General features: G+C 42.5%; 3 protein-coding genes across 12 annotated transcripts; 2 read left to right on the forward strand and 1 right to left on the reverse strand.

Moving 5' to 3' along the window:
- The first annotated feature begins 5,865 nt into the window (after positions 1 to 5,865).
- On the forward strand, positions 5,866 to 92,263 carry LOC110520992 (pre-B-cell leukemia transcription factor 1). Of its 4 annotated transcripts, XM_036968787.1 has the most exons (10): positions 5,866 to 6,544; positions 7,883 to 7,956; positions 77,521 to 77,768; positions 79,438 to 79,500; positions 81,327 to 81,517; positions 82,720 to 82,855; positions 84,036 to 84,195; positions 85,053 to 85,165; positions 85,622 to 85,711; positions 88,769 to 92,263. In XM_036968787.1, the coding sequence occupies exons 1-10, from the start codon at positions 6,360 to 6,362 to the stop codon at positions 88,859 to 88,861; spliced, it is 1,353 nt and encodes a 450-aa protein (XP_036824682.1). In that variant the 5' UTR covers positions 5,866 to 6,359; the 3' UTR covers positions 88,862 to 92,263. The 4 variants fall into 4 exon arrangements, with proteins under 4 accessions (XP_036824682.1, XP_036824684.1, XP_036824683.1 ...); XM_036968789.1 differs by lacking the exon at positions 85,053 to 85,165 and having other exon boundaries at positions 5,868 to 6,544; XM_036968788.1 differs by lacking the exon at positions 79,438 to 79,500 and having other exon boundaries at positions 5,869 to 6,544.
- Positions 92,264 to 100,878: 8,615 nt separating this feature from the next.
- LOC110521732 (mediator of RNA polymerase II transcription subunit 8) lies at positions 100,879 to 103,801 on the reverse strand. Its single transcript, XM_021599534.2, has 7 exons — positions 103,486 to 103,801; positions 103,167 to 103,288; positions 102,693 to 102,837; positions 102,368 to 102,508; positions 101,748 to 101,835; positions 101,341 to 101,577; positions 100,879 to 101,074 (listed from the first exon to the last, which is right to left on the reverse strand). The coding sequence occupies exons 1-7, from the start codon at positions 103,489 to 103,491 to the stop codon at positions 101,007 to 101,009; spliced, it is 807 nt and encodes a 268-aa protein (XP_021455209.1). The 5' UTR covers positions 103,492 to 103,801; the 3' UTR covers positions 100,879 to 101,006.
- A 14-nt stretch (positions 103,802 to 103,815) lies between these two features.
- On the forward strand, positions 103,816 to 210,139 carry LOC110521731 (KICSTOR complex protein SZT2). 7 transcript variants are annotated; one of them, XM_036969010.1, is made up of 76 exons: positions 103,816 to 103,990; positions 104,582 to 104,707; positions 105,011 to 105,184; positions 108,747 to 108,917; positions 109,158 to 109,301; positions 110,505 to 110,670; positions 110,926 to 111,032; positions 117,200 to 117,410; positions 121,528 to 121,698; positions 122,337 to 122,568; positions 123,081 to 123,210; positions 123,490 to 123,635; positions 123,897 to 124,049; positions 124,263 to 124,377; positions 124,719 to 124,924; positions 125,110 to 125,346; positions 125,528 to 125,606; positions 125,876 to 125,964; positions 126,247 to 126,415; positions 130,241 to 130,463; positions 130,682 to 130,882; positions 131,107 to 131,204; positions 131,479 to 131,617; positions 132,090 to 132,383; positions 132,602 to 132,809; positions 133,348 to 133,395; positions 134,813 to 134,940; positions 137,367 to 137,625; positions 138,120 to 138,294; positions 138,412 to 138,510; positions 138,667 to 138,739; positions 138,932 to 139,252; positions 139,912 to 140,050; positions 140,376 to 140,492; positions 140,740 to 140,809; positions 144,575 to 144,760; positions 144,950 to 145,243; positions 145,459 to 145,891; positions 154,349 to 154,423; positions 154,645 to 154,783; positions 155,659 to 155,791; positions 156,284 to 156,404; positions 157,276 to 157,428; positions 157,725 to 157,827; positions 158,016 to 158,133; positions 158,458 to 158,608; positions 166,058 to 166,176; positions 166,461 to 166,625; positions 167,264 to 167,348; positions 169,561 to 169,611; positions 171,938 to 172,111; positions 173,062 to 173,259; positions 173,750 to 173,988; positions 174,288 to 174,451; positions 175,443 to 175,540; positions 175,865 to 175,997; positions 176,172 to 176,299; positions 177,290 to 177,337; positions 178,707 to 178,828; positions 178,972 to 179,154; positions 182,490 to 182,757; positions 183,404 to 183,483; positions 186,064 to 186,192; positions 186,522 to 186,724; positions 187,285 to 187,378; positions 187,558 to 187,638; positions 187,922 to 187,996; positions 191,786 to 191,854; positions 196,324 to 196,537; positions 196,830 to 197,016; positions 197,097 to 197,219; positions 197,917 to 198,253; positions 198,525 to 198,734; positions 205,034 to 205,144; positions 208,026 to 208,094; positions 208,246 to 210,139. In XM_036969010.1, exons 1-76 carry the CDS (start codon positions 103,967 to 103,969, stop codon positions 208,387 to 208,389), a joined length of 11,649 nt encoding a protein of 3,882 aa, XP_036824905.1. In that variant the 5' UTR covers positions 103,816 to 103,966; the 3' UTR covers positions 208,390 to 210,139. The 7 variants fall into 7 exon arrangements, with proteins under 7 accessions (XP_036824905.1, XP_036824906.1, XP_036824911.1 ...); XM_036969011.1 differs by having other exon boundaries at positions 177,293 to 177,337; XM_036969016.1 differs by lacking the exon at positions 191,786 to 191,854.
- Positions 210,140 to 288,358: the final 78,219 nt, after the last annotated feature.

A 288,358-nucleotide genomic window follows, 5' to 3' on the forward strand; every position in this document is an offset into this window, starting at 1 on the left:
ACTTTCATAATGAGAAGGATCACTGAAACCATTCAAATGTTTTTACAGAATTGGTGGAAGAGGTCGACTGTTCACCCCAGAGCAGGAGACCCACATTGTAAATATGGTCATTGCAAACAACTTCATCAGACTCAGAGACCTGCAGATTATGGCAGATAACACCATATTCCAAAACGTCAACAGAGTGAGTCTCTCTGCACTGTCTCGTCTACTGAAACGCAAAATAATTAGGATGAAGAGGCTGTACAGATTCCCTTTCAAAAGAAACTCAGACCGTGTAAAACAACTGAGATATGAATATGTGCAGGTAAGCTATACTATCCTGTCATTGGTACTGGATCTGGAAGTGTATGGTGCTACATCATATTGCCTGATCCCTGTCATTTCATACTGTGTTACATTGTTTTGTCTTGTCTCTTTCAGAGAGTCAGGGAGCTAGAAGCAGATGCAGTGCATCATAAGCTAATATATGTGGACGAGGCAGGTTTCAACCCTGCAAAAACAGCAGAAATATCATCAGACACCGTGCCATCATCAACGTCCCGGGACAACATGGTGGCAACATAACAATGTGTGCGGCTATTAGTAAAAACGACGTCCTTCACCATCATGCAATCCTAGACCCATACAACACTGCACACATTATCACATTTCTGGACACCCTCCACAACAGACTAATCCCTAATGACCAGGGGCCAGAGCATCCCAGGTACTTTATCATCTGGGACAATGTTAGTTTCCACCGGGCTGCTGTGGTTCTCAATTGGTTCACAGGTCACCCACTTTTCATCGACACTCAATCTCCCCCCCATACTCTCCGTTCTTGAATCCTATTGAAGAATTCTTCTCTGCATGGCGTTGGAAGGTGTATGATCTCCAGCCCCACGAACGCATGCTCCTTCTACAGGCAATGGAGGAGGCTTGTGGAGACATCGGTCAGGGGTCATGCCAGGCCTGGATAAGGCACTCCAGGCGATACTTTCCACGCTGACTAGCTCAAGAAAACATCGCATGTGATGTGGATGAAGTCTTATGGCCAGACCCACAAAGAAGGTAGGATGTAGCCTCATTTTTTTTCTGTTCTTTTTTTTCTAGCCCAAATGTTTTTTGTTTTCTTCTACTGCACTGTTGTTTGAGGAGTGTTAGGACATTTTGAGAGAGAAAAATATTGAACTTTTTTTTCTTTATTTGTATTGACAGTGTGTTACGTTCGTAATACACATCCGTACTTTACACATTTGGGTACCTTGGTGTATGTGTGTTTACTACATGTATGACAAAACTTTATTGCAAACGGCTATTCCCTGCACACAGAAAAAGCAAAAGCCACAAGTTTTTAATGTATACTATCAGTGCGTAGTTGGTGCTTTCAGTGCTTATTGAAATGATGGTTTGTGTGTACTGTATTGACTCAACTACACCATTTATTTAAAGAGTTTGAAGAGTTTTTCAAGAATTGTTTGCTTTTGCAAGAGATGTGTAATATTATGCTGGTCTTAGTGCGTAGAGTTTTGCAGAAATAGCCTATTGTTTCAAAGATAGTGCCTAAGCACTCAGAAATGACTGTAAATAAGAATGTATTATTGGTTAATGTGTCTTGTGGCATAGAACAGAATAGAATAACATCAGCATATGTTTAGCTAGCTAAATATCTTGGCTGATAAGAGAGCTCAGCAGATGTTACTTAGTGTAAGGATGTCTGGTGCTGCAACAACATACACCCCCTCAGGTATTCTCATTATTCTCTCACTTAGCAGATGGCAGGAAAACTTGCTACACTTACCCCTTCTACATCATACATATTCTGACTTCTATTTACATAGCCACTGACTCACAGGCAGCTGAGGCGAGTAAGAGAGAGAGAGAGAGAGAGAGAGAGAGAGAGAGAGAGAGTGTGTGTGTGTGTGTGTGTGTGTGTGTGTGTGTGTGTGCATGTTTGTTGTGTGTGTGCGTGTGTGTGCACACAGCAAGAGATAGTACCAAGCTCAAGGATACAACTGCAGCTTGCTGGCTTCACCTGGGACTGTGGGAGAAGAGAGTCTGACATGTCACTGTCAGTACAGCTCAAACTTGATATGCTAAACAGCTGTATTCCAATCAGCTCATTTGTATATTTTTGATTGTACTGTAAATGTTATTCTTGTTATAGTCAAGAAAAATATATGATACAGCACATTCAGCTTAGAACACTGTTGGGTTCTAGGGAACATGTCCGATTTGATTGAAAAATTAAGTGGTTTGTTACTCTAGACAATTTTTGCCTACATGAGTATTCTATTCCATTCTATTCAATTCCTAAAAATCTCCCTTTTTAACCTGAGTGCAAATCTAGCTTTCTGAATAGTACAGCATTGTTCATACTTTACTTCCACACTAGAGAGCTTGGCTCTCCCCCTAGCATCCTCCCTTAGCTGTATATGCCCACTACAGCAGCAGGAGGAGTGGTACTAAAGGACTGAGGGCTGTGCTGTGGGTTGTGTCCCAAATGCCCCCCCCCCCCATTCCCCATAGGGCTCTGGTCAAAAGTAGTGTACTATATAGGGAAAAGGGTGTCATTTGGGACAACGCCCTGTGCTGTGCAGCCTGGGCCTTAAGGGCACTTTTCAGCCTGGCCAGACGCATGCGGGCCTTACTGCTTGGCTGCGCACCATGGGTCACCGGCTTACATTAGGAGCACCCAGCCAAACCCAGCCATGCGGGGCCCTCCAACATACAGACAGCACTGTAGACCTACCTACCTGAAATACTAACAAACAATGTGAGAGCAGTGTGTAGTCTCAGTGCACCAAAACGCAAATGTAAATTTGCACAGATACAAGCATGGTTATAGGCTATTCTAAATAAAATGTGACATTGTATCAAATTAAATATGAATAACATATGGCAATGTTGTTATTAAAAGGTTGCCTTCAATGTATTTCAGTGGGATCATTCTACTTAGTAGGTGGATTCTTCTTCTCTGGTGTTAATCTTTAAATAAGTAGGCCTACCTTATCTATCTAATAATTTTCCTAAATGAAGGGGATTGTCAATTGTTTTGATTCATGTAGGCTACCTAGGCAACAGGCAGGGGAAATGAAATGGACTGGTGTGGAGAGAAAATGGAGACACGTCTGTGGTCAGAGGGGAAAAATACAGCAGACCTCTTGTGTCAACCACTATTATTTATTTGTAGTTCAGGTTCTATCCATCACATGGCTGCCACTGAACAGCCTAGTCTCATAGACTAGACGTAACATAGCAAAAGTATATCCAGGACACTTGAATTAGCATGATATGTTACATTTGGTATGGTTACATAAGACAGAAGATCGGGTCGGGTGTATAACGAGAAAGTCTAGTAACCGAAAGGTTGTGTGTTCAAATCTCATCACGGAGAACTTTAGCATTTTAGAAACTTCCTAACTACTTACTACTTTTTTAGCTAATTTGCAACTACACAGCATGTTAGCTATGTTAGCTTCCCTTAACCTTAAACTTTTTACACGTTTGTCCAAATATCTCTAACGGTCGCCCTAGCGTGAGTTGTTTCATGCACGTGAAGTAAGAATGCACTCACCGTCCAAAATGTGATTGTTACGCAACAAGACAGTTAACACAGGCTACCTACTAATTATCTATAGGCTATGTTTCAACTTGTCAATTTACAATTATTTTCTAACAAGTTGTATTTTCTAACAACAGTTTGAAATGAGGTGTGTTCCGCCTCCTCATTAATTCACATAGAAGTAGCCCATTTCAGTGTTGAGGGCAGTTTATGTTTGAGGCTTACTGAGTCAGACAAACTTCCCTCTTCTAGAAGAGCCCTTTCCCATTTTTTCTGCACATCAAGTATGCAGACATTTGCACAGTCTTGCACGAACTGGCACATTTTCTGGCTGGCGCTCGCATTGTTACATTGTTGTTTTCTTTACAAATCAAAACTTTGGACATGCGTGCGTTCCTATCAAAATAAGTGCCTTATTTTCTGTATATCGTGTTGTCGTTTGTACTGTAGCATACAGTATGTATGTATGTATGTATGTATGTATGTATGTATGCATGTATGTATGGAGAATAATGTATTTATAGTTTTATTCACGTTTTCAAGTACTGGTGACAAATAAGGCATATTGCATAGATTGGATTGGACACCTATGATGTGTGTAAAATACTTTTTGGGGTATTTTGTTGCACTGATTATAATGAGCTAACGCTAAGCTATTTGCAGGCTTTGTGTAGCGCCATGTTTATTGACATTATACAATGCATTCTGGGTGTCACTTAAATATATGTCAGACCAAAGATGTTATAATGAGGTGAGGGAATGGTTCACTTACCTTTTGAGTAAACTTCCGGAAGTGAATGATGGGATGTGAAGGATCGTAGACGACACACCCGCTTCAACATGCATACTGCAAACTGACCAAACTCATCTTGTCTCCAATTATTGTCTTTGGTTGAAGAGGAAAAAAATGTGGCGGTGCGCACAAACTACCATTGTCAGATTACTTTAGATCTTTTAGAAAGTGCTTGTTTCGATCAATGTTGAGCTCACCCGTGATGTGATGAATTATAAACATGAATTGCTATTAGCTAAGTCATTTTGTGGTTTCTGTCAGACCAGAGTTCTCTAAATATGACCGCTTATGTTACGTCAATCTTTCTTTAGTTAGCGCTAGGACTACTGTAGCCTACATTTTCCGGTTTGGATGATTGTGTATGCTGTGGCTACTTATGTGAATGTCTGAACATTCCCAGCTAGCACAGTGGATCTGGGGCGATTCCGGCTGAGAGTCGGGGCACTCGGCTGGGAGTCAGACTCAGCCGACGTCATGTGTTTTACAAGGGTATGTTTGGCAGCATGAGTGAAGGATGCTTTTATGCGAAATAGGAAGCCAATTCTAGATTTAACTTTGGATTGGAGATATTTGATGTGAGTCTGGAAGGAGAGTTTACAGTCTAACCAGACACCTAGGTGTTTGTAGTTGTCCACATATTCTAAGTCAGAACCGTCCAGAGTAGTGATGTTGGACGGGCGGGCAGGTGCAGACAGCGATCGGTTGAAGAGCATGCATTTAGTTTTACTTGTATTTAAGAGCAATTGGAGGCCACGGAAGGAGAGTTGTATGGCATTGAAGCTCGTCTGGAGGTTTGTTAACACAGTGTCCAAAGAAGGAATAGGGTCGCTTCTAGGCCGATTCCTCATTGTTAGCTGGTTTGCATCCAAAAATAAACTGGTCACATTCAGGACATAACTTTGTAAGGACTGTGATTGTGCAAAATGCTTCTGTGAAAAAACAGTGTGGTTAGCTCAAATGCTCACTGTTGCGTCAATCGAAACTGGACGTTCTAAATAAGCATTTGAATCATACCCGGTTTGAGCGTAAGCTGCAGGGACCACTGTAGAATGATCACACCCGTTTGTTGGCACATGTGAAAAGGTTAACCCTTCCCCTAACCTTAACCTTTTAACCTAACTCCTAACCTTAACCCTAACCCTTAACCATAACCCATAGCCTAGCTAACATTAGCCGGCTAGCTAACGTGTTCCACCTAGCCACCTAGCTAATGTTAGACACAACAAATTGGAGATCATAACATATCATACGTTTTGGAAATTCACAACACTTTGTAGGATTTGCAATGCGTAACAAATCATACAAAAAACATATATTGGGTTAACGTACATAATAATACGAAATGCTCTGAAACCAGGTTGCTCCCAGTGCTTGCATGTGGCAACATCTGTGGCAACATCTCCTGCATCCCTCCTTCACACAGCGCTATGATTGAAGTTTCACGAGAGGCACCTCAAGGTGGGGCTAAATGGTCTCTATTCCCAATAATTTCGCGTAGGCGGAGTCTCACTTTCATACTCTAGCTATGTGCTGCCTTTCAGTGACTACCGTGCGGTACTGTAGCCTACTCAGCAAAAGCAAGCGGATGGGATAAGTCGAAATAGCTTGCACTTCAGGTTTCCAAAACCCTCCTTCGATACCGCCCAGTCTCTCGGAGAAAAAGTGATTGTGTTTCGGGAAGACACAGGCTCTGACACATGAAAGGAAAACGCATACAGATTCCAATGTTGTAGTTGAAGACAGTTTATCTTTTCCACGCACAGTCTGATCTGCTAAAGGGAGTATTTCATATCAGATTTCACGTTCAGTTCTGACCAGCTGGGAGAGCAGAGAGAGGGAGAGAGAGGGCTTGTTTCTCTTCCCCTCCGACTCTGGGTCTTGGAACTCAGGAGCGCAGGAAAGCGAACCACGACGTGGAACCCTAAACCTGTGTAGGCAATATAAAACGTACGTCAGAAATTGTTAAGGATTCTCTTTTGCGAGATTGACACAGAGGTGAGAACAAATAGATCGTTAGAGATGGACGAGCAGCCGCGGTTGATGCACTCTCATGCCGGAGTAGGGATGGCAGGGCATCCCGGCCTGTCTCAACACATGGAAGGCACCGGAGGAACGGACGGCGATGGGAGAAAACAGGACATTGGAGACATTTTACAGCAAATAATGACCATCACAGATCAAAGTCTGGACGAAGCTCAAGCTAGGTAAGGTGCTCGGGACCTACCAGGTCAGAATGGACAGCGATTCGTTACGGCAACTACTCTATGCATTCAATAACGATGGATAATAAGACATTTCAAGAAAGTCAGATTTGTAGTGAAAAATATTATATTGATGAATTGAAAATAATTCGGTTTTCGCGCCCAACAGCCTACAATAATGATAAGCGGGCAAGCGGGCATTTGGAAAAATGATGACATCCAAAGTGCACCAGTTACTAAATGTACACTTTGAAGTTCTATTATTATTAATATTTAGAAAACAGATACTTTTTCTCCTGACTTCCAGAAATTATACACAGTAAAATTGCAGCAGTTTAGCCTACAGGCTGCAACTATAGATTCAAAGTGTTTTCACACTACTGACAAATCAATAAAGACTCGCAAATTTGACATCTCAAGTTTGTGCATGCGATTTGTCATCAAAATAACAAGCATCACGTTGATTGACAACATCATCATTTTGATGAACTTTTGTGCAAACACACCTCTCTCTGTCACTCCAGGCACAATATAACTGATAAGACATAGCCGTAATCTAATATAAATCGATACTAAACTATTAGGTTATCATTTGTTATTTACATGGAAAATACAATGGGCTATTGATAGTAATAGCAGAAAATAATTTGCATCCTGTTATTAGATATTTTGTTGACTCAGACGCTAAAGAGAAGTGCTCAGACGGGCACGGTGCGCGTATTGTATGTGTTTAGCCTACATCGGCGAGGACGAGGAGCAGAGAGGAATCTGATAAAATGCCATGAAACTCTTTGGACAACATTTTCCGCTGTCGCCTGTTTCACTGCAATATACATGACTGTAATTTATACAAAGTCAACAACCAACAAGACTTATGATAATTGTTGACAAAACTTTACCTTTCTAAACAACAAAAATACATCTTCAAAGATATACATTGTTGTTGGTATTGTTGCTCAATCAGTCCATAACTCAGCATGATTTTTTTGCATTATATTTTTAGGCAGTAACAAGTAGCCATATATTCTAGTTTACTTTCTTTACTTGCGTCCAGTAATAATAATACTATTATTTATAATAATAATAGGCCTATACATATTCACTTTTCATTTTTAAATAGTACATATGCTATTTTGCTTTTGAAATTAAGCATGCATGTAAAAAACACAGCAGGCTCTCAAAAAAATGTTGACGTGATGCGCAATTGTATCACATAATTGCCAGTCTCAATAATTTGCGGCCCATGTTTCAATAAACCCGTTATAGCATACATATGTTTTTAAGATATAACACTTTTGTGATTTACGATCATTTTTTTTTATTTACTTTGTTTTGTTTTAGGAAACACGCCTTGAATTGCCACAGGATGAAGCCTGCTCTCTTCAACGTCTTGTGTGAAATCAAAGAAAAGACAGGTAGGCCCAATGTTTCATAAAGTTATCTACTGGTAAGGTATTGATTGCACATCAAATATAGACCTAGCCTGCACAATTTGAAGCGGAAACTATTTATACTATTGGCTACAGAAGCCCGCATAAAGGGGATATATTGTATGCGCTCTGATGCGCGCATAGGACTCATAAATGTCTTCACTGAAAGCGCGTTTTACAATTCACAGCCATTCCTATCCACAAACTTGTTGCAGGACATGCATGATTGTTTTTCGATGTGCTTTGAATTACATATAAGGTATACAAATGGTTTATTATACTTGTGTGTTTGCCTTGTGTTGTCGTGTGATCCATTTTGTGCTGTTACACACTATGTAGGCCTACAGTCAGTGCTACTACATTGGAAATCCTTATCAATTATTGTGTCAAACATCTGAGCGCTAAATTACCATCTGCATCATCATTTTTCCCCCTTGTGTGTTAGCTGTCAAGTCTCTCTGCTGAGTGTGTCTCATTTAATTCACTTGTGTCTGTTTTTTCATTTGTCTGTGCTGTTGTGAGAGACATTGTCGCCAGAACAATTTCACCAAGAGCAGATGCAGTGACATTAGGCTTAGGGAGAGGCATAACATACGTCCTCTTTCCAGAATACAAACCCCTTTTCCCTTGACATTTCTGAAATTGGCACAGATAGAATTCAGCTTTGTTTGGTGTGTATATAAAGTACTGTGCCTATAGAAAGTGTACACTCTCTTGAACTTTTTTCACATTTTGTTGTGTTACAAAGTGGGATTGAAATATATTTAATTGTACATTTCTGTCATTGATCTGCACAGAATACTCCATAATGTCGAAGTGAAAATAAAATTCTACAAATGTTCACACATTTATAAACAAGTAATGACTAAAATATAGTTGTTGCATAAGTATTCACCCCCTTTGTTTAGGCAAGCTGAAATTAGTTCAAAAGTCAAATTTGGCTTAACAAATTACATAATAAGGTAGATGGACTCACTCTGTGTGAAATAATAAGGGTTGACACCAGTGGCAGTCAGTGCCGTTTTAGATTAGAGAGGCCAATTTTCTTACGAGCATCGTCTTATTTCTATTACATCATATTGGATCACAGTCATTCATATTCCATTCACCCAGCCAAATGTAACACTGATAGGTTTAGGTTACTATATGATACTCGAGTTTGCCCTATACCCATCATGTGGTTGCTACAACCTAGCCTACAAATGAAAGTTTATAACGTAGGTGCACAGGTCCCGAACCAAATTGGATGAATCAAGGTGACAGACAATGGGGCCTTCTGAGTGGCGCAGCAGTCTAAGGCAATGCATTGCAGTGCTTGAGGTGTCACTACAGACCCGGGTCCGATCCCGGGCTGTGACGCAGCCGGCGGTGACCGGGGGACCCATGAGCCGGTGCACAATCTGCCCAGCTTCGTCCGGGTTAGGGGAGGGTTTGGCCGGAAGAGATAGCCTTGTCCCATCACGCTCTAGCAACTCCTGTGGCGGGTCGTGCGCATGCATGCTGACACCATCGCCAGTTGTATGGTGTTTCCTCTGACACATTGGTGCGGCTGGCTTCCGAGTTAAGCGAGCAGTGTGTCAAGAAGCAGTGCAGCTTAGCAGGGTAGTGTTTCGGAGGACGCATGGCTCTCGACCTTCGCTTCTCCCGAGTCCGTATGCGAGTTGTAGCGATGCGACAAGACTGTAACTACCAATTGGGGTGAAAAAGGGGTAAAAAAAACTGCACTGACTATTTGTGATGTAAATTGAGTATATAGTATTCTTATTGGTCATAGTATGGATATAGTTTGTCTGCCAAAAATTCCCGGTTGTCGTACTACATTCTCCAAAATACGAAGTATACCAACAGTGGACACTATTTCAGTGCTTTTAGGGCCCATAATGCAATTCTTCAGAAAATGGGCGTGGCTTCACATTGTTTTCAAATTTGAAGAAAATGGCAGAAAATATGCAGCCGAAGTACAACGAGAGCATATACAAATGAATTGCTTTAACTAATTATGAGAAAAGTTTTAAAAAATGTTGAGCAATATAATAAAGTAATGCCTTTTCAAATAAGTTACCTTACACGTTATGTTGGCTGACAATTTGTTTGCTACTCTATCCTCACAAACCACATAACATATCATTACAGCAGTATGTACCGATATGTTAGCTAGCTACCTAACGTTAGTTGGCTACTAATACATCAACTTACCAGCATATTAACTATATGCTATCTAACTAACTACCCAATGTTTATTGACGTGATTATTCCCGTCATTCTTAGCTTAGCTGTGTGGTATAGTCGTTGTGTGTTCTCAATGGACATTCGGGTGCTTTCGTATATTCACTCTGACTATCTACTCTGATTTCAGAGCACTCTCGTCTGAGTGTGCCAGAGCGCAGAATAACTGATGATGATTTTACGAGCGCTCAACACCCGTTGAACATGCCCGGTGTCAGTAAACGTCGGCAAAAAAAGCGTAATTCAATTGTTGCCAGCAGCACAGTTACAGTCACCAACACTCTGGATCAGTGGATCAGTGGTGTAAAGCACAAAAATACTTTAAAGTACTACTTATTTAGTTTTTTGGTGTATCTGTACTTTACTATTTATATTTTTGGCAACTTTTACTTTTACTCCACTACATTCCTAAAGAAAATAATGTACTTTTTACTCCATACATTTTCCCTGACACCCAAAAGTATTAGTTACATTTTGGCAGGAAAATGGTCCAATTCACACACTTATCAAGAGAACATCCCTGGTCATCCTTACTGCCTCTGATCTGGCAGACTCACTAAACACAAATGCTTCGTTTGTAAATTATGTCTGAGTGTTGGAGTGTGCCCCTGGCTATCCGTCAATTTTTTTAAAAACAACTAGACAATTGTGCCATCTGGTTTGCTTTATATAAGGAATTGGAAATTATTTATACTTTTACATGAACTTTTGATAGATGAGTACATTTTAGCAATTTCATTTACTTTTGATACTTAAGTATATTTACAACCAAATACTTTTAGACTTTTACTCAAGTAGGATTTTACTGGATGACTTTCACTTTTACTTGAGTCATTTTCTATTAAGATATATTTACTTTTACTCAAGTATGACAATTTAGTACTTTTTCTACCACTGCTCTGGATAACATGAAAACTGCCTTACCAGCTCTGCTAGGGCGAGTAAAATGGTCAGAGTGAGGTCATTTGTGTCTGGAAGTAGTTAGAAAGCTAGCCAACATTAGCTTGGGTGCTTGACTGTCATTGTAACGCCAGAATGCTCGAATCAACCCTACTCGTAGGCCCGGGCATCTAGTGTGCGCTCCGGGAGCGCACTGCTAGTGTGTTTTCATCAGTTATTTGGTGACGTGAATATATTTTGTATAGTTTTATCTAAAAAGCATAACTTTTTAAATGTTTCACTATTTATATTTTTATAAAATTCACTGAGTAGGATGGTTCACCACTTCCTCCTCTGAGGAGCCACCCCTGGTTGATCTGATTTTTGAATGACTACCCCTTCCTCTGTTCCCAATATATATATAGCATCTGTAAGGTCCCTCAGTCAAGTATTGAAATTCAAACACAGTCAACTACAAAGACCAGGGAGCTTTTCAAAAGCCTCAAATAAGGGCTATGATTGGTAGATGGTAACAATAAAAAATCTGACATTGAATATATATTTAAGCATGGTCAAGTTAATAATTATGCTGTGGATGGTGTATTAAACCACCAAGACACATCAAAGATGCAGTCGTACTTCTGAACTGAGCTGCAGGACAGGAAGGAAACTGCTTAGGGATATCACCATGAGGCCATTGGTGATTTTAAAACAGCTACAGAGTTCAATGGCTGTGATGGAAGAAAAATGACATTGTAGTGTCTCCGCAATAATGACCTAAATGACAGAGGGAAAATAATAATACAAATATACAGAATATTCCAAAAAAATTGCTTATACTGTATGTATGCAACAAGGCACTAAAGTAATACTGCAAAAAAAACATGGCAAAATAGTGCACTTTTTGGCCTATATGCAAAGGCTTATCTTTGGGGCAAACCCAACACAACACATCTCTGAGTAACTGCCTCCTTATGTTGAAGCATGGTGGTGGCTGCATCATGTTATGGTTATGCTTGACATCGGCAAAGACTGGGGAGTTTTTCGGGATGAAAAGAAACAGGATGGAGCTAAGCACAGGCAAAATCCTGGAGGAAACCCTGCTTCAGTGTGCTCTACACCAGACACTGGGAGAGGATTTGACCTTTCAGCAGGACAATAACCTACAACACAAAGCCAGATCTACACTGGAGTTGCTTACCAAGAAGACAGTGAATGTTTCTGAGTGGCCAAGTTAAAGTTTTTACTTAAATCTACTTGAAAATCTACAGCAAGACTTGAAAATTGCTGTCTAGCCATAATCCCCAACACCTTGACAGAGCATGAAGAATTCTGAAAATAATAATGGGTAAATATTGCACATTCCAGGTGTGCAAGGCTCGTATGAGACTTACCCCAGAAGATTCACAGCTGTAATTGCTGCCAGAGGTGTTTCTAACATGTACTGACTAAGGGGGTTGAATACTTATCTAATAAAGGTATATTAGGGTTTTATTTTTCATTAATCGTACCAACAACAAGAAATCCACTTTGACATGACATTTTGTGTAAATCGTTGACAAAAAATGACAATTAAATCCATTTGAATTCCACTTTGTAACACAATACAATGTTAAGGAATCCAAGGGGGCTGTAGACTTTCTATAGGCACTGTGTCTTGTCCATTATTTGCCCTTTCTAAGACATGGCGTGGAATAGGGACTCGTTTAAATGTGTACTTAGATGTATTGAGATTCTATCGCTGTGTGCGTTTAATATGGAAGCATGTCCACTGTGTTTCATTGTCATTGGTGCATTAAGTAAAATTGGATAGATAGATAGGTAGATAGGTAGATAGATAGAGGCCACCACCTTCCACCTCCACCCTCCCACCAACCGAGTCCTCCTGCCCCATGTAGCTCACCCTCAATCTAGCCAGTGTCTCAGGAGAGCAGGGGGCCTTTTGAGGCCTGCTGGCTCTCTCTCCTTTCTCTGTTCTCTCTGTAGGGTTTTGGAGGGGGAGTGAGTGGCACAGTTATGCATAGTGTTTTACTCCCTGTCGTTTCTCTGAGTTCATCCAAAGTTCGTCTCTGCATGGAGCAGAAAGTAACTTGGATCTGGCCCTGGCTGGGAGTGCTGTGCACCCTATGCTTATTTTCTCTCAGTCTCGCTCTAAGCCGGCTACGACCCCAACAACCCAATAGCCCAGGTTTCTGTTTCTCCTGAAGGAGAATACTCTGACTCTGACCCCCTCCTCTTCTCAGAGGAGGTTTAGTTACACATACCCACTGTGGGTGGAGGACATTAGGGTTCATTGCATCAAGTGAATATAGATATATGGATGTACAAGATAGATGGTTTTGTACATCTCTACTCTTTTATATACTGTGTGAGACATTGTTTCATCTGCTCCCTAGTGTTGCTGTATAAGGTGTTAGAATTAAATTGTCACCAGTAGTTTTGAAAATATTTTTTGAAAATGTCTGCTGCTGAACCCTGGAGTATATCTCTGTCAAGTAAACCTTGACTGGGTCCTCTTGGCTGGGTACCAAAGTATTAAAAACGTTATGATGATTCTCCATGTAAAAAGAGCTTACCTGTTAAAAAAAATAAAACATTATTACGACTCTACCTGCCACAGTACAGACTACAGACTAGCCCTAGTGAGGCTATGTAGGGTTGAGCCGGTTTGTCGGTGAGCACGGTTACTGTTAGGTCTTAAAGTAAATAAAGCTCAGCGCAGAACCTACTGACTGCACAGACCTCTGATGCTGCAACTCTGGAATCTGTCTTGTTTTTAACCATTAAATATGTATGAATGCACCAGATGCATTAGAAAGGCTATTTTGTAGTCTGGTTTTTACACCACCTGATTTTCACTTAGGATAATTGTGTTGTTAACATCTTATTGTAACATTTATTTATTTGTATAATTTTGTCATAGCAAAATTGAGGTCTAAGAATTGAGATAAGTGCATATAGCACATTACATTATATATTTTTTTATTAAATGAAAAGTGGCCTAGTTTTTAGTCAGAACCTTCATTCACACTTTTTTGATTTTGTGAATATATCATTATTCGTGGAATTTGGTTTTAGCAAATGTAGTTGTCTTTCCCCTCAATCTCCACGACGCGTTTTACTTCTCTGACTGTCCACAGTACCAGAGCAACTGACATCACCTGCAGGAGTCAGGGCAGAACATAATGCCATGCTCAGGGAGGCAGGACAGGCAGGCAGCGCTGTGTAACCCAGTGCCTGAACTCTTGACCCACTCTGTGTATTTGTACTGGGATAAAGCGGTGTGGTGTGGTGAGCGAACGGTGCCTAGCAGAATGACTGCTCACTATAAACAAGCACAATGCTGTGCTCAGCTCACACCCCACAGGAAAGGAGAAGAACGAACAGTTGATTTTTCCCCCTGCCAGGCATCTTTCTTTTCTTTTTCTTTTTTTTTATTCTCACAGACACTGGTTTATTTTTTCCCTCCTTGACCTCATATTTTGGTTGTCTTTCTCTACTGAAAGGAATGCTGCTGTTCACTAAAAGGCCTACCGTGTGTGCATGTGTGTGTCTGTGTGTGTGTGTGTGTGTTTCTCTGTCTGTAATACGTAATAAAAAGAGACAAGAAAATGTCTAATTTACTTTCATAGATTCTTAGAACTTAACATTGTTTGACCACTTACCCCTTAGGTCACGTTGGAGTACAGTCAGAGTAAGGAAGATAAGTTAAAATTAGCCTTAGGGTCTTGTCTATGACAGTAGGCTACATGTCCCAGCAATACCCACCCAGAACCATGTAATAAGAGGTTTTGGCACAGGGTACATTCCACGAATATACCCAAACAATTTGACTCCAATGCTATTGTGCCATGAAACCTTAACCTTCTGCAAACTCAACGCATTATAACATATACAAACTCAATCTAACATCAGGGTTTTTCAAATAAATAACATGTTTTAAGTGTCATTCATTTCCTATCTTAAACACAAAATGAATTCATCACAAAACCTGAATGTAGAGGATTGCAAAAATATATGTTTCTATCGTGTTTTAAAAACATTTCCACAGTTTGTTTTTTGGAATTGTTCTAAAGAACTGTCCTTCTCCTTTTTGAGAAGCAAACTGTTGACATCCAAAATTGTGCTTTAGAACAAGTTCGAAAACGAATTGACTTCTGTAAACACCTCATCAACGTCATAAATCTCCACCAGTGTCAAACAACCTCTCTGGGACTGAGATGCTCGCTCACTAAATCTTGGGGTGTGTCCCAAATGGAACGCCAAACATTTCTTCCCGACTACTAAAAATAGTGCACTATATATGGCGTAGGGTGCCATTTGAGACGCATCCCTACTGCTCTGACTGGCTGTTTCGTTTTTTTCCCCTCTCAACCTCAACAAAAGGCTAGTTTTCTGGTGGCCCGTGTTTGAATAGTGTAAGGTTTCACGCCTGGGGGATGCTCCATTTATAAAAATGACTAGTGGAATGATGTAATGTTATTTTTTGAAGGGTGAAAATGGGGTGTTTTACAGAGGGCAGCGGAGTAATATTTGACGTGGGTGAAATGAGCCAGAGATCTGATTATAGATAGGTGTATTGTACAGTACATTACATTGAGTTGTCAGTCCATTCAGATGGCTTGGCATCTGCCTATTTTTACTAGAGAATGTAGAGTCTATTCAGAACCCTACACACTATAGCACACCATTGTCATATAAACCATTTATGTCAGCCGTCATGATCCACAGAAAATATAATATTAATTTTACCTTCGTAAACCAGTGTGGTATAGAAACTCATAGGAATGAACAATTTGACTGTATATACAGTATTTTGTGTTTTTTAAAGATTAGCACAATGGTGTATTTTGAGTGTGTATCTAAGTTTATTGCCAATGCCAAACTGATGGTAGTCGAAATATTAATGTTGACATATCAGTTCTCTCTCTATATAAATCCCCCTGGTGTCACTTTGGTATGTGATGTAAAGTGTGTTTCCCAAACGCACCCTGTTCGTTCTATAGTGCACTACTTTTTGACCAGGGCCCCAGCATTTAGGATGCTGACATAGGCTAGGCCGGGGCCTGTTCAGAGGTAATGTAAACTAGCAGCCTGTAACAGTTTATTTTCCATCCTATCAATGCAGGATGATGTAAATGTCTACTCAGAGTGTTGTGTCACGGTGATATGCATCCCCCTCCCATCCCTGTCTGTTTACGGACTAGCTGGGCGTGTTGCTAATACGTGCAGCAGCTTTTGTCTTTCCTTTTATCCAGCCCACTCTTCTATGCTGATGCTGCAGCATTCAGTGTGTGTGTGTGTGTGTGTGTGTGTGTGTGTGTGTGTGTGTGTGTGTGTGTGTGCTTGCAGCACTCACAGGAGAAACAGAAACACAAAGCTGTACTCTCCTCCACAGCTGTTTCCCTCCTATCTCTCTGTTTAATCATCCATCCAGCTGAAGCTCTAATTCTACTGCTCACAGAGTCACAGAAACACAGGCAGTGGCAAAGTGGGAAAATGTGACAATGTGCGTTTTTTTGTTGTTGAGAAGCCTTCAAAAAGCTTTGCTCTTCATCTCTTTTTATTAGCAGCATTATTATGAATACAGTATGAAGGGATTCGTCGTATAATTGAGTCCCATGCTGTTAGGTTTGTGTTTTTTCCCTCCAATCTTACAGGATCACCTTATCAATTATGGAAATGATCAGAAGGCCTAACTGATACATGTTAACCACATTAAGGGGTTTAATCATAGAATTATTAGTGTGATGTGATTGGGTAATTAACAATGGCATCGCAATGGTGGTGACTGTGAAATTGATCGAGCTGTTTCGCGTTGATTTGTTGTTTTTCCCCTCATTATTTTTGTGTGATATTATCCCAATGATGATAACAGGGAGCAACCTTCTATGTTGTGTGTGAACGTGAGTAGCGAAGACAGAAAGACAGAGAGGCCTGAGAAAAAATAAACACAAGTGGAATGACTAACATAAGTCAAACTCCTATTTCATAGGCTGGTGACCTAGCTACTAAAAGCACTGTAATTTGTTCCTATTATAGCATCAGCGGCAATGCTAAATGCTATTCATTAAACATGCAGATTATGTGCTTGTGATCTCCAAAATAAAGCATGTTCCAGTCAGGGTGGTGAATGAAATTTATCAAATGGATAGCTGTTTGGTTGGATTTAGCCCTCATGCCTCACCAGACTGAATTAACAGACCACAGTATCCACTGCTTTTTTAAGATGGGGATATGGTAGCTTAAATCGGACTCTGCTTGCTTTCAAAATAGCTCTGTTTGCAATAAGGTTTGGTCTGCCATAGCTTCCTCTAATATGTTCTGAATTTAATCAAATCTGCAAATGTGTTATGTACATTAAATTGAACATGCAATTGCACTTTCGAATGCGGTTGCCATACCAACCCCCCAGGAGTTCATTTTTCTTAATGCAGGGCTCGGAATCTAATTTCTTACACTCTCCCCTGCTGCTAGGAGCTGCTCCGAGCAGGCGCTACCTCAAGGCTTCCACGGTACCACTGACAGAGCCCCGGTCTACTATCACAGCCTTCAAACACTGGAGCTCTTATAGAGAGAGATGGTGAGAGAGGGGGGGGGTGAGAGAGGGAGAGAGAGAGCAAGGGAGAGGGAGAGCAGAGAGAGAGAGTGACAGAGCAAAGAGAGCGAGAGAGAGAGAGAGAGGAAGATGTCTCTCTCCACGTAGTGGAAATGACACAAATTAATATACACTACTTAAACCAGACTAAGATTAATGGTTGCCTTTCGTGGCAGCTTAGTCCCACTGTCAGTTGCAGAGTGCTCGTTGGACAAAATCAACACTAATCAACATTTATTCCACTTTTGCCCTGGGCCCTCAGGAGTCTTGCAGGCGGCAGGACTGTGTTACCCCTCTCCCCCCCTCGCCTTCCCCCGTCCGCCTTGCTACGCTTTTCACCTCCAATCCAGCTCCTTCATACATCACCCTGCTCCCTCCCTCCTTCCCGCCCCCCGGCCTGGCTCCTCGCAGGGGAGATCGCCCCCTCCCATCAGGACACATTACAGTCATGATAGATTTTTTCTTTTCATTTGCCTCTGATATTTAACACTTTAAAGCAGTTGCTCTGGCACTTTACATTACAGGAGGTGTGTGTGTGTGTGTGTGTGTGCGTGCGTGCGTGCGTGCGCGCGCTTCTGAGTATATTTTGTAATCAGAGTGATCTGTGACATTATCTGTCCTCAATCTCACATTGAATAATCACTAGCAAGATGTGTGTTGCGTTGTGTGTATGCATTATGTACATATTTGAGTGTGTTTTTCTGAAAGTAACATTATGTATGTGTATGGCCCATGACTAGGAAACTGAGCACCTCTTTCTCTCCCAATAGGGCTTGTATTTCCTTCAGAGTGAAAGACAAGGCGATCTCCCGTGTATATATGTGTCCTCATTTCAAAGAAACATAATATCAATTTCTGTGAAGTTATCAGATTGCGTTGCTGTCTTTCATTCTAGTGTTGCCCCCAATTTTGTTGTACTACATATTGTATATACACTATGCAGACCTAGACCAAGTATCTATCCGTGTTTGACTAAAATTGAATTATTGTAAGGATATGGATTTTTTTCAGCATTCATTAGATTAAACAGACTACCTTTCACATCACTTGTGACATTGATCATTGTACAGATAACATTGCTACTGTTTCATCTGTGTTCATGCAGAGTAGGGATGTGACAAATCAAACATTTTCTTAATGTTTTAAAGATTTTTGGGTTTTCTGTTAAAACGATACAAAATATTGATAAAATTCCATGTGAATTCACAATGCATAAAAAAGTCCCATTGCGCAATCACAGATATATACCGCAGTTCTAGATAGTCATAGATACATTGGGCTTTCTGTAACCAGCGCTGTGATTTTCTTACGCCGTCTCTTATTGCCTACAATGCATCGTCTAAAAAGTAACATAGGCCTACACATAGTGGCTCCATTTTTTTAATCCTAAAACACCAAACTAGGCCTACATAATTATAAATTAGGCCATCATCACTGCCAAGCGTGAATGATAATTCTTCACGTTTTACGTGTGAAACATCCATGCATCTGCATGCCAACCATTTGATCCCAATCAATTTCAAGGGAATATGCATTTCGATCTTATTCTGCTTGAATGATGTAAGTAGCCTAACTATTGTATAATCAACGTTTAAAGCAGAGGGAGTTAAGAAGCTACTCTTCCACCTGTATTTTCTTTCAATCAAATCATAGGGTGCTAGGGGGTATCTAGCCCCCCCCTAAGGACAATGTCTAATTGCTGAAACAAAAAATATACATTTGAAAAAAAATGGTATGTGGATGAACGTCATGCTTAGGTGAAAAATCTATAAAGGGAAATAAATGGTTACAGTTTACACTTTTTTAGTTATTTCATTAAATGTTGTTTTTTAGAAAAGGAGAGGTTTTTTTTACCCCCCGGGGGTGCCAGTTACAAATATTTGTATTTATTTCACATTTATTTAACCAGGTAGGCCAGTTGAAAACAAGTTCTCAATTACAACTGTGACCTGGCCAAGATAAAGCAAAGCAGTGCGACAAAAACAACAACACAGAGTAACACATGGGATAAACAATTTGCTGAGTAGAGTGTTGGAGGCTATTTTGTAAATGGCATCGCCGAAGTCAAGGATTGGTAGGATAGTCAGTTTTACGAGGGTATGTTTGGCAGAATGAGTGAAGGAGGCTTTGTTGCAAAATAGGAAGCCGATTCTATATTTAACTTTGAATTGGAGATGCTTAATGTGAGTCTGGAAGGAGAGTTTAAAGTATAGCCAGACACCTAGGTATTTATAGTTGTCCACATATTCAGTCAAGTCAGAACCATCCAGAGTAGTGATACTAGTCGGGCGGGCGGGTGCAGGCAGCGATCGGTTGAAGAGCATGCATTTCGATTTACTAGCATTTAAGAGCAGTTGGAGGCCACGGAAAGAGTGTTGTATGGCGTTGAAGCTCGTTTGGAGGTTTGTTAACACAGTGTCCAAAGAAGAATTGAACCCTGTGGCACCCCCATAGAGACTGCCGGAGGTCTGGACAACAGGCCCTCCGATTTGACACACTGAACTCTATCTGAGAAGTACTTAGTGAACCAGGCGAGGCAGTCATTAGAGAAACCAAGGCTGTTGAGTCTGCCGGTAAAAATACGGTGATCGACAGAGTCGAAAGCCTTGGCCAGTTCGATGAAGGCGGCTGCACAGTACTGTCTTTTATCGATGGCGGTTATGATATCGTTTAGGACCTTGAGCGTGGCTGAGGTGCACCTGTGACCAGCACAGAAACCAGATTGCATAGCGGAGAAGGTACAGTGGGATTCGAAATGGTCAGTGATCTGTTTGTTCACTTGGCGTTTGAAGACTTTAGAAAGGCAGGGCAGGGTGGATATAGGTCTGTAACAGTTTGGGTGTAGAGTGTCTCCCCCTTTGAAGAGGGGAATGACCGCGGCCACTTTCCAATCTTTGGGAATCTCAGACAATACGAAAGAGAGGTTGAACAGACTAGTAATAGCGGTTGCAACAATGGCGGCGGATAATTTTAGGAAGTGAGGGTCCAGATTGTCAAGCCCAGCTGATTTGTAGGGATCCATATTCTGCAGCTCTTTCAGAACATCAGCTGTCTGAAATTGGGTGAAGGAGAAGCGGGAGGGGCTTGGGCCAGTTGCTGCGGGCGGTGCAGAGCTGTTGACCGGGGTTTGGATAGCCAGGTGGAAAGCATGGCCAGCCGTAGAGAAATGCTTATTGAAATTCTCGATTATCGTCTATTTACAGTGCCTTGCGAAAGTATTCGGCCCCCTTGAACTTTGCGACCTTTTGCCACATTTCAGGCTTCAAACATAAAGATATAAAACTGTATTTTTTTTGTGACGAATCAACAACAAGTGGGACACAATCATGAAGTGGAACGACATTTATTGGATATTTCAAACTTTTTTAACAAATCAAAAACTGAAAAATTGGGCGTGCAAAATTATTCAGCCCCCTTAAGTTAATACTTTGTAGCGCCACCTTTTGCTGCGATTACAGCTGTAAGTCGCTTGGGGTATGTCTCTATCAGTTTTGCACATCGAGTGACTGACATTTTTTCCCATTCCTCCTTGCAAAACAGCTCGAGCTCAGTGAGGTTGGATGGAGAGCATTTGTGAACAGCAGTTTTCAGTTCTTTCCACAGATTCTCGATTGGATTCAGGTCTGGACTTTGACTTAGCCATTCTAACACCTGGATATGTTTATTTTTGAACGATTCCATTGTAGATTTTGCTTTATGTTTTGGATCATTGTCTTGTTGGAAGACAAATCTCCGTCCCAGTCTCAGGTCTTTTGCAGACTCCATCAGGTTTTCTTCCAGAATGGTCCTGTATTTGGCTCCATCCATCTTCCCATCAATTTTAACCATCTTCCCTGTCCCTGCTGAAGAAAAGCAGGCCCAAACCATGATGCTGCCACCACCATGTTTGACAGTGGGGATGGTGTGTTCAGGGTGATGCGCTGTGTTGCTTTTATACCAAACATAACGTTTTGCATTGTTGCCAGAGGGACGGCCAGGTCTTGGTAGATTTGCAGTGGTCTGATACTCCTTCCATTTCAATATTATCGCTTGCTCAGTGCTCATTGGGATGTTTAAAGCTTGGGAAATCTTTTTGTATCCAAATCCGGCTTTAAACTTCTTCACAACAGTATCTCGGACCTGCCTGGTGTGTTCCTTGTTCTTCATAATGCTCTCTGCGCTTTTAACGGACCTCTGAGACTATCACAGTGCAGGTGCATTTATACGAAGACTTGATTACACACAGGTGGATTGTATTTATCATCATTAGTCATTCAGGTCAACATTGGATCATTCAGAGATCCTCACTGAACTTCTGGAGAGAGTTTGCTGGACTGAAAGTAAAGGGGCTGAATAATTTTGCACGCCCAATTTTTCAGTTTTTGATTTGTTAAAAAGTTTGAAATATCCAATAAATGTCGTTCCACTTCATGATTGTGTCCCACTTGTTGTTGATTCTTCACAAAAAAATACAGTTTTATATCTTTATGTTTGAAGCCTGCAATGTGGCAAAAGGTCGCAAAGTTCAAAGTGGCCGAATACTTTCGCAAGGCACTGTATCAGTGGTGACAATGTTTCCTACTCAGTGCAGTGGGCAACTGGGAGGAGGTGCTCTTATTCTCCATGGACTTTACAGTGTCCCAAAACCTTTTGGAATTAGTGCTGCAGGATGCAAATTTCTGTTTGAAAAAGCTAACCTTTGCTTTCTAACTGACTCTGTGTATTCTTTCCTGACTTCCCTGAAAAGTTGCATTCGCAGGGACTATTTGATGCTAGTGCAGTAAGCCACAGGGTGTTTTTGTGCTGAAAGGGGCATGCTTATTTAAGATGAGGAGGAAAGCACTTTTAAAGAACAACCAGGCATCCTCTACTGATGGGATGAGGTCAATATCCTTCCAGGATACCTGGCCAGGTCGATTAGAAAGGCCTGCTCGCAGAAGTGTTTTCTGGGCATTTGACAGTGATGAGGAGTGGTCGTTTGACCGCGGACCCATAACGGAGATCCTGGTTGAAAACAGCAGAGGTGTATTTAAAGGGCAAGTTGGTCAGGATGATATCTATGAGAGTGCCCATGTTTACGGATTTGGGGTTGTACCTGGTATGTTCTTTGATAATTTGTGTGAGATTGAGGGCATCTAGCATAGATTGTAGAACGGCCGCAGTTTTAAGCATATCCCAGTTTAGGTCACCTAACTGTACGAACTCTGAAAATAGATGGGGGGAAAATCAATTCACATATGGTGTCCAGGGCACAGCTGGGATCTTCTGGAGAGATGGATCTTTAAAAGTAGAAGCTCAAACAGTTTGGGCATAGACCTGGATAGTATGACAGATCTCTGCAGGCTATCTCTACAGTAGATTGCAATTCCGCCCCCTTTAGCAGTTCTGTCTTGACCAAAAATGTTGTAATTTGGGATGGAAATTTCTGTATTTTTGGTGGCCTTCCTAAGCCAGGATTCAGACACGGCTAGGACATCAGGGTTGGCAGAGTGTGCTAAAGCAGTGAATAGAGCAAACTTAGGGAGGAGGCTCCTGATGTTAACATGCATGAACCCAAGGCTTTTACAGTTGCAGAAGTCAACAAATGAGAGCCCCTTGGGACACACAGGGCAGGAATAAAGGAGGACTAGGATGAGGCTACGGCTAAAGGCTATAAGAACTGGTCGTCTAGTGCTTTGGGAACAGAGAATAAAAGGAGCAGATTTCTGGGCGTGGTAGGATAGATTCAGAGTATAGTATACAGACAAGGGTATGGTAGGGTGCAAGTAAACCTAGACATTGAGTGACGATGAGAGAGGTTGCATTTCTGGAGGCGCCAGTTAAGCTAGGTGCAGTCTCCGCATGTGTGGGGGTGGGACAAGGGGGCTATCTGAGGCATGTTGAGCAGGACTAGGGGCTCCGCAGTAAAATAAAACAATGAGAGCTGCTCTAAACAACAGTATTCTAGGCATATTGACATAGAGAGAGGCATAAAGCAATCCCAGGTTTTGATTGAGAGAGCTAGACAACAACGGGTGAGACGGCAACGGGTAAACAGCTAGGACAACAACAACGGGTAAATGGCGATGAATGGGCAGAGAGGGTCAGTTTGCTACACACAGGGCCTGAGTTCGAGGCTGTGGCCGACAGATAAACTAAATGAATTACCGTGTTAATGAACAGTCCAGCATGCATCAGCTGTGTAACCGAGTGATCATAGGGTCCAATGAGCAGCAATAGATGAAACAGGGAGCCGTTCGGTAGTCGATTACTATGATAGGCGAGCGGGAGACACGGCGTTCAGGAAGCTAGCGGGCTGGGGCTAGTAGATGGATCATCGCCAACATCCACGACGCAGAGGCCGGTTGAGAGCACATCGGCCGAATTATGTCAGCAGACCAGCAGACCCGTCGTGATGGAATCGGCGAGGCATAGGGTTTCACACAAGTGTGTTAAAATCCATTTAATCAGTTTTATTTAGAAATTCTTTAGTAACTAATACTTAAAAGCTAAGTCTAGTTGTCTTATTTTAATTATTTAAATAAAATGTGGGGGGGAAATGGTGTTGCACATGTCACCATTAATATCCGCACAATGAGGAGATTTGATGTAAAGTCCCTCTTCTTAACTAACCTGCACATACATTTTCTTTGTTCTTTCTTTGTTGTTCTTTTCCATACAATACATTATGTACAATTGCACTAAATATTTTTTGAAAAATGCAACATTTTAAATCCCAGCAGTCTTTAAAATGACAATCAGGGGCAAAATGTTTTCAATAGTTGTTTTCAATGGATTAAAAACATATTAATTGGAATATATATTGGAATGGAATATAACTAATAACATTAAATAACATTGGAATATAACATTTAATAACAATAACTTAACTAATTAATTCAGTGTAATATTGATGTGGTAACTCTCTTAAGCGCTGATATTGCATGATTCTAATTTGTACATAGGTTACAAATAAAGCTATCCCCAGTAAAATTGGAGCACAACTCTTGAGCCCAGCTCCTGCACTGCTCACACCTAATCCCCACATGTGAATGAAAACAGAGGGAGGGATGCCAATTGAAAAGCTCTCTCTTAAAAACGTAGCCAGCTATTGAGCTGTATGACATAAAATGCTGTGTAAAATAGCTAAAAGGCTATAAAGTAACATGAACTGTAAAGCTATCAGTCACTAGTAGAAACATTTACAACTGCATTTAAGTTACGTTAACTTTTTTCTGTATTTTACCTCAGACGATCTGATAGTAAGGTTGCTAGCTAGCACTCCTAGCAGCTTATGCTAACTAGATAGCTAGCTAGCATTTACTGCTAGTGAAGTTGCTAGCTAGCAAGCCTCTAGGGGCCAGTTAACCCCCTAAACACACTCATCCAACATATTACTAACGTTACCTTTCTCTCTCTAAACAAGTGGATTTTTTTTTTTATCTTAAGGCTTTCCTACTTGTATATCTAAAAAAAACAATTATAGATATAACTTCATTTAAATATATCTTCAACTTTTTCTGAATTTAACTTACCACAAAATTGTTTTGTTGAAATATCTCAAAAAATTGTGATGAGGTAGAGGACATTTGGCAGCAGTGGCAGCCAGTGAAATTTGGTGACATCTAGTGGTCTTAATGTAATTACAGGTGGGGGGTAGGGAGGGGGCGGGGCAGTTACCCCAGGAGGTTAGTTACCCCAGGAGGTTAGTTACCCCCCACAGTATTTAGCCTAGTGGCTGTTGAGTTATGGCCACATGAGAAAAAAATGTAGCCTAATTGTGTGGTGTTTTTGGTTTAACAATAGAGCTTAACATTATATTAGGCTATTTATTCTATTTGGTTTGTTATGTAGAATACTGATTCATCAGTAAGTGATCTTGTAAGACATATTGATGAAACTTTAATCTAAACTTTATTAAACGAGCACCATTCTGAGAAGTGGCGGGGACAGAATCGGTTTGGGTCTCACATTACGTCCTCCTCAGATGGTTAAGCATTGTGCCTGTACTACCATTACTGTACCTCAATTCCACCTCACAACGTTTGCATTTCACCACCTTCTCATTTAACTTCTCAAAAGTGTTCACTGCTATTGCTTGCCTTTCCATTTCTCCAACTGTTAACGACGATAACGTGTGAAGTGCTTTATATCCGTGGCAAATCATTTGAAGGATGCATACAGTGCATACAGTATTTGTTTATTTTAAAATGTTCCCTTTACGATGATGACCCGGACCTGTTAGTGGTAGTTTTGTGATAACTGCACTGTGGTTTAAATTTTGTCGGAAAAAAAACATTGTTTTTCAGTCAGTGATTTTTTCTTAACGTTAACACTACCAATTTAGTATAAACGTTTAAACGATCACACCCCTAATGCAGAGCAAAGATGAAAAGATTCCTCTGTTTCACAGAACAGCCTAAATATCCTTGGTAGAAACCACCCGTCTAACGTTATGCAAATCTTTTCTAATTAGACAGTCTAATGCATGGCAGTAATCAGCTGCTGGTGCTCATTATATCTTCCTGTCTCCCCACTGTGTCACTGGGAAACATGCTCTGGAGGAACATTTTATCTCTACCTTTTAGTCTCTAAATATGCTGGATTCCCAATACAACAGAAATGAATCAAAGTCATTTAAGGCTAATAGTACCACAGAGTTAAATTGTATTTTCCTACACATCCTTTGATGACAAAATAAGTTTAACAAAACAATTATATCTGCGCCCGTTGAGGACAGATACATGTGCTGGTATCTATCCTTTACATAATGTATTCGACCCTGCGCCCTCTCAACTGTCTTTATAAGGTTTGAATACAACCATAGTCATTGTTGTGCCACCAACTGGCATCCTCGAAGCGACACCAACCAAGAGCTTTGTCAGCTCTCCATGACTAACGTCACAAATGGCAACCCTATTTGCTATATAGTGCATTACTTTTGACCAGCACCTTATGAGCCCTGGTCAGATGTGGTGCACTACTGTATATAGGGAATAGGGTACCAATTGGGACAGGCACTATCTCAGGTGCCAATCGGAATAGATCAGCCAGCTTCATGGCATGGCCGCTTGGCAGGGGAGTGTGTGTGTCTGTGTCTGTGTGTGTGTAAATGTAGAAGGAGTGTGTTGGGCCTCGTGCCCCCTGAAAGGAAACAAATGTTCCGTAGCAGAAACGCAGCGCTGTGGTGGTTTTGGACAGTTTCCCGTTACACAGACACAAGTGACATTTCGGGTAACTTTTAGCACGGGAAGAGAGGGGGGAGGAGGAAGGGAGGAGGGGGGAGGAAGAGAGGGGAGGGGGAATGCTGCTGTATCAGTGGAGGACAGGGCAGTGTGGTAAAGTAGGGTTGGTGAGTTAGGAGTGTGTTATGATATGTAGCTAATGTAACAATAATGTAATCAAAAGCTCACTGATGAGTGGAAGTGTTTTGGGTATTTCAGATAGCTTAACAATTTTATTTTGAATAACTCATGCATGTCATGCAAATATATACCAACATGCAGAATTGTACTAAATATGAATTCTGCGTATGGATTTGATCCTAAAACCTTTTAAGAGACTCTTACATTAGCTACATTAAAACCCATCCAATGCTTTGTTTACTGTACCTTTCTAAAATATATTTCTCCCAGTGTGGAGAGGTAATGATTGCTTGCTAAACCGATATTGCATTTTATGTCAGAGTCCCTAAACATTTAAAGACAAAACAAACAATAGCAAAGCAATTGTCTGCTAATATAGAATTTTCCATTTTCACTTAGGGCTGTGATTAGGGTTGGTGTAAACTCTGCTTTGTGTAGGGAAGCTTTTGTCGTGTTGCATTTCTCTGAGCATGAGATGTTATTATAAGCCAACCTTGGCCCTGTTAGATTAGTTGACAGGTCTTTGTTATCCATCGAGGGCCTTGTACAGTAAATAGTTATTCTTACTGAAGTCCAGTTTGTGTTCTATAAATGGCTATCGTTTCCATTCGGTGATGCTGTGCAGTAATACACACCAGCACCTTTGGCTTGGAAGGAGAAAGAAAAAAAGCGGATGTACGATTCGACTGATGACTGAAGTGACATTCAGTGTTTTTCACTATAGGCCTTGGATAAAAATAGTGCAATGTAGGGAATAGGGTGCCATTTGGGAAACACACTAGGACTTTCTTGTGGGAAGAGTTGGGATGGTGTGACTGTGACGATAGACGGGTTTATATACAGACAATTGGCACATCTCCAAATTGCGACCTTCTCGGCCTCACCTCTTTTCCCCGGGCATGTGCCCTTGAGCGTGTGATTCCTGTTAGAACTCAGGCTGCGTCACAAATAGAACATTATTCCCTAAGGGCCCTGTTCATCCGGAGTGCACTATATAGGGAATAGGTTGCAATTTGGGATCTATTCTGAGTGTCACTCCTGTGGCCCTCGCTCCTTTGTTCCAGAGCTATAGCTGGCATGGCATTTTTATGACTGGTACTGTAGTGCTGCCTGAACTAAAGGTGGAAGTGCAGGCAGAGGGTCTACTCTGAAATGGAGGAAGTGTACGCTATAGCTATAACTATGCCACATGCAATGGCAGAAGGTCTAATCACACACACAATGGAAAATACTGCTCTCTGTCCTTGGGGACAGTGTGGACTGTCTATATACTGCAGAAAATATGACAGAATGTGAAGTGTGCACAATAAACATTTCATTTTTACATACATGTGAACTAGAGCAGGTCAAGAATGGAGATTTGGTGTCGGTGAGTGATGTTTCTATAGTTATTGTGTGTTAGATGTTGCGGATTTTGCTGTTAGCGGTAGGATCATTGGAATTTGATTGTGTGCTACAATCGCCCCTGTCCTGTTCGTATCAATGTTGTTTTACTCAATTGTGTGCAAGTGTCCATTGATAACATTGTCATTGGTTGCTTGCGCCTCTGAAATGCGCATCACCGCTCCAGTGTTTTCTTATTTCCCTCTGCTATGAAGAGATTGTGTTGATAGCTTTATATTCTGTCAACAGAGGCAAGATAAAGAGGGGTTTAGGAGTTTGGAGGATAGGATAACCTTGATAAAACGTTCATCTCAATGACACTGATTTTCTCCATCTATCTTCATCCATTATGAAATATGCAAATGGCACTGTGGGATGGGAACGGATGGGAGTACAATACAGTGCTGTTAAATGGGCCATTTCAAATGTTCTGTGTACCATGCTGACTTCCAAATTTACCACCATCCAATTCAGTGCATGCTCAAGTGTTTTTCCCGCTCTCTCTCTCTCTATCTCCTACACTTCACTCTCTTTTATCATTTATCTCCCGCTCTCTCTCTCTCGCTCCCTCCATCTCTCTAGATTTGGTCGTGTCTTCTTTCCCCTTTTTTCTCCCTCCTCCCCCACTCTGTCTTTCTCTTCCCTTGCCCCCTTTCTCTTTCTATCCTGCCTTGCCTTACACATTACAGATATACTGCACAGTGTCAGAGTGGCTACTTATAAAATATTAACAGCATGTAGAGAATTTTATATCGACACATTGCTTTTCATTTTTAACTACAGTACCAGTCACAAGTTTGGACACACCTACTCATTCAAGGGTTTTTCTTTATTTTTTACTATTTTCTACATTGTAGAATAATAGTGAAGACATCAAAACTATGAAATAACACATATGGAACCAAAAAAGTGTTAAACAAATCAAAAAATATTTTATATTTTAGATTCTTCAAAGTCGCCCTCCTTTGCATTGATGATAGCTTTGCACATTCTTGGCATTCTCTCAACCAGCTTCATGAGGAATGCTTTTCAGTCTTGAAGGAGTTCGCACAAATGCTGAGCACTTGTGTCATGCATAAATTAGATGTCCTAACCGACTTGCCAAAACTATAGTTTGTTCACAAGAAATTTGTGGAGTGGTTGAAAAACGAGTTTTAATGACTCCAACCTAAGTGTATGTAAACTTCCGACTTCAACTATAGTACTGTAGTGTTTTTTTATACAGTATGTAAAAAAATGTTATCCAGTTTAACGTTAGAGAATATTTTGTGTATTAAATCCATTTGAATCCCACTTTGTAACACAACAAAATGTGGGAAAAAGTCAAGGGGTGTGAATACTTTCTGAAGGCACTCTGAAGGCATCTTTTTCTGCATACTATCTGTTCAGTGTTAAGACGTTGCATATTATGTATCCTTTTGTGATTTAGGCTAGGTGTTTATTGGGACTTTTATCATCTCAGTTTTTATGCTTTTATGAGAGAGGACCAGACCCTTTTAGAAACACCACTGCTCACATTTGGGATAGTGTTTAACAGATGGTATTTGACAGATTATTAATATACACATAACTTTTAATAGCCAAGATAAACAAATATATAGGTCCAATTAAAATTTGAGCGTGCTCGATAGGCAACCAGCTTATAACGAGGAAGATATTACATCACAAAATAAAGGATGGTGGTGCTCAGTGCTTGTGGATTAAGAATTGTATTGTACTAAGCGTCAGTTTAAACTGAGTGTGCGTCCCAAATGACACCCTATTCCCCGACACCCTATTTATATAGTGCACTACTTCTGACTAGAGCCCCTTATGGGCCCTCTGGGCCCAAATAGGGAATAGGGTGCCATTTGGGACGTATCCTGAGTGTCTGTGAGGGAGGTTGGACTTTTGGAGATTTACAGTATCTGCTCATGCTGATGATTGATTCAGTGCCTCTATTTTATCTCTCTGGTTCATAACTGGCCTCCCGGAGCACTTTGGGCCCTGTGGGCGGGTTTAGGGGATGGCCTCTGGTGTCTACTGTTTGGTTGGATGATGGCTTCCTATAAAGAGGGAGCTGTCAATCAAATGATGGGCCTCCCAAATCCTAATGTACGTCCAAAATGGCACCCTATTCCCTATATAGTACGCTAATTTTGACCAGGGCCTGTAGTGCACTTTGTCGGGAATAGGGTGCCATTTGGGACTCTGCCCTAAAGAGGAGCGTTGGTTTGTTCTGAGGCTGTTCTGCTATTAGAGCAGGGACTGGAGCAGAATAATGACTTTTGTTGCATCAAGTGCATATCTGTATCTGTCTGCTGGCCTGGCTATATGGCCAAACCAGAGGTTACCATACAAATCCCATGAATGTAAAATTTCAATTTGAATATACATAATAGCACAAAGACAGGCACAAAGGTGGAGAGATACAGTTCCATGGATGAAGGTGATATAGTGATGTAGTTTCAGTCAATACATTCAGATGTAATGCCATCCATTTGGTTTTTCATTGATGCGTTTTGACAGAGGAAAAGGAATGATGTTTTGTTTTTAGCAAAGGTGTGGTTAAAAATTCACAATAACGCTCGATGCTTGGTAATCCACAAGTTGTGTTTGTGCCGTAAAACGGTATGAATTATGTAGCCACTCCTAGTGAATGGGATGCCTGTTAACACTTGAATGGATTGCATAGAGGACATTTGATTATCGCACACAGTATTGCAATGGGAATAGACTTCTTCAAAAGTAGTGCACAATATAGGGAATATGTTTGGGTGGCGTAGAGATATCGGCAGCGCGGTGCAGAGGGGAGGCGCTGCCACTTGTTTTACTCTCTGACCGGAGTCACAGGAAGATGACAAAGTGGCTCAGTTTTCCTTTTAATTAATCCTAGCTTGCTGACAGCTACCTGTGCTACACATCATCATTAGCAGAGAGGAGAGGGAGGAAGACCCGTCCACACATTAACGATAAGAGAGGAGGATACACCTCGTTAACTCATTTTTCTTCCTCCGTTTATTGGCTTTATTTATTATTTTACAGCAACACAGTCATCCCACATACAATATTTCCTTGGAACACTCTGACGCTGTTGCCTTCTCCCAGACATAGAATCGACACCCAATTTTCTACATAGTGCACTACACCACTATGGGTCCTGGTCAAAACTAGTGCACTAAATAGGGAATTGGGTGCAATTAGGGACATATTCAGAGACTGCCAGTGGAGATCAGCACTGTGGGAAAGGGCCAACGAATGACACCGGAGGCTCAGGAGGCAGTAGTAGCAAAGACAGTACCGTTTGAAGATATGCAGAAACTGCTTCTCCAATAGAAATACCCAATCACGCTTTCAGGCGACGTCATGGCGACGTTGGCTAGCTATGCTCATTCACAGAAAACATCATCGGGTCTGACGGTTGTCTCGCGCCGAACTTCGCTTGTGCAGGCTGTCAAATCAAAGGCACTCCTTCAATATGAAGTTGGTTTTGACGAAAATGAAAACGTGTCAGTTTGTCACTTTCACGAGGTTGTAGTAATAACATGTTCAACTACTTAAGATATTATTTTGAATCTAGGTTGTGCCTTTACATTTCTAGAAAATTAACAGCTAAAGAAGAATTGTTCTCTTCTCTCATTGATTTCTCAAACCCCAAACCACTTTCTGGTCTGCTTGGTCTGCTTTGCAAGCATTCCTGGAAGTTTCGCAATGTTGCACCTCTGGGTTTAGAAACTATTCGGTAATAGATTGCAGAATCCGATGAACTTCTAGACCTAGTGCTTAGATGTAGATTATTTTATTTATTTACTTTGCCTGCGACCTGCCTTTTTGCGAGGAATGGAAAAAACACCCCAAAAAGGGTCCAGCATTTTAGAGGCAATTTCATCCACATCTTCCTGCTGTTCCACCTGCCAGTACCTGACACATTTATTCAAAGAAGTGACATGAAATACTGGAAGCCAAAACGACTAATGATATTCCCCTCCTCCACCGCTTTCTCACGAACTGCGTCCCAAATTGCACCCTATTCCATATATAGCGCATAATTTACCAGAGCCCCATTGGTCCTGGTCAAAAGTAGTACTCTGTATGGGAAAAGGGTGCCATTTAGGATGCAGCATCACATCTCCTTATTTTGTGGCTAGCGGTCCCATTACCTCTCCACGGATTATTTTTGTAGTCATTTGAATTGATCTGCGGTGAAGCCAGACAAAGATTGCTACATATTTAATGTCTTTCACCAGGTAGGCACGTTGAGGCTGTCGGTTGAATAGGAATGCTGTGACATTAATCAATTAATTGCAGCCGTGTATCTGAATGCTGCTGCACTGTTAAAATGAAGTGCTTTGCAACACCAAAACTAGTGGCAACTGAGCTGCCACCAACTTGAAGGAGACAAAACCTTAACTTTTCTGGAGTATTGAAACACATCATCCTGAGATGTTTTGAAACACTACATGGTGTGTTGTAACACCACTTAATCAAGTGTTGTGCAATACCTTGCACTATCGAAAATGGTTGAAAACACTATTTGTGTATTCCAGGTTCCATTTAGTGCAGAATTAGATACCTTCTCTTTTGGTGTCGTTTCCTCTCTCTATAGCGTCAAAACACTATTATGGTGTTTCAAATCCTGTCTATTGCAGAATTAGATCACTTCTTCTGGAGTATTTTAATGTTTAACATAGATTTATCTGTATGATCATTTGCCAGTTTGACCCATTTTGTCAGACATTGTTGCGCACAGTGCTCAATCCACCAGCAGTAACTAGAGATTTTACAGCAAGCATTGCAGGATACTGTACTTGGAAATGTACATCATTGAACGTAATTTTGTCTAAAGTTTTGATATCCGTTCGTCATGATCCAGTACACCTCATGTCACAACAAGCTGATTAATACTAATAAAGAAATATAATTTTCTTTCTTTAAACATGCATACAACATTGTGTATAAGAAAGTCCAAAATGTTTGAATACCCACAATCCTCTGAAAACAGAGCCATGTGGCAAAATAGGAAATGCAAGGAGATAAAAGCCAGTTGTCCAATGAGTTCAATCACTCAATCTTCTCTATCTTTGGTTATCCTCATAAAAGATACTTACATTTTGAGAAACATAATAAATTAGATTTTTCTTAAATGTTTTGGTAAAATGAAATAATAATAATTGAAATGACTTGCATTCATTTATATATTTTTAATCCGTTTCAAATTGTCTCCTTCTGTTTTTCTAATCTGTATAAATAAATAACTGAAATAAGTGGGATTCCACAAAAAATATTCTCCATAGGCCCTTATCATCAATCAATATTTAGGCTATAAACCATTTCCATTTCTAAACCACTGATTGCATGAGAGATACAGTCTGCAAATAGTTTTTTTGTATGTGTGTTTTGATGCTGCCTTTTACATGCACTGAAACCCCCAAAAGTGTTTTCACAACACTCTCTTAAAAACACCAATATTCAGATGGAAGAATCACTTCGGGTGTTTCAGAGTACTTCTATTCTGTTTTAAAACACGTTCTATGTATCAGAACACTGGGTTTATATTGGGTTTACAGTCAAACACCCTCCAGATCTCAGGCTAGGTGCACTACTTTTCATGGTTTCATTATACAACGTGGTGTTTTGAGTCTTTCTATTTTTATAGTGTGGAGTTCAAAGTGATCTTTTTTTATGATGTAAATGAAGAGTGAAGGCTAGGTGGATCAACGACGGCGTGTCAACACAAACACACACACACGCACGCATGCACGCACACACACACAAACAAATAGAAAATAAAATAGAAACGTCCTCTCAAGCAAAAAAGAAATGTCCTCTCACTGTCAACTGCGTTTATTTTCAGCAAACATAACATGTGTAAATATTTGTATGAACATAACAAGATTAAAAAACTGAGTCAAAAACTGAACAAGTTCCACAGACATGTGACTAAATGAAATGGAATAATGTGTCCCTGAAAAAGGGGGGGGTCAAAATCAAAATCAAAAGTAACAGTCAGTCTCTGGTGTGGCCACCAGCTGCATTAAGTACTGCAGTGCATCTCCTCTTCATGGACTGCACCGGATTTGCCAGTTCTTGCTGTGAGATGTTACCCCACTCTTCCACCAAGGCACCTGCAATTTCCATGACATTTCTGGGGGGAATGGCCCTAGCCCTTACCCTCCGATCCAACAGGTCCCAGACGTGCTCAATGGGATTTCGATCCGGGCTCCTCGCTGGCCATGGCAGAACAATGACATTCCTGTCTTGCAGGAAATCACGCACAGAACGAGCAGTATGGCTGGTGGCATTGTCATGCTGGAGAGTCATGTCAGGATGAGCCTGCAGGAAGGGTACTACATGAGGGAGGAGGATGTGTTCCCTGTAACGCACAGCAAGCTCAGTCCGATGATGCTGTGACACACCGCCCCAGACCGTGACGGACCCCCCACCTCCAAATCGATCTTGCTCCAGAGTACAGGCCTCGGTGTAACGCTCATTCCTTTGACCATAAACGCGAATCCGAGAACACCGCGAATCGTCAGTGAAGAGCACTTTTTTCCAGTCACCTCTGGTCCAGCGACGTTGGGTTTGTGCCCATAGGCGACGTTGTTGCCGGTGATGTCTGTTGAGGACCTGCCTTTTAACAGGCCTACAAGCCCTCAGTCCAGCCTCTCTCAGCCTATTGTGGACAGTCTGAGCACTGATGGAGGGATTGTGCATTCCTGGTGTAACTCAGGCAGTTGTTGTTGCCATCGTGTACCTGTCCCGCAGGTGTGATGTTCCGATGTACCGATTCTGTGCAGGTGTTGTTACACGTGGTCTGCTACTGCGAGGATGATCAGCTGTCCGCCCTGCCTCCCTGTAGCGCTGTCTTAGGTGTCTCACAGTACAGACATTGCCATTTATTGCCCTGGCCACATCTGTAGTCCTCATGCTTCCTTGCAGCATGCCTAAGGCACGTTCACGCAGATGAGCAGGGACCCTGGGCATCTTCCTTTTTGGTGTTTTTCAGCATTAGTAGAAAGGCCTCTTTAGTGTCCTAAGTTTTCATAACCTTGACCTTAATTGCCTACTGTCTGTAAGCTGTTAGTGTCTTAATGACCGTTCCACAGGTGCATGTTCATTAATTGTTTATGTTCATTGAACAAGCATGGGAAACAGTGATTAAACCCTTTACAATGAAGATCTGTGAAGTCATTAGGATTTTTACGAATTATCTTTGAAAGACAAGGTCCTCTATAGGGGCCGTTTCTTTTTTTGCTGAGTTTACATACAGTGAATTTGGAAAGTATTCAGACCCCTGATTTTTTCCACGTTTTGTTACGTTACAGCCGTTTTCCAAAATTGAATAATTTTGGGTTCTCCGTCATCAATCTGCCTTTGGCTGCGATTACATCCTTGAGTCTTCTTGGGTATGACGCTACAAGCTTGGCACACCTGAATTTTGGGAGTTTCTCCCATTCTTCTCTGCAGATTCTCTCTAGCTCTGTCAGGTTATATGGGGAGTGTCGCTGCTAAGCTATTTTCAGGTCTCTCCAGTGATGTTAGATCGGGTCAAGTTCAATCTCTGGCTGGGCCACTCAAGAACGTTCAGAGACTTGTCCCGAAGCCACTCCTGCATTGTCTTGGCTGTGTGCTCATGGGTTGTGGTCCTGTTGGAAGGTGAACCTTCGCCACAGTCTGAGGTCCTGAGCACTCTGGAGCAGGTTTTCATCAAGGATCTCTCTGTACTTTGCTCCATTCATCTTTCCCTCAATCCTGACTAGTCTCCCAGATCCTGCCTCTGAAAAACTCCCCTGTAGCATGATCTTGCCACCACCATGCTTCACCGTAGGGATTGTGCCAGTTCTCCTCCAGATGTGACACTTGGCATTCACGCCAAAAAGTTCAATCTTGGTTTCATCAGACCAGAGAATCTTGATTCTCATGGTCTGAGAATCCTTTAGGTGCCTTTTGGCAAACTCCAAGCGGGCTGTCGTGCTTTTTACTGAGGAGTAGCTTCCGTCTGGCCACTCTACCATAAAGGCCTGATTGGCGGAGTGCTGCAGAGATTGTGGTCCTTCTGGAAGGTTCTCCCATCTCCCCAGAGGAACTCTGGATTTCTGTCAGAGTGACCATCGGGTTCTTAGTCACCTCCCTTTTTTGGTTCCCTTCCCCAGATCTGTGCCTTGTCACAATCCTGTCTCGGAGCTCTACAGACAATTTCTTCAACCCCATGGCTTGGTTTTTGCTCTGACATGCACTGTCAACTGTGGGACTTTATATAGGCAGGTGTGTGCCTTACAGATCATGTCCAATCAAATGAATTTACCATAGGTGGACTCCAATCAAGTTGTAAAAACATATCAAGGAGGATCAATGGAAATAGAATGCACCTGAGCTCAGTTTCAGGTCTCACAGCACAGGGTCTGAAAACTTACAGTTGAAGTTCTACAAAATCATTTTGTATTTTTTCCTGTTGAGGGCTATAAATCCATCTGTGAACATCACAGTGAGATGAAACTGCTATTGTTGCATCCGCTAGACTCTCATGTTTCATATATGCTAGGTTCACAGGCTCAGGAAATCGTCCCTTTCTCTGGATAGGCCAGAAAATGTGACGTGTCTCTCCCTGTGCAAATAATAATTTGTGAACCTCCCAGTTGTGCCGTTCACAGAGCGTGCTCTACACAGAAATATAGTTTGGAACTGTTCCAGAACCGCTCGAAGTTTAGGTCTGGGAATTGCTAGGTACCTCACGATACGATATTATCACAATACTTAGGTGCCGATACGATATGTATTGCAATTCTCAGGATTCTATATGTATTGCAATTAGATACTGTGATTTTATTGAGATTTTGATGTTCCCAAACATATTGGTCAGCTATGTCTGCTGTAGAGAGAAAAGAGAGAGCATGAGAAAATGAGTTTTGATCAGTCATGGAAATAAATGTGCTGAAAACATGTTGGCTCACTATTCAAAAAGAAGATGGATAACAAGCTATAGGATGGAAAATGCAGGAGTTTTGGTGCTGGTATTGCTGACAAGCGCTAGCTAATGCGATCTAGATATATGTATTTTACAAATCGATACTTGGAGTCAAAGAATGAATATAAAATTGTCCCAAATTTTTCCCCCGTCATACATTTTTAAGGGCTGACAGACCAAGAATGTATTGTTTCGGTCCTAATGCCGTTTGCTTTGATCTTTGGGACCTAAGGTCTGAAGGTCTTCGGCCCAGATGACTCTGTCCCCTTAGCTGCTGCTGTCAGGGACTGACAGACCTCATGTTTATTTCATCCTGCGTCTTCCTGGGCTGTCTCGTTTCCATATTTTCCCATGTCATTAACGTGGGGAGCGAGGAGGAGCGGTGGGAGGGGGAGTGAGGAGGAGCAGGTACCCTGTAGTGGCTGCTCCTAATGAATTCCACTGTGGCTGCTCCCCTCAACCATGGGGCGAGAGAGGGAGGGAGGGAGAGGGAGAGGGAGAGGGAGAGGGAGAGGGAGAGAGAGAGAGTAGTATGAGTAGTATGTGTGTGTGAGTGAGTTCACATGTATATGTTAGCATGTGTATACACCCACATTTGTTGAACCAACTCTTGTCCAGGGGTTAGGATTTGGACTAATGAATGAATGGTTGAAGCCTGAGAGATTCAAATATACAGTATGTGTACAGTGGTCAGGAAGACAACTGAAATGAAAGATTATAGCTGTGTACTTAGACCAAGACAAAAAACCTCACAGCAGAAGTTGAACGACGTGAGTGAATTCACCTACATCAATGAAAGCATGAGTCTGTCGTCAGAGGCATCGAGAGCGTCTTGGTGATCTGCTAATTGTGCTTAAGTTGTCAATGTTATAAGGGTAACGAGAGTAGACGGGCTATTGAGCTGCGAGGTGCCTGGGACAGGCATAGCAGTAGCATTGCTTCTCTGACTGGGACTGACTACAGAACAGGGTTACATACTGGAAGGTTGCAAGTGCTTTCGGGCAGTACATGAGGGTAGTCTGTTTGGGAGAGGTCTAGCTATTGTTACAATACCAGGTAGCGCTTGCTAGTCACGATATCAGTAGTGTTCGGCTTGCACCAGGCTTGTGCTTCTCTATAAACATATCTGGCAGCTAAGTGAGGCTAGCTCTGTGACGTCCACTTATGTGCATTTCCCAGTGGACTAAGTAAAAATCAGAAATGACCGCTACTGGGCAATCTGAGGAGGAGGAGGCATCCCTATGTGTCTTTCTCTCTCTCTGACAGTGTCAGCAGATGGAAAATTGTGTCTATCAATTCACCATAGCAGCGTGTCTCTCTGTCTCTGTCTCTGTCTCTACTGGGACTGGGACTGGGAGGAGAGCTGGGGGTGTGGTGAGGATAACATATCTGTGCTGTGTGGAGGTGGTCATAGGAGGTGGCGATGGAGACTGCCTGGTCTGCAGACTAGAACATGGGAAAGTCCACCCCAAATATCACCTCAAAGACCAATCCATCATCGAAGACTAGAGGTCGACCGATTATGATTTTTCAACGCCGATACCGATACCGATTATTGCGGGACCAAAAAAGCCGATACCAATTAATCGGCCGATTTAAAAAAATATATATTTGCAATAATGACAATTACAACAATACTGAAAGAACAGTTATTTTAACTTAATATAATACATCAATACAAATCTATTTAGCCTCAAATATATAATGAAACATGTTCAATTTGGTTTAAATAATGCAAAAACAAAGTGTTGGAGAAGAAAAAGTGCAATATGTGCCATGTAAGAAAGCTAACGTTTCAGTTCCTTGCTCAGAACATGAGAACATATGAAAGTTGGTGGTTCCTTTTAACATGAGACTTCAATATTCAAAGGTAAGAGGTTTTAGGTTGTAGTTAATATAGTATTTTTAGGACTATTTCTCTCTATACCATTTGTATTTCATATACCTTTGTCTATTGGATGTTCTTGTAGGCACTATAGTATTGCCAGTGTAACAGTATAGCTTCCGTCCCTCTCCTCGCCCCTACCTGGGCTCGCACCAGAAACACATTGACAACAGCCTCACTCGAAGCAGCGTTACCCATCGCTCCACAAAAGCCGCGGACCTGGCAGAGCACGGGGAATAACCACTCCAAGTCTCAGAGCGAGTGACGTTTGAAACGCTATTAGAGCACACCCAGCTAACTAGCTAGCCATTTCACATCGGTTACACCAGCTGATAGGCTTGAAGTCATAAACAGCGCTGTGCTTGCGAAGAGCTGCTGGCAAAATGCACGAAAGTGCTGTTTGAATGAATGCTTACGAGCCTGCTGCTGCCTACCATCGCTCAGTCAGACTGCTCTATCAAATCATAGACTTAATTATAACATAATAACACACAGAAATACGAGCCTTTGGTCATTAATATGGTCGAATCCGGAAACTATCATTTCGAAGAAGAAAAAAAAGTTTATTATTCAAGTGAAAGACGGAACCGTTCGGTATTTTATCTAACGGATGGCATCCCTAAGTCTAAATATTCTTGTTACATTGCACAACCTTCAATGTTATGTCATAATTACGTAAAATTCTGGCAAATTAGTTTGCAATGAGCCAGGCCCAAACTGTTGCATATACCCTGACTCTGCGTGCAATTAACACAAGAGAAATTACACAATTTCACCTGGTTAATATTGCCTGCTAACCTGGATTTCTTTTAGCTAAATATTCAGATTAAAAAATATATACCTCTGTGTATTGATTTTAAGAAATGCAGTGGTGTTTATGGTTAGGTACAGTCGTGCAACGATTGTGCTTTTTTCGCATATGCGCTTTTGTTAAATCATCCCCCAGCGTTGCATTGATTATATGCAATGCAGGACACGCTAGATAAACGAGTAATATCATCAACCATGTGTAGTTATAACTAGTGATTATGATTGATTGATTGTTTTTTATAAGATAAGTTTAATGCTAGCTAGCAACTTACCTTGGCTTCTACTGCATTCGCATAACAGGCAGGCTCCTCATGGAGTGCAATGAGAGGCATGTGGTTAGAGCGTTGGACGAGTTAACTGTAAGGTTGCAAGATTGGATCCCCCGAGCTGACAAGGTGAAAATCTGTCGTTCTGCCCCTGAACAAGGCAGTTAACCCACCGTTCCTAGGCCGTCATTGAAAATAAGAATGTGTTCTTAACTGACTTTTAAATAAAGGTATAAAATAAATAATAAATAAAAAATGGCAAAATCGGCGCCCAGAAACACCGATTTCCGATTGTTATGAAAACTTGAAATCGGCCCTAATTAATCGGCAATTCCGATTAATCGGTCGACCTCTATCTAAGACTGCTGATAAATGGGGGACTGGGGAAATAACTGTTTTCCCATGTAAGTGATAATGATTTAGAGTAAGGCTATCCAACCCTGTTTCTGGAGAGACACCCTCCTGCAGGTTTTCGCTCCAACCTCCGTTGTAACTAACCTGACTCAGCTTATCAACCAGCTAATTATTAGAATCAGGTGCGCTAGATTAGGGTTGGAGTGAAAACCGACAGGAGGGTAGCTCTCCAGGAACAGGGTTGGAGAGCCCAGATTTAGAGTGATTCATTGCGGTGTTGTGACTGTGATCATCACTGTTGTGACTTCACCAGTTGTATCTGATCTGAAGATGGGTCGGCCATGTCTTTGAGGGGAAGATAAAACACAGAGCTTAGATGACCTGACCATTATATTGTTCTCCCCCTATATGAGTAGGTCCCGCCCCTGTCCTCAATGAGGTATCCCTCTGCACTGCAACACTTGATACTCAAGAAGCACAGTCAGTAGCACTGACCCACAGAAGCCATTGGCTACACACCTGCTGAGCTTTCCAGAATGAGGCTCCAGTATAGGTGGGAGTGATTCTGAAAGTCCAGTGTCTCTGACGGCGATCCCCTCCCCATATTACCCAGAGTACATTGGTGCCATGCTGGATCACCTTGGCCCTCCCATCAGCTTGTTAGACTGAAAGAATGTGCAGCTTTAATTAAAGATATGTAAATATCCTTCAATGAGCTGCATTTGCACATTAAGAGAGATTTGCGGAATCAGCGGCATAATACATTTTAATTAAGGATTAATAAAAAAATAATGGGGATTTCAGTTTGCCTGGCTGGCGTACTGGGCCGGGTGTGTAGAGCAGTAGATGGGATGCTGCCTAGTGTCTGCTGTGAGCTCATCAGAGACATTTTGAGCACCGTGGATTTCTGCTTGATGCATGCTGCTTCGCTTTGACAGGAGCTGGGGGAGCATCTCAAGGTCTCCCTAAATACAAAAGCTCCCCCAGTCCCTCTCTCCCACTCCGAACGGGAAAAAAAGGGACAGTTTTACGGGTGGTGGGAGGGTCTCTCCCAATGCTTTGGCTTAATTAAATTTTCTCTCCCCCTCCTCCCTCTCTCCTCATCCCCCCCCTTCCCACTCTCCACATTCTCGTTCGCCTGGTGGAGCAGCAGAGTGGCTCTGAGACACGGAACACTAGTTGTGCTGGCAATTATGTTAATGGGTTGCTATTAGGCCATGATTCCGTGTGAGCGATCGGGGAGAGGAAGAGCCCCGGCGGCAGAAAGCGATAACAGAGCGTGCGCCTCGTTGATACCGCTCCAGCAGCATCATTTGCATAATGAACCCTCCCCACTAACGAGGGGTGTGGCTTTAGCGGCAGCAGCAGCCACAAGCTCGTCAGGAAACTCAGGAGTCTCGTAGCAGCGTGAGGCGAGGACACTAGAGGAACTGAGGAAGCACAACGTGACAAACAAGATGCATCGTGAAGCATCAAATCTTCATTACAACTGTATAATTATTCAGTTGGTACCCCCACACATCTCATTTGTGTTTGGGATATACAGGACACATTTGTGAAGTATCCAGTCATAGGTTCTGACACCTCTCACTCACACTTGCGTTGGGGCCTCCTATGTTAAAAGTCTTCTCAACGAGAGAGGGTCAGACAGAGAGAGGGGTCAGACAGAGAGAGAGAGTCAGACAGAGAGAGAGTCAGAGAGCGAGACAGAGGGAGGAGAAAGAGAGAGAGACAGAAAGAGGGTGAGAGAAACAGAGAAAGAGAGTAGTGAGAGAGAGAGAGAGACAGAGACAGAGGGAGAGACATAAATACACACATGCATATTAATAACTATAGCTCCCATGGTGCTGCAGTGATGTTCCTCTTCAATCCCACCTCTGAATTCCAGGTATATATCTGATCCAGCTGATACATCCACAAAGCATTGTGCATCTGACTGGTATCACCCTGGGACTATGAGGCCCCATGCAGATGCCTGCCTGGCAGAAGTAAAAGGGAGATGAGCAGGGAACGCTCTAATTCATGCTGCTATGTTTATTTTTGATATATTTGTAGGAGCTCCTTTTCTCCCATCATATTAATACTCTCCAAGGCTATGTGCTGATGTTATTGATCCCAACCTTCACAATTCATTACTAATCTGCTGGAGCCGAACTACATCTTTGTTTATGCATCGTCTACTCTCTCTCCCTCTCTCGCTTTCTCTCCGTCTCGCCCTCTCTCGGTTTGGATGTGTTATTTGTGCATAGCTGTGTTGTCCATGGCCAACGTGTGTGTGTGTATCTGTGTCTGTGTTTGTGGTGTGTGTGTGTCAGCAGCGCTCTGTGTTTGTTTATGTGCAACACACTGTGTGTGTTCCTGCGGTTTGTAAGGCCTGTCGTCTGTAGACCCGGCCTCAGGCTTTGACCAGAACGATCCTGGCTGTGTGCGTGCGGGGCATTAGTGCGTGCGTTGCGTGCGTGTGTTTGTGGGCGTGTGTCTGTGTGCGTGTCTGTGTGTGTGGAGCTGGATCCCTAGTGCTCCCTCCTCCCCCTTCGCTCGGACGTGACTGCTATGCTGATGAAGGCGCGGAATCAATAATTTAGGCCCGAGCCTTAATGGTGGGGTGAGGAAAACCGATACATCTGAGTCAGAGATTACATTTGAAAGGCACAGCCTTGCAGCCAAGATCAAGTGAAACACTAACAGGAGGCTGAAAGGATAGTTAACTGCAAAAGGAAGCGTCTTACTTTGTTTTCCCTTAAATGTGCCGGGCACATTTAGTGTTTGCGGGAACTCCTATCACAGTAAATGCTGAGTCGGTATCTATATACACTGCTCTTTCCATGACATAGACTGACCAGGTGAATCCAGGTGAAAGCTATGATCGGTTTGACTGTTAAGAACTGCAATGCTGCTGGGTTTTTCACGCTCAACAGTTTCCCGTGTGTATCAGGAATGGTCCACCACTCAAAGGACATCCAGACAACTTGACACAACTGTGGGAAGAATTGGAGTCAACATGGGCCAGCATCCCTGTGGACCGCTTTCGACACCTTGTAGAGTCCATGCCCCCACGATTGAAAGCTGTTCTGAGGGCAAAAGGGGGTGCAACTCAATATTATGAAGGTGCTCCTAATGTTTTGTATAGTCAGTGTATGCTCTTGTTTACCTATCCTCTTTCTATGGCCTGCACTCAGTAGATTGCGCGAGGCTATGCTAGTCTTGGAAATCACTCTGAATAAGACCATCGTGCAGCCAAATGATGTGCATTAGAAGTAAATCTAATTGACGATGGGAAAAGTTTGACAATCTGTAGACGATCACAATCATGGCCAACTCAAGCGCCCTCTGTGGTGGAATAATGGTCCTCAGAGCCTTTTTCAGGTCATCTTCCTTTAGAGAGTACAGAGCAGAGCCTTTAGCTCTGAGCGTTGTGCAGCCCTCCACACGTCCCCCCCAGGGAAACATCCATGCATCTATTAAAGGTTTACTCCACATTGCATCAACAAGGCCTAAGCAGAGAACATTGCTCTCCTCTCTGCAGCAGTCACTCCCTCAATTATTAAAGAAAGCCTGGGTTCTGACACTCTGTTTTAACTTTGCCCTGAATTAGAGGGCAGAGGAGAAAGGAGACACAGGCAGAGGATAGTATCCCCAGCCAAGCCTCAGTTTTATTCCCCTCTCCCCAGAACCTGAGAGAAAAGACAAAGAGAGAAATGGTGACAGTTTTACATTCACTCAGTTTCTGTCTATTAGGAAATCCTATTTTTGTTGGAAACTTGGAGCGGATAGTGCAACATTCATAGGGATTTCATATTTCAGACGTTTCCCTCTTCAAACAGAATTATGTATTGTGGCTTGTGTTGCAATTTTCCATCACTGCATGCAGTGTCACTGTCAATGGCAAAAGGGCTGTATGCAAACAATTATAGCAGGGACACATTTGGTCAGGACTGGTTCTGTGATTGATGTGTGAGGGCTGTGGTTTTAACCCTAATGAAGTCCAAATGGTCGAGATAACAACGTTTGTTATTGACTTCTCTCTGACAAACACTAATAACAGACCTCATTGTATCCTCAGTACAAACGGCACCCTCTTGGGGCTCAGGTTAAAGTAGTGCACTATATAGGGAATATGAGTCATTTAGGATACAGACTATGGTAGTGAGAGAAATTAGAAAAATGAACAGTAAACAAACAAAACATGAGACAGGATTCTACATTATTCCAGTCATCATTTGTAATAGGAGGAGGATTCAGTTATTTCTTGGCTGTGTTAGAGCCTTGATGTGATCGTTTACTTTTTCATTCAAGCATTGAAGCAGACCTGATGGAAAAGTCTTCTGGCTTTAGGCAACAATATTATGTTATATAAACTCCATCCATTGTCTGTCTGAATTGTTGCTGTCTCAAAACTACAATTAAATATTGATATCCATGTAAACACACATCCCATATTCTGCCACAGCACAGTCACAGCTATCACACTCCCAAATGGCACCCTATTTCCTATAGGGCACTACTTTTGACCAGTGCTCAGGGTTAGCCCATAGGGTTCTGGTCAAAAGTAGTGCACTATAGGGAATGGACTACATTTAGGACGCATCCTGAGCTGGAGTCAGAAAGGAATAGGTGGCTATTAGCTTGAATAATAGTCCCATAGTTTTCTCTTGACTTGTCATTTACGGTGACAAACCAAAGTGTTCAAACGCCAAATTGAAATTCATGTTCCTTCGTTGTCCCGCCAAGCTGTCAATAAATTTGAATCCTTCTGTAAGTAAGAGCGAACATGCATGTGGATGTTTGGAGACGCATATAGGAATCAATTGTTCCGTGCCGTGAAAGTGGGAGTAATTTCCTCATCCCAACAGACATAAATAATATTTCCCTCGTTCAGACAAAAGACAGACACAGGATTAGCAGTGGATAATTGATTCACAGACACAGTTAGATTTATTCAGCTTCATCCACAATCAATCAACACAGGACTCTGAAGAGGTTTTGTTGTTTGAAAGAAACATATGTCTTTGATTGTCATACATTGTCCACATGGGTGTCATCCAAAATAATATGTTCTAGATTCTGATTCCAGAGTTCTGGAATTCTGCAATAAGATTCTATGTGCTGTCTGTGAGTCCAGTATTCTTCATCTGTCTTGCCTCCATTAGTTTTATGAGAATGGCTATTCTCTTTGTTCAATGTATTGTTGTTGCATAGTCCTCGGCTTGTGAGATCCCTCAAGAATGCGTGAACATCTGCCACATGGAGCATTGACAGTCAGTAGCTGCATGCTAAAATAGATGAAGGAATTTCGGAGGAAATTCTTTGCTCAAAAGGAAAGGCGTCTATTTTTTTTCCCTTCTCTCTCTCTCTCTCTCTCTCTCTCTCTCTCTCTCTCTCTCTCTCTCTCACTCTCACTCTCTCTCTCTGAATTATATATCTCCCACCAGCAGCCAGAGTTGTTTTTTCTGTTTTTTCCTCTATCTTTGCGTGATATTTCAGGGTTGACTCGATGGCTTTGTGGAATAGAAACATTATAGACTCTTACTGTCAGAGTGTTAACTGTGATCTATAGAACAACTGAGGGGGAGGGGAGGTGTGAGTGTGTGTGTTTCTTTGTGTTTCTGTGTGTGTGTGTGTGTGTGTGCGTGTGTGTGTGTGCCTGCCCACCTGCGTGTATTTGTGCGTGTGTGTACCATGAGCCGTGTCTTGAAGCTTCCATAACAGCCTCTGTCCTGGGAGAGGGGGAGCCATCCACATATACGAAATGAATGAGGTAATGTGCAGGGAGGTAATGTGCAGGGAGGTAATGGGTTTATGCAACATACTGGAACAGAGGAGCTCATTAGATACCGCGGATACCCCTAAGGGCCCTGGTCAAAAGTAGTGCACTATGTAGGGCATAGGGTACCATTTGGCGCACAGCCATAGACTGGGATGACTGTGGTTCTCTGTGGCTCAGTTGGTAAGTGTGTGGCGCTAGCAACACCAAGGTTGTGGGTTCAGTTTCTCCAGGGGTCACATTCACTGTACTGCTTCCTTTGCCACTGCAGGCATGGGATTTAGGATGGAAAAAATGGGAAGTCAGTGTTTTCAATTTGTGTCGGATAAGTACATTAAAGTACAGGTGTGTAGTTCACGTCAGACAAATTATAGTTACCAGTATATCTGCACTGTACATGTTTTATACATTCATGGGGAAATGTAATCAATATGCAAACATGAAATGATTAGAGTATATTGTGCCAGTGACCAAGTTGTCATATTAAATATTTGCAATGAGAATAGTCTGTAGTTATTACTCCACATGCAACCTGTCTGTGTTTACCCCTGTGTATAGAGCCCACTGTGCTAGCTGCTGCGTTAGTATGAATCCTGTGACTCTCTCCCTGGTACCTGTCTTGGTTTGCCAAGGGCACTAGAAAGGTCACTGCCTACGCACAACTTATAGGAATGAGGTGGTGTGTACATGAGGGAGGCATGGGTGAGTGACAGTACTGTTGATATATATGTGTAGGAGTCAGTGTGTGTTATACATACAGTATGTCTATGAATCCTGTGAGCCCCAATGTAATCTGGTCGCATATGTGAGAGTAGACTGAACTCTCTAAATGTATAGATTTTACTGAGTGGAAAAGCCTGGAATGGGCATTTTGCCATGTACTGTGCTCTCACATCGCTGGCCACTAAGCTTAATGTAGTTGACTTACAATCTCACTCTATGTAACCATGCACAAATAAAGTATAGTACTGTAGATGAGGTGATATTTACAATATATAAGTATGATACACTATGTTATGATAGCATTTTGTTCATGTGATGTCTATTGGCTTAGTATCTCTCTACTATCCCTTTGTGAGGGGCAAGCAGGGAGGCAGGCAGGCAGGGAGGCAGGCAGGCAGGGAGGCAGGCAGGCAGGCAGGGAGGCAGGCAGGCAGGCAGGGAGGCAGGCAGGGAGGGAGGTAGTTGTTGCTGGATTGGTTTCTGGGCTGAGAGGATGCAGGCAGGCAGGCAGGCAGGCAGGCAGGGAGGCAGGCAGGCAGGCAGGCAGGCAGGCAGGCAGGCAGGCAGGCAGGCAGGCAGGCAGGCAGGGAGGCAGGCAGGCAGGCAGGCAGGCAGGCAGGCAGGCAGGCAGGCAGGCAGGCAGGCGGCAGGCAGGCAGGGAGGGAGGGAGGGAGGCAGGGAGGGAGGGAGGGAGGGAGGTAGTTGCTGGATTGGTTTCTGGGCTGAGGGAGGCAGTGAGGAGGCTGGCAGAGTTTCTGGTCTATTTCCAGCTCTGCTTCTCATTCTAGGTGACTGGGGGGACAGTGTGTCATTAAAGGGCCGTCCTCTGCCTCTACCCAAGTGTGAAATGCAGCGCCTTAGAGATGCTGGTCTGCTTTTGTTTGTTCCATCAGAGTGTCGCAACATGGAAATCCTGGACAGAGGGACTGTGCTGCTTTTTAGGGTCAAGGATAACCATGGCGGAACGTTTTTTTGTCATGCCTTGTTCATATTAAACCAGCCTTTTCTTGACTGCACCTGACTGAACCCTAGTCTACATTTGTCATTGATCATAAATCAATAACCTTTCTTTAAGGTATTGATTGGTAAATGTCAGAAACATCAGCTTTATCTGAAATCTATGTTATAAGGATAAATTGTGCTCCCAGTTCCCACAGTGTGAATTGCAGTGTAGATTCTGAGGAAAAAGTGTAGATCAGTAATATATCACAATGTATCTTATTTAGATAGTGACACTACATTTTCGGGGTTTCCTCGAAGGTAAATGTCAGAATGTCAGACTGAGCCAGATCGGAGCATAGAGAACAGTCTCCTGAGACCTATAATGATAACAGTAAAACAGCCCCAATTATTCCTCAGTTGACCGTTTTTAAACAATTTCATAGTTGATTCAAAGATATAAAACTTTATTGGGTAAAAGGAGGAGGGACAGGTGACAGTGTGCAGTATGGTTTTCCAGGCGCAAGTTTACACTGTCTATGTTACAACCCCTCTGTGACATTTAAAACTTTATTGGACAATACTTTGAAATCTGGAGGAAGTATATGAAGTGAGGAATTTATTTGATTTTGTGCCCTGTATGTGTAGACAGCATGGTGATTGAAAGATTGCGTTGTAGACGCAACCAGCTGAACTCAGTTTGTATCCCCCCTATTCCCTACATAGTGCACTAGTTTTGACCAAGACCCATAGGGTAGTGCATTAAATGTGGAAAAGCGGCGCACAGTTGGTCCAGCGTCTACCTTGGCCCAGGTTTGGCCGGGGTAGACCATCATTGTAAATAAGAATGTGTTCTTAACTGACTTGCCTAGTTAAATAAAGGTTTAGAAAATGTATCCCTCATCAATCTACACACAATACCCCATAATGACAAAGCCAAAAAGTTTTTTTTAGAAATGTTTGCAAATGTCTTAAAAATAACAAACTGAAATACAGAAGGGCCTTGGTCAGGGTGGTGACCAAGACCCTGATGGTCACTCTGACAGAGCTCCAGGGTTCCTCTGTGGAGATGGGCGAACCTTCCAGAAGGACAACCATCTCTGCAGCACTCCACCAACAGGCCTTTGTGGCAAAGTGGCCAGATGGAAGCCACTCCTCAGTAAAAAAGGCACATGACAGGCTGCTTGGAGTTTGCCAAAAGGCACCTCAGACCAGACTCTCAGACCATGAAAAACAAGATTCTCAGGTCTGATGAAACCAAGATTGAACTCTTTGGCCTGAATGCCAAGCGTCTGGAGGAAACCTGGCACCATCCCTGCGGTGAAGTATGGTGGTGGAAGCATCATGCTGTGGGAATATTTTTCTGTGGCAGGTTCTGGGAGACTAGTCAGGATCGAGGGAAAGATGAACGGCGCAAAGTACAGAGAGATCCTTGATGAAAACCTGCTCCAGAGCGCTCAGGACCTCAGTTTGGGGCGAAGGTTCACCTTCCAACAGGACAACGACCCTTAGCACACAGCAAAGACAACGCAGGAATGGCTTGGTTTTCAAAAAACCTGTTTTTGCGTAGTCATAATGGGGTATTGTGTGTAGATTGGTGATGGAACATTTTTGGGGGAATCAATTTTAGAATAAGAATGTCAGGTAACAAAATGTGGAAAAAGTCAAGTGGTCTGAATACTTTCCGAATGCTCCGTAGTTCTTCAGCACATATTGTGTTGGCAGCTGGGAGGATCAGGTATAGAATCCCTTTGCTAAGGCGGCTGTGTGATCGTGAGGCATGTGTGCATCTGCCTCAGCCGCTGTCGAGAGGAGAATTTCAAAAGAGCTTGGTATATAACGTACCAGTCCCTTTCTACTGCCTAGCTCGTCTTGAGTCCGTGTGAATTTCAGATGATTCCTTAATACCTTTCTGAGGGTTCGCAAAAAGTATAAATCATGCGGGGATGTTTAAATGCAACCAAACGTCTCATTAAACACGTGACTTATGTCGACTATGACACATAACATATTCATAATTGTTTTATTAGCATTTTTTTACGTTTTTAGAAACCAGAATGATAATGCTTAAACTTTACTGTCTCGCTGTCAAAGTATATCACATTTGTGTGCAGCTGACCTCTAGTCTTGTGTGTAATGTGCTGCTCTCAGGTAAAGTATTTTTTCCCCCAATATCATTCATCTTTGGGGAGAGGCTTTTATTACAGGATCCTATTGAAGCCCACTGCCTACACCAGGCCATGAATCTAGTGCAGGGCAGTTGCAACCACAGCTACACTCACCTCCGGTTCTGTCAAAGACATCTTTGATCAAGGTTTTCCACAGTGTTTTCACAGGCTCGGAAATAGGTTTTCCGACAAGATGCAGTAGGTGTGTTTTTTCACTGATGCATCTCCCAGATGTGAATTACAGATTCATTTTCTCCAAATCCTTTCACAGATGTTTGGTATTTTGCAGACCTTACATGAAGGAATACTGTACATCTTGACAACATAGTTTTTGTGCCTCTTTGCTATGCTCACCCTTGGGAGTGTTGTCAAGTCACCTGCTATGCTACGCAGACATTGTTTATGCATGCAAGAGTCTGAACCTGTTCACTTTATGGGAGCCCTGTACCTCTCTACCTGTCTACCTCTCACTTCAGCAAGATTTTTAATGCGTCTGTCTAAGAATCCCAAAGTCGTTTTTGTTTTGAGAGTGTGTCTGGGAGTGTGTCTGAGTTACTGTTGTTTACCCAGCCTGGCTCTGCGGATGTTAGAGTTGGTATTGATTAGCGAGACAGAGAGCGCGTCTGAGAGAGAATCCTAGCTGTTGTTTCGGTGAAGTGAGGCATCTGAGTAAGAGGCATCTGTCTAGACGCAGCCCTGCTAACAGCCAAACATCTCCCGTCACATCATCACCAGCATGATGTAAGCCATGCCTACTCACAGTGGCCTCCCCATCTAATTGACCATGCAGATAACAAAACAAACAGGCAGACATGAAACTGACACCAGATGAAATGCAGACAAGAACTAAAGAACCCATGGTACTATAATTGGTGCCAGGAGGAGGTGTAACATTGAAGTGGTTCTGCTCTGCTCAGTCATGATAATCTAAGAGGAGCAGGTGGAGGACAGCTGAAAGTTGAGCATTGTGAGCCTGGGATGGTTTGAACCAGGGCTGCATTCCCTCTCTCTTTTGGAGGGTGTTTTTCTTTCTTTTTTACCCAGGATGCTCTGCTCTGGTGGCTCTTGTTGCAATTAAAGGGAAGTGTCCGCCAGAGGCTATCTGTGCTGTGTGTGTGGGTGTGTGTGTGTGTGTGTCCGTCAGAGGGCTATCTGTGCTCTGTGTGGCCCATATGTTTGGCTGCTGATAGAGCGTGGATTACTGTGTTAGGGCCTGAGATAACAGGCTGTTTATAACCTTGGCAGAGTCTGGGGCCTAATCTGGCAGCAGCATATTTCCCCTCAGCTCCCTGATAAAGGCCTGTTAGCAGCTTTATCACACGGCCAGATAAAGGCAGAGCCAGAGCGAGACGAGCAGGGCAGAGTACAACACAGAGCCCCAATCTGGCACTGCACACACACTCACGCATGCACACACACACACACGCATGTATACACACGCGGTTCTACTGCACGGTTATTTTTAGAAGCCCTGTCCCCCTTAGATACACTGACGGAAAGAGCAATCAATTTCTACATCTGCCTTTAGAGGCAACATGGAGACCAGCAGACTAAATTAAAAGGACCATGTCCTCATTCGTCATTGGGTCTTTTGTTTACAAGTTGGTAAATACTGAATGGTGGGAGTGCAGCAGTACAGGTTTGTCTGAAACTAAAGACTAGGAAGTTTGAGGTTATATAAGACCGGCAGTGAAGAACAATGAAATGGTTACTGTGCCATATTTAAAGGCCCAGTGCAGTCAAAATACAAATGTTCCTGTGTTTTGTATCATATTGTACAACAGCTGATGAACCTAACACTGCAAACGTGTGAAAATGTGTGTTCATTGTTATTTCCTGATAGTTTCTTCTTGAAAATACGATCTACACAGGACCTTCTAATCAGCAGGTTTACATGGGATGGAGTTTCGGCTTCCCATGGTGACATCACAAATTGGTTAATAGACCAATAACAAAGAGAGTTCCAAACTCTCGTTTTCAGTTTCCCCCTCCCCACTCAGACCACTCCCAGTCAGCCCTAGCAAAATTCTTGCCTGAGAAATATTTTTTGTTGTTGCTAAAAAGCCATTTTTGCCCATTTTAAAGGAAATCTATCACAGTAAAGTACAGTACTTAATTGTTCCCCAATTTTGGGGGGATATTGATATAAAAACATCTGCATTAGGCCTTTAAGTATGCTTTTAAGCAATGTGACTTATTAATACTTACTGGGCGATACAAAACTATTGAGTTAGCATATCTCATATCCCAAAGCCAACACCTTCTTTGGCCGCCTTTCCTTCCAGTTCTCTGCTGCCAATGACTGGAACAAATTGCAAAAATCGCTGAAGCTGGAGACTTATATTTCCCTCACTAACTTTAAACATCAGCTATCTGAGCAGCTAACTGATCGCTGCAACTGTACATAGCCCATCTGTAAATAGCCCACCCAATCTACCTACCTCATCCCCATATTGTTTTTATTTAATTTTCTGCTCTTTTGCACACCAGTATTACTACTTGCACATCACTATCTGCTCATCTATCACTTAAGTGTTCATTTGCTAGATTGTAATTACTTCGCTTCTATGGCCCATGAACGAGGATTATTGTCTACCTCCTCACACCATTTGCACACACTGTATATAGACTTTCTTTTTTTTCTATTGTGTCATTGACTGTATGTTTGTTTTACTCCATGTGTAACTCTGTGTTGTTGTTTGTGTCCCCACTGCTTTGCTTTATCTTGGCCAGGTCGCAGTTGTAAATGAGATATTGTTCTCAACTATCTTACCTGGTTAAATAAAGGTGAAATAAAATAAAATAAAAAACTATTGAGATGCAGTGGAGATTATTTTCCTTCGTTAACTTTAACAGAGAGTAGAGATTATTTCCCTTGGTTAACTTGATCACACTATCATTTTCATGTGAGTCTTTGTGTTTGTACTTCTTCTGAGGCTGCTAGGTATTATGGGTAAAGTGTATCTGCCTGGTATACTCGTCCCCTCCACCCAAAACCCAACTCTACCCCCATCCCCGGCATGACGGCTCTGCCTCAGCACAATTATAAAGCCCTCCTTTCAGAGGCAGGGAAGGAAAATTGTCATCCTCTATAAATTGCCTGTACTTTTCCTGTAGCTTAAAGAAGACCTTTCGTTCGTTCCGCTCTCGTTCAATTGCTCTTTCCTGCCTGCTCTCTCTCTCCGCTTTCCCTCTTTCAGGAAAATTGCTTTCCCGCAATCAACAGAGTTTTTTCTGCACTTAGGGGTAAATACAGGTAGCCTGAAGCATTAGCATACCATTATTCAGGTAAGTGTCAAGCCTTTAGCAGTTCCCTCTGCATCAGAGCACAGTGTGAGCTAGCAGGGTTATCAGGAGTGGGGGGACAAGGGGGATAAAGACTGTGACTTCAGTCAAGACTGGGTAGTTGGTGAAGAGTTTGAATTGCCTAAAAATGCTGAACTGCTAAACCTGTAATTTATTTATTTGTGTTTTTTACATCTAGTCAATTGAAATAAACAATTAGGTGCCTCATTCTTCAGAAATATATGAATAATTCAAGATGATTCCAACTATTGGTAAGTGCACATGACAACAGCTGCTCCTTTTGCAGGATGAAGTCATTCTCAGCTAGATGTGGTGTCCAAGACAGGCCTGTGTAGTGCAGCATAGAGGAGATGATGACAAAGAGGAGTAGAGAGGAGACGAGAGAGAGGAGATGAGAGAGAGGAGCGGAGAGAGAGGAGCGGAGAGAGAGAGGAGTGGAGAGAGAGAGAGGAGCGGAGAGAGAGAGGAGACAAGAGAGAGGAGCGGAGAGAGAGAGGAGCGGAGAGAGAGAGGAGCGGAGAGAGAGGAGCGGAGAGAGAGAGGAGTGGAGAGAGAGAGAGGAGCGGAGAGAGAGAGAGAGGAGATGAGAGAGGAGCAGAGAGAGAGAGGAGTGGAGAGAGAGAGAGGAGCGGAGAGAGAGAAGAGACGAGAGAGAGGAGCGGAGAGAGAGGATCGGAGAGAGAGAGGAGCGGAGAGAGAGGAGACGAGAGAGAGCAGCGGAGAGAGAGAGGAGCGGAGAGAGGAGCGGAGAGAGAGGGGAGACGAGAGAGAGGAGATGAGCGAGAGGAGCGGAGAGAGAGAGGAGCGGAGAGAGAGAGGAGCGGAGAGAGAGGAGCGGAGAGAGAGAGAGGAGACGAGAGAGAGGAGATGAGCGAGAGGAGCGGAGAGAGAGAGGAGCATAGAGAGAGGAGCGGAGAGAGATGAGCGGAGAGAGAGAGGAGACGAGAGAGAGGAGATGAGCGAGAGGAGCGGAGAGAGAGAGGAGCGGAGAGAGAGAGAGGAGACGAGAGAGAGGAGATGAGAGAGAGGAGCATAGAGAGAGGAGCGGAGAGAGATGAGCGGAGAGAGAGAGGAGAGGAGAGAGAGGAGATGAGAGAGAGAGGAGCATAGAGAGAGGAGTGGAGAGAGATGAGCAGAGAGAGAGGAGCAGAGAGAGATGAGCAGAGAGAGATGAGCAGAGAGAGAGGAGCGGAGAGAGAGGAGCGGAGAGAGATGAGCAGAGAGAGAGGGAGCCGAGAGAGAGGATCTGGATGCAGGCAGGAGGGTATGTAGCATCTAGGTCAGACTACTGCTTTTATCATCCAGCCAGCACACTACAGTATGCCGAGGAGAGGAAAGGACACAACAAACCAAAAGTGAAAAGCAAACTTGATTGTGAAAACAGTATGATAAAGCATATCTCAAAATACCAGCATTAGCTGGACATTATTCTGAACCATGTTAGATTCTGAGAGCTTAGGGTCACAGAAAGTAAACAAAATATCTCCTCTTCAAAACTCATCAGGGTGTTTTATACATGTTTACCCAATATTAGCCAATAATTACTGAAAATATAAAAATATTATTTGAAATCATAGTTTTAGCTCTTACTATAATAATAATAATAATTGAAACAAATATTTTCACTCACTAAAGGGTAATGGAAGTTAAAGCCCCACAAAGCACAAGTTACATGCTGTGTTAGGCTTCCTCATTCAACCTGGTGAACCGTCCCTATCAGTACCACCACTACCCTCCTAATCCACCTCTCACTCTGCTTCATCATTTAATATTCTTTTGTACACCTCTCCTCTGGGAGGGACGGGCTGTGATGTGCAGCAGGCCTGATCTCTCACCCTTTCCAGGGAGTCTCTTTCTTTCTTTCTCACTCTCTTTTCTCCCTCCTCTGACCCCCCTCCCTCCCTCCCACCCACCCTCCCCCCCTCCCTCCCCGCTATCTAACTTTCTCCTCCACCCCCCACCCCTCTGCTACTCCTCTCTTCCACTCCGTTCTTTTTTGTCTCTTGATTGACAACAGGGGTTCGTCTAGACCTAAATTTGCATCTGCTCCATGACCCAGATAGGGCTCTCCTGTCCTCGTCTCCCTTACCCCTTCCTTGCCCTCCCCTCCTCTCCCCTTTTCTACCCTCCAGTCCACTCAGTCACTCACAGTAAATCTTCACTACTTGTGTTTCATCTTATAATACAGGGTGGGTCTGGTGTCTTAGAGCTGGAAAGTACTAGTGTCACCAAGTGTACAAAACCCTATAACTTTAATCATTAAACTCTCTATCTCTCTCTCTCTCTCTCTCTCTCTCTCTCTCTCTCTCTCTCTCTCTCTCTCTCTCTCTCTCTCATTTAAACAAATGCAGACAACCTGTGCACTGCATATGGCTAACTTCTGCACTTTTATCACAAGCTTTAAACTAATAATACACTGTAACACTGCAAATAATTGTTTTTTTTAACACTGCCACATTCTCCTTGAAATGATTGCTTATTTTCATTCATTCATTTTCTAGTCCACTCCATTTCATACGATATGTTCCTATCTGCTATGAACCATCACCTGGGGAGCCTTTTCCAGCGGCTATACTGAATGCGCTTTCATTTTCCCAGACTGAATAGGCCTGCAATCATAATGACATTGTCTGCATTCCACATGGCTCCTTATTCCCTCTATACTGCACTGGGCTCTGGTCAAAAGTAGTGCCCTATATAAGGAAGAGATTGCCATTTGGGACGCAGGCCATGTCATGAACAGTCCCTGCAGTGGACTGTATTGGATACATTACAGTTTACAGTATATATTGTACTATATATTCACTGTGATGTAAAGTACCACAAAACCTATTATTTCTCTGGCTAAAGAACAGGTAGGATTCCCAGCGGCACTGTAATGTTTAAACGAGAGACGGAGAAAGAGAGAGAAGAGAGAGAGCAGTCTGGAAGGCCCTAATGCCGTGCCGATGTGATGCTCAACACTGACTTCTCTCTCTGCTGCGTTTCCTTAAACTGCCGAGTAAGAGCCCCATTAATAATGCAGCTCATTAAAGTGTGTAATTAATCCGTGGCCATGTAACAGGGAGAGACTGGGGCACACCAGGGATGAAACAGGGAGGGAGGCTCACCAGGGATGAAACAGGGAGAGACTGGGGCACACCAGGGATGAAACAGGGAGGGAGGCTCACCAGGGATGAAACAGGGAGAGACTGGGGCACACCAGGGATGAAACAAGGAGGGAGGCTCACCAGGGGACAGGAGGCTGGGGAGGGAGCTGGAGTTGTGCTCTCCAGGGGAGCTGGAGAGGGAGGAAGAGGAGGAGGGGGGAACAGGAGGAGGAAGGGGGAGCTGTGTAACCACTAGGGTATAAAATAACATTATCTACTCACGTTCGCATATGCCAATTCATGGACCATCTATAACCAGGTTGCTTCCGGTTTACACGGCACAATGTGAGCAGTGTCGACGTCATCACGTCTTCCAAAAACATGGCAGACATTGGGTGAATATAAAATGTTCATATCTTCGGCTGTGAGTGATGAAAAACAAAATTGGGCCTCAGTGACAATTATTTGAATAATTCAGTGGACATTTTGTGCACAAATGTGATGAGTAAAGTGTCTTATTAGGAATTTTCAAATCTGACTTCTCTATGTGGCCGTCTATGGCACTTGTCTTTCTGGGCCGGGCATCAGTTAAATTGCAGTACCGAAGCAAAACTGTAGGAGCAGTCGAAACCATGCTTCTAGACCGGAACCCTGGCCCCTTGTGTGTAACAGGGATAGACTGGGGCGCACCATAAGGGGAGCAGGAGGAGAGGAAAGGGGGGAGAGCAATACAACACCCCCACTATGAGGGAGCCAGCCTCCACAGCAACACAGGATGCCTGGTGCATCATTAATGTCTCAATGGAAGAAGATAAATAGATAGAATGAGATAGTGTGTGCGTGTGTGTGAGAGTGAGTGAGTGAGTGCGTGCGTGAGTGTGTGTGTGTGAGAGTGAGTGAGTGAGTGAGTGAGTTGAGTGAGTGAGTTGAGTGAGTGAGAAACAGAGAAACAGAGGGAGAGAAACAGAGGGAGAGGCAAATACACACACATGCATATTAATAACTATAGCTCCCATGGTGTTCTTTTGGGGACTTTGGTGCGGCATGCACAGAGACATCTTCAGGCATCAAAGAAAATCAAGAATGCAGCATGTGTACTAGAGTGCAGAGGGTGAGGGGTGTGTTTAAAAGTCTATGTGTGTGAATGCATGCGTGTGTGTGTGTGTGTGTGTGTGTGTGTGTGTGCTTGTGCTTGTCCTAGTTCAATAATGAATGTGGGGGAACATGCTTTGATGTGTCTGTTTGTAATACATGCTGAGGTCAGTATATCTTGGATAATATTTATATTGTGGATATGGATTTAACCTGGAAGTGACAGCGATTTTACTACTTTGCAGATATGAAACAAACAGAAAATCATATCAGTCAAAAATATCAAATTCCCAGTTTATGCTACAAAATCAACTTCATAAGAGGTTTTAAAAATAGGTTATATTTGACTTAACATTCCATGACGTACAATAAGGCATTGTTGGCAGAATAGATGGATGCAGTACAATGCATGATTGATATGTAGCTTCCCTTTGGGATGCACTGTTTCAGTTTCATTTACTCAATATTTTGGACAAAACTAACGAATGTAACTAAGTCTGGGAATGTCAACACAATCAAACTAGCAAGGGCAATGATCATTACGTCAGTAATAATGTGGATGATATGCTAGCGTATCTATTTATGTAGCAAGCTACAAACACAGAGCCTAACGTTAGCTAACTAGCTAGCTGCTGGGGGGGATGTCATGTCATTGGAGGAGTGGCTGAGTGACTGACTTTTTCCCCTCATATTGTTTTTCAGTGGCTACACAGCTAGAGATGAACGTGTCATTTGGTTAGCTAGACTCCCGTGGTATTTAGCTACATATTTGCAGAAATCCAAAATACAAGTGTATTTTGTGGCTTTTTCCGACGCGTTCTAATGATCTAAAGTCACTCTGTTGCAACTGTCTGTAAACAAACACATAGTCCAGTTCAAAGTGAATTATGACAGGCCAGTATGCTGCTTAAAGGCCTACTGTAGCTCTGATTGGCTATGGCTCACTGGTCTGGGTAGACTCTGATACTGGACAAGACAGGTGTTTTTATTAGGTTTTATTTACTGCAGTCTCTATTAATTGTCCGTCTATTAATTGTCCAAACACTCGGCCACGTTACCACTATATTGCTATAGAATTAGTATACATATATAGTATACGTATAGTATACGTAAAATGTGAAAAGATTCTCGCTTGTCAGAAAATGTTAAAAGGTGTCATTCTTTCAGGGCTGTATACTAACAGATTTTAATAAGATGTTATGTTGCTACAATGCTGTCAGTTCCACTTTAAAAGAAGGTTTAACTTGTTGGGTAAGGTTGAGAAAAGATGACGAAATCTCTGGAGTGTTCTCACTTTTGAATCTCTAGAGAAATGCTCGCTCAGCATACCATTTTATCATGTGATGTACGTATGTACAGCCTTTATATAGCTAGCAAGACGAGGAGATGACCTAACGCCAAAGCAATGTGTGATCTGTTTGTGTTTGAGCACATAGCTTAAAGGACTTTTCTCCGGCTAAGTGAGTAAAGACGTTACACCCCCCATTTACAGTAAAAACTCCATTATATGCACACAACTATAGTAGTTCATCCAAACACAGCAACACTTCCAGTACCAGGTAGGCTTCAGTTCAGTAAAGGCTGCAGGCTAGCCGAACTCAGACACTATCCCAGCCTCTACTCTTTCAGTCAACTTCAATCACAGGCCCTCATCTGCTCCAGATGTGGACTAATTTACTGCGACTTGGCTAATCATGGTGATTAAGGATTAATTACTGTTAATCACTTTTACATAAGCTGGTTGGCAGTAGGAGAGCTGTGCTGAATGAGAGATAACCCCCAAGTTAAAACAGTTAGATAGATTGGGGGATGGAGTGGAAAGGGAGGAACAGAGGCAGCCGTGCTCTCCATGCTGCTGGGGTTTACAGAGAGTCAGCTTGGGATATCGACTATCCACTTGACCAATGAGCACTCCTCTCACACTCCAGTGACCTCTGAAAGACCCTACCCTACACTCGCTCTAACACCACACAATACCATTGTAAACTTCATAAGAACACCCCCCCCCCCCCCCTCCACTTTATGCAGTTGCACTGTCCGTCTGTAAAATATTGGTTATTAATTCTGAAGCATGAATTTGCCTTTAATCCATCTATGGTGCCATTCCTATTCAGGGAGGTAGGTAGCCTAGCAGTTAGAACGTTGGGCAAGTAACTGAAAGTTTGCTGGTTTGAATAACTGAGCTGACGAGATGAAAAATCTGCCGATATGCCCTTGAGCAAGGCACTTAACCCTTGTTTTCTCCAGGGGTGCAGTACTACTATGGCTGACTCTGTAGAATAACACATTTCACTGCACCTATCAGGTGTACGTAACAATATACATGCTGATCTCATAGGCATGTTTGTCTCTGCCCTTCAGTCTGTCATTCTGGGTGGCCCATGGTGGGCGCGTTTGTTTGACCGTCCACTCACCCTTCAGAAGGACAGAGAGGACAAAGAAACACTTGAACGCCATTAACTCACACTGACAAGAGAACCACAGAGATCTGGTCGTGACCAAACATTGGCTGAGTGAGTGCTCATCTCTCTGCTTGGTCACGGCGCTCATGATTGCAGTGTGCACAGTCACCTTTAGCTCTCTGGTCTGGTTTGAGGCATCAGTGACATGTTCATCTGATCTCCTGAAGGAATGGTTTTAATAAGGGGAGGAGCTAGGGAGGAGTGGGAGGCCAACGTTGATGACATGGCCCAGTCCCAGTCAACACAGCCCCTCAGGCACTTAGATCAGGACAGGCACCCCAGTCTGGTGCCTGCTGCCTGGATAACTTAGACAACACTACAGTTGAGTGACTGGCTCCTCTATTTTTTTTATATATATGTTTTTATTTAAACTTTATTTAACTATTGACTGGCAATGGGTTATGTTCACATATAGAAGAGATTTGCAGCAACTGTATCATATCAGCAGTCAGCGTCGTCATAGTTCGGCTCACCAACAGTCAATATCAGCTCGAGTGACTAATGAAATCTGTCAATTCGGATGGATGGAATAGAGTTGCTATTCCGTTGTTTCCTGGAAAACATTGTCACTCTTTAACGTTGCTTCATAGATGTTAATATAGCACGACATTCCACGAAGCCTCAGGCTTCTTTTTTATTGTATTAATGGTATCCTACACCATGAACTCAAATGGGATCCGATCAAGCATCTCAAATCACATATATAAAGCTTCTTCATAAAAGACAGAGGAATTTGACAGAAGAAATGTATTTGAGAAAATGTATTTGACCCGAGGCCCAATATATTGTCTCTACCTTGAATAATGAACAGGATCTTTCTTATGAATACCGTTCACTTAAGATCCCAGCTCGTAGGAGTGATGGGACAGGCGTCTCTCCACTGCAGCAGGGACAGCATCATAACTACCCGCCCCTAGGCCTGGCTGTGGCTTGTACTGATTATAATTGCCATTGTTAGAGGTGGCTGCAGTGAAAGAGGGTGAGAGGACACAGCTAACAAAAATGTAGGCCTTCGTCCAAAATGGCACCCTATTCCCTATGTAGTGCCTGACTTTTGTCCAGAGCCCTCTGGTGCCATTTGGGACGCACCCCAAAGGGTAGCTAGCACTCGCTGCGATCTGCTCACTTTGGAACTGCTGGTCACAAACTCGTGGGACGGCGTAAACGACAAGAAGCCACCAAAGCAAGCTAATGTTTAATGCAAAGCATGTCAGCTCCTCTCCCGCCCCCTGTCACCTTCTGAAGAGCACGGGGGATTATTCTCTTAATTGACATTTTATCTTATTGCTTATATCTCCTTTAGCTTAATAGCCTTCATCTATTGTGCCTTTCGTGTGTCTGCTCTAGTATCTTCCTCGATGTGACTAATGGGCATTTAAATGGTATGAGTAGGCTCCCTCTCTCACTGCTGTTACACTTGGCCTATTCTACAGTATTTACATATTTTTTTTAAATGGTAGGCCTTTATCAATCTGAAATCATCCTTAGGAAATAAAATATTGGACCAGTAAAAACAAAATGCTATTGACTGTAAACATAATTGACCACAATCATAAAGGATTTATATGTCTGTACATTTATATTCTGTCTTAATTATTTTCAACATTACCCATGAGCTGCAGCTTCACCTCTGACAACTGGCTCAGTTTACATGCTTCATAGTTTATAAAGGCACAGAGCGGGAACAGACAACACTACTAAAAGACTGACCTGGCCTGGCTTTAACAATTTGATGCCTGTCGTTATCCTCCCGGTGTGTGTTGGTTCCCTTTCCGTTCCACTACCCTCGTGACTGTATAATGAATTATGCCGATGTTGAATTAGCATGTAGCTGTCGCTTCAGCTCTGCTGCCTGCCTTGTGACAGGACCACCTCGGCACACGCTCCTCACTGGCGTTGGGAGAGAGGGGGCCGCTGTGATTTATTAACTTCTAAAGCCACAATGAAGTGTGCCCACTGAATCACCAATGCAAACAAATAGGGCCAGTGCTGTCACTGTAAATTAATCTAGACAAGCCCACCACAATCCCCCAACCAGAAAGGGTTAATTATGCAAAGGACTTTGGCTTAGCCACACACACACCATAATGTTCCCAGCAAGCACATTGGATTTCTTGGAAGTTGTGGGAATGTACGTTTTTGTTTTCCCATCGGTTCTGGGAATAAAGCCATAAGTTTCCTTTTGTGTTCTGAGAACGGAAGTGAACTTTCCCCTGATCTGGGAACTTTAGTTTAAAGGTTGCAGGGGTGTTCTGAGAACGTTTTACTATGGTTCCCTGAATGTTTTCTTGGGAGGTTTATTAACATTCTGAAAACGGAAATGTTGGTTATTTGAAGGTAATTAAATAATGTTCTGAGAACATGGTCCAATAAGACTTAATAACACTGCTCGCTTAGGTTAACTGTTTTGAACTCCAAGCACAGATAGAAATGTCACGTGTGCTTCCTCTCTGGCCTCTAGGTCACCAGGCTGCTCGTTAGTGCGCACACCTGTCACCAGCATTACGCGCATAATGACGCTCACCTGGACTCCATCACCTCCTTGATTACCTGCCCTATATGTCACTCCCCATGTCGGTGCGCTGTACATGTTTCTTATTATGTTGCGTTTATATATTAAAACACTCACTCCCTGAACTTGCTTCCCGACTCTCAGCGCATATTGTTATAGAATGACGTTTCACCAAAGGAAAGCATCAGGGGGTGATTTTTGTGTTGGAGGTGATGATGGGTCCGGGTGGCCTCAGCCAGTTTGTCGGGTTCCCCTGCCTCAGCTGGCTCGACGAGTTTCCATACCTCAACGGGATCGATAGGCTCCCATGCCTCAGCTGGTGAACAGGTTCCCATGCCTCGACCGAGGCAACTGGGGAGGTCTCAGCCAGCGCATCAGGCTCTCACGCCTTAGCCGGTTTGTCAGGTTTCTGCGCCTTAGCGGAGGCGACCGGTCTGCTCCGGATCCCCGGGATTGTCCCTTTGGTTGGCGTCCTGTGGCTGGAGCCGTACGCACCGGGGAGGGGTTACCGTCACGTATGGTCTCTCTCCGGCGCTCTATGTTGCCATGCTCCTGCGTCTAAGCAGGATTGACAGGTTTCCCGTGCCTCAGCAGAGGCGACCGGTCCACTCCCGATCCCCGGGATCGTCCCTTTGGTCTGGAGCCGCCTGTCGGGGACTGGGTATTGTCACATGTGCTCCCTCCCCGGCTTCTAGGTCACCAGGCTGCTCGTTATGGTCCACACCTGTCACCATCATGACACGCACCTGCGCGTCAGCAGACTCACATGGACTCCATCACCTCCTTGATTACCTGCCCTATTTATGTCACTACCTTTGGTTCCTTCCCCAGGCGTCATTGTTTCTGTTTCATGTCTGTGCGTTGTTCGTGTTTCTTGTTTTGTATTATGTTGCGTTTATTTATTAAAACACTCATTCACTGAACTTGCTTCCCGACTCTCAGCGCACATTGTTATAAGAACACATGGAAATGAATTTGCTTTGGCGTTAATCATGCAAAAACATTCTGTTTTATTGTGGCACGGCATCAGTGAGATTCGATCACACTGCATGACTCTCTTTCCATGGAATTAGTCCACTGCGCCACCAGGATGGAGCTAGCATGCCATAATTTTTTTAGCTCATATTGTTCATTTTTGTTTATTCAAAACAGACCCCATTTCAAAGGAAACAAGCACTCATTAAGATCAGGTGTGGCCAATTAGTGGGCACGGCCAACACACCTGAACGTACCTAACAAACAAGATGGAGGCTAGAGAGTTTTGTTGATTCCCAATGTCAAACCAGTTGGAGAACATTCCTAAAATATTTACAAAATTTGTATTAAATGTAACCATCTTCGAACTTCAAGGAAACGTTCTGTTATTAAAGTAATGAAATAAAGTTCCTTAATTGTGTTGAGAATGTTTCAAAGTCAAGCAACTATCCTGCATCATTCCAGAAAGATGTTGGAAGGTTGTATGCAAAATAACAATAGGACAACTACGCTTTCCTGAAGCTCTAAGAAACATGGTTCTCAGAACATTATGTGTTAGCTGGGTTGATGTTGGTTTTTTATAGTTGAGTTTTCTTCAGGTGGGAGAACAACATTAGAAACCATATACATTATTCCTTTCAATAGAGTTATTTGAATTCTAAAATATTTTCATCTGTTCCTACATATGTTTCTTTCTTAAATACGCAGAGATATTTAATATTTTTCATTTTCTCTTTTTTCCACTTTAAAAAATATTTACTCAATCACATTGTGTATTACTCTAGTGAGCATGACCACCGTCCCTTTTCCCTAACTGCTAGTTGAACACAACTAACTTCACCCTGTTTTCATAATGCTACTCTTAGCACTACAGTAAGTATGCTAACTATAATGCCAGACCCTGTGCCCTACTCAGTCCTAATCAATATTCAGACCAGACTAGTGTGTGTGTCCTGTGCATGGTGTCTAGTAGGTGACTGGCCCGGCCCTGCTGACCCTGACGTAACACAGCAGATCACGTTACAGCATCGCTATGCAAAATGGAGAGGCTCCAAAGGTGTCTGTTGTCTGTCTGTCAGCCCACGCAGTTTGAGACCGCAGCACAGTGACCCGTCATCTCTGTCAGAGGCACCCTGGGCTGTCACATGCACACGCACGCGCACACACACACACACACACACACACACACACACACACACACACACACACACACACACACACACACACACACACACACACACACACACACACACACACACACACACACACACACACACACACACCAGTGTACAGTGGTTCCTCCTTTAAAAGTTGTGCCATACTGCGGCACACCTTGCGTGCTGCTGCAGCATTCTGTGGCATTTTTTTTGTCAGCCATTTTTTCTGTTAATGCAAGTTTAGCTAGTTGGACCAGGGCATCTTTGAGACGCATGTCATAGTCTTCCATATTGGCATTAACAGAGAATTGAAAACCTTGTTTGTAATAACATAGTAAATGGGATTGATTTTAAGAAATGTGGCTTAATTCATTTTATTAATATTATGGTGTTTCTATTCAGAGAAAAACGAAGGGGGGGGGTCACACCTAACTCGGCTGTTAGACAATTCTTTAGTAAAGGTTGAATAGTCTATTGTTCAGCTAATAGCCCATCCTGCTACGCTTGTGAAAAACTAATAATATTACTTTTTATAGCCTGGATTGTTATTCCCGTCTCATTCCTCGCTCTCTTCCACGCGTCATTATCTGCCTGAGGGGCTCGCTTGTGGGCGTGCTGGCAGGATGTACTGTTTTTTATTCTATATATATGAATTACAAATCAGCCTTTCCTTAAATCATGTTTCTAGTCTATTGCATAGTTACAATGTGTAATCATTGATCTCCCAGGAGCAGGAGTGGTAAACACTGTTGAAGTTTATAATTGTAATACATCATTCAAGGAATGGAGTTTGATACACCTGGTAATGGATATGACTGAAAAAAACCTTTGTTTGTCTCTACGTTAACTAACATATTCTTCTCAATTGTACATTTTTTGCTTGACTCGTTATGACGTTATAATTATTTACATTTGCATCCACCGTAATGTTTTGTCAGCCATCTTTGCTGAAGAAAGTCCCCAGAGACGGGTGGCTCTCGTCAAATTCATCATTGGAACCACTCGATATGATTGGTCCTATAAAAACCTTGGGACCCAAATGCATAATGAGTGCTCTAACTCCCCCTTGTGGTGGTCTGGAGCAATCAAGCCGTGACGCTGGGTACCTCGAAGTCCCGCGGTGTAAGCTCACAACTTTTAAAAGAGGAACCACTGTACGCTGGTGTGAAGAGCTATAATATCTGGAATGGAGTCAAACATGTGGTTTCCATATGTTTGATGTGTTTGATAGCGTTCCATTAATTCCATCCCAGACATTACAATGAGCCCTTCCTCCTATAGCTCCTCCCACCAGCCTCCCCTGACACACACAGACACACACATACACCTTGACCAAACATGTCTCTAACTGTGACAGAACGGCCGAACATCATTAATTAAACATCAGGGTTTCCCCTATCATCAGACAGCCATGGCGAGCTTCCACAGAAATTCCCCTGTTGACATGTCGGAGAAATCTAGTTTGGGATTAAGTTTTGTAATAGCTTTTGACAGCCCTGTTCGTTGGTGTTGGTATTGGTTCGCCTCCCCTAACCCTATAGGATAAGATATCTGGACCGCGGACTGCCGTGGGTACGGGGTGTACTGTGCTGTAACTATCAGGGCTTGATATTCTTATGTTGTTTAAATGACCTGTCCAGTGAAAATCTCACTTTAAAAAGGTTAATATTCAGTTAATTCATACCCAGATAATGTTGTTGACTCATCCTATACACGTATTTGTGGCCAAAGCATACATTTGAGAAAAAACCCAACCTCAAACTTGAATCTCAAACAGACCATTTCAAAAATGCTTGCTGTTTTTGAGGATGAGCTTTCCAATTATTGGTTTACTCGTGTTAATATTTTTAATGACTGGTATATGCCCACACCATTTCAACACATAACATGTTATACTTCATTTGAATTTTTTGGAAGGAAAACTATTTAACTCATATTGTAATTAATTATAGGTCATATTTGATTGAAATCTTGAAACACTTGACAGTTGCATTAAAAAGAGCTGAATCACTTGGATAAGGAACACAGGCAGGCAGACAGGCGGGCAGGCAGGCAGTGTCCTGGAAGAGAGCTAGCTATAGCTTAATCCCCCTTCCCCAAGGCTTTGAATAGAATGGCACCTGAGGGGATGGCTACCGTTTTACGTTTTCTGTGCATCGGCAAGACAGAACAGCTACCTCCGGTAAGACGATGGGTGGTGGTCTGTGTCTATTTGTCAATAACAGCTGGTGCGTGTAATCTAATATTAATTAAAGAAGTCTCAAGGTTTTGCTTGCCTGAGGTAGAGTACCTCATGATAAACTGTAGACCACACTATATACCAAGATAGTTTTTTATTGTAGCTGTCTTTTTACCACCACAAACTGATGCAGGCACTAAGACCGAACTCAACGAGCTGTATAAGGCCATTTGCAAACAAGAAAATGCAAAAATGCGCTCCTAGTGGCTGGGGACTTTGATGCAGGAAATCTTCAATCCTTTTTACCAAATTTCGACCAGCATGTCATGTGCAACCAGAGAAAAAGCAACTCTAGACCACCTTCACTCCACACACAGAGACGTGTACAAAACTCTCCCTCGCCCTTCATTTTGCAAATCTGACCATAATTCTGTCCTCCTCATTCCTGCTTACAAGCTAAAACTAAAGCAGGAAGAACCCGTGACTAGCTCAATACGGAAGTGGTCAGATGATGCAGATACTAAGCTACAGAACTGTTTTGCTAGCACAGACTGGAATATGTTCTGGGATTCATCTGATGGCATTGAGGAGTATACCATATCAGTCATCGGCTTCATCAATAAATGCATCGATGACATCGCCCCCACAGTGACCGTACGTACATACCCCAACCAGAAGTCATGGATTACAGGCAAAAGGATAGAGCTGCTGCTTTCAAGGAGAGGGACACTGACACTTATAAGAAATCCCTTCGATGAACCATCAAACAGGCAACGTGTCAATACAGGACTAAGATTGAATCCTACTACACCGGCTCTGACGCTCGTCGGATGTGGCAGAGCTTGCAAACTATTACGGACTACAAAGGGAAACCCAGCCACGAGCTGCCCAATGACATAAGCCTACCAGGTGAGCTAAACGACTTCTATGTGCGCTTCGAGGCAAGCAACACTGAAGCATGCATAACAGCACCAGATGTTCCGGACGACTGTGTGATCATGCTCTCCATAGCTGATGTGAGTAAGACCTTTAAATAGGTCAACATTCACAAGGCCCCAGGGCCATATGGATTACCAGGACATGTACTCAGAGTATGCGCTGACCAACTGGCACATGTCTTCACTGGCATTTTCAACCTGTTCCTGACTGAGTCTGTAATACCTACATGTTCCAAGCAGACCACCATAGTCCCTGTGCCCAAAAGCGGCAAGGTAACCTGCCTAAATGACTACTGACCCATAGCGCTCTCTTCTGTAGCTATGAAGTGCTTTGAAAGGCTGCTCATGGCTCGCATCAACACCATCATCCCAGAAACCCTAGACCCACTCCAATTTTCATACAGCCCCAACAGATCCACAGATGATGCAATCTCTATTGCACTCCACACTGGCCTTTCTGACCTGGACAAAATGAACAGCTACATGATAATGCTGTTCATTGACTACAGCTCATCATTCAACACCACAGTGCCCTCAAAGCTCATCACTAAGCTAAGAACCCTGGGACTGAACACCTACATCTGCAATTGGAACCTGGACTTCCTGACATGCCGCCCCCAGGTGGTAAGGGTAGGCAACAACACATCACATAGGGTTGCGTGCTTAGTCCCCTCCTTTACTCCCTCTTGATCCACGACTGCGTGGCCAAGCACAACTACTACACTATCATTAAGTTTGCCGATGACACAACGTTCGTAGGCCTGATCACAGACTATGATGAGACAGCAATTAGGGAGGAAGTCAGAGACCTGGCAGTGTGGTGCCAGGACAACAAACTCTCCCTCAACGATCGTGGACTACAGGAAAAGGAGGGTCGAGCACGCCCCTATTCCCATCGACGGGGCTGTAGTGGAGCAGGTCGAGAGCTTCAAGTTCCTTGGTGTCCACATCAACAAGAAACTATCATGGTCCAAACACACCAAGACTGTTGTGAAGAGGGCACGACAACGCTTTTTCCCCCTCAGGTGACTGAAAAGATCTGGCAAGGGTCCTCAGATCCTCAAAAAGTTCTACAGCTGCACCATCGAGAGTTGAATCACCACCTGGTATGGCAACTGCTCATCATCTGACCGCAAGGCACTACAAAGAGTACTGCGGCCCAGTACTTCACTGGGGCCAAGCTTCCTGCCATCCAGGGCCTTTATACCAGGCGGTGTCAGAGAAAGGCCCTAAAAATTGTCAAAGATTCCAGCCACCCAAGTTATAGAATATTCTCTCTTCTACTGCACGGCAAGCGGTACCAGAGCACCAAGTCTAGGTCCAAAAGGCTCCTTAACAACTTCTACCACAAGCCATAAGACTGCTGAGCAGTTAATCAAATGGCTACCCAGACAATTTACATTGAACTCCCCCTACCTCCTCGCCGTCTTTTTTACGCTGCTGCTACTTGCTGTTTATTATCTATGCACAGTCACTTTACCCCTACCTAAATGTACATCTAAATGTGAATGTATTCCCTCGACTAAACTGTACCCCCACACATTGACTCGGGTACCGGTACACCCAGTATATAGCCTCGTTATTGTTATTATATTGGTTAAGGGCTTGTAAGTAAACATTTCACGGTAATGTTGACACCTGTTGTATTCGGCGCATGTGACAAATACAATTTGATTTGATATACTACCAAATATTGTCACTGCTGTCCAAACACTGACATACAGACACAAAGCTTGTATATTTTGGGAGGGTGGGAGACAGATCCTCTTATGGTGTTGTATTGTTTATTATATTCCCCCACTTTGTTTATGTTTTTCAATCAAACCAGCTTGCTACTGGTATTCCAGTGCCTGTGGAGGATATTCCTTTATTTTGTCATTTGCTACCGTGGTCTATAGAGTCAAGTGAATATTTCCCTTCCTATATTAGCTGGTTATAACCCGCATCTGTCTGCATAAGGTGTCTCCCACAGCCGATCCCCTCCTCACCTCTTCTCCTCCTCTCTGACATGCTTCAGTCTCTCTCAGAGAGAGGAGTGAGATTTGTCCCTTGACCTTGTTCAATTAAGGCTCGCTCCAAACTCAGGGTTAAGCTGAAATGATCTACCGCTCGGTTCTAGCAGTTCAATTCATATTTCAACATCCAATGATGTTCCCCTCACAGAAAGCCACGAGCCTAGCCTGTAGCTGGGTGATTGGTAAATGGAAAATACAGATGGAGAGAATGTTACACTTCCTGAGAGAGAGAGAGAGAGAGAGAGAGAGAGAGAGAGAGAGAGAGCTCTCCAAATAGAGGTGTAAATCATCACCATGCCTAATATTCCCAGTTTATCCTCAAAGAACACGGCTGTTTCCTGAGCAGCTTCTTGGAAAGGAAATAAATATTCTCCTATAAACGACCAGACAGTCAGAAATTCAGCTATCCAAAAGCCATGTGCCCCCAGGGTTTTTATTTTATTTAATATAGATTTGATTTGTAAAAGGCCAGAGTTGAATTAATGTCATGGTCTCCCATTGGTTTAGTTAGAATTTATTTTCAGTGGTTGACATTTTTCCTGGATGCCTGGACTGTGTGTTTGCAGTGACGACGAAACTGACCAATGATTGTCATCAGTCTGTCCTTTGTTGCTCGATCCATTGACCCTCCACTGCGAACAGTATGCATCCATCCACACTGATGCCTGCCTGCTCACTGTCTATATAGGCAAACAAAGAGACTACCTGCCAAGAGGGAGTCGATTAGGCCTAAACAATGCCCTCACTGTTTTCAAAGACACCTTTCGATCTCTCCAGAAAGAGAGCGAGAGAGATGCTGGGGGGTATCAATAAACGTATCAGCCTGCTATGGCACAATAATATACAGTATTGTGCAGGAATAAAGTTTGGCTTCGCGCCTATACCTAGTGGGAATAACATGTCAGGGACGCCTGGGGAGTTGATGAATAAGGCATTACGCACACACACAGACACACAGACACACAGACACACAGACACACACACACACACACACACACACACACAGACACACACAGACACACACACACACACACACACACACACACACACACACACACACACACACACACACACACACACAGACAACAAGCCATCAATGAAAGGGAAAGGGAGTCCATTAGAGACTTATGGCAAACGTGATGTTCTCTGGTGAGGGGAGAGGAGGAGGAGACGGGGGAGATAAAAGGAAGAGGAGGAGACAGGAGGAGGAGGGAGGGGAGACAGGAGGAGGAGGAAGGGAGATGGGAGAAGGGGGAGATAGGAGGGGAAGGAGTTAAGATCCCACACGGATAATTGTTTATCCCTGGGAGAACCCTCAATGTTTGTCTGAGGGTGGCAATGTAAGTTCAGCAGCACTATTGGACAGGGAGAGCAGAGCAGAGCAGACCTGGGTTCAAACGCTATTTGAAGTCTGTCAAATACTTTAAGTGTTTGCTTTAGCCTGCCTGGAGTGCCATATGGGAAGAGTTTTGTGTCTATTCTATTGGTCCATTGCGACAGGCAAGCTCAATCAAGCCCAGCTAAAGTATTTGAAATGATTTCAAATAGTGTTTGAACCCAGGTCTGGAGCAGCACAGCACAAACCCAAGGCTGGGAAACATTAGGATGAATCAATTAGCCTGCCATTAGCCACTAAAGTGGCCCTCAATGACTCGTGTAATTATGACCCACAGCAAAGACCGTTTTACTGAGGCACATTGTTCCCCCCTTTCTTTCTTTTCTTTATTTATTGTATTTGTTTAAGATAATCCGTTCCGTGGTTTTAATTATGTGCATTAGGTTCAGGGCAGAATAAATCAATCATAATTTGCCTCCATCAGGGCAGAATCGCCTCCAGACCAGGCAGAGGCAGCCAGACACACTACAGGTCCCAGATCCCTGGTTCAGCCGACTGTTTCTATGCGGTTCCTGTCTGCGGAAACCATATACCCAAATAACTCCAATATTTTACATATCAATTATATTATACTATATACATACCTAAATAATATACTCCAATATCCTTGGAGGCAAACACACACTGCAGCAGTTTCTTTGGTTCTGTCTCTCATACGAGCTAAAAAATGCTCCTTTGGGGTCTTGTCTGTCTCATACGACCTGATAATTCTCCTCTGGGGGTCCTGTCTGTCTCTCATAAGACCTGATAATTCTCCTCTGGGGGTCCCATCTGTGTAAACCAAATGCCCAAATGACTCCAGGGTGAAACCAGGATACAGGGAGGATGAAGGGATTGAACAGTGACAGTTTCTTGTAGCTATTGTATTGCTCAGAAAACAATTCTGTCTTTGCATCACATGTATGAAAACGCAGGAAAACGCTGGGAATGTTCAGATTATGCTAACTAAATGATAGTATTATTCATGTCCCTAGCCTATAGCCTTCCACAAATAACGACTTTCTACTAACTACAGTATCACATAAATCTTTCATTTTTTTCTGCCGCATTTTGTTGCTGAACTTTGTTCTTAGTTCACTATTTAAATGTGGATCAAATGTTTTCCTTCTCTGTTTTTCTCTACGAGGAAGATCCTATAAACTCTGACCTGCAGTAGAACGGTCCCTCTCTTATAAGACTGATGGGGGACGTACTTCAGGCCAAGTAAAATAAACACTTTGTGAATGTTAAAGACATACTCCAGCTATTTTTTTCCTTTTATTTTTTCCTTTTCCAAGACTTGGCAGACGAGAATCAAATCATTGCCTGAATGCAGGAGGGGTTTTTGGGAGCATCCCAAATGGCGCCCTAGTCCGTATCTAGTACACAACTTTTGCACTACAAAAGTACCGCATTGTAAAGGGAATAGACTGCCATTTGGGACATATCCTTTATGTTCCGTTTTCATTTGACAGTCTAGACATTTTATGACTTTGGGAAGAAATCTGAGACTCAGTTTTCAGCTGCAAACAGCTGTGAAGAGGAGAAGAGCATCCTCCCTAGCTTTTGTGTGCTCTTTGAGTCCCAAAATTCTGTTAACTGTGCGACTTAGTTGGGAGCCTTTATCCCTGTCCTTTAACCAATGGACAGGAAAGATCGTGTGAACTTGCAGTAAACAATAGACTTGGTTTAGTCATCTAGGTTTACTCAAAGTCCAAAATGTAATTTAACTTGCATACAGTATCAGTAAATATTTAATTCCCACTATTCTAGAAATGTATTCCTGTGGTATTATCCTATGAGGAATTAAAGGTGATAACAATATTGTTCAACACATTTTTACACAGGGTTATACTACTTTCAAATCAAAGTTTATTGGTCGGGCACACAGATTTGCAGATGTTATCGCAGATGCAGCGAAGTGCTTGTGTTTCTAGCTCCAACATTACAGTGTAAGACCTAGCAATAAAATAACAATACACACATAATATAGTATGAGCCACGACTAGAGTACAATATATAGTAAGTCCCAATTATGGTACCAATATGCCTGGCAAAAACCAAACACTGCATTTCACATTTAAGAACCTCATACCAACAGTTAAGCACGGTGATGGTTGTGTGATAGTTTGGGGATGCTTTGCCGCCTCATGACCTGAATGACTTGCCTAAATAGAAGGAACCATGAATTCTGCTCTGTATCAGATAATTCTTCAGGAGAATGTCAGGCCATCTGTCTGTGAGCTGAAGCTGGAGCGCAGCTGGGTCATGCAGCCAGACGATGATGATCAAAAACACACAATCAAGTCGACATGAAAAGTTTTGGAATGGCCTCGTCAAAGTCCAGACCTAATCCAAATGTAGATGTTTTTGCGAACTTGAAACGAGCAGTTCATGCTTGAAAACCCACAAATGGCGCTGAGTTAAAGCAGCTCTGCATGGAATAGTGGGCCAAAATTCCTCCACGGCGACGTGAGTGAAGCATTTCGTTGGAGTCTTTGCAACTAAAGGTGACACAATCGGTTATTGAGTGAAAGGGGGGCAATGCATTTTTCACACACAGGGGCATTGGGTGTTGCAGGACTGTTGCGTTACTTGTTCACTCAGGTTCCCTTGATCTAATACTAGGTTTTGGTTGAAGATCTGATAGCATTTAGTATCAAAAATGTGCAAAAGTAAATACAATTAGACAGGGGACAAATACATTTTCACAGCACTGTATATGTTGTACTGTTTAGAAATTAAAGCACTTTATGTCTCTAGAAACATATTCTATTCATATTTACAATAAAAGTGACTCCAAAACATCACAATACATTATTTACCATTCATTTCTATTGGACACGACATAATCTGAAACACATCCAAAACAAACTGCAAATGCATCCAACAAGTTAGAGAGTCGGAGTGGCTGTAAAAGACAAGTTCAGCGTCCAAAATGGTACCATATTCCCTATATAGTGCACTGTTTTTGACCAGGGCAAGGAGTACACGATATAGGGAATAGGGTGTCATTCCAGACACGCACACACCCAGGGGGATTCCCCTCTCTCCACCTTATCCCCACCTTTTCAGTGTGATGAAGGACATTTTCTAACGACACAGGGGAGAGCAGCGGGGGTAGCCTCCCTCTGGCTGTACAGCCGGCCCCTTTCTCATCCCGCTAAACCCCCACCCAGCCCAGACACCCCCACCCTAACCACCCCACCCCAGCCATCCCATCCTATGGCTGGGGCAGCGATTTAATCTGGGTTTAATGCTACAAACTACTCCCATTGTTTCTGGATTAATGAAGTATTCCCTGCCTGTTCCATTTTGTTCAGAGACAATGAGACATGTGAGGAGGGTTAATGTTTTAAATCGCAATTCTCAAACATTGGCCTTAAAGTCAGTAAGTCATACAGTGCCTTCGGAAAGCATTCAGACTCCTTGACTTTTTCCACATGTTGTTACGTTACAGCCTTATTTTAAAATTGATTTAAAAAAAAAAAAAAGATATATAATTCTCAGCCATCTAATACACAATACTTCATAAGGAAAAAGCGCAAACAGGTTTTTAGAAATGTTTGCAAATGTATAATACCTTATTTACATAAGTATTCAGACCCTTTGCTATGAGACTCGAAATTAAGCTCAGGTGCATCCTATTTCCATTGATCATCCTTGAGATGTTTCTACAACTTGATTGGAGGCCAACTGTGGTAAATTACATTTATTTGACATGATTTGGAAAGGCACCCACCTGTCTTTATAAGGTCCTGCAGTTGACAGTGCATGTCAGAGCAAAAACCAAACCATGAGGTTAAAGGAATTGTCCGTAGATCTCTGAGACTGGATTGTGTCGAGGCACAGATCTGGGAAAGGGTACCAAAACATTTCTGCAGCATTGAAGGTCCCCAAGAACACAGTGGCCTCCATCATTCTTCAATGGAAGAAGTTTGGAACCACCAAGACTCTTTCTAGAGCTGGCCACCCTGCCAAACTGAGCAATCGGGGAGAAGGGCCTTGGTCAGGGAGGTGACCAAGAACCTGATGGTCACTGACAGAGCTATAGAGTTCCTCTGTGGAGATGGGAGAATCTTCTAGAAGGACTACCATCTCTGCAGCACTCCACTATTCAGGTCTCTATGGTAGAGTGGCCAGATGGAAGCCACTCCTCAGTAAAAGGCACATGACAGCCCGCTTGGAGTTTGCCAAAATGACCTGAAGACTCTCAGACCACAAGATTCTCTGGTCTGATGAAACCAAGATTGAACTCTTTGGCCTGAACCCGATCAAACATCTCTGGAAAGACCTGAAAATAGCTGTGCAGTGATGCTCCCCATCCAACCTGACAGAGCTTGAGAGAAACTGCAGAGAAGAATGGAAGAAACTCCCCAAATACAGGTGTGCCAAGCTTGTAGCGTCATACCCAAGAAGACTCTATGCTGTAATCGCTGCCAAAGGTGCTTCAACAAAGTACTGAGTAAGGGGTCTGAATCCTTATGTAAATGTGATATTTCAGTTGATTTTATTTTATAAATTAGCAACCATTTCTAAAAACGTGTTTTTTCTTTGTCATTAAGGGGTATTGTGTGTAGATTGATGAGAAAAAAAACAGATTTAATCCATTTTAGAATAAGGCTGTAACGTAACAAAATGTGGAAAAAGTCAAGGGGTCTGAATACTTTCCCGAAGGCACCGTATATACATGCTGCATATTTAACATTTTAAATTGAACCTTTAATTAACTAGGCAAGACAGTTAAGATCAAATTCTTATTTACAATGACGGCCTACCCCGGCCAAACCCGAGCGTTGCGGGGCCCAATCACGGCAGGATGTGATGCAGCCTGGATAAGTGGCTGTAGCCTTTAAAGTAATGACATGGTGTATGCTACATTTGATGCACTTGCCTTCCCTGTTATCAGTTTGAATTCATAGACAGTGGGAGAAGGTGTTTGTAGTTGGAATGGATAGATCTGTGAGTGTGTGTTATTTCAGAAAGTGGAAGGTCGGCCTTGTCTACCCTAATGAACAGCGAGGGAGACCTCTAGAGGCAGGAAAGGGAACAGCATGAATACCTTCGCTCTGCCACTCCACACGCACTGCCAAGTCCAGTGCTTGGCCTCACAATGTGCACTATCGCTCAATGACAGACTTCAGTTGTCGCCCAGATCCTTACGCTTTATGAACCAGCAATGTTAGGGCATTGTAAGAATAGTAAACAAGCACCACGGTAAGAGCATCAATCAGTGTGTTTTCTGTGTGAATGCATGGGGGTCACATTTACACACTGAACTGGTAATCAGTGAAGTACAAAACCACCATTATCCACAGTTCAATGTGTCCCAATACTGATATAAGGCACCTAAGACACCAGTGATGTCACCGAGGTGATGTCCCCACATGGCACCCTAATCCCTGTATAGTGCACTACTTTCGACCAAAACCCTGTGGGCCCTAGACAAAAGTAGTGCACTATAAAGTGAATAGGGTGCCATTTGGGATGCCAAAACGGAGTCCTCAGAGACGATGCCTCATTCATTATCAGAGCGTAAACCCCATGTATAGTATTTGTTTATTTATTCCTCCAATATCACAAATTGCTTTATGACATATGTATTGAATACCAAGCAGTCCTGGCCAATGCTCTGGTAGTTATTATTGAAGTTGCATTTTAAGTTAATGAAATTATATAAATTGAGTTTTGTTATAGTGTAGTCTTGCCAGAGTCTAGCGCCGTAGCCTTTATTCTGGCACGGAGATGAACCATAAAGAGGAAGGTGATTTATCAACTGGATGAACCCTGTCCTGACAGGGATGTCCTACTGCCAGCTACACTACACTATGTACTTCTACTGCCATTTACACTACACACTGTACTCGAGTAGTCTCAGTCTGAGCCTGCTGGCTTTTACAGTCCACATGGATGCCCCCACCAAGCGTTACCGCGGAGAAAAGAAAACAATTCTGCCACGCCGTTGCTCTCCAGACCAAAGAAGGAGGATGTGTCAGGCATGGTGTGTGTGTTCTGTGTGTCAGGCGTGGAGTCAGGCAGGGCGTGGAGTCAGGCAGGGCGTGGAGTGCTGCCTACAGCCGACAGCTTGTTATGCTGTCACAGCGCTGTGTGTGAGTGACCTATGGTGTCACGACGCTGTGATTGGTGACCTGTGTGACTGACCTCTGACCCTTCCTGTCGTTTGCAGTGCTGAGTATCCGTGGCGCTCAGGAGGAGGAGCCTCCAGATGCCCAGCTCATGCGATTGGACAACATGTTGCTGGCGGAGGGCGTGTCTGGACCTGAGAAAGGGGGCGGTTCTGCAGCGGCTGCGGCTGCAGCTGCAGCCTCAGGAGGCGGGGCAGGAGCGGATAACTCAGCGGAACACTCGGACTACAGAGCCAAGCTCTCTCAGATCAGACAGATCTACCACACAGAGCTGGAGAAATACGAACAGGTAAGGATGGACAGGATACACTCACCCCTCAGAGAACTACTGTCTTAGGTGTCTTTTACCATAACCACATACTCTAACCATGTATCCCAAACGCACCAGCTCCACCCATCACCATTCCCATCACAGTGATTGTTTGTTAACCTATGACTACCTGAAGAATGATGAGTGATAAAGGTACAGACGCACAAATATCATACCACCAAGACATGTTTAACCTCTCAGCATTTGGAGAATTACAATAACAGGGGAGGTCAGCATTTTCGGGGGGTATGATGTTTGTGCGCCTGTAACTTTCTCAATCATCATTATTCACGATTTATTCAGAATTGATCTGTAATCATGGTAGCATCCACATTCATGTAGAAGTGTTTAGAAACATATTATATTCTTATTTACAATAAAATGGACTCCAAAATAACACAATACATTATTTACCATTTCATTTCTATTGGGCTCAAAATAATCTGAAACAACCAAGACAAAGAACAAAAGCATCCAACAAATGTGTAGAGTCACAAGCTTGATGTAATCATGGTGAGCTAGGAATATGGGACCAAATACGCAACGTTTGACTACTTTCATACACATATAAGTGAATTTGTCCCAATACTTTTGGTCCTCTAAAATGGGAGGGGGGGGGGGGGGCTTATGTACGGTTCACCCGATATGGATGAAAATACCCTCAAATTAAAGCTGACAGTCTGGTTTTGAAATTATACAATGGGCTAAGAGGTTAAAGTGCAAAGTGCTGGAATACAGAGCCAGAAACTAAAATGAAGTGTCACTGTCCCAATAGTTTTGGAGCTCACTGTATAGGCCATTTAGCAGATGTTTTTATCCAAAGCGACTGTATGCATACATTTTACATATGGGTGGTCCCGGGAATCAAACCCACAATCCTGGCATGCAAGCATCATGCTCTACCAACTGAGCCATACATCTTTTTATATTTACATCCCAATTTAAGGAGACTTTCTACATTTATGGCATCCATCTAAAGATGTGACAGATTTTCTCTCATCTCCATTGCATCCCTATGTAATGTGCAGTTTCCTTCTCTTCTCCTCCATGTCATTATCTACCATGCCAATAAATCAGAGTGGATTTTACTGCATAACGTTGTCTACTTCCTAACCAATATACACACAGTCAAATGTTAAGGCCCTGACTGGCTGGAATGAATGCATGCCCTGTTTGATGAAATGCAAATGTATTTTCCGTATAGTCCCAGACACTGCTTACATTTATATAAAAAAGCAAAGTCAGTGTTGTGATGTTAATCTAGTCTAGAGACAGGGTTTAGTGTTGTGATGTTAGTCTAGTCTGTAAACAGGATTCAGTGTTGTGATGTTAGTCTAGTCTGTAGACAGGGTTGCCATCCTGAAACACGCACACAGTGGAGTAGGGTAAAGTTGCCTCTAGACGCTGATCTTGGATCGGTTTTGCATTGTCCCCGCTAATGGTTAAGTTGAGGATTGGAGAAGGGGAAGCTGATCCTAGATCTGTACCTAGGGGAAACTTCACCCCGGAGCCACATACAATAGGCAGGACTGTAGCAGTCGGAAGTAGTGTGGAAAACAGTCCTGCGACTATGCCACCATTACATGCTGACAATGTGCTATATAATTATATATAATATGTAATATATCTGTAATATACTGTATTTAAGATGGTATCCCAGTGCGGATGGAGGGGGGACAGTTACACAGGGAGTCATGGCAACGGAAACAAGGTACTCCTCCACTGCAGACCACTGCCCAACCATACACTATATAGAGAGATAATATATTTTATAGTCATAATATCATTAGTTAATAACATTATTTTACTTTGGTTAGGTGGTTTACCAAATAGACACCCTTCGGGAGGTGTTGAATCAAATACATTTTTCCACATCTGACTAGTTTTTTATAAAGCTGGGTTAGTAACTAAATCTATTCGCAAATCCAATGTGAACCTTGGCTCCAGTGTTTTTATTTACAACCCAGAGCTTTCTAAACCCAGCATTTTATACCACGCTTCCCTCCCTTACAATCTCAGTGATAGGGAACAGACCTTCACTGTCAGGATCAGGATTAGGAACTGGATGGCAACCCAGTCTTTTAAAGCCGTAGTGTTGCTTACGGAGAAAAATAAATACTATAACTCACTTATCATTTATCACCACAATTTATTTGTGGTTTTAACAGTTTTTTTTTCTTTATTATTTTTCTATATATTTCTTTCTTTCTACATGTTTATTTGTAATCGATGCTATGTCTGCTTGCTTTAGATGCTTCCAGTAGCATCATAATCAGTACATTGCACTATACCATGTTTGCATGTATTTTGTTTCAGACAAGGCCCACATACACATGATCCAGGATATACATTTGTGTGTGTGTGTGTGTGTGTGTGTGTGTTGTTACGATGACATTATGTCTATAGTCTATCTGGGGCTGTGCCAGATGGCTTCACTGTCATCCCCATGCATCACTGTATGACACCAACCGCATGACTACTCTGCACCTTCCCTCTCATATCATCACCACCTATTCACTGTCATTTACATTCGTTGTACAGACATTTTGGTATTGTTGTACTTTGTCTTGTTACTGTCTCTCTTCATTCACATCCTTCTGCTTTGATAACTATTGCTTTCATGTCAATAAGGGCCCTTTGAGATGAGTGTGAATATGACAGACATATTGTAGAGTGATGGAGAGAGAGAGAGAGAGAGAGAGAGAGAGAGAGAGAGAGAGAGAGAGAAAGTGAGGGGGAGAATTAGAAGGAGAAAGAGAACAAGACACGACAGAGAAAGAGGGAGAGGGAGAACAAGACAGAGTTCTAGAGAAAGAGAAAAAGACAGGGAGAGAGACAGAGGGAGAGAGACAGAGGGAGAGAGACAGAGGCATACTGTAATATCATGTCAGGTTCACGCCTAGTGCCACACAGGAGGGTGAGTGTATCATCATGGCATGTTCATCTCTCAACCCGCTCAGCTGCGACTCGACTGCGGTAAGAAGAGAAGGTTTGCTGCTCGTCAGCAGGGACTAGCAGCTGTCATTTCTCCGTGTCTCCTTTCTGAAAAACGACACTTACAGTTGCCATTGCCACTTCTGTTTAATATGAAAAATATCACCACTTATATTCCCCCTTGACTTCACAACATGGAAGCATTCCCATGAACTACATACATTAAACACCTCTTCATTTGCATCAAATTTTTCCTTTCTGTCTTTGTGCATGACCTTGACTGATGTAGAATACCATACAGTATATTTTTGCACTGTATACAAACACTGCATTAATCCAATGCTAGTGGACACCTCCCAGCCCGTCAATAGCCATATAGTATATCACCATCATCATGGTGAGGCTGCTATGAAAACTCTCACCAACAACATTTCTTTTGACAGTCTAGATAGAAGAAACTGATGTCACTCGGGACAAGAGTGTCTGCTAAATGACTCAAATGAGAATGTAACAAACCAGATTGCTCTATCTATCTGATCACCTCTCTCTCTCTCTGTCTGTGTCCCCCCCCCCCCCCCCCCCCCCCCCCCCCCCCCCCTGCAGGCTTGTAACGAGTTCACCACCCATGTGATGAACCTGCTGAGGGAGCAGAGTCGCACGCGGCCCATCTCTCCCAAGGAGATTGAGCGCATGGTGGGGATCATCCACCGCAAGTTCAGCTCCATCCAGATGCAGCTCAAACAGAGCACCTGCGAGGCCGTCATGATCCTGCGCTCCCGCTTCCTCGACGCCAGGTGTGTGTCTGTGTGTGTGCCTACAGCTGTGCAAATGACCGTGTGCAAAGTCACTGTGCCACTGCAATGTTTTTGTTGACTCGCACAGCTAGCTATTTCCATACCTGTAACTGCATTATTCACATCAGGTGCTTTTACAGCCACGTTGACAGCGTGTTATTCTACAGCTTACCACCACTCTATACAACATCATCACAACTGATCTTCGCTGATCATCTATTGGTGCCATTTGAACCAGCACATACAGCCTTGCTTCTTGGCCGCTGACAATTATCTCCTCTCTCCAGGCTCCATAACGCTAAATATTTCCCTTTTTTAATATAATCCCTTGTTCCTTTTGATGCATGTTTTGGATTTGCATACATTTCTCCGAGGATAAATCTCACTCTGAGTCGGAGTCGGAAGCATAACATTTAAATTAGGCTTGGGCTCTTCTTACAAAGCTTCCCCCCCCCCCCCCCCCTCCCTATTCTTCTGCAAATGATTGTGGCTGTGGTGCAGGGAGGGAGGGAGGGAGACAGGGGAAGAAGGGAAGGGCTTTCAGTTAGAGAGTGAGTGAGAGAGAGAGAGAGAGGCACTGCCTCCCTACCAGTCTCAGCTTTACTGATTAATCTGCAGCCTGCCCTAGCACCATGCTGTGCACATTTACATATTCTCAAGCAGGCTTTTGGAGTGCGGGACGAAGATTTCAGCACAAATCTCTTTCACCAGTCAATCGATGCGATGCATGGAGGCAAGCATTTTACAGGGTTCCCGACCTAGCTTATGTAAAGCCCTCTCATGAGATGTGGCACATGCAGACATAACCTGATAGAGGGTGGAGATGGAGAAGGAGGAAGAGATGGAGGGGTCAGTGAACTGAACTAGCATCAGCGCGTGCTTACGGCACGTTTTCTAGTCTTTAATAAGGAAGGCCAGTGTTCTGTTGTTTGTCAGGATTTGCAGGCGTTGTTCATTTCTATTAGTGAACCTCCGCAAAGAAAACATATTTCGTACCAGCTTAGGCAGCTGTATTGAAATGGGGTGGCAGTTGTATGGAAGGTATTGGATCAAATTGGGTGGTAGTTGTGTTGTTACTGTATGAGGTGCCCCAGTTTTGCCTGTATTACCACAAGTGGCTTTGACACATTTCCTCTCATTTCCTATTTTACATAGTGTTTATTCCGGTCCTAACTAACCAATTTCTATCATTCTCCTTGTAGACGGAAAAGACGGAACTTCAACAAACAGGCGACAGAGATCCTGAATGAGTACTTCTACTCGCACCTGTCTAACCCCTACCCTAGTGAAGAGGCCAAGGAGGAGCTGGCCAAGAAGTGCTCCATCACAGTTTCACAGGTACAGTACAGTGCCACCTGTCTTCTGGAAGGCCACAGTACACGTAGAACAGGACTAGAGGCAGTAGTGGATAATGTGGAAGGCCATTATAATCATTTTCACAATTTCACAGTACTATTCCAACCTCCTTGTGTGGAAATATACATACAAAATTGGAAAATCTGTTTTTTGACTGCGCTGAGCCTTTAAGATGTGAGCATTACATTATTTTCTTAATTCATAGGCTACATCACAGGGACTAAATTGATAGTGTAATATGATGATTGATCATGTAATTAAGAATGCACCAACAATACCAAGGTAAACAGCTGTCATGTTATGTGTTTCTCGTCCATCATCTCCTCAAACGGTTTCATTAAGTTTATGCAAAATTATTTTGAGGATGCATCTGGGCGTTGTTTGATGATAACAACGTGCTTCAGGGTCTGAATGATTAGTTGAGCATCTGTCTGTGCCCCAAATGGCACCCTTTTCCTTATGTAGTCCACTATTTTTGACCAGAGCCCTTTTTGACCAGGTCCCATAGAGAATAGAGTTCCATTTGGGACTCGACCTCTGTGTTCCTGGGTCTATGATACAATAATATGTTTACCTACCTTCTCTCTGCATTCGTTCAAACTCAGCAACCGGATTGATTTTGTTTTTTATTTTAATGTTATTTATCATTAGCGCTACCTGGCTTATCCTGGTAGCTTCATCGGGGAGTCCATTAGCTGTAATGGGTGTTAGATAGTGGATGTTGACTGATTGGTGCTAGCGTGAGCTCTGATGATAGCTGCAGTCATACTGACATAATGAGACTGTTACTGGCAATCATTCCCTTCTGCCACTAATGTGGATTCACAGTACTGGTCTACGTAGCGAGTGGTAGTACTCACTACTACCTCAAAGGGCTCTGTTCCAAACGGCACCCTATTCCCTATATACTGCACTACCTTTGACCAGGGCCCATTGGCCTCTGGTTAAAAGTAGTGCACTATAAAGGGTATAGGATGCCATTTGGGACTCAGGCGAAGTCTTTCTTCAGTGTCAGATAGGATATGCCAGACAGTGGAGGGCCATGCATGCAGAGCTCATTCGGATTCTGATTTCACACATTTGCTCAGTAAAAAAGTGGGAAATGTATTTGTGTAACATTAACATTGTGTAAGCATTTACAAGTTGCACGTTGTTTGTACAGGTTTCCAACTGGTTCGGAAATAAAAGAATCAGATACAAGAAAAACATTGGAAAGTTCCAGGAAGAAGCCAACATGTACGCTGCCAAAACTGCTGTGAACGCGACCAACGTATCCTCACACGGGAGCCAGGCTAACTCGCCCTCCACTCCAAATTCTGCAGGTGAGACTAAAGAATAATACCAATGGGTTATTTGGAAGGCTCTGAATGCACTCTCTATCAGTCAAGGGCATTTTTCTATGCTCAAGTCAAAAGAACAAAAGGAAAAATGGCTTTGTCCAAGAGTAGGATACCACGACCCCATGTCAAGTCTCCCAATACTTCCTTCGCTGTTGTCTTCTTTTCAATTAACACACCTTTTATTGTACTTTATCTCAAGATAGAACATTTACATTTTGTTGTACCAATTGAATTTACTGAATTCATTGATCTTGTTGACCACGAATTACAGTTTTACAGAAACACATAACATATCATTCATGATACTGTAGAGACATCCTACCATTCTACTTTCATGTTGACAAATAGTCACAACAACAACACATCTGACGACTGTACGCGACTCACCGTTCCCTCAGCTTTATGCTGCCACTCTCTAACCTGTCCGCTCGCTCTGGCCCTAGCCCTAACACTAGCGCTACTTCTAACTTTTTTCTCTCTCAGGGGTGGGCAACTGCAGTCCTCGAGGGCCAGATTGGTGTCACACTTTTCCTCCATCCCTAGCAAACACCGCTGATTTAATCAAATTGCATTCTAAACTGAAGCTCATGATTGGGTGATTATTGGAGTCAGGTGTGTTAGCTGGGGCTAGGGGCAAAACTGGGACACCAAGCAGGCCCTTGAGGACTGGAATTTTCCACCCCTGCGTCCAGCGCTAACTGCATTTGTTTGCCTGCTGACACTTTGCATGGTGCTTCTCCGGGTCTAACCCTGGACGGGGCCAAGTGGCTGAATCCTGCTCTGCTTGCTCCTCTTTCTCGCTGCTCTGTGATTCCAGTGCTCCCTCTCTCCTCTTCCAGGTTCTGCTGGATCTTTTAACATGTCAAACTCCGGCGACTTGTTCATGAGCGTGCAGTCTCTCAATGGGGACTCGTACCAAGGGGCTCAGGTGGGAGCCAACGTGCAGTCACAGGTAGGGCCCTATAACTAAACAGTGCAGAAGATACTACTATAGGAACAGATCCACCTCCCTAAGAAAAGGCCTTGTAATCTATCCTAAACGCACTACAGGCATCTCAGTACTCCCCCAGTGTCTACATAACTATGGGCTCCTAATAGCGCCACACCATAGGGTTTTCAAGGTATCGTCTTCCACCATACTAAAACATTACAGCGAGTGTAAGGATGAAAATAATTCAGTGCTCTCTGCAGCTCTCACTAATTTCATCCTTTCGACAGTCTTCTCAACACGTAATGACATGTTTTGGTTATCTTTCTCCGTATTGTCCATGGCTGGATGTATTTCCTGTGTGTTTTCTCTGCCTGTACTGTGTATCACGCTCCTTCTTGTCTTTGTCTTACAGTGTTAGTCTTGTTTATCTTCTGTGCTCTGACCTTGCTTTGTCTGTGTTCCTCTGTTGTGTTTCAGGTGGATACCCTTCGCCATGTTATCAGTCAGACAGGCGGATACAGTGAGGGCCTCACAGCCAGCCAGATGTACAGTCCGCAGGGCATCAATGTAAGGAGAAAAAAAAAACACACGTTTCTTCCCGCTTTCTTTTCCCCCTACCAATTATTTCAAAGCCATAGGGCTCAGAATGCCACTTAGTAGGACTTGTCTCAGCTCCACCACAGTCACCTAGTTGATTGCTTCTGTATCGGTCACGCCATGGGCAGAACGCCAGAACGGCGTGGGGCCGGCCACACACACACACACGGAGCGGCCGCCTGAGCCTGTCACGTCCAATCAGCTCTCCCTTAGCACCTGCAGCCAATTGCGGCCGTGCAGGAATGGCACAAACAGGTGACACATCCTTTGACGCGAGGATCGTTCGTCCCACTAATGCCCTCACCGACCACCTGATCCTAATCATCACTGCGGATCCAGAGGCCCCTATCAGAACAACCCCAGAGTAGAGTCACACTAAAAATAAAACTAGCCAAACTGCTAGCCCCTCGACAGAGCACTGAGGGGCATAACATGGGGGCGTATTTCCACCATGTTATATTTTTTTCTTCTTTTTTAGAGGATGGGGGGGTTTGGATTTGGGGGAAGTGTGTGTGTGTTTTGGGTGAGGGCAGAGGAGAGGAGGGGAGGGAGGGGGAGGTTAGCTGGCGGCTGCAAACAGCAGGGAAATTCACAGCGACAAGCCGTGTCGTAAAAGGGAAAATCAATAAGACAGACACAAGGAGAGCGGAGTGTGGACTTGGGACAGCAATCCAAGCGCATTGCTCAGATCATGCTCCCGCCACACTAATGGCCCTGACAGCGAGCCGCGGCAGTGTGGGTCGGTGAGAGCTACGACGAGAGAGAGAGGACGGTCACAGGCACACACAGCCACGCGGCTAGGCTTCTGGCTCCCTCTCCCGTCGTGCCTCAATGGCCATATGATAATGAGATGAAATGCCTCCTGTAAAACAAAAGTGGGGTATGCAGTGTGTATTCAAATCCCCCCCTCCTTTCCTGGCTTGCTCTCCACTCTACGCTCATCTCCACTCTACACTCATCTCCCTCCCACAGAACAGGCTGTGATAACCCTGAGAGAGCACTACGGACGTGTTCAAGCCCTGTTCTCAGACAACACCCTGACTTTATGGATAGTCTTTATGCTTGGACCCCGTACCACGTCCTAAAATGCCACAATATTCTCTTTTTTTCTCCACACACTTTCATAGCTTTTTAAGAACCTTCTTACTGCGTAATACGAGAAGGATATCGTGTTTTCTGATTTTTGAGAGACAAATGTAACAGCAGACTAGGCCTACGTTGTTATCCTTTCCTTCCATACCAATATGGTTCTCCATTCTTAATGTAGGATTTGGGGAGATATAATAACTGTAATCATATCTTACGGAAATCATTTATACATTTTAGAATTTTGGAGTGGGGTTGACTAGCTTATTTCCTTGCCTCTCTGCAGCATTTTACTGCAATAGTATTTGTGTCAAAGGGAAATTTCACAATTAGCTTACTTCATGTTCATCATCTCCAGCACCACCCCAACGTCAACATACAGTATGTGAAAATGACGCGTTTCTATGTTTTGTAGTAAAAGAGAGAGGAAGGTAAGTGTTTCCAATGATATCATCAACCAATTGGTAGGCAATTAGTAGGCAATGCCTACTCATAATTGGCTAAAATCACACGATGCACACCAATGGTGTCATTGGAAACACTTATCTTCCGCTATCTTTTTTAATACAAAACATAGAAACGCGCCATTTTCACATATGTTGATGTTGGGGTGGTGCTGGAGATGAATATGAAGTTGAAAATGACACATTTACCTCAGCGTCAAACCTATTCACAAAGCAAAGCCCAGGAAAGCTGTCACCTTAGAAACAGTGTATCAACCTTTATGCTCGTCCAGCTTTACAGATGGATGAGAGAGAGAGAGAGAGAGAGAGAGAGAGAGAGAGAGAGAGAGAGAGAGAGAGAGAGAGAGAGAGAGAGAGAGAGAGAGAGAGAGAGAGAGAGAGAGAGAGAGAGAGAGAGAGAGAGAGAGAGAGAGAGAGAGAGAGAGAGAGAGAGAGAGAGAGAGAGAGAGAGAGAGAGAGAGAGAGAGAGAGAGAGAGAGAGAGAGAGAGAGAGAGAGAGAGAGAGAGAGAGAGAACGTCCTATCTGTGAAACGAGGAAAAGACTCCCCTCTCTCTGTGTTGATAATGACTGAGCAGTTACATAATGGGTTTTGTGGTAGACAAGAGCAGTAATTACAGTTTGGAAATAGACAGAGAGAGTGTCACCAAAGTCAGACATTTGAAGACATTTCTTTTTCCTCCATTTTTGATTACAGACTTTCTTCTGGCTAAAATAACAGGCTTTGAAATGAAAGGCTGTCAAGGACCATTTCCAGTTTTTCTGATCGCATGAAATTTGCTATTAATATCTCAATGCTCTTTAGCAGGCCTGTCTCCGGGATTGGAAATGGCTTACGCGTCCGTCATTGTGTTTTCATTCAACGTCACAATTGGCGACCATTGATTCCTCTTATGACTGTTTGGGGACTTTTGTTTTAAGGTCCTTGTCAGACATTGTCACTGTTATTATTATGTGTGTTGCATTTATCTCAACCCCAGTGATACAAGAATGCAGTATTGTTTTTGAAGTGAAGACAAAATTGTCTTCATTATAGAAATGTGAGCACATTGCATGTGATCTGAGAGGTACATATATGTGATTTACAGAATTTTCAGTTGCTTTAAACAAGTACAATTTTTGTGACAATTCTGTTCTGAAATATGAGGTCTAGGTTACTGTAATTTGAGTGAATCAGATCTTCGTCCAATACAGATTTGGCTTGAGGCTTTAGTGGAATGTTGGTTTTGTTGTGTTGGGGTTGTTCTAGCATTAGTAAAGCTCATACCGTACCTACTACACGTGTCCCCAGGACTTCACAGATATGGCATTCAGTACTGCAGATAAGATGATATTATAAACGAATTGAACTGTATAATGAATATGTACTCTGATTGAGAAGGGAAAAAAAGAAGAAGCAAAGACATAGGGTATAATTAGTGTCCTATGCCTGGGCTCATAATTCCTCCCTCCATTCTGTCTCTCCTGTCTCTCTCTCAGGCAAACGGAGGCTGGCAGGATGCTACCACCCCCTCATCAGTGACATCCCCCACAGAAGGACCCGGAAGTGTTCACTCGGACACGTCCAACTGATCCCTCCACCCTTCTCCTCCACCGCCGTCCAGACAGCCCCAACCTCCACCCTCGATCATCTAGCCAGCTTCCCAGCCAGCCCCCCCCCCCATCAGGACTGGAGGTGACACACTAGACTCGTCACAGGGCAGGAGACCTCTCTCTACGGGTGGGGACTACAGAATGAAACACCATCACCACCACCAGACAGTTCTTTACAACCAACCATGACACAGTCAGTCAGTCAGTAGCCTGAGTAGGGCTCTTTTCTTCCACCTATCTACAACCCCCTCACTGTCTGTTTGTACAGTTTTCTTCGCCATATATCCATGTTGCCTCATTGTGTGATCATCTGACTTATAAACACAGTAGGAAAACAGTTACAACAACACGTGTATACAGTATGGCCCGTATCTTGTAGATTTAAATGCTTTTCACACTACCTCTATTGAAAATAACAAGAAAACAACAACAACAACGGGACATCTTCTAAATAAGCTTTGTTTTTTGTTGTTGTAATTACTGGTATAGACAGTAGCTCTCAATCTCCTCTTGTCCTGTCTCAAGGCTTGTTTTTAAGGACAGTTTTGGCTTTGTGACAAGTTTCACCCTATATAATGACTTAATTCACAACATAAAATACATTCTATTAAAATTGTCCAGTGCCAAAGTTCAACACAGGAGATGAATTTGTATAATATGAATTGTGCTTGTAAATAAAACATCCCTCTGACATTTCATATGAAAAATGGTTCATTACTGTATTTAATTACATTTCATGTTAGTAGAGTATCAACAGGGTGCTTGGAAAAGGAGATTCAACCTTTCCTACTCATTCTAAGCATTCCGTTTCAGAGCTTCTACATTTGGCCAATAAGACATTAAACATTTTTTTACTGCAAGAATGGTAGCCTATGTTTTCTGCTCATACTGAATGCAGCATAGCATGAGTGATGAACAATGCACAAGCAAACATTATGAGAGTAACAGTATGCTCCAGAATAAATGGAAGAGACTGTTTGGAAGGTCAGAAGGGAATGGATCGTGGTGATTCTAGCTACTGGAATTCTAATAAATTCACTGCTCTTGAAATATTGTTTGTAGTGTGCACTGCATCCAGAGACCATTGACCTGCAGAGTTTAAAATCTACCCAGAACACTTAATCAATGAGTACATTAGCATCAATTATAATAAGCCAATATGTCTTTAAGCACAGTGACTTACAGTGATTACCCTGGGTAACACTTATATTTGTCAAAGAGAAGAAAACAGTACAGTATAGTTGTACTCTATTCTATACAGTCTACATATACGGAACATATGGTGTGTATACATACTGTACACACACATACACTACCATTATCACCATCAATGTACATCAGTGTTATCGTAATAGCCAAATACTGCTGGTAACCAAAATCACTTGTTTAAGTGCAACAAAAAAAAAGTCATTTTTAATGTAGATTTTAATTCTGATTTTGTGGTATGATGTTGTAGTAATTGAAGACACGACTACACATGATGAAATATCTCTCAAAATTACCGTCTTTGTTTGGTGTTTTTGGTGCTAGTTAGCTCTTTTATTTCCTATTTCTCAGTAGTATATTTCTGTCCATTTATTATTGTCACCCGGTTTGAATTTCTCCATTCAACCTCATCACTCATATCATCCTGTTTTTACATTTTGGTTATCAAGGTTGGTCTTTATTCACTCTTATGTTTCATTATCCTCCTAGCATATGGCGGCAGTCTAAATTACGCAAATACAAAATACAAAAATTGAAATTAGATTTATTAATTTGGTTGTATTTGATTTTAGCTACAGTATTTATTTACACACAAATACATATTGCCTTCTTGGGCATTTTAACATATCCACCATACTATTACGTAGATACCAAAAAATAACTACAAAAGCTTCAGCTCTATACATTGGGATCAGCTTGACCAACTCGACTTTGTTTGATTTGTAAAATTGTGTATTAACTGAAGTACTCCACATGCATCTCATAGGAATGTTCAGCTACTCTTTCTGTACTCAGAACACCAAAATGCAGTCCGAACACAGTAGTGTTTGTTTATAGAAATTAAATGGAAAAGACTAACCCTGATGGCACACAGACAGATACAGACGGTTGGATATATGTTCTCACGTTGTGAATAAATACATTTGGCTACTGTTTTACTTTTCTTTCGCTTGGTTACAGGAGTTACAGTACGTTCTATTTTATTTTCTTACTAGCATAATGTGAATTAGCCCAAGAATGCTCTATGTATGTAGATGTGCACCTTTATTCTTGTTTTTTGTTTTTTGGGGGAATTGGACAGTATCCATTTTCAAAACAAAGCAGCTAGAGTAAATGTTTGACAGAGACAGACAGACAGACAGTAGGACACAGTTCCTTTCACATTACGGATATAATCCGCTCACTGGTTCACTTTGTACTTTCTAAAGCATTGACACAAAAGCATGCTTCTAAAAATGGGTACTGTCTTGTTAATTAAAGGTGATGTGAAAGGTTTGTGTGAACACTATCTCGTGACAGTGTTTTTAGCCCAACTAAATCCATGGTAATAGATATATACATTATATAGTATTTCAAATCATAACCAACATCTGTATAGATAACTACAGTACCACACAGCTGAATCCACCATAGACTGCATATCACAGAACTTAGCTCTTCCTTCACAAATTACATTTTATATTTGATGTACTTATTGGAGACGTGGACGTGTACTATGATGAGTGAAGCAAAATCTTGTTCTTTTTTTGATAACTACAAATGGCTTAATTTGCTCCCACATCTGATAGTCCAGTTGACGGACAACACATAGGTACACTATGAGTGGAGTATGTTTGAGTGGTCTTTCGATACAGATTTTAGCCATGTGGCAAGCAGAACAGTAGCTTTTGTGATGCGTTGCCCGTAAAATAAGTAAAAGTTACTCTACTTTTCACATTGCCTTTCCAGTATCATCATTATTATTGAAAGCTTCATGTAATGATGCTTTTAGTTTTTGGATATAAAAGGGAGGGAAAAAAATAACTATAAAAAAGAAAGAAGAACCTGAACAATTTGTAAAACATCAAATGTTTTCTTTGTGGCATGTCTTTTGTTCTTTAATAAAATACCGTACTGCAGTGTTTTTGAATGTTACTTATTTTTTATAAAGATTTCAGAGTGAAATCATGGATCCTTTTCTTGACAGGTTTGACATTTTAAGATCTCTCTGCATATGTAAAAAAATAAATAAATAAAAAAATAATAAAAAAAAGTATAACATTGGAAACTGCAAAACTACTCCGATTTAAAATCCGTTTTCTGTGGAGAAATAAATAGCTAACAAGGTGTAGGTTTTTTGGTCTCTTTCTTTGTACTGTTAATGCATATTCCAAATAAATTGTTTCTTTTGTTGCATACTTTTGTATTGTCCTCATTGGTTTTTCTTGTCACACACATACTATGGAGATTTCCATACATGAAATGAATTTATTCAGCCCCGTCCCATAGCTTTATAACAAAACCAAGTAGTGGGGATGCAGCTGACTGAAAAACAAATCAAGGAGTGTGAATTTAAGACATATAAGACTTCAGTAACAGGGTCAGGGTCATAAGTTACTGTAGGACACAAGTTTACACGTCTCAGACTTGTCAGTCCTTCACCTCTGGATAGGATTGCACATCACACTTCAAAAACATGCTTAAGCATTGGGGGCATTTTCTCACTGTTGACATAACGCCAGAGCTGGGGTGAGCTGGAGAGGGTGTGAAGGGGATATTTTCTCAGTTTTCTAAGTGAGTGAAAGCTGTGTGCTTACAGCAAGCAGACAGACGCCCCCGGTTCCCCCTCCTACCTCCTACACATAGCAGAGGGGAGGAGGGGGGGATAAGGAACTAGGAAAGGTTTCCAAAACGATCAGAGAGCAGCCAAATCACAGAGCGTGACGGAGACTGTGGGAGTGACATATGCAAACATGATCAAATATAATTACATGGGGATGTCTCCTTGTTTCTATCAAAGGGTTTCTTGTCGGCTCTGTTAGGAGGATGAAAGAGAGGAACTGTTGGATGTGTACTGTATGCTTTAATATATTCACCATGGCTTTACAAACCAAAAAGGTATTGTGAGTTTAATTACTGTACGTTGCTCTCTTGAAAAGGCATAAATCCCATACTGAGTAGAAAATCAGTTGCACTTACTATTCAAGTGCTTTAATCATCAGCAAAACAACCTGGTTAATGAGTTTGACCTGTACCTTGCTGCCCATTCAAACACTTGTCGTGAATTCACTGTACTGTAAGCTATCCTACTGAATGCACAGAGCAATTGGGGATGCACAGAACTCTACACAGTGCATGTAGCAATATTATATATTCTGTGGTAATGGGTTATATTTTTCTTATAAATATGCAATACGCATAATCCCTTTAACATGCTTTGGTTTTTAGGTGGTATTTAGTATGTCAATATTGATCTACAAGGGGAAGCCGCTTGTTCTATGTCTTGTACTTGGGCAAATTAAAGGGACTTGTATTTTAAAAAGCTCTGGCATTTCTCTAGTTCTATCAATACACACTCCTTTTTCCAGCTGCACTTCATGAATAAATTACTTCTCAAACATAAATTGTTTTTGCCATATTGGCTGTTTTAGATGCGTCTTTTTGAAAGGTCAGCAGCCAAGGGACCGATGTCTGAGAAACAAATTAAGTTAGGAAGAAGACCGATGCCAACCAAAGTGGTGGTGTTTATTGCTGGCCACTGTTTGTAGTCCCTCACAATCCATATTTTTCATTTGTGCTTGATTTTGTGTTTGTTTTCTGCTATAGTATCCAATAACACACATTTGTTGAGCATACGCTGTCTCAGTGCTAATACATAGCTTATGTCATATCTATACTTTCAACCTAATGCATGTCGCATGTCGCACACAAATCCCTTGCCAATGGCAACACAATGCATAATGTATCAAGGTTAGTGTTATTCACAGTGTGCGTAAAGAAAACCAATGCCTGCCAGCACATTACACATACACTGTAGGAATACAATAACCATCATACACCGTATGAAGGGCTGCAATGCAAGCCTGAGGGAATGGCTATGGAAGCAGAGACTGATGGCAGGGTCTGAGGGGCTGTGGTCTGATTGCAGGGGCTGAAGGGTTGTGGTCCTGGGGGGCAGGAGATTATGGAGGTCCCTCATGGACTGAAATGGATGGAACTCTGGTCTAAGTGTGTGCCTATTTGTATTGGTTTTCAGTTTGGCAAAGTCACTTGAGCAAAATGTTGTTGGAAGGAATGCTTGCGTTTCTTCTTACCTTTGCATTGCCACCCACAGATCTGTAATGAATTCTTCTGATCCTCTGGTGCTGGAAGTTTCATAAAGGAGACATGTTCGAAACGATTTTACAAATCAGTGTGTCATCATGGTCTTTCATGTCTTAAACCGTGTAATAATTTTACATTTGGGAGATATGGTCCATTTCCTAGTGTGGGAGTTTGATGTTGTAGGCTATAATGTTGCTTTATAATGTTAGCCTAAAGCTTTCTTAATGAGCCAGATATGGACCTTATCATCTTCTTCCAAAAAATGTAGAGCCTATATTTCCCTCAAACTGTGCCCAAAGACATTATTTCAAGAGAATTCAAAGCCAAAGACAAGCCATCTTGGAATATAAATCCAAAACAAACTGAGAAATGCTAAACATGATCCTCTCTAGATGATCCGGGACATATATATATATATACTGGTATTACAATCACCTTGCATTCAAATCCAGAACCAAGACTCTCTTGCTGGGCTATATACAGTGCCTTGCAAAAGTATTCACCCCCATTGGCATTTTTCCTATTTTGCAGCTTTACAACCTGTAGTTTAAATTGATTTGATTTGGATTTCATGCAATGGACATACACAAAATAGTCCAAATTGGTGAAGTGCAATAAAAAATGGAAAAAAGGTGCATGCATATGTATTCACCCCTTTTGCTATGAATCCCCTAAATAAGACCTGGTGCAACCAATTACCTTCAGAAGTCACATAATTAGTTGAATAAAGTCCACATGTGTGCAATCTCAGTGTCACATGATCTGTCACATGATCTCAGTATATACAGTGGGGCAAAAAAAGTATTTAGCCAACCACCAATTGTGCAAGTTCTCCCACTTAAAAAGATGAGAGAGGCCTGTAATTTTCATCATAGGTACACTTCAACTATGACAGACAAAATGAAAAAAAAAAAAGAAAAGAAAATCACAAGGTAGGAATTTTTATGAATTTATTTGCAAATTATGGTGGAAAATAAGTATTTGGTCACCTACAAACAAGCAAGATTTCTGGCTCTCACAGACCTGTAACTTCTTCTTTAAGAGGCTCCTCTGTCCTCCACTCGTTACCTGTATTAATGGCACCTGTTTCAACTTGTTATCAGTATAAAAGACACCTGTCCACAACCTCAAACAGTCACACTCCAAACTCCACTATGGCCAACACCAAAGAGCTGTCAAAAGACACCAGAAACAAAATTGTAGACCTGCACCAGGCTGGGAAGACTGAATCTGCAATAGGTAAGCAGCTTGGTTTGAAGAAATCAACTGTGGGAGCAATTATTAGGAAATGGAAGACATACAAGACCACTGATAATCTCCCTCGATCTGGGGCTCCACGCAAGATCTCACCCCGTGGGGTCATAATGATCACAAGAACGGTGAGCAAAAATCCCAGAACCACACAGAGGGACGTAGTGAATGACCTGCAGAGAGCTGGGACCAAAGTAACAAAGCCTACGATCAGTAACACACTACACCGCCAGGGACTCAAATCCTGCAGTGCCAGACGTGTCCCCCTGCTTAAGCCAGTACATGTCCAGGCCCGTCTGAAGTTTGCTAGAGAGCATTTGGATGATCCAAAAGAAGATTGGGAGAATGTCATATGGTCAGATGAAACCAAAATATTTGTTTTTTGGTAAACTCAACTCGTCGTGTTTGGAGGACAAAGAATGCTGAGTTGCATCCAAAGAACACCATACCTACTGTGAAGCATGGGGGTGGAAACATCATGCTTTGGGGCTGTTTTTCTGCAAAGGGACCAGGACGACTGATCTGTGTAAAGGAAGGAAAGAATGAATGGGGCCATGTATCGTCAGATTTTGAGTGAAAACCTCCTTCCAATCAGCAAGGGCATTGAAGATGAAACGTGGCTGGGTCTTTCAGCATGACAATGATCCCAAACACACCGCCCGGGCAACGAAGGAGTGGCTTCGTAAGAAGCATTTCATGGTCCTGGAGTGGCCTAGCCAGTCTCCAGATCTCAACCCCATAGAAAATCTTTGGAGGGAGTTGAAAGTCCATGTTGCCCAGCAACAGCCCTAAAACATCACTGCTCTAGAGGAGATCTGCATGGAGGAATGGGCCAAAATACCAGCAACAGTGTGTGAAAACCTTGTGAAGACTTACAGAAAACGTTTGACCTCTGTCATTGCCAACAAAGGGTTTATAACAAAGTTTTGAGATAAACTTTTGTTATTGACCAAATACGTATTTTCCACCATAATTTGCAAATAAATTCATAAAAAATCCTACAATGTGATTTTCTGGATTTTTTTCTCATTTTGTCTGTCATAGTTGAAGTGTACCTATGATGAAAATTATAGGCCTCTCTCATCTTTTTACGTGGTAGAACTTGCACAATTGGTGGCTGACTAAATGCTTTTTTTGCCCCACTGTATACTCCTGTTCTGAAAGGCCCCAGCGTCTGCAACACCAATAAGCAAGGGGCATCACCAAGATGCGGCACCTTGAACACCAAGGAGCTCTCCAAACAGGTCAAGGACAAAGTTGTGGAGAAGTACAGATCAGGGTTGGGTTATAAAAAATATCTGAAACTTTGAACCATTAAATCCATTATTAAAAAATGGAAAGAATATGGCACCACAACAAACCTGCCAATAGAGGGCCGCCTACCAAAACTCATGGACCAGGCAAGGAGGGCATTAATATGAGAGGCAACAAAGAGACCAAAGATAACCCTGAAGGATCTGCAAAGCTCCACGACGGAGATTGGAGTAACTGTCCATAGGACCACTTTAAGCCGTACACTCCACAGAGCTTGGCTTTACGGAAGAGTGGCCAGAAAAAAGCCACTGCTTAAAGAAAAAAATAAGCAAACACGTTTGGTGTTTGCCAAAGGCATGTGGGAGACTCCCCAAATATATGGAAGAAGGTACTCGGTTCAGATGAGACTAAAATGAGCTTTTTGACCATCAAGGAAAATGCTATGTCTGGCGTAAACCCAACACCTCTCATCACCCTGAGAACACCATCCCCACAGTGAAGCGCGATAGTGGCAGCATCATGCAGTGGGCATGTTTTTCATCGGCAGGGACTGGGAAACTGGTCAGAATTGAAGGAATGAAGGATGGCGCTAAATACAGGGAAATTCTTGAGGGAAACCTGTTTCAGTCTTACAGAGATTTGAGACCAGGACGGAGGTTCACCTTCCAGTAGGACAATGACCCTAAGCATACTGCTAAAGCAACACTTGAGTGGTTTAAGGGGAAACATTTAAATGTCTTGGAATGGCCTAGTCAAAGCCCAGACCTCAATCCAATTGAGAATCTGTGGTATTACTTAAAGATTGCTGTACACCAGCGGAACCCATCCAACTTGAAGGAGATGGAGCCGTTTTGCCTTGAAGAATGGGCAAAAATCCCAGTGGCTGGATGTACCAATCTTATAGAGACATACCCCAAGAGACTTTCAGCTGTAATTGCTGCAAAAGGTGCTGTACAAAGTATTGACTTTGGGGGGATGAAAAGTTATGCACTCTCAAGTTCTTTTTTTTTTTGTCTTATTTCTTGTTTGTTTCACAATAAAAAAATATTTTGCATCTTCAAAGTGGTAGGCATGTTGTGTAAATCAAATGATACAAACCCCCAAAATCCATTTTAATTCCAGGTTGTAAGGCAACAAAAATGCCTTCGTATCTACAAAGGTGTTTTCGGGGGAAACTGTGATTTTTAGAGAGGAACTTGGATGGGTAGGAAGCTGTCACATTGAGTTTCCCTGCCGTCCCAAGTATCATACCACAGAATGTCTCCTACCCCTCATTTAGTCTGTAGGAGAGATGCTCTATTTGTGTCTGTATATATTTATGCACAAAACTCAGGGAGAAAAATATGCAATTATCACTGAATTAAAATATGTAAGTGTCATGATAATTGTCAGAGAAAAGGCAACACGAACTCTAAAATATCTCTATCAGAGAGTGAACATCTGGACCATGAACTTGCACTCTAAAGACTGAAGGAACTGTAGGTTGTAGAACGTTGCCCGATTCTGTTGTGAAACACCGCTGACCCCTTATGGTCAGTTAGGGCAGACTACTCCAAAGGGATATGGCCTGACTGATTAACATAAGCTCTACAATACTAGAGAGAACAGGCTACTGTTAAGTGCCATTCAGTTATGTCCTGAAGGTCATTGTATCCTAGAAAAGGTAAAACACTTAAACAGAATTTCCAGATCTCACCTGATCATTTTAGATAAGAATCAAGCTGTACAACGTGTTCTGATGATGATTCTGAATCACATGGAGTATGTGAATGAGAGGAAACATAAGACAATTATGAATCCCCAACCAATTAATAGGAGAATGATAAGAACAATGCAGCCTCTCTCTAAATTCACCACAAGACCAGTTCACTGCTTATTTATCAAAGGAAGGCACTTCTGGTACACCTTGCAATTCATCTCGTGACAAATGTTCTATACACATTATTAACTAAATATTTAGTAGGACAATTAATCTATTCACATATTATCTTCCAGTAAGTGCTAATTGAATGTGCGTAGAGGTCAGCCCAACACCCAACCTGCTTCTTTATCACCACGCTTCCCAAGGATTTTAAAAAAGGGGGAGGGATAAAGAAAAGAAGAGAAAGTGCAACCTACAGTGCCTTCAGAAAGTCCAGCTGATTTTTACAATAGTTAGGAAGAGTGAATGAGTTATATACACTTTTGTAATACATACTGTACCACAGCGCAGTCAAGTTGGTTGATGTACAATGCTATAAAGCCATTTTTAAGTCATGCCATAGATTTTCAAGCTGTTTTAACTCGGTAACGGTAACTAGGCCACTCAGGAACATTCAACATCGCCTTGGTAAGCAACTTTAGTGTATATTTGGCCTTGTGTTTTGGGTTATTGTCCTGTTAAAAAGTGAATTTGTCTCCCAGTGTCTGTTGGAAAGCAGACTGAACCATGTTTTCCTCTAGGATTTTGCAGGTGCTTAGCTTTATTCAGTTACTTTTTTTTATGATAAAAGACTCCCTAGTCCTTGCCAATGACAGGCATACCCATAGTCATCATTGGCCTCATGGTGAAATCCCTGAGTGGTTTCCTTCCTCTCCAGCAACTGAGTTAGGAAGGATGCCTGCATATTTGTAGTGACTGGTGTATTGATACACCACCCAAAGTGTAATTAATAACTTCACCATTTAAAAAAAAAAATTCACCATGCTTAAAGGGATATTCAATGTCTGTTCTTTTTCAGATTTTACCCATCTACCAATAGCTGCCCTTCTTTCAGAGGCATTGCAAAACCTCACTGTTCTTTGTGGTTGAATCTGTGTTTGAAATTCACTGCTTGACTGAGGAAGCTTAAATATAATTGTATGTGTACGAGATGAGGTAGTTATTCAAAAATCATGTTAAACACGATTATTGAACACAGAGTGAGTCCATGCAACGTATGTGACTTGTTAATCACATATTAATTTTTTTACTCAAGAACTTATGTAAGCTTGCCATAACAAAGGGGTTGAATATCTATTGACTCAAAATTTCAGCTTTTCATTTTTATTAATTTGTAAACATTTCTAAAAACATAATACCACTTTGACATTATGGGGTAGGCCAGTGACACATTACAATTTAATCAATTGGAGCTGTAACACAAATTCTGTGAGAAAGGGGTGTGAATACTTTCTGAAGGCACTGTGTCATTTTACAATAGCCTCACGTCAACCAGAAACATTTTCTTTATTGAATCAAGAATTGCAGCCCTAATTTCCCTTAATATAGAGTAGCAAAATAAGCCTGTTCAGAGGTCTTTCTCAGAGGTAGGTCAATAGGACATAGGCAGATGGACATTCTACTGGCTATGAAGTCTATTGTTTTTAAGACATCTATAGACAGTCTGAACCTGTGCATCTTCTAGCTGTCTCAGCAGACGCTCCTCTTATACCAGGGCATGGTGGATGACACAGCGAGACGGCGGCCCGGCAGAGGACAGAAGGCGTGTGTGTAGGACAGAGGGTGTATGTGTGTGTATGTCATTGTGTGTTTGTATGTAGGTCACCCAGCGACCTGTGTCGTATCTGGTGACAGCCACAGCGGTCATTGTGCCTGTGCCGTGGTGTCGCCCGCCCAGCGGGAGGTGGGATAGGGATTAGAGTGGACAGACCACGGTGGGGCACAGAGGCCTCCCCCACACGTCAGCGTCAACTTTCTCATCTCTTCCCTTAACGACTTTGACGTTATCAGGCCAGGCAGTGCAATGTCCAGCTGCATTACTCTCACCGGCCCTACATTATTCATAACGGCCACAATGTAGGTAGAGTGTAGGGAGGGATAGGAAGCGGTGTGAGGGTTCAAAAGACTGGACAGACAACATGGTGAAGCAGTTCAAATATAAGGTCTGAAATATAATGCCTGTTCTCTGACTGACACTAAACTCCACACTTGTGTTATATTTTTTGAAAGACATCGCTCAACATGTCTGTGATAACACATTTTCTTTGTGTGATAAATTAACATTGTGGGTTATCTGGATAAAGGGAAATCGGAAAATAAAGAGCTAATATTCTCTTTATTCATTATTAATATCAAATCTTCTTTTAGATTCTCCTGCGACAATTACCAAGTTCTCAAAATGTCTTGTCCCTCGAATATAAATGGGAAGACCATGCCATCTAGTGTTCACAAATTCAAGCACATATATCCGTTTCACTACATTCACCAACACTGTATGATGCCTTCTTTTCAAATGGATTTATTTAATCAAAAGATAAAACACAGCATATATCAATATGAAAATTGTCATTGCTTTACGTCACTCTCTCATCATCCTGAATACTTTATCAGTATGGGATAGAGAGAATCTTATCGGTTGTAAGGATGCATTGAGGAGGCAGCCTTGATGTTTGTCTTGATGTTGCTTGGCATTTTCCCTGAAAATCAAAAAAATGTCGTATTAATAAAAAGGTCAGTTACAGAGCAGTCCTTTGATCAATGCCTTTAGGGCCGGGTCCCCAGATACACGTTAAGCCAAGATCTCTATTTAGTTATTTTTAGTCCAGGACTAGATATAATCTGTGTCTGAGCAACCAACTGCCTTTATTATTAAAGTCTATATAACCTAGATTAAGGGCCTTAAAATGAATACAAGACTTTAAAGTATAGCAAAGCCAGATGATGATATTCAGGCGCATCATACCAGCCTGTCCCTGTTGCTGAGGAGCACCAGGCCCCATGCCTTGATGCTGGCCTGAACCCCCACCAATGGTAACTTGCTGTAAGGTGGGACCTCCACTCATCATGGGTCCTTGTCCTGGGTGACCAGGGGCAACGGGCCCAGGGGGCCTGCACTTCGAAAGCCCCTTGCCAAAGCCCACCGCTGCCACCAGTGCATTGGTGTCAGCGGTGTTGAATGATGGTTTGTTTTGCCGTATAGCTGAAACAGAGAGTAGAGTGCATAAGTATCAACTCCATAACATGGATCTTTGGTTAGACAGTGTGTACATAGAGTACATTAGCATCAATAGCAACTCCATAACACAGTTCTTAGGTTAGCTTGTTTAAATGTTCAGGTAAAAAAAAGTTATCTTGGTTCAATCAGTGTACCTGCACTTTCTGCATCCCTGTCATCGCGAGGATTGTTCAGTTTCTCCAGTAGATTTGAGCATAGCTTATTCAGTGTCTGGATTTGTTTCTGTTGTGGGAGAAACAAGGGATTATTTTGATACTCATTGCTTCCAAATATAGTTGTGGGATAAAAAGGTTACAACAACATGCATTACATGACAAGCACCATTTTACTTAGAATTGTGTCTTCCCACCACACACCATAGTCATGTTCATTATGTAATAAATGTATTGTACTGTAAGCTCACTCCACAGCTTGAAATGTATCCACTTGCTTTGCCAAATTGGTACATTTTCAGTGGTACAACTGACTAACAGCGTTGTCAAGCGGGCAGACGACTCTGGTATGAGCTGTTGTACGGCACTGTACCGAGACGAAGTGAAGCTGCTAAAGCAAGCATATTGAGACCCGTCACACTTGCTTGAAGTGGCCTCAATATTTTCTTGTCGTATTGTCCTTTCCAACAAATGGTGGAGGTACAACTTCACTCAGTAGTAAGAAAAGGATACAGGTTGCCTTATGTGAACCAGGGACCTACTCTCCTCACACAGCTGCCATAAAGAACTTGTGTGTTTAGATAAAGACCATATCTGTTTACCTGTGCCACCTCAGGTCCTATCCGGGCAGCTTCTGCACTCAGCTGTTTCTCCTGCTCCTCCACCTCAGGATCAGGCTTGGTGCGCAGGTGATCTGGCACAATCTCATGGCTGAACACGGGCACACGCTGCTCTGTCAGTTTCTGGAGAGTGGGCGCAGTGTGTATGGATGTAAGCAAAGACTAGGGTAACGGTATCTGTAAAGTCATCCTCCTCTAGCCTGGTTAAACCAGAATCAATGCTATTATCACCATTGTTTCACTTGGTGAACACAGTATTCAGTTTGGTTTAATCAGGCTAATCCGTATCCACAGAAAATATACTCACAGCTAGTTCCTCATCCCTGTCTGGAGACAGCAGAAGGGGGATGATGACCTGCTGACGGAAAGATGGTGTCTTCTCATTCCGCAACAGTTTATTGATGGTATTCAACTGACCGGACAGGAGGGCAAAGTTGTCCAACACTGAGGGCCTGTTGTCCAAGTTGTTCAATTACAGAGACACAACTTCATGAATTAGCTAGATTATATTCACTTTCAATGATATGTATTTATACAAATAGCTCGTTAGCTAGCCAAGTCTTACATATTGGTTTAAGTGATGTAATTCCAAAAGCAACACTAGGACCTTAGTTCGCTTTCTCCAAACTCAGCATTTATACACGCTACGCGGTGGAAATTTGTTTGAACGAGAACCCAATGGGTGTATGGGCTTGGGTTCTCGAGAGTTGGCTAACTAACTCATCATTTGAAAGTGTTGCATGCGCAATGCTGTCTAAAGTTAGCTCGTCACTTAAGTTACCATGTCAGTCGTTCATACTCGTTTTCCAACTTGTAGATGAAACTGTGAAGAGCGTTTTTGAGATGTGCCACGCGGGAAATAAGGGATTCCACGGATGCTTCCAGTAATTTTTCTTCCCGTTGCTTGATATAAACAATTAAAGAGACATTTGATTAGCTAACTAACGTTAGCTTTTTAGCTAAAGTAGCAGACTGACTTTGGATAATGTGAGCTGAATCCAACGAAATATTTAACCTGCGATGGTGATTTTTATTCAATGGATTTCATTTCAAACAACTGACTGCTTAGGAATGTAACATTTGTAGAAAACGCATCTTACCTGCATTTTATCCGCCTCTCGTTATGGTAACTGGCTAGCCAGCTAAAAAAAAGAAATAATCTTAACCGGAAGTAAACAATGAGCGCAACAGTGCGCTTGTTCCGTTGAGAATCATTTTGCTGTATGTTCCACACCTTTATACTGAAGTCGCCACATAATCCTGTCTTTGAGTCATCATGCCGTGAAATATTCAATAATATATGCTATAACGCTTATCTGCACGCATTATTTTCAGAAAGCTGGTTATATCGGAATCAAAATAAAATAGAACTACAAAACCTTCGAGGCCTAGCTGTGTTGTTCCGGCGGAAAGACTAGGGTGCGAGCATCCAGGTCACGTGCTTCTTAACCAAATAAACAAAATACAACGTTAGCCAGCAATCGTGCATGAAAACGAACTAAACAAGTCGTTTTATGTCAGCCAGGGCCTGAAAATATCCTCGGAGCTTTCACAGAACCTGCTAGTTATGCCATACAAGGCATGGCAGAGAGACAGGACAATGAGGTAATTTACTGAGGTTCATGGTTTTGTAGCCCTGACCTGTCACTAGCGCTAGCTATAGCTTGTTATGCTAGCTATAGCTAACGTCTCCAAGTAAAACAGCTAGCAGAGCAACGATAATTTTAGTTGGCGTGTAGCAAAGCGCTCGCGTCTGAACTGAGCATACCAAAGATACTGCAATGTTACATATGCTGTAAAATACAGGCCATATTTAGCTATAGCCAAGTTGTTTTGCCAGTGTCATGCCGTGCATCCCATGAGTCAAATTGGGATCAGAATGCTGCTCATTAAGCTTTGCAATGATGTCACACAGCGTAATGGCATATGATACTTTACACCCAGAATATGCTAAATGTTTAATGTTGTCAATGTATTGTGGTAAAGCCTTGCTTACGGACATAAATAAAGTGTATCTTCTTGCTAAGACAATATTGAACAAAAGGTACAGTGACAGGATAGTCCTTCCTTTGCAGATGCAGTCTGCGTACCCATTAGAAAAGTTAATCAAGATACTTGCAGAAACCTGCATGGGTGATCAGGCTCTGTCATTCCTATCAGGACAATACTAAATGTTTGAATATTCTCTTTCTTCAGGTGGAGGAGGCAGACCAGGTGTACCTGCTGATGAAGGAGGAGTACCGTATCTCACGGAATGTACGTCTGGCCTGGTTCCTGGGCAAGCTTAACCAGGTCATCTGGCCAGCCCCAAAGTCTGAACTGGTGGGTTAATTAGCTCTACTGGAGGAGATGTAGCCTGCTCCTAGATCTGTTGTGCTGTCTCGTCAATGACCTCGACCATAGGGGTTGGAAAAACAGCATAAATAGATCTGGGACCAGCCCAGAGGAGATGGTTGAATCACTATTTTTATGGTTATGATGTACTGATGTTCCCGCATGGTCCATATATACTGAATCGATGTGTCACTTCAAGTTGCTTTTGATGAAACTTAGCATCTGCTCAATGACCATATGTCCGTTGGGTTGTTGTTGATGAGGATTGTTGTGGTTCCACCTACTGTGCAGCTGAACTCTGAGAATGAGCTGGACCTGCTCAGCATCTTGCCGAAGGGATGGCAGCCAGACTTTCCCCCCTCCACCATACCCTACCTGCTGGTACCTTCCACTCGGGTCACCTTCCTGGCCCGCAGGTACCGCTTCATCATCGAGCTGGACCTCAGCCCCTCCACTGGGATCGTGGTGAGTAAAGAGGCTTCTTCAACAAGTTACAAACTAGGCTACTAAACACAATCTAGGCTACTTGGGTTAAAACAGATACCTAATGGAGCAGGTTTCCAATAGTCCACAATTGCCGGCTTTTGTACCACCCCCCCCCCCCCCCCCCAAAAAAAAAAAATGAAAAGCAGATTTATAAAACGGTGGTTGGCCAAAATGACCAGGAGAAAAAACATCCCATTGTAAAATAATACTTTTTGTTCATAGTTGGAAATACCAGTTGATGCAAATGCATCAATACCGTCATTCTTATCTGTCTGGGTTAATTTGCATAATATAGTGGAATTAAATTGCTGTGTATATTTTTGTTAATCATCATGTAGCCCATCTTAATTATCCAACACAACTATCACAAACATACAACATACAGAGCCTATTTTGAGCGGGATTTCTCCTGCAGCTCCTCAGCTGGCTTTTGTAAGCCCATTCATTGCGCAACAATTCTAAATGCCATCGTGTGGTAAAATCGGTTTGTGCACGATTAAAAAGAGCTAGGCCTACTATCTTTAGCCTAATTGAAGCGCGACTCACATTCAAGTACAGGCAACAGACTATCAGTGCGTCACCACCACTTTACAATATGAGCTGGAGGCAGTATGCATTTAGAAAACATAGACCTACTTAATTGTTTCCAACCTTAATGTTTTACATCATATTATGAGGCGTGTCTTACCTTGCTTCAAAGTAGCCTACAGACAAATCCAACCATGGAAACGTGTAGGCAATTATTTTATAAAGACTTCATAGGTGCGTGAGTTTCAAGTTTGTGGTAGCGTACAATTTATCCAACCATTTGTACCCATCTGTGTGCCAGTAATGATTTTCATATGTGCATTTCCATGGAAGACTTTTTCATTTTAATAAAAACATTTTTGTTTCTTAAAATCATTGTCACGTGGTTAATCATAAAAATGGTATAGATCTAAAAGTTAAAATTCAACTATTGCGAGAGCACCAGCCTCTGCCACATGGACACGTTGACACACCGTGATCCATTGGCGGCTAAAGAAATTAGCGCGTGGAACTCATAGCCTATGGGCTAATGCAGCAGTAGGCATGTAACTTAATTGTCAATTAAGTCCAAGTACATAAAGCTGACAAATAGAAATGGTAGAAAATAATATGATAAATTCAGGTTCTTTCAATTGCATTCTTCTCTACTCAGCCTGTCTGCCTCCCTTTCTGTAGGTGTTGAGCTACTCTATTGATCAATTCCCAATTACATATGTACTGCTGGTGACATACAGTACCAGTCAAAAGTTTGGACACAGCTACTCATTCCAGGGTTTGTCTTTATTTGTTTTTACTATTTTTTACATTTGTAGAATAATAGTTAATACAGTAAAACTATGAAATAACACATGGAATTATGTAGTAACCAAAAAAGTGTTAAACAAATCAAAATGTATTTTTTATTTGAGATTCTTCAAAGTAGCCACCCTTTGCCTTGACGACAGCTTTGCACACTCTTGGCATTCTCTCAACCAGCTTCATGAATGTATTTCAGTTAACAGGTGTGCCTTGTTAATATGTGGAATTTCTTTCCTTTATGAGTTTGAGCCAATCAGTTGTGTTGTGACAAGGTAGTGGTGGTATACAGAAGATAGCCCTATTTGGTAAAAGACCAAGTCCATATTATGGCAAGAACAGCTCAAATAACCAAAGAGAAACAACAGTCCATCATTACATTAAGACATGAAGGTCAGTCCATCTGGAAAATTTCAAGAACTTTGAAGGTTTCTTCAGGTGCAGTCTCAAAAACCATCAAGCTCTATGATGAAACTGGCTCTCATGAGGACCACCACAGGAAAGGAAGACCCAGGGTTACCTCTGCTACAGAGGATAAGTTCATTAGAGTTAACTGCACCTCAGATTTCAGACCAAATAAATGCGTCATCGAGTTCAAGAGCAAACCCATCTCAACATCAACTTTTCAGAGGAGACTGTATGAATCAGGCCTACATGGTCGAATTGCTGCAAAGAAACCACCCACTACTAAAGGGCACCAATAACAAGAATAGACTTGCGTGGGCCAAGAAACCTGAGCGATGGACATTAGACTGGTGGAAATCTGTCCTTTGGTCTGATGATTCCAAATTTGAGATTTTTGGTTCCAACCGCTGTGTCTTTGTGAGACCCAGAGTAGGTGAACGGCTGATCGCTGCATGTGTGGTTCCCACCGTGAAGCATGGAGGAGGGGGTGTGATGGTGTGGGGGTGCTTTGCTGGTGACACTGTCTGTGATTTATTTATAATTCAAGGCACACTTAACCAGTATCGCTACCACAGCATTCTGCAGCGATACGCAATCCCATCTGACCCAAAACACACCTCCAGGCTGTGTAAGGGCTATTTGACCATGACGGAGAGTGATTGAGTGCTCCATCAGATGACCTGGCATCTACAATCACCCAACCTCAACCCAATTGAGATGGTCCAACTCGTCCCAAACCATCTCAATTGAGTTAAGGAAAAGAAGCCAACAAGTGCTCAGCATATGTGGGAACTCCTTCAAGACTGTTGGAAAAGCATTCCAGGTGAAGCTGGTTGAAAGAGTTTGTAAAGCTGTCATCAAGGCAAAGGGTGGCTATTTTGAAGAATCTCAAATATAAAATATATTTAAATTTGTTGAACACTTTTTTTTACTCACTACATGATTCCATATGTGTTATTTCATAGTTTTGACGTCTTCACTATTATTCTTCAATGTATTAAATAGTCAAAATAAAATAAAAACCCTTAAATGAATAGGTGTGTCAACTTTTGACTGGTACTGTATGTAATGGGGAATTGATCAAAATGAACAGTCAAAGGGCAAACCGTTCACAAAGTTAAACAATGAATTCTAAGAATTGGCGGGAGACGGGTGAGCCATTCTGGAGAGAGTCTAGCCAAAATATTTTCCACACCCCTCCCCTTCTTCTTGTCTCAACATGTTATGTTATTATGTTCACACGTATTTTAATTACTTTTCACTGACAGCCGCAACCCAGTAATCAGCTAGGCCCATGGCCACGCGCTCTGCCCACATTGCGAATTTGAATTACCATAATCTAAATGTGATTTCTGAGCGTCGTAGGTGGATGCCCTAATGGGTTACGCAGCTAATGCATATGGTTCTGGTCAATTTCTCAAATGGCCAGTAAATTAAAATATTCCTGGTCCTGTTGTCCGGCGCTACAATTTCCTCACGGAAAACCTATAATGGAGGTGGTTCTCTGAACCGCTGAGCTCCATTAGAAAACAAGCACGCCGTTATAAGCAATGGCATGCAGGAGACCTGGATTTGAACCCCGCTTGTTGGACAATGTGTGCAATATGACTATTTTACAAGCATCTATGGGAATCTATGAAGGGATGCTTTTCTTTTTGACGGCAGGAGGAAGTTTATAGTCCTTTATGAAAATCGTGTAACATATCATCATTATGCTATGGCTATTTTGGTTGACTACCAAGAGCAGATCCTCCTCATGATGTGTTGTTTGGTGTGTTAGGTACATCATGTTAGTTTTGCCTTCTGTTCACAGGATGACAGCACGGGGGAGATGATATTTGATGAGGTATTCCATGCCTTGTCACGATGCTTAGCTGGACTGGTCCGACCCTTCAATGTTCCAGGCACAGATCTTGTTTTCCAACCGGAGATCTTTGTCACTATCCTGGCTTATTCCTCCATTATTGGGCTCAATACACACCAGGTGATCATATTATTCATATCAAAATTATATACTACTTGGTGATTGAACCAGAGACAGGTGCAGGTAGATGTGCTACGCATGATGGAGATGGATTTTAAAGGGGATGGGAACTATAGTAATACACTCTAGTCATGTGAGCCAATGTAGGTGATTGTTAAGTGTATCACTACTGAAAACTAGAAGCACTTTCCACTCCATCACACCTATAAAGAAACTGTGTTGTGTCTGCTTTGACTGTAGGTGTTGGTGCAGGGTTGTCAGCTGAATCGTACAGACCTAGTTCAGTTCCTACACCAGGTCTACCAGCAGCTGCGATCAGTGGAGAACAACATTGCAGAGGTCCTTCAACAGCAGCACAGCCATCTTCAACAGCAGCACGACCAGGCAAGAGGACACATGGTCATAACAATACTATACGGTTATTACAATACCTTTTAGGTCATCCGTCAATCTTTTTACTCTAGAAGAGAACCAAATAATTACATATGTATAGTACAGTCAGGTCCAAAATTATTGGCACCCTTGATAAAGATGAGAAAAAAAGAGTGTATAAAATAAATTATTCAAATGCAGAGCTATATTGTATGCTCAAAAAGAGGGGGGAAATTATATTATTTTATATTAGCATATATATATATATATATATGCTAAGAGAAAGAGATTTGGTTTAAAAATTTGGTTTAAAAATTATCTCAAAAAGATAGGGGTCAAAATGATTGCCAACCCTAAAGATTCTTATAAATATAAACAAACAAAATTACATCTGCATTAAGATTCTACTTTTTTATTTTTAATAGTCGTATTTTAAGGAACTGTATTATGTCTTTCTGTTTCACTGGGGTATAAAAATGAGGTAATATACATGTAAAATCACTTTGATAGTCATCACCATGGGAAAAGGCAAAGAACTCACAATTGAAAAGAGACAAATGGTTGTTGACCTTCAGAAAATGACGTCATGCCTAATGTAAAACTTAGCCCATATCAAAATTCACAAAGAAATGGTTTAATTGACCACTAAATCAACATTTTGCAATGGCCATCTTATTCTCCGGACTAGAACCCCATTGAAAACCTGTGGTTTGAATTTGAAGAGGGAAGTCCTTAAGTGCAGACGAAGGATATCAAGCATCTGGGAAGGTTCTGTATGGAGTAATGGTGTAAGGTCCCTCCCAATGTGGTCTCCAACACATAAAACATTTTAGAAAAAGGCTCAGTGTCGTTATCATCACAAGGGTTGTTTTGCGGAGTATTGATAACAGGTCCAATAATTTTTACCTTATCTTTTATTTATTTTTATTATTATTACTTGTTAAACAAAATATATTTCTCTGAGGAATTGTATTAGTACAAAATAATATAATTTCACCATTTTGGGGAGCAAAAATATACAGTAGTACAGTATTTGCATTATTTATTTTATATAGTGTTTTTGCTAATCTTTATCATGGGTGCCAATAATTTTGTACCTAACTGTACAGTATATGTCTCTGGAGTCGAGTATGACTATGAAAATGTTGTTAGAAGATGTTTGATATAATTTCCAGGTTGATCTCTGTTGATTATTATTCAATTTGTCTCTGATAGTCTGATGGGCCAATCCCGTGCTCCGGGCTTGGCAGTGACATCACCATGGAGGAGGTGCCTGTGAGGAAACATGGTGTTTCCATGGTGACTGCAGACGTCGGGCTGGTCAGCATGGTGCGACAGGGCATCCTAGCTCTACAGCTGCTGCCCCCCAACTCCTCCGCAGGTTGGTTAAGTCTGTCAATACCTTCACTGTTAAAGTTGAGCTTCTCAAGGCTGGTTCCATAGGGAGAAATGACACTTGTTTGAGTCAGACTTATGTTAAGGTCCTCCTTTACTGCAACCTATTGAGGGATCTAGCCTGGTCTGAAAGGGCACTATCAAAGTAATTGTCTAAAGGCACCATCGAAGGGAGATCTGATTTATTTATACATGATTGATTATTTTAGGCCTATGACACAGTTCCTGTCACCTCTCCCAGGTATAATCATCATCACAGACGGGGTGACCAGTGTGCCTGATGTGGCTGTGTGTGAGACCCTTCTGAACCAGCTCAGGAGTGGAACCATCGCCTGCTCCTTCGTCCAGGTACTGAAACGTGCCACAACATAGCCCAGTGGGTCAAACTGCTATTTGTATTCAGTCTACATTACAACATGCTGACACACCATGAGAACTGCTGTCTGTCATCTACTGCATAGATTGTTGTATCTTCTCAGCAAAGGCAGGCAACTAGCCTGGAATCCAAACTGAATCATGCTCTGTTTAACTAAGTGAAACAAAGTGAAACGCAGCATGGATTCAGTTTGGATTCCAGACTAGCAGGCAACTGCCCTTTACAAAAGTCCATTTACTAATTACGGTCTAATATCTATCATTTTGTAGTCAAAGTTCGTTCTGAATATATTTTTATGTGGGTATCGTAAGTATTCACCCCCATTTTGTGTTACAAAGTGGGAATAAAATTGATTTAATTGAATTTTTGGTGTTCACAAAATGTCAAAGGGGTTTTCCTTTTCTAAAAATTCTTAAAAAGTAATACAACTGTATGAAAACACAAATATACCTTGATTAGATAAGTATTTACCTCAGTCAATACATGTCAGAAAGAACTTTGGCAGTGATTATAGCTGTGAGTCTTCTTGGATTAGTCTCTAAGAGCTTTGCACACCTGGATTGTGCAATGTTTGCCCATTATTCTTTAAAAAAAAAGTAAGCTCTCTCAAGGAGTTGGGGGTCATGGCTACACAGCAATTTTCATATCTTGCCATAGATATTCAAGCAGATTTAAGTCAGAACGGTAACTTCAAAATGCTCATCCAGAAGTGGCGCAGCTAGTGGCCGGGGAACCGCAGGCAAACCGAAATATGCTTTACCTCATTTTTACCAGCATGTCACATGTGCAACCAGAGGAAAAAAACATTCGACCACATTTACTCCACACACAGAGATGCATACAAAGCTCTCCCTCGCCTTCCATTTGGCAAATCTGACCATAATTATATCCTCCTGATTCCTGCTTACAAGCAACAACTAAAGCAGGAAGTACCAGTGACTCGCTCAATACGGAAGTGGTCAGATGATGCAGATGCTATGCTACAGGACTGTTTTACTAGCACAGACTGGAATATGTTCTGGGATTCTTCCGATGGCATTGAGGAGTACACCACATCAGTCACCAGCTTCATCAATAAGTGCATTGACGACATCGTACCCACAATAACCGCATGTACGTGTCCAAACCAGAAGCTGTGGATTACAGGCAACCTCCGCACTGAGCTAAAGGTTAAAACTGCAGCTTTCAAGGAGCCGGACACTAAACCGTATGCTTATAAGAAATCCGGCTATGCCCTCAGACGAACCATCAAACAGCTAAAGCGTCAATACAGGACTACGATTGAATCCTGCTACTCTGGCTCTGATGCTCGTCAGATGTGACAGGGCTTGAAAACTATTATAGACTACAAAGGGAAACCCAGCCGCGAGCTGTCCAGTGATGCGAGCCTACCAGACGAGCTAAATGCCTTTTATGCTCACTTGGAGGCAAGCAACACTGAAGCATGCATGAGAGCACCAGCTGTTCCGGACAACTGTGATTTTTAAAACTTGTATTTTATTTAACTAGGCAAGTCAGTTAAGAAAAAAAATCTTATTTACAATGACGGCCAAACCCTGACGACGCTGGGCCAATTGTGCGCCGCCATATGGGACTCCCAATCACGGCAGGATGTGATACAGCCTGGAATCGAACCAGGGACTGTAGTGACGCCTCTTGCACTGAGATGCTGTGCCATCAACGAGAGCTTCCTGACTGGTACGGCAGTTGCTCGGCCTCTGACCGCAAGACACTACAGAGGGTAGTGCGTATGGCCCAGTACATCACTGGGGCTAAGCTGCTTGCCATCGAGGACCTCTACACCAGGCGGTGTCAGAGGAAGGCCCTAAAAATTGTCAAAGACCACAGCCACCCCAGTCATAGACTGTTCTCTCTACTACCGCATGGCAAGCGGTACCGGAGTGCCAAGTCTAGGACAAAAAGGCTTCACAACAGTTTTTATCCCCAATCCATAAGACTCCTGAACAGGTAATATGACTACCCGGACTATTTGAGTGCCCCCCCCAACCCCTCTTTTCACGCTGTTGCTACTCTCTGTTTATCATATATGCATAGTCACTGTTGTTTTCGGGGCACGTGACAAATAAACTTTGATTTGATTTAGACCACCCAATGTGAGCAAGAACTTTAAACAGGTCAACATTCACAACGCTGCGGGGCCAGACGGATAACCAGGACGTGTACTCAAAGCATGCGCGGAACAACTGGCAAGTGTCTTCACTGACATTTTCAACCTCTCCCTGACCGAGTCTGTAATACCCACATGTTTCAAGCAGACCACCATAGTCCCTGTGCCCAAGAAAGCGAAGGTAACCTGGCTAAATTATTACCTCCCCCGTAGCACTCACGTCGGTAGCCATGAAGTGCTTTGAAAGGCTGGTCATGGCTCTAATCAACACCATCATGCCGGAAACCCTAGACCCACTCCAATTTGCATACCGCCAACAACAGATACACAGATGATGCAATCTCAATTGCATTCCACACTGCCCTTTCCCACCTGGACAAAAGGAACACCTATGTGAGAATGCTGTTCATTGACTACAGCTTAGCGTTCAACACCATAGTACCCACAAAGCTCATCACTAAGCTAAGGACCCTGGGACTAAACACCTCCCTCTGTAACTGGATCCTGGACTTCCTGACAGGCTGGCCCCAGGTGGTAAGGGTAGGTAACAACACATCTGCCTTGCTGATCCTCAACACTGGGGATCCTCAGGAGTGCGTGCTTAGATCCCTCATGTACTCACTGGCCAAACACGACTCCAACACCATCATCATGTTGGCTGACGACACGGTGGTAGGTCTGATCACTGACAACGATGAGGCAGTCTATAGGGACGAGGTCAGAGACAAGACAACAACTTCTCCCTCAATGTGAGCAAGACAAAGGAGCTGATCATGGACTATAGGAAAAGGAGAGCCGAGCTGGCTCCCATTAACATCAAAGATGCTGAAGTGGAGCGGGTCGAGAGTTTCAAGTTCCTTGATGTCCACATCACCAACGAACTATCATGGTCCAATCACACCAAGACCGTTGTGAAGAGGGCACAACGGTCTTGGTGTGGTATGTTTGGTATGGCAACTGCTCGGCATCTGACCGTAAGGTGTTACAGAGGGTAGTGCATATGGCCCAGTACATCACTGGGGCCAAGCTTCCTGACATCCAGGACCTTTATACTAGGCGGTGTCGGAGGAAGGCCCAAAAAATTGTCTGAGACTCCAGTCCAGTCCTAGACTGTTTTCTCTGCTACCGAACGGCAAGTGGTACCGGAGCGCCAAGTCTAGGACCAAAAGGCTCCTTAACAACAGCTACCCTGAAGCCATAAGACTACTAAACAATTAATCAAATGGCCACCCGGACTATTTACATTGACACCCCACCACCCCTTTGTATTTACACTGCTGCTACTCGCTCTTTATTATCTATGATAGTTAGTTTACAAATTACCTTGACTAACCTGTACCCCCGCACATTGATATTGGTACCCGTACCCCTTGTATATAGCCTCTTTATTGTTCTGTAATTTTCATGTTATTTTTTTTATTTAAAAAAATAAAATATTTAGTAAATATATTCTTAATCAACAACGCAGTTCAGGAAATGGAGTTAAGAGCTTGTAAGTAAGCATTGCACCGTAAGGTCCACACCTGTTCTGTTCGGTGCATGTGACAAATACAATTTGATTTGATTTGGCCACTCACTGTCTTCTTGGAAGCAACTCCAGTGTAGATTTGGCCTTGTGTTGTAAACTCAGCAAAAAAATAAACATCTCTTTTTCATGACCCTGTCTTTCAAAGATAATTTGTAAAAATCGAAATAACTTCACACATTTTCATTGTAAAGGGTTTAAACACTGTTTCCCATGCTTGTTCAATGAACCATAAACAATTAATGAACACGCACCTGTGGAACGGTTGTTAAGACCAACAGCTTACAGACAGTAGGCAATTAAGGTCACAGTTATGAAAACTTAGGACACTGAAGAGGCCTTTCTACTGACTCTGAAAATCACCAAAAGAAAGATGCCCAGGGTCCCTGCTCATCTGTGTGAACGTGCCTTAGGCATGCTGCAAGGATTCATGAGGACTACAAATGTGGCCAGGGCAATAAATTGCAATGTCTGTACTGTGAGACAGGATGGACAGCTGATCCTCCTCGCAGTGGCAGACCACGTGTAACAACACCTGCACAGGATCGGTACATCTGAATATCACACCTGCTGGACAGGTACAGGATGACAACAACAACTGCCGAGTTACACCAGGAATTCACAATCCCTCCATCAGTGCTCAGACTGTCCACAATAGGCTGAGAGTGGCTGGACTGAGGGCTTGTAGGCCTGTTGTAGATCCTCACCAGACATCACCGGAAACAACGTCGCCTATGGGCACAAACCCACCGTCGCTGGACCAGAGGGGACAGGCAAAAGGTGCTCTTCTCTGATGAGTCTTGGTTTTGTCTCCCCGGATTCGCGTTTATTGTCGAAGGAATGAGCGTTACACCGAGGCCTGTAATCGGGAGCAGGATAGATTTGGAGGTGGAGGGTCCGTCATGGTCTGGGGCGGTGTGTCACAGCATCATCAAACTGAGCTTGTTATCCTTGCAGGCAATCTCAACGCTGTGCGTTACAGGGAAGACATCCTCCTCCCTCATGTGGTACCCTTCCTGCAGGCTCATCCTGACATGACCCTCCAGCATGATGATGCCACCAGCCATAATGCTCGTTCTGTGCGTGATTTCCTGCAAAACAGGAATGTCAGTGTTCTGCCATGGCCAGTGAAGAGCCCAGGTCTCAATCCCATTGAGCACGTCTGGGACCTGTTGGATCGGAGGGCTAGGGCCATTCCCCCCAAAAATGTCCGGGAACTTGCAGGTGCCTTGGTGGAAGAGTGGGTAACATCTCACAGCAAGAACTGGCAAATCTGGTGCAGTCCACGAGGAGGAGATGCACTGCAGTACTTATTAATGCAGCTGGTGGCCACACCAGACACTGACTGTTACTTTTGATTTTGATCCCCCCGTTTGTTCAGGGACACATTATTCCATTTCTGTTAGTCACATGTCTGTGGAACTTGTTCAGTTTGTCTCAGTTGTTGAATCTTGTTATGCTCATACAAATATTTACACATGTTAAGTTTGCTGAAAATAAATGCAGTTGACAGTGCGAGGACGTTTCTTTTTTTGCAGAGTTTAGTTTATTGTCCTGCTAAAAGGTGAAGTCCTCTCCCAGTGCCTGGTTAAAAGCAGACTGAAGCAGGTTTTTCTATTGGATTTTGCCTGTGCTTAACTCCATCCCATTTCTTGATGCAGCTACCATCACGCTTGAAAATAAGCAAGCACTTACTCAGTGATGTCTTTTGTTGGACGTACATGATTTGGTAGCTCGTATCCTAGCGTGGCTGACACGCGACCCACATGACTACACAGCAGGGATGCAGAGAGGCTAGTGTTAGCAAGACTAACTCATTCCTGTCCTACCCCACATTTTTTAGGATTATTTTTATGTTACTGAATGTATCCAGAGTATTTTCAGATTTCGTTATCAACAAGTACGGTAAATGTAACGTAAAATCAAAAGTATAATGTTTGGATTCAGTTTTATCAGGTGAACTGTTGTGTCCTCAACTTTGGTCTAATAATTTTCCCATTCCCTTTCAATTGCTACCATGCTTATGCTTTTCATATTTATTCTGTCACAAATATTTCAATTTAGCCCTATCCATATTGGCTAATTCCCATGTGTAAACCTACATTTTAGTTTCAAGTTCCTTGATGTCTACATCACCCACAATCTTTCATGGTCCACACACACGCAAGCCTAAATTACTCCTGAACTAGGTCAGGCTTGCGTCAACAAAGGGGGGTGAATACTTATGCAAAAACTATATTTTAGTTATTTGATTTGTATTAATTTATAACTGTTTGTAGAATTTTCTTTTCGCTTTGACATTATGGAATATCTTCTGTAGATCAAAGTAAATGCATTTCAATCCCACTTTGTAACGCAACAAAATGAGAAAAATAGTGGTGTGAATATTTGTTACCTGCTGTAATTTACATATTGTGGAGAGTCTGTAGTTATGATTTGTGATTTGTTTCATATTTTGTTGCTATTCTCTGTGTCTGTCTGTTTAGGTGGGTGGGGCCTACTCCTACAATTGTAGTTTTGGGTACATCCCTAATGTTGAGTTGATGAAGTTTATCTCCCTGGCGACCTTTGGCTCCTACCTGTCCAGCTGCCCTGAGCCTGATCTGGCCAGTCAGGATATGAACACCTACCACAAGGCCTTCCTCACATACTCCTTCCTCAAGACCAGCGAATCCATGAACCCTGAGTACTACTGTGGTAAGAAAGAGCATGGCATTCGTTAGGGTTGGGCCGACATATGATTAAGTTGAATATTGTGATATTTGACATTGACAATATTTCAAGTTTTAATGTGTATTCGCCACAAGCCTAGGATACAACAGGTGTAAAACAGTACAGTGAAATTCTTAACTCGAGAGCTCTTTCCAACAGTTAATAATTGAAAATAGAACAGTTTCTATCCCCAAGCCATAAGATGGCTAAATAGCTAACAAAAAGGCTACACCCTTGTATTTTATTTATAGTTTCTAATCACACTCACAGGACTCTACACACTCACGCACACTGACACTCCAACACACACTCACAAACTCCAACACACACTCCAACACTCACTCAGTCACCAACTCACTTTATTTGCTTACGCACACACAACATGCACACACATTTACACTGACTTCACACACTCACATACCATCATCATATATACACTGCTGCTAAACGGTTTATAATATATCCTGATGCCTAGTCACCTTACCCCAAAATATACAGTACCAGTCAAAATGTTGAACACACCTACTCATTCCAGGGTTTTTCTTTATTTGTACTATTTTCTACATTGTAGAATAATGGTGAACACATCAAACTATGAAATAACACATGGAATCATGTAGAGAGCAAAAAAGTGTTAAACAAATCAACATGTATTTTATATTTGAGATTCTTCAAAGTAGCCACCCTTTGCCTTGATGACAGCTTTGCACACTCTTGGCATTCTCTCAACCAGCTTCATCTGGAATGCTTTTCCAACAGTCTTGAAGGAGTTTGCACATATGCTGGGCATTTGCTGTTTTTCCTTCACTATGTGGTCCAACTCATCCCAAACTCAACTCATTGGTTTGAGGTTGGGTGATTGTGGAGGCCAGGTCATCTGATGCAGCACTTCATCACTCTTCTTACACAGCCTGGAGTTGTTTTTGGGGTCATTGTCCTGTTGAAAAACAAATGATAGTCCCACTAAGCACAAACCAGAGGGGATTGCATATTGCTGCAGAATGCTGTGGTAGCCATGCTGGTTAAGTGTTCCTTAAATTCTAAATAAATCACATAGTGTCACCAGCAAAGCACCATCACACCTCCTCCACGCTCCACGGTGGGATCCATACATGCAGAGATTATCCGTTCACCTACTCTGCGTCTCACAAAGACAGCGGTTGTAACCAAAAATCTCAAATTTGGACACCGGTCTAATGTCCATTGCTTGTGTTTTTTGGCCCTAGCAAGTCTCTTCTTGTTATTGGTGTCCTTTAGTTGTGGGTGGTTTCTTTGCAGCAATTCGACCAGGAAGGCTTGATTCACACAGTCTCCTCTGAACCGTTGATGTTGAGATGTGTCTGTTACTTGAACTCTGTGAATCATTTATTTGGGCTGCAATCTGAGGTGCTGTTAACTCTAATGAACTTATTCTCTGCAGCAGAGGTAACTCTGGGTCTTCCTTTCCTGTGGCGGTCCTCATGAGAGACAGTTTCATCATAGCGCTTGATGGTTTTTGAGACTGCACCTGAAGAAACCTTCAAAGTTCTTGAAATTTTCCAGATTGACTGACCTTCATGTCTTAATGTAATGATGGACTGTCATTTCTCTTTGCTTATTTGAGCTGCTGTTGCCATAATATGGACTTGGTCATTTACCAAATAGGGCTATCTTCTGTATACCACCAGTTCCTTGTCACAACACAACTGATTGACTCAAACTCATTAAGAAGGAAATAAATTCCACAAATGAACTTTTAACAAGGTACACCTGTTAATTGAAATACATTCATGAAGCTAGTTGAGAGAATTCCAAGAGTGTGCAAAGTTGTCGTCAAGGCAAAGGGTGGCTACTTTGAAGAATCTCAAATCTCAAATATATTTTGATTTGTTTAATAAGTCCTCAACTGGCAGCTTAATTAAAAAGTACCCGCAAACACCAGTCTCAACCCCAACAGGGAAGAGGCGACTCCAGGATGCTGTTAATGAAGCTGCCATTTGAGGACTTGTGAAGTGTCTGTTTCTCAAACTAGACACTCTAATGTACTTGTCCTCTTGGTCAGTTGTGCATCGGGGCCTCCCACTCCTCTTTCTATTCTGGTTCGAGACAGTTTGCGCTGTTCTGTGAAGGGGGTAGTACACAGCGTTTTACGAGATCTTCAGTTTCTTGGCAATTTCTCACATGGAATAGCCTTAATTTCTTGAAACAAGAATGGACGGACGAGTTTCAGAAGAAAGGTCTTTGTTTCTAGCCATTTTGAGCCTGTAATCGAACCCACAAATGCTGATTCTCTAGATACTCAACTAGTCTAAAGAAGGCCAGTTTTATTGCTTCTTTAATCAGAACAACAGTTTTCAGCTGTGCTAACAGCGAGTAGCAGCAGTGTACAAAACAAATGGGAGGAGGGGTCAATGAAATATTCCGGTGGCCATTTGATTAATTGTTCAGCAGAACAAAAACTTGGCGCTCTGGTACCGCTTTCCATGCGGTAGCAGAGAAAACAGTCTATGACTTGGGTGACTGGAGTCTCTGACAGTTTTATGGGCTTTCCTCTGACACAGCCTATTATATGTGTGCCATGACCAGCCTTTCAGAGTACTTCATGATTACAGATGTTAGTGCTGCGGGGCGGCAGTCATTGTAGCCTAAATTATGAAAGGCACAGAGAATCTTAATTGCCGATAGTCTTCCTATCGGTGCTTATCACAGTAGGAGGCTGTTCCTTCTCTTGTTAGAACAAAGGGGTACCTGCTGCTTGCCGACCCGGTAGCGACAAACCTACCGTTTCTACTTGTAGAATTGCAATGATCGTCAGTGGCCAACAACTTGGAGCCAATCGGAGAGCACGTTCGTGGGGGAGCCAACAGGAGTGACAACAAAATGCAATGTAGGCAATGGGATGGTAGCTAGCTAAGTGCACAGATGCAATGCAGACAACACTAAATACTTCTTCCAAGCTAGCTAACCACTGTAGCTAGTATTGACATTCTAATTAAAGGTGCAATATGCAGACTTTGTCTACCTTTTTTTCTAATCCATAATGGACTGTGTCCCCTTCCACATGCGTAGACCATCGGTTCCTATATTGTCATTTTGCCTGTTTGATGGCTCTGGGGCGGTCGTAGCGGGACATCTTGTACGTATTAGTTGCCTCATCCATAGCCTTGGGGTTGGCTGCGATAGCCCTGTGTGCAGTATCTCTCTGCTTTAGTGTATACCTCAGTGTTAATCTAGGGCTTTTGATTGGGGAAGCAGCGAAACTTCACTGTGGGGACAACGTCAGCGATGCATTTCCTGATGAAGCTCCATACAGGTGCAAGATGCCCGAGATGTGACGTGCAAGACAAAATATCATGATGTGAAAGACTATACTCTATTTGAACTTTACAAATCAAAACTGTACAGTTGTATCAGTTAGGCTGTATCAATATGTTGAAAATAAAGTTGTCTTTTTGCTGCTGTGTCCCCGATCCCATCAGAGTGCAATTTTGGTCGAAACAAGTTGGTTTTAAACATAGTGTTCTTGATTGTACTCGTTAGTGCTCTCTGTGACAGCCCAAACATAGTGGCTTTTAAGCAAGGCTCTTGTCATTTCCAAACACCCTGTCATTATCTGTGAATCGTGTTGGAGACACCCACAGTGATGGCTGATCACTGAATAGAACTCCGCTTTCATCGTGAGAGGTTTAGCATAAAGAGATGCGAATGAAAGTACAATGTTTAATGGCTGGGTCCGACTTCACCGAGACATAATGAAATGGGTTGTCTTTTTTTTCTTCTCTGCTGCTTTTTAGAGTATTTCCTTCCCAATATATCTCTTTACGTTAGAGAGTATACCCACCGGTAAAGGATTTTACTGGACGAGAGTTTGTCACAGTGGAGATGTCAACAGAGGAAGTGAAAATGCATGATGTTGACAATCGTACTTTCATTTCATACAAGTTTTTCTTTTGACATCCCTTCACTGCTTCTAAAAGAAAGCGTTGAGGTAGAGCAATGACCCAGTGCTGCCAGGCAGTTCAGGAGACATGATTTTGGTTAAAAGGCAGACTAATTGCCTAATTTATACGCTGTTGTAAACGTTGAACATCTTTGTTGGCATGTTCCAAATTCTGTTTTCCAGTGTCTCAGCACAAGCTGTTCAACGAGCACCTGGTGTCAGCCAGTGGGAACCCTGCGCTGGTGATGAGGAGGAAGAAGCACACAGAGAAGGAAGTGCACGCCCACCTGGTCAGTGTGGTGTCAGTCAGACTGAGAGAGGGATACACCATCAGGGAGATCAACCTCACTAAAGGTACCGGCTCACACCAGCCTCGAGCCTAACCTCGTCCCTGGCTAAATTGCTAACACAGATAGAGCCTGGAAACACTTTGCAACAAAGTGGCAATGAAAGGGGTGTGGGTTCAAATTGAGATGGGAGAGAAAGAGAGCCTACTACAGCTCTGTTAGATGGGACTTGCAGAAAATCACAAAAAATAAAGAAATGTTCTATCACAGCGACCATATTTATTTTTGGGATGCTCACTTGATTCTGATTCGTTCCGATCCAGTTGCACTGCTCACACTTTGAAAGTCCACAATGTAGAGAGGAGGTTCTAAGGGTTGTGCTAGGTGGTGATTGGCTGAGAGATCAGCCAATTTGTCCGCTCCTGCCATAGACTTCTATTCAAGTCCTGTGTTTAGGCACTCGGAAACCAGACGTCTCGACAGAGAGAGAGAGAGAGAGCAGGATGGTGGGATTAGCCTCAAGTCTAACATTTTAAAGTGACTTTCTACTATCCACAGAAGACCCATGATATCGAACATCTGTTTTACTGCAAGTGCATCCACAAGGCCAACTTTCTTCCTCTTTTCCAGACTGTATACAGTATTAAATAAACCAAACTACACATGTTTCACATGTTTCAATTTGTGTTTTGGTCCCTCCCGTAGGTGGCACCCAGCTGGAGGTGAAGCTGGTGTTGCTGTGGAAACACAACATGCGTATAGAGTACCTGGCAGTTGCCCAGTGGCCCCTGGATCCTGCCAAGAGGACCACCTGGGTAGAGGTCACCATGGAGGGAAGCTACGACATCCTCCATGATATCAGCTGTACCATGAGGAAACCCATCACCTCAACCTACCGCACCTCCGTCATCAGGCGATTCTGGAACACACTGCAGAGGTGACCTTTGACTCACCTGTATCTACCTGACTAGGGAAACTGCTAGGGAATCACTGATACAGCTCATTGTCAAGGATACTATTCTTTTTAAAAATATATATATAAAAATATATATAATGGGTAATCATAGGACCTACTTTAAAATTGTTTTAAAGCAATTTACACATTTTGCCATGTCTTATCAAAATCAATGGGTCCCCATACCATTTTTTATGTTAGATTCTCTCTGTCTAGTTTTTATTTTGGTGATTGTTAGTTCTCAAAGATGATCTTATTTAAACATATACTGTAGCTACATTATCAATTGTATATACTTTCTCTCTGGTTTTATTCATTTAAGTTTACACTGAAAACATTTTATTGTACTGGAAATTATTAAAACAAATAATTATAATAATACTAATAATAATTTGGAGTGGCGTCAGTAAATATAGGGGAAACACTGAATTGAAAGTGTATACTGTGCATTTCTCCTGATAAGACACATGTTATTATGCTCTTTGTCTTCACAGTATAAACCAGACAGATCAGATGCTGGTCCACCTGCAGTCCTTTAACTCTCTCCCAGAGAACTACACAATCCCTGAGAGCACCAAGAACGGAGTTCCTCTCTTCTACATCCCACCTGGATCCACCACGCCTGTATGCACTTTGTCTGCTCTGGTTACTCCTTTACACTTACCAACACTGATTTTTCAAATTCATTATTACATTGACCTATATTCATAAAGCTGATCTAGGATCAGGTCCCCACTTTCTGTAGTTGTATTCATGATGGTCTAGACAAAACTGATCTTATAATCACGAAGGCAAAACTGATCCTATATATTCTACTGTTCTGAGAGACACTATGAATATGGGCCATTGGTCCTATTGACCTAAGGACAGGTAGTCACAGTGTTCCTCTGCTGTTTCCTTCAGGTTCTCTCCCTCCAGCACAGTGGCTCTAAGGACTCCTCCCAGTCCCAGTTTGCCTTCTACTGGAAGCCCATCCTGTCCATGGACGCCAACTTCTGGCAGAGATGGCTTCACATGCACCGCATTGCTATCATCCTGGAGCACGACATGTGAGAGATGGTTTATAGATACCACACCAACTTCTGGTGTCAATTTCTTAAATTACAATGTTGTCAATTCATATTGATTTAATTTCTCCTTTTAGATGTAATGTAAAGTGATGCATCACTGAGAGCAGTGTTGATAGTCCTCTCCCAGTCATTTAGTATAATTAGTCAAATCTAAGTATAATCTACAAGTGTGCAGGTTTCATTTTAAAAGTATTTTCCCAGTCATTGTAATGGTGATCTCCTGTCTTCTCTTCTCTGCAGGCCTGTGCCCAAGCACCTCCACACTGCTGGTAGTAACGGGCGTTTCAGCACCATCCAGTGTCGTATCTCCCACTCAGCCCTCACCTCTTTACTGAGGGACTGGAGCAGCTTTGTACTGGTGGAGGGATACTCGTATGTCAAGCTCATATACAGGTAGAGGCAGAGAGACTCATGGGAAATGTTGTTCACATTGTGGAGTGAGATAGAACTGTGTTAAAATAATGTTTTTTTTTTTTTTCAAATACTTAAGCTGTTCTTCAATGAACCAATGGAATAGTCTCAAAATATACTAAAACTACAGTAAATGACTGGCTACAGTAAATGACTGGAGTAAGGTTTTAATGAATGTACTGTTCTGTTCCCCAGTGCCTCTGACCAGCCCCCCAACTCATTCTATCTGGTGCGTCTGATCTCCAAGGCTCCCTGCATGGTGCTGAGGCTGGGCTTTCCTATCGGCACCCTGGCCCACACCAGGAACAAGGTATGGGACATGGTCCACACCGAAAACACTTTTGAATAAAATATAGATTTTGGATCTCGAGCTGTGCCTATTTCTCCTCACTAAATGGATCTAGCAAGCAGAAAGAAGTCAGTCGCTAGGTGAAACATCACCTTTTTCCCCCTCAGAATGTTGCAACCCTCTGTTGGTGTGACCTTTTGTTGTCGTTTATGTAAATGTTGATTCTTAACTCGTTGCTGAAGATGCAAAAACAAAAAATCCTGAACAAGGCCGAAAAAGGCAAGTGAACTAAACTGAACTGTTTGTGAGGGAACCAACACATCCTATTCTTCAGCTTAACCTTTTCTCTGCCCCACTTCCAGATAGTGGATGAGCTGCGGGAGCAGATCCTGAGGCTTCGCTTCCCTCACCGCGTCCAGAATAAGGAGGCTACGCCCAAGACCAAGAGGAAGATTCTGGGGCACGCATCCCCCTCCAAGTCTCCTCCTCTCCCTGCTCCCAAACCTGCGCTGTCTGACCGGCCATGTGTGGTGGTCCTCAACAAACCTCTGGAGAAACTACTTATCAGGTCAGTGGAATGTTGTCAGATTTGTGCCTTGGGCATGACCGTTCTTTTCAGCTACGTGGCTTATTACTGTAGATTACAATTATTGAGGTCATAGCACAAAGTATCAGACCTAAGGTTGGATTCTGAAGACATTTTACTCAATTATAAACATGAATACTCTAATGGTGTCCAATCTCCTCCTGTAGGTACGAGAAGCTCCCGTCAGACTTCCGGACCCCGTTTATTCTGAACATGGAGAACTTCACCCAGCCCACTAACATGACCGTGCCCCTTAGCATGGCAGCCAATCGGACGGCCTCGTCCACGCTGGCGTCGCTGTCACGCTACTTCCTCCATCAGCGCTGGGTGTGGACAGTGCAGAGCGGCCTGGGTGCTACCGTACCGCTGCAAGCTGTGGTTCATATACTGTCCATGCTGTCTGAGTGAGTCCCACTGGCATGTCTAATGGTACCTGACTTGTGCACTATGTATGTAATATTTGTGAAGACTGTCCTTACGAATATAAATAAAGTCATTATCATATCAGAGAGTTGTTAGGGAGGTCTTAGGAGTACTAACATCTTCTGACTTGTTGCCTGAAAATGTATTTGGATGTTTCCCAAGGATTCGCCTCTCTGAGGGCTTTCATTTTGCTGCCAGTGGAGAGGGCATAGTCAACATGGTGACTGAACTGCCAATGAAGGTGAGAGGAGCATGCTGGGGCACCTAGGGACAGCAAATATTCACTAAACCCATATGAACTCAATAGAAAAACCCTCCCACTAATCCTTTGAGTACTAATGTAGCGTTGTCTACATTAACACTGAAAGGAAGATTAGGCTACACAATACACACATACACATGTTCTAATCTGGACATATTGAGGCCAGACAGTTTATTGCTGTATAGTGTTTGCATTGAATTCCTATAAAAATCCCATTGTAATGATGACTTGTGATGGTGTGCTCGTAGGGGATGCCAGAGGCGGTGGACAGAGAAAGTCACACCTGTATCGTCCAGTATATCCTGTTTCCACCTCACTCCACCTCTACCAAGGACAGGTGAGACTGAATTCCATTGAATATTTGGCCATTGTTTCTATTGCTTTAGTCCACCAGTTCCACAAATTCTACACATTTACCAACCGTATCTTCAAATATTATCAAATTATTTTATTTAGAAGAACAGTTACGTTTCTAAGAACTTAACATTCTTTTTTTTTACCCTTTGAACTCTTTGGTATATTTTGCTGGTTATTTAGTCAGTAAATGGTGCTATTGCTGAATAAGCATCTGTTTGTCTCCTCCTGTCCTGACCCCTTGTCTTCCATCATGGGTCTCCAGTTTCTCCACAGACGATGACAACGACACAGAGGTGGAGGCCATTGATGTGGACACAGAGCTCAACCTGGTGACAGAGTGTTGGGTAGAGCCTCAGAGTGGGACAGTATGGAGCCCTAGAGACCAACATAGACACTTCCAGGAGCTCACCTACCAGGAGATTCCACAGGCGGTCAGTATCAATCGCTTAATCGATTAATCAAATGGATCTTCTTACATTCTCAGCTGTTGTCAAAGGTACTGTAGCTATTCAGTAGTACAATCACTGATAATTCCAATTCACCAATTTGTATAGTATTAAAATACTGATCGAGATGAGATGAAGTTGAAGCGTGTGTACATATGTAGCCAGAGGATGGACTAAGTCTGGATGGACTAAGTCTGGTTTCTTTAAGTCTGATTCCTCTCTTTTCATTGGATTGATTTGTAATAGTGAGTTTACTTTAATAACTGGCCTATGGAAGCACTTCTCTTAGTGAGAAGTGTATTACATGTTTACGTGAGCTACATACGCTACCTTTTATATTCTTGATCCTAATGATATAGGCCTAAGTGTAAAACGGACGAGGTGATAGAGCAACAGCCCTGGAGTAAAAACCAAATGTGTTTGGGTGGAGAGCGGGTTGGTTTTACAGTTCTACTCGTTCTAGATTGTCAGTACTGCATGTCTTCTTTGCTGTCGTGCCATGGCTGTGTCAGAGTCGATTGTAAATTAAACTTATGTATCCCTTCATGGGTAGTGTGATGCGTAAGACACATTTTTACAGACAGTCATTAGCGGCTGTTAAAATGAAAGTTCATTTTTCTTTCTTCCTTCTTGTTGGAATATAACAGGATATAATAAGGAGTACATGAAATGTGTCTCTCTGCCGATAGGCTGCGTGCATGTAATGGGCATAAAGAACTGGTCTTGTGATATTTCTAGGTATTTTTCTTTTCGTTTTCTTTTTTTAACAACTGGATCCAATGAACTGAGCGGGCTGGGCTGACATGCTTATAGCCCTTTCTATGACTTTCTTAATTTGAGCATGCATCTATATTATTGTGCTCTTATTCATTTGGAAAAAGGTCAATGGGTCTGAATACTTTCTGAAGGCACTGTATATGGACCAAATAATGACGATCCACACTTCTTTGAAAATATATATAATAATCTATTGAGCCCACAAGTAACGAATGAATCTGTTATTATGGTGAGAGATTACAATATGATTTTAAGTACCTCAATGGATCGTAAAGGAAATACAAACTATCACCCTCATCCACTTAAAGAGATCACAAATATCATGGATGCATTAGAACTAGTTGAGATATGGAGGCTGACCTAGTGAGATATACATGGAGGAGGCTTAATCAAGCTTGCTGACTTGACTACTTCCTGGTCTCATTCTTGCTGGCATCAAACGTTTAAAAAGTATTAATAGGTGACAGAATGCGATTGAACCTTCATCTAATTGGCCTCCACATAACTCTTACAGAATTTCCACGTGGATATTGGCAATTTTATCAAAGCCTACTGGATGACAATTTGTTCTTAACTAAGAGAAGATAATTCATTATTTACTTTTTTTTGCACAACATAGGTACAGCAGATCCCCTTATCCAGTCCATTTAAAAAAAACTGGAGGCCTCTTACACTTCAATGTTGTGATGCAAAAATCCTGGTGAAATGCATAGCACATAGAATAAAAATAGGTTTTTACCAAATATTGTTCATCCTGATCAGACAGTTCAATTGTGACGTACAAATACGTCACAATGCTGCAGACACCTTGGGGAAACGACAGAAAGTGTAAGCTCATTCCTGGCCCATTCACAGCCATATAAGGAGACATTGGAACACAGCACCTTCCAAATCTGGGGCACTTCCTGTTTGAAATGTCATCTTGGTTTCGCCTGTAGCATCAGTTCTGTGGCACTCACAGACAATATCTTTGCAGTTTTGGAAACGTCAGAGTGTTTTCTTTCCAAAGCTGTCAATTATAGGCATAGTCGAGCATCTTTTCGTGACAAAATATCTTGTTTAAAACAGGAACGTTGTTTTATCCAAAAATTAAAAGAGCGCCCCCTATATCCAAGAAGTTAATGCAACCGCTGTGTCAGATTTTAAAAAAACTTTACGGAAAAAACATAATCTGAGAACAGCGCTCAGAGCCCAAACCAGCCAGAGAAATATCATCCATGTTGGGTAGTCAACATTATTCATAAATAGCATTCTATAGCATTCTAAATATTCACTTACCTTTTGATGATCTTCATCAGAATGCACTCCCAGGAATCGCAGTTCCACAATAAATGCTTGTTTTGTTCAATAATGTCCATCATTTATGTCCATTTATGTCCAATAGCTTCTTTTGTTAGGGCGTTTGGTAAACAAATCCAAAAGTGCGATCTGGTCCATTTGGACAAAACGTTCAAAAAGTTATATTACAGGTCGAAGAAACTTGTCAAACTAAGTATAGAATCAATCTTTAGTATGTTTTTATCATAAGTTCAATAATGTTCCAACTGGAGAATTCCATTGTCTGTAGAAAAGCATGAGAACGAGGCTATAGGCAGACCCCTTAGTCAAACAGCTCCCACCCGGCCCCCTTCGCATGAGCAGCCTGAAACAATGTTCTAAAGACGGTTGACATCTAGTGGAAGCCTTAGGAATTGCAAAATATCCCATATCCCACTGTGTATTCGTTAGGGGTGAGTTCAAAAACTACAAACCTCAGATTTCCCACTTCCTGTTTGGATTTTTTCTCATGTTTTTGCCTGCCATATGAGTTCTGTTATACTCACAGACATAATTCAAACAGTTTTAGAAACTTCAGTGTGTTTTCTATCCAATACTAATAATAATATGCATATATTAGCATCTGGGACTCAGTAGTAGGCAGTTCACTCTGGGCACGCTATTCATCCAACTGCAACCATTGAGAGGGAAATACTTGTATATTATGGAAAAATCACATTGATTTAACTCTTTAGTCCTATCAAAGTTTACTTACTAATGGTGCTGCCTACTCTAGATGACTCGTTCTTTAAATCATATGGCAAAAAATGTAACTTTATTTGGAATGCGAAGACAGGCACATTTTAATTTTGTCTATCTACAGTGGGGAGAACAAGTATTTGATACACTGCCGATTTTGCAGGTTTTCCTACTTACAAAGCACTTAGAGGTCTGTCATTTTTATCATAGGTACACTTCAACTGTGAGAGAGTGAATCTAAAACAAAAATCTAGAAAATATACCAGTTTCATTTGAGGACAAACATGTTGACAGCTGCGCCATACAGGTTGCAAAATAAATGGGAAGATATTTTCAATGTACAGATTCCATGGCACGTGGTACAGTATATGAATGGATACAAAAAAGGCAACACTTGATTCAACACATTTCAATTGACATTTTTATCCAAAATTATTGCCACCAATGAAAATGTTAAATACAGTAAATGGGGCACACAACAATCTCAACTCTGTAGATTTTGCCTGCAAAGATACAGAATCACTAGATAATTTATTCTGATATTGCCCCTATCTAGCTTGTTTCAGGTCACAAGATGAGTAATTGTTACAAAAATCTCAACATTAACTTAAAATGAACCTTACAAAAAGCAGTGTTGGGCGATTTGGAAAGCCATTGTCAATGAATCAGCAATATAATACTACTTGTAGGAAAGATTTTCATCTTTTGATCACAATCTGTGGATGAAATGCGATTAGGAAGGTAAACCATTAATGTAAACATCACAGCACAATTGAAAAATATATTGCACATGGAAACCAAATGATGGTGATAAGTGGGATGGGCTGAGGGGCGGGATTAAAGAGCTTATGTTCAGTGATGTATTATTGTTATGTGATTGCTGTATATAATAGTTCAATCTGTGTAAAATATGTAGCAGAAAAGCTGTAAAAACAGTGTGTCCTCCGAAGAGAGGGGGTGGTGGATGGGCTAATATATATATATTTTTAAACAATAGTGAATTTACGTTATCCACAGATCTTCCCCCGGGATCTGACCTGTATGTCCACCATTATGACGTTTGAGTACCTTAGCCAGCTGTGCCAGAACAAGGAGCAGGTGTACCCTCCCATTGGGACCGCTGCAGGAGAACCCCCTGCCTCTGAGGACTGCATCCACACTGTTCCCTTCCAGTTTGACCTCATCGAGCTGCTGCCCAAGTGCCAACAGATAGAAATATTCTTCCTCACTCTCAGCAGAGGTGAATTTTGTCATGTTATTATGTCCTCAAGTATCTTATTGTTATCAAACATTAATTTATACATTTTTGCTAAATCAAGGATTCCCTGTGACTGTTAGTCCAACACCTTAGCCATTACCCCAACAAAGTCCAAACCCCTTGACATGGTCACTAGGTGTTGTTGCTGCAATATGAAGATGGTGGATGAATTAATGAATGCTTATTTGTGTGTATTGCAGTGGAGAACGAGGAGGTGTCCCAGAGCACCCCCTATATTCCCAACGAGCTCCTGCTGAGCCTGTTCCACAGCAGCTTGCAACAGGAACTCAGTGACCGGGAGATCCCATTGGCTGACCAGGACAACGTCACCTTCATGCATCACATCCTAGACAGGGAACGAGACGGACATGTTGCACCCTTCTCTCTACCGGTCATCAGAGGTAGGCTTTGTGAATGTGTGCCTCTGCTATGCATCTGCTTGCTATTTGGGGACTAGGCTAGGTGAATGTAAAGTGTTGATGTAGGCTTTATGAACATATGTTGACTGACTGAAAAGAACAGAATCCTGCTAATGATTGTATTCATTATGTAACAACATCCTATACTCCTGCACACATTTTTTTAGTTTTTTTTGCCTTGCCATGTGGTTACTTTCCCTTGACAGAAGAGTGCCTGAAACCTCCAGAGAGACAGGACACAATGATGTCCTTCCACACTACAGGGAGCAGTAAGGAGGTGACAGGATCAACCAGTACCCTTCAGGTAAACCTTTTAACCAGTCTGCATTCTCTCTTCAGGGAAATAAATCCAGAAGGTTCCTCCTTGGCATTGATATCGGTTTTATGCAGTTTAAAAACAATGGAAAACCACCAGTGGGCCCGAAGTTCCGTTTTGGATGTCCAGACATGGTTTACACTACCCTCTTCTTCCTCTCATTGGAACTCTGTCCACCTTGGGCAAAACATTATGTTTAGTTTATTTTGTAGCACTTGTCCTGTCTGTTATGCCCGGTGAGTTTGTCCCCTCTTTCTCTCAGAGTTTCAGCAATGCAGACCTGGTGGATGAGGAGCCAGTCCCAGTGGAGAGGGATGGGTCTACCCCTCAGTGGAAGTGTTACGCCAAGTACATCAGCCCTCAGCAGATCCTACTGACCTTCCTCCCCGCCACCTTCACAGGTAGGCACCCCGCTACTGTTCCCTGTGCTCTGCTGTAGTTGTGTGATGTGCGTGTACGAATAGGACAGAGCTACAGATCTTTTCTACTCATTATTCAAGTGGGGGCTCCACTCTAGTTATAGGAATCCTATGTATTTGGGCTAGCCACCAGCCTGGCATCGTGCTAGTTTTAACTGATTGTAATCGACATGCTTATCATCATAAAGTGGTGCAGCAACAGTGCTGTGTGTTCGTAGATGTTGGTAAACCCCCCCCCCCCCCCCCCCCCCCCCCCAATGTCTAATAATTAACCAGCACTTGACCTACCCACTCCCCCAACCTTCCTGCTCGGATTCCACTGATAGCTATGTTTTTTGAGGAAAAACATTGTTCTATGCCTGTCACATGTGGTTGTAGCACCGAGCTATCTTAAAACGAATGCAAGTCCCTCTGCGAAATGTTTGAGTTCAACATTGTTGTGTTTTCTCTGCAGATGTCCAGATGTTGATGTCGTCTGGGCTGGAGACCGAGCCCCAGGATAACGGAGATGATGACGACACCCTGACTACCGGCAACAAATCACAGGCTGATTCTCACTCTGGCTCCACCAATGGGCTGAATGGTGGGTTGAGTAGCGGGTTGAGGTCCCCCATGCTCTCCCCTGGTGGTGGTGGTCCTGTGGGACCCAGGTCACCCCTGCTCTCCCCTGAATCTGGGAGCTCCACGTTGGAGCAGGACAACTGGGATAGCCGTTTCTCTGAGCCTGAAAATGGCACCAAAGGTGCCAGTAAGTACTGTAGGATTATTGCATCATTAGTCCTTTGCTACCAACATACTGTGCCTTCTCACTCACCCAACCCTCTCTCTTTCTATCCCTATTTCTCCCTGCAATAACATCATGTTACTGTTGTGAAAAGGAAGAGATGGAGCTCCCTGAGCAAATTGGAAATTACTCTCTCTCTCTCTCTCTCTCTCTCTCTCTCTCTCTCTCTCTCTCTCTCTCAGGTGTGGAGGAGAAGGACGGGGTGCAGTTCGCTGAGCCCCAGAAGAGAGACTTCCACATCACGTTCAGTCGCCAGGCGTCCCAGCAGAGCTCAGGGGATCTGTCCCGTCCGCGCTGCCCTGTATATGTCTATAACTGTTCCCTGGACTCTCTGAAGGATCAGCTACTCAATCCCCACTCTAACAGGCAGCCAAGGGACATCTTCTTCAGGTACCCAGTAACACACACACACACACACACACACACACACACACACACACACACACACACACACACACACACACACACACTGGGGCTACTGATGGGGAGCACATCTGGGTTCAAATAGGATTTGTTTTCTTTCAAATACTTTAGCTGCACTTGATTGAGGATGGATCGTTTCCGATGCAATGTTATCACTTGAATATTCTCAGAAGTGGAAAATCCAGCCGTCTGGGACTGAGGAGTATTGAGGAGGAAATAATTTCAATTTGAACCCAGGTCTTGGGAGGGGAATAAAGCAGATCCAAGGCTTCATGTATTCAGCACTTTACTTTTCATCAGTTTAATCACCTTACCACCCATCATATGTGACTGACACTTGAAACGCTCTCAGTCAGAAGTCCTACCATGCCATACCCGATTATACCCTTCATAAGTCTACCCTTCACTCAACATTGGCTGTGCCAGCAAGCTCATTGTTGTTGGTTGAGTCCCATGTTAACGTTGTGCACCTCTGATTGTTTCCCTGTACTACGTTGATAAATAGACCTCAAGACGCTGACTCCTGGGAGATGCATCAGCAGATGAAGTTCAGGTAGCACAGCACAGCTAGCTTACTGCTGCTTCCATCATCCTGCCGCGCACCCCCCCCCCCCCCCCCCATTCTCCTCTTCCTCCTCCCCTCCGTCCCTTCCTGGTGTAGAGCTGTGGTGAGATCAGTCTCAGTGAATCTTTCCTCAATTCCTTGCGTCTTATCTCCTTGCATCCTTCTCAAAAGACAGCTGAGAAGAAGGTCTGAAGGAAGGGACCTTGGACCTTCTCCTCCAATACGGTTGAGGAGGTGAGGAGAAAGGATGCAAGGGATCATGGAAAGATGAATTGATGGGGTTAGGAGGGACTTAGGCCTGGCCATATGCTCCTCCTTTTTCATATCAGGGAGAGGTACTCTCTAAGTGGGTGAGGCTGAGGCCATCGCTCTCACACTCACTCCAGGCCTGTGTTGCTATTGGGAGGTTGGTATCTGCCTCCAGATAAGACTGTTGCCTCTAGATATTTTGACTTTATATTCATTTACATAACTGAAGGCTTGACTTCACAACGCAAGCCACTTATGTTTGCTGGAGCTCAAACTTCTTGTAGGAGGCTGTCTCTCTCTGTCTGCAGTCAGATACTAATAGGTGAAACTGTCCAAAATCAACATGTCTGATGTGTTAACTGACAATATCTAAGTTATTGCATGTTCACAGAAAATCAAATTTGGTTCATGCAGTTGCAGTACTTTTTTTTCAAGCTTCTCTGGGGGGGTGTGGTGACTTTTTACAGACCCTACTTGATGACATGGGTGTGGTGCTTTGGAAATCTCTCCTCTAAGCCTGTGATTAAACAATTCATTTTTTTTTAATGAGTAAAGTTCCTTTGTACTCTTTTTCCTTTTCACCTGCAAGTTCCAAGTCAAATATGGGAATTATACACTTGTGTATCATGGTACAGGACTGGCCATGTGTTGATCTCCAGATTAACATAAGACACATAGTATTGACATATCGGATACATTTTCGGAGTGATTATCCCCCCCCCCCCACCCCTTGTTTAAAAGCACGCTTCGGAGCTCTGTTGTTCAGTGACCGCTCAAGCTAATAGACTTTTAACAGCATCCTCCTCAATGCATAATGCAACATTACATGGAGCTGGACAGTGTGTTTCTTTTCTAACGGAGATTAAATGTCATCAGAGATTTGTGTGTTATTGTGGCGTGAGATTAGAGACTGTGCGTTTGCAAAGGAGACAAGCAGCATGTTAATTGGGGGGTGAGATGAGATTGTGTGTTTTCAAAAGGGTGTGTAAAATAACCGTGTTATATATCTGATGATGAAGCTATGCTCCCTCCTTTTCTATGGCTTGTATGTTTCTCCCACAGATCTACTATTGGGCTTCCTGATTCTGCACTTGCTCCTCTTCTTCTCTAATGGTGTTTGGGGTGTCTGTGTGTGTTTGTCCTCTTCCTCCTGCAGGTCTCTATCTCAGGAACGCAGCAGCACCTCCTCCTGGACAGACCTGATGTCGCAGCCTCATAAACACAAGGAGCTGGCCAACTACTGCAGCCTGCTACAGGAGCACTACCACCAGTGTTACGTCACAGGTAATACTGTAATACACTGCTGACAGACGTGAACATTTCCGGTAACGGCCTGTCAAGGTGACCAGTCCAGTCTGACTGTTTAATCTGTCTGTGTAGCTTGCATTTGACCACTGCGACAGCCAGACGTCATAAAACACCCCTTAAATAAACTGACTCGCAAATGACTGACGCAGAGAGGAGCCCAATGGTAATGTACCCTGCTTTATGGCACTAAAGGGACAGGGGATGGGCTACTGGTGCTGGGGAAAGCAGATGGGAGAAGAAGTTTATTATTGACCAGAGTATCGGCTAGTAGCTGATTCTCTTCCTATTCCCTATATAGTACACTACTTTTAATCTGGGCATTGCACCCTATTCCCTATTTAGTGCACTACTGTTGAACATAGTAATTTAGGCCTGTGACTCGCCATACACACACACACGTACCCGAAGATAGCGCCTCCAATACTACAGAAGCAAGCACAGGGCAAAGCCGTCACCTGCATCATCCTAGTGACGGAGAAATCTATTAGAGTGTTTTAAGCTGTCATCTCAGGATTTGTTTTTATGCTCCTTTGCAGCATCTGTAAACCTCAATCAGGAGGAGAGCGACTAGACAACGCACGCACACTCACACACACTAGACACAACTCTGCTTAGGCGAAATATCCGCTTCTCTCTGACAAGCCTGATGGATTTAAATTGGTCTGGCATGCCAATTTAAATATAAATATATTCACACCATGGCAGCATATTTTCTCTCCCTGCTCACTGAGTCAAGAGGTTAACACAAAATGTATACCCTGTGGTACTGAAAAAAAGCCAAATTTAAAAGCTGTTTTCTCAAGATGAATTTGATATAAACAACATCCAGATAAAAGTATTGACCTTTTTTTTTAGGGTATATTACAGTGCTTCAGAAATCCTTACTTTTGTTGTGTTACCGTGTGAAAATGGATTTAAAAAAACATAAACATTCTCGCCCATCTACACACAATACCCTTACTGACAAAGTGAAAAAAATGCTTTTAGAGTTGTTTGCCAATGTATTGAAAATTAAACTCAGACATATCTAATTTGCATAAGTATTCACACCCCTGAGTCACTACATGTTATAATCAGCTTTGGCAGTGATTACAGCTGAGTCTTTCTGGGTAAGTCTCTAAGAACTTTGCACACCTGGATTGTACAATATTTGCACATTATTATTTTGAAAAATTTCAAGCTCTCTCAAGTTGGTTGTTGATCGTTGCAAGACATTTTCAAGTCCTGCCATATATTTTCAAGTACATTTAAGTCCAAACTGTAACTTGGCCACTCAGGAACAATCAAAACGTCCTTGTCCTTGCCGATGACAAGCATACCCATAACATATGAGGTGTTTCCTCAAACATAATGCTTTGTATTCAGGACATAAAGTGAATTTCTTTGCCAAATCTTTTGCAGTTTTACTTTAGTGCTTTATTGCAAACAGGGTGCGTGTTTTGGAATATTTTTATTCTGTACAGGCTTCCTTCTTTTCACTTTGTCATTTAGGTTAGTATTGTGGAGTAACTACAATGTTGATCCATCCTGTCACAGCAATTAAACTCTGTAACTGTTTTAAGTCCCCATTGACCTCATGGTGAAATCCCTGAGCGGTTTCCTTTCCCTCCGGCAACTGAGTTAGGAAGGACGCCTGTATCTTTTTAGTGACTGGGTGTATTAATACACCACCCAAAGTGTAATTAATAACTTCACAATGCTCAAAGGGATATTCAATATCTGCTTCTTTGAGGCATTGTGGTTGAAACTGTTTTTGAAATTCACTGCTCGACTGAGGGACCTTACAGATAATCGTTTGTGTGGTGTACAGAGATGTGGTAGTCATTAAACAATCATGTACATTTTTATGTGACTTGTTAAGCTAATTGTTACTCCTGAACTTATTTAGGCTTGCCATAACAGAGGTTTTATACTTATTGACTCAAGACATTTCAGCATTGTTTGTAAACATTTCTAAAAACATTATTCCACTTTGTCATTATCGGGTATTGTAGGCCAGTGACACAAAATCTCAATGTAATCCATTTTAAATTCAGGCTGTAACAACACAATTTGGAAAATGCTCATGGGGTGTGAGTGCTTTCTGAAGGCACTGTTTTTTATGTGGATTTATGTGCTGACTTTGACTGAACTTAACATGGAATAGTTGGACAGATTTCTATTTGAGAGTATAGTGGAAGGTTTTTGACGATGTAGCTAAGATATTCCTTGCATCCTCTCTCCTCCCCTCATTTTCAGATGACATTGGAGAAGGTCCACTTTTACGTTATCCTTTTAAATTAATGCAGTTGAGAAGGACGCGAGGAGAAATCGTATTGAGGAATTGTGGAAAGATGAATTAAGACAGAGCAGGCATGGTTCTGAAGTGTGTGCGTGTGCATGATCGTGCTCTCTCCCCCTAGGTGTGTACCGCAGCCTGCAGCAGTCCCACAGCATCAGTTCCCAGGACTTGCTGACAGCCATGGACTACTGTGAGGAGTCTCTCCAGGAGATAGACATCACTTCCTTCCTCCAGACGCTCTGTGGACACATCCGGGTGTTCCGAGAGCGCCATGGAGACGGAGGAGTCGGGGGTCACAGCATCACCCCCGCCACCTTCACCATCGGAGAGGCAGAGGAAGACGGGCTGGTCAAGAGAGGACCCATGGCCTCCTCATCCAGGTACTCCTGAGACCTACAGAGCAGTTACCCATTTTTTTTTGTTGATTTGAAGTACTCAGGGTGTCTTTGACTGGTGTGTTGGACTGGTGTGTTTGGACTGATGTGTTTGGACTGGTGTGTTTGGACTGGTGTGTTTGGACTGGTGTGTTGGACTGGTGTGTTGTCTCTGGCTGGAGCAGCCTTCTACTTTAAATGATCAAATAAATAAAATCTAGCAATCTGGAGTTTGCACTTTAGCGACTGTCCCATGTCCCTGACAAACTAAATCAAGGGCACCTAAAGTATATTACATATTTTCTATACGTATTTGACCCAGGTCGGCTACAGAATGACCCTCAGAATGTTATCTGACCTTGGTTCAGAACTTAATTTGCAAAGAGTGGTACATACAGTACATTTGTTTGGTTTGTTTTGGTACTTGTTTGGTTCAGACTATTGATTGACGGTGCTGAATGGTGCTCTATGAGTAAACATGACGACCTTGTGTCTGCAAGTATTGAGATGGTGGACGTGAGTGAGGCAGAGAACAGGGGGAAGGCCTCGGCCCCTAACTCCCCCCTCGGCCTGGACGAACCCCCCGGGACCATCAGAATACCAGAGTTCCCTCTGTCCCTCCTCCGCCTTCAGCAGAAGTGCGAGGTCTACCCTGACCTGCACAAAATCATACAGGTAAACAACTGAAGGATAGATAATGGTAGAATGGAAAGAAATGAGATGGATTATGTTACAATTTGATGCTCTTGTTAAATAACTGTTTTAAAGCTAGCTAATGCCTGCATTCAACAGGACAAATTCATGGACATTGGTGCTCAGTTCTTCAAGACCGTGCCTTCCAATCCTCACTACTTCTACTACTGCCCACCATCATCTAAGAAAGAGATATGTGTATGTTATTTCCTATCCATTGTTCTCGGTTGGTATCCACCCCCAGGACACTGAAGAAGGCCCTGTTTCCAAAACATTGGTTCAGTATTAACTAACTGGGACTCTGAATAATATGGCGTTCTTTTGATGATTTTAATTTTTTGTTCTCCTCCTAAGGACTCTGATAGGGAAGAGGAGAGACGACTTAGTGAAGAGGTTGTCTCCGAGGCTGAGCCTGCTACAGAGGACGGTGGGGATCCTTGTATTTTAGTTGCTTGGATTGCTTGGTGTAACCCCTGCCTAAGATCTTCTAGATAATAGTACATCAGATACTCTATACTCATCCTGTGCACCACAGAGGACATGTAGTTAAGGATACGTCATAAATCCTGTGTACTATGTCATAATGCTGTGTACTATGTCATCCTAATGTGCACCTCAGAGAACATGTCGGGCTGTTGCATCATGATGGAGAGCGACACAGACCTGGAGGTGGAGTACCAGGAGAGGGCCGGGGGCCGGAGATCCCTAGGGGCAGACGGAGAGGGGGAAGCAGGGGGAGAGGGGGAGGATGAGTCCCTGTCTGACTCCAACACGGTGAACCAGGATGAGGACTCCTTCAGCATTCTAGAGGGAGACAGCCTGTTGGAGCCAGAGGGGCCTCAGCCTGAGATGCCTCCACTGTTCGTCCACCTCACCTGCTCTGTTAACATGAAGAGCTGCCACGGATCCATGCCCATAACCACGCTACCCACCTGCCTGGGTGAGTACACGCGGTACCTGACAACCGTCACAGAAGAGACACAAGCCAATAGACAGTGTGTGACTCAGACCTGGTGTTCTATCTCAAGGCCATCAGATTGTTAAATAGCCATCACTAACCGGCTACCACCCGGTTACTCAACCTTGCACCATAGAGGCTGCTGCCCTATGTACATAGAAATGGAATCACTGGTCACTTTTATCATGTTTACATACTGCTTTACTCATTTCAAAAGTGTGTTTACTGTATTCTACAGTATTTTAGTCAATGCCATTCTGACATAGTTCATCCTAAAATGTATAAGTTTCTTAATTTCATTCTTTTACTTTTAGATTTGTGTGTTGTTGTGAATTGTTAGACACTACTGCACTGTTGGCGCTAGGAACACAAGCATTTCGCTACTCCCGCTAAATATATGTATGTGACCAATAAAATGTTATTTGATAGCTTCACTTTATTGAGTTTGTCCGGCACAATGGAACCAGTGGACTAGTTCCAAAAGTGCTAAACTTTCCCATCTGGCACTCCAAGCAGGCTAACTCCTACAGTCAAAGTATTTGATCGACAACGAATACTATTTGACCCCAGTTCTGCTGTGAATTTTCACAATGCTATTAAATGCCCTGCTGTTTGTGTTGACGTGTACTGTTTTGTTACAGGTGAGGTGATCACATGTCTGGAGAATGCAGAGGCCCTGCAGGCTCTTGATCTGAATGATCTCTCTGTCACACTGGACATCTTTGTCCTCACCTTACCCCTAGAGATCGAGGGCATGCAGTCTGACTTGAGGCACAACAGGTGAGAATTTTAGATCCTACTTGAGAAATATGTGGAACAAAATAAAATAACAATTTTTAAAAAATGCATCTGTTTGTTCTTGGATTCATTAGTGTTCATATGGTAAGGTGCCCTTTGGTAAACCAGGTTTGTAAAAACATTGAAAGAACTTGGAGCTTAAACTAGGATATCAGTCATTAGGATAGGCACTCTTACCAGATACATTGTCATTGGAATGATAATGTGCAAGAGCATAACCCTGTGCTGTATACTTTCGTTTTCCACATACAGTAGGATCTTTCACTAGACGATGATCATGTTAACTAACGGGCTGCACTCTCTCCAGGTACACGTCAGAGAGCAGTGTGTCTCTGAACCGTTCTCCAGGTCAGCCCTCCTCCTACCGCTCTGATGAGGAGCTGATGGGCAACTTGGACAGCCTGAGAGGAGTAGGGGTTGACGGGTGAGTCATTAGGAAGGGTGGGGAAAAGAGTAGCCTGGTTCTATGTCTGTTTGTGCTGTATAGCTGTTGTCTTTTGGCTATACAGCACACACATCTGGGACCAGGCTAGAGGAGTAGCGGTTGACAGGTGAGTGGTCTGAAGGGTAGGGATACATCGGGCTAAGAAAGCATGTTGAGCAGGCCTTCGCTGCCTGGGATGATCATTTCACGGAGGCTACAGTAGTTCACTACTTCTTTATTTCAACAGGGTTGGAGGAGACCCTTTGGCCAAACTCCCAATTCCCCACAAACTAGCTGTGTTAGCCACCATGGATGAGGTAAGTTCAGTCTTTTTTTATAAAAGTTAAATTGAACCTTTATTTAACTAGGCAAGTCAGTTAATTAAGAACAAATCCTTATTTACAATGACAGCCTACCAAAAGGCAAAATGCCTCCTGCAGGGAAGGGGGGCCTGGGATTAAAAAAAAATATATATATATATATATATATATATATATATATATATATATATATATATATATATATATATATATATATATATATATATATATTTGGCAGCTGGGGTGAAAGAGGAGCGATTTCGATAGAGGTAACTAAATAGAGGTTCTAGATTTAACTTCAGCCTGCAGCTTTGATATGTGCTGAGAGAAGGACAGTGTACCGTCTAGCCATACTTCCAAGTACTTGTATGAGGTGACTACCTCAAGCTCTAAACCCTCAGAGGTAGTAATAACACCTGTGGGAAGAGTGGCATTCTTCTTACCAGACCACATGACCTTTGCTTTGGAGGTATTCAGAACAAGGTTAAGGGTAGAGAAAGCTTGTTAGACACTAAGAAAGCTTTGTTGTAGAGCATTTAACACAAAATCCAGGGAGGGGCCAGCTGAGTATAAGACTATATCATCTGCATATACATGGATGAGAGGGCTTCCTACTGCCTGAGCTATGTGGTTGATGTAAATTGAGAAGAGCGTGGGGCCTAGGATCGAGCCTTGGGTACTCCCTTGGTGACAGGCAGTGGCTGAGACAGCAGATGTTCTGACTTTATACACTGCACTCTGAGAGAGGTAGTTAGCAAACCAGGCCAAAGACACCTCAAAGACACCAATACTCCTTAGCCAGCCCACAAGAATGGAATGGTATCAATGGAATGGTATCAAAAGTTTTGGCCAAGTCAATAAAAATAGCAGTACAATATTACTTTGAATCAAGAGCAATGGTGACATCATTGAGGACCTTTAAGGTTGCAGTGACACACCCATAACCTGAGTGGAAACCAGATTGCGTGCCAGAGGGAATACTATAGACATCAAGAAAGCCAGTCAGGTTTCCAACACTTTTGATAAGCAGGGCAAAAATAGAAATAGGCCTATAACAGTTAGGATCAGCTTGATTTCTCCCCTTGGCTGCTTTCCGAGCAAGTTTAAGGAGCTCCTTTAGCACCTCGGACTCAGTGACTGCCTGCAGGGAGAAACTTTGTCGCGGGCAAGGGAAAAAGAGGGAGAAGTATCGGAGATAGTCACAGATGAGGAAATGTTGGATGGGCAAGGAGGCATGGCTGAGTCAAATAGGAATAGGAATCCTGACTTAATGAAGTGGTGATTTAAAGAGCTCAGCCTTGTGCTTCTTGTCAGTAACAACCACATCATCAACATTAAGGGACATGGGCAGCTGTGAGGAGAATGTTTTATTCTCCAGGTCTAACTGTTTTCCAGAACTTCTTGGGGTTAGACCCACAGAGAGAGAACTGCTCCTTAAAGTAACTCACTTTGGCCTTCCGAATAGCCTGAGTGCACTTATTTCTAATTTGCCTGAGCGATAGCCGGCCAGCCTGAGTATGCGTGTGCCAAGCCTTTCACCAAATACAATTCTTGAGGTGGAGTAACTCTGCAAGATCACAGTCGAACTAGGGGCTGAACCTGTTTTTAATTCTAATTTTCTTTATGGGGGAGTGTTTGTTAACAATACCACTGAAAATATCAAAAAAGAAGGTCCAAGCATCTTTGACAGAGGGGATCAAGCTGATTCTATACCATTTTACAGAGGCCAGTTCATGAAGGAAGGCTTGCTCATTAAAGTTTTTTAGCAACGTCTATGACAAATCAGGACAGGTAATTTCACTGAGCGGCTGTACAACAGTGATAACTAAGGTCATTACAGAAAACACCAGACTGATGCCTATCAAGATTATTTGTGAGGATAATATGAAGGAGAGTAGCCTTTTCTGGGTGTTTGGAGTCATACCTTGTGGGATTAGTAATAATCTGTGAAAGATTTAGGGAGTCACATTGCGTTTGGACTTGGTCAAGTGGTTGAAGCATGTTCCTGTTTAGGTCACCTATTAGGACAAATTCAGACTTAGTATAAGAGGCCAGGAGAGAGCTTAGGGCAGGTAGGTTACAGGCCGGTGCCGATGGAGGACGATAGCACCCGTCAACAAAGAGCTATTTGAAAGTTTAATGCTTAAAACCAGCAAATCAAATTGTTTGGGGACAGACTTGGTGCAGACAAACGAGCACTGAAGGTGATCCTTGGTAAAGATTGCCATTCCCCCACCTTTGGAAGATCTGTCTTGCCCGAAAAAGGTTATAACCAGAAAGGGTAACATCAGTATTCAAAACACTCTTCCTTAACTACGTCTCAGTAATGACCAACACATCTGGATTGTAGCTGTGAACCCACACTTACAATTGATCCATTTTAGGTAATACGCTTCTAATCTTAACGTGCAGAAAAGCCAGGATTTTACGAGAGCACAAATTAGTGAAGCCGATATCAGAGCACAAGTCAGAATTGGGCCTAGCAACAGTAGGTGGGCCAGGGTGAGCAGGCACACTTTCAGATATCATCAACAGTAATACAGTCAAGGCACAGCATAGGACAGGGAGAGCTCTGAGGTGCTGATTTATGTAATCTGAATGTGCATCAGATGGCAACAAGATCATATTGTACAGCAATTTCATCAGGTAACATGAAAATAAAGTCGGTGAGAGGTGGTTAGAATAGGATGGGAGGCCAAAAGTCTGTAACCAATAGAGAGTCAGAGTCTAGAGTGTGGGAACAAACAGTCTGTCCCCTGCTTGGTTAAAGAATGTTTAGTCAACAAAGTATGCAGGAGTCATGAGGCAAATATCAAAATGCACAATAAAAAAATGTAATATATAACGACTTGGAGCTAGTCATTGTAAGTTCAGAGTCACTCGCCCCAACAGTGCATGTGTGCTGGAGGCGAGCGAAAGCTTAGGAGAGAGGGGGGAGTGTGGTGGGGGTACCTGTACCAGACAGGGGGATACGGGCCAGGGAGAGAGGGGGGAGTGTGGTGGAGGTACCTTTACCAGCCTGGGGGATACGGGCCAGGGCAGATGGTGAACAGATCACACGGTGGAATCCAAGCAGCAGTGCAGCAGGCAACGGGGGTAGATGTCACACGCTTTTGTTTATTTCTGGAGGCAGATTTCTTGTAGAAAATGCCAGTGAATGGCCTTTGAACAGCAGGAGGGGGCTTCAGAGGACGCTTCAAAGACTCAAAGGCCTCGACACCTTTTACTTCACACCGTAGTGCTAATTGAATTTGTATCTGGTCTGTCCTTCCAAGCTAGGGAGCCTCAGCATTCAGTCCCCATAAAGTAAAATATATCCTTGTAATGTGCTTTATTTTTCATTTTTTTCCTCTTCTTGGCTTTCAAAATAGCATCATACCAAACACTACTCACTCAGTTCCAGGTTGGAATGGTGTCCTCTGGTTTCTGCTGTTTGTTTGCTAGAAGTAATCTCTCTGGTTAATTTGTCAAAATTAGGTTGTAGGTTGGAAGTTTGGATCTGGAGCGAAGGCCATGCGGTGGAGGGTAGCATCATGCATATTTACCTGCTGAAAAATCCAAATTTATCCATCCTTTTGTAAAAAACATGTTGAAAAATGTGAGCGCTCACATGTGTGAATTACTTTTGAACTTGATCTCGATCTTTGAACTTCATATTGATATTGATTTGACTTTGAGCTAGTTGACCACTAAATAGCGTTACAGATTTCAGGCCCCTTCACTCACCTCTCCCTCTCCTCTCCCTGTTGCCTCTCGTTGTAGATCCGTTGGCTCTTGGAGGATGAGATTGTGTCAGCGCTGCGTCTCTCCCGGGTTATCCGCTCGTCCACGCTACAGAAGGTGGCGGATCACGTGTTTCGCTCAGGCGGGCGACCACGGTGCCACTGTGAGGTCGTTCCTCTGCAGTTTGTCTTCGGCCCTGAGCAGTCCCTGGAGAAGTTCAAAGAGGTATGGTGGGAGAACTGTTTTTCTTTCATAGCAAAGATGAGTTTTGGCCCTTTTTTTCTAGTGGGGTCAATTTGTTTTTCACATTGTCAGGAACCTTACATGTTGAATACCCAAGTGCTACTCTGACGATTTGCTTTTCAATGAGGAAAATTGGTACTGACCCTCATCCTTGATTCTTCCCATCCACAGGAGTTCCGTAGGATGTCATTCTCAGGTTATCTTCTGAATGGAGAGCAAGACAACTTCTACTACATGTCTCTGAGTAGACTCCACCCCCAGAGGATCCAGGCTGCTAAGAGGCTGTCTGAGAGCACTGTCAACCCTGGGGAGGCGGGATGGAACTCTATGATTGGACGGAACTCACAGCCAACCAATCACTGTCCTGATGTGGACCACAGCGCCAGGGCTCCGTCCAATCATGGCACACCAGGGAGAAGACCTGACCACGAAGCAGAGGTGGCGAGGGTGGAGCCAGACAGTGAGGTTTGTCAAACCTTTGGGGGGAGGGGGAGTTTCAACCTGACCAACTAGTTTATTTCTAAGCATCCTCTTTCATGGTTATTCCAGCCGGATTAAGGTCTCTTATATTTTAATTTATTTTTATGAATAAATTAAATATGTATGAATAAATGAATGGATTAACAAATGGAGGAATGTGTATGAATTTAAACTGAATTAATTATTTTATGTACCTTAAGGTTCAGGGAGAAGAGAAGAAGTCTACTGTCGGGGCTGTTAGTGAATCTGCAAGTTACCCAGCCCAGGAGCCCAGCTACACCCCAATCAAACCATCCCGAGTTGACTCAGAGGAGGGCCCTAGACCCCGCTTGAGTTCAGTTGGTGCTACCGCCACTGCTGCGGGTGACAGCCCCCGGTTGAGTTTTGTTGGTGCCTCCACCAGTCGACCCCGACTGAGCTCTGTGGGCAGAGGAGGAGAGGAGATAAGACCTCGGCTGAGCTCCGTGGGCTCCGCCTCCACCTCTACCTCTACTGCTACAGGGGACAGCAGCCAGATCAGCACCCCACAGCTCCAGCCCAGCACTAGCACCGACCGTTCCTCAGAATACACCTCGCCCCCCAAGACCCCCTCCACAGTCAGCCTGGCCGAGTCGGTGCAGTCCACCACCCACAGTGAGTGTCCCTTTCTCTAGACTCAGATTATATCAAGTACCTTTTAGTTACAGCTGCATTGTTGGGTGGTGTTAAGTAGGGATACAGTTTTTTTTATTTTTTTAACAAAGTGCAACAGCGGGGGTGTTCATAGACAAAACAAAGGCCTTAAAATGTCCAAAGTCTTCTCGCCAACATGTCAATAGTACCAGTCCACATCAATACAGTTCAAATGGCAATACACAATAAACTTGCAAGCAACCTCCCTTTAACTAAAATGTCAACCCAAATACGTCTAGCAGGGCAATAGTAGTCCAGCGACAATGAACATCAAAGGGAGGCGCATTGAAAAAAAGAAAGTCTGCTGCAGTGAAAAGCACTGGAGCGATAGCGGGAAGAAAGAGAGAGGGTCTTAGTGCAACTGCAAGCCTGAAGTCAACCGCTGTCTGTCCGTCTGGTGGTTTGTTTGTTTGTATGTCAAAGCTTTGCAACAATGTTGCTACTAATCAATGCGATCAATAACTGGTGCGTTCCCAAAAGATAACCACGTTCTAGAGTGGTAACACCGACGATCGAGTTAAACACTTTACAAACTAAGCACGCTGAAAATAAACAAGACTTCTGCAGCATTGCACACCCCAATCAAACTGTCGCGCCAACCAAGAGCTCCCTCCCAGAGATTCGGGAGGGCTATCTTTTATTTCTTCCTTTCTGACTGCTGATGTGCTCTTAAAGTGGCAGCGCATGGTGAAGGCTCCATGCAGGATTTTGCCACACTCCTCCTGCCATGAATTAACAAAGCCTGTAGAAACAGAGAGGACGCAGGCTTTGGCAGGTTCATGTTCCTGCTACACAAAACCGGGGAAGTCCTCATCATCAGTCCTCCAAGAAGAGGTCCTGCAGGTGTTGCTTTTGCCTGCGATCCAGCTCTTTGCCGTAGGTTAGCAGGCTTTAGGTCAACAACCTGCACCGTCCTGACATCTTCCCCAGTGTCTTCCAAACAGACCAAGTAGTTCACCGGCCCCTGCTGCTGCACTACACGGTATGGACCTTTCCATCTCGAAGCTAGCTTGGCAGTGAACTTCTTAGATGCCTTTGACAGATGATGTGAATGTACTCAGACACAAGACTTGGGTGGGAAACACGTCTTGTCTATGTTTGTCATAGTTGCTGAGCTGTCGTTGGCTTTGTTTCTGCTGGGCCCAACCACTCTAGCTAGTAAGGTGTGGTGGTGTTGGACTGCATCAAACGCTGGGCATTCAAGTGAAACATTGGAACTTTGCAAGACTCTGTCCATCTGACCTTTTAGTGGTCTTCCCAGGTGGAGTTCGGCAGGAGTGACACCAGAAGTCTCCTGGACCGCAGAATTCAGTGCAAAGCTAAACTCAGGAAGATGCTGATCCCACATTGTGTGCTGATCCCCCAAAAATTAAGAAATCATCCCCTTCAGGGTTCGGTTTACCCTCTCGGTGAGATTGGTCTGAGGATGGTAGGCCGCGGTCAGCTTGGCAACTACACCCCATTAGGTACCGAGCTCTTTGTAGATTCCTGATATGAACTGCAGACCTTGGTCAGAGAGAATTTGGTCTGGAATCCCGAATCTGGTAAAGACCTCCCTTTGCAGAATTAGAGCAATGGCTGATGCAGTGGCTTTGCGAAGTGGAAAAGACTCCACCCAGTGTGTGTAGTTGTCCACTATCACCAGTAAAAATTCATTCCGGGTCCCCCGGCTGGGAGGAAAATGTTCATTGAGGTCAATTCCCAGCATTTCATTGGCATGGTTCACCACGGTCTGCTGCAGTTTCTCAGCAGGTCTGCCAGTGTCTGGTTTGTGTTTCTGTCAGACTTCACACAGTTGTACAAACTTCTTATGCCATTCTCTCTGGCACCAAAAGTTTAAAAAGTGTTGATAGGGGACAGAATGCGTCGGATCATCACATATTTGGCATATATATTACTCTTATAGTATTTCCACGTGGGCAAGGATATTGGAAATTTAATCAAAGCCTACTAGATGATAAATTGTTTAGATCTAGGACAGAATAATTTATAAAGGACTTTTTCAGACATAACATAGGTACAGCAGATCCCCTTATTGTATGGGACACTTTTAAGTGTGCCTTTAGAGGCCATGCAATTCAGTACTCATCAATAAAACAAAAGCAGGCCATATTAACAAAGGAAATTTGAAGGACTAACAGTACAGTTACATAGCAATAAAAATGGTACCATAGAGGCACAGAATAAGTTAGAGGAAAAACAAAAATAAATGGAGGAACGTATTCAAGAAAGATCCAGTGTAATAGATTATAAACATAAAGAACTGGATGGAATATGGGGAAAAATGCACCAAATTAATTTTTCATTTTTCAATATAGAAATGCTACCAAAAAATGTATTAAAACTTATTACAAATGATGAAGTCACGCTTGATTCACCAAATTATATTTTGAAAGAGGAAGTAAAGTACCTTAATAATATGTTTTCATTTCAGGCTCCTCCATCTCCACTAACTGAAACTAATTGTATGGATTTTTTTCCTAATAATATAATAAAATGAACATGTGTACAGAAAGACTCGTGTGAAGGCCCAATTACAGAGGAGGAACTGCTTGATGCAATTGGGACCTTTTAAAAATGGGAAAACTCCAGGGCTGGATGGCATACCAGTGGAAGTATACAAAACTTGTTTTGATATACTCAAAGGACCATTATTAGCATGTTTTAACCACTCCTATATAAATGGTAGATTATCAGACACGCAACAAGAAGGTCTGATATCATTATTACTGAAACAGGACTCAAGTGGTATATATAAAGATCCAGTCCATTTAAAAAAATTGGAGACCTCTTACACTTCAGTGTTGTGATGCAAAATGCTTGGCACATAGAATTAAAAAAGTATTGTCAGATATTATTCATCCTAATCAGACAGGTTTTTTACATGGATGATACATTGGAGATAATATAAGACAAGTACTGGAAACAATAGAATACTATGAAATATTGGGGACACCCGGCCTGGTTTTCATAGGTGATTTTGAAAAGGCTTTTGATAAAGTACGACTGGAGTTTATATATACATGCCTAGAATATTTCAATTTTGGGGAATCTCTTATAAAATGGGTTAAAGTTATGTATAGTAACCCTAGGTTTAAAATTGTAAATAAACGGCTACTTCTCATAAAGTTTTAAACTATCTAGAGGAGTAAAACAAGGTTGTCCACTATCGGCATATCTATTTATTATTGCCATCAAAATGTTAGCTGTTAAGATTAGATCAAACAATATTAAGGGATTAGAAATCCGTGGCTTAAAAACTAAGGTGTCATTGTACGCTGATGATTAATGTTTTCTTTTAAAACCACAATTAGTCTTTCCACGGCTTCATAGAGGATCTAGATATTTTTGATATTCTCTCTGGATTAAAACCAAATTATAATAAGTGTACAATATTACGTATTGGATCACTAAAAAAATTCACATTTTACATTACCATGTAGTTTACCAATAAAATGGTCTGACGGAGATGTGGAAATACTCGGTATACAAATCCCAAAATAAAGAAATGATCTTACGCCAATACATTTTTTTATAGAAAGTTAGCAAAAATAGATAAGATCTTGCCACCATGGAAAGGAAAATACCTGTCTATTTGTGGAAAAATCACCCTGATTTTAACTCTTTAGTCATATCACAGTTTACCTATTTGCTTATGGTTTTGCCTACGCCTAGTGACCTGCTTTTTAAATTATATGAACATAAAATATTCAATTTTATTTGGAACGGCAAGCCAGATAAAATTAAAAGGGCCTATTTATATAAAGAATATGAATTCGGAGGGCAGAAATGATTAAATATTAAAGACTTAGACCTCTCACTAAAGGCATCAGTCATACAAAAGTTATACTTAAATCCAAACTGGTTCTCTAGTAAATTGGTACGAATGTCTCATCCTATGTTCAAGAAGTGCCTTTTTCCCTTTATTCAGATTACACCGGCCCACTTTCGATTGTTTTAAAAGGAAATAATCTCCAAAATATCTTTATTTCTTAAACAAGCCTTAGAAAGTTAGTTGCAATTTCAGTTTAATCCACCGGAAAAGACAGAACAAATAATACAACAACTATTGTGGTTAAATTCAAATATACTAAATAATTTAAAAACCCATATTTTTTGAATAAATGTATTAAAAATGTATAATTTCAGTGAATTATATCATAAATAGGACTGGAGTTATGTCACACATGCAGCTAACACAGACATATGGAAATGTCTGCTCTACCCAAAATTACAACCAAAATTACAACCAACAACCAAATGGAAGAGGCAAGTAGAAGGGGAAAAAAGTAAGGAACTTGTATGTCGGCCCTGTATTAAAGAACATAAATGGTTAAATAAAATTGTGATAAATAAAAACATATACCAATTTCATTTAAGGACCAAAAAAGGACCAAAAAACTGACAGCTGTGCCATTTTAAATTGCAAAATAGTTGGGAAGAGATTTTCGATGTACCCATTCCATGGCACATGGTTTATGAATTGATACGCAAAACTTTGAATTTTTCAATTTAAATTACTATACAAAATTCTTGCAACTAATAGAATGTTATATACAGTGAGGGAAAAAAAGTATTTGATCCCCTGCTGATTTTGTATGTTTGCCCACTGACAAAGAAATTATCAGTCTATAATTTTAATGGTAGGTTTATTTGAACAGTGAGAGACAGAATAACAACAAAAAAATCCTGAAAACGCACATCAAAAATGTTATGAATTGATTTGCATTTTAATGAGGGAAATAAGCATTTGACCCCTCTGCAAAACATGACTTAGTACTTGTTGGCAATCACAGAGGTCAGATGTTTCTTGTAGTTGGCCACCAGGTTTCCACACATCTCAGGAGGGATTTTGTCCCACTCCTCTTTGCAGATCTTCTCCAAGTCATTAAGGTTTCAAGGTTGACGTTTGGCAACTCGAACCTTCAACTCCCTCCGCAGATTTTCTATGGGATTATGGTCTGGAGACTGGCTAGGCCACTCCAGGACCTTAATGTGCTTAAGGCTAGGCCACTCCTTTGTTGCCTTAGCCGTGTGTTTTGGGTCATTGTCATGCTGGAATACCCATCCACGACCCATTTTCAATGCCCTGGCTGAGGGAAGGAGGTTCTCACCCAAGATTTGACAGTACATGGCCCCGTCCATCGTCCCTTTGATGCGGTGAAGTTGTCCTGTCCCCTTAGCAGAAAAACACCCCCAAAGCATAATGTTTCCACCTCCCATGTTTGACGGTGGGGATGGTGTTCTTGGGGTCATAGGCAGCATTCCTCCTCCTCCAAACATGGCGAGTTGAGTTGATGCCAAAGAGCTCCATTTTGGTCTCATCTGACCACAAAACTTTCACCCAGTTGTCCTCTGAATCATTCAGATGTTCATCGGCAAACTTCAGACGGGCATGTATATGTGCTTTCTTGAGCAGGGGGACCTTGCGGGCGCTGCAGGATTTCAGTCCTTCACGGCGTAGTGTGTTACCAATTGTTTTCTTGGTGACTATGGTCCCAGCTGCCTTGAGATCATTGACAAGATCCTCCCGTGTAGTTCTTGGCTGATTCCTCACCGTTCTCATGATCATTGCAACTCCACGAGGTGAGATCTTGCATGGAGCCCCAGGCCCGAGGGAGATTGACAGTTCTTTTGTGTTTCTTCCATTTGCGAATAATTGCACCAACTGTTGTCACCTTCTCACCAAGCTGCTTGGCGATGGTCTTGTAGCCCATTCCAGCCTTATGTAGGTCTAGAATCTTGTCCCTGACATCCTTGGAGAGCTCTTTGGTCTTGGCCATGGTGGAGAGTTTGGAATCTGATTGATTGATTGCTTCTGTGGACAGGTGTCTTTTGAGATTAGGTGCACTCCCTTTAAGAGTGTGCTTCTAATCTCAGCTCGTTACCAGTTTAAAAGACACCTGGGAGCCAGAAATCTTTCTGATTGAGAGGGGATCAAATACCTATTTCCCTCATTAAAATGCATATCAATTGATAACATTTTAGACGTGCGTTTTCTGGATTTTTTTGTTGTTATTCTGTCTTATTCTAATAAACCTACCATTAAAATTATAGACGGATCATTTCTTTGTCAGTGGGCAAACGTACAAAATCAGCAGGGGATCAAATACTTTTTCCCCTCACTGTATATGGGGAGATACAATCTTCCCAGCTCTGCAGATTCTGTTGTGAGGAGGCAGAGTCATTAGATCATTTATTTTGATATTGTCCATATGTAGCTCGTTTTTGGTCACAGGTCCAGGAATGGCTGAAGAATTGCAACATTTGCCTAGAACTAACGCTGTAGATAGCAATATTGTTTGATTTGAAAAGCCATAGTCAATCAATCAATAATATAATAATTATTTTTAGCAAAAATGTTTATTTTTAATTTACAATCTGTAGAAGCTATGAGAATAGAAAGGTTCAATTCGTTTGTGAAGCATCACAGCACAGTTGAAAAATATATGGCAAATAGAAATCCAAAATGGATGATGTTGAGAGATCGATGGGAGAGGTTGAATGGAGCTGAAGGGTGGGACTAATAGCAAGATGAAACATGTAAAACATACGTGGTCTGTAAAATGTATATAGGTTCAGAACTTTTGTGAAATAGCACAGTTACAAATAGAAATCAAACTGGATAGACATCAGAAATAGAGGAAGGACTAAAAACAAACAAAAAATAACTATTGTAAAATAGACTGTCTGTAGAATGTGTATAAGATGTATAAATTGAAGGGAAAAGCAGAAGTGTTTATTAATTTACTCCAATTGGGGGATCGGTGGTAGGGTTTGCGGGGAATAATTATAAAGGTATATTCTTTAAAAAAAGTATACATCTATATAGGTATGTGTATATGTATGCATGCGTGTATGGATTGGATGTCAGGTTGGATGTCAGGTTGGTCTCTCCAGAGATGTTAGATCGGGTTCAAGTCTGGGCTCTGGCTGGGCCACTTCTGCATTTTCTTGGCCGTGTGCTTAGGGTCCTTGTCCTGTTGGAAGGTGAACCTTCACCCCAGTCTGAGGTCCTGAGCGCTCTCGAGCAGGTTTTCATCAAGGATCTCTCTGTACTTTGCTCCGTTCATCTTTCCTTCGATCCTAACTCGTCTCCCAGTCCATGAAAAACATCCCCACAGCATGATGCTGTCACCACCATGCTTCACTGTGGGGATGGTGCCAGGTTTCCTCCAGACGTGACGCTTGGTATTAAGGCCAAAGAGTTCAGTCTTTGTTTCATTAGACCAAAGAATCTTGTTTCTCATGGTCTGAGAGTCCTTTAGGTGCCTTTTGGCAAACTCCAAGCAGGCTTTCATGTGCTTTTTACTGATTATTGGCTTCCGTCCGGCCACTCCACCATAAAGGCCTGATTGGTGGAGTGCTGCAGGGATGGTTTTCCTTCTGGAAAGTTTTCCCATCTCCACATAGCAACTCTAGAGCTCTGTCAAGAGTGACCATCGAGTTATTGCTCACCTCCCTGACCAAGGCCCTTCTCCCCCAATTGCTTAGTTTGGCCAGGCGGACAGCTCTAGGAAGTGAATGGGGTTTCCTGTAGTCCACGATCAGCTCCTTTGTCTTGCTGACGTTGAGGAGAGCTTGTTGTCCTCACACCACACTACCAGGTCTCTGGCCTCCTACCTATAGGCTGTCTCATCATCGCCGGTGATCAGGCCTACCACTGTTGTGTCGCCTGCAAAATGAATGATGGTGTTAGTCGTGCGCGGCCACAGAGTTGTGGGTGAACTGGAAGTACAGGAGGGGACTTAGGTGCCAGTGTGGCGGATGTGTCGTTGTCTACCCTCTGTGTGGAGTGTTTCTTGCAAGGCTAGCTGTGTGTAGCAGATACTGACAAACCGATGATAAACCATTGAGAAGTGAGCGAGTGTTGTGTGAGTGAGTGAATCATCTGCAGCACTAACAGCACAAGTCTCTTGGCTTAGCTTGCAGCTTTACGGAGTGTCTACCTCCAGGCTGTTTTCTCCCTCTCCTCACCAAATCAACAGGGAGCAGCACACAGCTCAGCTCAGAGCTGACAGACAGACAGAATAATACATGTGATGACCCCCCCCCTCCCCGTACTCTCTTCTCTGGGGTACTTGTTCCAACACTGATTTGGGGAGACTCATAGGCTCTGCCAGGATAAGGGAGGAGGAAAAAGCCCTGAGGGTCTCAGTCATGCCTCAGAGAGTCTAGGATAGTAGAGCTCTTGAGATTGGTCAGTGCTAGGGAGGGTTGTTTAGATTGGGCCTGGGTTGTGTTCAGTAGGCACAAACCTGAAGAATGCTCCGTGAAACAGCTGGGTACTGTCTGTACATTCAAAAATACATTTATTTCATTTTATATGTGCCCTAGCGAACATGCCCTTGGGCTGTGCTGACTCCGGTGAATGTGTTGTGGCGTGAGACTATAGAACCCATCTCCTTCTTTCCTCAGGCAGCGGGAAGCTGAGGCCCAGTCGAGTCCAGAGTGTGGTCTCCAGTCAAGGCAGCCTGGACTCTGACATGCTGGGTAAGAGATGGACATTATAGTGATGATGACAAAGATGATGATTAAAGTGTTGATTATCACAATGACGATGATGATGATGATAAGGATTATGATCTTCATCACAATGATGATGATAATGCTGCTGGTAATGCCCATGATGATAATAATGATTATGATACCAATTCTAATGATAACTGATCTCTGGGACATAAAAAAAAACATATCTACCTGTATATTTTCAGGTTATGACGGTGGCAGCAGTGACTCTGAGTGTGAGAGCCCCACTGTGGATGAGCAGGAGTCCCAGGCCCCTCTGATGCCTGACTTCTGGCTCATCGTTAAGATCCACCAGGACAGAGTGGAGGTGTACTCTCAGTCTAGGTGAGGGAGGGGCTTAGGCAGGACACTTATCCAGCTCATAACTGGTTCTCATCTTCATCTATTTGAACTTTTCAGAATGCCATCTGACATGACATAATTGTTCCGTAATGTTTCCATTATTTATCTCCTGAGAACCCCTTTTCATAAATACAATATTATTCTTACTAACCACGTTTCCGTCCGTTTTTATGTGAGTAAAGTCATACGGTATATTTAAAAACAAATCACAACAGCTCTGACTGAAACAGGAAGTGTCGTTTAACTTTCAGAAATGTCAACAGATAATGTGTTCGTTCGACATGGCGGGATCTTTTTATGTCGGTTTAATGAATTATGCGACAAATTGCGGCTCCAACGATTCCTTGCGCAATTGTTGACAGAATAACCATGTCTGTCAAAGTCAATTTGCAGTCACTCTCTGCTGCTATGTTGTGTGGTCCTCCTACTATGGCTTGAAAAAGCTGCCAATTAACAAATAAGAATGATCTTGCTCTTATCCATCTCATCATATAACCTAACCTGTCCACTTTATGAGCAAACTGTTGTCTAGAGAACATGCGCGAAAACCAGATTGGGCAAGTTTGCCATTTATCGCAACCGTTTATGTGACAAAATCATAGAGAGAGTGGAAAATGCCGTGGAGAAACAGTGAACTTATTTATTTATTTTTCCAGGTACTTTAAGAACTTTAGCGCAATTTATTTGTATTTTTATGTGCGCTACCTCTTCACACATCTTGCACATTTTTATTTATGCGGATAATATTCGCATGGAAATCTGTCGCAAATTGGATGGAAACCTAGCTACGGAGATAAAAATCTATTCAGCAAGACAGACCTGTAAGATACAAATCCATCATGGCATACTGTGTACAGGAGCTTCAATGAAGCTAAGGAGGGCAGAGTAGAGGAGAAGGAGGAGGAAGAAGAAGAGGAGGTTCCAGAGTACTTACGGCTGCATCAGATGGTGGTGAGGAAGATTGGGGAGATCTGCCGTGTAGTCAATCAGGTAGGTTACACTCCTTTATGTGACTGTGATACTCTGACCTTAATAAAAAAAAAATCCATGAAGAAATTGTTTGTAAAAGGTAGGTTACGCTCTCGCTCTTCAAGACACATCTGCCACTTTATTGCTTGTATAGCAAGTAGCAACATTAAAGTGCAGTCCTAGCCTTTAACCCTCCCTCCCTCTGTCGGTCTGGTTGGTGCTGTTCAACCTCTTAAGGCTACATTCAAATGTCCACAGTAGCATACCTCTTATAACTAAGCGGCGTATTATGCTTGCAATCTAAGTAGTGTGCTAGTGTGGATATTGGAACAGGCACTAACTCTCCTCTCCTCTCTTCTGTCTCGCTCCTCTCTTCTGTCTCGCTCCTCTCTTCTGTCTCGCTCCCCTCTTCTGTCTCGCTCCTCTCCTCTGTCTCGCTCCTCTCCTGTCTCGCTCCCCTCTTCTGTCTCGCTCCCCTCTTCTGTCTCGCTCCTCTCTTCTGTCTCTCCACAGCGTCTGCTACTCCAGGACCTCCACGACAGCCATGTGTGTAACTCGCTCCTGGTGGCAGAGAGCGAAGAGGACATCTGGAAGAATGAGTCCCTGTACAGACAGAGACTGGCCAACTCCGATGGTCAGTCAGTCAGCGACGCTCACAACCACACACTAATACAAACAGACATGATGCATGCTTTTATGTAGACTCAACGACTTTCTTAACCTGCTTACATAAATATCCAACAAAGGTTTTGGGGTATCGACTACAGCCAAGGTCAAAGGATGTACAGTCGTAGTTTGTGTGGAACATCCCTATTCTAATACCTAAGGCTATTTTAAGATATTTTTGCAAGTATCACGCCTTTGGTGGCACCAGGTTTGTTGTTGTACAGTCCACAAGGTAGTAATGCATTGCGCTTTCTTGGCCCCACAAGCTCCCAACTGTCATAGTGATCGCAGATCTCAATCCAATACAGGTCCATGGAGAAGGAAAGGCACACAAACACACCCACTCTCTCTAATGTATTCAAGGTTACAGGTAGGAGCATTAGTGACAGGCCAGTGAAGTATGCTCGGAGACGGGAGCAGTGTGAAACGCTCATTAGATTCATTTTCTATTTTATGGCAGCCGTTAAGCCAGAATTACCAACTGTTATTTTCTAATATCGCAGGTTTTTCCCGTTCCGGCGTGTGTAAATGAATTGGATCCTGTAGAGGGGATCGGCATCAGAGAGAAGGCTTGTTGTTTGCGACTGCAGTGCAGTAACATAATGCTAGTGTGGAAGGGAAGGGGCTCCCAGAGCAAATTGTGTGTCTTTTCTCTGCTGGCGTCATGCTGAAATGCCCCCCCCCTCCCCCTCTTTCCTCTCAGCAACTGTTGGTTAATGTATTCGTAAATTATTTTCTTTTCTTTTTTTAATCTTCTTGTGTCTCTCTTTCTTTCTTGTCTCGCTCACTCACACACACACACACACACACACACACACACACACACGTACACACAACAGATTACAATGCAGAGGAGAGCTACCAGCCACGGGACTACCTAGCGGCCACAATGCAGTTCATCCCGGGTCACTTTGCCTGTGAGGTGGTGTGGAGCACCGTCATCCACATCCACCCTCGCCTCAAGATGGGGCCTAACATGGGGGTGTCCAGGGGTGAGTCCGGTGACACTCGCAAAATACAGAACAACAATGTGTTTGGGCATGCAGGAAAATAAAGACCACCCACAGAGCAGGACTTCATATCTTCATTAACAATAACCCCTAGATCCTGAAATGTACTTTTGAATATGCCAGTATGAATATACATATGAAAATGATCATGAATAGGTATTCCTTTACTTAAAATACATTTTAATATGATGGATTCAGTACAATCAGTGTCGGTATAATTGAGAGAATTTTCTCAGTATCTTTATTTGTGTTGAAAGACTCTCTTCTCCATATCCCAGCTATCCAGGCTCTGCGGTCAGTGCTCAACGCCATGTGTGTGGTCAACAGGAAGAGCATGTTTGTCTATCAGGAGCGCTCCACTAAATCAGTCTTCTACCTCAGGTTAGCCCTGATGCCCCCCTCGTTCTAACTCCGCTGCCTGCCCTCTCTTTGTAGAACAGTCCCTCCTCTTCATAGGCTCTCCTCTCCTCCTGCATCCAACCCTGCACCCAAATACTTTTATTGAAGGAATGGAATGGAGCAGGCCAATTCTGGCTCATGAATATTCCCATGATCTGTGTTCTTCCCAGACTTTCTGAGACGTCTCAAACAGGGAAATACTCTGACCTGGATGGCAACCTGCACCCCATGTCTCGCTGCGTCGGCCTCGCCCGGAGCCAGGAGCCGCTCTACTCTGAGGACCTCACGGTACATTAGCACACTTTCTCATATGAACAGCAAGCAACTTTGGTCCTGAAGAGCCATTAGCGCTCTACTCTTGTCGTCTCATAGTAAACCCATACCACACTCATAGTGGATTTCTCTCTGAAGAGCAGTCAGCTTTGGCCCTGAGAAACCATTAGGACTCTGAGATGGTGTCACCGCTAGATGATTGATCTGCTGTTCCCAGAACTGTGGTATCCTGCTCTTGGGTTAGAGAGGATTGTGCGATGTCACATATCTACAGTGGTCTGACGTGGGTTTGTGTGTCTGCATGTTGTGCGTGTGTCTGTGTGTTACTCCTATCCCCAGGGCTCCCGGTCGTCTCTGGAAGGTGCTCGGCCGTCTCTGGAAGGTGCTCGGCCGTCTCTGGAAGGTGCTCGGCCGTCTCTGGAAGGTGCTCGGCCAGTGGGACAGGTGGACAAACACATCCTGTTGCTGGTGCATGGAGTGGGAAGTGCTGGTAAGACAGGGTTTTGAAGAGCAAGGGGAAGAAAGGGGCTCACATGGCTTGGGGACGATTCTAGCAAAGACTGTAATTGACAGTGATTATGACGGCATACTTTTGGTACTGATAGCAGAGAATCCTACATTGTATGGGTTGTGAGAAGAGTTCTCCTAATGAGAGATTAACTGCATATGTAAAGGGCTGATGCAGGACTTAGTAATAAAACACGACCGGTTTGTCTCCTCTCGGTGCATTTCCTCTGAGTTAAATGTGTCCCTGTATACTGTCCTCCTGGCAAACAGATGAGACATGAAACTGCTGATTCATTCTGTAGTCTGTGTTGCAGTACCTTCTAATGGCCTGCTAGATGGCACTGTTGCTCTGGCTCCATCTAGCTCTTTCCAAGCTTCATCCATGACGTCAGCTCTTTCCTCTCAAAGTTTTTCTGAGCTTTAACAAGAGGGACATATTAAATTCGTACATGTTTTTTTCTCTCCCCCACAACTGTTCAACTTCTTTATTGATGAATTCCTTTGTTTACAGAGAGGTTACATTTTCTTGAAGTGTGTGCATTTGTTTCAATGCAGCGTTTGTTTCTAAGGCTCCAGACCAGGGGCCTCATTTATAAACCTTGTGTCTGCACAAAATATGTATGCTCCAGTTTTCACGCAAATCTTGGCATTCATAAAAACTGCCCCTTGACCTGTGAATGTGCTTATCCTCCTGCAAACTTTAGACCATGCGTACGCATAGTTTCCAGTGGTTGAAGTATTGCATTGCCACAAGGCAAAAGTAGCCTAGTAACCTTGTGCAAATAGGGAATGTAAGGGTGGGTGGTAGGCCTCTTACTTGCCCTGGTTGGTTGGCGCTATCTGGCTGGTGTTGGTGAGCAAGGAAAGGGAGGATGCAGAAGATCTAGTGCGTGGTTTTTATTTTAAGGCTCTTGGAGCAGGTATTTCTGAAATATACAAATCATCCAACAAGATGCTGGACTAGGCTCAGTGTATAATAAACCGATTTCTTTTCAAAACTAGTCAAATGAATAGAAAAACTGAAGAGCAGTCTGACTAGCCCCTAGGGCTCAGAACAGATGGCCCTGCCAAGCCAGACGGCCATCTTCAACTACCATAAAGCTCTACACCTGAGCATATATACCCTGGCAGAGACCAGGTGACAGGAAGCAGGAAGCACTTCTATTTGAATACACTTTGTCAAACTAAGCCTATAAACACTTCGCAAAATAAACAACTCTACAATACGATACTTAAACCTGTACGATACAGAAAGATACAGAATACTTTTAAAGAGCTGGACTAGAGCAGAAACTCTTTCCCCCTAATTAGTAACATAGAGTCCCTTAATTAATTGTCGCCTGCATGCATGGTCGCAATGCCCCTCCACATATGCCACAAGACCAATCTCACACAAACATTTAGTTCGTACTGCTTTAGACTGGCAAATAGTACAGATTTAGACTAGCAACACAACTAACAAACTTTCTGATTTACTTCTCATGTCTTCTGTAATTTATATTTAATGTTTAGAAATGAACATTTTAGAACAGATCAAACACAGGTAATGTGACCTAGCAGTTCTATCTCTATGTATACTGTGAAATGGGTCTAGTGAGGAGGCACAGAGTTTGCTTTCTCACAGGGAATGTATGATGATTTATTCATGAAAACAACAGGTGCAATCGTTGGCTGTTAGTGAGAAGAAAATCTATTAATTTGATAGTTACATTGTAAAATAATTAGAAATCTGATTATTTATTTCATTTCCATGATCATTGCAAAATAAATTCCTGACTGATGGTTTCATTCTTGCAAATTAGCCTACAACAAGGTAGGATACAGTGGGTTGCGAAAGTATTCACCCCCTTGGCATTTTTCCTATTTTGTTGCCTTACAACCTGGAATAAAAATGTATCTTGGGGGGAGGTTGTATCATTTGATTTACACAACATGCCTACCAATAAAAACTTGAGCGTGTATAACTATTCACCCCCCAAAGTCAATAATACTTTGTAGAGCCCCCTTTTGCAGCAATTACAGCTGCAAGTCTCTTGGCAAATCTAGCCACTGGGATTTGACTAAAAACTGCTCCAGCTCCTTCAAGTTGGATGGGTTCCGCTGGTGTACTGCAATCTTGAAATCATACCACAGATTCTCAATTGGATTGAGGTCTGGGCTTTGACTAGGCCAAGACATTTAAATGTTTCCTCTTAAACCACTCAAGTGTTGCTTTAGCAGTATGCTTAGGGTTATTGTTCTGCTGGAAGGGGAACCTCCGTTGCAGTCTCAAATCTCTGTAAGACTGAAACAGGTTTCCCTCAAGAATTTCCCTGTATTTAGCACCATCCATTTTTCTTTCAATTTACGCCAGACATAGCGTTTTCCTTGATCCATTTTAGTCTCATCTGACCAGAGTACCTTCTTCCATATGTTTGGGGAGTCTCCCACATGCCTTTTGGCAAACACCAAACGTGTTTACTTATTTTTTTCTTAAAGCAATTACTTTTTTCTGACCACTCTTCCATAAAGCCAAGCTCTGTGGAGTGTATGGCTTAAAGTATTCTTATGGACAGATACTCCAATCTCTGCTGTGGAGCTTTGCAGCTCCCTCGGGATTATCTTTGGTCTCTTTGTTGCCTCTGATTATGGTCTGTGAGTTTTGGTGGACGGCCCTCTCTTGGCAGGTTTGTTGTGGTGCCATATTCTTTCCATTTTTTAATAATGGATATAATGGTGCTGCGTGGGATGTTCAAAGTTTCAGATATTTTTTTACGCCCCAACCCTGATCTGTACTTCTACACAACTTTGTCCCTGACCTGTTTGGGGAGCTCCCTTGCTTGGTGGTGTTGCAGACTCTGGGGCTTTTCAGAACAGGGCTGTATATATACTGAGATCATGTGACAGATCATGTGACACTTCGATTGCACACAGGTGACTAATTATATGACTTCTGAAGGTAATTGGTTGCACCAGATCTTATTTAGGAGCTTCATAGCAAAGGGGGTGAAAACATATGCACGCACCACTTTGCCATTTGGACTATTTTGTGTATGTTCATTGCATGAAATTCAAATAAAATCAATTTAAATTGCAGATTGTAAGGCAACAAAACAGGAAAAACGCCAAGGGGAATGTATACTTTTGCAAGGCACTGTAGGCTTCACAGTAGTAAATACTGTTGATAAGCAGCGGTATTTTGCTCTACGCGATCTGATCCGAAGCACATTTTAACGGTAGAACAGACAGTTCACCTTTTCCATTGACGTTTGTAGGCTACGTCTGAATACTGTAATGTCAAATTTCTTGAGTAGCCTAGACAATATTTCATTTATAAACATAATATGTACACTATATATACAAAAGTGTGTGAACACCCCTTTTTAATTTTGTGGATTCAGCTATTTCAGCCACACCCGTTGCTGACAGGTGTATAAAGCACACCGCCATGCAATCTCCATAGACAAACACTGGCAGTAGAATGGCCTCACTGAAAAGCTCAGTGACTTTCAACGTGGCACTGTCATAGGGTGCCACCTTTCCAACAAGTCAGTTCGTCAAATGTCTGCCCTGCTAGAACTCCCCCGGTCAACTGTAAGTGTTGTTATTGTGAAGTGGAAACATATAGGAGCAACAAAGGGGAAGGGGGATACCTAGTCAGTTGTACAACTGAATGCATTCAACTGAAATGTGTCTTCCGCATTTAACCCAACCCCTCTGAATCGTAGAGGTGCGGGAGGCTGCCATAAACGACATCCATGTCATTAGCGCCCGGGGAACAGTGGGTTAACTGCCTTGCACATGGGCAGATATTTTACCTTGTCAGCTCAGGGATTCGATCACTCAGACGCAAAATGGGAGGCCACATAAGCTCACAGAACGGGACCGCCAAGTGCTGAAGAGCGTATTGCATAAAAATGGTCTGTCCACGGTTGCAACACGACGACGAGCACCACCTTGTTAAAAAATCCTGGGGAGAACCTTGGAAGTTATAAAGATAATTAAGTTGCTAATGGCAGCCTGCAGTACCCTGGTCGGCCTTCAACTTGAGTTACTCCATGAGAGAGGGCAGCATGAGTTAGCCTGAAATGTAATTTCCTGGAGTAGCTCAAACTGTGCATGTTATGTCATGCCATCTTAACCGACTTCATTTGGCTTCAATGCGCTGTTCAGTCTTCACATAGGAATGAATTGCGTCACATGATTGATGGCTTTGTCCGTTCATAAATACAGTCATTGCTCCAGACTCCTTACTGAGCATTGATTTGCATAAATATGTCAGAGAGAAACACCTCTAAGGTATCCTCTCAACAGTAAAGGAAGTCAGCAATACACCATTTGAAGTAGAGAAGCAGCCGTTATACACGGAAACAAAAATATAAACGCATCATTTTTAAAGTGTTGGTCCCATGTTTCACGAGCTGAAATGAAAGATCCCAGAAATGTTCCATAAGCGCAAAAACTTATCTCTAATGTTGTGCACACTTCTTTTTTTTTTTACATCCCTGTTAGTGAGCCTTTCTCTTTTGCCAAGATAATCCATCGACCTGACAGGTGGGGCATATGAAGAAGCTGACAGCATGATCATTACTCAGCTGCACCTTGTGCTGGGGACAATAAAAGGCTACTCTAAAATGTGCAATTTTGTCACACAACACAATGCCACATATGTGAAGTTTTGAGGGTGCGTGCAATTGGCATGCAGACTGCAGGAATATCCACCAGAGCTGTTGGCAGAGAATGTAATGTCAATTTTTTTTTACCATAGCCCGCCTCCAATGTCGTTTTAGAGATGTTGGCAGTACGTCCAACTGGCCTCACATCCACAGACCAGGTGTAACCACGCCAGTCACCCGGACAGTTGATGAAACTGTGGGTTTACACAACTGAAGAATTTCTGCACAAACTCTCAAACAGTCTCAGCTCATCTGCGTGCTCGTTGTCCTCATCAGGGTCTTGACTTGACTGCAGTTCGGCGTCGTAACTGACTTGAGTTGGCAAATACTCACTTTTGATGCCCACTGACATGCTGGAGAAGTGTGCTTTTCACTTATGAATCCCAGTTTCAGCTTTACCAAGGCAGATGGCGGACAGCGTGTAAGGTGTTCAGTGAGCGAGCGGTTTGCTGATGTCAACGTTGTGAACAGAGTGCCCGACGGTGGCTGTGGGGTTATGGTATGGCAGGCATAAGCTATGGACAACGAACAGAATTGTCTTTTATCAATGACAATTTGAATGCACAGAGATACCGTGACGAGATCCTGAGGCCCATTGTCATGCCATTCATCTGCCGCCATCACCTCATGTTTCAGCATGATAATGCTGAATGTCGCAAGGATCTCTACACAATTCCTGGAAGCTGAAAATGTATTTCATGGCCTGCGTACTCACCAGACATGTCACCCATCGAGCATGTTTGGGATGCTCTGGATTAGGGCTGACCCCAATTAGTTGACTGTCCGATTCTTTGGTCGATAGGATGTTGGTCGACCAAGATTTTTTTTTTTTGAGCAGTAGCGAAGATATATATATATATATATTTTTTTTTATGGCACAAGAGACTTCTTATTCCTGCCCATCTCAGTGAACAAATACAGTACAGAGGCAGCAGGGATGACACTGTCCAAGAAGAAGGGGAGTGTGGCTAAAATGCACAATGCATGTCTCTCTCCAGGATACAATCTCTCCTGCCAATTTATGTACATTCATTTTTTCATAACTTAATTGTGTGAATTGTTTGCATTTGATAGTTAGTGTATATGAATTCCCCATTACATATGTCACCAGTAGTACATTCCTAGAATTTCTAATCTATAATGTTTGTTTGGTTACGGTCATTTCTGTTAATGGATTCAATGTATTATTATTCCAGTCTTTTACCATTCTCATTATCGGAGTGGACATGTTATTTGCAGAGAGCACAACCTATGTTTATTTCATTCCGTTTGTGAGTTTGGTCAATTTAGTAATTGTATTTTGTTCAGAGCGCTCCTGTCAATGTTGAGTAAGGACGGGCACCTGATTACGCATAGAAGTAGGCCTATAGGCCACCTGGCCTGCACACAGATGTACACTACTGTGTACAACTGGCAGCTTCATTAAATAGTACCCGCAAAACACCAGTTTCAACGTCAACAGTGAAGCGCCAACTCCGAGATGCTGGCCTTCCTAAGCAGAGTTGCAAAGAAAAAGCCATATCTGACTGGCCAACAAAAATAAAAGATTAAGATGGGCAAAAGAACACAGACACAAAGAAGGCCAGCATCCCGGAGTCGCCTCTTCACTGTTGACGTTGAGACTGGTGTTTGGCAGGTACTATTTAATGAAGCTGCCAGTTGAGGACTTATGAGGTGTCTGTTTCTCAAACTAGACACACTAATGTACTTGTCCTCTTGCTCAGGTGTGCACCGGGGCCTCCCACTCCTCTTTCTATTCTGGTTAGAGCCAGTTTGCGCTGTTCTGTGAAGGGAGTAGTACACAGCATTGTACGAGAACTTCAGTTTCTTGGCAATTTCTCGCAAGGAATAGCCTTCATTTCTCAGAACAAGAATAGACTGACGAGTTTCAGAAGAAAGTTCTTTGTTTCTGGCCATTTTAAGCCTGTAATCGAACCCACAAATGCTGATGCTCCAGATACTCAACTAGTCTAAAGAAGGCCAGTTTTATTGCTTCTTTAATCAGAATAACAGTTTTCAGCTGTGCTAACATAATTGCAAGAATGTTTTCTAATGATCAATTAGCCTTTTAAAATGATCAACTTGGATTAGCTAACACAACGTGCCATTGGAATACAGGAGTGATGGTTGCTGATAATGGGCCTCTGTACGCCTATGTAGATATTCCATAAAAAATCAGCCGTTTCCAGCTACAATAGTCATTTACAACATTAACAATTTCTACACTGTATTTCTGATCAGTTTGATGTTATTTTAATGGACAAAAAAATGTGCTTTTCTTTCAAAAACAAGGACATTTCTAAGTGACCCCAAACTTTTGAAAGGTAGTGTAGGTATATAAATGTGCACATTTGGAGATCTGATACGATTCCTGATTTGGCTTAACGCACCACCACTGATGAGCTGTGGACCTTCTCAAAGTAATGTTTTCTTATGTCTTTGTTCATTGAAGAAGTCAGGTTTGTTCATCAGCCAAGTCAGGTCTGAGGCAAGGGTCATTTTGACATGGTCTCGATTTTAATTGCTTAATCTGTCATCTCCCCTTCATATGCACTGATGGGAAAAATACATAATTTAAAACAATATGGTGGACACTCATCATTAGCCTGGCTTTCACCTGGTCAGTTCTTTCTGGTCAAAGCGATGGAGAGGTGAGGAGATGACAGATTATTATTATTATTATTATTATTATTTTTTATTTTTTTAAATTTTTACAATAAAAAGCTATGGTTTGAGGTCTTCTCCTGACCCTTGTCTCTGCCTGGTGTCCAACACAGGTCCAGAGATTACAGATGAGCTGGTGAAGGTTCTGAGGAAGCGTCTGGATGAGACCACCCTGGACATCATCACCATCATGCTGGGCAGGAACTGCAAACTCACCCCTGCTGACGTGGAGGTAAATTATTTGGTGCACTAGTGTCACATATTCTTTTGATGAATCGTGATTTAATGGAGGCAGAGATTTTAGCCGAACCGTTCGGTTTGTTCTGTGGCGGGAAGGGGCTAAATATGCTATTTTCGCCAGTTCAAATGTAGCTTCTTTCACCCCCAGAAGTAGTGTTGAGATTTGCTTCTGAATCTCTTGTGGAAAAGACTAAATATTCAGTTATGGGTTTCAGAGATTACTTAGAATTTAGTAGGAATGGGAGAGACATTGACGTGTTGATGTTCTCCCCTCAGTTTATCCAGCCGTCAGGCTCTCCAGCCACTGAGGTGATGGAGTTTACTCTGCCGCAGTGCTTCATGCCCTGGACCCCTGCTGTGGCCCACTACCTCAGGCAGAACCTGCTCATCTTCCTCCACATCCCCAAGTACACAGACAGCTACGTAGAACACCACTTCAAGGTATGCAACACTACTTGTACACTACACTGGTACCACTACACTGAGTCCACAGACGGCTACAGTACAGCGAGCACCACTTCGAGGTAGACTACAGCCCAGCCTCATCCTGCATACCGACATCAGGGGCAAAATCTGCTTCTGCAAGTGAAAGCGTGTATATCATGTCCCACCTCTCTCCCTCTCAACTTTGGGAGAATTTAAACCAATATATTAACCGACCTCTGTCCCACCAACATTTTCTGGTGTGATGCCGCTTTAATAAGTGATTTTTGTCCCAAGTGTCAAAAATGCCGGGTAACATTACTCCCAGCACTAGGGCTGCCCAATTCAGATCTCTTTTCCACTCTCTTTTGACCCATCTCATCAGATCTTTTTCAGAGCTGATCTAATTGGTCAAAGCGTTTTTTTCAGCGACGTATTTGTCAGTTTGAGAGGATGATAGAAGGGGACCATTCAATTGATGCACGTGTGGTGTATACAGTTCCCTATGAAGGGGTGTAGGCTAGATGAATTCAAAAAGAGGACCAATCCACTGATGGATAAAGTAGTGACTACATTTATTTTGACAAGTTTGAATTGTGTGTGTTAAATCACACATCTCTTCTCTCTCTCTATCTCTCGCTCTCTCTCTCTCTCAGCACTACTTCCATCAGAGCAGTGAACTACCTGACTCTGATGTCTACCTCTACAATAAGCCTGGGGGCCAGGGGACTGGAGGGAAAGGTACGGAAGTTATTTTCTCTCTTCTCTCAGCTGTCCCTGTACACACACTGTCCTCTCACTCTGTCCCTGCACAATGTCTATCTCTCTGTCTGTCTCTCTCTCTGTCTTGCTTTCTTGCGGTCTTGCACTGTCCCTCTTTCTCTCTCTCTCTCTCTCTCTCTCTCTCTCTCTCTCTCTCTCGCGTGCACACACACGTATCCCATTGCAGTTGGCATAGCGCACCCTACACCTGATTCACCAGCTGATATTGTGTTTCTTTATAATTAGGTAGCCTTCACTTGTTGTCTCAAATTATTTAGCGGAGGCTGTATTTTCTCTCCTCTACTTGACGTTTTTTGCTCAGCGGAGTCGTGTGTGTGTGTGTTTATAAGCTGCTGACTTCGAGGGAGTGATATCACAGGTTGTGCTGACAACCTCTTTCCCTATTTATACTTTTCACCACATTAAATAATCGCACGGAAAATTATCACAGCACTGCCTTGCATAGCTAATACGCACTAAGCTGACTTTTGTTCTGCTTAGGCACTTCTGGTATAGAATGTTCGTTTCTCTGGTTAGTGTTACACTCGTTCTCCCAAGGTGACTGGCCCATCAGACTCGCCAACTTCCATATGTGAAGTGTGCTTTGGTGGATAACTTGCCAAAAAATGAAACGAGACTGAATAATGGCCTGTTTTGTTGTGTATTCCCCTGCTTGAGGATCAGATCATCTTTCTTTGGGGACAGCACATGCTATTGCCGTGCGCCCGGGTGCGAGCGTGCACGTGTGTGATATGGCCTCCTGTCGGTTGGGATTAGCCTATAGTAAGACATTTCTCCACCTATCCTGTTGATTATATAGTGTGTTGACAGCTATAATGATTAAACACACGGCTCCTATATTATCCCCACTGCCTGTCGTCATAAATATTGTTTCAAAACAGGCTGATATCTCACTTAAACTGACTTCTCTGCAGTGTCCTACTCAAAGTACCAAGGGTGATGTTTATTCGGGACGGGGTTCCCTCCAGGTTGCTTCCCAAATGGCACCCTATTCCTCATATAGCACACTAGTTTTAACCCGAGCCCTATAGGCCCGAGTGCACTATAAAGGGAATAGGGTGCCATTTTAGATGCACACACAACCCAGGCTTTTGCATTCATTCCCCATGCAGTCTCACTGCTTTTTATTTGCTGTGAAGGGAAGCTCTGACAGCATCTTATTCATTTGAAGTATTGCACAACAAGGTGCTTGAGTGATTTGATTTGACTTGATCCCTGCCTGCCGTGAGAATATGTCAGGTGCAGACTGCCACTCTGCCAGAGATGGAAGGTTTAGCCTTGCACTGTTGTGTTCCACGGCCAGCTTATTAAGAAACTGTTTTCCGATGGTTACCACATTTAATCTTGTAGAAAAGTCACAACCTAAACTACACGCCTACTGTGCTTGAATACCACGGAAGGCATTTTAACATGGGCTGCTGCTTCAGCGATTCCATCTCAGTGAGCTTATAGACCTCGTTTTATTGCAGAATTCAGACAGAGATATTTTCCTCTTACTGATAACTGTGTACGAAGGCCCTGCAACAAATAACTCCTATAATAACTCATGTCTGTTTATTGTATGTGTGATAAAATAGTAGCAATGTCTGTGCATAAAGGAAGTGAAAGAGTGTAGTGCCAGGCTAGTGGAGGCCTAGCTCTGGTCCAGGGCATTAGTGTGGCTTGTTAACACTGAGACTTGAGCTGCACTGATGCCCTGGACCAGAGCTAGTAGAGGCCCAGGCCCAGGTCTCCTGGACATTTGCATTCAATTGGTAGATCAATCAGAGATGGGGTTGCTAAATTCCGGAAGCTATCCACAAATGTACACATTTTCTAGAAATCCCGGGTTGGAAGTTCGCAGAACCAGGAGGGAATAAGCAGGAAATCCGTAATTCTCCGACCAGGATTTCTGGAAAAATCTGTGGATTTTGGGAAAGTTAGCGGGAACCCTTGGCGACCCTAATTAGAGATGATCTGAAGATGCTTGTTCCACTGACTCCGCCGATTCCTCATCAGTTTGCACTACTTAGTACACAGTTTGCAACATACCATACGTTACATTAGCTACTGATGCACCATCTGGCCTTCAGACAGGAGCTGAAAAGAGACACCTGTCATATCTGATGATACTAGAAGGTAATGTATTGAGGGTATGTCTGCCTGTCTGTCTGTCTGTCTGTTGACTCAGGTACCATGTCGGACCTCGTTCAACACCTCTTCCCACCCTCTCAGTTCCAAGGTATCATGTTGATGTTGAACCCCTAGCTACCTTGGCTCTACTGGCCTGGCTGGCTGGGGGTGCTCCTGCTCTTGCCTCATTTTCCATATGGCTTTATTTGGCTGTGTTTTACTCTTTAAGGGAGATTGGCTCTTTGGAAGTAAATTGGCTGCACTTCAACAACAGTAGTGTTTAATGTGGACCGGATTGCTTATTTGAGTTGCCCATTGCTCTCTGCATTACTTTTTAAGTGGCATGCAGAGTGACCTGACTGTTCTTTCGTTCTTTTAATGTAGTCGGGTGGCACTTTTGCCGCCTTTTTAAAGCTTCAATGTGTTCTTGATTGGCTTTGGTCTTGGTTATAATGGCTTCTGCAGTCTATCAAGAGATGCTGCTCAATGAGAAATTGAATGGAAAATAATCAGGCATAGGAATATGTGTGCGTTTTTATGTTTAATAGTATCCAGCTTTTAAACGAAATTGAATGTTTTTTTTTTCTTCCAATTAGGCAATGATATTTACAGCTATTGAGATATATAGCCTGGTTAAACACAGGGCCACTGCAATGCTACTCATTCATACTGGAATAATTATTTTGAGCAGAATGAAACAATGTTGTAGTATTTTATTCACCGTCTTTCCTATAGAAATGTTATCTTTGGATCTGTAGAGCTCTTTTCATTCCAAGAAAGGCTATGCTATGTAGCCTAAAATGTGCATTTTTCGGTGTTCTTTAAAAAAAAGAAATTGAATTAAGGCTGAGACAGTTTGAAAATGTCATCCCGGTCCTGTCTTGTCTGTCTAGTGGATGTCAGTGTGACTTCTTCAAAGGCTGTGGAAAGGATCCGCAGTCCAGACTAACTGTAGTGTAATTGACTGAATGACTGTCTGGCTCAGGGCCTTACAGGATAACGGCGTGGCCTTGTCTTGTAGATAGATAGAGGCCCATCAGCTCTAAATCCTGTTTTCTGGCTGCCACCATTACTGATGTGCTGTAGCAATCCATTGGCTCATTGCCCTGGCTGACACGGGCAGCCGTCACAGAACCCGGACAGCCTGTCAGAGGCTGCATCCCAAATTCTGTAGCACCTTATTCCCTGTATAGTGCACTCCTTTTGACCAGAGCCATAAGGGCCCTGGTCAAAAGTAGTGCACTAAATAGGGAATAGGGTACCATTTGTTTGGGATAAACCCTCTCACGTTAAAGCCACTATGGAGGGACTGCTGAACACAAAAGGACACCTGTTGCATTGTGTTTCTGTGCGCGTTTGCGACTCACAGGTGACGGCCCGGTCAGTCCATCAGACCTCATAAACCACCCTGTTAAAGTAGCCAAAGAAAAATGGACCGGAGTCCCCGCAAAACTCAAAGTACAAAAGAAATCAAGTCACTTGCTCCGGTTGACCTGTTCAGTCATCAGAATGCGCAGGCATGTAGTAGTAGTAGTAGTAGTAGCAGTAGCAGTAGTAGTAGTAGCAGCAGTAGTAGTTGTAGTAGTAGTAGCAGTAGTAGTAGTAAAATCTTCTGGAGAGAAACCATAACACTTGATAAGTGGGTTTAGTGGTTTGAGAATGACAAGTGGCTGCTTTGCTGACTAGCTGGCTGCAATAGGCAGATACGCACGTACAACATGCACGCGGTGTAGCATGACCGTCTGCAGTCGTGTGTAAAGCCCATGTGTGTGTTGCTGTTTTATTCCAGGTGATGAATGTAATGCATCTATGTCTCCCGCCAGCCTGCCAGGTACATCAGCCCATCAATCACTACTCCACGCCTGCCTCTACCCACTAACGGTGCAAGCTAATAGCCATAGTCGTATCAAACCAAACATGGGCCCGGGCAGATCGGCAGTAATGTTATTTAGCGCAGGTGTCCTGTATGGGTGAGGAATCCCTGTATGATGCAGGGTTTTATGAGGTGGATAGAAGATGCAGGGCGATGGGGGTGAGAATCCGAAGTCGACGCTGTCTTGGTTTGTGTTGGGATGGAACATCAACTGTGTTGTAGTAGAAAGGTCATGGTTTATCCATTGATGCTGTTGTTCCTCTGATGTTACAGCAGGAGAATGTCAGACCGAATCAATGGTGAATCTCTGTAGCTTATAATGGCCCACAAAGTCGTTGTTTATTGCATTCAAACTGCACTTCATTTCACTTGAAAAATACGGTTAGCGTTTCGATGTGAACAACATGCACAATAGTCAAGGTTATTGTTAATAATGTACAAAAAAACACTATCCGGCTCAAAGGACCATTTAAAAAGAGCACCACCTTTATTCATCCTTTAATTAGTCTATCAGTGTAACTCTAGGTCACCCTGTCCTCCACATTTCACCTGTTCCCTTCAGGTATCGCCTGTATCGCCCTGTCGTTCGTTGATGCTCAAGGCTGCCCCTTGCAGCTTCCAGCCCAGTACTGCACCACACCACCCAGAGGGGATGCATCCACCATCCTCCTACAGCCAGATCAGTTTGACACCCTGACAACTGTCATCAAGGTGGACTCCAACAACCTCAGCTCAGGTAAAGCCTGGTAGGGTTTCTTTTAGAGATCAGTGTCCTGTTTATTAGGGCACATAGTAGCCCTTTTTGGCTTTGGAAAACAAAAAACCGAATCATTCTTATTGGAGCGGTTCAGATGGTACCCATCCATTTAGTGCGTGATGAACATGACCAAGCCTGAGTAGCCAGGACAACCGTTGGCGGAGGTGTTGCTGTGTCTTTTTCTTCTCAACGAGTGTCATGAAATATGTTTTCTATTATGTGCTGCGTTGTCTATTTGTATTAAGTGATTGAATTATATATATCATTTTTTGCACTGGGGAAGTGTTTGAGAATCGTAAAATTCTATCTCCTTACAGTACCATTTCACAAGATGGATTCATTTATAAACAGAGCAATAAGTCGTTCATAGTGGTCTCACTCTGGAATTAAATGCCAAGTCACCTTGAGTAGGACTGCTAAAGCTGCTTACATAATAATGGTCATTGCATAATTTTACAACGAGTTTTTATTCTCTCTTTCTTAGATACGGGGATTGTATTTGTCAATGTGACATTGAGTTCAATTGAATAAAATTATGATGAACTTCATCATAATCAAAACCTCATCCAAATAATGACATGCATAAAACATATATATATATTATTTGCATATAGCTAACATCTTTAATTGGCAAATATGATTTATGCTTCCTAGTTTGTTTGAGAAAATGCAATTCGTTTCGAAGAGTAAAAATAACCTCCTCTCATGTGGTAATCTACTGCGTTGCCATGTGTTTGTGTAAGATTATTAATTAGAAGCCTACTACCTGAGCTGCTTAAACTCTGCTGGGCTCTGCTCTACTGGGCTGTCTATAACACCATCATTAATCAGGTGTGCTCTGCAGTAGCAGGGACCAGGCTACAGTAGTTCTGCTCATGCTCAGTGCAATTCTCATTAGTCATGAATCTGCACTTCCTTCTTCCTGACAGGGTCAGAGATGAGGGTGCGTTTTGACATCTGGGAGCAAGGTAACGTCTCCCCCCTCCAGCTGACTGACAAGCTGCGAGGGGCCCTGCGCCACGCCCTCTGTGACGTCATCATGGAACTCCGGGTCCTGCCGAATCCCCTGTGTCTGGAGACGTTCTGCACTACACCGGGGAGAGGGCAGAGAGAGGACTCCACTAACGGTGAGGAACTAGAACTACCTTTACAGTACCTGCTTGGTAAAGCTGGGACAATCATCAGAAAAAGGATCGACACCGACCATACCTATCACTTATCACAGGCATTTTGCTGATATCATTCATTTGCAATAACTAGCCTCTAGAGAAATGTGAAGTTAGAAATGAATGAAATTAAGTTTTGCTAACATGGGTGGTTGTTAATGGGACAATTGATGGCTACAACCATCAAACTATCAGTAGTAGTTTAAAGGGTAAGAAGAGAGAAATTATGCAGATTGTTACAAACGTGTCATTCTATTTATCGTTATCGCATCAATTCAGGCAATTTATCGCGATACGGATTTTTGTCCATATCGCCCAGCTCTACTGCTTAGTACATATTGTTTCCTTTGGCCCGCACAACGAATGCAAATGCTTTATTGGTCTTCTTGGAAAGTAAATTGTCTAATGTTATCAGGTTCATCCCTTGTCTATCTCCACATCTTTTCCATAGGTCTTATAAGTCCTCCTCCATTGGAAGCAAAGGAGGGGAATGACCTGGAGGTTAGGGAAGTGAAGGAATTTAAGGACAGCTTCCGGCCTCGTAGTGGCTCTAGGAGGGTTAAGAACAGCCCCTCCCCTATCACCCTGATTCCTGCCCCCCTTGGGACCACCCCCAACACCGGACCAAGCACCCCTGAGTCCACTACACCCACCGGCAAGACCACTCGCCGAAGCTTCTGGGAAATACTGGTGAGTGAAGTTCTCTTTCATTGGATTTGTGATGTGTTGTAAGAGAGGATTTTGTCCAAAATGGCACCCTATTCCCTAATGCAATACTCTATTTCAGTTAGAGTGGCCAAAACTAGTTTACTTGATTAGGGAGTAGAGTGCCATTTCAGAATTTTTCATAAAACATTTCTGTGAGTATCCTCTGAGTTTAGTTCTGTCAGTGCTACATCCACCCGAGATCAACATGTATATCTACATTTGGATTATGAACCACCATGTTGCCATTTCATTCAGTGAGGAAATTATTATCCTCCCTACAGAGCAAGCCAGACTCCTCTGAGCTGGGGAGCCCGAAGACGACAGACGACATCGTGCAGGAGAAGGGGGAGGAGGGTCGGACACGCAGGAGACACAAGACGGAGAACGTGAAGCAGCAGTGGAGCCAGGAGAAGGCCTTGGCTGTAGAACTGGAGCAGGCCCAGAGGTTAGAAGATACACAGGCTGGATTTAGATCTGGGTTCAAACCCTATCGGTTTTTTCTTCCAAATGCTTTTTTCTTTTCTTTTTTTTTCCTGTCTGCATTTACAGATGGGCGGAGTTAGAACTATTTCATTGATTTCATCGTGACAGGCAAACTCAAGCAGGTACTTTTCAGTGAAGTACACAGAGAAAATACCACTTGAACCTAGGTCTGGTCTCCGCTGTTTAATGTGGCCGGATTCAATATCTCATTAAGCCAAGGAGAAGGCATTGAGCTACACTCACTGGACAGTTTATTAAGCACACCCATCTAGTCCTGGGTCGGACACCCCTGTGCCTCCAGAACAGCCTGAGTTATTCGGGGCATTCTACAAAGTGTCGGAAATGTTCCACAGGGATGTTGGTCCATGCTGACGCGATGGCATCACGCAGTTGCTGCAGATTGGACACCGGTACTTTCATGCTGCAAACAGCCTTTTCCATCTCATACCAAATATGCTCTATTGGGTTGAGGTCTGGGGACTGTGCATGCCACTCAAGTAAACTGAACTCACTGTACCTAATAAACTGGTCGGTGAGTGTATGGAGAAAGGCAGGATCCATGATTGGCTGAGATAATGGAGAGGGATAAAAAATAGACTACTTTCTGGAGGACAATGCCATGCTGACTCGTGCGTTTGGGTGTTCATTCTTAAAGAGATGGGTGGGGCTAAGGCTTAAGAGGGGTGTGACTGATGCTGAATGGGTGTAAACGAAGAAGAGCTCTTTAGAAAGTGTGGAAATCATTCAAGGGCATTTCTTTTTATCCTACTTGTCTAGGATAAAGGATATGTTTACACAATTAAAAAAATATAACTTTCCACGTTTCCCCCCAACTGCAGTGTATGATATAGATGTTTTTTGAGGACATAAGCTCCTTCCTGAATTCAGTCACAAATGTGGAGTTTCCGTCAGTAGTATTGCACTGTTTAATGGGTGTGTGTATTTTCCAACAGGAGACATGTGTCCCAGCTAGAGGAGGGTGACATTGGGACCCTGCACCCTCTATACCAGGTCACCTGTCAGCCCTGGATCACCTTCATGGCTAAACTTGGTGAGTGGCTCCTCTGCCCTCTCCTCTGCCCTCCTCTTTGCACTTCCCTTACCCCTGTCCTTATTTCTGCTGGGGTGTAGAGGAGGGAGAAGATTGGGATGGAGGGGTTATAGAAAATATTGTTTTTTATCCCAAATTGCACTCTATTCCCTCTGTATAACCTCTCTGATCAAAGTAGTGCACTATACAGAGACGATGGTGCTATTTGGGACGATACCATTGTCTCCTATCTATTTTCTGCGAGAGGCGTTCAATTTGAAGGTTAACTCTCATTTTCTCTTATTTCTTCTCCTTTTCTCTCGTTCTTTCTTCTGGTGTAAACAGGATGCCCGTCGATTCAGCAGTGCACAGCTGAGATTGCCTCCCAGTTTCTACTCCCGCCCATCCTTACAGAGATTGTCAATCTGGTCAGCTCCCTGGCCAGTGACACCGCAGTCAAGGTGTTTGAGAGGACAAGGTGGGTCATTTTGAAATGATCACGCATACAAATATGTATACATTATTATCAGGAAAGCATCTATATACACTTTTCTAGGACCATTAACACATTTTTCAAGCGAGTGTTGTACGGATATTGTTTCGATATGAACTTACTTTATCATGGTTTTGTGTTCTTTGTTTGGTCCCCTAGTTGTCCCCAAGGAGACATGTTTGCTCCCCTGCCTTTGATCCACCACCTCAGCCAACCGCCTACCACCTCTAGAACCTTCATCCTCATTGGACGGAACTTCCACCAATGGCATTGCAGCACAGAGCAAGGTACCTGCATAAGCCAGAGTTCTATTATCCCTCTGCTTTTGAAAGTAGTCACTGTTCACTGTTTGCTTAAGCTAATGTAGCAGGTGTAAAAAGACGCCTGAGCAGAGGTGCCGCATCCGGTTTTCAGGGGAAAAGGAAGTCCGGTTGAATTAATTGCATCCCTGAAAACCGGATGCATCCGGCTCTTAGCAATTCTGCTAAGGGTGCCGTTTGTTCGACCCTTGATTTTATTGACATTTTAGATTCATGGAGTTAAACATAGTCATTGCCCTTTGCTAGTATTTGATGATTATTTTATACCTCAAATTATGCCTCATTTCCTTATTTAGTTTTGGGAAATAAAAAAAAATGATGTGGTACCTTTTTCTCCTCTGTAACTTTGGGATTCTGTGGTCAACCATGCTTTACTAACTGACTTTATGGCAGCAGCAAATTGAGAAATGAAAAAGTGGGAAATACTACATCAGCATATACTGAGAGATATTATTACGATGCTCAGCCACCCAGCTAGCAGGCACACCATAGCAGAACTGGGCCCGAACCCAAATACTTCATCCTAACCCAACCTGGAACATTTTGTAGCTAATTTACTTCTAAATTACTCATTGCATCAAATCAGTTAGATAGTTTCTCTCACTTCAAAAACAACACTCCAATGGCATGTTACTATTAGCTTATACCTAATTATCAACTGGAGATGGGTGTAGGAGACCAAAGTGCATGATGTACACGAAGGCGTTATTTCTAAGCTTACCCTGTCACGACATGCTCTGTCTGCTACTGCGCTTTGGATTCTCGTCTCTCTCCTCTGTCCCTCTCTGACAATCACCGCTGTTGCTGTTATTTCTTCTTTCTTTCTTTTGCAAGCATGTCTGTCTGTAGTGTTAGCGGAGTATCTCTGTGTAGCTACTGTAGAACTGTCTTGTTGTCTGTGCCTGCACCCTGCCAATATCATGCTGTTTGTTTGTGCTCATCTCCGTTTGCCCACAGAAGACAGTTCAGATGATGAAAACATCCCTGAGATTAGTAGGTTTACACGTAAGTCTCGCTCTGCCCCCTCCTCATAGTAGGTTCACACTTAAGTCTCACTCTGACCCCTCCTCATAGTATGTTCACACGTAAGTCTCACTCTGCCCCCTCCTCATAGTAGGTTCACACGTAAGTCTCACTCTTCCCCCTCCTCATAGTAGGTTCACACGTAAGTCTCACTCTGCCCCCTCCTCATAGTAGGTTCACACGTAAGTCTCACTCTGCCCCCTCCTCATAGTAGGTTCACACGTAAGTTCACCCCCAGCCAGCCCCAACCAAGCAACGCTGGCTCTGGGCTATTCTGGTTTTATGTGTATGTTTTAAATTCATGTAGAATTTTCTAAGACATTATTGATGGTTCTATTTACCCATTTAAGCCTCAAAGAATGTGTCCCAAAAAAAGAACAGTAAAAAAAACATGATTTGTACTGAATGCTTCACTGAATGCTTCACTGAATGCATGTTGTGAGCTGTGCATCATATAATCATGTTGCTTACGTGGCTTGATACGGATGACCTTATACCTGTGGAATATGAAGAGTTCGCACAGTTTCTTCTGTCTCGTCTCCCTCCAAACTTTTATATTTCAATTCCAAATGTCAACTCAAATCTCACAATTTCTACTCTCATAAAGGGCTACAATTTATCTTCAAGCTTAACTCTCTGGCTGTCTGGCAAAATAATAGTCAATTTCTTAGAAAGGAAATGTTTTTTTTCCCCTTCTTCTCTGCCTGCTCTAAAGGCAGCAGTGGAGTAGCCCCCTGCATGCCTCTCAAAGAATGGATCTGTGAATAATTGTATGCAACTGGTCTTGGGGGGCCTTACAATACCCTGCTGAGATGTTCTCTGTCTGATAGGACGTAATGAGAAGCGTCTATTATTTCATCTTAATAGCACCGTGTTCAGAAATCACTCTCCCACCATAGGGTGACTTACTGTCCGTTTAGTCATATACTTGATGGTCAGATGGTAATATACTTGATGGTAATCATATACTTGATGATCATAAGAGATGCAAGATTCTCAGTCTGTGACATTATTAAGGTCCCCTTGTTAAACTGATTGTCGGCCTGAGTCCATCCTACCGTACCATCCTTATCTTGGAGACTGCGCTAGAGTCTGGTTCAGCTCCGGTTCTCTCCTGTCTGTCCTCTGTCTGCTGTGTCAGGTTGGGGTCGATTCCATCACATTTCAGTCAATCCAGGAACTAAAATTCCAATTCCAATGCGCCTCATTGCTTGTCGATAAAGACAAAATGGAATTAGAATTTCAGTTTACTTTCGGTATTGACTGGAATAAATGGCATTGACCCCAAACCTGGTCTGCATCCTTCCCCTGCGTCCCACTCTCACTGTCTTCTCTCTCCCTATTGGTCCAGCTCATAAGGGCTTCCAGCGCTTCGAGGCCTTGGAGCAGTCTGATTGTTTCAGCCCAGGGCAGGCCTCGAGGGGCGTGGCCCCAAGACAGAGGTTCCTCCTCATACACATCCTGGATAAGAAGGTGAGGAGAGGAGGTGGGGGAGTGAGTTGTGGGTGGGTGGGGGTATGTATGACACAATTTGGCCCATTTATTTCCACCCGTAGGCTATGTGAGGTGGGTTGATCTCAATTTCAGTGTTGATCTATGTCTCTCTCCCTCTCCAGGTGACCCTGTACACCTATAACTGGTCGGTGGACCTTGGTGTGTCTCTGAACCGGGGACTGGTCAGGCTGGTCCAGTGGCAGAATGCCAGATCCCACGTTGTCCACTGTCTCCTCAACCAGAAGATGGGCCTCTTCCACCACTACTGCTTCTCAGACACACCGGCCCACGCAGACCTCAAACAGGTAAACCGTTTCTCAGAATCACCTTCACTCGCCGAGTACATTTACGTGTACCACGAATTTGACCTGGTGAAGTGGCGCTGACCGTCGCCTTACGACACTGCCAATCTCACACAGAGCCGGCATACTTCCAGTAACCACAGTCGAACGCTCACGCGCTCACCAATGCCATCAGCGAAGTACCGTATCTAAGTCAGACACACCTGCCCACCAAGACCTGATCAGGTAAACGCTCAATCTCACGCACGGCACAGCCATCTGCTTGAATTCGTCACGGTCTACCACTCTTTCGTGCAGCATAACTGTGGCCTATAAGTATGAAACATATGCCCACACACAATATACAGATGGTGCAATGTTAGGATTGGGAACAATGTCCTGGTGGTTTAAATGGGGGTTCAGTCAGGTGGAATCAGTCTGTTGGTTAGTGTAACGGCAGTGTCTGGTGGTACAGCAGGGTACACACAGCTGTCAACTCCTGAGAGTGGGGACTGAGATTCCTTTCACACTAGCAGGTACTGTGTATATATACACACACACAGACACACTGCCCTTTTTCCCTCTAGTGGGTAGGCTACCTGCTATTGCCTTTCTTTGATTTCCCACTCTCTCCTCTGCTTTCTTGCTTCTCTTCTTAGCGAAAGCTGGGAGGGGGGTCTTGTCACTAAATCCCCTCCCACGTCTCTTTTCCCATCGGAGTTTTAAATGGCAGCAGTTTTAATATTCCTATTGCGCTTGTTTTGATCGGAGCCCTATTGGGCCCTGGTCAAGAGTAGAGCACGACATTTGGCACACGCCCCATTTGGTGTACTCTGTAGATTCTCCTTGGTCTTTTAATACGGAACATCAACATGACCTAGTTTTCTTCCCCCTCTCTGATCATCCCTCCCTCTTCCTCCCTACCTTGGTATGACATGTCGGCACCGAGGCCTCCCTTCCTCATTCCTCCTGTTCCTCTTCTTTTGCTTCTCCTTTTCAGTCAACGTTCTCGTCAGCGTCCTTGTATCTCTCACTCCTTTTGATATGCGCGAGGAGAGGAGCAGAGAGAATGGCTGTGTGCTAATTCTCACCCTATTCCCCTTGTTATTGCACTGCTTTTGACCAGGTGCTCTGTAGGGAATGGGATGCCATTTGGGACTGCAGTGAAGAGAATCACTCAGCTCTCTGACTTCACAGCCCCGTGTTTTTAGTTCCGTAGCTCTGGGGTCAAAAACAAAGAATGCCTATCATTTCTGAGCAGTCTGCACGAGTGCCGATACACAGGAGACGGAAGAAAGGCGAGACGTATTTTTTAGGGCTTTGAGATGATTTTGCAAAAATAACATTCTGTATTTAATCTGTCATAGAAACAGTTTTGCTCTGCCGCTTTTTTTTTACTGGGAAGAGGATACACACACTGCATTTTGTTTTACAACACTTTTCTTTTTACTGGGAACATAAGAGGATACACACACTGCATTTTGTTTTACAACACTTTTCTTTTTACTGGGAACATAAGAGGATACACACACTGCATTTTGTTTTACAACACTTTTCTTTTTACTGGGAACATAAGAGGATACACACACTGCATTTTGTTTTACAACACTTCTTTTTACTGGGAACATAAGAGGATACACACACTGCATTTTGTTTTACAACACTTTTCTTTTTACTGGGAACATAAGAGGATACACACACTGCATTTTGTTTTACAACACTTTTCTTTTTACTGGGAACATAAGAGGATACACACACTGCATTTTGTTTTACAACACTTTTCTTTTTACTGGGAACATAAGAGGATACACACACTGCATTTTGTTTTACAACACTTTTCTTTTTACTGGGAACATAAGAGGATACACACACTGCATTTTGTTTTACAACACTTTTCTTTTTACTGGGAACATAAGAGGATACACACACTGCATTTTGTTTTACAACACTTTTCTTTTTACTGGGAACATAAGAGGATACACACACTGCATTTTGTTTTACAACACTTTTCTTTTTACTGGGAACATAAGAGGATACACACACTGCATTTTGTTTTACAACACTTTTCTTTTTACTGGGAACATAAGAGGATACACACACTGCATTTTGTTTTACAATACTTTTCTTTTTACTGGGAACATAAGAGGATACACACACTGCATTTTGTTTTACAACACTTTTTGGGGGGGGGGTGGGGGGCTCATGTGATTTAAACATCCTTCTAACATTTTGCCACCGCGCAACAACCGATTGGAGTGCAAAAATGTCAAATTAAAAGGAAAAGAAAATCTCCCAAACTTTCTCCTGTTTCTCCCTCGATGCCCTCACTCTTAATCGCCTCTCCACTAACGAATGCTGACAGAAGGCAGAATCAGAGCGACGGAAAATTTGCCCCCGCAGACTGTCATCTGTCACTGTCCTGATGAGGAGCACAGTGGGCACCAGTGCCCAGTTCAACCCTCCCCCCCTTGCCCTGCGGGCACAAGACAGACACTGGACAGAGGGTTCTGCCACCCTGGGGCATCTGGGCCCTCCTCTTCCTCGTCCGTTGCCTTGGTCCTGCCCAGCAGCCGTTAAGCTGCTCCGTTGCGCTAACTTGCGCAAAAGTTCCCCTGAGCAGAGGGGAGAGGGGGGGTATGGACATATTGGCTGTGCAGTGTCAGTCAGGACATGCTGTCCATGAGTCTCTGTGCCATCTCTAGAGCTTCACCAATCCCTGACACAGTTTGAGTCAAGGGCTCTGTCCTAGTTCTGTTAGGCATATCAACTAGATCATGGTTTCAGCCCTACCAGAGTTGCTCTGTACATTTTGATGTTTACGGGATAGGTTTCTACCTTTTTAGGTTAATCTAAAAATGTGTGTGTATAACTTGTGTCCTGTTAGTTTGTTTTTTACACAGTGGAATTTGGAGTTGGAATTCAGATTTGTCAGATATGAGTTGCATTTTTTTATTGTTGATAACAACCCATGGTTTAGGCTTGTTTCAGGCACCGCGTTCATGTGTATTTAATAGCATAATCATTGTCGTGGCATGTTCATATACCAGAAAGTTCAATAACTTGGAGAGCGCCTCACAGCTTCTACGCCTCCTTCTCACTCACTCCATCGCTCTCATTCTGCCTCTCATCTTCTTCTTCGTCTCTCTCCATCTCTCTCTCGCTCCCCCTCTATTCTCCTCCTTATTTGACTCTTTCTCTGTTCCCTCTCTCGATTCATCTCTCTCGCTCCCTCCTATCATCTACTTTCTCTCTCCCCTTTATATCTCTTGCTCCCCCTCTCATCATCCCCTGCTTCCTCTCTCTCCCTCTCTTCCTCTCTCAATCTCTCTCGCTCTGACTCATCTTCTTCTTCTCTCCAGGAGCCCAACCCGTTCCTGAACCCAACCTTGGAGGCTGATGCCCTGCTGAGGAGCCCAGTGCCCCCCGTACCCAGCAAGGACCAGAGCAAGCTGGCTAGCTCCGTCCGCTCCCTGGCCCCCCTCCACTTCCCCTCAGAGCTGGTGCCCTTTGACGAAGCCCTCCGGGACATCGGGATGGGCCGCCCCCTGGCCAGCGCTCAGGACGGGGCCGACGTGGTGGCTCGGCACGGGGCCCAGCTACTAGAGGTCAAGGCTGCAGAGAGGAGAGGTCAGATATGGGCCCAATGATGTGTATAAACACTGTATATGTTCTAAGATAATGTAAGGTTTATATTTAAGATTTAATGGTCAGATATGGTCACTCCGCTCCTCACCCACCTTCGCCATATAACTAATACACACTGTGCCATCTACTTTCCTACAGTTTAACTAATGCAATATTACTTAGGTTGAGAATGAAGTGGATATTTAAAGCATTTTTTTTTATAACACAACCGATGTTAATGTGTTGTAAAAGGTTTAATGGGGGGGGGGGGGGGGTTAGAGTACAGGATTCTGTAGTTATGTTTGTTTGATACAATGTGAGCCACACCAGTCCATCCAGCAGCCAGGCAGACAGGAGCAAAGATGAAGTAGACAGCTAGGCTGATTGAGGAGAGGGCGATGGTTAGTTCTTGGCCCTAACAGAGACAGGCAGATGGCTTTTAGCTCTGAGGGATGGCTACATGACCCTGGGAACTGTAAGGCTGCCCTATTGCCTATAGTAATGGCACCCTATTCCCCTTTATAGTGCACTACATTTGACCAGAGCCCTATGGGTAGTGCACTAAAGGGATTTAGGGTGCCATTCTGGACCCGCCGCGGGGCTGTGTGACCAACGAGTGTTTTGTGTGGATTTATCTCCAATTTGACAGAGATGGAGAAGCAGATGAAGATTGAGAACCTGTTTGTGACTTGGCAGCAGAGGTCAGCTCAGTCCAACATGCCCATCTCTGTAAGTACCGATCTACCGCAACCATGTTCCGTCACATTTGACACTTGAGTCGTTTAGCAGACGCTCTTATCCAGAGTAACTTAGAGCGGTGAGGGTGTACATTTTCATTCATTTTTCTTACTCATGTCTCGTGGGAGTCGGCACACACAGCCCTGGCGTCTCAAGCGCCATGCTTTTACCAACTGAGCCACGCAGGACCCTCCATTTTAGCCATTTCCCTCCCCATGAAACGCCAATGGACACAAACACGCACACGCAGCACCGTAAATGACTCTGCTGAGGAGAAATATCAGCTCCCCTCTGTCTGACAATCGGCGCTATCTACACTATATATTCCAAAGTATGTGGACACCCCTTCAAATTAGTGGATTCTGCTACTTCAGCAACACCCGTTGCTGACTGGTGTATACAATCGAGCACACAGCCATGCAATCTCCATAGACAAACATTGGCAGTAGAATGGTCTTACTGAAGGGCTCAGTGACTTTCAGTGTGGCACCGTCATACGATACCACCTTTCCAACAGGTCAGCATGTTAAATTTCTGCCCTGCTAGAGCTGCCCAGGGTCAACTGTAAGTGCTGTTATTGCGAAGTGGAAATGTCCTCATACTCTCGGTCATGTAGTGTGTCTTGCAAATGCGTTGAGTTCACGGGTGCTGGCAGGTTACGCACACAGCGGCTCTCCATCTCAAATACATTTACACACATTTGCATGTGGGCGCAAATGGTTGTCTGAACTTTTTTTTTAATGCACTGTAGCTAATTGATGTATATTTAACTACCGGTATTGCCATGTTTTAGTATTCTGGGACTTTGGCACGGAGAAATAAATACTAGATTATTTTGAAGTAGTCCCCATTTTCGATAGTGCAACTCATTTCCAAAGTTTGCAAGCTGGAGCATTTGAGCAGCTCTTAACGAGAGACGAGTAACTCTTAAGTTGATATTCTAGCAAGCATTGTTGTAGGATTATTGTTGCATTATTTTAGGTGTCCTGGGACTCCCGAGCACAAGCCCACCAGTGCTTTCATCAGAGGCACTGCAAGATCTTGACAGGCGGCTAAGGGCTGGCGCAATAATCATATAATCACGACAATTATGGACAATTACCTGTAACAAAAAAAATATGTGATAATCGTCTTAATACATTTTAGGTGAAGGGGGGATTTAGCTTTATATTCAATTAGATAGACTTACGTTTTTGACATGAATAGGGTAAAGTTTTAAGAGCAGAACAGCACGGCTAGGAAGAGAGGCTTAGTTGTCTTCATTAGGTAAATCGCAGCGAATTTTCGAAGACGCATTACAATTATGACAATGCCGTGGTCATTTTGCGTGACAATTAATTGTTACCCAACATTACGTCATCGTCACGGACTCTCTGGAACACACCGGCGCAGCGTACCGTATCAATGGAAAAAAAATCAAGTGTGTGTTGACATTCATTCATGTTTCTGAAACACTCATTTCACAAAAAAAGCAATGTGGTGCAGGTGTTTTCCCCCAGCTACCTTCATCATGAAAGGTGGATGGATGAAAACAACAGTGTGAATAACTGTTGGCTACAGTATAAACAGCAACACCACAAACACCACCAGTAGTCAGTCCCAATTAGACTCTTGTCTATAGAGCTAGTTCCTGGTGATGACATTGTCTGTGTTCCCTGTGTGTGCTCCTACTCCTTCTCTCAGTAAGTTACCTCTCACCAGAGCAGGCTCATCCATTACTGCCCAGTCAGATGGCTGGCTGGCTGTCTGACTTGGTCCATCCACAGTGGGGGACCCATCTCCCTTCACTGGCCCTTTAGGTCTCCTCAGATCTGCCTGCCGGCCTGCCCGTGGATTCCCAGCTCTATCACTGACATGATGGATTAGATATGAGAGGAGATCACATCAGCTCAACAGACGGTGTTGTCTTCTGTCTGTCTCCCCTTCCCTCCTATATGTGTGTGACTGTCTTCCTGTCTCCTTCCTGATACGCGCAGACACACACACACACACACACACACACACAGTCCTATCTTCATCTCCATCTTCAGGCTGCACTGGGAAGATAGATGATAGACGTGTCAATGGGAGTGATTTATAAGAAGGCAACAAATATATGACTGAATAAGATGAGCCGTAACGTTTAACCAGTCAGATTCCTCTGTACTACGCCCACTAGCCGCATTGTTGGCGTAACGTTTATTAGACTGTATTTATTGTGTCATTAGAAAAACCGGACGTTGATCTCAGTGGTTGTGACGGTGGGTAGTGGGCTGTGTGTGTATTGTAAAAAAAATAAAAAATCATTCAAATAAATAAGAACCCATTCTTATTTACATTGACTGTCTACCCCCCGGACCTTACCCTCCCCTGACCCGGACCACGCTGCGCCGCCCCATGGGACTCCCGATGACATCCAGTTGTGATCGAACCCGGATCTGTAGTGGCGCCCCTAGACCGCTGCGCCACTCAGGATCTGTCGTGTGTGTGCGCGTGCGTGTATTAACATTCTGGGGCTTTTGGTATATATACTAGGAAGAATTCACATCCGACTCGAAGGACCACAAAGAGATGTTTCCTTACTTTCCACAGGTGGTGGACTTGGACACTCTGAAGCAGTCGTCCAGGCTAGTGCACTACTGCGCCACCCCTCTGCTCTTTGACCCCGTGTTCAGGAAGCAGATCCAAGAGGAGCAGATTGTCCAACCTCAACAGGTCAAGGTACAGCAACCATGGCTGCTTTCCCTTGGGGCCTAACTCCAACACACTCCTCATGTGTTTTTTCACTTCTTTCTTACTTTTGAAAGATGCCCTTTTAGTTATAACATCTTGGAAACCATCCCAAACTTGGGGAATTTCTGAGAACAGGAGGGAACAAGCAGCAATCATCCAACAATCTTTCAACCAGAAACCACTGAAATCTTTCAACCAGAAACCTCTATTTTCGCCCCTCCGCTCCCCCTATTCCCTCCTCCTCCCCCTCTCTTCTCCTCCCCCTCTCCCCTCTCTTCTCCTCCCCCTCTCCCCTCTCTTCTCCTCCCCCTCTTCAGAAGCGCCACTGCTCCAGTGACTCCACGGCGTCTGGCAGGGACCGTAGCTACAGTACGGACTCAGCTGATATGCTGCCTAGCCGGCTGAGAGAGGAGCCCTGGCTGCAGGACATCTCTAACACCTTCCTCCAGCAGTATGTCCAGTACCTTCAGAGTATGGGCTTCATCCTGGTCCAGGTCCGGCCACAGTCCCCCGCACGCAGGTACGTCTTGTCTCAGTGGGAGCCCAGTGGTACTCAAATCGCTATACACATATATATATATAATCAAACAATCTTTCTGCACCATACTAGCTCAAGTTTATTTACCATGTGTAATGAATACATTGGATATCTAACTCACCCGATCTCTCACAATAAAAACGCAATAAAACTCAGGGCAAATGTCCTCTTCCTCTGAGTTTCCCTCCCACAATCCTCTCTGTGACAGTGAGCCGAACTGTGAGCAGTGTTCATTCATCCATTAGTCATCAGATGTGTTGTGATCACATCCTAGCCCCAATAGCCACATCCCTCTGGCCACAGATGTGATATAACTGTAGCAGCCACTGGGCAGATGCTGTTTCTGCTTCTCTCGGTCTCTGTCATCCTCTGGCCCAGGACTGGGTGATTCACTCTTTTGTGTTGCCAGTCTCTGGGACCCCTGCTTAAAGGAGAATGCACACACACACACACACACACACACACACTCTCTCCCTCTTTGGTCTCTCCAGCTCTGCCTCACCCCTAACCCTGCTTGTCTCTCCCTCCGCTTCTCCCTGCAGCATCGCCAGGGCCCGGGCAGCCATGCTCAGCTCACTCTCGTCAGAGAGGCAGTCCTTCTCCTATAACAAGGCCAGGAGTGAGGACAGCCCAAAGGTAAGTAGTGGTGATGCAAGAGATGAGGCTATTCACACACTCACACACACTTTTCGTGACTGAAAGGCATACCGGGATATACTCACTCACTCACTCACTCACTCACACACACACATATACAAAATTCCCTCCATCATCACCCCCATCAACTCTTGAGATACTGTTGTATTTCTCTGCAGAGCACAGGGTCAGGCACCACTGCGTACCACCTCCAGAGGGCGCTCCCAGGGGGCATCGTACTGATGGAGCTGGCCTTCCAGGTGAGACTGCTGCCTACAGACCTCCTCCCCCCCTCTCTATATATTAAACCTCCACCTCTCTCTCTCTCCACCTCTCTCTCCGTCTCTCTCTCCCTCTAGCCCTTTCTCTGTCACTCCATATTACACCCCCCTCCCTTCTCACAGTGTCATGAGATGAGTTTAGAACTGTTGTCGTCATTGTAACCACACCACACAATATGCACTTTAAAATCTCTCTCTCCTTCTCCCCTTGTCTTTCGCTCTCTCCCTCTATAATTGTCTTGTCTTTCTCTCTTTCTCTCAGGGTTGCTACTTCTGTGTGAAGCAGTATGCTCTGGAGTGTTCCCGCATCCCCATGGGACAGACCGTCAACTCTCAGGTAACATCGCGACGGCGTCTCTTATCGCTGGTGCTGTGAGTTAGACCACAGAGCCAGGGCCAAATTAGCCAGACTCTAGGTCCGCCTGAGGCTGGGTAAAGGGGGATGAATAGAGAGGGAGGGAGTGTGAGATGAGATCTTGTAAACGGCTTGATTTCACATCTCTGGAATCATCGTCATGACTTTATACCCCCCCCTGCCTATTAGGGGTCGAATGGTACACTTATTAGGAGGCCTATAGTCTATGCCTGCACTGTGTTGTACGGCTGCCTCTTTAAAAAATATATATATCTTAATTGGCGCATTTCATACTGTCTTTTTGTGAGGGGCAACCGGGGACTAGTTCTGTACGATGGTGAGTGGTGGGGGGGGGCTCCTCCATCACTGTTTCAATCTTCAGTTTGGCAACATTTTGGCTTCCCGGGTAGATCACGGCGGCGATGGACAGAGTTGTGGCTAAAACGTTAACCGTATGTCGCCGCGCTCAACGAGAACAGGCTATGCATCTGCAAACGCCTCAAATATGTTGACACGTTTATGCCGACATCACACCGGTATACCAGAGCAAGAAATAACATCTTCTCCCCTCTGCATTCAAGCAGCCCTCGGCAGCTGATTCTGACTGGGCCAAATCAATTATAAGAGCGATATTTTTGACGTTTTTTTGTTTATAGCCGCGGATATGCGCCCATTCTCGGTGGTTGAGAATAGGGGGTTTCAGCGCCTTGTGAGAATGCCCGAGACACGTTACTAAGCATTCTTTTTGCACCCATTTCAGCAAACAAGTATTACACACGCTATATAAGCCAGCCAAAGTTTTTTATGAATTTCACAGTGAGAGCCCATCAGATTACCCCGGAGTGGGAGATGTACCTTGCTACAGACACACACCCCTTAGTACGCATCTGGCACTGAACGAAGCAGTGTTGGGGTGCGTTCGCATCCAAGTGGGAAGTGGGGATTTACAGCATACGACTGGGAAAAACCCAATTGAACGGCCCTCAAACTGGTAATTACTAGTGGGAAACTCATTTATCTTCCTTTAGCACCCACTTCTCTATAACAGCATTTTCATCAGTTAAATGCAACTACAAAACATTATTTATAAAAAGCAATGTATTAATGTGTTTGTTTTTTTGTTTTGTTTTTTACAAGCATGATAGCTGTACTTTTAATTTATAGTTTGCAGCTTGTTGGCCATTAGCCAATCGCCATTTCTCAATGAGTTCAAATCACATGAATGAATCCAACTGGTATTTACGACTTCAGAACTGGTAAATTCCACCTCCCACATGGTTTCAAACGCAGCATCAGAGTGGAAACTTGAGAGGCCCAGCATAACAATCCGGTCACAATAGACAATGCAAGGAACATTGTGAATGCTGAATGAACATTGTGAATGGCATTACATTTTTCCAGTGTACCAAAACTCAACCGAACCATGACGCAAAACCGCAATACTTACCGAACCGTAGGTTTGGTGGACAGTTATACCCCTACAGGCTATGGTGTGATTCATGTGAGTCCTTCTCTCTCTCCCTCCCTCCCTCTTTCTCCCTCCCTCCCTCTTTCTCTCTCCCTCCCTCTTTCTCTCTCCCTCCCTCTTTCTCTCTCCCTCCCTCTTTCTCTCTCCCTCTCTCTCTCCCTCCCTCCCTCCCTCTTTTTCTCTCCCTCCCTCCCTCTTTCTCTCTCCCTCCCTCCCTCTTTCTCCCTCCCTCCCTCCCTCCCTCCCTCCCTCCCTCCCTCCCTCCCTCCCTCACTCCCTCACTCCCTCACTCCCTCCCTCACTCCCTCCCTCCCTCCCTCTTTCTCACTCCCTCCCTCCCTCCCTCTTTCTCCCTCCCTCCCTCCCTCCCTCTTTCTCTCTCCCTCCCTCCCTCTTTCTCCCTCCCTCCCTCCCTCCCTCCCTCCCTCTTTCTCTCTCCCTCCCTCCCTCCCTCTTTCTCCCTCCCTCCCTCCCTCTTTCTCTCTTCCCTCCCTCCCTCTTTCTCTCTTCCCTCCCTCCCTCTTTCTCTCTCCCTCCCTCCCTCTTTCTCTCTCCCTCCCTCCCTCTTTCTCTCTCCCTCCCTCTTTCTCTCTCCCTCCCTCTTTCTCCCTCCCTCCCTCCCTCCCTCCCTCCCTCCCTCCCTCTTTCTCTCTCCCTCCCTCCCTCCCTCCCTCCCTCTTTCTCGCCCTCCCTCCTTCCCTCGCTCAACCCTCCCCCCTCTGTTCCTCCTTCCTTTTATCTATCTCCTAGGACTCACAGTTGACTCTGGTTCACTCTCTTCCTTCCTCTCTCTCCCACTCTCTCTCTTTCCCGCTCTCCCTCCCTCTGTTTATAAAGCTGGAGTGTATCCAGATTTTGCTCTCGGTGTAATTCAATGTAAAGGTGTTTAAATGACTGCTGTGTGTTTGCTGAGCCTCTCCAGATGTCTCTCTGTTGGTAGTGAGGGAAAGCCCCAACAGGTGCCTCTCTCCAGCAGCTGGCCATCTACGACTATTAAGACATCTGAAGTTTTTTTTTTTTTTTTTTTACGTTTGTTTGTTTGTTTCTAAATGTGTGTGCTCAAAGCCCGGAAGCTATGAAATGATGGACTGGTGTATTACTAAAACCACAGTGGGAAACTCTGTGAAGCATTTATGTTGTTGAAATGACCTACAACTATATTAACAAGAGAGGGGATTTAAAACAGTCCTGTCCTCCATTTCCTTTTTTTAAGTCAAACTGAAATAAATTAGTGAACTCACTTCGCAAAATATAATTTTCTGCTCTTTTATTAAACTCTTCATCGTGATTGCCTGCCGTGTATGGTATTCTGATCTCAGAAATATTCCGGTGCTCAAATATAACCAGTATATTTCAGACTGGTAATTGCTTTGCCGTGTAAACTAATGGGCAGGGTGGAGTGTGTGTCTCGCGACTGCAGCAGCCCGCCTACTCTAAACAGAGCTAATGGACTGTCGTGTCTGTGGACTAGGGAGATATGGAGATGGACTTAGCAGGGGTAGGTCTGTTCTGGACTTTATGTACGAGACTACTGGCTCTGCTCAGCTCGGCACGGCATGCCAAGTACAGACTGACTGGATCTCCTGTGTAAAGGCTTTTGTGAAAAGCTCTTTTTCTCTCTTCCCTCGCTCTATCTATCCTTCTCGTGACTGATCAGTTTTCAGGTCGTGAGTTGACTGTTATTTAATGTGATTCAGACAGAGGACCGTGTGTCAATGTCCTCCACGCCGTTCTCTCTCCAGACTAGTGTTACTGTATGGCTCAAAGTGATGCACGTTAGTCTGAGTAAACAAAGAGAGAGGGGGGTAAATAGTGTGTGAAGAGCCGTCGTGGTTCCAGAGTCTCGGTGCATAGCAGGGTGGCCGACGTGTGAGTTCAGCACTGGAGTGGATGAGTGAGAGATTCATTGGGCAGCTGTGTTTGCCTTTTGTATGTGTCTGTGTGGTTTATAATTGGACGCTGTCACCAGTCACCCTCAGTTCCCATCAGTGTTGACCGTTGTATTTGTGGCCTGTCTGGCCTGCTCGTGCTTGGCGCTCACACACACCCACTAATGTGTCATCTCTTGTCGCCTCTCTCTTCCATGTCACTGTAATCATATTAATGTGAGTGTGTAGCAGCACATTTGTTTGTATTTGTCTTTGCATGTGTAATACATCTCAGTATTGTGACGGTTGTCTTTTGTATGTGTATTTTGCTCTGTTTGTGTTTCTGTCTGTCTTGTTCTCTGTCCATTTCTTTTCCTTTTGTGTGTGTATGTTTCTGTGTCTGTCTCGTCCCATCTCATATCCTCTCTCCATCAGGGCTCCCTCCTCACCAAACCTCTTCGTCTCAAGCCGTTCCCTGACGCCACACCGGTCTCTGACTCTGCGGTATGTCCCAGAACCCTTAGGGGCGGGGTGTCTTCCACCAATCAGGCTCCACCCCCTCCTCTTCCCTCTGCTTGCTGCCAAGGCCCCTGATCTCTCGGCCTCTCTGTCTCTCTCTCTCTCTGAATCTACAGTATCCCTCTTTCTTTAACCCTTTCTTCCTCTCTCTTTCCCTTTCCCTGTTGTGCTATTTTTCTCTCCGTGTCTGTCTCTCTCTCTCTCTCTCTCTCTCTCTCTCTCTCTCTCTCTCTCTCTCTCTCTCTCTCTCGCTGTGTGTCTCTTTCTCACTCTCTCTCGCTCTCTCTCGCTCTCTCTCGCTCTCTCTCGCTCTCGCTCTCTGTGTGTCTCTCTCTCTCTCGCTCTCTGTCTCTGTGTGTCTCTCTGTCTCTCTCTCTGTCTCTCTCTCTCTGTGTGTCTCTCTCTCTCTCTCTGTCTCTCTCTCCCATTCTGTCTCTCTCTCTCTCTCCCATTCTGTCTCTCTCTCTCTCTGTGTCTCTGTCTCTCTCTCGCTCTCTCTCTCTCGCTCTCTCTCTCTCTTTCTCTCTCTCTCTGTGTCTCTCTCTTTCTCTCTCTCTCTGTGTCTCTGTCTCTCTCTCTCTCTCTCTCTCTCTGTGTGTCTCTCTCTCTCTGTGTCACTCTCTCTCTCTCTCTCTTGTGATGGCTTCATCTGTCTGATAGAATAGATTCAATCATCAGTGCAGCCTGGTGGAGCTTTCGACTTCCCTACGTGTCTGTTCAGTTGTGACTCTTGGGTTTATCTCAGTCCTCTAGACCCTGTTGTCTTTGGGGTTGCCTGACTCCTGTCTCAATCTACATCTCACTGCTGGGGCAAACAGGCCTGGGCGATGCTGTGCTGTGATTCACTGTCTCTGTGGGTCATTTTGCCCCTCCCTCCGAGTTACTTCTGTATCAGTCTGTGTTTGTCATGCAGCTGGTGAATAAACTAGCCTAAATGCTGCTTGTTCTGCAGAATGCCTACTGTTACTGTCTGTCCTTGTGTCTTTTTTTTTGTGCAGCTGAAATCTGGACTGAGCAATCTTCTGACTTCCATGAAGTCTTCAAGCATCTGTTTGTGATTTCTTTTAGCACATTTAGTAGTTGAAACTTCATGTCACCTGGTGTGGGGTCTTGCGGGTTGGTGACCCATCGGTCCAAGGTCCAAGGATCTTCTTCTTCCAGCCTTCTGATGGGCTCGAATCATGTCCCTGTCTGGCCCTGCCTTCCATTTCGCTCTTTCTCTGCTCCAATCAACTCTTATGTGATTTCTCTGCTTCCTGGCTGGCCCCGATAATTAAGAATCCTCTCGGTATCTGTTTTTTTTGCATCACTAATCCACTGTCATCCTCTGTCGTTGTAATGTAAAGTGTCTCTTTCTATTAAAAAATAGCTTTGATATACACTGCCCAAAAAAATAAAGGGAACACTTAAACAACACAATGTAACTCCAAGTCTATCACACTTCTGTGAAATCAAACTGTCCACTTAGGAAGCAACACTGATTGACAATACATTTCACATGCTGTTGTGCAAATGGAATAGACAACAGGTGGTAATTATAGGCAATTAGCAAGACACCCCTAATAAAGGAGTGGTTCTGCAGGTGGTAACCACAGACCACTTCTCAGTTCCTATGCTTCCTGGCTGATGTTTTGGTCACTTTGAATGCTGGCAGTGCTTTCACTCTAGTGGTAGCATGAGACAGAGTCTACAACCCACACAAGTGGCTCAGGTAGTGCAGCTCATCCAGGATGGTGCATCAATGCGAGCTGTGGCAAGAAGGTTTGTTGTGTCTGTCAGCGTAGTGTCCAGAGCATGGAGGCACTACCAGGAGACAGGCCAGTACATCAGGAGACGTGGAGGAGGCCTTAGGAGGGCAACAACCCAGGAGCAGGACCGCTACATCCGCCTTTGTGCAAGGAGGAGCACTGCCAGAGCCCTGCAAAATGACCTCCAGCAGGCCACAGATGTGCATGTGTCTGCTCAAACGGTCAGAAACAGACTCCATGAGGGTGGTATGAGGGCCCGACGTCCACAGGTGGGGGTTGTGCTTACAGCCCAACACCATGCAGGACGTTTTGCATTTTCCAGAGAACACCAAGATTGGCAAATTCGCCACTGGCGCCCTGTGCTCTTCACAGATGAAAGCAGGTTCACACTGAGCACGTGACAGAGTCTGGAGACGCCGTGGAGAACGTTCTGCTGCCTGCAACATCCTCCAGCATGACCGGTTTGGCGGTGGGTCAGTCATGGTGTGGGGTGGCATTTCTTTGGGGGGCCGCACAGCCCTCCATGTGCTTGCCAGAGGTAGCCTGACTGCCATTAGGTACCGAGATGAGATCCTCAGACCCCTTGTGAGACCATATGCTGGTGCGGTCGGCCCTGGGTTCCTCCTAATGCAAGACAATGCTAGACCTCATGTGGCTGGAGTGTGTCAGCAGTTCCTGCAAGAGGAAGGCATTGATGCTATGGACTGGCCCGCCAGTTCCCCAAACCTGAATCCAATTGAGCACATTGGGACATCATGTCTCGCTCCATCCACCAACGCCACGTTGCACCACAGACTGTCCAGGAGTTGGCGGATGCTTTAGTCCAGGTCTAGGAGGAGATCCCTCAGGACACCATCCGCCACCTCATCAGGAGCATGCCCAGGTGTTGTAGGGAGGTCATACAGGCACGTGGAGGCCACACACACTACTGAGCCTCATTTTGACTTGTTTTAAGGACATTACATCAAAGTTGGATCAGCCTGTAGTGTGGTTTTCCACTTTAATTTTGAGTGTGACTCCAAATCCAGACCTCCATGGGTTGATAAATTTGATTTTCATTGATAATTTTTGTGTGATTTTGTTGTCAGCACATTCAACTATGTAAAGAAACAAGTATTTAATAAGAATATTTCATTCATTCAGATCTAGGATGTGTTATTTTAGTGTTCCCTTTATTTTTTTGAGCAGTGTATATACCGAAAATGGACTTTTCAACTAAGTTATATTACTTTCACCTCTTTGCTAGCACATATGAACAGTTTGAAAGGTGTGTCGCAAGTTAAAGATACAAGCAAGTTTCAAAAATCTACCCAAAATTACTTTTTAGATATGATTGGCTGAGCAATTAATGCATGAAATGCCTGAGAAATGAATCCACGCTGTTGATGATAAAAGGTCCCTAATAAACGTGTTGCTCCACTCACAGAATTAAACAGTGTTATATTGTGTCCCTGTGGTTGCACTGCTAAAGGGACGTTTGCACTCCTAATAGCTTCCGCTGCCCTGTGGACTCGGGGGTCAGAGGTTCCAGTTAATTAGGCTCCAGATCTCTCCAGCTACAATTGGGGAACACTGACCAACAGAACCATTGAACTACTAAACTGCTCTGTACCGTCCCGTTTCGAACTTCTGACATTACTCTACTACTTCTACCCTTCAATCTCTTCCACCGTCTGTACACCGTCTTTTTTTTTTTTTGAAGGTGTCTGCCCGAACACAAAATAACATGGCAAAGTCAGGTTCAACGTGTTCACTTTATCAGAGAGCTGGTGAAAGGTTCAACTGTTAACGTTGACTTAAAAAGGAGAGAAAAATCACTTTATCTTGATGTGTAATGTACTATATGCATCTAGACGACTAGTGCTGGCATTAAATGAAAACGGAGTGTTGTTATTTTTCCCCCTGACTTTGGATTTGACAAGACCTGTTCCGGGCAAAGGGTCAAGATGAAAGCAGCAGTAATAGCATTTACCCCTTCCCCTTCCGAACACCCCTCCCGGAACCCTAGCTCCTGTTATTGTGTCGTAATTACAGCATGCTCCAGCCTCTCACCGCAATCATTTGCATTTTGCCATTTAATGCTTTTGTAAGCCTCCGCTTTGATGTTGGATTTAATTAAATAAGATATACAATTGTGAAGTTGATTGATATCACAGTTGCTTACGAAAGGCTCTCACAAAGGAGGGTTGGGAGTAGTGTTGCAGTATGAGCACTTTAAGTGCTGCCACAGATTGGATGGATACAACACAGACAGACAATGGCTGTAGACAACAGTTTAATGGGGCTGCTATAACTATTAGACACTAGACAGATAGCAATGCAGAGAGCGAGAGAGGCGCTGGGCCTAACTTTAGAAACGCTATTATAAAACATTGAATTGTGCATATGATACTGCCAATGCTGGCTCGATTTTAATCCAGGAGAATTCAGATTTTGTGAATGTATCGACTTGAAAAAAGGGGTTTGGGGTTTAAGGTCATGATCTGAGGATGCGAAGGATGCTGGGTAGGGTAGGTCATGGGGATCTTCTTCCTCTGGACTAGGTGATTGCTAGGTTCCATTGTGTGTGTGCGTGCGTGCGTGTGTGTGCGTTTGACTGTCTGTGTGTTTGTGTGGTGTATCCCATTCAATCCCATCCCCGCAACCCTTAATGAACTCGGTAGTGAGTGTCTACACTGTGTCGCCCCCCCTCTCTCTCATCTCCAGCTCTCCATGCTGTTCACAGAGGAGTGCGATAAGGTGCGTGACCTGATGCACGTGCACTCGTTCAGCTATGACTTCCACCTGCGGGTGGTGCACCAGTACCTGGTGGGCTGTCACATGACCCTGCGGCAGGGATACCAGCTGACCGGCTTCCTGGAGGACTTCATTGCTCATCACCCTGACATCCCCAAATTCGGACGCAATCACGTCTTCCAGGGTGAGTCTGAGCCAGCCCACCTAAACAAGTAGACCCGGATGCTGCTGCGAAGATGAGTCCCAGCAGTAGGAACATGGTTAAGACATGGTTAACATAAACCACCTGTGCTTTGCGATTTCACTTTCACATGTGATCTCTGCTTGAGCCTAAACAGTGAGCATGGTCTCCGTGAACATCTGGGAAATTGCCTTTGAAAGTATGTCGCTGTGCGCAGGTTACTAATCCGTGTTGGGTTGAATCTAGGCCTATGTCCTGTCAGTGAGCTCATGCTCTCTACCGGTCTGTCTGTCAGGGAGTTTCTCTATCTCTACGGGGATGATCACAGCCCACCAGCTGTATAACTACATCACTGACCACGCTGGCACCTATGGCATGAAGCCCCTTCGCATGTCCAAGGTTGCAATGACCAGCGAAGGCAAGAAGGGAGCGCCACCCAGCTCCGACCTGCATGAGTATGCTCTGGTGGCGCTTTGGAACAGGTAGGTTTATGGACACACACACACACACACCTCTGCGACTTTAAAAGATACATTATTCATGACCTATTCTTCTCCTCCAGCTCGGGCTCTTACAAGGACCTGGAAGGCCTGCGTCACCATGACGATTTTGACGTGTCCCTGCTGGTGTGTCACAATGCCGCTCCATTTGAGGAGCAGTCGGAGGGAGAGAGACATCTGCTGAGGTCCAGTGTAGATCTAGTTTATAAATTGCCTGGCTGAGCTGATGAGACAGTGGATTGCGCAGTCAGATGGAACAGAGTGAACGGGCATTTTAACGTCGTAGATTTAGCCAGTGCTAACTTGTGGAATAGACACCGTCTGGAATGCGGTTTTAACCAATCAGCATCCGTGATTAGACCCACCCGTTGTATAAATATCACACAATGGATGGGGGAAGTAATTACTCCTTGTCAGACGGGTTAGACCAGGGTATACATGTGGTGAAAACCATGTTGCTCTCTTTTGTCCTTGAGCAAGGCAGTTAACCCCCAACATGGGAGCCGATGGCGTGGTTGTCGATTTAAGGCAGCCACGCGCACCTCTCTGGTTCAGAGGGTATGGGTTAAATGAGGAAGACGTGTTGGTTGAATAACATTCAGTTGCGCAACTGACTAGGTATCCCATTTCCCCTTCTTCAATCCTCTGAAATGCTGTGTGGAAATGGTTTCTTTTGAAAATTGGGGAAAGGCTACAATTTTGTAGGTTACAATTTCGTACAGTAGGTTGCTATTGAAAACAGTAGGTTAGTATTCTGTACAGTAGGTTATACAACATGAAGCAGTGTATTGTACCAATATCTCTGTGTATGTAAGAGGTTCATTGCACTGCATTGACAGTGACTTGTCTGTCTTTTCAATCTGTGTGTGTTTAATGGTTCAGGCTGCGTTACTACGTGATCATGACCAGTCAGCGAGAGCTGTTCCCCCGGCTGACTGCTGACATGCGGCGCTTCAAAAAGCTTCCCCAGATACACCGAGAGGCCCGCGACCTGGGAGGAAAGGTTCCCCCTGAGAGAGGGACAGAACTGGGCGGGGCACGGGACCCTGAACCGGACCTCTGGGAGGAGACCCCACCTGCAACCTCAGCCCCAGACACCGCCATCTCTACCCCCAGCGATGGGAACGAGTTTTACCCCCTGACTGGCCGCCGGAGGTCTGGGTCTGGGGCCCAGGGACTCCTCTACCCCTCTCCTCTGTTCCCTCTACTCAATCAGGAGGTAGGGTTCTCCAGGACTGCTAGAACTTAATTGTGTTTTTAATCTTGAACTATTTAATATGCGTAACATTGTACTCGCATGGATGAAGAAACTGTAGGTTACTATTTCATACTAGGTTCATTTCTGTTTTTAAAAAAAGGAATAGGTTACTATGTTAGTATAACTGAAGAAATCAGTGTACCGATATATTTACGTCGTAGTTATTGCCAATGTGGCATGTACATGAGATTATAGGGAATGTATTTTAAATGAGTCAAATAAATCCATCCAGGTGGGCTGTGCACGGAGGCAGATCCAGGCGAGCGTGGAGCAGGCCATGGGCCACTGTCGCAGGGATAATCTGTGGAGGAGGCTGTTCCATGGTGAACACCATCACCTGGCCATGGACAAGCTCAAGCTGAGCAAACTGTCCTTCAGCGAATTGGAGGAGCTCCTCAACGCCGTGCAGAGTCGATCTGTCGAGGAGATCGACCCACAGCTGGTAAAGAACGCACTGTACCTCACTCCACTACAGACCACACCAGCTCACCTCACCGCCATACTTCATATTGATGTCTTTCCTGCCGGGTCGGGGCCCATTCCATTTCTAGTCAGTCAATTTAGGAAATAAGCTGAAATTCCAATACTCAATTTTCTTCATTTACTTTTCAATGATTGACCCTGACCTTGCTCTCCCGTTTACACACAGACCCTCCTTCCTCACTGACTCACTCAGATGTGCACTGATGTATGATGAAACGTATCTTTCTCAGGTCCTGTTTGTATCGCCTCTATTCGCTTATTGCTTTAGCAGTAGCTGCTGTGTTGATTTGACAGCATCTGTTTGCTGCTCTTCCTGTTTAGGAAACATCTCAAACGCCCATCAGCACCCTACTGTACACATACAGCAAGAGGCATAATTATTATAGAGCCATCTACACCCATCATTAAAACACATCCGGTCACTGATTGGATTGTGCAGCCGTTCAGAGCGATTGGATGGTTCCAGTCAGCTGTACATATGTATTGTTTTCAATAGCCTAATTTCCAGTATCACGTCATGTCCATATTAGGCTATTGCGTTCCAGTGGTGATTTTGATTTGGCTATGTACCTCCTTGAGTTAGATAAGCGTGCATTGTGTCAGTGTTGTAGAGTTTCCTGTTCGCCTCTTGTGCTTGTTAGATGGATACATTTAGTTACTGAGAACAGATTATCTTCTGCAAAAACTTTTTTTAATTGTGATTAGTGGAATTGTACCATTAAACCCATGCAACCCAATACCATTACAATAGCAAAACGCTATAATCTTTTTTTGATCTCCTTCTTATTGTTATTACAATTATCATTATAATAATAAGTAATGTCGATATCATTAGTGCTCTTTGTATATGACTGGAAAAGTCACGTTTTGTGTGTGTATTTACCTCGAGTGTGTCGTCGAAAATGGAATGAGACGGAATTCACAACACAAGCTGTTCACAAAATGTATTTTATCAAACAATAGACCATTCATTGTGTAACAATGAGCATTGGGATTGCAAACAGAGGAAGATCGTCAAAGGTAAACAATTTATTTTATTGCAGTTTGTGATTTTGTTACGCCTGTGCTGGTTGAAATAGTTGTTTTTTATGGGGCTCTATCCTCAGATAATCGCATCGTATTCTTTCGCAGTAAATCCTTTTTTAAATCTGACAACGCAGTTGGATTAGCAAGATTCTAGGCTTTCGAAACATGTGAGACACTTGTATTTTCATGAATGATTACTTTTTATGTAGCGATCACCGTATGTTGTCGAATTTCATCCCGCTACCAGGTTCCGTGCGCAGAGAGGTTAATACCATAACTTACTTAGGCCTAAATTTCCATATATAGGCTACTGTATCAATCTATCATTCATTCGTTCATGCCATCACACAGAACACGAGACATTCATGCTTTGAAATTCAATCAAGCATTTTAGTTTTAAAATGAAATAACAAAGGGAGCTTTGAAAAATTTGCCTAAACAATAAATAAACCGCAATTCACAAATGCATGCAACTGTTTTTAGTCTGCTGTAATAAAGGCTTTACAGCCTCCCTGGTACACTTACAGTGCCTTGCGAAAGTATTCGGCCCCCTTGAACTTTGCGACCTTTTGCCACATTTCAGGCTTCAAACATAAAGATATAAAACTGTATTTTTTTGTGAAGAATCAACAACAAGTGGGACACAATCATGAAGTGGAACGACATTTATCGGATATTTCAAACTTTTTTAACATATCAAAAACTGAAAAATTGGGCGTGCAAAATTATTCAGCCCCTTTACTTTCAGTGCAGCAAACTCTCTCCAGAAGTTCAGTGAGGATCTCTGAATGATCCAATGTTGACCTAAATGACTAATGATGATAAATACAATCCACCTGTGTGTAATCAAGTCTCCGTATAAATGCACCTGCACTGTGATAGTCTCAGAGGTCCGTTAAAAGCGCAGAGAGCATCATGAAGAACAAGGAACACACCAGGCAGGTCCGAGATACTGTTGTGAAGAAGTTTAAAGCCGGATTTGGATACAAAAATATTTCCCAAGCTTTAAACATCCCAAGGAGCACTGTGCAAGCGATAATATTGAAATGGAAGGAGTATCAGACCACTGCAAATCTACCAAGACCTGGCCGTCCCTCTAAACTTTCAGCTCATACAAGGAGAAGACTGATCAGAGATGCAGCCAAGAGGCCCATGATCACTCTGGATGAACTGCAGAGATCTACAGCTGAGGTGGGAGACTCTGCCCATAGGACAACAATCAGTCGTATATTGCACAAATCTGGCCTTTATGGAAGAGTGGCAAGAAGAAAGCCATTTCTTAAAGATATCCATAAAAAGTGTTGTTTAAAGTTTGCCACAAGCCACCTGGGAGACACACCAAACATGTGGAAGAAGGTGCTCTGGTCAGATGAAACCAAAATTGAACTTTTTGGCAACAATGCAAAACGTTATGTTTGGCGTAAAAGCAACACAGCCGAACACACCATCCCCACTGTCAAACATGGTGGTGGCAGCATCATGGTTTGGGCCTGCTTTTCTTCAGCAGGGACAGGGAAGATAGTTAAAATTGATGGGAAGATGGATGGAGCCAAATACAGGACCATTCTGGAAGAAAACCTGATGGAGTCTGCAAAAGACCTGAGACTGGGACGGAGATTTGTCTTCCAACAAGACAATGATCCAAAACATAAAGCAAAATCTACAATGGAATGGTTCAAAAATAAACATATCCAGGTGTTAGAATGGCCAAGTCAAAGTCCAGACCTGAATCCAATCGAGAATCTGTGGAAAGAACTGAAAACTGCTGTTCACAAATGCTCTCCATCCAACCTCACTGAGCTCGAGCTGTTTTGCAAGGAGGAATGGGAAAAAATGTCAGTCTCTCGATGTGCAAAACTGATAGAGACATACCCCAAGCGACTTACAGCTGTAATTGCAGCAAAAGGTGGCGCTACAAAGTATTAACTTAAGGGGGCTGAATAATTTTGCACACCCAATTTTTCAGTTTTTGATTTGTTAAAAAAGTTTGAAATATCCAATAAATGTCGTTCCACTTCATGATTGTGTCCCACTTGTTGTTGAGGCACTGTATTTATTTAGTGTTTACACTGTTCCAAAGGGTTTGAAAAAATATATATTGTAATCAACTGTTTGGCACACAATACTCGCGCATCGCTTGCTCCTATACCCTCCTTTTTTCTTGATCTCCAGTAGTTTCCACAACTAACTCAATGTCTTCCACAGATCTGACTTCCCCTTTCCCTTCTGAGCAACCAGTAAACATTCACTCGTTTCGAGTTTATTTTTCCACATCCATTGTGCTGTCATGTGTTACTGTGTTTGGAGTTTGTTATAACCCATTTATTGATGTGATTATGATAGGCTATAGGTCAGGCCCTATTGGTTACATGCGTGCCATGCTTATATGTTTTATGTAAAGAGAGCAAGGGTTGAGGGAATAGGGAATGTTTTTCCTAAACAAATTTGGGTTTTCGGTAACATAATTCTTCAGTCAGAAACAAGTAAGAAACCAAATGGCTGAAATAATGTTGACACTTCAGCACGGACAGCGCAATAAACACATGCTGTGCTGTGGTGCCTTTCCGCTGCTGTAGGGAGGAGAGCGAGACGGCGTGCGCCAGTCACACAGGAACTCGCTGTCATTTTTTTTTTTTAACATAGCGTGACCATCGGACTCTTTCTTGAGTCATTTTTGTGTCTTAATTATGTCATCAAACAGTATGGTTAAAGCATCAGACAAGCTCACTGCATATGTAGTTTATTGTATTCAAACACATAGGGGTGTGTCTGCCTATAAATGGGCCAATCGATTGGTCGAAAGAACAGGATGACTCTCTGTCGACCAAGATTTTTTTTTTTAGTCGGGGACAGCCCTAATTGGTTTTCTACCCAAAGTTGTAAAGCAAATGTTGTCACCTATTTAATAAAGACAAGAGACCAGCACAATGGATGAGTGTGGCGGTATAATAGGAACAGAAGCGTCCTAGTACTTTCGCACGACTTTAAGGTAAATAATGCAGGCGACTTCAATTACTATTTTCTCTGAAAAGAGGAAAAACACATCACCAGATTCACAGGGAATACATTACATAGTATGGAGAAGCAATGCTCCTTGCCGCAGCTTCATACTACATTGTCAAACATAAAGAATTTATACTGGTTGTTGGGGTGGGATTGGCACGGGGTGTGGGGGGCTTTTTGACATTTTTGGGGGGGATTCCTCATGTCTTACTCATTGGTAGGAAAAATGTTGGTTCAAATTGGATGTTGGGTACTATATTTATTGAAATATTATCTGGATCCTAGAAATAAAAGTGGCCAATTTGAGTGCAATCAATTCGTTTAATGTCGCTGAGGTGAAATAAAATGGGTTTTTTTAAATTGCAGAAATGCCAATCTTAGCTGTTTCTAACTACAGAAAGAATTTCAGAACAATCTGAGATGGTGGGTGTCATGGCTTGCTGAAATGACAAGGAACGACTCCACAGCATCCTTGGATGAATAGTGATAATCACAGAAAGAGGTGTGTGTGTGTGTGTGTGTACACATGTTTCTTGTGCGTGTCGAAACAGGAGAGAAACACATTCATGGAGAAAGGAGTCCTGATAATCACAGGCTCCCTCTAAAAGCCCCCATACTTTTCCTGATCCAGTGGTTGTGGGCTACTGGGCTTCCTCACTTTGTGACTGACAGTTCCTTCGAGTCTTTGAGCCTTCCCACAGTGCACCGCAGCAGCTCATCCCATCAGAGATGAGACGGGGAGGCAGGTGGAGAATGGAGCCAAGACCAGGCCGTATCCTCCATATATTAACCACACAAGCTTTACAGTGACTGCAACATGAGGATAGTTCTGTCGTCGTATCGTCATGCGCAGTTGGAGAACGTATAAATGCGCTGAACGCAGATATTGGCATTGTGATTACATGTAGCTACTCCACTGTGCCAATGTCATATTTGATCTATTCTGTAGTTACATCCCTGTTCCCTTATATAGTTACCTACTTTTGACAATGGACTATGGGCTCTGGTCAACAGTAGTGCACCGTTTTAGGGAATAGGGTACCATTTGGGATGCAACCTGTGTGTTTGTTTTATACCCCCTGTCAGAATTCTACATGCTGCTCACAACTAGGGGATAGCGCTCAGCTACCAGAGGTCTACTCTGGCTACATGTGAGCCCCAGCTTCAAAATAGATTTTAAACCAAATTGAACTACACATAGAATGTGTCTGATGATACTCTTTTTTAGTAACAAATAAAATTTCATTTAAATGATGTCTCGTTAAAGATGAACTAAAACTATTATCAAATCCATCATGAGGTTGAAGCTTCTCGATGCTCAGAAGCCCAACGTGCAGAAGGTATTCATTCTGACTAGGATGTTAGCATGGGATTCTTCCCAAACCCTATTTCCTAGTATATAGGCAATGGGGTGCCATTTGGGACAGTGGAGAGCAGCCTTTAAATAAAAAAATAAAAAACATTATTATATCATTATGTAGTAAAAGATCTACACTTCAATTTAGTGTGGAGGTATAGCTACAGTAAAGAGCTGCCCTCTTCCAAGATAATACCCGCTCTGTCTTTCCCACGGGGATCTCAGCAATTATCAACAGGGAAGTCCTAATTTAAAAACCCAAACGTACTATTTATATGGCTGTGTGATAAAGAAAAAATAAGTGGAATGGAAACTTCACTGCCAGCGAGCTGAGAGAACAGATTAAGAGTGTGTAGTAAAGTATGCACGTTGAGAACTGAGTAGGCTCTACAGCATTGCAGGGGTCGCCGTTGAAAAGCTGCCTACAGCTCCCTCCCCCCCCCGCTTCGCCTTCCCTCCCGATCCTCTTCTCTGCCTGCATCAATTGCTGCTATTCATAATGTATGCCAGGGAATCACAGATTCTCAGCCAAGAAATGTTTTATACATTTTAGATTCAAAGCCAGCTTAGTAATTGGATGTGTACTATTTCTGCATTTTTAATTTGGAAGGTAATATCTAGAAGACTTTGAAAGATCTTAACTTTTTATCTTAATTCCTAATGCACCTTTTGTCCGTGTGTGTAGGCTATTTGTTCCTCCAGTTTTAGCAATAGTTCTTATGTTGCTGAAGCGGTTTTGTATGTGGGTGGTAACATGCCAAGCCATTTCTTTGTCTGTAGTTCAGAAGCCTGATGAATACTTTCGGGTCGAAATGTTGAACAATAACACTTCTTTTTTTTTTTTTACTTTGTGTCCTCTCTCTCGGTTCCAGGACTGTTTCCTAACCATGAGTCCCAGCTGGTACCAGAGTCTGATCAAAGTGCTGCTGACTCGATTCCCTCAGAGCTGCCGACACTTTGATGACAGTGGCATTCAGTATCTGGTAAGAACAGAACAACTAATATAACGTATAAAATATAAACACTACAAGAACATGTCAAAACTGCCACTCCACAATCGCAGTAGAATTCAAATGGTTCCAGAGTGTGGCCTTCAGAGCTCAACCCCCACTAAATCAGGGTCATGTTCAGTAGGGCACACGTAGCATAATCTGCAATGGAAAAAGTATCAGAACTTTTCTCCCCACTGAACACATCCCATCCCAGTATATTATGAGGTGCCTCCCCTTATTTCTGACAATATATAAATAGCTCTCTAAGTTCCGCAATGACTGACATGACAAGAGGAAACCTACTGAAGCAATACCCAATTTCAAAATTGCACCTTGTGCATTCAACTATTACAACTTTCAAGAGTAAGTTGAAAGCCTGACTTTCAAAAAGAACAAAAACAATTGCATTTGTTCATCTCCCCCTACCTCTCCGCACCCAAAAGTTTGGGAACCACTGGACTACAGCACCATCAGCTACTGCACCTCCAGCTGATTCAATGTGACCCAGAATATAATGCAGATTAACAGGGGAAAGCACCCCACTAAGCAAATGAATCATCCCCTGTTCTCTACTCCACATTCGAATGATTCCATCCGCCTCAAGCCAAACTGTATCGTGACACTGCATGCAACAACATCAAAACCACCGGGTGCCTCTATCAAAGTTCCCATAGCTCAGTCATTGGACTCCACTGTTTATTAAATGCATTCAAGACAAATACTATATCAATCTATATGTGTAATATTCAATCATTAATTCCCTCCCTCTGTCCCCTATTTGATTTCAATGGATTTTGAAGGTCAACTTTTTAAACTGAACAAAAATATAATCACAGCATGTAAAGTGTTGGTCCCATGTTTCATAAGCTGAAATAAAAGATCCCAGAAATGTTCCATACGCACAAAAAGCTTACTTCTCTTAAAATTTGTGGGCACATTTGCTTACATCCCTGTTAGTGAACATTTCTCCTTTGCCAAGATAATCCATCCACCTGACAGGTGTGGCATATCAAAAAGCTGATTAAACAGCATGATCATTACACAGGTGCAACTTGTGCTGGGGACAATAAAAGGCCACTCTAAAATGGGCAGTTTTGTCACACAACACAATGCCACAGATGTCTCAAGTTTTAAAGGGAGAGTGCATTTGGCATGCTGACTGCAGGAATGTCCACCAGAGCTGTTTCCCAGATAATTTAATGTTAATTTCTCTACCATAAGCTGCCTCCAATGTCGTTTTATAGAATTTGGCAGTACGTCCAACCACGTGTAACCACGCCAGCCCACATTTGGATTCTTCACCTGCGGTATCGTCTGAGACCAGCCACCCGGACAGCTGATAAAACTGTGGGTTTGCACAATGAAGAATTTCTGCACATCCTGCCAGAACCCGTCTTAGGGAAGCTCATCTGCGTGCTTGTCATCCTCACTGGGGTCTTGACCTGACTGCAGTTCGGCGTTGTAACCGACTTCAGTGGGCAAATGCTCACCTTCGATGGCCACTGTCATGCTGGAGAAGTGTGCTCTTCACTGATGAATCCCGGTTTCAACTGTACCGATGGCAGACAGCATGTATGGCGTCGTGTGGGCGAGTGGTTTGCTGATGTCAATGTTGTGAACAGAATGCCTCATGATGGGGTTATGGTATGGGCAGGCATAAGCTACGAACAACCAACTCAATTGCATTTTATTGATGGCAAGATCCTGAGGCCCATGGCTGTGCCTTTCATCTGCTTCCATCACCTCATGTTTCAGCATAATACTGCACGGCTCCATGTCGCAAGGATCTGTACACAATTCCTGGAATCTGAAAATGTCCCAGTTCTTCCATGGCCTGCATACTCACCAGACATTGAGCATGTTTGTGATGCTCTGGATTGAGGTGTACAACAGCGTGTTCCAGTTCCCGCCAATTTCCAGCAACTTCGCACATCCATCGAAGAGGAGTGGGACAACATTCCACTGGCCAAAATCAACAGCCTGATCAACTCTATGTGAAGGAGATGTGTCGCGCTACATGAGGGAAATGGTGGTCACACCAGAAACTGACCGGTTTTCTGATCCAGGCCCCTACCTTTTTATTTTGGGGGGTATTTGTGACCAACAGATGCATATCTGTATTCACAGTCATGTGAAATCCAAAGATTAGGGCCTAATGAATTTATTTCAATGGACTGATATCCTTATATGAACTGTAACTCAGTAAAATTGTTGACATTTTAGCGTTTTATATTTTTGTTCAGTTCTACTGGACTAATCCGTTATAAGGAACTGCCTCAAGTCACCTTGAACTTTTCTAAATGAAACTCAGCTGTTTCTCTCAGGCTCATAGGTAACAGGGGAGAAAAATAACTATTGAGTGTGAAGAAGGGAGAAAGAAGAAAAAAATGGTCTGTTCAAACATGTAAAATTGTGAGACCTCTGCAGTTTGGAAGAAGGGTTTTGACATTGTGTAAAAATGTGAAGCGTGGCTCTCAAGGGGGATTATGGGAGTCTTGTGGGGAAATTTCATCTCCTCTTCTGTGTCAAGAGGTTCCTCTCTACTTAATATGGTAATTGAGAGAGTTGAGATCAAAAGAACATCCCCCTGACTTTTTTCTTCTTCTGGAGATGTTCTGCCCTAGTACTGTAGTTGGTGACATAAACTCCACCTCTCCCTCCCTCCCTAGCAAACGACACACACAATAACTTTTTTGTTCCAGAGGGAAAAAGACTTAAACAGCGCAAACACAAGATCCCATCCATCTATTAACTGTAGGCAGTCACCTATTTTTGTTCCAAGTTATATTGTGGGGAGGGGGTGGAATTTTAAGTAAGTCATTATAGCTTGAAATAAACAGTTGCCCTGCAATTCTTTTACTTTCTCTTTCAGGCTGTCCTAAACCAGAAATTCACTGACTGCTTTGTTCTGGTTTTCCTTGACACTAAGGCAGGAAAAACGGTGAGTAATTGGGATGCCTGCCCCTTGATATGCTCTCACTCTTAAAATCCCATTTATATTATTATATAGCTTCTCCAATACTGTGTATGAATTCCTTATAAGCTATAACATGAGATGACATTTTCAATTTATCTTTGTTGCCTCCCACCAGAGCCTCAAGGTTGTGTTTAGGGAGCCGTTGCCATCCCAACCGCAGCCTAGCAGCAGCCCCCCACCCCAGCTGGTGTCCATGTACCATCATCTGGAGTCTGTGATCAACACAGCCTGCTACAACCTTTGGACCGGTTTGCTCTAGGGCTGGAGGGCCAATCAGGACCAGGCGTGCCTCAGAGAAACGGAGCTGCTGGGAGGTGTAGTTCCAGACAGGCGGCTTCCTTTATAGGCCGCCTTGGCTTGTGGGACACCAATAAAGGATGTTATCATTGAAATGTGCTGAACCAGCGAATCAGAGAGATAGTTTGCAGGTCAAAGCTTCCTGTACAAATAATCAGTCGTTTACTAATTCTACCACTGGGGGGAAATATATTCGGAGGAACTATACACACAATTGCACACAAAGGTTCTTCTTTATCAGACAGTGTATGTGCCCTATAGTGACTGAAAATACATTTTTACTTTCCTCTCAACACAAAATGTAAGTTGAACCAGAGACCGGCTTTGGCTGAACTCTTTTCTGCCAGTTGTGGGTGTTGAAATGCCCTCTGCAGTGGACATTGGGCCTCACAGACAGAAGTCATTTTATAAACGCTTTGCTTTGAGGCTCAGGTGAACACTACCTCACAATGACAGAATCCGATTGAAGAAGGTTTAGCTTTTTGCACTGAACAGTGCACCAGATCAAAGCAGGGAAGTTATGCAATTTGCCCCCATTTCAATGCCAACTTTCTGGGCCCATTTCTCATTGACTTGGAGGTCAGTGGTGGTAGGGTAGAATGAAAGGGGGGTGAGACTTTGTCTAGTTTGATCTAAAGCCGAACTTCTGTATGTAATCTCAGTCATGTTCCCATTCAGCTTCTACTTCTAATGAGAGATCATCCACAATACATGTGCAGTTAACCTGAAGTGGATCTCACTCCCCAACCAACTGAATTGGACTGTAAACAAGTCACTATTGTGCAACCAAGTGTTGGGAAATTAGATTCTATTCTCCAACTCGTAACCCATTTATCATTGTAGGTGTTCAAATCCTATGAACACGAATATATGAAGTTATTTCTCTCGGATCCTGTGCCTTGCGAAGGTACAGGACGAGATGCTCAAGATCGCCACTGCACACAATCCAGTGAATGCACAGTCTTGAGTCTTCTGCAGAGGTGAAAGATTGCTGCCATTTCAGTCTGAAATATTGGGTAATAGATTTTTTTTTCCCTCTTCCCATTGTATCCTACCTGTCAAACCTGCTACCCAATTTGCCCTACTGCCATATTTTCATCCTAGAAGTGCCTTAGTTTTTGTTTTATTTCTTAACAATGCTAGCAGAGCAGTTTTATTGTTATTGCATCAATCGTGCAAGTGGAATTTCTGGGAAATGCAATTGGACTGCTAACTAGCTACATTCGGACAGGCTTGAGGGTATAGCTGGTCTCTGTTTACAAAGATATGGAGTGTTGGGTGGACATACTGTAGGAGCCAGCTTGTGTACAACATTGTAATATCACACACACACCACACACCCACACATCAGTTCAGAGATGTCATTGCAATACCTTATGACTTCAAGATGGCCTTAACGTTTGTACACGTTTCAATGGAAGGAAACCAAATGTTTCAATATTGTTTAAAGTTCCTTATTAAAAAGGAATGAATGAAATTGGAATGTTAATAATAATGGATTTCCGAGTAAGGTGAATTGTGTCTTTACAGATGTTTCGAAGGTAAGAACACTGGATTTTGAATAATTCAAGATGATGTTAACAGTGAGGCCAGCTATAGCAACAGTATATGCATTCTGAAACTGTACTATAATCTGAACCTTGTACATGTACATTATGTATATACAGATGGATTTGTATGATATGCTACAATAAACCTTATGGTATATTCAAGTGTGTTTTAACAGTAACTTGACAGATGTAAGTATGGTCCTACTGTATACATGTGTGCGTTGTGCACTGTTAGGGACTGAGAGTGGAGTGAAGAGCGAGTGTTGGGTGGACATACTGTAGGAGCCGCACTGCTTCTTGCGACAATGACCGCTCAACCCGGAAGCCAGCCACACCAATGTGTCGGAGGAAACACTGTACACCTGGCAACCATGTCAGCATGCATACGTCAAACCCACATTTCACATTGTTAGTTCATGATTTTGCCTATTCTACCAAGTATAATATTCCGGTCTCTTGGTCCATCACTTGTAGCTGCTCTTCCAGTAATCTTTCACCCAACCCAGACCTTCATTTGTAGAACCTTGATTCAAAGTTGACAGTTTTACTTTATACAGTATACACACTAACATTATCATAGCCTTACTACTACACTCAACATTGTAAATATGATGATTGAAGTGAGGAAACCGTTTAAATCCACAATGTCATAAGTGAGTTGAACTGTAGTCCAGTGCAATTAAAGGTACTTTAGTTAAGACATCTATTAGTTCACCATTAAACCCATTAAATGTGAGGCCTCTGGCTAAAAGTAATGCACTATATGAGGAATAGTTTGTCATTTGGAATGCAGCTCAGTTCTCACCTAGTAGTTTGTATTCATAGCCAATTTATCCCTGGTAACCCAGTCTACACTCCAGTAGACTGAAGAGGTACATGTATGGGAATTTCAGCTCTTCTGCACTGTCTGGGGCCACGTCTACACTTGACACTTACATGCGACTTCTGCTATCTGAATACAAATATCGCATTGAAAAGACTGGTCCAGAGGTGGTCAGGGACACAATGTTTACATATTTTTCCTCAGTCTGGACGCAATCAGGCTACCGAAAGAGCATACAGTGGGCGACGTCATCAGCACTCCGCCCACAAGTCTCCAAAGCAAAATATTAGAATAGTGAAACATTAAAAAAGTTACCCTTTTTAGATAAAACTATACTAAATATATTCACGTCACCAGATATCTGATTAAAACACACTGTTTAGTAATGCTCTACAGTACCCTCTAGAGTAGCACCATAGTGTAGCCGGAGGACAGAGAAAAAGAGAGCTAGCTATTTTGTTGTATATTTTTTTACTTTTCACGTACTTTGCAACAATGTGACTCAAACCGAGAGGAATTATATTCATGTTTGCGACCTGGCTAAAGGCATCCGAAAACATGGGTTCGGTTTGCTCCTAGCAGAACTCGGCTAGGGGAAATGAATATTTGTGTTCGCATACTCCCTTAAAATACCTTCCCTTAAAAAAGGCAAGGCAGGGTGGGAGGCATGGTTTCCGGGTTTGGGAGAAAGAGGATGGAAGTGGACAAAGAAACTCTTAATAACATTCAAAGAATGTTTTATGTTCTCAGCCTCCACAAAACTCTATCCTCTATCCTGTTAAGTGTGTTCAGGTGTGTTGGCCGCTCCTACTAATTGGCCACACCTGATGTTGAGTGCTTGTTTCCTTTGAAATGGCGTATGTTTGAATAGACTAAAATAAACAGCTTTGTATGTTAAAAAAAAACATGGCTTGCTAGCTCCATCCTGCTGGTGGACTAATTCCATGGATAACAAACAGAACATCATAGGCTCGACTCTAACTGATCACCTTTTGCAGGATTAATGCATCAGCAAATGCATTTCCATGTGTCCTATCTGTGCTTGGAGATCAAAATAGTTAACTCAAACTAAGGTAGCGGTGTTATTAAAAAAGGTTCAGGGAACCACAGTAAAACCTTCTCAGAATCTCCCTGCAACCTAAACATTTACTTTACAAGAACCGGCGAAACTTTCACTTCCGTTCTCAGAATGTAAATAAAAAAATGATATATATATAATGTTTTACAGATCAGGAAATGTATGGCTTCTTTCCCAGAACCAATGGAAAACCAACATTTTACGTTCGTACGACTTCTAAGGAACCAAATGTGCTTACTAGGCATGCTCTATAGTTTTTTTCCTCCCTAATCTTGAACGGGCCAGGCCGCCACTCAGAGCCAGCGGCAGAACAAATCAGTTGGATGGGCAATTGATTTCTACAGGCAGGCCAGTTTTTTTTCATGGGAACACCTGTGTGCATGTGCTTGCGTGTGCAGAAATGTTGGTAATGCGTGTTATAATAAAGACCATAGGCAGCTTGTTGGGTGAAGCTTACAATTGATCCTACCACATATGATTATTTTATATGCACATTTCCATGGAACAGATTAATTTCAATAATAACGTTTTCATTTCTCAAAATTATTGTCACAAGGTTCATCCTAAAAATCTAAATTAAAATTACGTACTTAGCAGCAATGTGACTCAAACCGAGAGGAATTATAGGGTTAGGGTCACGGCCGGTTGTAACAGTGCCTCAAGCACTGTGATGGAGTACCTTAGACCGCTGCGCCACTCGTGAGGCCCGTAATGCCTCACTTTCTATCTGTCTTGGCTTGAGCTATTGCTAGTGAAGTGCAACATTGTATTCAACTCAGCAGGTTGGCGTGCTCAGGTGACGGTTCTATGAGCTAGCGACTATGCTAGTCACTCAGTGTGGTATCTTTCTGCCTGGCGGCAGGATGAGTCGAGGTATTAATATCAGAGTAATTCCGTGCCAGAGGTGTGATGCACGTGCACCCACCCCCAATAAATACATGGGCGCGTAGCTTCACTTCCCCAATACTCTTGCTACAAGGGATCCAACATCTGGAATAGCATAGTCCCTAGCTCATAGAACCGTGTTTACGTGAGTAACCTTCATTCTATTTTGCTTAAGTCAAGTTTCCATAGGCCACAGCCTAGAGCAACACATCACCATAGGCGTTCGAGGCAGTACTAGTCCCAACCACAGGTTACTGTTGGGAGTCGAGGGTCAGCCACATTCACCGGGTAAAACCTTGCAAAGGTACTGTGGGATGCCCAGTTGGCAGCCACGCATGTCAGAGAGGGGGACTCCCTTAAGCAGTGCCCAGGAGGTGGTAACTCCCCTGGTGGAGTGCGCTACCACAGAGGATGGCGCTGGGTGGCCAGCTAGGCTATACGCTTGCATAGTGTCTACAATCCAATATGACAACTTATTTTTAGAGGGACTTACCCTGTCGTCTTCAAAGCACACAAACTGCTGATCAAAGCAACAGATCGCCCGAGTCTGCGTTTAGGGATCTCACAGGACACAGAACGCGTACATCAACATAATGAGCACCATTTCCCTGTTCACGTGACCTGGGGGCAGGACCTAGTTCCCATGCTGTCCCCGCTAGAAGTGACAGTATTGTGCTGAACCAGTGGCATCTCGGCCATCTTGGGGCAATCCGAAGGACCTGCTGGCCCGCTTCCCTGATTCTGTCCAGAGTCGCTGGAATCAGCGGATCGGAGGGAATTCCCTGGACAGCTTGTCCACTGCAGTGTTCAGGATCCCTGGGAGGTGTACAGGTCTTAGTGAGGCCAGATTATTCTGTGAGGTGAGCCCTCATTAGAGACGAGTTGATCCGCATGCCGACGAATATCACAGTTTGTGTGGAGACCAGGGCGATTTTTGCATGTTCAACCTGAGGCATAGCTCCTGACTGAGCACAGATTAGCCAATTGTCTAGGTAATTTAGTACTATTATCCCTTGTGGTGTTAGTGGTGCTAGAGCGGCTCCAATTCATCTTGTGAATGCGCTTGGTTCCAACAAGAGGTTGAAAGGTAACACTTGGTACTAGTATGCTATGCCGTTGAATGCAAAGTGTGGGAACTTCCTGTGATCCAGGTGGATCGGTAAATGAAAGTAGAATAATTTAGATCGACAGTGGTTAATCACTGGCTTGGGCTGATAGCCTATAGGATGCTTGACTGAGAACATCTTGAAGGGGAGGGTTTTCAAGAACCAGTTGAGAGGCCTCAAGTGCAGGATGGGGCAGAAGCTACCATCTCTCTTGGGGACTAGTAAATATACTGCATAGAACCCACTGTTCTGTTCTGATGGTTCGAGTTGTTTGATTGCCTCTCTGCTGGAGAATGCAATACCCAGTTGGAGAGCTTCTCTTTTCAGGGGGTCGGCTGTTGTAGTTGACCAAACCCTTCTGAAAGGTGGTGGCCGGCGTTGGAACTGAAGTTTGTACCCCTGTAGTATTGTATCCAGCATCCAGAGGGACTCGACAAGCTCCTCCCACTTTACCCGATGGGCGTAAGAGAAGAGGGCCGATCCCCGGGGCAACACCCATCAGGATGACTGAGGGGCCCGTCCTCCTCAGCAGGGGGACGGCGCTTGTTATGCCGCTGGCTGTTCTGGTGGTGGCACTGCTGACCTGGAGCCTGTTGATGTGGCTGGTTCAGGGGGGGAGGGCCCAAGTGGCCTTTCAAGACAGGGGAGAGCTGAAGTCTAGACTGCAATGGTCTTTGGGTAGGGTAATACAGGGCAGGGGGACCCATGAAATACTGCAGGGTCTATCTGTCCTTCCGCAGCTTTGCTGTTTGGACCAAAATGGCATCCACACCAGGACCAAGAATTGGGCCTGGGGAAATGGGGAGCTCCATAAAGGGTCTCTTCACGGAGTGCGACATCTTTTGTCTGTGAGACCCAAGGCTGTCTGCGTGACTAGATGACCGTAGACAAGAGCTTTTCTATTAGCACATGACATATTAGAGGGAGAGGGAGACCATGGCCGCAACAATGGGGTCGATGATGGGGTACTGGTCCAGTCCCAACTCCTCGTGGTAAGCCATGAAGGTCCAAGGCTTGCACTGGCTTGAGACATGGAACCTTGAGTTCACCTTAGCCCAAGTTTGACACAGTTCATTGGAGAACTTGGGACACTGAGGAATGTACACTCTGCTCGGGCTGCTGTTAAGATCTGGCTCAATATCTAGAGTTTTCAGAACCATAGAGAGGAGCTCCTGCATATCAACTGATGAACAGGGCACTTCCCTCTCAGCCCTCTCTGATCCATCTTTCGCTGACCCAGAAATGGCTCAGAGGTCTCTTCATCTAGGTCATTGCCAGCAAAGATGGAAGATGCCATTACGATCTTGTCTTCAATGGAGCCTGTCAGGCTGAGAGAGCAGAGCTGTGAAGAGTAGGTCCCCTGTTCTTCCTGGACTGCTTGGTGGGCAGGCCCACTGCTGAGAAGGGCTGTTTATGCTTGAGGCCACCCCCGTAGCCTCTAGTATTTGTCTCCATCATAGCTAATCATGCTTCACATAGGCGTGGGCCGAGAGTAGCACAATAAATGCAGCTAAAGGGGGAATTCACAGCCTGAATGGCATGCTCTAAGCCTAGGCACATCATACAGGTGGAATGGGCAACAGCCAAAGCCAGCATTGCATTTATCACAGTTGTATGGCATGGATAATCTTCTGTCTAGACTGAAGCAGAAATACATAATGTCTTATTTAAGCAATAAAACATGAGGCCATGTGTTATGATATTTCTATCATGTATGTGATGTGGTCATAGCTACGAGGCGAAGCTGAGTGGCATAGACCACCAAAGTCATGATAAAAATGTCATAACACATGGACTGGAGTGTATTATTGCTTTTATACAACAGGTTACCCTCATTAAAAATCAAGATTATTTCCCAAAACATACATTTTTCAACTAAATGTGATGCTACATGCTGTAACACTGGTTGTTAAGTGACATTTTTGGCATTCTCTGGTCGCTCTATTTGTATTGGCTGCCATGTAAACTACCCAAGTGCTTGTTGATAGTTCCAGAAAACTTGGTTTCTAGGGTCGCTGTCCATGGTGCTGAAAATAGAGCACGTCTATGCTTAGGAAAATTGAATGCCAGATTGAAACATTGTATAAGTGTGCTGTCCATGGATCTAAAAACAGCGCTTCAACATTGAAGCAAAGACATTGCTACAGCAGATATGAATAGAAACCACAATTACATTTTTTTTCAGATGGTCACAGCATTGACAGCTATTTATTTATGATACTGCAGAGCTCGTTCCCTAGGTTGTCATACATGCAGCCGTGACGATTCTCTCTCTCTCTTTCCATTGGATATCTGTGGTTCTTGGTTCTTTTTTATTGCAAATGAGTTGCCCAAATTATGTTATCCCATTTTCTGGCAGCCATTCCAGAAAGCACTTCACTGCCCAGTTGGGTTGTCTTGATGTAGCTAGCTTCTTAATTTCTCTCATTTTCTATGTCGTCAATAGCAGCCCTAACGTTACTGATTTCGTCATGTCTAACGTTAACGTTAGGCTCAGGTTGCTGGTTCACATGTTCTTCTTCTTGTTTACTTTCTTTCATCTCCTCCTCCTTTTTGTTGGCACCATTTTCAAAAGTTAGTGAATAAAACAAATCAAAAGTAACTTTAAAATTGTGACGAGTTACAGATGCTGAGACTATTAGTTGTAAAAGCAGTTGTGGTAGTGCGTTCTTAGGTAATGACGTAAACAACACCACTTTACATGAACTTTACCATGTGTATGTTGTCTCGTACTGATTAGTGTATTTCACAGCCTTTTACCAAACTATGCAGCCTTTTACCAAACTATGCAGCCTTTTACCAAACTATGCAGCCTTTTACCAAACTATGCAGCCTTTTACCAAACTATGCAGCCTTTTACCAAACTATGCAGCCTATTACCAAACTATGCAGCCTATTACAAACCTTTTAGGCCTTTAAATAATTTTGAAGCCTTTTACTAAACTTTGCAGCCTACTATTTTGAAAGCTGGTTTGCCCCTTAGGGCCACAGTACTACCCAGGGCTCCTAGTACCCCTGGTTGGGAACCTCTGTCGTAAATGACTTGGTTTTCATGAATTTGATGATATATGCCTGAAACCCATTCAAAACAGTATGTGTCTTGCAACAAGAAGTAGGTAGGACTTACATAGTGTATAATGATAAATACTGTGACAAAAATGTACTTGAGTCTTGATCGATTTTGCATCAGCATCGCTTTTCCTCATCCAATAGTGGGATCCACTGTGGTTCATGAAGTGGCTAGGGATGCTGTAGTAGGCTATGCTTATAGATTTATGCTTGATCAGGCAATGCTGTCCGGAGGCTCCGTATGGAGGTTGTGATGCAATTGCGGAGCCTCCAGAAGCTTGCGGAGGCCAAATCGAGCTCTGCACCGCAACGCGATGCGCCTTCCTTGACAAGTGCCTTCACAACAGCTCTACTCCAACATCTCTACTCTGCTCCGTAAAGCGAAGCACAAAGTATGAATGCCTTGATTTCTGCAGAGGCCGTATCACCGTAAATGCTGTACGGCCAATGCAGACGTCGGATTGAAAATGCAGCGCCTTTTAGAAGGATGCTGTGAAGTAGAGCGTTCCTTGAGTAAATCTCTATTTTCAATTTATGTTGTGTGATGTGCTTTGTGTTAATTACCATGTCTAAGGAACTGCATCTCAGTGCTAGAGGTGTCACTCTAGACCCTGGTTCGATCCTGGGCTGTATCACAACTGGCCATGATTGGGAGTCCCATCGGGCGGCGCACAATTGTCCCTGCATCGTCCGGTTTAGGGTTTGGCCGTCATTGTAGATGAGAATTTGTTCTTAACTGACTTGCCTGATTAAATAAAGGTTAAATAAATAAAAAATAAAGATACAAATGGCCTCAAACACACATTGCATTGACCTATTATTTTTCTTATACTGTACACAGTGACGGAAAAATATTTGATCAGCTTTTCTCAGTCATGTAACAAATTGTCCTCTTAGCCAGTGGCATGTCCAGGGGATGGGTTAGGGTTAATCTGATTGGTCTCCAAAGAAATTCTGAGATCTGAATATATTGGTAATCTTGACCAAGACGCACACTGACAGCAAGACTCAATCTCACTGGAGAAAATACCAGAGCTAGTGAAACAGCGCCCCTCTGTCTTAGTATATGTAGCCCATGTATCTGATGCTGTTTGGCCAAAAAATAGTATGACATTTCATATTATTTTTGGTCAGACAGCCTCATATACATAGGCTACAGATACTAAGAAAAAGGGTCAATGTTTCCTCGGATGCTTTCTCTGATGGTGAAATAGATTCAGCCTCTTGCGAATTGAAGGAAAATTATGAAACGGATAGACACGAATGATAAATTGTTTTTTTTTTTTTTTTAATGATTGGGGAAGCCTGGTTTCCCTTGGCATCCCTGAATACACAACACCTCGTAGGCTGAATGTCATTATAGGTACGGTGTTCGTAATAGATTTCAAATGGCGGGTGCACAGTGCACTGATTGGGTGCTGGACTTATTTTGGAGTAGGCAAAAGTGTGTAACACGTCGTCCTTATGCTAGGCCCATATGGCTGTGGGCTACTCTAGTTAATTTAGCAGGCAAGATTTGCATATAATTCCTGTGGCGTTATTTTATAGTAAGAACAATACAATTAAACATAGCTGAATGAAATAGACAGGATATTTTCCCCAAACGATTTGAGGGAGTGTGCACATGCGGCTATTCTGTGTTGAGGGGTTAACAAAGAAACAGGTCCTCCTATATGCTTAACTTAATTATTTATGCAACTTTAGTTGTGATACAAACGTTAGGCTATATGTTTTGATTTCTAATACGTTATAAGGCTGCGTGAGGCTACTCTAATGATGATTTGTGCAGGCTGCGCACACACACACTTCATCAGTCTCTCATTCACAGTTTGACAAGCCCTTGATAATATTCTCACCCATCAGACAGACTATGCTCAATTTCATCTGGCCTTTACATATAGCCTACTAATAATATACTGTATATGTGGAATCATTTTTTATTTAGAATGGCCCAGGAAAACCATAATCTGTAGCCTGTGCTCGAATAGCGAATGGAAGATACTTTTTAATATACCATGTAGGCTACACTGTTTGTGAAGCAGATTAATGTGTCATCAAAACTATGTTTTCTCACACAATTGCATAGCCTATGGAAATGTTCCGCAACATGGGCTTATAGGAACATTTATTTAATTCCATGCATCAACCAGCTATGAGGAGCTGGCTCTTGCTGGGCAACAGCGGATCCTATTCCGCTCACACTCTGAACGCCAGGGCTCTCATGAAGTGTTTGATTTGATTTTCTATTACACTTGCACTGATGTCAGAGTGATTTAGAGGGACAATAAAGGGCTGAGTACCGGCCATTAGAGATGGCCATTAGCAAGTTTGGTAGGCTGCTAATGACCATCAGAGGCGTCAGAGTGCATTTTTGGAGTAGCCTGGTTACCGTAACTCAACTGTCACATATAATTTGACTGCGGTCATGACTTGTGACTGCCAGTGAGGCGGTAATACGGTCACCGTAACAGCCCTATTCATGACACATTAGAAGGTAATACATTTTTGCAGTTCAATTAAGTCTTTACTATAAAGGCCATTAAAAAAAAAATCCACACAGGAGGTTCCATTACAAACGTAGCGACCTTCGAATGTCATGGTATAATTTGCACTATGGATGACACTTTCAAGTGAATTTACTGCTGTATGCTAATACCCTTACATAATATCCTGATCTTGAATGCAAACACGGTAACAAGAATGTTTGAATTGATTTATGATTTATTTGAACAGGAAAATGTACCAGCTTAAGCATTTAATGCATTGAACCATCATAATTACAGTACCAGTCAAACGTTTGCACACACACCTACTCATTCAAGTTTTTTTTCTTACTATTTTCTACATTGTAGAATAATAGTGAAGACCTGAAAGCTATGAAATAACACATTCGGAATTGTGTAGTAAGTAAAAAAGTGTTAACTTCACTAGGGTAGGGGTGCACTATTTTCACTTCCGGATGAAAAGCGTGCCCAAAGTAAACTGCCTGCTACTCAGGCCCAGAAGCTAGGATATGCATATAATAGAAAACACTCTAAAATTTCTGATTTGGCAGGCAAAAACCTGAGAAAAATCCATCCAGGAAGTGGGATTTTTTTATGTTTGTAGTTTTCTATTGAATGCCATTACAGTATCCATTGACTTAGGGCTCAAATTGCAGTTCCTATGGCTTCCACCAGATGTCAACAGTCTTTAGAAATTGTTTCAGGCTTGTATATTGAAAAATGAGGGAGTAAGACCACTCTGAATGAGTGGACCCTACAGTGTCCCAGAGCTTTTTTTATGCTCGAGACTGAGAGCATGCCTTTCTTGTTTACCTTTTATATTGACAACGTTATTGTCCGGTTGAAATATTATCGATTAGTTAGGCTAAAAACAACCTGAGGATTGATTATAAACATCGTTTGACATGTTTCTACGAACTTTATGGACATAATTTGGATTTTTCGTCTGCCTGTTGTGACTGCGTTTGAGCCTGTGGAATACTGAACAAAACGCGCAAACAAAACGGAGGTTTTTGGATATGAACATGGACTTTTTCGAACACAACTAATATTTAAGTAAATTAGTAAATGGGAGTCTTGTTAGTGCAACCATATGAAGATCATCAAAGGTAAGTGATTAATTTTATCACAATTATTTAAAATTGTATCACTATTTCCTCTACTAGGCTGGTTACTGTTTGTAATGATTTGTCTGCTGGGCGCTGTTCTCAGATAATTGCATGGTATGCTTTCGCCGTAAAGCCTCTTTGAAATCTGACACCGTGGTTGGATTAACAAGAAGTTAATCTTTAAACCGATGTATAACACTTGTATGTTTTATGAATTATTATAATGAGCATTTCTGTTTTTGAATTTGGCGCTCTGCAATTTCTCTGGATGTTGGCCAGGTGGGACGCTAGCGTCTAGCATCCCACGTACCCTAGTGAGGTTAAACAAATCTAAATATATTTGAGATTCTTCAAAGTAGCCAACCTTTGCCTTGATGACAGCTTTGCGCACTCTTGACATTCTCTCAACTATCTTCACCTGAAATGCTTTTCCAAGTCTTGAAGGAGCTCCCATATATGCGGAGCAATTGTTGGCTGCTTTTCCTTCACTCTGTGGTCCAATTAATCACAAACCATTTCAATTGGGTTGAGGTCAGGTGATTGTGGAGGCCAGGTTATCTGATGCAGCACTCCATCACTCTCCTTCTTGGTCAAATAGCCCTTACACAGCCTGGAAGTGTGTTTTGAGTCATTCTGTTGAAAAACAAATGATAGTCCCACTAAGCACAAACCAGATTGGATGGCGTATCGCTGCAGAATTCTGTGGTAGACAGGCTGGTTAAGTGTGCCTTGAATTATAAATAAATCACAGACAGTGTCACCAGCAAAGTACACCCCCACACCATCACACATCCTCCTCCATGCTTCATGGTGGGAACCACACATGCTGCAATTTCTGAGGCTGGTAACTCTAATGAACATATCCTCTGCAGCAGAGGTAATGCTAGGTCTTCCTTTCCCGTGGCGGTCCTCATGAGAGCCAGTTTCATCATAACGCTTGATGGTTTTTTCGACTGCACTTGAAGAAAGTTGACATTTTTCGGATTGACTGACCTTCCTGTTTTAAAGTAATAATGGACTGTCATGTATCTTATGTGAGCTGTTCTTACCATAATATGGACTTGGTCTTTTACCAAGTAGGGCTATCTTCTACATACCACCCCTACCTTGTCACAACACCACTGATTGGCTCAAATGCTTTAAGAAGAAAATAATTTCCACAAATAAATGTTTAACAAGACACACATATTAATTTAAATGCATTCCAGGTGACTGCCTCATGAAGCTGTTTGAGAGAATGCCAAGAGTGTGCAAAGCTGTCATAAAGGCAAAGGGTGGCTACTTTGAAGAATCTCAAATATAAAATATATTTTGAATTGTTTAACACTTTTGTGGTTACTACATGATTCCATATCTGTTTATTAGTTTTGATGTCTTCACTATTATTCTACAATGTAGAAAATAGTAAAACATAAAGAGAAATCCTGGGATGAGTACGTGTGTCTAAATCTTTGACTGGTACTGTGTGTGTGTGTGTGTGTGTGTGTGTGTATATATATATATATAAAAAAACTTGCATCGATTAAGTTTCAAATTGTTACGGCCCCACTAAACTTGGTTTGTGCCCCACCTTTGCAACCCCATTTAAAATGTTCTGGACACGCCACTGCTCTCAGGGTACCTGTGGTTCCATCAGTCAGTCCCTATCTGACTGTTCTTGATTCTCTCTCTGTCATCCTATTTAGCTCTCTAGTTGCAGCAGGTGTGTTGCTAGGCAAAATAATATTTTACCTAAATGCAGATGTTGTTGTGCTCCATAAACTGAGCCTTTGTTTGTTTCTCCTCTCGAAAGGGTACACTACTGGAATTGACAGAGGTGTTGACTTCTTCTGACATGGAAAATAATCATTTAAATTAAACATTGAATATCCCTTTGAGCATGGTGAAGTTATTAATTACACTTAGGACGGCGTGTCAATATATCCAGTCATTACAAAGATACAGGCATCCTTCCTAACTCAGTTCCCCGAGAGGAAGGAAACTGCGCAGAGATTTCACCAGGAGGCCAATGGTAACTTAAACAGTTACAGTTTAATCCTTAAGAGTTCATTGATGCACCCGTGCGTCAATCTGAGTAACATCATTTTAAAAATCCCCATCAAAATCTGTAAGTTTAAAACTTCTTCTGGATCAGTGTCAATTCCACGGGACGGTTCAGCTAATGTAGGCTAATGCGATTAGCATGAGGTTGTAAGTAACAAGAACATTTCCCAGGAATTAGACATATCTGATATTGGCAGAAAGTTTAAATTCTTGATAATCTAACTGCACTGTCCAATTTACAGTAGCCATGCTATTGTAGCCATGCTATTGCTAAGAATACCATGCTATTGTTTAAGGAGAGTGCACAATTTTGAACATGAAAAGTTATTAATAAAGAAATTAGGCACATTTGGGCAGTCTTGATACAACATTTTGAACAGAAATACAATGGTTCATTGGATCAGTCTAAAACACTGCACATGCACTGCTGCCATCTAGTGGCCAATATCTAAATTGCACCTGGGCTGGAATAATACATTAGAGTGTTTCTCTTGCAATTCAAAGATGATGGTACAAAGAAAAATAATGGTTGTTTTTTTCTTTGTATTATCTTTTACCAGATCTATTGTGTTATATTCTCCTACATTCCTTTCACATTTCCACAAACCATTGTATTTCTGTTCAAATGGTACCAAGAATATGCATATCCTTGCTTCAGGGCCTGAGCTACAGGCAGTTAGATTTGGGTATGTCATTTTAGGTGAAAAATGAAAAAAGGGGTTGATCTTTAAGAGGGTTTTAAGCTAGAGATGTCTGCATGGAGATGTCTGCACGGAACGATAGGTGCGATAGGAGCATGCCCATGTAATGCTTTGTAGGTTAGCAGTAAAACCTTGAAATCAGCCCTTGCCTTAACAGGAAGCCAGTGTAGGGAGGCTAGCACTGGAGTAATATGATCAAATTTGTTTAGTTTATTTAGTGCTTTATTCGGGTAGCCGAAAGTAGAGCATTGCAGTAGTCTAACCTAGAAGTAACAAAAGCATGGATGAATTTTTCTGCAGCATTTTTGGACAGAAAGTTTAAGATTTTTGCAATGTTACGTAGATGGAAAAAAGCTGTCCTTGAAACAGTCTTGATATGTTCGTCAAAAGAGAGATCAGGGTCCAGAATAACACCGAGGTCCTTCACAGTTTTATTTGAGACGACTGTACAACCATCAAGATGAATTGTCAGATTCAACAGCATATGTCTTTGTTTCTTGGGACCTAGAACAAGCATCTCTGTTTTGTCCGAGTTTAAAAGTAGAACGTTTGCAGCCATCCACTTCACTTATAGTGAAAACAATAGTGGTCCTAAAACGGAACCTTGAGGAACACCGACATTTACAGTTGATTTGTCAGAGGACAAACCATTCACAGAGACAAACTGATATATTTCCGACAGATAAGATCTAAAACAGGCCAGAACTTGTCCGCTTCGACCAATTTGGGTTTCCAATCTCTCCAAAAGAATGTGGGGATCGATGGTATCAAAAGCAGCACTAAGGTCTAGGAGCACGAGGACAGATGCAGAGCCTCGGTCTGACGCCATTAAAAGGTAATTTACCACCTTCACAAGTGCAGTCTCAGTGCTATGATGGGGTCTAAAACCAGACTGAAGCTTTTCGTATACATTGTTTGTCTTCAGAGAGGCAGTGAGTTGCTGCGCAACAGCTTTTTCTAAAATGTTTGAGAGGAATGGAAGATTCGATATAGGCCTATAGTTTTTTATATTTTCTGGGTCAAGGTTTGGCTTTTTCAAGAGAGGCTTTATTACTGACACTTTTAGTGTGTTTGGTACACATCCGGTGGATAGAGAGCCGTTTATTATGTTCAACATAGGAGGGCCAAGCACAGGAAGCAGCTCTTTCAGTAGTTTAGTTGGAATAGGGTCCAGTATGCAGCTTGAAGGTTTAGAGGCCATGATTATTTTCATCATTGTGTCAAGAGATATAGTATTAAACCACTTGAGTGTCTCTCTTGATCCTAGGTCCTGGCAGAGTTGTGCAGACTCAGGACAACTGAGCTTTGGAGGAATACACAGATTTAAAGAGGAGTCCGTAATTTGCTTTCTAATGATCATGATTTTTCCTCAAAGAAGCTCATGAATTTATTACTGCTGAAGTGAAAGCCATCCTCTCTTGGGGAATGCTGCTTTTTAGTTAGCTATGCGACAGTTTCAAAAATACATTTCAGATTGTTCTTATTTTCCTCAATTAAAGAAGACACTATACAGTGTCTTCATAAAGTATTCACACTCCTTCACTTTTTCCCAAATAAATTGTGTTACAGCCTGAATTTAAAATGGATTGAGATTTTTTGGTTACTGGCCTACTTCCGCCGAAGTTGGCTCCCCTGCCTGTTCGGGCGGTGCTCGGCGTTCGTCGTCACCGTCCTACTAGCCGCTACCGATCCCGTTTTCGTTTGTCTGTTAGTTTTATCTTATTAGTTTCACCTGTGTGTAGTTTAGCTTAATTAGCTTCCCTATATGTAGTAGGTTGTCCCGCCCTTGTTTTGTGCGGGATTGTTTTTTTGTTACTCTGTTGGATTGTGGTTTTCATGTGTGTATTCTCCGGACTGTTTGGTCCTGGTTTTGGGCTGGTCTGTTCTATGTTGGCGTGACCATTTTTTGGCTAGAGAATAAAATCATGATATACTGAACCCTGCTCTCTGCGCCTGAATCCAACCCACCACTCCTAGTATCCCGTGACACCTACATACACTACCCCATAACGTCAAAGTGGAATTATGTTTTTCAAAATGTTTACAAATTCATTTAAAAAATGAAGAGCTGAAATGTCTTTAGTTAATTTTTGCTTAAATAGGTTCAGGAGTAAATATGTGCTTAACAAGTCACAAAATAAATTGCATGGACTGTACCCCACACATACAGTTCAATTTTCCTGTAAGGTCCCTCAGTCGAGCAGTGAATTTAAAACACAGATTCGACTACGAAGACTAGGGAGGTTTTCCAATGCCTAGCAAAAAAACAGCACCTATTGGTAGATGGATATAACAAAAAAGCAGACATTGAAAATCCCTTCGAGCATGGTGAAGTTGTTAATTACACTTTGGATAGTGTGATACACCCTATCACTACAAAGATACAGCCGTCCTTCTTCACTCAGTTGCCAGAGAGGAAGGAAACTGCTCAGGGATTTCACCATGAGGCCAATGGTGACTTTAAAGCAGTTGCTGGAAATGCTTGTCTAGCAATGATAAACAATCAATTTGACAGATCTTAGAAAAGTATAATGGGTAAATGTTGCACAATCCAGGTGTGGGAAGCTCTTAGAGACTTACCCAGAAAGACTCACAGCTGTAATCGTTGCCAAAGGTGCATCTACAAAGCATTGACTCAGGGGTGTGAATACTTATGGAAATGAGATATTTCTGTATTTAATTTAATAAATTTGCATACATTTCTAAAAACATGTTTTCACTTTGTCATTATGGGCTATTGTGTGTACGTGGGTGAGAAAAACATATATTTAATACATTTTGAATTAAGGCTGTAACACAACAAAATGTGGAATAAATCAAGGGGTATGAATACTTTTATATTTATGTATGAATACTCCCCCCGCCCCCACCCCCATCTTTTTGACAGATCTTGAATGATTTAGAAAAGTACAATGGGTAAATGTTGCGCAATCCAGGTTTGTAAGGCTCTTAGAGACTCACACAAAAAGACTCACAGCTGTAATCGCTGCCAAAGGTGCATCTACAAACTATTGACTCAGGGGTGTGAATACTTATGGAAATGAGATATTTCTGAATTTAATTGAATAAATTAGCATACATTTCTAAAAACATGTTTTCACTTTGTCATTATGGGCTATTGTGTGTACGTGGGTGAGAAAAACATATATTTAATACATTTTGAATTAAGGCTGTAACACAACAAAATGTGGAATAAATCAAGGGGTATGAATACTTTTATATTTATGTATGAATACTCCCCCACCAGATTGTCTGTCAGGCCTAACCGACAGACAATCTGGGCAGTATTCTACCGCCTGATTGCTCTGAAAGTCTAACTTGTAGGGTAGACTCATTTCCTATTGTCCTGGCTGGCACATATTACTACCCATTGGGCACAGATGTCTATTCCACGTTGATTCAACTTAATTTATTTGAAATTACTTGGAAACAATGTTGATTCAACCAGTGTGTGCTCATTTGGATGACAAGTCAAATGTGGTAGATAGAACATTGCAAATGTTCTCCTTTTGCATGTACAATGAAGACTTCATAAATTTGAGGCCATCTAACCATTTGATGTTGTTGACTTGCAGATACCATGTCCTTAAAGAATATGATTCATTTCTCACATACCAGCTGAAGCAGTATTTTTTTTTTTACCAATATGCCGCAGTGACAGTGTCATTCTATGGCCACTGCCACCATAAGTTGTAGGTAGTCTAACTGACAGGCCTCCTCCAAAGACGGTGTAAACGAAACCACCTCCATCTACGTACAAATGGCACCCTATTTCCTATGTAGTGCACTACGGGTCAAAAGTAATGCAGTATATATTTGGGATGCAGGCCCAGAGAAGAGGGCTAGCGCTGCCCCTGGGCCCAGGGGAGGGCACTGGTGCAGGAAATTGAAAAGCGGACAACACAGACCTCATACGTCCTAGCACTTAACAAGCCTACTTTGGGGTGACAAAAAAGAAACCTAGGGTTTTTATTGATTTCATTGTTCAGGCTGATGTGTTAACTGACGGGCCATCTAACGGTGACAGATGTAACATTACTGCTGCAGGGCAGGGAAGAGAGGAAAGTGTGGGAGGTTTTAGGGTTCAGATAAAGAGGAGTGTACAGTTGTGGCATGTTGATTTAGTTCCAATATGTAGCTCACAATATCTTCTCTTGTCCCTTGCGTTTATACGTTGGCCCTATGTTCAGCATGGGCTATTGTTCACATGTAAGACTAAATGCACCTGCGTTATTATTTGGAGTGTTCAAAACAACCTCGGCTTGGATGACAATCCCACAGAGCTTCTTTTGCACATTTGTGGCTCTTTTGTGTCTACATCAATGTCAAGTCAAGGTCATATACCTGCCCACCACATGCTTAAGGAGTTTACAGTTGTACTTCTACTAGCCATAAGATCCTACGATACGACCCAGACATCGTCAATTCATGGATGTGTGGTTTTATAGATATAAAACCTTTGTAACATGTTGAGGGAATTGTATGACTTTTTCATTCAAAATAGTACTGCTATTACACCTGTGGTTCTGCTGTTCGCAATAGCACACCTGTTATGGGTTCGTGTTTCACATTCATTGTTGTTCCATGGACGCCTTCTGTGGTTTGTAGTACAACAGTGCATTGTGGTTTGTAGTACAACAGTGCATTGTGGTTTGTAGTACAACAGTGCATTGTGGTTTGTAGTACAACAGTGCATTGTGGTTTGTAGTGCAACAGTGCATTGTGCTCCCAGTGAGAAGCTGATATTTCATAATGAGGCAACCCACATGCAGCAGTTACTCTTCCTGGGGTCCACATAAAACACACAGCAAAGGACAGAACCGTTGTAGACTGTGCCGCAGCGGTCTAAGGCACTGCATCTCAGTGCTAGAGGCGTCACTACAGACCCTGGTTTGAGTCCAGGCTGTATCACAACCGGTCGTGATTGCGAGTCCCATTGGACGGTGCACAATTGGCCCAGCGCCATCCCGCCCTCATTGTAAATTTGTCCTCAACTGACTTGCCCAGTTAAATAAATAAATAAAAATAAGATATTACATTAAGTAAAAAATTATAATACACATACTATTTACACACCATTGATATACAGTACCAGTCAAAAGTTTGGACATACCTACTCATACAAGGGCTTTTCTTTATTTGTACTATTTTCTACATTATCTACTTATTATACATACAGTTAAATTAAACTATGAAATAACACATATGGAATCATGTAATAACCAAAAAAAGAGTATTAAACAAATCAAAATATATTTTAGATTTGAAATTCTTAAAAGTAGCCACCCTTTGCCTTGATGACAGCTTTGCACCCTCTCGACCAGCTTCAATTGGAATACTTTTCCAACAGCCCTGAAGGAGTTCTTTAAAAAATGCTTTTTCTTCACTCTGCGTTCCAACTCATCCCAAACCATCTCAATTGGGTTGGTGATTGTGGAGGCCAGGTCATCTGATGCAGCACTCCATCACTCTCCTTGGTCAAATAGCCGTTACACAGCCTGTAGGTGTGTTGTGGGTCATTGTCCTGTTGAAAAATAAATGATGTCACAACACAAATGATTCGCTCAAATGCATTAAGAAGGAAAGAAATTCCACAAAGTAACTTTTAACAAGGCACACCTGTTAATTGAAATGCATTCCAGGTGATTGCCTCATGAAGCTGATTGAGTGAATGCGAAGAGTGTGCAAAGCTGTCATCAAGGCAAAGGGTGGCTACTTTTAAGAATTTCAAATATAAAATATATTTAGATTTGTTTTACACTTTTCTGGTTACTACATGATTCAATATGTGCTATTTATTGGTTTTGATGTCTTCACTATTATTCTACAATGTAGAAAATAGTACAAATAAAGAAAGTAGGTAGGTAGGTGTTCAAACTTATTATACATACAGTTAAATTAGATCTTTAGAAAGAGGAGAAGTGCTGTGATACAAGATGTTTTTAAAATCTTTTTCATGCTAAACTTGCTTTTTGCCTGAGTAACCTCTGGTGGCAGTACATTCCATGATGACATGGCTACATATAGTACATAACTGAGCAATTCATTAAATCTGTTTTTGGTTTGGGTACAGTGAAGAAACCCATAGTGGCGTGTCTGGTGGGGTATGTACATTGCCGTCAGAAAATGTTCATACCCCTTGACTTATTCCACATTTTTGGTGTTACAGCCTGAATAAAATGTAAATAAATGCTCACACATCTACACACAATACACCATAATGATACATTGAAAACATGTTTTTAGACATTTTTCAAATGTATTAAAAATGAAATACAGAAATAGCTAATTTACATTCACACCCCTTACACCCCACACCCCAGATATTTTGTAGAAGCACCTTTGACGGCGATCACAGCTTTTGAGTCGTCTTGGGTATGTCTGTATCAGCTTTGCACATCTAGATTTGGGGATTTGCTCCCATTCTTCCCTGCACATTTTCTCAAGCTCTGTGAAGTTAGATGGGGAGAGACGGTGAACAGCAATCTTCAAGTCTTTCCACATATTTTCAATGGGATTGAAACCTGGGCTTTGGCTGGGCCACTCAAGTGCTTTCACATTCTTGTTCCGAAGCCATTCTAGCATTGCTTTGGCTGTATGCTTGGGGTCATTGTCCTGTTGGAATTTGAATCTTCACAGCAGTCAGTAGTTAACTTGTTCTTTGAAAAATAGCATTGTATTTGTTCAAACACAATTTTCTCCATCAGTATACTAAGAACAGGCAGCAAACGTATAGGTCAGCTGTTAGAGCCAGCATATGGTGCTTTACTATTTTTAGGTAGTGGTATAGGTCTCTATCAATAAAACGTCACGATAAGGTGCAGAGCGTTCGATTTGGCTGCTGGGGGGCAAGGAGACCCCAGCTCTGCTAAAACCATTGACAACTTTTTTATTTAACCAGGTAAGTTGACTGAGAACACATTCTCATTTATAGCAATGACATGTGGAATAGTTACAGGGGAGAGGAAGGGGGATGAATGAGCCAATTGGAAGCTGGGGAGGAGTAGGTGGCCATGAAGGCCAGATTTGGAATTTAGCCAGGACACCCGAGTTAACACCCCTACTCTTGCAATAAGTGCCATGGGGTATTTAGTGACCACAGAGAGCCAGGTCACCCATTTAACATCCCATGCTACACAGGGAAATTCTCCCCAATCCTACTAGCCCTCTGTTAGGAAAATTATGATTAAATGACTGAACAAATCATTTTAAATGGAACTGTAACTAAGTAAACTTATACTCTGTTTTATTATATCTGATTAACAATATGAGTTCATAAGAAGGGATTGTGTGACATGGACAATAAGTAATTAAAGTTAATGAACACCATTCCAACTAGGAAGAAATAAATGGTTTGTGGATTAAGTAAACAGATAAGGTAGTTAACCTATGGTTGAACCGACGAAACTGAGCTCTGGGGTGTTTTAGATAAGGAAGTGAGTGCATTCCTAGGTTTTCTGTTAATTAGAACTGTCAGCTAAGTGGTGATCGATAATGTTGAGGGGTCAAAAGTTAATTCAATTATGTTGTGTGACCTGGGAGTGTGTTAGTAAGTTAGAATAAACTTTTAACCTCACTTTGTCCCGGTCGAGAGGAGGGGATTCTGTTAAGCAATGAAATGACATCATGTTATTGTATATAAGAATAAATAGAGAGAATAAATTATGTTACCTATTATTGAAAAGACTGGTCTCCGTCTATTTTATGCAAACAAGAATCTTACAAATTCTCAGAAAATAGATAAGGGAATTCAATTAATGAATACAGTGCCTTGCGAAAGTATTCGGCCCCCTTGAACTTTGCGACCTTTTGCCACATTTCAGGCTTCAAACATAAAGATATAAAACTGTATTTTTTTGTGAAGAATCAACAACAAGTGGGACACAATCATGAAGTGGAACGACATTTATTGGATATTTCAAACTTTTTTAACAAATCAAAAACTGAAAAATTGGGCGGGCAAAATTATTCAGCCCCTTTACTTTCAGTGCAGCAAACTCTCTCCAGAAGTTCAGTGAGGATCTCTGAATGATCCAATGTTGACCTAAATGACTAATGATGATAAATACAATCCACCTGTGTGTAATCAAGTCTCCGTATAAATGCACCTGCACTGTGATAGTCTCAGAGGTCCGTTAAAAGCGCAGAGAGCATCACGAAGAACAAGGAAGACACCAGGCAGGTCCGAGATACTGTTGTGAAGAAGTTTAAAGCCGGATTTGGATATAAAAAGATTTCCCAAGCTTTAAACATCCCAAGGAGCACTGTGCAAGCGATAATATTGAAATGGAAGGAGTATCAGACCACTGCAAATCTACCAAGACCTGGCCGTCCCTCTAAACTTTCAGCTCATACAAGGAGAAGACTGATCAGAGATGCAGCCAAGAGGCCCATGATCACTCTGGATGAACTGCAGAGATCTACAGCTGAGGTGGGAGACTCTGTCCATAGGACAACAATCAGTCGTATATTGCACAAATCTGGCCTTTATGGAAGAGTGGCAAGAAGAAAGCCATTTCTTAAAGATATCCATAAAAAGTGTTGTTTAAAGTTTTCCACAAGCCACCTGGGAGACACACCAAACATGTGGAAGAAGGTGCTCTGGTCAGATGAAACCAAAATTGAACTTTTTGGCAACAATGCAAAAAGTTATGTTTGGCGTAAAAGCAACACAGCTGAACACACCATCCCCACTGTCAAACATGGTGGTGGCAGCATCATGGTTTGGGCCTGCTTTTCTTCAGCAGGGACAGGGAAGATGGTTAAAATTGATGGGAAGATGGATGGAGCCAAATACAGCACCATTCTGGAAGAAAACCTGATGGAGTCTGCAAAAGACCTGAGACTGGGACGGAGATTTGTCTTCCAACAAGACAATGATCCAAAACATAAAGCAAAATCTACAATGGAATGGTTCAAAAATAAACATATCCAGGTGTTAGAATGGCCAAGTCAAAGTCCAGACCTGAATCCAATCGAGAATCTGTGGAAAGAACTGAAAACTGCTGTTCACAAATGCTCTCCATTCAACCTCACTGAGCTCGAGCTGTTTTGCAAGGAGGAATGGGAAAAAATGTCAGTCTCTCGATGTGCAAAACTGATAGAGACATACCCCAAGCGACTTACAGCTGTAATCGCAGCAAAAGGTGGCGCTACAAAGTATTAACTTAAGGGGGCTGAATAATTTTGCCCGCCCAATTTTTCAGTTTTTGATTTGTTAAAAAAGTTTGAAATATCCAATAAATGTCGTTCCACTTCATGATTGTGTCCCACTTGTTGTTGATTCTTCACAAAAAAATACAGTTTATATCTTTATGTTTGAAGCCTGAAATGTGGCAAAAGGTCGCAAAGTTCAAGGGGGCCGAATACTTTCGCAAGGCACTGTACATATTGGTAAAATTAAATTACAGTAACACCCTCCAACACCACTTCCAGCAGCATCTGGTCTCCCATCCAGGAACAACCCTGCTTAGCTTCAGAGGCAAGCCAGCAGGGTGTTATGCTGCGTGCCCTTGTTAAATAAATGTTAACTATTTGGATGTAATATCATCACCTCTTGAAGAGCATAGATCAGAGAACTACACATTTCCAATTATTCCATGCAAAACAATTGCACAGATTTAGCTCTATCATCAGAGTTATACAGCATGTAACGGCATGTTTTTCATGATCAGTAAGCATCATGTCATTTTAGATATGTGAGGGTAGACTTACGCTATCTCAATATTGGTCACCATTAATTAGATATTTGAGTGAGCTAAAAATAAAATAGAACTATACATGACAAGAATGAGTGGTTTAGGTTAATTTCCCATCCTTTATGAGCTTTGCCTGTTAAGGACCAGAAGGGGTATTTGCCGATATACTATACTGTTAGCTGGTAATGTTTACATTGCATCCTACCGGTAGAAATATTGTTCAGTTGGCAAGTAGACCGAATTTACATTTTTCTCTATCCATTGTAGGCCTACCTAGCGAAGTTAACTAACATCCCCTTTTAAACATTGTTATTAAGAGTGTTTAATCACAACTGCTGCCGACAGACATGTCGTGGAAATTCTAACCAGAAAGGAAGAGACTAGATTCTTCAAACAACAACTTTTCATTGTAAGATTTGCAAACCTGGAGCTGGTTAACAATCACTCAAAAGGTGCAAAGTTAAGAGACCAATGAACAAGAGTTGGGTCTCAGCTTTTATAACCTTTGTCTACGTGGCAGTTTAGCAGGTGTGTGAGATCATGATGGGAACATAGCGTTCAAACAAGTGATAACTGCAGTTTTGTTACTCCTTTATGTCGCTGAATTGTTTCTGCTGCTCAAGTTAGCCTCTTCTCTTCATATCTCCACACAGCTGTATACTCTAACGGTACGAAAAGAACAGGATGGACCAAAAACCTGGTCACTCTCAGATGGCCCTTTGTTTTTGGCCACATAACTAAGTTACTCAGAAAGAAGAGAGGAAAAACACTGGCTACTTCTTACTTACATCAGAGAAACAGACAGTGGAAATGTACAGGTTTAAGGCTCAAACAGCGCATGTGCATAACAAAGTTTGTAATTTTCCCCCATAGACATGATAGGCTACATTGATTGAGGGACCAAATTGGCTAGCTAGCTAATAACAGATCACATCCATATGGCTAGTTAACACGCTAACTTACAGGGGATCAACTGGATGACTAAATCCAAATATAAGAAAATATTGATTTTCTTTCCGTCTATAGTGGTGATGACAATAGTCTGACTGTGACAACTTTACCTGGACGAGGACTTGCCGATGTCAGGCTATTTCCAAAAGCCTAATCTCTAGTGAAGCTAAAAGACACATGTGGTTTGCTTAGCTAGCTAGCTAGCTATATGCCAAATGGATAGGCTACCCATGACGTATCTGAAATTACACGATCAATTTATGTTTACTGATCACGATAAGGATGCAATTATTTGCTATAAAATTCTGATTATAAATTTGGAATAATCGGAAATATGTAGTTGCGACTATGCTCTTCAAGAGGAGGTGATATGAAAAGCAAAGAGTTATAACATTTACTTAACAATCCCTTGAAATTGGCAAGTAGTTGGTCAATGGTTTTAGTGAAGTTGGGGGTCTTCTTGCACCCTACACCCTATTGTGACATTTTATTGATAACGACCTATTACTTTAGCTTCCTTTCACGCCTGTGGACACACACAGTCCTTTAGACATTGGTTAAAGACATGGCAAATAGGGGTGGCAATACAGTCTGCTACCATTCTAAATTGTTTTCCATCTAGGCTGTCTATAACTATATTATTACTGAACAATAGTTTTTTCACCTCTTCCACACAAACTTGACCAAATTCAAAACAGGAATCCTTTTCTTTTATTATTAGATCTTCAATACACAAATATGGTTGTTCACTGTTCAATGTTGTCATTTCACTTCTCAGTTTGTCCACTTCACCAGTAAAATAGTAATTGAAATGATTGGCCATATCAAAAAGCTTTGTTATAAATTACACATCAACTTCAATGAACGATGGAGATGAATTGGGTTTTCTGTCCTTAATATCATGTCATTTTTTTATGTTATTTATCTTGTTTTTGGTAATATATTTGCTTATTTTTTTGTTAGGTTTAGTCACAACATTTTTCAATTGACAGCATGTTAACCAATCAGCTGAGCAGCCTGACTTGTTTGCCACCTTTTTTGCATAATTTCTTTGAACCATCAATTCAATTCATCATTGATCCAGGGGGCTCTAACAGTTCTCACAGTTAGTTTCTTAGCAGGTGCATCTTTGTCAACACCAATTTGACAAATTCTCAAAGTGCTGCATCTGGAATCTCCTCCTTATACACACCCGACCAACATACATTTTTTACATCTTAAAAAAAAAAGAGTCCTGAGAAAACATTTTGAATGATTTCTTATAAATAACTTTAGGCCCTGCCTTTGGTACTTTTGGCATTTTGTGTTATTGCCCCATTATGGTTACTACAGCCAATGGGAATTGATATTGCTTTGCATCATTAGCAAAGATATTATCAATAAAAGTGGATGTCACAGATCCAACGCTATTGGTATACACTTTAGTTGGCTGACTGATAACCTTGGTCATGTTACAGGCATTAGCAGCCTGGTCTCATAGACTAGACATAACATGTAAATCCGGGACACTCAAATTAGTATGATACTAGAACAGTATCTTTTGAGGCTCTTGTTATCTGGCCTTAATTAAAATGATATGTCAAGATGGCCTCCTCTCCTTGCCTGCTCCACACCCCCCTCGCCAGTCACTAGACACCATCATGGGACAAACAGAAGGGTTGTTGATGCCCACCCTGAGAGGAACGGCCACAGTGTAAGTAAAGCCGTGTTAGAATGACTGTATAGTTTCACCTTTCACTGTGTCCTCGTCATATGACAGGTGTAAAATAAGGGAACAGGATGGGGTTTTATGGGATGTCTAAAATAATGCTGGGGCAGTTAAAGGAAAACTCCACCAAAAACTATATTTTGGTATTTGTTTTGTTAGTCCATTGTTGATCTTTTACCAAAATGTTTTGCATGTCAGCATTCAAGCTTTCAAGATATATAACTTTCAAAATATAGAAATACAGCTGGTATGATGCATTTTGCATGATATGATGCTGCGTTTGCACCATTCAGTACAATGCAAAATGCATCATACCAGGTGTATTTCAATATTTTGAAAGTTATATATCTTGAAAGCTTGAATGCTGACATACAAAACATTTTGGTACTAGATCAACAATGGACTAACAAAACAAATATCAAAAGATAGTTTTTGGGTGGAATTTGCTTTGAGGTTGTAGAAACAAACTCAATACACTTTAAAATGACTAAAACCAAATTGAAACTGTGTAGAAATAACATACAGTTTCTTGAATGTGTCCAGTTCGCTAATCATCTCCAAAATGAACGCTAGACAGTCATCGAGCATCGGAAATTCAAAAAATGATAGATATTTTTATTTTGACCACTAGGAAATATATAACATTTTCAGTGTGGCCCTTCTGACCTCGTTGAATACTGAATGTGGCCCCCGGTGCAAAATTTGTTTGACACCCCTGGACTAGAGAGAGTTAGGGCGTCTACTCTCAGAGGTGGTCCCAGTAAGTTTCACCGTAATACTTTATGCATATTTCATGGCTGTTTTTTATATTTTGCATCTCATAAGAGCCTGACAATCTTTCTTGAACTTACATTAACCTGTTTACATTATCGATGGCATTACTAATTGTTGTAATCAATTCATTATTGACCAGGGGGCGTATTTGTTGCTTGACAACCTTTAACTCAGTAATCAATGGGCAGTGGCCAGCACAACTGATTAAATACACTACAATTACTCCATGTCAAAGGGCCTGCAGCACAAGCCAATCATTCTGTGGATTTACACAGATTGTTATCAGGTTGCAGATAGCCTCGAAAATAGCCGATCTGTCACAGATTTGGTCTCCAGAACATCTCAAATACCTGTCTGGTTAGATTAGGTTACTGATACACAAGTCAGATACAGAATGAGGTGTTTAACTATGGTTTCTGTGTTGGTGGTATCTGTGTGTATATTTGTATCTATATACAGTACCTTTGGAAAGTATTCAGACCCTTTCACTTTTTCCACATTTTGTTACGTTACAGACTGGGGTGAAGGTTCACCTTCCAATAGGACAATGATCCTAAGCACACAGCCAAGACAACGCAGGAATGGCTTCAGGACAAGTCTCTGAATGTCCTTGAGTGGCCCCGCCAGAGCCCGGACTTGAACCCGATCGAACATCTCTGGAGAGACCTGAAAATAGCTGTGCAGCAACGCTACCCATCCAACCTGACAGAGCTTGAGAGGATCTGCAGAGAAGAATGGGATAAACTCCCCCAATACAGGTGTGCTTAGCTTGTTGCATCATACCCAAGAAGTCTCAAGGTTGTACTCACTGCCAAAGATGCTTCAACAAAGTACTGAGTAAAGGGTCTGAAAACTTATGTAAATGTGATATCAGTTTTTTTTAAATATACAGTTGCAAACATTGAAAAACACCTGTTTTTGCTTTGCCATTATGGTGTCTTGTGTGTAGATTAATGAGGATGTTTTATTTATTTAATACATTTTAGAATAAGGCTGTAGTCTACCAATATTTGCAAAAAGTAAAGGGGTCTGAATACTTTCCGAAGGCACTGTATTTTATATTCAGTAAAAGAGAGGATGTGTTCTTCTAAAGTGTGGCAGTGTAAACATGTTTCCCTCCTTGTAAGCTATTCTCTGTCTGTCTGCACATCTGATGTGATTCAGATAGAAATGGGATCAGCTACAAGGCGACATCTTGTTTTGCACTTATAATCGATACCAAGAGAGTAATGTTGTCTCCTCAAATCAGAATCACATTGGACATTTTGTCTGACAGTCTGCTTTTTGTTGTTGAAAACACAACACATATTACCCTTCACTTTGGACTAGAGAGGTCTTGGCAGCAAGGGTGGGTGTCTGTGTGTGTGTGTGTCGCCCGGCCAGATGTGCACTGTTTCTTAAATTAAGTGGCTAATGAGAATACAGCAGCTGCTTCCCTTTAACACTAGACCTACAGTATTGATCTGCAGTCTGCAATGCACACACACACACACACACACACACACACACACACACACACACACACACACACACACACACACACACACACACACACACACACACACACACACACACACTTGATCTGAAAGATCAAGTCAAATTCAAAGCAACCCATGAAAACATCACTCTGTTCTTTTCAGACACAGAAGACACTATTCTTTCCACCTACAGTACACTCAGGAAGTATTCAGACCCCTTGACTTTTTCCACATTTTGTAAGTTAGTCTTATTCTAAAATGGATTAAATAGTTTTCTTCCTCTCATCAATCTACACACAATACCCCATAATGACAAAGAAAAATGTTTTTTCTTCTTCAAATGTATATTAAAACACATTTTGTTGAAGCACCTTTGGCAGCAATTACAGCTTCGAGTCTTCTTGGGAATTTCTCCCATTCTTCTCTCCAGATCCTTTCAAGTTCTGTCAGGTTGCATGGGTAGCGTCACTGAACAGCTATTTTTAGATCTCAACAGAGATGTTCAATCGGGTTCAAGTCCGGGCTCTGGTGGGGCCACTCAAGGACATTCAGAGACTTGCACTGAAGCCATTCCTGCGTTGTCTTGGCTGTGTGCTTAGGGTCGTTATCCTGTTGGAAGTTGAACTTTCGCCCCAGTCTGAGGTCCTGAGTGCTCTGGAGCAGGTTTTCATCAAGGATCTCTCTGTACTTTGCTCCGTTCATCTTTTCTTGATCCTGACTAGTCTCCCAGTCCCTGCCACTGAAAAACATCCCCACAGCATGATGCTGCCACCACCATGCTTCAACGTAGGAATGGTGCCAGGTTTCCTCCACACGTGACACTTGGCATTCAGGGCAAAGAGTTCAATCTTGGTGTCATCAGACCAGAGAATCTTGTTTCTAATGGTCTGAGAGTCCTTTATGTGCCTTTTGCCAAACTCCAAGCGGACTGTCATGTGCCTTTTACTAAGGAGAGGCTTCCGTTTGGCAACTCTACCATGAAGGCTTGATTGGTGGAGTGCTGCAGAGATATTTGTCCTTCTGGAAGGTTCTCCCGTCTCTACAGAGGAACTCTGGAGCTCTGTCAGAATGACCATCAGGTTTTTGGTCACCTTCCTGATCAAGGCCCTTCTCCCCTGATTGCTCAGTTTGTTTGGGCGGCGAGCTCGAGGAAGAGCCTTGGAGGTTCCAAACTTCTTCCATTTAAGAAGGATGGAGGCCACTGTGTTCTTGGGGACCTTCCATGCTGCAGAAATATTTTGGTACCCTTCACCCAGGTCTGTGCCTCAACACAATCCTGTCTCTGAGCTATATGGACAGTTCCTTCGACCTCATGACTTGGTTTTTGCTCTGACATGCACTGTCAACTCTGGGACCTTATATAGACAGGTGTGTGCCTTTCCAAATCATGTCCAATCAATTGAATTTACCAGAGGTGGCCTCCTATCAAGTTGTAGAAACATCTCAACGATGATCAATGGAAACAGGATGCACCTGAGCTCAATTTCATGTCTCTGTTTTTTAATTTCTACAAATTCTAAAAGCTTGTTTTCACTATTTCATTAGGAGGTATTGTGTGTATATTGACGAGGAAAATGTTTAATTGAATCAATTTTAGAATAAGGCTCTAACGTAACAAAATGTGGAAAAAGTCAAGAGGTCTGAATACTTTCCGAATGCACTGTATGCTCAAAAAGTAATATGAACATTCCGAAGTGAATCGTTTGATGAATGATGAATTTGGTTGTTGAATAGGAGACAATAAATAGTTCAAGACATTCTTGACTGCTCAGGACAAATAAACCTGCAATTAGACAGAAGGGTAGGAATTAGATCAGGATGGTTTCTAACGTGCTTTTCTGTCGCCCCTTGATATAGGCTAACAACACAGCTATAATGATTTTGAACAACAGCAACAAAAAATAGAGCCCAGTAATGCTCGATACTTGCGAACAAGAAACAAAATAAAGAGATTCTACAATGAACCACAGCCCAGATAGTCAAACGGTACTTTCTACAAGCACTCAACATTAACAAGGACCTATACATACAGCACATACCCCTTCCCTCAATGAATTGAATTAATTCATCCATTCGTTCATTTATTCCGATCTTTTTTGCAATGTAATACAATACATGATAATCACAAAAACAGAATGGGCATTGGAACCGAGAAACAACATCTTTAATCAGATAGTAAGATAAGGCATGTTTCTCAGATAAGGCATGTTTCTCAGTTTGCTGTGAGAATCACATATGATTTCTCTCCCTTGTAAAAGCCAGGGGGTGACAGAGTGAGATGTAGGGGTTGTTTGGGGGCCACAACGACAACTTGGTGTGTCGCCAGAATACTAATCTCCCTAGCCAGTCTGGGTGGGATGGTTCCTCTGATCCAAGTGTGTGTGTGTGTGTGTGTGTGTGTGTGTGTGTGTGTCAGTCCAGGCAGGATGGTTCCTCTCTTATCCTAGGATGGATATTTTTTCCCTGTGATTTTGACAGTTGGAAAAACAGGCCCTATCAAAGAAGAGGTTAAAGGGTCTATCTGCCATTTGACACATTCATTAATCTACCACACATTACATACACTGTTCAGAAATGAGAACATTAACTTAGGTAGGGGATATGCAAGATTTATTGATATATAGGCCAAGTCCAGAATATAACCACTTTTTTAGCACACAAATGCACAGGGATAGCCTACTAAGAATTTAAAAAATGAATATTAACATGGTAAAACATAAAATATGGATGTCTTCAATTATATGTCTGTCTGCAGAGAGAGGCATACCTAAAGTAGTTCAGGGGATTTCCACCTCAGCTGCAGGTTCAGGTTGCCATGTAAATGCCACCACCCAGTGACAAGGCTATTGTCAGCTGTTGTCAGAGAGTTAGCCATGTTAGTATTAGCATATATTAGAATACCTCAGCACAGCTGTCCATCTCCTCAGAGATAATGAAGGCAGAAGGACCACGAGATCGGACTGAATGGGCACCTGTATAGATGGGGGGAGGAATTTAGTGTGTGTGTGACTATCAAGTGTGTGTGTGTGACTGTCGCCCCATTGCACTCACTTCTGTCATCATGAAGTGCTTTGAGAGACTAGTCAAGGATCATATCACCTCCACCCTACCTGATACCCTAGACCCACTCCAATTTGCTTACCGCTCCAATAGGTCCATAGACGATGCAATCGCCATCACACTGCACACTGCCCTATTCCATCTGGACAAGAGGAATACCTATGTAAGAAGGCTCTTCATTGACTACAGCTCAGCATTTAACACCATAGTACCCTCCAAACTCGTCATTAAGCTCGAGACCCTGGGTCTCGACCCCGCCCTGTGCAACTGGGTCCTGGACTTTCTGACGGGCCGCCCCCCAGGTGGTGAGGGTAGGAAACAACATCTCCACCCTGCTGGTCCTCAACACTGGGGCCGCACAAGGGTGCGTTCTCAGCCCTCTCCTGTATTCCCCGTTTACCCATGACTGCGTGGCCATGCACGCTTCCAACTCAATCATCAAGTTTGCAGACGACACTACAGTGGTAGGCCTGATTACCAACAATGACAAGACGGCCTACAGGGAGGAAGTGAGGGCCCTTGGAGTGTGGTGTCAGCAAAATAACCTGTCACTCAACGTCAACAAAACAATGATGATCGTGGACTTCAGGAAACAGCAGAGGGAGCATCCACATCGACGGGACAGTAGTGGAGAAGGTGGAAAGTTTTAAGTTCCTCGGCGTACACATCACGGACAAACTGAAATGGTCCACCCACACAGCATGATGAAGAAGGTCCAACAGCGCCTCTTCAACCTCAGGAGGCTGAAGAAATTTGATTTGTCATCTAAAACACTCACACACTTTTACAGATGCACAATCGAGAGCATCCTGTTGGGCTATATCACTGCCTGGTACTGCATTTGCACCGCCCTCAACCGCAAGGCTCTCCAGAGGGTAGTGCGGTCTGCACAACGCATCACTGGAGGCAAACTCCCTACCCTCCAGGACACCTACAGCACCCGGTGTCACAGGAAGGTCAAAAACATCAGCAAGGACAACAACCACCCGAGCCACTGCCTGTTCACCCTGCTATCAACCAGAAGGCGAGGCAAGTACAGGTGCATCAAAGCTGGGACCAAGAGACTGAAAAACAGCTTCTATCTCAAGGCCATCAGACTGTTTAACAGCCATCACTAACATAAAGAGGCTGCTGCCAATGTAGCAGTGTGATGTTGTTCTCCTAGATCATGCACCAAGTTGCACACAAGGCCCAATTCAAATAGGGAAGGTCAAGAGGGGATGTTAATAATTTGATAATAATAATAATACTTCAGTGCATTTTTTTTATTTAATTACAGCTGCATAGCTAATGTTTTTCAGATCAATATTGTACATACATGTGATTGTAAAAGTTTTGTTGATTTTGGTTTGGCCCATCGCGGGTTGTCTGTATTTCCGTACCCCCTTATTGTTATTTTTTGCCTGACCTTCGGCTAGCAAGGTATGTTGTCCTTGGCTCCGAAATTGTTTAATATAAAACCGTCATAATGTTACACAATGTGCTGTTATGCTACTATAAGTTTGTTACAATGTGGATAAGATAAAGATTTATGTTAACAAGTTTCACCAAGCTCGCTAACTCGGGTACCTATTGTAACTTGAGAGTACAGTGTTTGAGCGAGTGTCCATGTGCTTGCGCAGGTGCCTGAGAGCTAGGACTGAGCCAAGGGTAAACATAATGTGTGTTGTCTCTTCGTGTACAGGTAAGTCTTTTACTTTGTCCAAATGATGTTCTGTATCATTTTACTTGTAATTGAATGGTAATTGTATGGTCATTGTAATTGTATGGTGTGCTGTTGTGCGTTGAATGTGTGCACGTAGCACCTGTTATTTCCTTTTGGCGCTCTTTTGCCTGACCTTCGGCTAGCAAGGTGCCTGAGAGCTAGGACCGCGCCGAGGGTTAACATAATGTGTGTTGTCTCTTCGTGTGCATGGCAAATAAAAATTATTCAACTAGCAGACCGTTAGTTGTGGCAGCGTCCTAATTAAAAGTGCACAACGCAGAATGAACCACGCTACACCAACATACAGACTCAAATCTCTGGCCACTTAAATAAATGAGCTTAATAAAGGTATGTCTAGTCACTTTAAATAATGGCACTTTAATAATGTTTACATATCCTACATTACTCATCTCACCATCTACTGCATCTTGCCTATGCTGAACGCCATCGCTCATCCATATATTTAAATGTACATATTCTTATTCATCCCTTTACATTTGTGTGTACGAGGTAGTTGTTGTGAGTTTGTTCGATCACTTACTAGACATTACTGCATAGTCGGAACTAGAAGCACAAGCATTTCGCTACACTCACATCAACATCTGCTAACCATGTGTGTGACCAATAACATTTGATTTGATTTGTGTGTTTGTGAGTGTGTGTGGCGTCAACATACTTGTTTGTGTTTTGTGTGTGTGTGTGTGTGTGTGTGTGTGTTTGTGTGCGTGTGTAAAGGTGGGGCAGGAATTCTAAGAAACTTGAAATGAGTCACCTTGCTGACATCAGTCTAACTCTTTAAACTCACATTTCCTTCAATCAACTTATTCAACAGTGTCAGCCTGAATCAATCATTTACCCAACCTGACAGTTCCTGGAATTTAAACAACAGGTCACCTAGAAAGACCCTAGCCACAGAAGACAGACATGCTATTGTCAACTCACATTTGTTAACATGGTGAATTAACATTGTGAAATCCTAAAATTACTTCAACAGAATGCATTGGCAGGAATATCAAATGATGTTTGCACTTTGTTTTATGCTACGCTTTTATGCTTGTTTTAATTCAATACTAAAGAAACAAACAAGTAATGTTATTACAGTGTAATCATTGTTGTACCATTCACTTTCTAAATTGTAATAAACAATCCTGGATAATGTGAAACCATCCACTCCTTCTCTTCAGGGATTTCTATGTTAGTCTCACTAATGGAAACACACTATGCTAAGACAGCCTTACCGTATCCAGTTGTTCAGAGACACCAACAAGACCAGGAGGACCTGTGGTGGTCCAACCACAGCTCTACCCATTCTGAATCAAGTCATTGTGACTGATGAATCACAGATGAGACTGCATCCCAAATGGTACGCTATTCCGTATATAGCACACTTATTTTGAACAGAGCCCTATGGCATAGAACAGTGGTTCCCAATCCTGGTCCTGGGGACCCAACAAAAGAGAATTGTGCACCCCTTTGGGTCCCCAGGACCAGGATTGACAACCACTGCAATATAATGGAAAAACTGTCAATTATATAGTTTTTTTTTTTATTATCAACAGTAAATTACTCAGAAACATTTTGCTTCAGCATACTGTAAATTATGGTGCATTATAGGAAGATGTTGTGGGAGGGGAAACAATTGCTGTATTTCAAATGGTACTTTAATTCCAACCCACAGAACACAGTAATGTACCGTATCATTGGAGCGCCAAAAACCTTTCGACCTCTAGTGAGTGCATGGCATTGTTGTTTTGAGGAGTGCCTTGTAAAGAGGCCATATTTGTTGCACCCAGGAGTGAGAATGCTGTACCAATTTAACTGATATGTGGTTATAGTGCCCTGTTCATCTCAAATGTTTAGGGGATATGAGGCTGCAAGTCTTAAACCTTAAATGATTTAACATTTTGCCACATCCTTTTAGTCTGTTTTGCCTTGTCGTCACTGCCAGTTTGGAAGACTTTGATCATTGAGACCTCTAGAAATGTAGTAATGTAATGTAAAACACCAAATATTCATTAATATGTTGTAACGTTTGTAAACACGTTACCTAGCAGCAAACCTGGCGGTATCCTACTAAGCAGGTTTGAGCCAGGTAACTTTGATCATCTCTGAGTTGAACTCAGGATAACCAGTCATGCGAAAGTGTCTCACTTTTAACCCAGGTAAGATTCTATTGCCACGAATCCTTCAGAACATACCTGCTCTGTGACAGGCTAACACACAGCTAACTCCACTAACCCTGAATGAAATGACTGAGCCACAAGTTGAGGACCAATGAAATCAGATTTCCTCCCTCTTGAAAATATTGCGTTATCATCCCCTTCATTTGAGGAAGAGACTGATTAAAAATGGTATTATTCAAATGTTTTTTTGTGTACTTAAAAAAAAAAAATCTTTAAATATATTACATTACACATTTAGTAATGACAGAATGCATTTTAAACTTCACACACAGTAACACTTTAGCATGACTTATTACAATCATTGTGGGGAAAAAGGTGATTGTGGTTGTGCACCAAAGCACAGCAAAGTTGACGTTAAGGATAAGTAATAAAACAAAGACGGCATTTCTAAAAGCCTTGACCTTTAGAAGCCTGAGTTGGAATGTAAAGCCAACTAAAGCTGGTTGGCTTTAGAAAACTCTGATTAGATCTACCTTGCTTTGTAGGACCTCTCTGCCTGCACCAATCCCTTGTAATTACAGTAAAATACTGTGAAATACAAACCCTTCACCTCAATTAATTTTATTCATTCATCCATTCGTTAATTTACTCTGATTATGGTAGCATTTACTTTTGTACAATATAATACAGTACATTTTACGGTATTGTACTATGTGGCATTAGACAGTACTTGCTTTGATACCGTATTTATGTTACAGTAGGTGTAAAGAATTTGACTTGCCACCGAGCTGCTTGTAAGCTACTGTCAAATTCACGGTAACCCCTTTGGGGCCTGTGATGAGAGCCAAAATGGTTGATCTTCAAACGAGCTACTCACTGATTAATGCACTTTTGTCTAGTGTCTCACCTGCTATTACCACCTTCTGTCACCTCATCACTCTATCAATTACATCTGAGGGTTTTACAGTGTGGAGCATCAATAATTTAGGCTACTTCATCTGGTAAGTGCAGTGTTAAGAAAGTTTTAATTGGTAGAGAAGGTGAAAAGATGGTAACGTGTAACAGGACTAAAAAAAGATGCCTGTGTTGTACAAAATGAATCCTGATTGTACAAAATGTATTATAATGCTGTATAAAATGTATTTTATATATATATATATATATATATATGTAATCTTACATACAGTTTCTTCAGAAAGTAAATTACTTTTGAAACATTTTGTTGTGTTACAGTTTGAAATTAAAATGTATTAAATTGAGATTATTTTGTCACTGGCCTACACACAACACTCCATAATGTCAAAATGGAATTATGTTTTTTGACATTTTTACAAATGAATAAAAAAAATGCTGAAATGTCATGAGTCAGTAAGTACTCATCCCCTTTGTTATGACAAGCCTAAATAAGTTTATGGGTAAATATTTGCTTAACACGTCACATAATAAGTTGCATGGACTAATAACTGTGCAGTAATAGTGTTTAACATGTTTTTTGAATGACTACCTCATCTCTGTACCCCACACACAATTATCTTTAAGGTCCCTCATCAGGCAGTGAATTTCAAACACACAAAGACCAGGGAGGTTTTCCAATGTCTCGCAAAGAAGGGCACCTATTGGTAGATCATTAAAATATCCATTCGAGCATGGTGAAGTTAATAATTACACTTTGAATGGTGTATCAAAACACCCAGTCATTACAAAGATACAGGCACGCCCCCTAAATCAGTTGCCAGAGAGGAAGGAAACTGCTCAGGGATTTCACCATGAGTACAATGGTAACTTTAACATAGTTACAGAGTTTAATGGCGGTGATAGGAGAAAAGTTAGGATGGATCCACAACATTGTTGTTACTCCACAACACTACCCTAATTGGCAGAATGAAAAGAATGAAGACTGTACAGAATACAAATATTCCTAACCATGCATCCTGTTTGCAACAAGTCACTAAAATAATACTGCAAACAAAATGTGGCAATGAAATATACTTTTTGTCATGAATACAAAGTGCTAAGTTTGGAACAAATCCAATACAACACATTACTGAGAACCACTCTCTATATGCTGCATTACGTTATGTGTATGCTTGTTATCATTAAGGACTGGGGAGAAGACAGTGAGTGTTCCCGAGTGGCCGAATTACAGTTTTGACTTAAATTTGCTTGAAAATCTATGGCAAGACCTGAAAATGGTTGTCTAGCAATGATCAACAATCAATTTGACAGAGCTTGAAGAATTCTGAAAAGAATAATGGAAAATGTTGCACAATCCAGGTTTGGAAAGCTCTTAAAGACTTACCAAGAAAGACTTACAGGTGTAATTGCTGCCAAAGGTGCTATTACAAAGTATTGACTCAGGGGTGTGGAATATATATGTAAATTAGATATTTTTGTATTTCATTTTCAAACAAATTGCTAACATTTCTAAAAACATGTTTTCACCTTGTCATTATGGAGTATTGTGTGTAGATGGGTGAGAGAAAAAATATATTTAATCCATTTTGATTTCAGGCTGTAACAAAACGTGCAATATGTCTAGGGGTATGAATAGTTTCTGAAGGCACCTACACTTTGCAGAACAAGTGACCTAGGAAAATAGGGTATTTGCAGACACTTACAATGCAACAAACTGCACCTTGAATGACCTTGGGCAATAATAATCATCATTAGTAACCAAAATGAATATTAACACAGTGTTTTACATAACTGGCAAGGCACATTTTGTTCCCCTACCGAATGCAATAAGGAACAATTCTATTGCTTCTCCTGTTCTCTAGCTTCTGGTGACATTTGCCATGTATAAAATACGGCCCAGGATTAGCATCCCCCCTCTCTCCCTCCCCTACAGGCCAAAGCCATTTCCTACCATGATTAATTTCATTGTTGCTTGGGATATTATTATTCACTTATTTGGTTCGGCTGGTGGCTGAGTTCCATAGCAATTTTATAATTCAGGTTAGGTTGCAGCAGGGACGATTGTTAGGTCTGCGTCATAATCCTATTTCCTACATAGTGTACTTTCTTTGACCATGCAGAGCCCTTATGGGCCCTGGTCAAAAGTAGTGGGGTCCGGCCTAGGAAGGTTAGGCCGTATACACAATTTTTTAAATCTTTCTCTCTCTCTCTCTCTCTCTCTCTCTCTCTCTCCTCTCTCTCTCCCTAAATAAAGGAATGTCAAATGTCAATGCTGTATATAATGTGAGCCATATTCCTGTAAAGCTCAGAGAGGATCTCATGACAAATTAAGTAGAGGTGCTGTGGTTACAGGTTCACCTGCCTCATCTGAAGCCTCTTCGTTTAGGGTGCTGCTATAGGCCACCAAGTGCAAAATGTCAGTACCTGGAAAATACAGTGCCTTGCGAAAGTATTCGGCCCCCTTGAACTTTGTGACCTTTTGCCACATTTCAGGCTTCAAACATAAAGATATAAAACTGTATTTTTTTGTGAAGAATCAACAACAAGTGGGACACAATCATGAAGTGGAACGACATTTATTGGATATTTCAAACTTTTTTAACAAATCAAACACTGAAAAATTGGGCGTGCAAAATTATTCAGCCCCTTTACTTTCAGTGCAGCAAACTCTCTCCAGAAGTTCAGTGAGGATCTCTGAATGATCCAATGTTGACCTAAATGACTAATGATGATAATTACAATCCACCTGTGTGTAATCAAGTCTCCGTATAAATGCACCTGCACTGTGATAGTCTCAGAGGTCCGTTAAAAGCGCAGAGAGCATTATGAAGAACAAGGAACACACCAGGCAGGTCCGAGATACTGTTGTGAAGAAGTTTAAAGCCGGATTTGGATACAAAAAGCTTTCCCAAGCTTTAAACATCCCAAGGAGCACTGTGCAAGCGATAATATTGAAATGGAAGGAGTATCAGACCACTGCAAATATACCAAGACCTGGCCGTCCCTCTAAACTTTCAGCTCATACAAGGAGAAGACTGATCAGAGATGCAGCCAAGAGGCCCATGATCACTCTGGATGAACTGCAGAGATCTACAGCTGAGGTGGGAGACTCTGTCCATAGGACAACAATCAGTCGTATATTGCACAAATCTGGCCTTTATGGAAGAGTGGCAAGAAGAAAGCCATTTCTTAAAGATATCCATAAAAAGTGTCATTTAAAGTTTGCCACAAGCCACCTGGGAGACACACCAAACATGTGGAAGAAGGTGCTCTGGTCAGATGAAACCAAAATTGAACTTTTTGGCAACAATGCAAAACGTTATGTTTGGCGTAAAAGCAACACAGCTGAACACACCATTCCCACTGTCAAACATGGTGGTGGCAGCATCATGGTTTGGGCCTGCTTTTCTTCAGCAGGGACAGGGAAGATGGTTAAAATTGATGGGAAGATGGATGGAGCCAAATACAGCACCATTCTGGAAGAAAACCTGATGGAGTCTGCAAAAGACCTGAGACTGGGACGGAGATTTGTCTTCCAACAAGACAATGATCCAAAACATAAAGCAAAATCTACAATGGAATGGTTCACAAATAAACATATCCAGGTGTTAGAATGGCCAAGTCAAAGTCCAGACCTGAATCCAATCGAGAATCTGTGGAAAGAACTGAAAACTGCTGTTCACAAATGCTCTCCATCCAACCTCACTGAGCTCGAGCTGTTTTGCAAGGAGGAATGGGAAAAAATGTCAGTCTCTCGATGTGCAAGACTGATAGAGAAATACCCCAAGCGACTTACAGCTGTAATCGCAGCAAAAGGTGGCGCTACAAAGTATTAACTTAAGGGGGCTGAATAATTTTGCACGCCCAATTTTTCAGTTTTTGATTTGTTAAAAAAGTTTGAAATATTCAATAAATGTCGTTCCACTTCATGATTGTGTCCCACTTGTTGTTGATTCTTCACAAAAAAATACAGTTTTATATCTTTATGTTTGAAGCCTGAAATGTGGCAAAAGGTCGCAAAGTTCAAGGGGGCCGAATACTTTCGCAAGGCACTGTATGTGTGTGATGCTAACAGAGAAATATGTTTTCTTGGTGACCTGAACATCGACTGGTTATCATCTAAGTGTCCTCTCAAGATGAAGCTTCTTATTGTTACTAATGCCAACCTGCTCTCAGAGCATTTCATATTATTCTATACGTAAATCCTAGACACCATTTTTATTATGAAAGGTTCTATAGATAAAGTCTGTCATCATTGTCATTCCTGCCGTTATTGTATGTCCACTTATTTAAATGGCCCTAGGGAATAGCGGGCCATTTTGGGATGCAACTATGTTATGGAGCTAGAGTGCCCGTGCAACATTAGGCAGGTATTGTGTTATTTCACAGGCTCTCCTCTCTTATAATAGAAGGCACTGCACTGCCATGAGATATGGCAGGAAGAGCTTGAGAAAACATTAATTGGGAGCCTGTCAGAGCAAACTGGAGAAAAAGTCAGTCTCCTATTCTATCACTGCCTTATCAGCCAGAAGGAAGGAAGATCTGTCTGAGGCCTGTCATTAAAATAGGCTCAGTGTTTTATTAAAGATTGTTGTGTGCTAAATCTCAAGGTCTAGTCAATGGCAGCAGACAAATTAAATGAAAATATCCTCCTGGCCCATCTTCAGTCAGTGGAGACTGGAGAGATAGTGTTCCTGTCGCTGCAGTACAGAAGGAGACTGTTTATAATGGGGACATCATGCATCATCTGTATGCTTTACCTCTGTGTCCCAAGTTATGCCCTATTCCCTTATATAGTGCATTACTTTTGCCAGAGGCCACCTGGAGATAGAGTTCATGTCATCAGGAGACTGAGCTAGAATAATTTGTATTTCACATCATTGGGTTTCTATTAGGGCTGTCAAACAACATATATATTGTTTAATTAAGTTAATTGCAGGATTTGCTGTGATTAATCACAATTAAACGCAAATTAAGAAATTGCTCAAATTGAGACATATTTTAAGATTTTGTTTTATACAAAAAGCACTTCTTGATTTGGTCCAAAATAATGGTCAGCAAAATCAGGTCAATTCATAAAGCACACTTTCTTTAACCTCAATGTCAACTTGTTTTGACATTGCGTTGTTGCTTTTAGATGATGTATTGTGTATGTTTTAAGTGTATTTTGAACGCATTCAGACAAATGCGATTAATCACGATATTTATTTTTTTCTGCTATAAAATTACAAAAAGTCGACTTGAGTTAACGAATGAACTCTGACAGCCTTTGTTTTAATATATTTTCCCCCATGAAATCTCACACACAGTTCAGATGTTCTTATTCACCTTATGAAGCTTGGCAACAAGGACGAGTCCAATTTGTTGCGATTGTTTTCCTCATTGAAATTGATTGAGACTCACTTGATGATGTCGTTAAATTTAAATTACATTTGTCAGGGCCTCCCGAGTGCGTCACTACAGATCCTGGTATGATACCGGTCTGTGTTGCAGCCGGCCACAACCACGAGACCCATGAGGCGGCGCACAACTGGCCCAGCGTCGTCTGGGTTAGGGGAGGGTTTGGCCGGCCGGGATGTTCTTGTCCTATCGCGCTCTAGCGACTCCTGTGACATGCCGACCGCATGCACGCTGACATGGTCACAGACATTAAGAGCGAGCTAGGACGAACTTAGTCAATATAACTATTTGTTTAGCACTTTTGAAATGTACAGTGACATAATTCAGAACATGAGACGTTCTTACAGTGTTCTCCCTGTACACCAAGTCAGGGGGCATATAAACAGACAATGAAAGCTCTTACAAAATGTAAGAAATTATAGGCTACATGTGCACCACCAAGTCAGAACAGTAGGCGAAATTAAGAGGGGTAAATAGACCAAATGATTAGGGTAAGACACATGGGCTACTGATATCTTACTACACAGCATACACTTAGTATTACTTTCTTAGCTACAGTATACATATCTCCCTGGCATATTACATTGTTTATGCAGCAGCACACAATACATTTTGGACACCTTGTGCTTTGCTCACTTGAACAGGAAGGTGGCATGGCGGTCCTTCGTGAGCAAATTTAGTCATCAAAGTCTGGAATTCTCTGGATTGATTGTGCTTTCAAAACAAGTAGGAACTCGTCATGATGATGTCATTGATCTTCAGGTTGTAGCTCAGAAAGAGTTCGGATTTACAATTCCGAGTTGGATGACCGTTCAAACCGTATTTTCCCAGTCGGAGTGTTTTTGATCCCAACTTCCCAGTTGTCTTGAACTCACTGAAGTCAAGTTTTCACAGTTCCGAGTTAACAGTTGTTTTGTGTGCGGGACAAATATGCTTCATTGACAGCATGGCCAATGTTGAATGTTTATCATTTTAAACTTGGAAAAGAGCCCCTGAATCCAAGATTTGGGACCACACAGACACTCCACAGATTAGCAGGCTTGTGATTGTCACTGATGCCACTGTCACTGATCCCTTCCAAACCACTTATTGTTGAATTTGCGATTTCCAACTTGTTGCGTAATGTTTATGTCTAATGGCACGATACATTTTTATCTATGATTTCTCTTCATTATTTCTCTTCATTTGACAAGGATTAAAATGTATTTTCCAGTAGGTTGTCAACTTGATTCATGATGATGACTGCTAGCTAAGATTTTGATGATGTATGATGTTGACATGATCAGTCTACTCAAAGCTACTGTAGATATATCATGATTTGGCGTTTTATCTGTGGTCAATGACCTTGTACCTTCTTGGATGGGCACTTCTAATGTAACTCTAAGGCAGCACCCAAGGGGCTAGAATCTTCTAGCTCTACCCTTAGACATGGTGGTGACGTAGTGTCCCCATGAGTTACAGAACACTGAGCCAATCACGGCGCAACATATTTTCTGCTGCTTGCCACACCACCACAGAAAGCACTCGGCTTTCTTGAGCTTTTCTTGAGCCTTTCTTGAGCTGCCTTAATCAAGAAAAAAAAAAGAGACCATGTTTGTATGCGGTTTTATTAACTAAATGTTTTACATTGTTTGCAAACTGATATGTGACACTTATTAATAAGGCTGTTTTTTTGTTGCTAAAAATATGGGGCTCAATATGGGGCACCTGCCCTGAATGGCGGGTCGCCCCTGGGTGGAACATAAGACACTACAGTTTTTAATGTCCTGTTTGTAGGATAGTCTCGAACGGAGCTCATTCAGTTTATTCCCTGGTGATTGCAATTTAGCCAATTGAACGGATGGTACCCACTCGCAGACTAATTCTCATAAGTCACCCCGATCTCCGCCCCCTGTACCTCTGTCCTTTCGACATACTAATGACAGGGATTGTGGCCTGTTCTCGGAGAAACAGTATGTCCTTTGCGTCAGACACATTAAAGAAAAAATCTTCATCCAGTTCGAGGTGAGTAATCAATGTTCTGATATCCCGAAGCTCTTTTCTGTCATGAGACAGTAGCAGCAACATTATGTACAAAATAAGTCACAAACAATGCAAAAGAACCACACAAAATAACACAGTTGGTTAGGAGCCTGTAAAACGGCAGCCATCCCCACCAGAGCCATTGTAGACCATTGACATTCGATGTCAATACAGATTTCTGTTCCCAAAACTAAAATCTGTTATGTACAGAGTGCACTTAAGTTTTGTAGACTTGACCCTTTGGCAAAGTTCCTAGAATTGTATTGTTTAGATGTCAGATATAAGTATTCTTTAGAAAAGTTGACAGAATTAGCATGTCTTAGTATTCCTTTGAAACAATCGGAATCTACATTTCCGTACACACTGTACATACAGTACGCATCCAGTACCTTGCCAGTCCTATCACCCTGCCTTGAAGATTATGGTTAGCAGTGGTCAGAGGACTTTAAACTGGGGAGGGTCACTCAGGGAGCATCCGTGTTTGATGCAGGCGAGACTGCTGACCTATGTGGTAAATTGGTTTAAATTTTTTCCTAAGAGATGCTTTGAAGTCGTCTGCAGAGGAAGTTGGTTTTATCAGTTTTTAACGATCACTCAGAGCCAGGGCTGAGAAACAAGTGAAGATCAGACGCGGCTCTTATGCACAGGCTTTGAAGTGTTAGTATCCTTGTAGCTGGAGAATACTTCTCAACATTGTTTTGGATGGGTTCTTATGTTACACAATACTTGAATATTAGGTTTTATTCTGAATGATATTCTAGACAAAATTAAATTCTGTATTTAATTAAGGGCCGTGTTCTGTTAAACAAATCTCTCATCACTGTGCAATTTTTAAGCCCCCAAAATCTTTGGGTGTGTCCCAAATTACACCATATTCTATCTCTCTAAATGTTTGTGCCGGTGACCATTGCAGATTTTATTTCTCATCTAGTTGTTTTGGGGTCTTTTTAAAAAAATGTTTTTTACACATTTCTTTGGTGTTTGGTCTCGAGCCAAAGGGTGTAGTTAACTAGTTAACTCCTCTATTAACCCATTACTGTAATCTATAGATATTCAATGGGGAGGTAAAACCAAGTTTTGTTTGGGCATTCACATAGATCTCAAAGGACTCAATAGTTAGCTCTGTTCAGCACCTTTGTTTGAAGTTGGCAACTTGACATCAGCAACAAAGGAGGGAGGGAGAGATACATCGAGCAGTTGTGTTTAAAGGTTGCATCTGCTCACTATCTGAATTTAGATATTTTTCTGTTAAAATTGGTGTTCCTACCATGCACCTCTCAGTCCTATACCTCAATACAAAACATTTTTGCCTGTCTTCTGGGGGAAGAATGACTTGATGTCTACGCTGTTACTCACTGATGAGGCATTCAGTTATTGGTTGACTGATGGATGGATTTGTATTTGTTTTTTTTATGGATCCCCATTAGCTGCTGCCAGGGTCCAGCAAAATTAGGGCAGTTATATATTAAGTGTGTGCCTTCAGGCCTTTACTCTACTACCACATATCTACAACACAAAATACATGTGTATGTGTGTGTAGTGCCTATGTTTGTGTTGCTTCACTATCCTGCTGTATTTTTTAATCTGTTTTTTTAAATACATTTTTACTGCTTGCATGAGTTACTTGATGTGGAATATAATTCCATGTAGTCATGGCTCTATGTAGTACTGTGCTGGTCCCATTGTCTGTTCAGGACTTGGGGAATTTGAAGAGCCCTTTGGTGGCATGTCTTGTGGGGTATGCATGGGTGTTCAACATGTCAATACCTCTCAGAAATACAAGTAGTGATGAAGTCAATCTCTCTTCCACTTTGAGCCAGGAGAGATTGACATGCATATTATTAATGGTAGCTTTCTGTGTACATCCAAGGGACAGCTGTGCTGCCCTGTTCTGAGTGACACCTTGTTCCCTTTACATTGCACTACTTTTGACCAGGGACAATGGGGCTCAGGTCAGAATAGTGCATTATGGAATAGAGTGCCATTTGGGATGGAGGCAGACTGTATTAGAAACTTAGCATGACTTCACATGCAGAGTGAATGTGACTCTCAATAAAATGGTAATAGAAGTCACTGTCACTATGCTCATTGGAAGAGGGTGGTCAGTGTGGCAGTGTGCCACCCATGGCTCTATATTTCTTCCAGGCAGGTCACACGTGAAGCAAGTCAGTATTCGACATCCCTCTACTGTATGTCTGAGGACGTTGGGAGATTATGTGGAAACCTACCACTAGGGGCAACAACGAGCGCTGTTACCTTAAAGTAGGTTTTAGTTTTGCTAAGGTGTTATGGATGGGGATTGTGGATGGGCATCAGCATCCATCTCTGATTCCAAAGGTTGCAAGTTCAAATCCAGCAATAGAAAGTTTTTTTTTTATATTTTTGAGCATCTGCTTCTGTATGTATGAAGGCGCCAGAGAGGATGGCTGCCGTTTTATTGGCTCCTAACCAACCATGCTTTTTATTTATTTGCATTGTTTGTATCTTATTTTATATAAACTCAGCAAAAAATAAAGGTCTCTTTTTCAGGACTCTGTCTTTCAAAGGTAAAGGGTTTAAACACTGTTTCCTATGCTTGTTCAATGAACCATAAACAATTAATGAACATGCACCTGTGGAACTGTCATTGAGACACTAACAGCCTACAGACGGTAGGTAATTAAGGTCACAGTTATGAAAACTTAGGACACTAAAGAGGCCTTTCCACTGACTCTGAAAACCACCAAAAGAAAGATGCCCAGGGTCTCTGCTTATTTGCGTGAACGTGCCTTAGGCATGCTGCAAGGAGGCATGAGGATTGCAGATGTGGCCAGGGCAATAAATTGCAATATCCGTACTGTGAGATGCAGGAAGGCAACAACAACTGCCTGAGTTACACCAGCAATAGGTGCAGAGAGGCTGGACTGAGGGTTTGTAGGCCTGTTGTAAGACAGGTCCTCACCAGACATCACCGGCAACAATGTCGCCTATGGGCACAAACCCACCGTCGCTGGACCAGACAGGACTGGCAAAAGGTGCTCTTCACTGACTAGACACAGATTTGTTTCACCAGGGGTGATGGTCGGATTTGCGTTTATCGTAAAAGGAATGAGCGTTACACCGAGGCCTGTACTCTAGAGCGAGATCGATTTGGAGGTGGAGGGTCCATCATGGCCTGGGGCGGTGTGTCACAGCGACATCGAACTGAGCTTGTTGTCATTGCAGGCAATCTCAACACTGTGCGTTACAGGGAACACATTATCCTCCCTCATGTGGTACCCTTCCTGCAGGCTTATCCTGACATGACCCTCCAGCATAACAATGCCACCAGCCATACTGAGTGATTTGCTGCAAGACATAAATGTCAGTGTTCTGCCATGGCCAGCGAAGAGTCCAGCTCTCAATCCCATTGAGCACGTCTGGAACCTGTTGAATCGGAGGGTAAGGGCTAGGGTCCCCTTTTCTTCAGGGACACACTATTCCATTTCTGTTAGTCACATGTTTGTGGACTTTTTTCATTTTATGTCTCAGTTGTTGAATCTTGTTATGTTCATACAAATATTTACACATTTTAAGTTTGCTGAATATAAATGCAGTTGACAGTGAGAGGACGTTTCTTTTTTTGCTGAGTTTGTAATGTTGCTGCTACTGTCTCTTATGACCGAAAAGAGCTTCTGGACATCAGAACAGTGATTACTCACCTCGAAATGGACAAATAATTTTTCTTTAATGAGTCGGACAGGAAGGATATACACCAAACACTGAGATTTGGTGAGATTTGGAGAAACTGAGATTTTGCGGAAGGAGATCAGGATACCTTGTGAGGATCAGGCGACGAGTGACTAATCTGCCTTTGCCATCCGTAGTCTTAGCCAACATTCAATCGCTAGAAAATAAATGGGACGAACTAAAAGCGCGTATATCCTACCAACCAGACATTAAAAACTGTAGTATCTTATGTTTCACCGAGTCATGGCTGAACGACGACATTAATAACATACAGCTGGAGGGTTATGCACTCTATTGGCAGGATAGAACAGCAACCTCTGATGAGACATGGGGTGGCGGCCTATGTATATTTGTAAACCACAGCTGATGCACGACATCTAAGGAAGTCTCAAGGTTTTGCTCGCCTGAGGTTGAGTATCTCATGCTAAGCTGTAGACCACACTATTTACCTAGAGAGTTTTCATCTGTATTTTTTGTAGCAGTCTACATACCACCACGGACCACTCAATGAACTGTATACCACCATAAGCAAACAGGAAAACACTCATCCAGAGGCGGCGCTCCTAGTGGCCAGGGACTTTAATACCGGGAAACTTAAATCAGTTTAACCTAATTTCTATCAGCATGTTAAATGTGCAACCAGAGAGAAAAAACTCTAGACCACCTTTACTCCACACACAGAGACGCGTACAAAGCTCTCCCTCGCCCTCCATTTGGCAAATATGACCATAATTCTATCCTCCTTGTTCCTGCTTACAAGCAAAAATTAAAGCAGGAAGCACCAGTGACTTGGTCTATAAAAAAATGGTCAGATGAAGCAGATGCTAAACTACAGGACTGTTTTGCTAGCATAGACAGGAATATGTTCCGGGATTCTTCCGATGGCATTGAGGAGTAAACCACATCAGTGACTGGCTTCATCAATGTGACTGTACATACCTACCCCAACCAGAAGCCATGGATTACAGGCAACATTCGCACTGAACTAAAGGGTAGAGCTTCCGCTTTCAAGGAGCGGGACTCTAACCCGGAAGCTTAAAAGAAATCCAGCTATGCCCTCCGACGAACCATTAAACAGGCAAAGCATCAATAAAGGACACAGATCGAATTGTACTACACTGGTTCTGACGCTTGTTGGATGTGGCAGGGCTTGCAAACCATTACAGACTACAAAGGGAAGCACAGCCGAGAGCCTCCCAGTTACACAAGCCTACCAGAATAGTTAAACTACTTCTTTGATCGCTTCGAGGCAAACATCACTAAACATGCATGAGAGCACCAGCTGTTCTGGAAGACTGTATGTTCACGCTCTCCCATAGCCGATGTTAGTAATACCTTTAAACAGGTCAACATTCACAAGGCCGCCGGGCCAGATTGATTACCAGGATGTGTACTGTGAGCATGCGCTGACCAACTGGCAAGTGTCTTCACTGACATTTTCAACCTCTCCCTGTCCGAGTCTGTAATACCAACATGTTTCAAGCAGACCGCCATAGTTCCTGTGCCCATGAACACTAAGGTAACCTGAAAAAATGACCACCGACCTGTAGCACTCACCTGTGTAGCCATGAAGTGCTTTAAATGGCTGGTCATGGCTCACATCAACACCATTCTCCTAGAAACCCTATACCCACTCCAATTTCATTGGACACAGCTCAACACCAAAGTGCCCTCAAAGCTCATCACTTAGCTATGGACCCTGGGACTAAACACCTCCTTCTGCAACTGGATCCTGAGTTTCCTGACGGCCCGCCACCAGGTGGTAAGGGTAGGTAACAACACATCCACCACGCTGATCCTCACAGATGGGCCCCTCAGGGTTGCGTGCTCAGTCCCCTCCTGTACTCCCTGTTCACTCATGACTGCATGGCCAGGCATGATTCCAACACCATCATTAAGTTTGCCGATGAGGCAACAGTGGTAGGCCTGATCACTGACAACGATGAGACTGCCTATAGGTTGGAGGTCAGAGACCTGACTGTGTGGTGCAAGGACAACAACTTCTCCCTCAACGTGATCAAGACAAATGAGATGACTGTGGACTACAGAAAAAGGAGGACCGAGCACGCCCCCATTCTCAACGAAGGGCCTGTAGTGGAGCAGGTTGAGAGCTTCATGTTCCTTGGCGTCCACATGACCAACAAACTAACATGGTCCAAGCACACCAAGACAGTCGTGAAGAGGGCACGACAAAACATTTTCCCCCTCAGGAGACTGAAAAGATTTGACATGGGTCCTCAGATCCTCAAATGGTTTTACAGCTGCACCATCGAGAGCATCTGACAGGTTGTATCACTGCCTGGTATTGCAACTGCTCGGCCTCCAACCGCAAGGCACTACAGAGGGTAGTGCGTACGGCCCAGTACTTCACCCGGGCCAAGCTTCCTGCCATCCAGGACCTCTATACCAGGCGGTGTCAGAGGAAGGCCCTAAAAGGCCCCCCCACATTGACTCTGTACCAGTACCCCCTGTATATAGCCTCGCTATTGTTAATTTACGGCTGTTCTTTAATGATTTGTTACTTTTACTTTTACACAATTTGATTTGATTCCAAAGGTTGTAAGTTTCAATGCAGCTATAGATAGATTTTTAAAAATATATTTATGTTTTAAGCCTTTCCCTAACCTTTACCTGAACCATTCAGAGCTAAGGTCTAACCTTAACAATTCAGAGTTAATGCCTAAACTTAACCTTAAACACCTTGAAATATGACGTTTGGAACAACTTCAAAACCTGACATTTAATTCTGATGCGAGACTGTGAGAGCTGGGAGATTTCTTCTCATGTGACAGTACACTTTATACAAAGTCAAATGATAAACGGATGCTCTCTCTCTAACATGTTACAGTACAGCAAAGGATAAGACAGGCAGCTGAATGAGAAACCAGGGTATTGTTTGGCCTTTCTTAGAACAACCACTGTGCTTGATGGATTTGACCTTGGTTGACCTTACAGAGTTGTATTGTGTTTTCCAACTAGTAGCAGAAAATAAGGAAGTGCATTTGAACTCTGAAGCGATCCTCTCTTCATCCCTTGTCATCCTTGTGTGTGCAGACCCTAGTGTATATTACTACCTAGTTGCTCTTTTACATGCATTTTACAGACAAAAGACATCATTCAAAAGTGGTTACAGTACATGGCTCCTGGCAAGACTTATTTTCAATCAGCCTCCTCCATTTGTCCCAATACCTAAGAGCATTTAATCACAAACCACTTTGATTTGTGAGTGTATGTAAGGAGAGGGTAGCAGTTCTACATAATTTGCCTAGAGGGTAGACCAATGCACTTGAGCACTATTTTCACTACTAATAAAACAGCTTGTTACACTAAGACTACTTACAAAAACTACAGAATGCTGATGAGATACAACCCCAGAGCTCATGCTCCTTCAGTTTAGTATGGGTTGTTTGTGTTTGGAACCAGACTTGTGAAAGGTTTCGCTCCCAAGTGGTGCAGTGTTCTAAGGCATTGAATCTCAGCTAGAGGCGTCACTACAGACAACCTGGTTTGAATCCAGACTGTATCACAACCGGCCGTGATTGGGAGTCCCATAGGGTGTTGCACAATTGGCCCAGCGTCGTCTGAGTTTGGCCAGTGTAGGCCGTCATTGTAAATAAGAATTTGTTCTTAACTGACTTGCCTAGTTAAATAATGGCGAACAATGACACACTGTATGTCTCTCTCATACAGTATAGTATTGCATGTTATGTGGCAGCCAGTATCACAGGATAGCAGTGAGGTGTTTAAAAAAATAATATTATCCACAATAAATAAAATTGACAACATTAAATCAATTGCATTTGTGACCAGATGCATTCTATGGAATGGAATTCCCACAATGTGTTTCCACGTTTTCTTGCATATACCTTTTCCCTTTGTCAGCAAGGTAACTGACATCTTTGTTATTGTTAAGTAGCCTGGCTCAGTCACTTATAAAGGAATACATCATGTTCTCTGTGCAAGCCCAGAGAGAGCAAAAAGTCATGAGGACGAGGAGCTCCACATCTGGGCTTGTCATGTGCTCACAATACATTACACCTATGTAATTAAAACGGTCATATGTGAAGCTGGGACAAACATATACACTGTATATATATATTGACATAGGATCTCCTGAGATCACGTGATTTTATGTGAAGTTAGTGTGACACAAAAGTTCAACATGTGATACCATGAAACTACACGTGACATTTGAAAACCCATTTGTTGTTGAGAACATTTTCAGGACATTGTTTCATGGTCCCCTGGATTACTTGGGACCCAACCTCACTTCAGATTAGAACTCACAGCCTCTTGGTCACTAGGTACCTTAAATTTCTACTGCGCCACCAGATCTGTGGACATAATGGTGATTGACTATACATACAGTACACTGAGTGTACTAAACATTAGGAACACCTATTCTTTCCATGCCATAGACTGACAAGTTGAATCTAGGTGAAAGCTACACTCCCCTATTGGTGTCATCTGTTAAATCCACTTCAATCAGTAGAAACCATGAGACAATTGAGACATGGATTGTGTAAGTGTGCCATTCAGAGGGTGAATGGGTAAGACAGCATATTTAAGTGCTGTCATGATGTTGCCCTCTTTGGGTACAGCAAGCCCACCCCCCTCTCCCTGGTCAGAGAGAGGTCGTAAATTCCTGGGAACACCCTGCCTCATGGCCACACAGTATAAGAGACAGAGTGAATTGTCATAGAGAACAAAGGAAAAAGGAAATTCTTCCACCTCACAGAACTTGAGGTCCGAACAAATTTCATGTTCCGGACAAGGTGTAAAAGATCGGTGAAAAATCCAGCTACGAACTGGTTCGTTTGTTACATTTTGGGGAAGCTCATGGGAGACGGTGTGGCCACATTGCCATAACGCTGTTTATATAATAGCCTCAGATATGACGTTTACATCTAATTGTTGTATAAGATGAATGAGTGAGTATGATACTGTTTGTAAAATTGTGCGATGTGATTTTGGACTGTTTAATGAAGGAAACTCCAATTCCCCTTTGAGTTTAACTAAATCAGAGGACTGCCCCTGAGCCCAGTTAGAGTCAGACATCCTGGGACAGCCCCTTTCTGCAATTCCAAATAAAACACAACTTTGAGAAATTATCACCAGACCATGTTTTTCTCCATTAGGAGGGGACGAAGGTTGCAGACCACTGAATCTACTGAATCGTTTAACCATACCACGTGCTTAAACTCTTACACTATCGATACCGACAGAATAAGAACAAGTCTTTGATATTAATGACTAGTCTGCAGCTAGGAATTCATTGAACGCGAAGAACGACAACCGCCGAAACATCCATTCTACAACATCATGAATGAATGTCACTCTGAACTCTCCAATATAACCATGGCAGAGAAAGAGAGATGGACAATTCTACAAAAGAAACAAACTTTTCAACAGCAATCAAGATGACACACTGAGCGTAAATATATATATTCATTGCAATTGTTTCCGAATGAGTGAGCGTTCATGTGCAAAGGATTACCATTTAAATTGTTATAATTATCAACTCTGTATTGACTTCTCAGCTGACCCCCACTCCCCGTTTTGTCCACCAAGCCGCGATGCCGGTTTAACCCACTAGGGCACATTCTCCTATCATTCCTTTTTACTGTTTGTTTATGCATTTCTGTGATTGTTTAGTTAGTTAATAAATAAATGATTTAAGACAATTGATGTATGGATGACTCATAGTGAAGACTGGGTTCGTGCAGATAACCAACAATTTACAACGTTTGGAATGAGACTAGCGTGAGGTAAAGTAAATAATCCATTAATCAGAAGACTATTTGATCAGATATGAAATATCTAAAAAGTTATTTTAGGAAATTATAACTTTGTAATCTGAATATTTTCCTTGGTGCCCTGACTTCCTAGTTAATTACAGTTACATGATTAATCAGTTTGATCGCGTAATACTAATTACAGAGAATCTTTGATTAAAACTAAGTCTTCAATTTAATGATAGTAAAGACACGACAGTGCCTTTGAACAGGGTATGGTAATAGGTGCCAGGTGCACCGGTTGGAGTGTTAAGAACTGCAACGGTGCTGCGTTTTTCACACTCAACAGTTTTCTGTGTGTATCAAGAATGTTTCACCACCCAAAGGACATCCAGCCAACGGCAGGCCAGTAGTCAAAAACAGGTAATTGATGAAAGAGGACAAAGGAGTCTGACACAAATTGTGCAGAGCAACAGATGGACTACAGTTAGTCAACTGACAATCTAGTACAACATTGGTGCCCAAAGACACATAAAAGAATGCACGACTCAATGTACCTTGACATGAATGGGGTATGGCAGCTGACGACCTAACCGAGTTCCACTTCTTTCAGCAAAAAACCCAAAACTGGGATTTCAGTGGGATACAGAATGAAAACACTGGACACTGGAAATTACATTGCCTGGTGAATCCCGGTTCCTGCTGTTTCACACTGATGGGAGAACTAGGGTATGGAGAAAACCACAGGAGTACATGCATCCATCATGACCCATGTCAGCATTTCAAGCTGCTGGTAGTGGTGTGGGCTGTGTTTTCATGGCACACACTGGGCCACTTGATAAATTTGGAGCAACGTTTGAATGCCACAAGATATCTGAACATAAAATAGAATAAAACTTTATTGTCCATCCAGGAGGGACACTTTTCTTTGGCATCACCTTCCATTAAAAGGATCACATACAGATACATTCTCACATCATAGACATTTAAACCAGCCAGTCCATCATGTTGCATACACTAAAAACATAGAGGACATTAATACATTCACTCACAACCGACTGCTGTCCCAACTGCACTGGATAGATAAGTACATACAGTGGAAAGAAAAAGTATGTGAACCCTTGGATTTAATAACTGGCTGACCCTGCTTTGGCAGCAATAACTTCAGGCAAACGTTTTCTGCAGTTGCGGATCAGACCTGCACAATGGTCAGGAGGAATTTCGGACCATTCCTCTTTGCAAAACTGTTTCAGTCGAGCAATATTCTTGGGATGTCTGGTGTGAACTGCTCTCTTGAGGTCATGCCACAGCATCTCAATCGGGTTGAGATCAGGACTCTGACTGGGCCACTCTAGAAGGCGTATATTCTTCTGTTGAAGCCACTCTGTTGTTGATTTACTTCTGTGTTTTGGGTCGTTGTCCTGTTGCATTACCCAACTTCTGTTGAACTTCAATTTGTGGACAGATAGCCTAACATTCTCCTGCAAAATGTCTTGGTAAACTTGGGAATTCATTTTTCTGTCGATGATAGCAAGCAGTCCAGGCCCTGAGGCAGCAAAGCAACCCCAAACCATGATGCTCCCTCCACCATACTTTACAGTTTGGATGAGGTTTTAATGTTGGTGTGCTGTGCCTTTTTTTCTCCACACATAGTGTTGTGTGTTCCTTCCAAACAACCCAACTGTAGATTCATCTGTCCACAGAATATTTTGCCAGTTGTGCTGCGGAACATCCAGGTGCACTTTTGAAAACTTCAGATGTGCTGCAATGTTTTTTTGGACAGCAGTGGCTACCATGAACACCATTCTTGTTTCGTGTTTTACGTATCGTAGACTCGTCATGTTAGCATGTTCCAGAGATTTATGAAAATCTTTAGCTGAGACTCTAGGATTCTTCTTAACCTCACTGAGCATTCTGAGCTGTGCTCTTGCATTCATCTTTGCAGGACGGCCACGCCTAGGGAGAGTAGCAACATGCTGAACTTTCTCCATTTATAGACAATTTGTCTTACCTTGGACTGATGAACATCAAGGCTTTTAGTGATACTTTCGTAACCCTTTCCAGCTTCATGCAAGTCAACAATCCTTAATCTTTTGTCTTCTGAGATCTCTTTTGTTCAAGGCATGGTTCACATCAGGCAATGCTTCTTGTGAATTGCAAAATCAAATTTTGTGAGTGTTTTTAATAGCGCAAAGCAGCTCTAACCAACATCTCCAATCTCGTCTCATTGATTGGACTCCAGGTTAGTTGACTCCTGACTCCAATTAGCTTTTGGAGAAGTCATTAGCCTAGGGGTTCACATACGTTTTCCAACCTACACTGTGAATGTTTAAATTATGTTTTCAATATAGACAAGAAAAATACAATACATTGTGTGTTATTAGTTTAAGCACTCTATGTTTGTCTATTCTTGTGACTTAGATGAAGATCAGATCAAATTTCATTACCAATTTATGCAGAAATCCAGGTAATTCCAAAGGGTTCACACACTTTTTCTTGCCACTGTATACCGATACAATGCACTATGTATTTAGTAGTCCAACAGCACAAGGAACAAATTAATGTTTGAACACGTGCTTCTTGACCATGGGCATTCAGAAGCGCCGGCAAGAGGGAAGCCTCTCAAACAGAGGGTGGGAGTGGTCGCCAATGACAGCCAGTGCCTTCTTTTTGGTAGCCTTGTGGAACAGACTGCTCAAATGGGCCTGTGGTTGACCAATTGCTTTACTGGCTGTGTTTACTATTCTAGTCATCCCGCTAAGATTACCATACCAGACGGTCATATTGAACGTGAGGATGCTCTCCACCAAGCTCCTGTACACCCTTCAGAACATCCTGGCTGACCCCAAACCCCTTCAATTTCCTGATTAAAATCAGGCGCTGGCTTGCTTTAAAAAATATATATAGTCTGCATTCTCTGTAAAACTCAGCTTGTTATCAATTTGTGTCCTAAGGTATTTTAAACACTCACCCACCTGTACTGGTTGGTTGTTCAGAGAGAGTGGTTGGGACATTGGTAAGTTGTTGCCATTGATGATCCACTCCTTTGTCTCTTCCACATTGATGTGGAGGGAACTTGACCGGCACCATTCTTGAAGGTTGTTGGTCTGTTTGAAATAGCTGTCCCCACCTGACGTAACATCTTTAAAAAAAAGTCCTACCAGAGCCATGTCATCCGCGTACTTGAAAAGGCTCACAATGTTTCCTTGCATCTTCATATCATTAGTGTTAATAGAGAACAACAATGGTGAAAGGACACACCCCTGTGTTCAGGGTCAGTTCATCAGAGGGCCCCATTTATGAGGACCCTCAGTTAAAAAGTCCTTGATCCAACCTGTGAGGCCTCCGTTGACATTCAGGTTCAGTAATAATTTCAGCAGTGTGTGTATTTGCATTGTATTGAAGGCTGAACTAAAATCAATAAACAAAATGTGTGCATATGATTTTGCATGTTGAAGGTGATTAGACACCATGTTGACCAAGGTCAGGGTAACATCCTCAGTCCCCCTCTGTGCCTTATAGGCAAACTGTAACGGTCCAGTTGATCTGCTATGGAAAGGGTAAGGTGCTTATTAACAACCCATTCCATGCATTTGTCCAAAAGGGGCGTGAGGGCCTCAGGAGAAAGTAATTTTATGATTTGGCCCCTGACTGCTTAGGCACCACTGCCTCTGATTGGGAACCATACCAGGCCAACATAGACATGAAACAACCGAGATTACCCACCGTGGTCACACCCCTGGTGCCCAGTCCAGGCACAACGTCCAGTCCCGCTCCTTGCAGGAGCCTTCCTATGTGCCGGTGCCCATTCCTGGCACGGCGTCCAGTCCAGCTCCATGGCCAGAGCCTTCTTCGGCGCCGGTGCCCAGTCCGGGTGCGGCGTTCTACCCAGCTCCATGGCCGGACCCCTGGTCTGGGCGGGGCAAAGTCCCGCACCAGAGCCGCGAGTGGAGTGGGTACTTCGCCCCGCACCGGAGTTGCCACCGATGCTAGATGCCCACCCAGACCCTCCCCTATAGAGTCAGGTTTTGCGGCCGGAGTCCTCACCTTCGGGGGGGAGGGGGGAGGGGGGGGGGGGGGTCACGCCCTGACCATAGAGAGCCTTTTTATTCTCTATGTTGGTTAGGTCAGGTGTGACTAGGTTGGGTAATCTAGGTTGTTTTATTTCTATGTTGTATGTATATATGGTTCCCAATCAGAGGCAGCTGTTTAGTGTTGTCTCTGATTGTGGATCATATTTAGGCAGCCATTTCCCCACAGTTTTTTCTGTGATCTTGCTTATGTGTAGTTGCCTTTGAGCACTCCATAGCTTCACGTTTCGTTTGCTTTTTTAAATTGTTTTGTGTGTTTCACGAAATAAAAGATGTGGAATCTATATCACGCTGCGCCTTGGTCCGAATGTTATTTAGACGATTGTGACAACCGCTCCATACTTTCTGATCTAGTATGTTAATTCTTCAGTGAGTCCTTTTAAGATGGCGGTTCCATCACGTTTCGATTAATGTCTTTCTCATGCGGGCGTGGTTACTGACTTGGCAGAAGTTAACTTCACAAGTTTTCCCATATTTAATCATATCATTTTTACAACATTTAGATGTAATTCTGACTAATACATTGTGAAAGCTCTTAACTTCTTGGCGCACCCATCCCGTTAGCGGGATAATTTTTGTCAACATCCTCTGAATTGCAGAGCGCCAAATTCAAATTAAATATTTAATTTTCATGAAATCACAAGTGCAATATAGCAAAACACAGCTAAGCTTGTTGTTAATCCACCTGGTGTGTCAGATTAAAAAAAAAGCTTTACAGCGAAAGCAAGCCAAGCGTTTATGTAAGGACATCTCTCTCAGTAGACAAAACAAAATTGGTCACGAAAGTCAGAAAACCAATAAAATGAATCGCTTACCTTTGATGATCTTCAGATGTTTGAACTCACGAGACTCCCAGTTACACAATAAATGTTCCTTTTTTCGATAAAGACTATTTTTATATCCCAAAACCTCCATTTGTTATAGTTCTTTGGGCAAGAGTCTCTCTATACCACTCAGACATTCCATTCTTGGATACTGAGAGGTAAAGGGAGAAGGGAGGGAGGGGAGCGAGAGAGGGGAAGCTATCTTAGGGGTGAGGATCAAGTGACAATGTGCTTAACATGTCACATAATAAGTTGCATGGACTCACTCTGTGTGCTAGAATAGTGTTTAACATGATTTTTGAATGACTATCTCATTGCTGTACCCCACACATACAATTACAGTATCTGTAAGGTCCCTCAATCGAGCAGTGAATTTCAAAAACAGATACAACCACAAAGACCAGGGATGTTTTCCAATGTCTCGCAAAGGAGGGCACCTATAGGTAGATGGGTAAAAATAAATATTAAAGCAGACATTGAATATCCTTTTGAGCACAGTGAAGTTATTAATTACATTTTGGATGGTGTATCAATACACCCAGACATTACAAAGATAAATACATCCCCCCTAACCCAGTTGCCAGAGAGGAAGGAAACCGCTAAGGGACTTCACTGTGAGACCAATGGTAACTTTAACATAGTTACAGAGTTTAATGGCTGTGATAGGAGAAAACTGAGTATGGATCAACAACATTGTTGTTACTCCACAATACTAACCTAATTGACAGAGTGAAAAGAAGGAAGCTTGTACAGAATAATAATGTTCCAAAACATGCATCCTGTTTGTAACAAGGCACTAAAGTAATGCTGTAAATGTGGCAAGCAATTAACTTTTTGTCCCGAATAAAACGTTTTATGTTTGGGGCAAATCTAATACAACACATTACTGAGTACCACTCTCCATATTTTTAAGCATAGTGGTGTCTGCATCATGTTAAGGGTATGCTTGTAATCGTTAAGGACTGAGGAGTTTTTGAAAGAGAAACGGAATGGAGCTAAATATAGGCAAAATCCACTCGTCAGGACGTCAGGTGATGGACCCAGATGGTCTCAAACCATCCCAAACCATTATAAGTAAAGTAATGAAATGGTGGTTTTAAAGTCAGTGGGATGCTGTTCAGCTAAAGTATGACCCCACCTGGGATTTGAACTCATAAGCTCTGCATTCCCATACACATTCATTACTTATAATACATCTCAGCACTTACCCTTCTGCACTGTTATTTTAGTTATCTAATAACCTGACTATCCTATCATCATTGATTTAATTTACCTATTTCAGTAATTTGAGGTTTTTCTGTATATTTGTCTAATGTTGGTCGGGCATATTATTCTGTTTTAACGTTGCTCCTGAATCACTATGATAAATGTAAGTGTTGATTTTTAACAAAGCTGAGATTAACTTTGAAGTTCAAAGTGTAGGAATACAGGCAGTGTCAGTTAACAGCAGAGGCATGGTGGCATAGCAGAACAATCAGAATGCCATGAACTAAGAGGTTGTGAGTTCAAATCCCAAATGAAGACTCTTTGAATAATAATTACTGTATAAATAAACATACATTATGTAGTCAAATATGAAATGTAAAAAAATCACTATGTGTATCATAGCTACTCTTTTCACATGTGAAGTGTTCCAAAAACATAATTTCACATTACTTCTTCAAAGCAAATTATATTACAATATATCAAATCAAATTTTACTGGTCACATGCACCAAATAGAACAGGTGTAGACTTTACAGTGAAATGCCTACTTATGAGCCCTTCCCAACAATGCAGCATAAGACACATTTTTGCTAAAGACAAAATATAATAGTACACAATAAAAACAATAAAGAGGCTATATACAAGGAGTACCAGTACAGAGTCAATGTGCAGGGGTACCAGGAAGTTAAGAGGCTATATACAAGGAGTACCAGTACAGAGTCAATGTGCCGGGGTACCAGGAAGTTAAGAGGCTATATACAAGGAATACCAATACAGAGTCAATGTGCCGGGGTACCAGGAAGTTAAGAGGCTATATACAAGGAGTACCAGTACAGAGTCAATGTGCCGGGGTACCAGGAAGTTAAGAGGCTATATACAAGGAGTACCAGTACAGAGTCAATGTGCCGGGGTACCAGGAAGTTAAGAGGCTATATACAAGGAGTACCAGTACAGAGTCAATGTGCCGGGGTACCAGGAAGTTAAGAGGCTATATACAAGGAGTACCAGTACAGAGTCAATGTGCAGGGGTACCAGGAAGTTAAGAGGCTATATACAAGGAATACCAATACAGAGTCAATGTGCCGGGGTACCAGGAAGTTAAGAGGCTATATACAAGGAGTACCAGTACAGAGTCAATGTGCCGGGGTACCAGGAAGTTAAGAGGCTATATACAAGGAGTACCAGTACAGAGTCAATGTGCCGGGGTACCAGGAAGTTAAGAGGCTATATACAAGGAATACCAATACAGAGTCAATGTGCCGGGGTACCAGGAAGTTAAGAGGCTATATACAAGGAGTACCAGTACAGAGTCAATGTGCCGGGGTACCAGGAAGTTAAGAGGCTATATACAAGGAGTACCAGTACAGAGTCAATGTGCAGGGGTACCAGGAAGTTAAGAGGCTATATACAAGGAGTACCAGTACAGAGTCAATGTGCAGGGGTACAAGGTAATTAAGAGGCTATATACAAGGAGTACCAGTACAGAGTCAATGTGCAGGGGTACCAGGTAGTTATGAGGCTATATACAAGGAGTACCAGTACAGAGTCAATGTGCAGGGGTACCAGGTAGTTAAGAGGCTATATACAAGGAGTACCAGTACAGAGTCAATGTGCCGAGGGTACCAGGTAGTTAAGAGGCTATATATAAGGAGTACCAGTACACAGTCAATGTGCAGGGGTACCTGGTAGTTGAGGTAATTGAAGTAATACAGTATGTACATGCGGGCAAAGGTAAAAGTGACAAGGCAATCAGGATTTATAATAAACAGAGTGGCAAGAGCATATACATGTACCATATATACAGTATATGTGGATAGGAGAACTAGGCGATCAGAATATATAATAAACAGAGTAGCAGCAGTGTGTGTATATGAGTGAGTGTGTGTGGTGTCGATATACAGTGGGGCAAAAAAGTATTTAGTCAGCCACCAATTGTGCAAGTCACTCTCACTTAAAAAAATGAGATTTTCATCATAGGTACACTTCAACTATGACAGACAAAATTAGGAAAAAAAATCCAGAAAATCACATTGTAGGATTTTTTATGAATTTATTTGCAAATTATGGTGGAAAATAAGTATTTGGTCACCTACAAACAAGCAAGATTTCTGGCTCTCACAGACCTGTAACTTCTTCTTTAAGAGGCTCCTCTGTCCTCCACTCGTTACCTGTATTAATGGCACCTGTTTGAACTTGTTATCAGTATAAAAGACACCTGTCCACAACCTCAAACAGTCACACTCCAAACTCCACTATGGCCAAGACCAAAGAGCTGTCAAAGGACACCAGAAACAAAATTGTAGACCTGCACCAGGCTGGGAAGACTGAATCTGCAATAGGTAAGCAGCTTGGTTTGAAGAAATCAACTGTGGGAGCAATTATTAGGAAATGGAAGACATACAAGACCACTGATAATCTCCCTCGATCTGGGGCTCCACGCAAGATCTCACCCCGTGTGGTCAAAATGATCACAAGAACGGTGAGCAAAAATCCCAGAACCACACGAGGGGACCTAGTGAATGACCTGCAGAGAGCTGGGACCAAAGTAACAAAGCCTACCATCAGCAAGGGCATTGAAGATGAAACGTGGCTGGGTCTTTCAGCATGACAATGATCCCAAACACACCGCCCGGGCAACGAAGGAGTGGCTTCGTAAGAAGCATTTCAAGGTCCTGGAGTGGCCTAGCCAGTCTCCAGATCTCAACCCCATAGAAAATCTTTGTAGGTAGTTGAAAGTCCGTGTTGCCCAGCAACAGCCCCAAAACATCACTGCTCTAGAGGAGATCTGCATGGAGGAATGGGCCAAAATACCAGCAACAGTGTGTAAAAACCGAGCAAAGACTTACAGAAAACGTTTGACCTCTGTCATTGCCAACAAAGGGTATATAACAAAGTATTTAGATAAACTTTTGTTATTGACCAAATACTTATTTTCCACCATAATTTGCAAATAAATTCATTAAAAATCCTACAATGTGATTTTCTGGATTTTTTCCCATTGTTTTGTCTGTCGTAGTTGAAGTGTACCTATGATGAAAATTACAGGCCTCTCTCATATTTTTAAGTGGGAGAACTTGCACAATTGGTGGCTGACTAAATACTTTTTTGCCCCCCTGTACATGTATGTGTGTATTTTCTGTGTGTGAGCGTATGTAGTCTGTCTGTCTGTCTGTCTGTCTGTCTGTCTGTCTGTCTGTCTGTCTGTCTGTCTGTCTGTCTGTCTGTCTGTCTGTCTGTCTGTCTGTCTGGTATGTGTGAGTGTGTGGGTAGAGTCTAGTGAATGTGCATAGAGCAAGTGCAAGTGAGTCATTTAAAAAAAAAATGCAGAAAAGGAAATAAATAATATACATTACTTTTGAATCGCTCCCACTCCAGAGTTGAAGGTAGAACTAATTCTATGTGCTTGGCTCCAAAATTCATCAATATCGTCCCTGAAGCTCATCCAAACCCCATAGAAACAATAGTTCCCTGTTGGAGAAGGTTGGATGGATCTACAGCTAGGAAGCAATTACCAGACATGACTGGCTTCCCTCACAGCTTATCATGGGATAAAATGAATTGGATTTAACTGCTAGAGTCCTCAAAAACGATTATGTTCCTCGTGGGTTCAAGCAGCACATTGCATTCCAGTCATGGCAGCCATCGTTGCACCCCCTCACCCTTAATCTCCTGCTGGCAGTGCAGAGCAGAGACGGCAAAGGGACAGTGACGGATTGCAGATAGACAATGTTGCTGTACCGTTCCTCCAAGAACATTTCCTTGATATTGGTGATATTGGACCTGTCCAGATCCCGCCTGACCCATGGCCTCGTCTTAAAGCCTTGTTATACAGGAGCACTGAGAGTCAGCACTCCAGGAATTCCAGGAGAAAAGCAAGTGGCAGTATCAGAGGACAAGGCTGTGCTAACAGGTCCACAGAGAGGTCCACAGGTCCATTAACCGTGTCACGATGCCATCATATCAGATCCTTTCTGGCTTGCAGGGCTCTCTATGTGGCTTTCTTTGTCAGGTCCTTACACCTGTTGCTGTCTGTTCTCCTCAGACTGTCTTTGAGACTCTAAGGTCAGGGCCCAGATTCAGAGACTAAGAGAGACTAGCCCTAATGGGATTGGTGACTTCTTCTTCCTCCTCATCCTCCGCTGGGCGGCTCAATCTCCTCTCATCTCTCCTCACAATAAACACTAACTAGGCCTACTGCTGCTGGTGGCTGGTGGCTTCTATATGCAGGGCCGATGTGACCATGGGGCTGACCACACGACACACACCAAGTTGTCTGGACCCGACTGACGCTGACTGAGAATGGAGGACGTGTCTGTTGGAGCATTAGACTCTCTGTCTCTCTGTCTCTCTGTCTCCCCCCCACAGTCAGTCTCTCCATTTCACTCCCCCGCTGTCTCTCCCCACTACAGCTGTATGAGTCAAAATTACATTTCAGTAATGAGAGGGTGTAGCAGCAGAGCAAGTTAGAGGCTAAGCAGGCGTTTTCACATAGTTTCAACACTTTATAAGACCCAAAGGAGGGACTTATATTTGTGGTTCTGCTGTAGCTGTCAATGCAGTCTTTGTAATGATATTGAGATGTTGCCAAAGGTTATTTTTTATTGATCCAACAGGCCGCTTTACAAAAATTGATTAATTGTCAAGAGCAAATATCACATCCGTAGACAGTTTGTGAATTGTGAAAGTTTCCCCCAGGTTGCAGGTTGCTATGAAACTGCTATTCAGACATTGATGTGAAGCTTTTCAGTACGTGAAAAGTAAACCTTTTGCAACAACTGGTGACATTTGCATTCACCACAGTCTTTTCTACCTACTCCTTTCCTCATATCAGTTTGGGTCATCTATATATTCCACTTAGCATTTTTCCACTTTTTTTAATCCGAAATGACTTACAGTACAGTGAGTGCATACGTTTGATGTGATCTCTGCAGGAATTGAACAACCTTGCTGTTGCTAGAGTCAAGCTCTTACAAAGGACCATCTGTAACCATCAGCTGCCAGCCGTGACTTCCAGACACCAGCATAGACCTTAATCACTAATGGGAAAACTTGTTGTCCTTTTCCTATAATAGGTACAAACAACATCACAAAGAAGTATGTGTTACCCTTTAATATCAATACTCCAAATGGCAGAATTAGCACTTTGTAAAAACACAGAATTTAACATCATAGGTGGCGTACAAACATACAGTACAGTAGTCAATAGAATCCATTAAGTAAAGCAGGCCAGATTATCTCCAAAGAGCAGGCATGGTTATTGGTTCCATTTCACGACCTTGTGGCGTTCAAATGGTAACCTGCACTCTCCTACTTTCTCCTACTTTCCTCCCCTCCCCTCCCAACCCCAACAAAACTCTGCATTCTCATAGGATACATTCCACAGGCACCCTATTCCCTTTATAGTGCACAACTTTTTATGCTGCATAGGGAATAGGATGCCATTTTGAACATAACGATACGTTCCCTGATACAGCACATGGAGATAATTCAAGCATATACCTGCTAATTCCATACGATAGCTTTTATTTTATGTTGATCTTCAATAGGGTTTTGGCTGATTTAACAGTATCTAGTGCTGTCTTCCTCTGTTTCACCAATGGCACACTATTCCCTGTATAGTGCTATACTTTTGACAAGAGCCCTATGGGCCCGGGTCAAAAATAGTGCAGTATACAGGGAATAGGGGTGCCATTTGGGATGCAACCATCCTCCATACACAAATTTGTGATAATGAGCTTCTTTCTGTGCAAAAGCGTTGACATTCTGCACAGAGGTACAGCACTAGCAAGAGCCTTAAAACATCAAACACAGAAACAACCAGGCTTATTCCCACAATGGATTAGCTGCTCTGAGTGAATGTGCATCTGGCTGAATGGACAGGAGGAAGCCAGGAACATACATTCTCTGTGTGTCCAAAATGGCACCCTATTCCCTATATAGTGCACTACTTTTGACCAGGACCCATAGGGGAATATGGTGCCATTTGGGACACATTCTCTATTTCCCTTATCTACGTGTTCCGTACTCTTGGTAGGTATAGGAAAGAATACAACTAGCTGTTAATTATATTTTTCATTAGGCTGCTCTGAAAGGTCTGACAAGTCTTAATCATGACTGTTCTCACTTTCCAGAGACTCTGAAAACACTGTTTGCAGAAGAGAGAGGGCAGGAGTAGTTGAGAGGAAATGAGAAAGGAAAGGAGGAAAAGGCATATGCATTATTATTAGGCACCTAGGCATTTTTTCTTCTAGGACACAGTCCCCTGATTTATCCAGTATTACACAGGATCCATGGAAACTACGGATACTCTCTCAGAGGAATGCTGAAATGTAAAAACTGAGATACATGTAGCCTACATACTTTCCTTGTCACTTTCTTCTCTCAAAAACATTCTGAAGGTGAGAGAATGACAACAAAGGCAGAAGGCTTTGCTGTGTAGGCCTTATCCATTCACCCCTGATATGTCAGATAATTCTACAATCATAGAAATGTAGTAATTATATTAATATACAACACAATGTGACTACCCAGCAAACCAAAATTGGTTCTGTGAAAGATCCCAGAACATTTGTTAGGTTGCAAGAAATGTTCTCATAACACGTAAACGGTTGAGTTGTGCTGATGATTATACAATGTTTGTATAAAACATTCGACTGAAAATGCAAGAACGTTCCAAGATCACATTTTGTTTGTTTTTTAAAGGTTTCTACCATGTTTTATTAGGTTGTGGGAACAGTCTTTTGTATGTAAAAAAAAAAATGTTTTTGGGAACATGTATTTTGTGATGTCCCCATAATGTTCCCAAAACACATTTTTTTTTACATACAATGTTTATTTTAGGGTGCAAAAAACGTTCAACTGATGTTACAAGAACGTTCCCAGAATATATTGTTTAGATTGTGGTGTTATTGTGGGGGCATAAGAGATACAGTATGTTGCCAAAACACAAAAACTGTTGACTACAATGTTTCTATTAGGTCAAATAAAATTACCTGATGTTGCAAGAACGTTCCCAGAATAAATGTTTTTTTTATGTTCTTTAATAACCCATAAGGTCGATGTCCACACCCCAGTCTTTTTGCATTGGATTAGTCTCAATCCACCGCATCCGCCTACGTCGCACTTTTGCATCTGTGGTGAAAGGTGACAGAGCTAGAAAAGGTATTTGTCAGACCATGAAAGGTCTGTAGTGCCCGAACAGTTTGGCCTAAAAACTATTATGAGACTGTCACGAACACAATTATTTTTTTTCCGTTTGGCTCTACGACCCCCACAATAGTCTTGGGACTTGTCTGAAGTCGGCACAGCCGATCTGCCAACTTTTGTCTGCAGTGTCTGAACAGTTTGGGCCACACACTAGTATGACCCCTCTGTGGAAAGGTGAGACTCTCACAAACCCGTACATGTCAATGTTCTGCTCTAAGACGCCCACAGAAGACTCGTCTGAAGGTACCAGTTGAAAAAATGAATGGAACTATATACAATGTCGTGAAAAAGTATTTGCCCCTTTTCTCTATTTTTGCATATTTCTGATACTGAATGTTAATCAGATCTTCAAAAAAAACTAATGTTAGATAAAGGGAACCTGAGTTTACAAATATCAAAACAATTATACTTATTTTTTTATTTAATTAACAAAGTTATGCAACACCCAATTCCCTTGTGTGCAAAAGTCATTGCCCCCTTACACTCAATAACTGGTTGTGCCACCTTTAGCGGCAATGACTGCAACCAAATTTTTCCTGTAGTTGTTGATCAGTCTCTCACATCACTTTGGAGGAATTTTGTCTCTCGCTTCCATGCAGAACTACTTAACTCAATGACATTTGGGGGTTTTCAAGCATGAACTGCTCGTTTAAGTCCTGCCACAACATCTCAAATGGGATTAGGTCTTAGATTAGGCCATTACAACATTTCAAATGTGTTGCTTATAACCATTTTCATGTAGGCTTGATTGTGTGTTTTAGATCATTGTCTTGCTTCTTAACCCAGCGAGCTTCAGCTTCAGCTCACAAATGGATGGCCTGACATTCTCCTGTAGAATTCTCTGATACAGAACAGAATTCATGGTTCCTTCTATTGAGGCAGTTATATATAGTATAAAATAGTACATCACATTACATTTCATAACACTTTTCACAACACATTCAGTGTGTTCCCTTAGGCCCCTACTCTACTATCACATATCTACAATACAAAATTCACTGTGTGTAGAGTGTGTGTTTTCTGTTGTGTATGTGTGTCTGTGCCTGTGTTTGTGTTGCTTCACAGTCCCCGCTGTTCCATAAGGTGCATTTTTATCTGTTTTTTTTATCTGATTCTACTGCTTGCATCAATTACCTGATGTGGAAAAGAGTTCAATTTAGCCATGGCTTTATGTCGTACTGTAGAAGGTGCAGTTAGATCTGGCACCAGTGTGACGATGTATGATTTGCAAGTAGATATGTATAAAATGGAACTCCCCATTTCCAACACGTAATTGAATCACCCAGTTTACCAAATTACGCAATATTTGAGTTCAGGGTTAACTAAGATTATGAACTGGGTGGTTCGGCCCTGAATGCTTATTAGCTGACTGAAGTGCTATATCAGACCGTATACCACAGTTATGACAAAACATTTATTTTTACTGCTCTAATTACATTGGTAACCAGTTTATAATAGCAATAAGCGGGGGGCCAAAATACCATGGCTAAGGTCTGTGTCCAAGGCAGTTAACCCACTGTTCCCAGGCTGTCATTCAAAATAAGAATTTGTTCTTAACTGACTTGCCTAGTTAAATAAAAAAACATCCAAGATGTGTTGTACATAAGAACAGCCCTTAGAAGTGGTTCATTGGCCATATACCACACCCCCTTGTGCCTCATTGCTTTTATAAACTCGTTACAACTGTAATTGGAGCAGTAAACATATTTTTGCAGTCATACCCGTGGTATATGGTCTGATATACCAATTCTGGAGGGGGGAGAAATGTAAACTTGAGTAAATGTAAACTTGTTAGGCCAGGCCCACCCATGTCTGCACCCCTGCCCAGTCATGTGAAATCCATAGATCGTATAAGGAAATCAGTCAATATAAATAAATAAATTAGGCCCTAATTGAAATGGTTGCGTTTACATTTTTGTTCAGTATATATTGTAGAGGTGGCAGCCGATCAGAATATTGGTGGTGTGGCTTGTGGGAGGCATGATTTTCAGAAAGTTATTTTTGGCCACCTGTTAGAGGAAAAATATCCTTCCTGTAAGCCATTTGCAGTTCACGAACAAGAAACATTAATTTTACTGACCTGATAATTATGATTTGTTTTTCTGAACTAATTATTTGTTTGAACTGCTGGCTGCAATGAGTTCCACAGCAGAATTAGTACACACTGCTCTGGCTCAGCTGCTCAGGTGACTTGCACTGACCGGGAACTGTCTATCATGTTTTTTTCTGTGAGGGAAAATAGATCATGAATCATAGAGGAGAAAAATACATGTATACAACATATAATTGATTGCATGGTGCATGAATGAATGCTAATAATTTACTATTGGATGTTACTGTCACTCCCTGACCTTAGAGATGTTGGTTAGATGTTGGTTGTTTGGTTAGGTCAGGGTGTGATTCGGGTGGGAAAATCTATGTTTTCGATATCTTTGTGTTTTTTGGCTGAGTATGGTTCCCAATCAGAGGCAGCTGTCTACCGTTGTCTCTGATTGGGGATCATATATAGGTTGTCATTTTCCTTTTGGGTTTTGTGGGATCTTGTTTTCTGTATAGTTTATTTTGCCTTACAGAACTGTGCGCTTTTGTTTTTGTCATTGTTATTTTCCTTTTGGTGTCATCAATAAAAGGAACGATGTACGCCTACCACGCTGCACCTTGGTCCGGTCATTCCACAAAACGAGAGCCTTAACAGTTACTCAATGGGCTAATGGAGAAATGTTGCTTACCTAGAAAGACTCACAGCTGTAATCGATGCCAAAGGTGTTTCTAAAAAGTATTGACTCAGGGGTGTGAATAATTATGTCAATTAGATATTTCTGTATTTTATTTTCAATAAATTAGTTACAATTTCTAAAACATGGTTTCACTTTGTCATTATGGCGTATTGTGTGTAGATGGGTGAGAGAAAAAAAATATATTTAATACATTTTGAATTCAGGCTGTAACACAACAAAATGTGGAATAAGTCAAGGGTTATGAATACTTTCTGAAGGGACTGTAGATATTCTGACATAATATTGTATATCAGTGCATAAAGAAAGCCGTAGATGCTCCATCTACCTGCTGGGTTGCTAGACGAGCTGCTCTGCCTCAGAGCCTCAAAGCGAACCAGCCACAACAGCAGGTGAACCATGAAGCCATGCATGGCAGCATCACTCTACCATTGCGGACTAATCGGCAGATGTATTTTACAGCTGTTCCCATGACAGAACCACCAGAACGACCACTCGTTCCGTTTGCTTCATCAACCATGGACTCCCTCACCCTGAAAACGCCCTGAGCAATGCTCCAGCAAGGCAGGCAACAGACTGTCTGGCAGCAGTCATCTGGACACACAATCAAACATCACACGCAAAGGGGTTGACTGTTGACCTAGGGCTGACATTAGGAGGGGAGAGTAAGGCACTGTGTGGGTGGGTGGGGACTGGGGAGGGAGTCTTGTGGTTTACAGTTTTTTTTACAATCGCTTACACACTAAAAGTGGTACTTGAAGCACACTCAGTGAGACCATTAACTCATGTACCTAATCTTCAGACCAAGTCTGCAAAACTGCAAGCACATTATTTGCTTTATAGTCAGTTTGCAATTGTAAAACACACTTTTTCTCAAAACACTAAACACAGATCTCTACATTAGACACATTCAAAACTAACAGGTCTTGTGTTTTGTTTGGAAAACATTGCCATTCCAAATGCTACACGCATTTACAGATTACTAAGAACCAGTGCTGACATGTGAACACACTCATAGCTAATTTCTTCACTTAGAAATCAGAGCTTGAGCACTATAAATAGGCTTCAGGTTGGCTTTCTTGGTTTGGACAACAATGGAGGCCAATTTCGGAGAGAGAGTTAGAGGAAGAAGAGCGAGAGTTTTGAGGGGGACGAGGACAAGGAGGAGGAGGACAAGTCTATTTGTTTATGTTCTACTGTATTTGTTTTGTCTGTTACTGTTCATCCTGAAATCTGGAGGAAAATACAATGTTTTGAGAAAGAAATACATATTATTCTCCCCCCTTGCATTTCTGTTTACATTGTAAATATTTACTGCATACGGATACATATTGTATTTGTGCACATACTTGTACGTGTGAGTGATAGATAAACTGCCGTGGACTCTGCACACTTAACATGCAAAAGACACGTCACATCCGTGTGTAGTGGACGTGTATAGAGCTAATCATTTGATGGTTTGTGTGTAGAGTTTTGATGCAAAAACACAATTTTGAGAAGAGTTCAAATAGTTTTGAATTAAGTGTTTGGTTTTGCAAGAGATGTGGGACATTTTGCATGTTGTGTGTGTGTTTTGGGGTTTTGTGTGTAGAGTTTAGTGAAAAGGAGCCATAGTTTCAGAAATCACGTGTAAACAATTGTCAAAAACTGTAAACGTGAATTATCTTCTTGGTCATTAGTAGGCTCGTTATGTGAGCAATCACTGAATATTTAAAGGACCAGTGCAGTCAAAAACGTGAATAATCGTCCTGTTTGATACATATTTCTACAATTTGATGTTGGAATAAATACTGTGAAATATAGAAAATTATGTTAATGCCCTTTAAGTGTAAAATCTGTTTGAAAAGGCCGCCTGAAATATCATTTTTTTTGGTGGGATGGAGTTTTCGCCTGCCTGGTGACCCTTCTGAAAAAAAATGCATAGACCAGCATAGGCTGGTGACCAACCTTTGTTGTGCTTTCACTGATGACCAGCCTTCATTGTCACACCCTGACCTTAGAGAGCCTTGTTTATTATCTATTTGGTTAGGTCAGGGTGTGACTTGGGGGGGCAAATCTATGTTTCTATTTCTTTGTTGGCCTAGTATGGTTCCCAATCAAAGGCAGCTGTTTATCGTTGTCTCTGATTGGAGATCATACTTAGGCAGCCCTTTATCCCACCTTAGATTGTGGGATCTTGTTTGTGTGTAGTGGCGTTCGGCACTGCATATATCTTCACGGTCGGTTATAGTTTGTTACTTTTGTTTCGTGTTCATCTAATAAAATGATGTACACTTACCACGCTGCACCTTGGTCTAATTCTTCCATCAACGAGCGTGACATTCATTGTGTTTTCGTTGGTGACCAGACGTCGATGTGTTTTTGCTGGTGACCAGCCTAAGCTGTGTTTTGAACACTGGTGACGAGCATTTAATGAATGGTCACCTGCAAAACTAGCAACACATCACATTATACTGGCTTGCAAATATATTCCTATTGGAATCCAGACTGAGTGGGGATAACCAACAATTGTAGCTTTCATTCACACATAATCTGCATTCAGAAAGTTAATTAATGAGACTGCCTAAACCGTCTAAACTGGAACAACCATTTCAGGGTGCAATAAATCCAACTAACAAATGGAATTAGTTTAGAACAATGTGTGTTATTCATCTTTGTGTTGCATAACAGAAATTAATTGATGAATTAATCAAACATAGATATTGACACAAACAATTCCCCAAAAATCTAACTGCAATAGAACATGCTGAGAAATATGAAAATGATGAGTATGGTTTTGCAGACCAGCTTGACCATGCTGGACCAGCATAAACCAAAATAAGTTATGGAGGGTTTTGTCTGGGGCATATCAGGAAGGGATATTTACTGTTGTGAAAGAACTATCTTGTTATTTTCCTCTTCACCATGTTTTTCTTTTATGCCATGAAACGCAATGTTAAAAAGTTCCTATAATCTTACCGTACACTACAGGCTACTGGTTTCAGTGAAAGTAAGGTAAACAACAACAAGATACACAATTTGAACAGCTAAATTAAGGTGATATTGCTCTAAAAGGACAGTATGTTGCTGAATGCTTGAGACTATTCCTCACTTGGAATTTGAACTCACAACCTCTTGGTTGCTAATGACTTGAATTTCCTGCTACACCACCAGGTCGGTGGGCATGACAGAGATTGGCCTCATATTTAATGGCAAGAATACATTTCTGCACTTTGCTAAAAGTTGCACAGAATCAAGTCAATAATTGATTATCTGACAAGACGAATGCACAGGGGAACTCGATGATTTTAACTTGGAAACTGTTGGGCGGAAGTGCATTAATGTATCAGTTGTGGCATTATGTACATCTTATTACCAAGGACATATATCTGCACACTCTTACAATTAGGGTACAGTTAGGTTACAGGGTTGTTCCCTGGAGTACAAAAAGGTCAAAGGTACACATAAGGTACCTTTAGATGTACGCACAGGAATTCTCATCATACTGGTCGGTTCCTTTCGGTACATGCACGGATAATCTAGTATAATGGTACATTTTTTTACCCAATATATACTGAACAGAAATATAAACATAACAGGCAACAATTTCAAAAATGTTACTAATTTACAATTCATATAAGGTAATCAATTAATTGAAAGATCTTCATTAGGCCCTAATCTCCGAATTTCATAAACTGTTCAGGGGCGCAACCATAGGCGCGCCTGGGAGGGCTTATGCCCACCCACTTGGGAGCCAGGTCCACCCACTGGAGAGCCAGGCCCAGCCAATAAAAATTAGTTTTTTTTCCCAACGAAAGGGCTTTATTACAGACAGAAATACCTCTCAGTTTCATCAGACGATCCCTCAGGTGAAGAAGCCGGATGTGGAGAACCTGGGCTGGCGTGGTTACACATGGTTTGCGGTTGTGAGGCTAGTTGGACATACTACCACATTCTCTAAATTGACGTTTGAGGTGTCTTATGGTAGAGAAATTAACATTCAATTCTCTGGCAACAGCTCTGGTGGACATTCCTGTAGTCAGCAAGCTTCCTCAAAACGTGAAACATTTGTGGCATTGTGTTGTGTGACAAAACTGCCCATTTTAGAGTTACCTTTTATTTTCCCCACCACAAGGTGCACCTGTATAATGATCATGCTGTTTAATCATCTTCTTGATATTTTATTTTAGGTCATGAAACATGAGACTAACACTGTACATGTTGCATTTATGTTTTGGTTCAGTAATATTATTAAAGCAGTTCAAAATGGAACACCTCCCATCACAAAATAGTTCTGGTTTGATCCTTTACACAGGGGTTCCTCAAAGATCCTTTTCAAAGGAGTTTCTCAAGGAACCTTTTTGAACTGGAATGGTTCCACATGAGTGGCAATTTTTAGAACCACAATAGGTTCTACAGCAAACGTGCGTGAACCACCTGTTTAATGAACTTGAACTTGCTTGAACATGAACTTGCCACATGTATATCTGGAAACTAGTCACAAACCTTGAGTTGTGTTTGTTTCCAGCACTAAACTAATCTCTCTCCCTCCCTCCCTCCCTCTCCCGCTCCTCCCACCTTTTCCTCTCTCTCGCTGTTGCTAAAAGCATGTTCAGTCCCTGTCGTGTATGCCATTGTGACGTGTGCTGTTGTCTTTTGACTAGACATGTAACCAGCCTCAAACGACTGTCATGCTATTTTTCCAGGTTTACCATTGACAGCTTAGTGTCCCACTCACGTTCTCGTGTGCGTCTCAAATGGCAGTCTATTCCCCCTGGTCAAAAGTTGTACACTAAATAAGGACTAGGGTGCCATTTCGGATCCCTGTGACAGTGTTCCTGCTGTGACCTCAAGGACAGATCAGGGGACTTTATATTCTGTTTTTGCAGAGAGAGAGAGCGAGAGAGAGCGAGAGAGACAGAGAGAAAGAGAGTGAGCCCACCCAGGTACAAGCCTACTCTGCTGCTGTGTGTCCCATAGTTTCCAGTCAGAAATAAGCTAGATCTTTTTACTGTTCGGTGGATGGAGGAAGAAGGATTTGAATGTTACCCTCATGGATGTGGTATATATACTGTACGAAATGTAATAACAATCTCCTGGCAGAGGCACAATAATTGACTTCGCCAAAGTATTGTAAAAAAGTAGGTTCAACACAAATTATGATGTTGAATTGTACTTTATTTTCTACTGTTCATCGTGGTATCATGAGTACAAAAAATGTACCTCTATTTATTACCTTTCTTTCCATTCATAATATTGGATTTCTGGAATTATATGACAGGATGCAAAATACGGTGCATTCAGAAAGTATTCAAACCACTTGACTTTTTCCACATTTTGTTACGTTGTAGCCTCATTCTATAAATGCTAAGAATTTTTTTTTTTTTATCAATCTACTCACAATACCCTAAAATGACAACGCGAAAACAGGTTTTTAGACATTTTTGCTAAATTATTAAAAAATATATACTGAAATATATTTTTTACATAAGTATTCAGACCCTTTTCTATGAGACTCGTAATTTAGCTCAGGTGCATCCTGTTTCCATTGATCATTCTTGAGATGTTTATACAACTTGATTTGAGTCCACCTGTGGTAAATTCAATTGGTTTGCGATGATTTGGAAAGGTACACACCTGTTTATATAAGTGCATGTGCATGTATATAAGTGCATGTATATAAGTGCATCTATACAGTGCGTGTTAAAAGCTATTTGATCCATGGTATTGCTTTTATACCATATCCTTCCTTTTCGAATTCACTATTGAGAGTTTTGTACTGTCACATGAGGACATCTTAATTACATTGCAGGTAATCGTTAATTTGTACTGTATATACAATACAATTTGCTTCTCAAAATGAATACATCATTAGTAACTTATATTTATTGAATTTGTGTCCTCAGGGCACCATTGTAAAGGAGACACTGGTCTCAATTGGGCTCCCCTGATTAAATAACAGTAAATAAAACTCAGGTTGAAAAGAAGCACGATAAACTGAAGAATAATTGCTTTTATCTAAATTGTTATTTTCAGCAGAAAGCGAAATGAATGAAATTGCTTTAACCCATGCAATGTTTCTCAGAATATGGCATTATATTGTACTGTCACACAGTGGTGATTTAGCATGTAAATCTTGGAGGGGCCCCAAAAAAATAATGTGGGATGCATGCCATCAAAGCCACTACACAACACTAAACAATATGTTAATTGCACTATAACGGTGACAAACAGTGCCCACAAACTGTTAGGGACCATAAAAGTTGTCCCAACAGCAGACTCCCAACACCTTACAACTGCTACACCTGGCTATCAGCGGCGCCTTGTCTGGCAGCAAAACAGTTCCTTCAGCCTAATTTTCTGCTTTAAAAAAAAACACATCATATGGCTGACTTGCTTAAACAAATATGGTTTGTACTGACAATTGAGATGTACAAACTATGTCATAAGGGGACAATAAGTGGATAAGAGGCAATCCGGAATTTTGAGTAAGACATTAATGAGCGAGTTAGGACGGACATAGTAAATATAACTCTTTATTTAGCAGTTTTGAAATGTACAGAGACAGAATTCAGAACATGGGCTGTTCTTACAGTATTCTCCCTGTACACCAAGTCAGAACTGTAGGCTAAATAAAGTGGGCATAAAAGCAGACAATGAAAGCTCTTACAATATTTGATGATTACATTTCTCAAAAATAGGTGATAGGATACATGTGCACCACCAAGTGGGTTACTAACAGCTTACTACAAAACATACATTTATTATTACTTTCTTAGCTACAGTATACATATCTCCCTGGCATATTACATCATTTATGCAGCAGCATACAAGACATTTTTGGACTCACCTTGTGCTGTGCTCACTTGAACAGGAACTTGGTGCGGAACAGGAACTTGGTCCTTCGTGGGCAAATTTTGCCATCAAACTTTGTCATCAAAGTATGGCATTCTCTGGATTTATGGAGCTTTCAAGACAACTGGGTACTCGAAGAAGAAGAAAAAGGTTGAATCATGATGACGTCAGTGATGTACAGGTCGTGCCTCTAGAAAGAGGCCCGAGATCCGAATTTACAATTTCGAGTTGGATGGAAGTTCAAGACATATTTTCCCAGTCGTAGCTTTAGTGAGTTCCCAGTTGTCTTGAACTCACTAAAGTCAGATTTTGCCGTTCCAAGTTAACAGTTGTTTTAAAGCGAGGCATAAATCATGCTTAATTGTCAGCCTGGACAATGTTGAATGGTTATAATTTTAAACTAGGAAAACAGACCCTTAATCTTAGACTTGGAACCACACAGCCACTCCAGTGAATAGCAGGTTATGCTCGCAGTTAGTCACTGATTACTTCCAAACCACTCATTGTTGAATTTGATTTCCAACTTGTTGTCTAATGTTTATATCCAATGGCTGATGTGCACCGGTACGTTTTTTTTAAATGTGGGGCTCAAAACAGGTGGGGCTCTGCCTGTTTTGAGGCTATTCAGAAATTATTTGGAAAATCTGGACTGACTGCCATTATACTCAAGAAAGAGGGTACTGCAGACTGAGGGCAAAGTTCAACTGGAAAAAAGCCCCTAGCAGGCAGCAGCCCTTCTGTCCTCAAGCAGGGAAGGTTTGTTGATTACCCTCTGAAAGTGTATCATTACAGTTACAATGTTGTACACAGAGGTTTGCGTCTCAGTTGGCACTCTATTCCCTTTATAGTGCACTACTTTTGACCAGGGCCAATACCCAGAATTCCTTAACAAGATCAGAAGAAGGTTAACGACCATTACCTTATTACCTTGGTTGCAGTAGATTTAACCCCATCGGGCCTGAAACCTAGTGGTATGACAACCATCCTCTACTAAGGCAGTTTTGTGATGTAGCTATTTACAGGGAGGTTTTAAACGTCTGGGTGGAGTTGATACTCTGGCAGGGAGAGATTTTGTTTGTTTCTCTAATCAATAAGACTTAGAATGCATCCCAAATGGCACCCTATTCCCTAAATAGTGCACAACTTTTGATATAAAGTGAATGGGTGCCATTTGTGAAGCAGACTTAAGCAGTACCTGTCAAGTCTTCAAACCAGTCTATCTAATTTTATTCAAAACGGACATATATTGGTTCAATGTCAAATCAAATAAAATACATTTTAATGGTCACGTACACATGGTTAGCAGACATTATTGCGAGTGTCGCGAAATGCTTGTGCTTCTAGTTCCGACAGTGCAGCAATATCTAACATGTAATCCAACAATTCCACAACTACCTAATACACACAAATCTAAGTAAAGGAATGGAATAAGAAATATATATATATATATATATATATATATATATATTCTTATTCTATATATATATACATAAATATATGGATGAGCAATGACAGAGCGGCATAGGCAAGATGGAATAGATGGTATAAAATACAGTATGAGATGAGATGAGTGATGCAAGATATGTACACATTATTAAAGTTGCATTATTAAAGTATATGGATGAGCAATGACAGAGCGGCACAGGCAAGATGCAATAGATGGTATAAAATACAGTGTGAGATGAGATGAGTGATGCAAGAAATGTACACATTATTAAAGTTGCATTATTAAAGTGACTAGTGATCCATTTGTCTGTAGGATTCAGTGCAGACAGGTTGCTCCCCACCGACTGCATAATTCAATATTCAGAGAGTCTGGAGAAAAGTGACCTCCATCTCCATCTACCTTTCTCTGATATGCACTGTAAAACATTTCATGTAAAATTTGCAGTAACTTACTGGCAGCAATTGGCCAATTACTGTAATAAATGTTACAGTATAACTACTGTAGTCCATTTTACGGTAATCTATTTTACGGTACCGGTACCCCCATTTTTACTGTAATGTAAATTACAGTATATTACTGGAATAACCCATGCAGCGACATATTGCCCAGTGTTCTTGGAAAAAACATTGAAATAAATTTAAATCATACTTCATTAACATATTTAAAAATATTTATATATGTCCGTGATATCTATACTTCAGTATATTGAAAATGAACTAAATTGGAACAAATTGAAATACATTTAATGTCAATTTAATTTGTGTTTTACTAGCATTTAAGTATATTCAATTATCTAAATTTGGACACTTTTGTTGTGCTCTATTCTTGGCATATTAGATAAAGAGAAAAAATTAATATACTTTGAATACACCTTAAGTGTATTTTTATGTATATTTTTCAAATTAATAATATAGTAATACAGTGCTAAAACTGGGATTATTTTATTTTTGAAGTAGACTTCCACGCAATGACTATTTTAATTAGCTATGTAAAGTTTATCTTGAGTGACTAAGGCATTTTTTCAGCCATTTATAACATGCTATTTCCAAACAGTTATGACTGGAGCAAAAAGTTTAAAGAGCTGTGCACCAGTGGGATTTCACACTTTAGTTGTTCCCATTAGAGTGATAAATTAACATTTCAATCAAATGTGTAATGTGTAATATTTAATGTGTAATTAAAAGTACAATATTATTCAGTTTGAAAATGAACAACAAAACATTTGAATAAGCTAAATATGAGGAACAATATCATAGTATGAATCAAAATATCAACTGCAGAAAAGGATGCTGGGTAATATTCAAACGTTTTTAACATGTTTTTTAAAGTATACTTAAAAATTATTTTGTGGACATTTAAGTTAAATATACTTTTTGAAAGTACACTTAAGTATATTTTCTTGCGATATGAAAAAGTATACTCCCAGGAAGCATGTTCCTCAGCT

Source organism: Oncorhynchus mykiss, chromosome 30 (genome assembly GCF_013265735.2).
Source record: "Oncorhynchus mykiss isolate Arlee chromosome 30, USDA_OmykA_1.1, whole genome shotgun sequence".
Classification (NCBI taxonomy): domain Eukaryota; kingdom Metazoa; phylum Chordata; class Actinopteri; order Salmoniformes; family Salmonidae; genus Oncorhynchus; species Oncorhynchus mykiss.

Bases quoted from the DNA above. Each gene is read 5' to 3' on its own strand.
- LOC110520992 (XM_036968787.1), top strand. From the start codon at position 6,360: ATGGACGAGCAGCCGCGGTTGATGCACTCTCATGCCGGAGTAGGGATG. The intron at 77,769-79,437 runs GTAAGGATGGAC...ACTGTATTTAAG, and splicing joins AGCTGGAGAAATACGAACAG to ATGGTATCCCAGTGCGGATG. The intron at 79,501-81,326 runs GTACTCCTCCAC...CCCCCCCTGCAG, and splicing joins GTCATGGCAACGGAAACAAG to GCTTGTAACGAGTTCACCAC.
- LOC110521732 (XM_021599534.2), bottom strand. The intron at 102,838-103,166 runs GTAACTTAAGTG...CTTGGACAACAG, and splicing joins GAGTATGAACGACTGACATG to GCCCTCAGTGTTGGACAACT. The intron at 101,075-101,340 runs GTATGATGCGCC...TTTGATTTTCAG, and splicing joins TCAGCAACAGGGACAGGCTG to GGAAAATGCCAAGCAACATC.
- LOC110521731 (XM_036969010.1), top strand. From the start codon at position 103,967: ATGGCAGAGAGACAGGACAATGAG. The intron at 131,618-132,089 runs GTAGGCACCCCG...TTTTCTCTGCAG, and splicing joins CCTCCCCGCCACCTTCACAG to ATGTCCAGATGTTGATGTCG. The intron at 158,134-158,457 runs GTACATTAGCAC...TCCTATCCCCAG, and splicing joins TCTACTCTGAGGACCTCACG to GGCTCCCGGTCGTCTCTGGA.